This window comes from Vulpes lagopus, chromosome 3 (genome assembly GCF_018345385.1).
Source record: "Vulpes lagopus strain Blue_001 chromosome 3, ASM1834538v1, whole genome shotgun sequence".
Lineage (NCBI taxonomy): Eukaryota > Metazoa > Chordata > Mammalia > Carnivora > Canidae > Vulpes > Vulpes lagopus.
The window spans coordinates 84478977-84739723 of NC_054826.1; the positions used below are offsets into that span (position 1 = coordinate 84478977).

Below are 260747 nucleotides of genomic sequence, written 5' to 3' on the forward strand. Positions count from 1 at the left end.
GGCTTGATCTCATGACCTATGAGATCATCACCTGAGCCAAACTTATTTGTTGGATGCTTAACCAACGGAACCACCTAGGCACCCTGAGAATGGCTTATTGCTATCAGCCCTCAGAAGTCGCGATAAGACAAGTTTGAATCACTTTGGAAATGAGCCAAACTTTGTCACAAAAACTTTTCTATACTCATCTCTCATTAGCTTTGTTCATGAGAGGAGAAACAAGCTCAGCACTAGAGTGAGAATATTATAGCCTGGCCTCAGATAACCATCTAGTCGTTTTGACCTCTAAGGACACATTGCATTGTTTAATTTCTCTCAAATAGCTGAGTTGCAACCCAGTGTCCCCAAAGTGGCAGGATATATCTTTCTGTTCAGGTCATATAACACACAATAAAAGTAGTGGCATCTCTTTCCCAACTCATTGGACATTCAAGTGTATACATTTTGTTTTGGCAAATATAGTTGCTTTTTAAACTGTGAAGTTTAAATTGAACATACCTGGGGGAATGTGAACATAAAATGTGTAATGTGATACTCAGTGTGATACTCAAAAATACCAGTTTGTGCTGAACCTAAAACCTCTTTTACTTGCCTTTGACCTCGGTTTTGACTTGTTATTTCAAACGGCTATCTACTCTGATCGACCTAACTACTAATGCTTTTCAGTTGTTTTTCTTAAAGATTTTAAGCCAGTAAAATTTTGAGGTGCTTTGGCATTATAGTGTATGGAGTGTTATCCTGAGAAGGGGAGCATATTTAAAAATAATAGGGTTGTCTAAGAAATAGGACAGATTGGGAAGAAATGGGTATATGCTGCCCCCAATTTGTGACAAGTAGGGAATAGCTGAGGGTAATCAGTGAAGTAAAGGTAACGTGAATAATCCGAGAAATCCACAATAGTTTCAATCTCCCAGTGTTAGGAAATTGAGTTTCTTTTCTCCCTACTCACTTTTCTAAATATTGACCATGTAGCTCTTTAATTTTTGGCACTTTAATTATAGTGTATCTTGGTGTGGATCTCTTTGGATTCTTTTTTTGGAACTCTCCTATGGGCTTTCCAGATCTGGTGTCTGTTCCTTCCCCAGGTCAGGGAAGTTTCAGCCATTATTTCTTCAAATAAGTCTTCTGCCTCCCCTCTCTCTCTCTTCTCTATAATATGAACATTGGTCTGTTTGATGTCGTCCTATATGCCACCGAACTTATCTTTTTTTTTCCTGCTCTCATTGTATGAGTTCCACTGTCCTATCTTCGAATTCACTGATCCTTTCTTGTTCTTCATCTAGTATCTGCTGTTGAACCCCTTTATTGTATTTTTCAGTTCAGTTATTGCATTCTTCAGCACTGTGATTTCTATTTGGTACTTCCTTATATTTTCCTTCTCTTTGTTAAAATTCTCACTTTATTCATGCCTTGTTCTCCCGACCTTGGTGAGCAGCTTTATGACCATGATTTTATACTCTTTGTCAGGTAAACCACTCATTTCCTTAAGGTATTTTTCTGAGATTTTATCTTATTCTTTCATTTGGAACATATTCCTCTGCCTCTTCATTTTTCTTGACTTTCTATGTTGGTTTCTATGCATTAAATAAAACAGCCACCACTCTGTCTTGAAGGAATGGCTTCCTGTAGATGAACCTTATTATTCAACCCTGCCTTAGCTCTTAGTTGTCTCTTGAACCTTTGTGATTATCCAAGTGACTTACTGGTTCTTAGTGGCCTCCAATAGTTTAGGGTGTGCCAAGACCAGTCAGTGTACCTAAGAGACTATCTCAGTCAGCACCTAGATTCAAGCTCATTGGAAGCTATACCTTGGGCAGTAACTTTAACCTACACAAATATACTCCTTTAATGGGGATACCGGAAGATGATCTGGAAGATTTCTGTTTGCTCCTTCTGCACTGAGCTCTGATGTGTTAGTGAGTTAAGAAGTGTGTGTTTTTTAATGTCTCATTCAACCCATGAACACCCATTGGCACCCAGGGCCAGCCTGTTAAAGAATATGTCCTTTGGGAAGCAGCCACAAAAACCAGGATGCCAGATATGTACCTAAGCTCCTTTCTTGGAAATGGCACCCTGGGGAAGGGCAGAGGGACAGCATGAAGATTGTGCCTGCTGCTCTCCCTGGTCTCTAGAGAGGATTGCAGCTGACCCCTAGATGTGTTTAATTAGAAACCCCCCATGCCTCCCCAACTACCTCCCTCCAACAGCTATGAAGATAAGCTAATAGACCCTTCTCAGGGAGAGACTGGAGTTTATACCTGCTGCCTCTGTGCTATACCCTGAGTGGGTAGCTGGTTAAGAACTAGTTCTCTATTTGTTACAGTCCTGTGAGAGCCATGAACAGAAGCCCCCAGAGCCTGGTGATCAGGGGGTGTCCCCTTGGTGGCACTGTAAAAACTGGGGCCCCAGACATGTGCACAACTTCCTTTCTGAGACATACTTGGAGCGAGGCAGAGGGAGAGTACCAAGATGGTACTTACCAGCCTCCACAGTCTTTGAGAAGTATTTCAGTGGCCTCTAGATGTGTGTTGTATTAAACACCTGCCCTTCAGGCTGAAATTGTTTAAGATAAACAACAGGCCTCTTTCACAGAAAGACTGGTTGGATTTCAGTCAGTTGCCTCTATACCATGCCCCAGCAGTTTAGCCATGATGAGTCCACAAGATCTGTTTCTCAGTTTGCTGTAACCTTGTGTTCTTGTGGATATAAGCCCCATTGTCGTTCAAAGCTAGGTATTTTGGGGTCTCTTCTCTCAGATGCACATCTTAAAAGTTAGGCACCAGGTGTGGCATTCAAATCCTTTGCTTCTCAAGGAGAAGCTCAAGGTTGTGAATTCTCTATTTGTGGGTTGTCACATTAAGAGTGTGGTTTACGGTGACATTGTGTCTCAGCCTCTCCTACCCTTTTTGACATGTTATTTCCCCCCCACCAAGATGTACGAGTTGCTCAGCTAGTTTTTGGATTTCTTCCACAGGGCATTTTCCTTCAGTGTAACTGTGGGAGGAGGGGAGTTCAGGATCCTCCTACCTAACCACCCTGAACAGGAATGCCCTGTAGTCCTTTCTTTGATCCGAAACATTAAGTCATCCAAAACCCTGAGAAGCAGATCATCAGTATGAGCTCTGAAAGGCTAGAATTTCCCTACTCTTCTCTTACCTTACCCCATCACCTAGCCTTGGGCTTGTGTATAACTGGCATTCAATGAGTGTAGTTGAAAAAGGTGATTTGAGATTTTCGGGTAAGAGGGGACATTTAGGTTGGCAGGGTTCCACTGCTGGATGCTACTCTTGAGTTTTTTTGGGGGCAGACATCTAGAAACAGCTGTGCTCTACTCTCAAGAACCCTTAAAATACCTCAGATGCAAGACAGAATAAAAGAATAATTCTGGGTTCTTGAGCTGCTATTTGTTGAGGTTCACAACCACTTTGCAATCCCTGCCAGAGAAGCTGAGGAGTGTAGAGGATGCTCGTTCCTTCTTTGGGCCTTTGTTCATTGATATTCCTGCCTTAGGCACTTGTAAATGTATTGTCTGGAACATGTCTGCTCCCATCTTTAGCTGTCAAATTTCTATTCATCCATTTGGTTTGAACAAAAATTTCACTTTTTCAAGAGGTTTACCCAGATCTTCTTGATCTGAATTGAATTCTTCCTGTTATATTCTCTCAGAGGACCCTCTACCTTAACAGCACTTAACTATATTTTATAACTGTACACATTGTATGCTACTGATAGCATGTTCCTCTTTCCAGGCTGTCACCTCCAGGAGTGCAGGAAACAACTTGTACCCTCAGCACCTAGTACAGTGTCAGTACACAGTGGGGGTTTATTATGGATCTGCTGTTGGGGGTGGGAAGGGCAGATGTTTTTTCTTTAAGAAGTGTGGTTTAGGGGATCCCTGGGTGGCGCAGCGGTTTAGCACCTGCCTTTGGCCCAGGGCACGATCCTATAGACCCGGGATCGAATCCCACGTTGGGCTCCCGGTGCATGGAGCCTGCTTCTCCCTCTGCCTATGTCTCTGCCTTCTCTCTCTCTCTCTTTCTCTGTGTGACTATGATAAGTAAATAAAAATTTTGGAAAAAAAAAAGTGTGGTTTATCACTTGACGGGATGAGCACTGGGTGTTATTCTGTATGTTGGTAAATTGAACACCAATAAAAAATAAACTTATTATTAAAAAAATAATAGTAATTTCACCATTTTGGTTTTTGGGAGTATGTTGAAAAAAATCAAATAACATATTTTGTTCAAAAGACAAAAAAAAAAGTGTGGTTTGACTTTGGCACTTCTGTCTAAACTCTAAGGTATTAAATAACAGATTGAAATAAAGGGTATTAAAATAAAGGATTGAAGTAAAATTTTTCATAAAAAATTACACCTCATAAAAGGGCACCTGGGTGGTTCAGTCAGTTAATTGTCTGCCTTCAGATCAGGTCATGATCCTGGGGTCCTGGGATCAAGCCCTGCATTGGGCTCCCTGCTCAGCGAGGAGACTGTTTATCCCTCTGCCCCTCCCTGACTTGTGCTCTCTCTCTCTTTTAAATAAATACATAAAATCTTTAAAAAATATATAATTAAAAAATGAAAGTTATCTTTTCTTAGTGACATCAATGTATAGGGGAGCTAAAGAGAGAACCTGTATAGGTTACAAAGCAAAAAAGCCACCAATCTGAGCTCTGGTCATAATATTTAAATTGTATAAAGAATAGGTCTTTAAATCTATTTTTATGAAATTTATTCCCAATATGAAGTGGCAGTGTATACAAAGATAACAGAGCTTGTGATATTTTACAGAAATGTTTACTACGACATGCACATTATGAAGTGTTTCAAACATATACATATTAAGTTTCATGCTGAATAAATAATCCCCCCAAATTAATTTTTATTTTTACATAAAAATATAATATTGCACTCTTAACAAGACCAGTTATTTTGCATATTTTTTTCTTTAAATAAGTGATGGAATTCAGCCTTAAAAAAACAAAGAGGACTGAGTGGCAACCCTATTCTAACAGGGGACTAATTCAAAGTTCTTAGTAGAAAAAAAAGCCAGACAGTAGCTGCATTTTTTTTTTTTTTTAAACAAAGCAAATCACTTCAACGTGAATAGGAATAATCTCATCTCTGCACCTATCTGGACCTCAGAGTTTGGACCTGGTCTGTGCAAACCATGATCTAAAAGGCAGCCTGTGAGGTGTTCTTATGGATGCATGCCCCTGCAGGCTACAAGCACATGTGGCCACTCTTCTCTTGTACATATCTCGACAGCAGAGACATCGGAATTGAATTTTATACAGTTTTTAAGCAGAATGTTTTAGAAAGTCTGGAAGTTACAAAAGGAGTTCTGTAAACACCATATGAATTGAATTTCCATAACAAACACGCAAGTTATTCTTAGGCAGGAATACATATTTTTATCCCATGGTAACACATTACTGAGCTTATTTTACAGTGTTTTCAAAGCCAATGAAGCAGCACCCCAAGTAAAAATAGAGCTGTAATATCATGGTAGAGATAGACTATGCCGAGATTTTTAGGAATTTTGTCTTTTTGGTGTGCAAGTTTTCTGTGGCATATACTTAGATTTTCTGTTGTTCCTAGAATTCTCAGGCAGCATAGATTAGTAGAAACACAGCAGACACTGTTTCCTATAAGAATTATTCTGCATCCTGTTGGAAACAAAGTAAGATGTAATTCTCTTGTGGGAGAAAACTCTCTCTGCACATTAGATTAAATGCCTTATCTAGAATGTATTCTTAATATCTGCACCATCTTTCTGCATAGTGGAGGCTTTCTATTGCAAACTGCTAAGTGAATTATTCAGTGCCCTGTAAATGGCAGATAGTAAAATAATTGTCATTGTGTTTAAATCTTAGTGATTCAACTAAGTAAGGATATTCAATATCTAGTGTTATAGATTTTAAGCAGGATTTTTACGAAGAAACAGAATGTGTCTGAAATCAAATGTGTGTTTGTGGCTATCAAAAAATTCTGGTTCCTCTTTGAGCTAAGAAGGCAACTGGAAAAAAAATGCCTAATGTTGAGATTCATTAGTAATTTAGTATTCATATATTCCATAAAATGTTTGGTGCAGAGGCACCTACTGAATAACCTACTTCTCAAAGAAAGCACTTTGCAAGTTCTAACTTTTTATTCTTTACTTTTTCTTTTTTATGTGTGTGGGGAAGGTAGATTATCTTGGCATAAAACTTTTTAAATATAATTTTTAGAGTATATAAACAATTAGCTACCCAATTTAAATTCTACTGGGTCTTTTTGGAATAATAGAAAAAGGAGACACCTTAATCCTTTCCTTAGAATACCCTTGTGGGTAAAAACTTCGAGAATACGATTTTAATTTATCATGTAAAACTTATACCTTGTTGGTTAGAACATACTCACACAACCCTCTAGCTTATCACTAAATTAGAACAAAATTGTTCTCTCAGGACCTTGTGAGGCTACAGAATGTTGTGCAGATGAAGAGAGTTGATCGTTATTTGGATGATATTTTGGTCATCCATTTCTTCAAGTTCAACCTTCTAAAACTGGGTGAGGTCAACAAATCTAGTTTGGAGCTAAAGTGCTTTGGAGAAGTGATGTTCTCTCTCATTCATCCAGCTGCATAGCTGCTAAGGAAGGAATAGAACATTGGCTGTTTCAAGCGCTGCTGATCCTTCCGGCACCAGGCAATCACGGTCCCATCACTATTTGCTGTGTACAGATGGTGGCCATCACAGGAAAATGTTAGGCTGTCAAAAGAAATTCCATGCGTACATTATCTCTTAAAATTGCATTAGCATATTGGTGATCATACAGAAATTAATATTAAGGAAGCTAAGATCTCTTTATCGGAGTAGAGAGACTAACAAAATGACTGCTTACAACCCACTGGTTTCCAATGTAATTCTTTTTTTTTTTTTAAGATTTTATTTATTTATTCATGAGAGACACAGAGAGAGAGGCAGAGACATAGGCAGAGGGAGAAGCAGGCTCAGTGTGGGACTTGATCCCAGGATGGAAGGATCACGCTCTGAGCCAAAGGCAGACACTCAACCACTGAGCCACCCAGGCATCCTTCCAGTATTAATTCTAATATAGTTTAGTTGCTCTGCTGGCAACTTTGTGAAGCTCATTCTAACTGGGTAATGCAGAATAAAATCAAGATCAAAGAGATCCGCATATTCTGTTCCTTCTTTGCATATTTTCTCTTACTGCCTTGTGTATACTCTATTACTTAACAAATACTTGGGTATAGGAAAGTTAGATAATATAACAGTGCTACATTTTCTCTATATAGAAATAAATGATGATTAGAGGGAGATATTTTATTTCCCTGAAATAGGAGAAGGTAAAAATGTAACAATAATTAAGTTCATTAAAATTTATTTCAGTGCATTGAAAACAATTTAATAAAATATAATTTGAATCACTTACTTCCAATTGATTTTTAAAGTCAAATTTGTTTGTTTAAAGCACCCTCCTGTAGCTATCAATCACCATTATTGTATTTTTAAAAAGGAAGAAAAGAAAATATAGTTTCTACAATTTAAAAGCTTCTTTGGGCCCTTTCTCAGGATGCCTTTCTATTAGACTTGGAGCTAATTGACTCCGATATTAAGCTCTACAAAGACATGGACTGTGTTTCCTCTTGCAAAAGGTCCTGGTCAACATGGTATTTGATAAATGGTCAGCTGTTTAGGACTCTCATCACATTGTTCACAGTCTGTGTACTTTAATATCTCTCTAACAAAAATAGAGTCACAGAGTATATTATAAAGAATCCAGGGGTATTTACCTTACAATTGGCTTATTTGATTTAGGAAATGTGATTTCCCGCACAGGCTTTAGGTCCCATGTACTCCATAACCTAGAGAGGGAAAAAGTCATCATCTAATTACACAAACTGAAATTTCCTTCACTAAAAAAACCGCTATATATGGTTATTCGTTAAAAATCATCTGGAAGGAAACATAATAAACACTTAACAGTGTTACTTCTGGGAAGTTTGCAGTGGGTAGATTTGGGAGTAAGAAAACTTGGTAAATTTTCATATTGTTCATCTTTTATAAAATTAATAGACAATATATAATTTCTTTTTTTTAAAGATTTTATTTATTTATTCATGAGAGACAGAGAGAGAGACAGAGAGAGAGAGAGAGAGGCACAGACACAGGCAGAGTGAGAAGCAGGCTCCATGCAGGGAGCCTGATGTGGGACTCGATCCCAGGACTCCAGGATCATGCCCTCAGCCAAAGGCAGACAGACGCCCAACCACTGAGCCACCCAGGCATCCCGACAATACACAATTTCAAAACTACATTAAAGCCAAGTTTATTATTTAAAAATAAAACAGGAATCAGTGAAGAACCTATATCTGCAGGTAATTTTAAATCTCTAAATATTAAATATTAACATGCCTATATTTTAAAAGCTAATTTGTGCAACTGCTGTGTCCTTATGAACAGAGCAAACAAAAAGAATCAAAACTCCTCTTACCTGACAATTCCATTCTCTAATCCCCCAGCAATCACATTGATAGATACTCCCTCAGGCTGGTTAGAGAAGGCAACGGAACAAATGATCTCCCTGCAGTGGACATGTCCAACGAGGTCCCCGTTCACTGTCCAGAGTCTGAGGTCGCTGCCTCCACCAGCTAAAGCACCAAAATCACCCCCTAGGTCAGCAGAGTGTGGGTATATCAGAGCTCACCACCCTGGGTCCCAGAGGGGCATCCCTGTGCACCAAACTCATTTGTTTTAGTTGTAAAATTTATAGGCAGCTCATGACTGAAGCTGTATAAGTAAAATTATTACATTATAAGTCACAAAGAGCTCTGCATATTTATCTAGAGACAATGACCACAATAGAAAAATAAAAAGATTAATTTAGAAATAAAAAGCAACTAGGTAAATTAATTATGTATCTTTGTGTAATCATATTTTAGCAAATGGGACTATCAAGATTGAGTTGAAAGTATCTAGAAAGTTAAACAATCTCCAAAAACAGAAGAAAATATTCTGTGAAACCATCTGTAAGAAGTGACTTCCATGACTTTTGAAGAAAAAAAAGTTACAATAAAACTTAGCTGAGTTAAAAGCAACTTCTTAAAGAAAAAAAAAAAAAGAAATCGAATTCCTCAGAATGTCTAAGATTGAATCTTGTAAGTCAGCGACTTATTAGACTAACTTTTTCTTTTCAAAGACCTTGGATAACTAAACTTTCTGGAGTTTTCCAGGAGCGAGTGAAGCTTGCCATCTTCTATAGTTGGGGCCTCATGATGATGTGTCTAGCCTTCTTTGAAGAAATATTCTCAAGCTGATAAAGACCAGTTAAGAGGCATGGTAAAGGTTAGGTGCCATCATGTTACTCCACCTAATTTTATCTCTCCATTAGAACTAACAAAAAATGCAGAATTTAACTCTCTCCTTTATTAAGGCAATGAAAAGACTGTACAGATTTCATATTTTATAGCAAAGAAACAAATTGTGCAAATACTTATGTCAAGATATGCTGAAGACCTTCAAATATCACAAACCCAAATAAATGCCTTCTGTGTTGCAGCATTATCCACAATAGCCTAGAAGTGCAAACAACCAAATGTCCGTCAACAGACAAAAGGTAGATGTATACAATGGGATACTACTCAGCCATGGAAAGTGATGAAGTTCTGCTACATGCTACAACATGGTAGCCTTAACATGATGCTAAGTGAAATAAATAGACATAAAAAAGACATAAAAGGATACATAGTGTATGCTTCCACTTAGATAAAATATCTAGAATAGGCAAATTCACAGAGATTGAAAGTAGAATAGTGGCAACCAGAAGCTGTGAGGCAAGGAGGAATATTTCTGTTTGGGGTGATGAGGAAGTTTTTGAAATAGTGGTGATGGTTATACCACATTGTAGGTGTGGTGATGCCACTGAATCATATACTTTAAAACGGTTTAAATAACAACTATCACTTTGAACATATTTATCACATATGTAGAGAAAAGAAGGTTAACAAATGCCCAGTGTTTTACTTAAGACTTCTTACTGATTAGGGTAGATTACCTAAAGAAAACATCAAGATGTAGGAGTTCAATAAACTACAGAATTACAATCGTAGATAATAAACTCATCTTTTCCATGAGTAGATATTTTACTCTTTTGAATTTAATATTTGATAAAAGACTTAAAAATATATAAAGCAACCACATGTGTACTAGTAAAGTCAGAAGGCCTATCAAAGATACTGATGTAGGGATTGATCATTACCTATAATCAATAGCTACTGCAGGCTTAGTCTTTCAAAACCAAAAATCTAAATGTGGGCCTGGACTCTCTGAAATATGGTATAGAACTAAATAGGCAAAGAATCATCCAACCAGATTACAGCAGCATCTTGGGCTACCACAAAATAAAGTAACTACTCATCTGCCTAAGATTATAAATATCAAAACTGAGGCCTTCACTCAAGACCAGATTGCTTTCTTTTTTTTTTTTTTTTTTCAGATTGCTTTCATGTATAATTTAGCACATCAACTAAAAGGAAGTTGGGAATTCTCGAAAAAAAAAATCTTTATTCTTCCCTATACATCTTCACTGAAATTAAAATAAATTGGGGAGGGATCCCTGGGTGGCGCAGCGGTTTGGCGCATGCCTTTGGCCCAGGGCGCGATCCTGGAGACCCAGGATCGAATCCCACATCGGGGTCCTGGTGCATGGAGCCTGCTTCTCCCTCTGCCTGTGTCTCTCTGCCCCTCTCTCTCTCTCTGTGACTATCATAAATAAATAAAAATTAAAAAAAAAATAAATTGGGGAGTCACTGCCCACCCCAAATTTCATATTATATTTACTTTATAATGCCATTGGCAACACATGACCAGTCTATAAACCTAGTTTAAAGGCATATATTTTGATCTAGTGGCAGAATGATTTTAAAAAATACAGAAACCAAACTCAACACCCAAAGAACAAATAATCCAGTCAGGAAATGGGCAGAAGACATAAACAAATATTTCTCCAAATAAGACATACAGATGGCCAACAGACACATGAAAAATTGCTCAAATCACTTGGGATCAGGGAAACACAAATCAAAACCACAATGAGATACCACCTCACACCAGTAAGAATGGCTAAAATTAACAAGTCAGGAAAAAACAAATGTTGGCAAGGATGTGGAGAAAGGGGAACCCTCTTACACTGCTGGTGGGAATGCAAACTGGTGCAGCCACTCTGGAAAACAGTATGGAAGTTCCTCAAAAAGTTGAAAATAGAGCTACCCTACATTCCAGCAATTGCACTACTAGGTATTTACCCCAAATATACAGATGTAGTGACCAGAAGGGGCACCTGCACCTCAATGTTCATAGCAGCAATGTGCACAATAGCCAAACTATGGAAAGAGCCTAGATGTCCATTGACAGATGCATGGATAAAGAAGATGTGGTATTATATATACACATACACAATGGAATACTACTCAGCCATCAAAAAAATCTTGCCATTTGCAATGATGTGGATAGAACTGCTAAGTGAATTAAGTCAATCAGAAAAAGACAATTATATGATCTCACTCATACGTGAAATTTAAGAAACAAAACAGGATCATAGGGGAAGAGAGACAAAAATAAAATAAGATGAAGTCAGAGAGGGAGACAAACCATAAGAGACTCTTAATCATAGGAAACAAAGTGAGGATCATTGGAGGGAGGGGGTGACTGGGTGATAGGCATTAAGGAGGGCACATGATGTGATGAGCACTGGGAATTACATAAGACTGATGAATCAGGGACTTCTACCTCTGAAACTAATACTATGCTATATGTTAATTAATTGAATTTAAATTTAAAAATAGAAAATATTAAAATACTTACATAGTTTAATAAATTTCACATCTTATCATTATAAAAACCACATCCCATAAAGACTGGAGAATGATCAAGAGGAAAGAGCTTGCTAGTGTAATTTCAGCCCTGACACAGAAATTTTATATACACATATGTAATGTGTATGTATGTGCACACACACATATATAACATACATACATATATATGTATTTAAATTTTGATTTATTTATCTTTAAATATTTTATTTATTCATATGACAGAGAGAGAAAGCATGAGTGAGCACTAGCAAGGGGGGTGGCAGGTAGAGGGAAAGGGAGAAGCAGGCTCCCTGTTGAGCAGGAAGCCAGACATGGGGCTCTGAGGACTCTGGGATCACGACCTGAGCTGTAGACAGATGCTTAACTGACTGAGCCACCCAGGGGCTCCTAAATTTTTATTTTAAAGTTTGTACTCACTAATGGGTCAAGATGTTGTGTAGGCTAAATCTGATAACTTTCTTTCCTTCTTGGACCATAAGACTAGGAGGATGAACTCTTGTTTAGGTCACTAAACATAACTTTGGCCTCTCTTTAAAAAAAAAAATCATTATTTTTATCATATTCTCCATACACCAAATTCTTTTTCTGACTTCTCTTAGATGTGTACTAAGAGGGCTTAAAAAAATGGAGAAGGCCTTTTTGTTCAGATTGGAAAAAAGAAGTTCTAGCCATTACTCTATTAAACTATGCACTACCTAGGGACACCTGAATACCCTACTTGCAAGTTAGTAATTGCAGCAAAAGTAATTTTGTTTTTTATTCCCATATGACTAGCTGATATAATATCACAGATATAAATCACTACTGGCAGCAGGAAAGTAATTAACTTTACAAAATTCAGCTCCCTAAGGATTAGTCCTAACTTCCAAATGTTGCTAAAACAAGAAAGTTAGAGAACTCTATATAAATAATCATTATATTATTCCCCCAGATTCCCTCTTGATATGACATACTAAAAGCTGCTAATGTATAAACCAAGGGAGAACAATTAGCAAAGTCATCAATCATTGGCCCACACTCGCATTATCAAAGTCAACTGTTTAAAATCTTTCCCCTTAGTTAGATGATTAAGAAATAGAAATGTTTCCAATGGCATTATTTTATAACTGGATGCTAAGATTGGCAAATGCTTCACATCTGATACCTTTAAAGCATGACTGAAGACATTACTTTTCTGGAATACAAGAATTAATGAATGTTTAGTAAAATCAACATTAAACTCTAAGAGATGACTGTAGTATAATAAAAAAATAGTTATTTGGTCTTTGTCCCAGGTTCCTGGCAGAGAGCTCCTAAACCCTTGTAATTTACCATCTTTTGTATGCTAATGAACTGACTCCTTGAGTGGTTAGGTCCTAGATAGCTTCAGGATGGGGGCCTGTCACCAGAAAAATCAGCCCAGTGGTTAGGAGGTTAGAATTTACAGTACCTCCCCACCTCTGGGGAGGTGAGGGAGGCTGAAGATTGAGCTCAAAGGCCAATGATTTAGTCAACCTACATAAGAAAACCTCAGAAAAATCCCTAAGCAACAGGGTTAGGAGGGTTCCTAAGTTGGTTGGGCACATTCCTGTGCCAGAAAGGCAGTGCACTTTGACTCCACCCAGACAGGCCCTCTGGATCTCCCCCTATATACTTCTTCAGCTGCCAGCCCATTCCTTTCTTTTAGGGAGAGAGCAGGAATGAGGTGAGGAGAGAAGGAATCTTAAGCAGGCTCCCCCAGCATGAGCCCCAGGTGAGGCTTGATCTCAACAACCCTGAGATCATCACCCCAAATCAAGAGTCAGACTTCAAATTTGCTAACTTCAAGTAGTGTCAACCACATCACATTCTTGACCTAGGTGGTGTTACAGTGATTGGAAAATTGTTGGATATCAGAAAAAAAAACTAATATAAAACATGCAAGCAAAGGATAGATGACCACCCAATATAGATACGTTGAAGATACTCTATACTGAGTGGGCAGAAAGAGAATTTTTTAAAGGATTCTTTTGATATTAAGATCCTTAAAAATGGAAATGCAAACAGAAAATTTATGAATTTTCCAACTGTTCTTTCCTGCTGTATGCGTCAAGTTTTTCAAGACTACTTGAAAAAACAAAAACTAAAAACAAAACCTCTGATGAGGAGATAGAACTCTGTCATGTAAATTTTAAGGCAAATTATATCTCCATTTAGGATTCCATAGTATTATTGTTCTCTCTCAGGAACTGGAAGATATATATATTCAAAGTGGATCATTGGCTGATGCTTTGCACTTAGTCAGGAGGAAGGCAGAAAGTTAATAGTTAAAAAGCAGAAGCCAAAAAAAAGACAGACAAACAAAAGCCAGGAAAATTCAGATAATTATGTAACAATTAAGTTACATGTGCTCAAATGCAATCTTACATATATCAGAAAAAGAGTGAAATGATGACAATATTAATTTTTGCATAAGTTGGTCCCTCAATTGATGAACTTGCTCTTGGACCTTTTTGTATTTTAATACACAAATACACTGCTACCAAGATATTAAGATGTTGTTAGGGACCTGAGAGATATAACCCAACAGTTTAACTTATGATGGAACCAGCTTATAATGGCTCTGTGCTTTGGTTTTGGGGCTTGCTCACCTGAATCACACACAGTGGCAATGTCACCTGTAGTTTCACTGGCAGACACTGCTGTGACAGGGCTTTTGTGTCCCGCCAGGCTTTGTACATAGCATAGCCTGAAAGACCAAAGACAAATCATTAAATGTAATTATATTATCTTATATAATTCCTTTCCTTAGGGTATGGATCAATTATCCAATTATCCATAAGGCATTCCCCAGTATATTCCTATTTGATCTTTTGATTTCAATTCAATTACAAAGTAAAGTTTATATTTCATGCTTAAAATAATCATAATGCAAAGACATTATTTTAGTGCATCTGTTTCACACAGGAAGAACTGAAACATAGAGACATCTATGTTTGAGTTGGAGACCTTCTTCTGTACCTGTTTAAGTCCCATATGATGCAGGTTCCATCTCTGCTCACACTTATCATTATGCTGTAGGGTTTGCAAACAAATAAGCTGGTTATCTCTTCTGTGTGCCCATACAGATGTATCTGAGACTCCATTTCTATCTCTGAGGGCTGAAATTTTAAAAAGTCAGTGAAGTATAAGATAAAAAAGCATGACAGAAGTTTTCCTAGTACTATGTCTCAAAAATAAAAACAACTCAAGTGACTCAAACATTCTTCTCAAGCATAATATGTTTCAATCCACTGTAGTTCAACTCTTTCCTGAAGAGTAAAACTAATTAACCATTAAAATTTTTTAATTCTCCACAATTTCAAGAATTAAAATGTTTTTCATTTTTTTGTCTTCTTATCCAGTCACACATATATTTTTATAGTTATGATTACTGCCACCCAAATAACTTATAGTTTGTATTTAAATATTCTCCCCCCAAAAAATTCTCTCATAAGCATTTTCTATTTTTGACATTGTCTTCAAAATGATTTTAATGGTGTTATGATATTCTATACAGTTGGCATGCCATAATTTACTTGAGCATTTTTATTGATAGACATTTAGCATTTTATTGATAGACTAAACTTTTATAGTTCTTCTGAATTATTTCTTTACAATAAATTTCCAAAATCCTATTAGTGAGTTAGCGAATACTAATAATTTTATAGTTAGTGTACACTATACTTAGTGTACTCTCCAAAGGTATTATACCAATTCATGATGCCACCAACAGTAACACTCGAACACCACCATTACTTGTCCATAGTTACAGATTGGTTTTCTAAATGAAAGATTGCAAACTGATGTTCCAAGGTCCATGTTGGCTCACAGATGCCAGGTGTCTGTCTATACTAGGTTTGACTCTTGTTTTCATTAGACTAAGCTGTTTATTGTCTTAAAGTATTTCAATATTGCCACTTCAAAGGATAAAGGAAAGTAGAAAGAATAAGTATAATAAAAAGCTGTATGCTGGCCACTCAGTTAAACTAATCCTAATATTTTATATAATCAGTTCTTTAACCAAAGAAAAAATTAAACATTACACAGTTTGTGTATTGTCCTATTTCTTTTGTCCGAAGTTACTACCTCCTGAATTATTTGTTTCCCTTGTATGTAGAACATATGTTTTACTATATGTTGCCATAACCCAAAACAACATATTATATGGTTTTTCATGTTGACAAATCACTTTACATGTGTGCTATTATTCTTTACGTATCTTTTGTATCTTGCTTTTTTGTTTACCACTGTTTTGGAAACATATCTGTGTTGATATAGTAGCTGCCACTCATCTGTTTTAAGTGCTATATAGTCCAGGGTTTTATTCACATAAAAAGACATACTTTATGCTAAAAGTATCAAATGACCAGGCAAAATACCAGGCTCACATTCTTAGAACAACTGGCTTCTCAGCTCTATAGCAGTCTCGGACATGAGACCCTCAACCAAATACAATCACAGAGACATGTGCTTTCACAAGGGCCAGAGTCCCAGGCCTGAGTCCCTGCTGTCTCTCCTCTGACTGTGACCCTCCCCACAGGGCCAGGAATCTGCAGGGCCCAAGGGTTGTGCCCCAAACCCTTTCAGACCTTGCTGTAGGGTACCTGAAACCAAGGAATTCTCTGACGGAAAAGGCCTGAACTCCTTCTTTCTAAGTTTCTGAAAATTTCCCAGCTTTTAAATGTCAATGAAGGTTGCTTTAAATCGCATTTGTATTACAACCAACTTTAACTTTTTCACATATTCATTTTCTTACATGTAAATTTGTGTGTAAATTTGTGTGTTTTCTGTATTTGTTATTATATTAAAAAAATTGGGACGGCTGGATGGCTCAGTGGTTGAGCATCTGCCTTTGGCTCAGGGCATGATCCTGGGGTCCAGGGATGAGTCCCAAATTGGGCTCCCTGCAGGGAGCCTGCTCCTCCCTCTGCCTGTATCTCTGCCTCTCTCTGTGTGTCTCTCATGAATAAATAAAATATTTAAAAACAAATTATTTGGTGGTGCCTAGGTGGCTCAGATGGTTAAGCCTCTGACTACCTGCTCAGTGGGGAGTCCGCTTCTCTGCCTCTCTCTCTCTGCCCTTCCTCCTGCTCATGTGCTCTCTGTTAAAATTAATTAATTGTTAATTAATTAATTAAAAAGAAAATAAAAACTTATTTGGAGGAATTCCTCTACTTGTGGAATAGAATGCAAATATCTTCCTTGTTTCTGCTGGATGACCTGGACCACCATATCAGTCTACAGACACCTTACCTAAGTCAAGTCTTGAGATCTGGACAACTTAGAGAATTCCAACCCAGGCTGTAATTCCATGCAAGAGGTGGCCCCACTTGGCTCATCCTCACCCTTAGGGTATAGTTCTTCAGTGACCAGCCTTTGGAGGAGGGTGTCCTTGGGACTCCCCAGCTTGCTCAGTCCTTGGGTATTGTTATCTATTCCTTTCACAAGAGCTGTCTCCAGAACTGACAAACGCCCTCAAGCAAGAGCTCCTCCCTGACTACTTATGTCTCTGGCTTGGGAATTTCATATGAGTTTGTCAACAATTTGATGCTTTAATTACACACACACACACACACACACACACACACACACACACACGTATGTGTATGGTTTTTTTTAACTGCATGATCATGAATAATATTTATAAGGTAAATACAGGACTCCTATCCTATAGTGATTCTTAATATTTTTTTTAGATTTTACTCTTAATTTTTTTATTTTTTAAAGATTTTATCTAATTGAGAGAGAGCGAGCGAGAGAGAGCGAGCGAGAGAGAGGAGCAGGGGGAGCAGCAGGCAGAGGGAAAAGCAGAGTCCCCACTAACAGGGAGCCCGACATGGGGCTGGATCCCAGGACTCTGGGATCATGACCTGAGCCAACAGCAGATGTTTGACCAGCTGAGCCACCCAGGCTCCCCTAGATTTTACACTTTAAAATTATTGCAAGAGTTGGTGTTACTACATGATTCCCTGACAGATCAGAAAACAATTTCCATGGGCAGAATAGGAACCATGGCATACTTTGTTTAAAAATGCTCTTGAGGGGCACCCTAGGTGGCTCAGTTGGTTAAGCATCTGACTCCTGGTTTCAGCTTAGGTCATGATTTCATGGGCCATGAGACTGAGCACTGTGTCCAGCTCCAAACAGGGCAGGGAGTCTGCTTGAAGATTCCCTATGCCCCTCCCCCTCCTCTAAAATAAATAAATAAATCTTTAAAAAAAATTGCTCTTGAGTGACATAATACTACCTCAGATAAACCTCATATATATCCTCCTGCCACCACTGATTCAGAACAGAAATGTAGCTGTTTACTTATATGAAGATGAGGTGGCCATACTATTTGTTCAGTGAAAAAAATGACTCAAAAGTAAATATTTTAAAATCAGCTATCATTTTTATTTTTTATTTTTTAAAATATTTTATTTATTTATTCATGAGAGAGACAGAGAGACAGAGACATAGACAAGGGAGAAGCGGGACTCGATCCTAGGACCCTGGGTTATGACCTGAGCCAAAGGTAGATGCTCAGCCACTGAGCCACCCAGGTGCCCCCAGTTATCACTTTTAGAAGACATTCTTCTCTAATATATAAATGGCTTATAATAATTCCTTATAACAAATCAACTTATTCATCTTTACCTAACATTGTAGAAGATGATCTTGGGAAATTCAACAGAAACTTAACAATATTCAGAATTAGATATGCTTCACTAGCTAAGGAACATATTTCATAAGATCCTCTTGGAAGTATTTTCTAACAACAATTATTTTGGTCATAACCTATATGGCACTTGGGGAGCCTGTCTTTTGTCTCTGTTAAAGCTATGAGGCAAATGAGAACATAAATACTTTTAGAACCCTGGCGTTCAGTGGGTTGGGAGAACAGAAACTAGAACATGAGGTGCCTTCTGCTAGCCCTATAGGCAGGGTCATGGTGCAGCTTTGGGATGCCAAAATGGCAACGTGGTCCCTGAGCAAAAACCACAACAGCATCCACAAAAACCCACATCACCTTTGCTCAGAGCAAACAATGATAAAACCATAGAGCTAAGATGAGTTTTTCAACATGATTTAAATAGTAACTGTTAATCTCATGACTTGATTACCTAATACTATTATACTTAGGAGAAAAAAGAAAACCCTTATAAATAAAACTGAAAAACTTACTTTCAGGCAAATATATAACTGTGGGAAGGTAAGCAATGGAAGGCTTCACAAGCTTACAGTGACTTCCAAAGCAAAAGGAGCATATGTCTTGCCATACTCACACTGTAAGAGCTATACCTCTGATCTGCTACGTTTGAAGCTATGCTGTGCACAATTACTCCTATACTGACAACTTCGTCTTTTTTTCTTTAGCCCATACTACATACTGTGTTAGTGTACAATTAAAATGTTAAATTAAAATGAAAAACTGAAGTAAGGAAAACTAAGGACAAGGCTATTCAAAGTGCTGCAGAAAGCAAAAGAAAATAAAAAACAAAAGCAGCAGGGGATCCCAGGGTGGCTCAGTGGTTTAGCGCTTGCCTTTGGCCCAGGGCCCGATCCTGGAGTCTTGGGATCGAGTCCCATGTCGGACTCCTGGCATGGCCTGCTTCTCCCTCTACCTGTGTCTCTACCTCTCTCTCTCTCTCTATGTCTATCATGAACAAATAAAATCTTTAAAAAAAAAAAAAGCAGCAGCCAGTTTTTAAGTAGGAGTCTATGGTATGGTGCAAAATGATCTGAGTACACAAGCAGACAACTGCTCTAGCAGCAGGGATTAGAATATATTTGGAGAAAAAAGAAACAGAAGGGTGAGCTTAGAAGACAAATGTGATGTCAGCAGTAATAGTAGAGGTGTTATAAAATTAACATCAGTTTTAGGTCTTTAGGAGTAAAAAGAAGACACTTCTCTGCTGATACCTTGGCATTCTTTTTGTGCGGGTATATAAGAACTTACCTTGTCTATCTCTCTTGCCCTGCTTTGACCACACGCCCCAGCATCTCATATCTAAACTACACATAAAAGTATTCACCAGTCCCCAAGTTACCATGCCTTTGTTTCCGTGGGGTTAGTTTCATGTCCCTGAAATACTCTGTTCTTTTCTCCAGTTAGTAAAATGATCCTTTAAGATCCAGCTCAAGTGGAACTTTTCAGGCTTTCTGATGCCTGGCCGCTCCTCTGTGCTCTTCCAGCCTGTGTGCGAACCGATCTCAGAGCACACGAGCACATGCTTCCTTGTCCTGCAATAACCTGGACTTGCCTGTCTCCTGAGAAGGGCCCTGCACCAGAGCCCACCTGGGCCACTGCAGAGGACTCCTAGCTGGCACCCTTGCCTCCAGTCTCCTACCTCCAGGTGTTGGTCCTGCCAGGTGCTACAGTGGGCTGCCTAAAATGCTGATGGGATGGTATTACAACTGCTGAAAGCATTTTAATGGCTCCTTAGGCTAATGGATCCTTATGCCCCAGTGATCATGGGAAAGAACCTTAATAAGAGCTTAAAAGGGAATAAACTTGGACAGAAAAGTAAAAGGAACCTAGCATCACCCCTTGCTAGGAAGACTGGTTTCACCCAGTAGAAGATATTTAATAATATAATGGAATGTGATGGGCACTGGGTGTTATACACAACTGCTGAATTATTGAACACTGCATCTGAAACTAATATGTTGGCTAATTGAATTTAAATAAAGTAAAATTAAATAAAAAATATTATAATGGAGAAAGCTATAATGGGGGGTAGAAGCAAAATAAAGTTCTAAAATAAAATGATAATTATCTTGGTTCTAGAATAAAAGGATAATTATCACCCCAAATTTGCCATTTATCGTCAACAACACCACAGAGAGTTAATTCAAGAAAGGAACAACAGTAAATTAAAACAAGTATTGTATAATATGTCTTTTCTTCACTAGACTGTTTGATTTAATTTTTAAATTGGAAATTCAGCAAATGGCTAAAATAAATTGAGTGGGCCACTTGGATTTTGCTACAGTCCAGAGACTGCAGGAAGGTTAAATATGAGGTGTTCTAAGCTTCCAAGTTTTACAGAAGCACTCTGGCCGACATGAAGAATACAGGCAAACAGACATCATGATGTCATGAAAAATTCTAAATACCAAACAGATCATGACTCAAAATACCATCTGTGTTTGATACCAAAAAATAAGATTGTAATAATTATTTTCAAAAGTTTTCATGATCCTAATAAACCTAAAACTAAAGAGTCAGGTATGTGACCTTTTACATTTTAAGAGCTCATGTGAAGAAAGGATTAAAGAACAAAAGACTGAAGCACAAACACTTTCAGTTAATCTTGTACCAATGAATTATATTTCATAAGTAATTTATTCTTCTCACAAACATGAAAATCCCAAACTACCCATAAAATGAGTGCAGGACCTACCGTGCTGCTCGTAAACCTGTTTGCGTAAGCTGTGATGACCCCACACTTGCTCCCCAGTGAACAGCTGGCAACTGTCAGGTACCCAGGCACAGCTAGTTACCTTCAAAATGATCATACGAAAAAGCATGAGAAATGCTTCAAGTTCTCTGACAATTACTTAAATAATACATAACCACAAAATTTCATAAACATTTTACTTGAACTGATTAAAAAGGTGCAAGAGATAATAATATCCTGTAACTTTAAGCCAAGTGTCTTGGTGGTTTCCAAGTTAAAATGTATTATAATACCCCACTATGATTTTTACATTTTTCTGTACACACACACACACACACACACACACGGCCATTTGTTCCTCTGAAATTTAAAAAAAATGATCCAGGATTGAGTAGATCCAAGGTTGTGTGTGTGTGTGTGTGGTTTCATGTATTTACCTGATTTTTACTTTTTTCTGCTTTTGGTGGGAATTGGGGAACATACACAGAAAGGTACTGCTTCTCACAGTTCTAGACTGTTAAATAGTTGGAGAAGGAAAGATATGTGGAGAAAAAGATCTCACATTATTCCTTGGAGACTGTAAACCCTTCAGTCCTGAAGGTGTACTGTGAAGGTACTATTCAAGGCCACTCAACTCTCTGGCTCTGGGCACCAGCTGACCACCAGCACTGCTCCCTAGCGTCTCTGCTCCCATGTGTCCCTTCTCCAGTCCTGTCCCATGGCCCACAGTCCTCTCATGCTGCACTAAGACAGAGGTCATCAGCCACTGACCTCATCCTCTTCCCTTGTGTGTCACATGTCATGGTCCTTCTGATTTAAAGGAGGAAGCTGGGGCAGCCCAGGTGGCTCAGCAGTTTAGCGCCGCCTTCAGCCCAGGGCCTGATCCTGGAAACTGGGGATAGAGTCCCACCTCAGGCTCCCTGCATGGAGCCTGCTTCTCCCTCTGCCTGCTTCTCCCTCTGCCTGTGTCTCTGCCTCTCTTTCTCTCTGTGTCTCTCATGAATAAATAAATAAATAAAATCTTAAAAGAAAAAAAAAGGAGGAAGCCCCTCTACTTTTAAGACTAGCTCTATTCCATCCACACCCAGGGTTCTGAGGAGCCCTGGTCCTTGCTCTCAGAATGTCAAGCTGTCTTTTGCTGGCTTCTTCCCCCAGACCTGCAAATGTGCTCAGGTGTCTGCTACCTTCAGAATGACTCTCTGAAGTCAGAGAGGCAGGGGGCAGGGGGTCTATTTGTAGGGTCTAATATTTCATTTTATTTATTTTTTATTTTATTCTTTCTTAGAGTTTTTCCAGAGAATGAAGAGAAAAATGTACTTTTTTATGTACAAAATAAAACTTAGTGTCACCATGTGGGTCTACCAAACCCTTTCTTAAACCTAAGTTCTATTACAGCATTTTAATAATTTCATCTTCCCTCTGTCTTGAAACATTTTGCTGTTTCATTAATATAGGAATTATTTCATTACTACTCAACAATTATTCCCAACTCTTCTTAAAAAAAAAAAAACAAGGAAAGGAAGAATAATGGATCTCTGGGAAGGAGAACATAATCTGTGAAGTAAACTGTCATCTTTTGGTTTTCTTATTGTACTGTCTAAAGAATGGTGTCATCTTTCAAGAAAGTATAAAGGAAGACTGGAGACACTGTTTCTGTACTCTGCTTTTAGCTTTCATTGAACACAGCTGGCAATTCAAAATTTTTCATATTCTACTGATAATAGAAAAAAGAAGAAAACTGAGAAATAAACTAGGTTTCACGATTATGAGATCAGTCAGAAGGTGAAGGCAAAGAAATGGTAGGACCCTAATGATGAGACAATGATTGTGGAAGTGAAATCTGAGTGTGGGTCCTCATATGATAACATCTTGGATGAATTTTCTCAAACCAAAGAACTACTGAGTGGATAATATATTTCTAAGGATGAAAATGAAAGGCAGTCATTTGACTGGAATTCTTTATTACAGGGTATTCTGCTTAAAGAATCTGGACAATCCTGTTTTGCTAAAAGGACTTAAGACAGTGTTCTTTTGTCTTTAAAGATGCTTGTGTACCAAACTTTACACGATGGAAGTAATTTTGCCATGCTTAAATTCTTATTAATATTTCTAATAAGGTTATTTTCCACTGTCTTATGCTTACTTTTGTTAGTTTACTGGTAACCAGATAACAAAAGTTAATGACCTTTTTTTCAGGTATATTGAAGTTTAAGCAAACTGTTCTCCTTTCATTGCTAGAAATCCCCACAAGTAGCAGCTTATTCCATTTCTAAGGTGCTCAGGGAATGGGGAGATGTTAGGACACATGAATAGGCAGGAGATGTTATGTAGGTAATGGGAGTCATGGCAAAAGAATTTCCCACCGAAAGAAAGACACAGAAAAAGGGTTTAACATACAGTTTAGTATGGGAAAAAGTTGTGGCAGTATTATACACACACACACACACACACACACACACACAGTCTATATACAGTTTACACACAACTAGAAACATTTTTACAATAGCTTTAGGAGAGAATAGTGGGGAGTACTATTACACCAGTTTCAAAGAAGTGGAAAGAACCTCAGTTTGGAAGGGTTAAGGTGCATGCCAAAGGCTAGAGAGTAAATAACAAAGCCAGGACACTAACACAGATCAGAGGGCTTTAGTTGGGCCGGATGCTCTTTCTACACATTATCACGTGATGCCTGAATACCCAGTCCATTTAGCAAAACCAAGTACAGAAGATAGCACTCTGGTTACAGAAAATGACAGAGTGACAAAAGGCAAGTAAACACTGAGAAGAAAGCAGTGTTGATTTTGTTCCAACACTGTGCCCATTGCTGATGCTGACTAGGTCTCAATAAGATACTGGGGGGGAAGACAAATTTTGGGAACACAGGATAGCAATGGTCAGGGAATCTAAGCACTGTAAACACTGCCTAAATCCAGTGTCATCAGCTTCCTGGGAAGATTAAGTGCAGAATATTAAAGACCAACGCTACCAGTCTGGCTCCTTTCTAAAGCATTACACGTAATTATTATGATAAAGTACTTCGTAAAAAATGTTACCTGATATTGTTGTGAACTTTGTATAAAGTTTATTGGAGGCTCACTCTGTTTACTCTTCAGCCTTAAAATATTGTCAGCGTATCCCCAGCTCAGGATGGCTGACCACTGAATGTCAGTACTGTTCATGCTTCTCACACCTCAAGAAGGAGAAAGAAAAGTATCAGATTGCCATAGCTCCACTGTTATTTGGCAGCCCCCTAAAATGGCGGGTTAAAAGCTGAAGTTTACATAGCAGAACACAGTATCTTTTCAGTGCAAATCACCTTTGTATTCATTAGCTGGACCAATTTAAGGTAGTTTTATTCCTTTAATACTAATGAAATTCTAAGAGTAGAACTAATTCTTTTTCACTCATGGTGTTTTGATTAGGATTTATTTGAGTTAGTACTAAAATGTCTGTTAAAATTTATAGAAGACGATAGTCAAGCTTACTCCATTCATGTTCTGTGACCCTTTTGCCTTTAAAAATAAATATAAACTAGACACTGTTTAAATAACTTTGTAGGGCAGCCCCAGTGGCTCAGCGGTTTAGCGTTGCCTTCAGCACAGGGCGTGATCCTGGAGACCCGGGATCAAGTCCCACATCGGGCTCCCTGCATGGAGCCTGCTTCTCCCTCTGCCTGTGTCTCTGAACCTTTCTCTCTCTCTATGTCTCTCATGCATAAATAAATAAATAAATAAATAAATAAATAAATAAATAAATAAAATCTTAAAAAAAAAATAACTTTGTAGCTACTGCCTGGACAACCATCAATACTAGAAAGAACACTGCTACCCTAGAAGCAATACCTATCCTGCAAAGAGATCTTTTAATCCTGTCAACTGCAAGGGCTTCGCATAGTAGACTTTGATTTAATGAGGTTCTGCTCTTTTTCTCTTTTTTACAACATAGTTTTATGTCCTTTAGGGATAAAGATTTGGTCTTCTTTTTTTTTAAAGATTTTACTTTTGCATGAGAGACATAGAGAGAGGCAGAGACACAGGCAGAGGGAGAGGGAGAAGCAGGCTCCATGCAGGGAGCCCAACATGGGATTTGATCTTAGGTCTCCAGGATCACACCCTGGGCTGAAGGTGGCGCTAAACCACTGAGCCACCGGGTTTGCTCAGATTTGGTCATTTTGTCATCCTTTTTCAGTACTGTTCATAATCTATGCCTTGTTGGTATGCTTAATATAGCTAATGTAGCATAAATTGCTAAAATTGGTACCACTCTTGAAATCTGCATTGCTTAAGTCCCTTAAGGAGAGAGAATGTGCTCTATTTATTCCAGCACCTAGAAAAATAAGCCCACATATAGAGGGCTAAAACATATATATATATTCGTTGAAAGAATCAATAGCACAGTGAAGATGTAATTCACAGATTTTCGTTTTCTTTTGTTGAGTACAATACCAAATGTTGACATCAGTTTTGCAACAAAGGAGTTGGAATATACTCATTTAATAAAAGCTCCTCTAAATATAAGCTGCTAGGGAAAGCAATCACATTTCATGAATCTCAGGGCTGATCAAATTCTACCATAATGCTTGGCATGTAGTGGGCACTCAATGAATGAAGTACATCTAGTAACTGTCCCCAGTTTCTTGTTCTAGCACTTATAAGATGCACCATCTCCCCCTCCCTTTTTTTAAGAAAAATAAACTTCTCCTTTATTATTTTTTCTAAGGATTTTATTTATTTATTCATGACAGACACAGAGAGAGGCAGAGACATAGGCAGAGAGAGAAGCAGGCTCCATGCAGGGAGCCCAACATGGAACTCGATCCCAGGACTCCAGGATCATGCCCTGGGCCAAAGGCAGGTGCTCAACTGCTGAGCCACCCAGGCGTCCCTCCTTTACGTATTAGGGCAGTGAATCTTAAACAGGAGTTCTCAAGAAAATGGCGTATCCAGCATGCCTAGGCTTGGACTTGAGCATCAGAGATTCTGACATTGTGGCTCAAATGAGATCCAGGCAAGAATATTTTGAAATTCTGAAAGCATTGTAGGCAATTTGGAGGCAGAATTTTCAAGTAATTGGCCTACACTGGGTTTAAGATCATCAAAACCTTATCAGTTACATTGTTTTATGCATGTATAGCACAGCAAAACCAGTTACTCAATAAAATAGCGCTCAACACCTTGCAGCTGTAGCATGTGACTAAACTCCCAATTGCTAGCTGAGCTATCACTCCCAAAGCCAATACAGTGCATTCTTGTGTGCTGGGTGCAGCAATGAGAGTATCTTATCCTACTAATTCACTAAACTTAGATAAAATGGTAAGCAGCCTCTTTTACTACTGAGAAGTATAAAGGCAATCATTGATTCTATGATATAAACAAGAGTAAGTCTAAAAAGAACTGTGGTCCAGCCAGCACACTTCATTTCTTTGAGTGTCCTTGTTTAGCATGGGTAACATGCATCCTTATAGTGCAGGGATATCCACGGTGGAAGGCTACACGGGCCCCAAGGAGGACAGGGCATCAAAAATAATGTTAAACACAGTGTGACTGTCAGGAGGCATCTAGCCACCACATGCTGGCTTTTAGGTAAATCTGCACACACTTGATAGAACAGTTGAGCATCCTCTCACAGATTTTAGTGCCCAAAGCCCACACCTAGGAAGTAGGGAGAGTTTTTTTTATGTTGAGCGAAATAGTTAATTACATTAACCATAAAGTAATTACAGCACTTTTCCATGTGTTGCTGTTAGTGAGTTAGTGCACAAAGGGTGAGAAAAGCATCGCTTTCCAGGCACACCTGTTTTTAAAACCTATCTTCAAGGCTATCAGGACTTCCTTGTCTTGTTTGTTTTAATCTCATGACTATACCTTCTGAAGTACTAGTTTTGCTGGTCAAATTAAACTGCCTATTCTGGGATTCAAGAGCCTCAAAAGGTACATCGCTGTAAGATTGATATTGTTTTCCTCTTGTGAGCATAACCATTTATTCTGGCCTTTGACTCCTCTCATTTCAAATGGCAATGCATTTAATCCTTTTTTTTTTTTCTTCATACAGTATGATTAATTCTTACTTTGCACTAAATAGCCACAAATTTGAACGATTTTTCACCATGGACTCAAAACTTACAAATAAAACAAAACAGCAGCACAGAGAAGCTGGAAACATCAAATCTCATGAAAAATATACCTAGAGAGATTCTCATTATGTTTTCTTTTACCTTGTTCTTTGCTGTATGTCATCAGAAGACAGAAATTTTGGGACAAACCACAGATGGCCCTGGTGGGTAGAGCCTGGAGAGAACCAAATCTTTCTCCATGGGGCTGGCTGAAGCAGACCACAGGTACTGGAGCACTTGGAGAACCCACATACTCCCCCCACTTTAAGCCTTTTATCCATGACAAAGGACTCTAAAAGGAAAATAAAAAGTATGATTAAAAAAAAAAAAGTATTAAATACAGAATAACTAATTTAAATTCTAAACAAAGAGTAAGCAACCTGATTATAAACTCTTTGTAGGCAAGGATTATATTTTTTTACTTCCCCCATACTTAGCATATAGAAATATATGCTCCTTCTTGCTAGACACAGTGATGAGAATACAGACAAAGCCTAGTCCTCATGGAGTTGTGTTCTAGCTGGGATGAGGGGCAGACAAGAAATAGAGGCATTCACATCAGGTGCTGAAAGCTCTTTGAAGAGGGAAGGGAGAGTGTTGGAGCTGCTAACTTAGATTTGTGATTTGTGATCAGGGAACTGAGGAAGGGACATCTGAGCAGAGAACTGAAAGAAATGAGAGAGCAAAGTGGGGCTTTTTTGGGGACAGGCCATCCTAGGTGGAGGGAACAGTCAACACAAAGATTGTGAGTGGAATGAGGCAGGTCAGCACCAGGCTCCTACTCTGAGAGGACACACAGCTCAGATCTTTACATGTACCAGCTGCAAAGTTAGCTAGCACTAAGTATAGTGTAAATTAAATGGCATCTATTACTTTTCAGGGATGTGCTATTAAATTATTTTGACATGATAAAAGAATAGAATAACCCTCAACTCTGAAACACAACATTGGTGATCTGGTTTTGGCAAATACTACCATACTGATGCTTTAAATTTGAATTTTATTGGTTGTATCACTTTGATTTAACAGGCAAATTTGACATGTGAGCTATGAGCATAAAAATTTACATATGTTCTGTGTTCTATATTTAGTATATTTAAGTAACATTATTTTAAGAAATGATTGTCAAAACAAGGTCTGTGAAAACCATTTTCTCTTAAAATGGGTCATGGTTTCCTGCAGTTGGGGATGTGTTGCTTCTCTCTCCACTAAGATTCTTCCCAACCCTCTAGCACCTTTTCGTTTTCTGCCATTCCCCTCTGCAACCCTTACATTTTATAGTAATTCACAGTCTCCCATCGCATGCTGCTTTAATGATGAAGAATTCAGTTGAGGGTTAGAATCCATTTTACTCTTAAGGTTTGCCTGCTTTAGTTTTGTATTTCAAAGTAAAAATTATGGCAATACTTTTTACCATTACAATCTAGGGAGGCCAAAGACATAAGTAAGGTCCTCTCTTAATTGTAAGCCAAAATATCCACAGTTAGTACTTTTGGTGGAAGATAGCCATGGCCCTGCTGTGCATGTGTGTACAGCCATACACATACAAACTATTCTTCAGTCCTGGACAGTTCCTCTCCTCTGGCTGGCAGGTTCTTCTTAGGTCAATGCCCAGGGGGGCTTTCCCTGGTAGGAGTCCTCTGGGAGTTGGCCATCATACCTGAGTTCCCCAAAGCACTCCCTTGTATCACTAACACAGCATTTACTACACACAGAATATTGCTGTGAATGATGTGCATCTGTGTTCACTGGCTGCAGCACACCTTCTGGCTATAACTATTCTATTAGTTGTGGTGTCCCTAGGGCCTTAGAAGGGGCCTGTGGAATTGAATCAACTTTTTGTTGAATTCTATTGAAATTCAAATGCCAAATGATAATTGTCTTTCTCTGATTGACTTATTTTTTTTAATTTTTATTTATTTATGATAGTCACACACAGAGAGAGAGAGAGGCAGAGACACAGGCAGAGGGAGAAGCAGGCTCCATGCACCGGGAGCCCGACGTGGGATTCGATCCCGGGTCTCCAGGATCGCGCCCTGGGCCAAAGGCAGGTGCCAAACTGCTGCGCCACCCAGGAATCCCTGATTGACTTATTTTACGCAGCATAATACCCTCTACTTCCAACACATTGATGTAAATGGTAGGTATTCATCCTTTCTGATGGCTGAGTAATATTCCATTGTATATATACCATATCTTCTTTATCCATTCATCTGTCGAAGGATATCTTGACTCCTTCCACAGTTTATCATTTGGTTTCACTCATAGGTGGAATATAAGAAATAGTAAAAGGGGCCATAAGGGAAGAAGGGGAAACTGTGAAAAATGAGTGAGGAAGACAAACCATGAGAGACTCCTGACTCTGGGAAACAAGCTGAGGATCACTGGAGGGAAGGAAGGCCAAGGGATAGGGTTAGTGGGTGACAGGCATTGGGGGGCACGTGATGGGATGAGCACTGGGTGTTATATGTTGGCAAATTAATTTAAATTAAAAGAAAAAAGAAATTCAAATGCCATACCGGATAGGTAATTTCTTTGACCTGTTCTCGGGTTTCCCTGAAAGCAAACTGCACCAACAAGCCCACAGCAGCAGGAAGCTCTCCTTCAAGGTTGAGCTTGGACCCAGGTCTGCTGGCATGGGCTGACTGGAACAACTGACGAGGGGTCTGGCCGTAGGTTTTTATCATGGTTTCTAGTGCGCGCCGCTGAACTGGATCTTCAACTGCAGAGACATCCATTCCAAAATATGTCTGAAGAGTGAAAGAGTACAAGAGAACAAGAGGTATGTAAAATACAAGACCACCAAAGGGGAAACAACAACTTGTTTTATTCTCTAGGTGGTAGTTTACTATCCTCTTTTTCAAATGGAAATGATTTTAGAATGTTTTTGATTAGTTCCTGGTTTACTGAGGGAAGAATAGAAGTATTCTTGGTCTCACTGAGAGAAGAATATAAGTAAAGTAATCGAAGTTTCTGAAAGGGGAAATGAAAATAATGTGTCTTGGTTGATTGGTGCTAATTATGTATGTTTATAAAACTTTTTAAAAGATTTTATTCATTTATTCATGAGAGACACACAAAGAGAGAAAGAGAGAGAGAGAGAGGCAGAAACACAGGCAGAGAGAGAAGCAGGCTCCACGCAGGGAGCCTGATGTGGGACTTGATCCCTGGACTCCAGGATCACACTCTGCCTCCAGGGCCGAAGGCAGATGCTCAACCACTGAGCCACCCAGGGATGCCCTATAAAACCGACTTTTAATTTAAGACCAAAAGATATCATAGAAGACTTCATTTATATGCACAGCAAAGGAAATCATCAGTAAAATGAAAAGTCAACCTACTGAATAGGAGAAAATATTTCCAAATCATACTTCTAATAAAAGATTTATAGCCAAAAAATACAAAGAACTCCTACAACTCAACAGCAAAAAAACAAAACAAAAACCTGATTAAAAGATGGGCTGAAAATCTGAATAGATATTTTTCAAAGAAGACACACAGATGGCCAAGAGACACATGAAAAGATGCTCAGTATCACTCATCATCAGGGAAATGCAAATCAAAACCACAATGGGATATCACCTGATAACCTGTCAGAATGACTATCAAAAAAAGACAGGAAATAACAAGTGTTGGGGGCAGCCCCGGTGGCTCAATGGTTTAGTGCCGCCTTCAGCCCAGGGCCTGATCCTGGAGGCCTGGGATCGAGTTCCAGGAGTTATTAAAGTTCCCTGCAGGGAGTCTGCTTCTACCTCTGCCTGTGTCTCTGCCTCTCTCTCTCTCTCTCTCTCTCTCTCTCTGTGTGTCTCTCATGAATAAATAAATAAAATGTTAAAAAAAAAAAAAAACAAGTGTTGGTGAGGATGTGGAGAGAGAGGAATGTTTGCTCAGTTGGTGGGAATGTAAAATGGTGCACCCACTGTGGAAAATAGTATGGAGATTCCTCAAAAGTTAAAATGTTAAAAAGTTAAAATTTCTATGATCTAGAAATTCCACTTCTGGGTATTTATCTGAAGAAAACAAAAACACTAGTTGGAAAAGGTACTCCTGATGTGTACTGCAACATTATTATATATATTACAATAGCCAAGATTTGGAAACTACTTAAGTGTCCACTTGTGGAAAATGGATAAAGAAAATGTGACACACACACACACACACACACACACACACACAGAGGAATTTATTCAGCCATAAAAGAGAATGAAATCTTGTGATAACATGGATAGACTTTGAGGGCATTATGCTATATGCAATAAGTCAGAGAAAGACAAATACCATATGATTTCAATTATACTGGAATCTAAACAAACAAATGAACAAACAAAAAACAATAAACCAAGCTCAAGGATACAGAGAACAGATTGGTGGTTGTCAGAAGTGAAGGGTAGGAGGTGGGTGGAGTGGGTTGAGAGTGTCAGAAGGTACAAACTTTCAGTTATGAAATACATCCTGGGATGTACTGTATAGCATGGTGACTATAGCTAATAAGACCACATTGCATATTTGAAAGCTGCTATAAGAATAAATCTTAAAAGTTCTCCTCAAAAGAAAAATAATTCTGTAACTATATATGGTGATGGATATTAACTGATGTATTGTAGTGGTCATCCCAGAACATCTACAAATATCAAATCATTATGTTGTATATCAGAGACTAATATAATATTTTATGTCAATTATACCTCAATTTAAAAAAACAAATGAGGCTTTTCTTTGGTCTTGTCTTTCAACGAAGACTGATGAAAAAATAAGCAAGATTTTCACTTAAGCTGATCCAAAATAACAAGCAGATTAGCAAATGTATATATTTTTTCTGTAGCTGCCTGTCAAATAATGGTCAGAAAACTAAAATGAAGGGGTTAGTCAAAACGATTTCAGGTGGTCAACAAAACTGAACAAGACAATGTAATTTTCAGGTTACGGCAACAAAGAGGCAGAAGAAAAGTAGAGGATCCTGCCCCACCCTGATTTTCTCAGTTTGTAGAAATGAGGACTAGAAGTTCAAAGCCATTTGTATCTGCCTGAAATTATGTGCTATCCAAATACTTTTTTGTTCTTTGACATTAATATGCTTAAAGAAAGATTCTGATTCCTCTTCTTTCAAGACACAATGGCTGGTTTCACAGGATGATTTTCTGTTGCTAACTCATGTAGGGGCCAAGGGCAGCCTGCCCAAAGATGGGGCACTTTGGCATATTGGTTAGTTTATTTTAAAGATTTACCACTTATTTGAGAGAGAGAGAGAGAGAGAGTGCAAGAGGATGCAAGTGCATGCAGAGGAAGTGGGGGAGGGGCAGAGAGAGGGAAAAGGAGAATCCTAAGCATGGGGCTCAATCTCACAACCCTGAGATCATGACGTGAGCCAAATTCAAGACTCAGATGCTTAACCAACTGAGCCACCCAGGCACCCCAAGCATATCAATTTCATTTTAAATAAAAGTTACTTAGGAGATAGCCTGTGTAAGGAGACCCAGACCCTCCCCTGTCCCCCTGCAAGCAAGAAATAAATTTCCCATGTGAAAGGTACCCTCCCCATAGCAGGGACTAAAGAGACATCTTTATCACCGGAGATGGGAAATTTAGAGTGGAAAAGGCTGTATAAACAATGCTTGTTACTTTTTACTAATTTAATACCCCAGCCCAAATTCTGTCTAGAAATCCTTACAAATTAAAGCTCTCAAAGTTAAGTTTTCTTTGTCCCATCAATTCTTCACAGATTTATTGTCTTTTTGTCTAAAAAGTATAGAAACTGCCTGCCTTGGTCATTTCATTAGGTCTTAATTTCATTATTGAGCCTCTGTGTGAACATAATTAAACTTTGGTGTTTTTTTCCTATTAATTTGCCTTATGAAAAAAAAATTTAAAAAAATTAAAAAAAAAATAATCTGCCTTATGTAAACCTAACTCTTAGTCTAGCTAGAATATCTTGAAGGGCAGAGAAAGAATTTTTCGTTCCCTTCACTCACATACATCATCTTGGAGAGGTCTATGAATATCAACTACTGAGGCATGTTTTCTCACCAATATATAGAAATTAGTAAGGAGCCTAGATTTTTGAGGTCTCTATCTATCCCTTTTTCCTGGGCAAAGGAGTCAGGAATTTGAACAGTAGTATCATTGAAACCCAAGCAAAGTCCTTCATGCTAGCATCCTTCTTATGACACGAAGCTGAAGAGAGAGCAGGTGGGCGGGGCGGGGGGGGGGGTGGCTGGGGGGCAGGGCAATAATCAGCCTGGAAGAGGAGTAAAGACTCAGGACTTGCCATGGTCCTTTTCTTTCTCCTTCAGGTTTGGAATAATAATAAAAAAAAAGACTTCATGTATAATACTAAATGATGAAGAAAGTCATTTGTTTAAAGTGATATATAGAAAAGGCAAAAATGAAGTTAAGATATGATGTTGGTAGGTAGTTCAAGAGAGTATCATTTAGGTTCTAACAAAAACTGTGGGTGACTGAAAAAGTGTGGTGAAAATTGTAAGCTCTGTAATGTAAAGAGCATTATTACACTTTTCTTCCCCCTGTTGTCATCCCCTGCAGTCAGATGGAGAGTGATGCGCATTTCCTTCTTTACTTCTACAACTAACAGTCAGGAGCTGGATACAGATTTGTCATGTTCTGTGTATACACATTTGTACAATGAGCCTTTTAGCATTTCATCAGGCGTAGCCAATTTTATTACATATCTAGACATAATCTTTCTATAAATGCCAAAATAAAATTTCAAAGATTCTTTGGAAGTTAAATAATCAGCACTACTCTTCTTGTGTCCACCACCCCCGCTGCCACCACAAGAGATCAAATACTTATTATAAATGCTTATCTAAGCATGGTCTTTTTTTTTTTTTTAAAGATTTTATTTATTTATTCATGAGAGACACAGAGAGGAAGAAGCAGGCTCCATACAGGGAGCCTGACGTGGGACTTGATCCCGGGTCTCCAGGATCATGCCCTGGGCTGAAGACAGTGCTAAACCACTGAGCCACCAGGGCTGCCCTAAGCATGGTCATTCTTAAAGGCTGCTTGATATGATGTACTCAAAAATTCAAATGAAGACTGGAAAAATCCTCTAGCCAGGGCTTTAAAAAATTTATTTGAAAGTAGTGTTTCTCAGGCAGTCCGGGTGGCTCAGCCGTTTAGCGCCACCTTCAGTCCAGGGCATGACCCTGGAGACCCAGGATCCAGTCCCACGTTGGGCTCCCTGCATGGAGCCTGCTTCTCCCTCTGCCTGTGTCTCTGCCTCTCTCGTGAGCACTCTCTGTCTCTCATGAATAAATAAATAAAATATAAAAAAAAAAAGAAAATAGTGTTTCTATATTCTATGGTATCAATTTTTTTTTTAAATTTTTTATTTATTTATGATAGTCACAGAGAGAGAGAGAGAGGCAGAGACACAGGCGGAGGGAGAAGCAGGCTCCATGCACCGGGAGCCTGATGTGGGATTCGATCCCGGGTCTCCAGGATCGCGCCCTGGGCCAAAGGCAGGCGCCAAACCGCTGCGCCACCCAGGGATCCCTATGGTATCAATTTCTAAGTGAATCTTATATATTAGTGAACAATGAATTAATATCAAAAGGCATTTCTACATTCTTTAACAAGATTAACATTTATTTATACTTAGTTCCTCAGCAGACATTATCCTGTATGAATTGCCTTCCTTATTTATGAGGTTGGTATTATTGTTCGCATTTTACAAATTTGTATATTTAGGTACAGGGAGGTTAAGCTATTTGCTCAAGGTCACAAGGCAAGTGGCAGCATTACAGGATGAGGGTTTGAACTCAATTCTGAATTCAGAGACTGTACACTTAATCACTCTACTTTCTCTGGCTCTGTGAATTGAATGTTATCATATTCCTAGAACAATGGCATAAACTCTACTCTTTTTAAACCTCAAAGTCCCAAAGAAATAGTGACAAAAATTCCAGTAAAATGACAATTATGTGGGATATTTCAGCATGCAGATACTGTTAATGTGAATTTTACATAAGAATAATTGAAAAGATATGTTAGGATTATAGGCACAGAGTATAATGAGGTTATTTTTATTAATTTTTTTTAAAGATTTTATTTATTTATTCATGAGAGACAGTGATAGAGACAGAGACACAGGCAGAGGGAGAAGCAGGCTCCATGCAGGGATCCTGATGTGGGACTCCATCCCAGGTCTCCAGGCATGACCCTAGGCTGAAGGCAGCGCTAAACTGCTGAGCCACCCGGGCTGCCCTATAATGAGGTTAATGTCAAAATTCCTAATTGCTTTTAAAGTTATATTTTAGATCAAATATAAATGAAGGTAAAAAATTACACCTGAAGCTTTGCCTTTACTTTATACTACTCTTATGTAGAAAATTATTCACCCACTAAGCTGTATTATCCCCTTTTCCAAAACACTGTGCCACAGCATTTCTCTTATCAGAGTCATCAGTAAAACTTACTCTCTTCTAGACCTTTAAGTCTCTGAAGGAATTAATTTTTCTGTTATTGTAAAGATACTTAAAATAATTAGTGAGCAAAATGGACTAAAGAGAACTTTATTTTGAAATTGCTAGTTAGGAATGGGTCTCTGGCATAAATCAGCCCAGGTACAGAGCACATAACCATAGGTTCAGGTGTGCATTTTCCCTGCATTTGTTACAAACACTCCTTAAACCTATGCAGAGAGGTATAGCTGGAGGGGAAGTCCGAGTCAGTCTCACCCTACTTCCTGATTATAACATTAGGAAAGCAGAGAGGCTAAATGCCTTACACAGTGGATTAATGGCTACTCTGCTATACTCACTGTCTCTGAGTGGCCACTAGGCAATACCAGGCAATAGCTTTGTCCATATCATTTGCCTTTTTGCCCCATTCCTTGAGGAATTTCGTTCTAGAGGCCTAATCTGGACCCCCACTACCAAATCCATCCAGGCACCACCACCCAAACATTCCTTCTCACCCTTCTGTCCCAACTTAAATCTTACTCACCTTCATACACCCAGAGTTTAGCAAATTAAATGTTTCCTTAATGGATAAGATTTTTTAAAATAGAATGCAGCCTATCTAACATCATCAAAAAGTATATGTGAAAGTGTAACAATTCTACTTCTAGGAATTGATATTGTGCTGAAGTTACCATGGCAGGCCCTAACTGCCCTCCCTGGACAGGTCTGCTTACAAGGTTGGCCCTTGGCTGGTACATGGAAACACGGATTTCAGGAGAGTTCCTAATGGGATAAGAGTGGCTTACCATGCCGAAACTGTTTGCACAAACAATGTGGCTTATACTGAACACCTGATCTCCTTCTGGGAGCCTGGGATTTCAGTACATGTGAGAGAGAGTTTTTGTGACCAGCCCTTAATAAAAATCCTGGGCTCCTACTCTCTAATGGGCTGCCCTGCTAAACAACATTATGCATGTTGCTGACGGAAATAAGCATGTTCTTTGTTATTTATTGGGAGAAGATTCTTGGAAACTTGAGCCCGGTATCCTCCAGCTTTGCCTTATACATTTTCCTTTTGCTGATTTTGAATTGTATCCATCACTGTAATAAACTGTCTGTAAGTACAACTATTTGCTGAGTCTTTAAGTCCTCATCCAGCCTGGGGATGGTCCTGAGGAACCCCTGATGGATAGCATCTCAGTCATTTTTCAAGAGGTGAAATACAAAACCTGAAAAGTCTTGGGTAACAGTTTAGGCTGTTGCCAATTCTCTCTGATAATGGGTATTTTAAAGAAACAGCCCAACAGCTGACCTTTTATTCAGGTTTTGCCTTATATAAATGCATATTTTTAAAAGAGTAACTTACAGCAGGATGAAAAACGTTGATGGCTTGAACAGAAGCTTTCCCTTTTTGCTTATACCCGAATACCAAGTCAATCCACTGACAGATGTTCTGGGATACGTAGTCAGACTCTAGAGCCTGTCGATGAATGAGGATAAAAAGACGAGGATCGTTACGTGCCCAAGGAGGGAGGTTGACGTGATTAACCCGTTCACCATTCTGACGCACACCAAAATCAAAACCTAAAAGAGAAGATTAATATTAATGCTTACCTCCCCAAAGCATGCCTCATTTGGCCCCCTGAGCAGGTGTTAAGAGTTCCCAGAAACAGCTAAACAGCTATTAAAAGCAGGAAAAGCAGAGGCAAAGAGAATAGTGATATAATTGTTCATCTACTTACTTACCGAATGATAGAACTACATGGGTTAATGCTATCCTAATTAAATTTGACATCTTTCAACTTTATCCTTCTATAAAGTGTTATACCATATTGAAAAAAAAAAAACAGCAGAAAATCACTGTCTGCTAATTTCAATATTCCACTTATCAAAATTTCAAATGTAAGTGCTTACATATCTATTCTATTCAATTATAAACTTGATTAAAATAAAACTAAGGCTTTGTATAAGCATTTCTGAATTATTGGTGTTAAAATCATAATCAAATTAAGACTATATTTAGTAAATATTAGCATTCTGTAGTTTAAAAAAATCCAAATAATACAAAATATACACATTCCTAAATGAACTGTTAACTTTATGGTAAGTATAGAGATCTGTCCTGACACCATTTCCACTAAGCATTCCTATGGACAACAAAATTATCGCACCACATTGAATTAGAGAGTTCTTCTGTGATCTAAATGAGCTGTTCTCTAATTGTTTCATTAGTCTGCTAGTGTAAACAAAAATCTCAGAAGTGTTTGTTTAAAAAAAAAAAAACCGTCCTAAAAGAAATGTTACAGAGATGTTTTTGTGCTACTTTTTACAGACACCATAATAGAATAGAAACTAAAAAGGATCTCTTAAAAGCTGATTACACTCTACATAAAATTGAGTCACTGTCTACTTCCTTCTAGATCTTGTGAAAACAGAAGGATATTCGTTAATTTTGGAAGTATTTTGAAATGATATGATGTGAAATATAAAACAAGGGCTTATATAAATTAACATGGAGTAGGGTGTGGGTCATCTCAAAAAGCTCAGCTCCTCCCACAGACAGCTGCAGAGGGATTTAGGACAGACTGGCCAAGAATCTACAGAACTCTATGTGAGCAGCTTTGGGAGAAGTGGCAGGGATTTACTGATTTAACAATAGTGAATGAGACATCTAAGGACTGAGCTAGGGAGGGGCTGAGCAGCAGGGAGTCTGTATAAACTCACATCATTCTCAACTGTTATGTGCTCTAGGGACACATCACAGGTTGGCACACACAAAGCAGATGACTGGAGGTACAACGAAAGGCTTACGGGAATGCTGATAGGAAATGACATGATGTACATGATAGCAAACCATATTTCCCAAAAATATAACAACACTTGCTTTATTGCATGCTTTTCCATAATCTTGCTGCTCCCCCATCAAGTGGTAAAATCTATATTCTTTCCTTTTGAATGTGGGCATGCACTTGTGACTGCCTCACAAACAGAATGCAGTAGGAGTCTCCCTCTGGACCTCCAGGGCTTGGTTAGAAGAGGCTGTGCAGCTTCTCCTCCTCTCTTGGGACACTTGCCTTTGGAATCCTGAGTTGCCAAGGAGAATGTCCAAGGCCACCATGCTGTGAGGAAGCCCAAACTAGTCCAGGTGGAAAGACCACATGGAAAATCACAGACACCATATATACAAAAAGAGAGATGCCTGCCAGCACCCAGCTGCTCTGATCCCCTGGCTGGTCTAGCTCCAGCTAATCTGAATGCAGACCCTAAGCCAAAACCACTAAAAGCACCAGGCTGAGCTGCCCCTGAATTTCTGACCTGCAAAACCTATAATGATAACTTTATTGTTGTTTTGAGGCACTAAGTGTTGGAGGTATTTGTTATGTACCATGAGATAATGGAAACATACATATAAGGAACCACAGACACAGAAAACAAGCATAGATTTAAATGAGCCCAAGCCCGAAAGCTACAAGGCAGGTACCAAATTGTGGATGCTGACAATTCACTGAGGCATTTCTCATTTGGGCAACAATATGAAATGTGTTCCAGGTTCTTAGGAGTATGGATTTATTAATGATTTTCTAAACAGCTCCAGAGAGGCCAGTTAGTATAGAATAAAATTCTAAAGTAATTTTCCCAACACTAACTTCTTTAAAGATACAGTTATCAATTTCATATATTCCTAAAGGTCACATAAAAATATGAAATTATGTAGAACAATGAAATTATGTAGAACAAACACCTCTTAAAGGATTATCTGGTCTATTTAAAAGTAGGTAAGGTTGGTCAAGATTGTTGGTGTTTGGCATCACAGAAAACTCGATTTTTATCCTCTACCATCTCTTTTTGGTATTAGAAGATTCTGGCTAGGATATGTTATTTCTATGTTGGTCACTCATAAAAATCATTAAGATTTTGGTTAAGTTATGTTGCACTTTCAGTAAATTCGTAACTTTTAAAATAATGAACATATGATAACCTTTGCAATTAGAAAAAATAAGCAATTTCTGTAACAAAACTAAAATACATGTTTACAAATACCTTTAACAGTTAAAAGTTACCAATTGTGCACACATATTTAGTCCTATGAAATAGTTAAAATCTTCATACTCACTTGGAAATAAAATGATATACTTGATAAATAAAAGGTATTTCTCTTATTGGGGAACTCAGATTATTGGACTTAGGAAAGCTCTTATTTTTAGAAAATTATAAAAATAAGTAGAGAAATATAAATTAGAAATGATTTACTGCTATACCTTCACGGTTGACTAAGAACTCTGGAAGATAAAAAAACTCTGGGATAAGTTCTTTGACATCAGTCATAGATTCAAAGGATGAGAGGCGCCAAGTTGTATTTGTGGAATGAAAAGTTCTGTCTGGAATGTCAAAACTTTGATCTACAAGGAAATACAAACAATGCAATTAAGACATAAAGACCTTATTCAATTTGAAGCTTATTATAATTAATTTACTTCTGCTACTTTGAAAAGATTAAAATGATGTTCATTTAGTTTTTCAATTTAAAAGACCTTATTCATGTTCTTGAAAATAAATATTTCTACACACAATTTGAGACCATATTATAGTATTTTTAATGTGTATTTTGTTTTCCTAGTACATATAACTGGATGAATTTATATCATTTATTTAATTGATTACTATCTGTCTACCCAAGCAGAATTAAAGCCCCATAACAGCAGGGAGCTGGTGTATCACCCACAATAAGCACATATGAGGGACTTGATGATGACTTATTTAATTTTTTTTTTTAATTTTTATTTATGATAGTCACAGAGAGAGAGAGAGAGAGAGAGAGGCAGAGACACAGGCAGAGGGAGAAGCAGGCTCCATGCACCAGGAGCCCGACATGGGATTCGATCCCCGGTCTCCAGGATCGCGCCCTGGGCCAAAGGCAGGCGCCAAACCGCTGTGCCACCCAGGGATCCCATGATGACTTATTTATTGAATGAGTGTATAATAAAGAAGGAAAATTAAAGTTCAAATACGTAAAACAGGTTTTTCACCATCATAAAGCAAAATTACTATTACTTCACCTTTAATCATTAAGATAACTTTTTTCTTTTTGGTGGGGAGGGGAGTATTGCTTTTTAGATGTTGTAATTGAGCTAAAGAATGAAGTACAATTTCCTATAAGTGAAAATAAAACTAAACACAGTCACTCCTCTGCTAAGTTCTTCTGCTGTAGATGAGTAATTAAGAACTGAGTTTTGACCTGTCTCTTTCCTGTCAACAGTTACCAGCCGCTAGCCATAGGGTAAGCCAAGAACATTAAATGTCATCCAAAGGCCAGCCCCTGAGAACATCAGCTATGTAGACGCTTCTTAGGAACCATGCTGTATGATCTAAAACTCCTTTGAAGTTGTTGAAGTTTCAAACTTATCTTTTCATTTAGAGACTGTCACAGACTGATCTCAGCATCAAGCAAGGCATAGTTTTGAAAAGGTGTGCTAAATTTCTTCCCCAGGTCTGGGCTTCCCCGCCCAGTAACATTTTCTATTACTTTCATTACTTTCTCTTCTATTTTGTTGAGTCAGTTAGCTCAGGAGAAAAAGTAACCAATCTAAATGGAACCCAGAAAAACTAAAGGCAATTATAGATAAGGCTATGGTGGAGTCATAGTCTCTAGAATAGAGACTATGAAGCTGTGGCATAAAAGCAGCACAGTAAGGATTCTATTCAGATTTTCAAATTCTTCATTATTTCTTAGCTTAAAAAAAGTAATACTACAAATTCCTATGATCTAGAATGTGCATATACTAAATGAGTGATTCTTAAGCTAGCATTTCTGCCCCTAAGGTAACATTTAGCTATGTCCAGAGGTATTCTTAGGTTCTCACAACTGAACTGGTGAATGCCACTGGCGTGAAGTGGGCAGAGGCCAGGGATGTTGTAAAATAGCCTATACAACACAGGACAGTCCTCACAACACAGAATTATGCACCTCAAAATGACTGCCGGGCCAAGGTGAGAAGCCTTGGACTAAGCCAGAAGTCTAGAAATAAATCCAAAAGTCATTTATAAATAAATAATTTATATATATATATATTTATATATATATTATATTATAATAAATAATTTATAAATAAATCCATAAGTCATTTCCAGCTAATCAGATGAAATTGATGGAGATTGCAGCAGCCTCTGTTTTTTAAAATCATTCTTAAATACACAATGAAGAAAACTTAGAATAGCAATATATATTAAAAATTAAGAAGTTTTACTTGATTGGGAGTTTTATATTAATAGATTCTTGGGCTACATGAGAAAAAGCAGAAGGTAGTAAGAGTTCTGTTACACATTGCAGTGGTCCCAAACCATATCTGAAACATTCCTTTTTATTCTGAGTGCCACTTTTTAATAAGGGCATTGGCAAACCATAACATGTCCAGAAGGATGATCAAAATTGTGACAGGTTTGGAAATTAGAACAAACAAGGATAGCTTACACATTAGTTTTTAAAACTCTTTAGTAAGTACGGAACAGTCTTATTTATCTTTTGTATTCCTTGCAGAAGCTGAATAGAGGAGGCTCTCAACCTGATGTCCAATTAACTACGGATAATTAGCCTGGGGATAAAGAAGACTGAAAGGGAAAAAGGAGACAGGGCAATAATTTTCAAATATTTGAACAGCTGTCATGTGGAACATTTGTTCTGTGTACTTACACAGGGACAAATATAAGAAATATATAGAATATAAGAAGAATATAAGAAATATATACAAATATATATATATAAAATATATACAAATATAAGAAAGCCCCTTCTATATAGACCACATAGACCACATAGAGACAATACAAAATTCATTCTGGCAAGAGGTGGCATGTGAGTAAAAATATATAAAGAAGTTCAAGAAGGGTTGAGTAAATGAATGGATAATGATCCCACGAAGGATTCTGGGTGCCATGAGGAACAACTACAGAGCTCATACCACAGTCCTCATTAGAAACTGTTAGGACAGTATGTCCCTATTTGCACACAAGTCAGTAAATTCACCTCTAAGTAATCTTCCCGCCTGCAGTAGGTACTTAAACACTGAGATAGAAGATGATGATGATGATGATGATGATGATTCTTTTTTTGAGAGAGAGAAAGAGGGAGAGAGAGAGAGATGCTTTTTTGAAGAGAATTTTTTTTGAAAGAATAAATAGAATTCTTTTTCCGGTGGTTTGATTAGTCTCAATATGTCCTCAGAAAGAATGTCAAAAAAATTTTTTTTCCTAATGACCCAATAGGATATTTTAGGTAGTTACAAAATAATTCTTACCTTGATAGGCTAAAAACATTTTTGTGAAAGGAGGCATTCTGACCAGGAAGTGAAGCACAGTGCCACTGTTAGAATAGTGGGAGCCGTAGTGGTAGGGCTGCACGGGAGGCATGGGGTCATCTTCCCTAGCTCCTTTGCGGTACTCTTCCTCCAAGTACTGAAGGAAACAAGGAATAAGACAGTATTCATGAGAGAGTGCTCCAGACAAAGGTGGAAAAGCCTCACTAGTTTTCTTTCCATTTTCTCTACTGTCTGCCCCTTTTCAAAATTTTTATTTTATTTTACTTTTTATTTTGAGAGAGTAGGAGCGGGAGACTGGGTGGGGTAGGGGCAGAGAGAAGGAGAGAATCCCAAGCAGGCTCCACACTCAGCATAGAGTCTGACACAGGGCTCTATTTCATAACCCTGAGATCATGACCCGAGCTGAAATCAAGAGTCAGACACTCAACCAACTGAACCACCCAGGTGTTCCTCTACTGCCCCTTTGACACCATTCTCCATGGCTTGCCCTCCCACTTGTGTTTGGACCTCAGCCACCTCGAGCGTCTCCTCCTTGGTGTCCTGCTGAGGTTTGGCCACCTGAGAAGCATGGCACAGTCTGCACCTTTAGCAGTCTGGCTCCCAACATGACTTATAATGTTTAAGTTAATCAATTGCTCAATAAATGAGAGCTACTACTGTCACTAGAGACGTCTGCATTTTAAAAATGAGTCTCAAGATACAATGCTATGTTCTTTAGAGAAACTCTCTAGCAGTGGAAAAGCAACAGCAATGGAAAAACTGTACCATATTACTGAAATTCTTAGGTATTAACATTACACATTATGGCTGTTTTGCAATGTAGTTATACTGAGATAAAAATGAATACAGTGATTTTTTTCATGACTCCTATCTTCCTATCATGAAGTAGGAAGCTCAACTGAATATTTAACATCTGTCACTCATCTCCCATAGCTTCTGTCTGGCTCTGATAACAAAGTCGGGTGATAGTGAATTTCTAGAATCACTTCTTGATTCCATAGCACTACCCCATTTTCAACTGCAGAAGAATCAAGGAGTGACAGTTATAAGATGGCTGGAGAGATCTTTCTGGAACTATGACACAAAACAATGTGAATGCGAGAAAACTGCTTCTCTTACCTTCATACTGCTGTGAAGAATGCAGCATGTGGCTAATGAGTTTTTTTTTTTTTAAATTTCCAACACAATTCCATTAATGTTAATTTCACAGAAATAGGTAATTTATACTTTTATCTGATATATTTCTGCTAATAAACTAATGCATAATTTGCTGAATATGAATAAAAGGAATTTATGGTGCATTATAAATAGACTGATATTGTTATATAAATAACACCAGGGGATACAAATAGCAGGTCTCTGAAAATCTCAGTGAGTTTTTTTTTAAAGGAATATAGTTATTTACATGTGGATTACAGTGGATTATTAGCTTCCAATTTATGCTACAATAAGTGTATTTCTTTGGGCAAAGTTTTCAGAGAATTGAGACAGACAATAATATTTAAAATCATATAATGATTTCCAGTTGTCTGTCACTCAAAGCACAAGAAAGTAAAAAACAGAAAAATCAATATTATAAAATTAGGCAAAACACAAGTCTATAGAATATAACTTGAGTTTTCATTGATCAAAATATGAGGAAAAACCAAACCTACCTTGTATGTGTCCACATAACGATCTTCCTTTTCTTTATACTGCACAGCTATAGGCTTAGAGAGATTTCTACAGACAAAGAGAGGATGGAAAAATATGAAGTATTTTGATACTGTCAAGACTAAGCTGCCTACACACCACCTGCATCGTGTAAGTAAATTGGTGATCAGCAAGCACTCAGCCCTTAGTTTAGTGCTTACACATCCTGCTTTGGAACTAACAGCCATCATTCAGTATTATGATTTAATCAATTGACCTAAGGTAGAGTTTTCCTAAACAGATCCAAACCAATCTTAGGAATTCCTGACTTATGAGTAACAGATAAGAAGGGCTGTCACCGCCTCTCCTCTCCCAGCTTCCTCTACTTCCTCCAGAATCACCACGGATCCAGAATCACCCCAGGCAGATTCCGGCCAAGCCCTGAAGTTCCTGCCCCATCTTCCAGACCTACACTGGCTAGGCAGTGAAAACTGAAGGGCAGTTTGGATGGGAAATATGCTCATGAGGGGATGTTATATAATTATTAGACTAGTTACTGAAAATTAAAGAAATAACACTTAAAAAAATTTTTTTTTAATTTAAGTAGGCTCCACACCCAGTGTGGGGCTTGAACTCATGCCTATGAGAGTAAGAGTCACATGCTCTATTGACTGAGCCAGTCAGGTGCCCCAAAATGACATGTTTAAAATGACCAAGTGGAGATTTGGAGTGAGAGTAATGAAATAAATGTTTTGTTGTCTAATTCATAGATCAGGAGTGACATCATTGTTCATAAAGTAGAGAATGTTTGCACATATGTGGATGTGTCTGTGCTGGTGTTCACGCTGCACCAGGGAGGCTAGAGAACTCTAGAATGAATCCTCACTTTTACAAGCTAAGAATCAAGTAGTGTTCCCATGTGACACTTGAAAGAGCAAGAGGAAAAGATCAAACAAGGCAGAGCAGCCTGCCTGGCTGAGGAACCACCTGGTCTGTCATCAGGGTGTGGCTATCTGGAGTTTCAACATCTGGCTCAGTAACTAGATCAACATCTAAGATTTGCACATATTTCAGTAGGTCAAACCAGATCTGCTGAGCCAGATATTAATATACCAATTTTGGAGCACCCTGAGTGGCTCAGAAGTTGAGCATCTGCCTTATTAGGCTCAGGTCGTGATCCCAGGGTCCTAGGATTGAGTTCTGCATGGGGCTCCCCGCAGGGAGTCTGCTTCTCCCTCTGCCTGTGTCTCTGCCTCTCTCTCTGTGTCTCTCATGAATAAATAAATAAAATCTTAAAAAAATACTTATCTCCTAGGGATATTGAAATTAGTGATAGAAAACACTAATTTTGTTTTTGAGAGCTTTCTAATCCTGAAAAAATTGTCAAAAAGTATAACGTTTTATAGAATAGATACAAATTCACCTCTCAAAATCATGTTTAAGATGGGCATGCAGTTTTTCCTAAACAGTGTTAAGTAGGTTTTTTTTTGAACACAAGTAATACTTATTGTTGTGGCTGAAAAATCAGAAACTACTGATGAGCAGACCGAGTAACTCCCAAATCAGCTATTCCTACTACTAATACCTACTACTATTCGTAGGTAAAATATTTTGGTATATACCTTTCCAGAGGTTTTCCTGGTTATCTGTATATGTATACTCATGTTTAAAATAAAAACATATTCCCCACTTAGACTATATATTTCTAAAATACCATTTTTAATGGCTGCAATGTAAAAGTTCACTCAAACCTCATCATGTTGGGCATTGAGGTTATTTCTAAATTTTAGCTACTTAAAGAAAATGATAGCAGTTTAAGGACTATCTGTATGGCCAGATCTTTGCATGCAATGCCAGAGTTCTTGCCCTCATGAAACTTTAGTGGGAACCTTTCTGGTAAAGTACATATTCTTAAATATTACTAAAATAGAGTCCCAGAAGTTAATTTGCTAAAGCAGAGTATGCACATTTGGAGAGTTCTTTTGCTATATATTGTCAAACTACCTTCCAGAAAGATTGGATCTATTTATACCAGTAGTGTAAAAATGTCTAAATGTCTATCAGCAGTGTATAATAATGTCTGGAAGATAAATAACATGCCACTTGCTGTTTTTTTAAATTGACAAATACATTAAACTGTATCTGATTTCTCAAAAATCATCTTAAACTAGGCCTACTTTTCTGAGGTTAACACATTCTAAAAAATACACATTCTATACCAAGTAGAATATTTGCAGTCAATTTTTCTTTAAATTACATAAGGAAAATTAAAAAACTAAATAACCAAAAGCAAAACAAAACAAAACAAACAAAACTAAATAACCAGAATATTTCCTCAATTTGGTTACTCTAAAATGCAACTCATTCAAGAAAGGCAGGATAAGTGCACAATTCTTTTGCTTTAATTGCCAAATTTCAAAAGTAAGGAATGGTGTCCTAGTTATATTCAATGGCAACCAGTAAATTTTGGGGGAAGGCCTTTAAAGTATCATCATTATTTTTTTTTTTAATTTAAATGTGTTTTAATCAATTGTAGTCATTATTCTTCCTGATGCTCAGATTGTCCTGTCTTTGACAGTGAGAGCCACTTCAAGTTGGCTCCTGAGTCCTTTATTTATTTATTTTGATTATGGTAAAAAACACACGATACAAAATTTACAATCCTAACAGTCCTAAAATATACATACAGTTCAATAGTCTTTACCATATTTACATTCTTGTCTAACAGATGTCTAGAACGTTTTCAACTGGCAAACCCCCCACTGCACAACTCCCCATTTCTCCCTCCCCTGTCCCCCAGCAATCACCATTCCATGCTCTGCCTGAGTCTGACGATCCTAGATAACTCATGAATGTCATTATATTTGTCTTTTTTTGTGGCTGGCTTATTTCACTTAGCACAATATCCCCAAGTTTCATCCATGTAATAGCATAACACAGGACTTCCCTCCTTTTTAAGGCTGAATAACATTCTATTGTATGTATGTACTACATTTTCCCCATCCATCCATCCATCCATCCACAGACAAATACTTGGGCTGCCTCCCCAACTCAGTTGTTGTGAATCATGTTGCAATGAACATAAGTATGTAAATATGGTCCTTAAATCCTTCTGACAAGACTATTAATTTCCTTGCTTTCTGACACAACAAATATCCCAGGTTCATCTTATATGTTTTCTTCTGAAAAATTTAGAATGAGAGAATAGGAAATCACCATTTTGTGACCCCTAGGGAAATAAATAACTGACTTAAGAGATAATCATCAGTGACAGAAACAAGTTTTGTGGAAACCCGATACCATGGATCAATCTGAGCATCATTAGCATGGAATAGCATATGTCTCCTGATATGGACAATATGAAGTTCACAATACCATCTACAAAGCGTTCTTCCCCCAAAAAGTTGAACCTCAATCTAAAAAAGCCTTTATAACTAGTTTCCAGTCTCTAGGAAATAAAGAAGCTAAAGGAAGAAGCTAAATACTAACATGGGAATGGGGGATATCCTACAAAATAAATGACTTTTTTTTTTTTTTAACAAGTCGATGTTAGGAAAAAAGAAAGAGGAAAATGCATACCAAAAAACAAATGCTTATTCTAGAAGTATGACTGTAGAGACATAGCAACCAAAGGTGATAGTGGGCCTGATATAAGCCAATGAACCATAAAAAGACATCTTTCATATAATTGGGGAACAGTGTTAGATGACATCATGAATTTATTGTTAATTTTCTTAGATATGATAATGGCACTGTAATATGACAAGTAAAACAATGTTCTATACTTTCTCAGGAGATGTGTACACAGGAATAATGTAACAAAATATTTGTGATTTGTCTTAAAAATAAAAAAAAAGATGATGCAAGTTTGGCAAAAACCATATTTGTCAAATTCAGATGATGGACAGATGAGGTTCATTGTATATTCCTTCTGTACTGGTGCACGGTTGAAAATTCTCATGATAGGTCTCTAATAAAACAAAGACAGCATATGGACAAAGCTAAAAGGTGATAATATTTTAGTTACCTGTAGACTGATGGATCACTGAGGTCAAGGGTCTCACTAACGTAGTCAGCAAGTATGAACGGGAACACTGGATACTGCATGAGATCATTGAAGGATCGGCCGGCATGTTTGTTTAAGTGAGTCAAATATTCAAAGTTAGTAATTTGTCCAGTATACCATAAATTTGTCAAAGCATTGATGTTGCCATATTCCAGGAGATTGGGGAGGTTATTTGTTAGTATACTATGGTACACGTCATCACGAACCTGCAAAGGAAGGATAAAAAAACTACCAGGCTACTGACACTTTTCTCCAAAGTATCCATATTTTAGGCATGTTACTAATCTCAAGGCCACTAAGAAAATACTTGTTGCCCAATTAACATCAACTGATGGAGAACTGAGATTCAACTCTGGGTCTTCCTCGAAAGCCTGGGCCTGGGCTTTTAACCATTATGTTTTGCTGTTGGAGAAATCAGTTAATAAGAACATGAGAAAAAGTCTGTATATAAAAGTCACTTATATATAGATCCTGAAAAAAAAATGGTAGATTTTATCTACATAGATATTGTAGAAAGAGCATAGTTTTCTTAATTAGACAGACATGGCCTGATTGTGCTAGTTACATTTGTAATATGGGAATAATAATATTTATTTAATGAGAGTTAAATAAAATATCCTATGTAAAATATGATATTTGATTTTCACTACTGATTGAAAACCAATAAACTTTGGTGTTTTGCTTTTCCTTTATTTCTTTTCTTTGAGATTCACAGAACTTGTCACAAAAAAAGGTAATCTGATTTTTTCTAAAGCTATTCAATGTTGATTGGTAATAAATTGGAAAAAAACAGTCAAGCCAGGCCTTTACTAAAAAATAAATTTGGAATATCTACCTTACATGTGTATGTACTTCAGGCTTAGGAATGAGAGTCACATATGTGGATAACCAGAGATAGGACTAAAAGTAAATGAGAAGAATGGGGAAAGGGAGTTATGGCTATGAAACAGGCAAGGTCACAGTCAGTTTAAGGACCTCCACCTAGAACATGTTTCACAACAATGTAAATATACTAAACACATTAAAATGGCTAAAATGAGGGCACCTTGGTGGCTCAGTTGTTTAAACATCTGCCTTTGGCTCCCTCCAGTCATGTTCCTGGGTCCTGGGATGGAGCCCTGCATGGGGCTCCCTGCTCAGAGGGAAGTCTCCTTCTCTCCCGCCTACCTTCATGCTCACTCTCTTTCTCAACTAAGTAAACAAAATCTTTTAAAAAATGGTCATTTTATTTTACATATTTTCTTATCACAATTAAAAAAGAATAGGTTCAAGGAAAAACAAACAAAAAGCCCTAAACCTGTAGCTTAAATCTGAAGGCTGCCACCTTCTAAAGCTAAGGATGATAGATAGAAGGGAGTTTATGATAGACTGCATACCAAACTCTGCAAGAAAAAGGAAGCATTCATTCATTTGACAAATATTGATCAAGCACCTATATTCAAGCTGTTGAAGCTATAGTACCTAGTAAAACAAAATGTCTACATTGTATTGCAGAGACAATATTGGATGTTATTAAGTCCTATATAGAAAAACAGAGCAAAGGAAAGGAGACTTGGGGATAGGGGTGACAGAGGTGTTGCTATTTTATTAGAAGTAGTCAGGAAGGTCTCTCTGAAAAGGAGACATTTGATCAAGGAATTTGAAAAGGTGGTGAGTGAGTCATGTGAATTTCAAAAAGGAAAAACACTCCAGGCAGCATTCCAAGGAGCAGTAAATGCAAAGGTCCTGAGGCATCAGTGTACCTAATCAAGGAAAAGAAAATCACCATGGATGGAGTGAAGAGAGCAGGGGATAGAATGACAGAAAAGAAGGTGAGTGAGATAACAAGATACCAGATCACTCAGTGCTTCATTCAGCTATTATGAGGACAAGTGACACAGGAAGTGATCAGACAGTTTTGAGCAGAGGAATGGCATGATCCAACATACCTTAGCTATTGTGTTGAGAACAGTCTTGAAAGAAGGGAGAGTATGGGGGGGGGGGCAGTTAGGAGGCTTTTGTAATGATTTAGGCCAAGAGATGATACTGGCTTAGACCAGGATGGTAGAAGTTAATGTAAGCAGTCAGATTGTGGATGTATTTTGAGGGAAGAGTCAGCAGGCCTGAGAGAATAGGTGTGGGGCATGAAAGAATAAAAGGAGTGTAGGATAATCCCCAAATTTTTAGCTTGGGCAATCAGAAAGATCAGAGTTGCCAAGTTTTGAAATGGGGGAAAGTGGCAAACAGATTCTGAGGGAGAAGATTAGAAGTTTGGTTTTGTGCATACTTAAATATGAGATGCCAATTCAACTTCCAAGTGGAGATGCCAAGCAGGGAGTTGAGTATCTGAGTGTGGCATTCCTGGGAGAGGTTTGAGTAGTGATATAAACTTGCAAGTTGTTACAATACAGGTAGTATTTAAATTTACAAGAGTGGATGAGAAGACAAGAGGTCTGTGGAATGAGCCCAGAGGAACTCCAAGAAGCATCTGCAAGTAAAACTGAGAAGGAACTCCCTTAAGGCAGGAGGAGAGCTAACAAAAAGCGATGGGCCAGAAATCTAATGGAGAGGGTTATTTTTTTTCCTAAAAGATATTTATTTATTTATTTATTTATTTATTTATTTATTTATTTATTTAATAGAGTGTGGCTGAGGGAGAGGGGGAGAGAATGGGGGAGAAGGAAGGAAAGAGAGAAGAGGAGGGAGAGGAGGAGGGAGAGGCACAAGCAGACTCCCCACTGAGCGTGGAACCTGACATGGGGCTCTATCTCATGACCCTGAGATCATGAACTGAGCCAAAACCAAGAGCTGGACGCTCAACTATTCAACCAACTGCACCACCCAGGTGTCCTGGGAAGGTTATTTTTTTTAAAAAAAAAAAAAAGAGAAAGCAATAACTGGTGTCAGATGTTGCTGATAGGTCAAGTAAAATGAGGACCAAGAAATGTGACCATAGAGTTTAGACATGGAGGTCCCAATAACCCTGGCCAGAGGAGCTATAGGTGAAGAATTGAGAAGAAAACCTGACTAGACCATTTCAAAAGAGAACTGGAGATAGTGAGCACAGATAACTTTTTCCAAAAGGTTTTCTATAAAGGACAGCAGACAAACTGTAGCTGGTTATGCATTCACTTGCTTTTTATAGATATGGTCACTTTTAAGAATCTGAATTAATACAGTTTTGAAGGACAAAAACCATTCTCAGCCAAGGGTTCGCTTTAGGACTAAGAAATAAGGCAGTTTTTATTTGATGTCAGAAACAGTGAACCAAAGTTTAAATAAGTTAAACTTTCATAAAATCAGTATGAGTATAGTTACACTGGTCCCATGATAATTTCAAAAATATGTATCTATTAATAAGGCCAAGCTTACCTTGGTGTTATCAAATGCTAACAGAAGTGTTCTGCCATTTGTTAGAAAGATTTCTACAGCATTGTCTCTCAATTGCCACCAACGTTTGTGAACTTCTTTAATTTCTTCATATGTCCAGGAGAAAGATGCTGGTTCCAATTCTCCCTGAAGGCTCTAAGACAAAAGAAATAAATGAAGTGTTTGCTTTATAGGAAATAAAAATAATCATTTTAATTTTAGATTTTTAAGATATCAAAATGAAATAAAAGGTCTTCCTTTTGTGACAATCTGACAGATAAGAGTCCCTGACCTGTCCCACCCTCCACTACAAAACACTTCAAAATGCTGGATAAAATTTAAGGAATTAAAAAAAATACAGACTTTATTTTTATTTTTTAGTAGACTTTATTTTTGAGAGCAGTTTTAGGTTTGCAGATAACTGAGCAGATAGTGTAGAGAGTTTCCATGTATTCCCTGTGTGCACTCACAATTTCCCTATGTTTAACATCTCCCAATTGTGTGATAGGTGTGGTGCCTTTATAAGAATTGTTGAGCCAATACTGAATATATTATTCTTAACCAAAGGCCATAGTTTACATTAGGGTTCACTCTTCGTGTTACGTAGTTCTGTGGGTTTTGACTAAGGTTTCTTGAAATGTGTCCACCATTAAAGCCATCTCCTCATCCTCTCTCCAACCACCGATCTTTTTACTGTCTCCATAGTTTCTTCTTCCAAGAATAGCATATGGTTAGAACCATACAATACGTAGCCTTTCTAGACATATTTTAAAGCTGAGCTTGCAAGAAATTAAGGGAAAATGAAATCCCCAGGAGCCAAGAATAACAAGAAATGTGAAAAGCAGTGAGGTGGAGGTGACACTTTGGCAGCCTGGTTGTGTGTCTGTCCATATGCTTGCAGGTGCACACCTGGTTTCAGAAACTGTGATTTAGGTTAACAATCACTTGAAGAATGAAGATGAGGCATGGGTTTTCTGGATCAGAGTATGGAAGTGAAATTACTTCAGAAATCTAAAACCCATTAAGGGACATTTTCCCAATCACAGACAAACACACATGCCCATCAACAGAGGAATGAGCAGGAGCTTGTCTTTTTTGGCCTGGGGTCTGGGTGAAGAATAAAAAACAAGCCTCTCCCTGAGAACATGGATTTTGGTTAAAATCAACCTATCTGCATGGCCTGGGAGAGCCCCAGCATTGACACATACTGCCTATGCCTCTGAATCTTCTAGGAAAGGCAAAATAGCCTCCTACAAATTCAGTCCCACAGATTGTAAGCTTACAGATCATCATGCCCCAGATGGCTATGTTCCTCTCCTGTGTGGTCAGCAAAAGGAAGGAAGAGATAAAGCGACCACCAGAAGGCTGGATCTCCCTGAGAGCATAACATTAATCCTGGCCTCCTTCAGCAAATCCGCATATTCTAGAATGAAGGGTTAGGGACCAAGGTCCTTTACTTCTTACCATCACTGGGCGCTTGCCAAGGTACAAAGTCAAGAAAACTTTTAAAAACATATCTAACTCTTTTGTAAGCTGCAATTAAATACATCAATTACATTACTCAATGCTTTTAATAGAAAAACCATGATAAAAGCTTCTACCTAGGTTTAAAATTAGATCTTATCAAATTAACCTGCATCCTACTTTGGTTTGTTGTCAGTTTTCCCTTTTGGAAACAGCATTTATTTACCCTTTTGTGTTGGGACAGGAGCTCAGAGCAAAATTTAGAACTCAATTGCAATGACTATCTCATCCCAGGCTCTTCATCCTTCTAAAATCTTTTTTGAAATTTTTAAACTTTGACTTGCCCCATTCTATGTGTGTTATAGTATTGTACTAGGCTCCAAATGACTTTTAGAAGTAGGAGTAGGAAATACATTACAAATAAAATTAAACATTTTAATGAAAATGTAGTAGTCTCATACATAAAACCGAATTCCTTCTTACTGAACTTCAACTTTCATTCATTCATTCAGCTCAGCAGATGTTAATGGAGCATCTATGAGCAAGGTGCTCTGCTAAGTGCTCTGCACGAAATACATCTGTATAAGAAGGAAAGTGTATACACACTTAAAATGCAAGACAGCAAATGGCACATAAAAAGTAGGGACAAATGCTAAAGAGCAGAGGAAAGGAGTCTTCACTCTATTAAAAGAAGAGGGACAATAAATGGTGCTGGGAAAATTGGACATCCATGTGCAGAAGAATGAAACTAGACCACTCTCTTTCACCATACACAAAAATAAACTCAAAATGGATGAAAAATCTAAATGTGAGACAAGATTCCATCAAAATCCTAGAGGAGAACAGAGGCAATACCCTTTTTGAACTCGGCCACAGTAACTTCTTGCAAGATACATCCACAAAGGCAAAAGAAACAAAAGCAAAAATGAAAATGAACTATTGGGACTTCATCAAGATAAGAAGCTTTTGCACAGCAAAGGATACAGTCAACAAAACTAAAAGACAACCTACAGAATGGGAGAAGATATTTGCAAATGACGTATCAGATAAAGGGCTAGTTTCCAAGATTTATAAAGAACTTATTAAACTCAACACCAAAGAAACAAACAATCCAATCATGAAATGGGCAAAAGACATGAACAGAAATCTCATAGAGGAAGACATAGACATGGCCAACATGCACATGAGAAAATGCTCTGCATCACTTGCCATCAGGGAAATACAAATCAAAACCACAATGAGGTAGCACCTCACACCAGTGAGAATGGGGAAAATTAACAAGGCAGGAAACCACAAATGTTGGAGAGGATGCGGAGAAAAGGGAACCCTCTTACACTGTTGGTGGGAATGTGAACTGGTGCAGCCACTCTGGAAAACTGTGTGGAGGTTCCTCAAAGAGTTAAAAATAGACCTGCCCCACGACCCAGCCATTGCACTGTTGGGGATTTACCCCAAAGATACAGATGTAATGAAATGCCAGGACACCTGCACCCCGATGTTTATAGCAGCAATGTCCACAATAGCCTAACTGTGGAAGAAGCCTCGGTGTCCATCGAAAGATGAATGGATAAAGAAGATGTGGTTTATGTATATAGTGGAATATTGCTCAGCCATTAGAAATGAGAAATACCCACCATTTGCTTCAATGTGGATGGAACTGGAGGGTATTATGCTGAGTGAAATAAGTCAATCAGAGAAGGACAAACATTATATGATCTCATTCATATAGGGAATATAAATAATAGTGAAAGGGAATAGAAGGGAAGGGAGAAGAAATGGGTAGGAAATATCAGAAAGGGAGACAGAACATAAAGACTCCTAACTCTGGGAAACGAACTAGGGGTGGTGGAAGGGGAAGAGGGCGGGGGGTGGGGGTCAATGGGTGATGGGCACTGAGAGGGGCACTTGACGGGATGAGCACTGGGTGTTATTCTGTATGTTGGCAAATTGAACACCAATAAAAAATAAATTTATTATTTAAAAAAAAAAAAAAAAAAAGAGGGACAGCCTGGGTGGCCCAGTGGTTTAGCACCGCCTTCAGCCCAGGGCGTGATCCTGGGGACCAGGGATTGAGTCCTACGTGGGGTTCCCTGCATGGGGTTCCCTGCATGGGGTCTGCTTCTCCCTCTGCATGGGGTCTGCTTCTCCCTCTGCCTCCCTTCCCCGCCCCCATGTCCCTCATGAATAAATAAATAAAATCTTTAAAATAAAAAAAAATTTTAAAGACAGTATTTTAAGGAGAGTTTTAAAGGGAGGAAATGGCATCCTTTTGGATTCAGAAAAACGTTGGCTCCTATACCAATGATTAAATAATTCCTTGGTTGCTAAAAAGTGACATCTTGAAAAATAATGTAGCCATACTTTTACTAGCTGGGATCAATGCTGTGGCAGTTGCTAGGTAAATCACATGAAAGAATGCCTACTCAAATTTTGGGGCTATATTAAATATTTTCATGACTTTTTTCATATTACAACAAAATTTTATGTTTTAGCTCATTAATATTTTGAACTCTATGTATTCACTATTAAAGCACATATAAATTTATTTATTATATCGTTCGCAATTCCTGGTTTTAGAACTTTTCTGAAACAAAGGCCTTATTTTTATTACAGGGATCTCAAAACAATATTTTAATGGCATACAAGCTAATTCTGATATGCAAAAAGTCTTATTATACAAAGAGTAATTTTTGTTATTTTCTGATTAATATTAGTACTTCCAATAGAATAAAAATCACGGTACTAAGGTATGTGAATATCATGATTACTTAAGTTATTCAATTATACAACATCTTCCTTTCTTTGTGAAAGTAAGCGTACTTGATAGTGAACTGGGAGTGGTAAGGAGTATTCATTTGTTGCTACAAGAATAGTGATAAAAAGAATAAATTAAATAAAATAACGGGAGCACTTTTTTCATTTTTATTATTTTTATATTTTTAAAGTTTTAATTTTAATTCCAGTTAGCACACAGTGTTATATAGTTTCAGGTGTACAATACAGTGATTCAACACTTCCCCCGGTGCTTATCACAAGACAAGTGCCCTCCTTAATCCCCATTACCTGTTTCCCCTACCGTCCCACCCACTTCCCCTCTGGTGATCATCAGTTTGTTCTCTGTAGCTAAGAGTCTGTTTCTTGCTTTGTCTCTCTCTCTCTGTCTCTCTTACTTTTTTCCCCTTTGCTTGTTCACTTTAACAAGAGCACTTTGGAATTTGACTCATAATACTAATTGCCATGAGATCAGACTATAAGCCAGAGGAGATGGTATGGCTTCTTTTTAAAAAGTATCTTTAAAAGAAAAAGCTTGGAATTAAGACCAGTCCTTGTGTAGAGTGACAATATATAAACTCTCATATTGCTACCTGCTCTCTGGTTATACTAGAGTTAGACATTTTGGAAATCTGTCTAGATTTATGTAAATGCAAACTTAAGCCTCTACTCACCGAGCTTTCGACTGTATCAGAAGCATTATCTTCCACAAAATACATTCCACATTTACCTATAGAAAGTAATTAGTTGGGAGTTTAAAAATAAATCTGCATATTACCATACGTGATTACAGATTTGACCTGTGGAGTCGGTTGGCCTAAATTTAAATCCCAGCACCCAGCAACAGTCCCTGTCACTCAATATATATTTTTTAACAATATCCATGGGATCTTGGGAAAGTTGCTTCTTTGTGTCTTAATTTCCTTATTAAAAAAAAGGGTGGAAGACAGGACTTAATTTCACAGAGTTACTGTGGGAATTAAGTTAGAATATATGTAAAATGCTTATTACTAGTGCCTGGCATTCAGTGCTAAAAAAAAAAAACTTGGCTATTATTACTTCCAGTACTCTTCTTATATTACTAGCATATTAATTTGTTTTATTTTCTAACATGTTCATTGAAGTTAACTTGTAAACAAATTTTCTAGCAAAAGAGGAATCCTTAATTATATGTATTTAAACACTCAATAGGGCAGAATAGACCTTAAAAGATAGCCCCCAATTTTTCCTGCCTTTATATGTTGACTGTGTTAACACATGTCCCTGCGCCATGGTAACCAAATGGTAGGAATTTCTCTGGGGCTCTGCATTGTATCCTGGTCACCCTGGAGCACTGAGCACTGATGGCTTAGAGAAGGGCATCATCTCCATCCTCCTGACCATGGGGCACAGTCCTGGCAGCTTGAAGCTCTGCATCTTGAGTCTTGGAGGCTGTAGTCCTTGCTTACAGCAGGGACTTTCAAGTTTGAAGGTACATCAGAAATCCTGGAGGGCTAAAGAATGCAGATTGCTGGGCCCCACCCACAGAGTTTCAGACTCAAGAAGTCTGGGCTGGGGCCTGAGAATGTGCATTTCTAAGAAGCTCCCATGTGATGCTGATGCTCCTGATTTGGGGACCATGCTTTAAGAATTACTGGCCTAATAGCATATAAGCTGATTCTTTAAGGAAACAGAGACCAAGGGGTGCAACCAACTGCTTTATACCTTGAGGACAAAATTTCTCACTAAACGTAATTACATATGTTATCCATGGATGGACAACCTTGGCCTTTCTCTCAGAAGCACAATAGAGAATATAAATTATGAACTATCTCAAGGTGGACATATTTCTTAATATTCTAATAGTTCTTCACTTTAAAAACAAAAATTGCTGTACAGTAAAAAGAATGATTAAATATAAAAATATATACTTATGAGGAAAGTGAACTTTATAAAAATTAAGATGCTATTCATGTGCTTTTTAGAAAATAAGATTGTCATTTCTTCACATTTGTGAGTCATAAGCACTATATACAATGTTAAGGCAAATCACCTATGTGATGTTAAGGAAAGTTGATCTGATTTAATGGTATTATGTCAAATACTGCTTTAAATTATCTAAGAATACAATAAGGCAGGCTATGTGTAAAACTCTTCAAAATGTGACTTACCTAATAACAATTCACCAGCTGTCTCTCGAGATGGTGCAACACTGATACATCTTCGATTCACTCTGTCAAAACATTGAAAATCACTATGATTAAATGTTTTCACCAATTTTAGAGAGTATGGTATAAGACATTATTTATCTAGTAAAAGAGTTTAGCACAGCAGAGTAGTTTCAAAAACATGTCTTGTCTAAACCCACATGATAATATTATCTCATTTTTTAATGTTCTAGTAGAGGAGAAAATGAAATTTTTAGAGAAGGCTCATAATTCCTATGCCATGTCTAGAGAATATAGAGATTCATTGTTTTTAAAAGAAATTTCAGTATTTTATATTTTCTAGTAATCAAGCAAACGCTGGGTCATACCTCTGGTATTTTCAAACACATAAAAGAATCCTTGTATTCTAGGAAAAACAGAATTTAGACTCAGAAAAGATCTTTTGAGAAAAGATCTTCTACTCTTTTATCAAGTCACTCACCTTTGAGTCTCAGTTTTTCATCTGTTAAATGGGCATGATAATAACTGCTGCAATAATGATAATACTATCAATAGCTAACATGTACTGACTCATTTGATACTCAACAATACGCTGATACTTTGGGTACTGTTATCTTCCTCACTGACACGGAGAGGCTAAGTAACTTGCCCAAGATCAGATAGCTGGTAAGATGAGGAGCTAAAATTTGAACGTTTAATCACTGCACTAGATTGCTTGTCTCGGACGCCACTAGCAGTGCTGTCTGTATCACAGACACATTAGGACAGGTCAACCACAAAGATTTATGTATGCAGATAAGGGCCAGAATACGATGACTGAAGTCCACTGAATCCTATCAAAAATGTCTTTTCCTTTTGGGTTTTGGCCATTCAACCTGTCCTCTCTTGAGCCACGTGTAGGACCTTTCCTAAACCACAGCATTATCTGGAATGAATATAAACACTACAAAACTCCTTAACTACTTCAACAAAAGTGAGGACATTTTAAAGATTCACACTTACCTTATAGACTCACTTGCAGCTTTGTCTTTTACAGTTGAAGAGAAAGAAGAATGAGTTTTATCTTCAAATAGGAAAGAGAGTGGTGGTTTGACCACATCTGTTGAAGAAAAAAATACATATTGTCTTTACGTAATGACCACAGTTACATACCACATTTGTATATTGCATTAAGAAGCCATTATTACCTTCTGATTTTTGTCTATCCCGAAGGAGATATTTATTTGGAATAGTTAAGTAGCATCTCTGTAGACGTCTCCTCTCTCGATTTGGCCCTTCTGTGGGATCCAGTTGCCATGAAGTCGGATAGTAGAGAGGGTCATACCAGGCTGCTCTGCAAGTGACAATAAAAGAATGTTCTAAGTGGCAATCTACAGTACTTATAGCTTTAAATAAAATCATTATAGAACTTGAATAAAGAAATCAAAATTGATCTATTAAATTAAAAAACCCCAACTGCTTATCTAATTAGACTAGGGAATACATACATAGAGTACAATAGAATAAGATAAAAAAAATAAGTATTCTACCCCTAAAACCCCAGTCTTCTGGTTCCCTGCCTGGAGGCATGCTTTGCTACCACTTTCTTGTACCTATTAAATTTTTAAAAGGATATATCATGACTACTCTGAATGCTTTAGCAACATGTATGCTTTAGCAATACATTGATTGGACTTAATATGGCCTGATAAAATACATTTTCCAAAGTAAGTTTCTATATTTCCCATCTTGCCTACTAACGTAATGAATAAACTTAGTTCATTTTTGTAGCACAAGTTACACTTCTTAAAAAAATAAGCTCATATTTTAAATGAAAGCACAGTAGAACTACTTTGAATATATTTTTAGAAATAGGTAAGAGAAAAAAAATCACCCTCAATCCTACTCCCCTAAACATACCTAATCAGGGCAGCCCAGGGGGGCTTAGTGGTTTAGTGCCACCTTCAGCCCAGAGCCTGATCCTGGAGACCCAGGATCGAGTCCCACGTCAGGCTCCCTGCATGGAGCCTGCTTCTCCCTCTGCCTGTGACTCTGCCTCTCTCTCTCTCTCTCTCTCTCTCTCTCTCTCTGTCTCTCATGAATAAATAAATAAGATCTTTAAAAAACAAACAAAAAACATATCTAATCACTGGTAGAGATTATTTTCTTTCATTTTTTAAAACTGTAGTTATAATTATTATGTATATACATTTCTAAATCCCTTCTTCTTTTACTAGACATATTTTAATCTTTATTGTCATCATTGAAAATAGCTAACTAATGCACTGAGTGCATTATCATGTATTTAACTCTATTACCATTATTATATATTTTCTTCCAGTTCATTCACTAGCAATAAATAATGCAGAGATGATAACTTTTACAGTTATTGCCTTTCTATATTTTGAATATTTTCCTTAGAAGAGAATTGCTGAAATAGGATAACCGGGGGTAGAAATAAAATATTTAAAGGATTCCTGACATATGCTGTCAAGTGTATAAAGCCATTGAGTCTCTACTATGGACTAGATTACATTTCTTTCTTTTTTTAAAAAAAAGATTTTATTTATTTATTCATGAGAGACACAGAGAAAGAGAGAGGCAGAGACATAGGCAGAGGGAGAAGCAGGCTCCATGCAGGGAGCCCAACCTGGGACTCGATCCCAGGTCTCCAGGATCATAACCTGGGCCAAAGGCAGCGCTAAACCACTGAGCCACCAGGCTGCTGTAGATTACATTTCTTTCTGCTGTGGGTATTAGTACCTAAAAAAAATTTATAACATAAAAGGTAAAACATGGTATTTAAAGGTTTAAAAAAAATCAAATTAGCCTCTAGTCACACTGGATATTTTCCTGTTTATTAATTCTATTTGTCTTATATGGAAGAGTGTATTCACATCTCTTGCTCAAACTTTTTGGGATCTTAACATTTTACTTTTAAATTGGCATTAGTTTTTAAAAACATAAAAATGTTAACTTTGATGCGTTTGCTGAAAATAAACTTTCGCGTTTTGTTGCTTTTGTTAGAGTTGTTAAATACACTGGAAAAAAATTAAAGCTCAAATCCATTTATTTGTTCTTGGTGGTTTCTTTTATGGTGTTTGAGCTTAGAAAGTTAACCATCTATCACAGAGTTGATAAACACTATTTTCTTCCACTGTATAAACTTTGAGTTTAATTCTTTTGTTCATCTGGAATCTCCTTTAGTGTATGTTTAGTGCATTTTAGCACCTTAAGTCATGCTTATATGTTACCTTAACCAAATTTAAAGAATAACACCTTAATTTTCCTCTTTTCATTATCTGTGATATATCTTTTAGATATTATTACTAAAATCTTATCTAGAAAAATATCTGTTTCCCAACTATACTGTTTCAGTGATTTCTCTATTCTTCTACAAAGATTCTATTTTAAAATTAAAGCAATGTATAGATTTTATTATCTAGAAGAGCTAATGCCTCTCTTTCTCATTCCTCCTTCCCCCTGACCTTGCCCTCAAAAATTTAAAAAAAAGATTCTTGTAGGATTATTCAAGATGAAATATATCACAAGTGATTAAACAAAAAATATTTAAACTAATGAAACAGTGTTATGAATCTTTATTCTGAAATGAAAAAAGTGTTTCACATTAATAAAATATGCTGGACAACTTGAAATGTCCTCCCACTTTGCTTACCTATCATGTGTCAGCTGTTGAATAAGTTCCTGCCAGTGTCTGCTGGCACTCAGATCTACTTTGTACATTCCTCTGATATATTGAATCACCTTTTTTCTCTCAATTCCTTGGGAGAGAGACACGGCCTGGGTGATGTCTGCAGCGATTTTAGATATGTCCTTTGATTTTGAATCCAGACGCTGAAAGAGACTAAATAAACAAACGAGACTGCCCGTAAGTTAAGCCTATCTGTTAGATAGACAGAAAAGCATGATACTTTAACACTAAAGGTATGTGTGAAGTCCAATGGATTAAAAAGGCATGACTTTTAGAACATAGCAAATCCTACCTTTGTTGATTATTATTAACCGTTCTCTGCCAGGTGGCTTTATTTGTACCTTCTTCAGTTTCATATTTCTTTTGTTCCTAAAAGATTGGGATAATAATATGCAGTATAAAACATATTATTTATCATTTGACATTGCCACAGAAGCCAACAAACTCATTTTAAAACCAAGTTAATAAAAAAAAAATACTGTTCCCAAGAGACTAGAACATTAAATAAAACACATTAACCACTTAAATAATGTTATAATTCTCCTTTGTTTCTACACAGTTTGGGGAACAGAAATTAGGGTAGAATAGTTAACAGGGTTGCCAAACCTAAGGGGTTTACACAGTTGCTTGCTTCCTTAATTTGCTTCAAGGCTGATTCTTAAACGTGCTTATTCACTATAACAATCTTTCCTTCACTGAAAGTTACTGATTTACGATAAGGATGACAACAAAGGATAAAGTGCTCCTTATAATAAGCCTATTTATTTCCTCATAGTAAAAAAAAAGTGGTATAAAAAATCATCATATCAAATTTATCATCAGTGATATTCTATAATAAACAGAATCCTTCGATCATTCTTTAATTACATTCAATGGGATCTCCTAAGAAAATTCTGTCTTATGATTTCACTGACTCACCTCTTTGATCATTTTAATAAGGTCTGCTTTTGTTGTTGCAGTGGGAGGGATGCACTTCTGCCCGCACAGTTTTAAAGCATTCATAAGCAGTTCTGCTGTGTCTAGTTCTTCTTCAGTCAATTCATCTTGGTGATTATGTATTAACTCTGACAAATATAAAACCAACTTGGCTCCATGCTTTAAGAAAAAGAAACAATTTTTTAAGTTATAAAGAATTGTTATTTCTTATGTTTAAATTATTTAATAGTAATTAAGTTAAATTATATTGTTAGGTTTATTTGTTGGGATCTGGTTGGAATAAAGCAGCTAAAAGACATCTTGGGGATGATTGAAAAAAATTGGAAATATGCTGACATTAGGGTATAAGCTAATTATGTTAGGTATAATGATGTTGTTATGGTTACATAAGATAATGTCTTTTGAAAAAGATTTCTGTAATTTACTTTATTTTTTATTTTTTAGTTTTTTGTAATTTACTTTAATAAAAAAAGAAATGATGTCAATATGGTTAAAATATTAACAACTGTTAAATTTAGGTGATGGTTTTTATATGGTACTCATTATATAATTTTCTATTTTTCTTACTATATTTGAGAATTTTCATTATAAAAGTAAAAAAAGAAAAGGAAAGTAAGAAAAGGAGGAAAAGGAAAGCAAGCAAGCTTTTGGGGAAAAATTTTTGGAGAGGATTTGCTGTAGGAACTGAGGAAATAAACTTGGGATAAAGGAAAATAATTCTTAGTTCTTCTCCTAGGAAAAATGAACTGGAAGGTAAACTTTCCTTTAAACCTTCAGGTAAGAGAATTATGCTGATTTATTTTTTTTTCCTTTGATTTTTGCTTGGTAGAATAGAAGTTGGTGAAACTTCCACAATACAACCCTTTCTTTGGATCAGCTTGTAAGCAGTCATTACTCCCCATGGACAACTAAAGGTGATAAAGTCTAAAACCAGCAAGACTTCAGCACCAGTTCTGTGCACATTCCCAGAGAAGGGCTGGTTTGGGTCAGTCTTTTCTTTTTTTTTTTAAGATTTTACTATTTATTTGAGCAAGAGTGTGTGAGAGAGAGAACATACACAAGTGAGGAGAAGCAGACTCCCCAATGAACACAGAGCCCAATGCTCTATCCCAGGACCCCTGGGATCATGACCTGAGCTGAAGGCAGAGGCTTAACCAACTGAGCCACCCAGGTTCCCCCAGGCCAGTCTTTTTTTTTTTTTAATTTTTTTAATTTATTTATGATAGAGAGAGAGAGAGAGAGGCAGAGACACAGGCAGAGGGAGAAGCAGGCTCCATGCACCGGGAGCCTGATGTGGGATTCGATCCCGGGTCTCCAGGATCGCGCCCTGGGCCAAAGGCAGGCGCCAAACCGCTGCGCCACCCGGGGATCCCTCCCCAGGCCAGTCTTTTATGAACTGCCCTGTAACCAAAACCAGAATGTTATTTAAGGCGATGTCAACTGTCTTTCATAGAATAGACCTAAACCAAACTTTGATTCATGATTTTTTAAGTGGCCTTTCCATGCTATAGATCTTATGCCTAATTGTTATATATACACTATGTATTATTGAAACATTAATTATGCCAAAAAATGAAAGATGTGGAGTTTTACTTTTTAAAAACTTGCATTGATACAAATACCACTGCATGGTGCCTGGATGCCTGGATGACTCAGTGGTTGAGCATCTGCCTTTGGCTCAGGGCATGATCCCAGAGTCCCAGGATTGAATTTCACATTGGGCATGGAGCTTGCTTCTCCTCCCTGTGCCTCTCTGCTTCTCTCAGTGTCTCTCATGAATAAATAAAATCTTTTAAAAAAATACCACTGCATTTGGCTTTATGACATTTTAAACTGTGAACAGTATTAAATGTCAACAAATGAATTTGGAAACTCTTACATTTTGGGTGATATTTAAATTAACACAGTGAATCACATCATATCATTTCCCAAAAGCATAAGATGAACATATGCAATGATGAAAATAGCAAAGCTCATTTTAATGCAACATTTTAAATTACTCAGGAGACAGCTGCTACCTGACCAAAAGAGAAAAGTGCACAAATACTCTGCGAGTAAAAGGCCTAAAAAGTTGGCAAATAAAGAAAAATAGTAAATGTCTAGACTATTTTCATGTGTGTTTTAAAGGTAATGCTTTTGATATAATCTAAAAATAGTTCAGTTTAGTATTCAGTGACCTTCTAAAATCACCTTGAAGAGCTATCAAAAATGTTTTCATTTATCCTGAATATCTAAAACACACATGGTTTTCTTAGTGCCTGAAGTTGTTTTTAGAATCTCATCTCAACATCTGACCAATAATTTATTGATCATAGTTCCTGGGACCTGAAAAGGTGTTATAAGGGATGAACACAAAAAAGGGAAAAGTCTTGTTTTTAGCCCTCAAAAAATTGATTTAAGGAACTGAATTTATTAAACACAAATTCTTAGAAGATAATAAAATGCTAATGTGTGTGAAAATAACATTTTCAGGTATTTGTCTAAGAAGGAAGAGCTCTGAATGGACTCTGAAGGTGAGGAAGGTTTTGAAGGCGGGGAAAGGGAGCTGGATGTATGGGTACATTGAACGAACAGGTATATAGATGGACACAAAAAGGAAGGAGGCACTTCGTGCAGAGTGGACAGCACAAATGGAGCAGCAGGTCATTAGAATACACAGGATGTAAAGAGGTTGCAAGAGACAAAGATGAGCTGATCTTGTAAAGAAGAGCTACAGACCGAGGGATTAATCAGAATCAAGTTATAACAATAGGAGAGAGGCACTGGGTTTTAAAAATCAAGCAGATTACAAACAGAATGTAGCTTGTTGCCAGTTACAAAAATGCACAAAAAGGTCTCTATGTACTGTTATGGAATGACCTCTAGAATGTACTGTTAGTTGAAGAAAGTGAAGTGCAGAATAAAGTGAAGAGTACAGTTCTCTTTGTGTTGAGGAGAGGGTGGGGATAATACATATACTCTGTGTGGTGTGTGCACGCACATGCACAGATTTGCTTCTATCTCCAAAAGAAATAGCAATAATAAAAAAGATGGTGACCTATAGAGAAAGAGATGGAATGAAGGGAGGGAAAGAGTTAAAAGCTAGAACCTCTCTGTGCCATGTTTCACAATTTTGATTTTGGAACCACGTAGACATTTTATATAATTAAAAACAAAGTAAAACAAATAACCCAGTGGAATCCCTAAAAATAGAAAATGAATGGCAAAAAAAAAAAAAAAAAAGAACATGACTAGTTAGTTGATATTGGTGGCATGACTAAATACAGAAACTTATTTGAATAGCTTTTACAATAGCTTTTTTTTACAATAGTTTATTTTCATGCCACACTCATTGTGATATCCTAAGAACAAAGAGCCACGAAAAAGTCTTAATTCGCATTCACTGAGCTTGTTATGTGAAAATGTTGGTCATCTTATTTTGAAAAGATATAGATATCTATCTATAGATAGGGGGGGGGGACAAATAAGTGAGTATACTATGGTATCAGGAACCAAGATTATCAATATTAATAAAAGGAAATACAGGTATAAAATCCAAGAAAATATGAAAATATAAGTAGGAACTCATGATTCATTTTTCTTTCTAAAAAGATTCATATTTTCCTAGCTTTGTCCACTAGAAATGCTGAGAAGAAATGACAACTGAATAGAAATGAGTACACCTAGTCCCTAGATTTATAATTTCTAAATACCATTATCTCATGAAAAAGAAACGGGCTTCTTGGGGATCGGGGGGAGTCTGGTTCTAGATCTAGGGAGGAAGGTGCAAGATAAGCCAGGGACATTCTTCTATTCCAGAAAGCAAAGAAGTTAGTTATATTAACTTGCTAAAAATTGAAAAGCTATATTAAAAGAACGCAACAATTTGAATCTACAGAGGTGTTAATTTGAATATCACATGGAATAATAACTGCAAAGGTTTGAAACTACTTTTGTAAAAAATACCTGAATTCATAATGACACCTCAAAAATAAAAACAAATGCAAGAATTGGAGGTTGCTAGGGCACCAACTCATTATCCTAAAAAAGTAATAAACAGGGAAAAGAAGCAAGCATTTATCTTGCCTTTCCTATACAGACTATATTTTAGGGTACTCAAATAGTTAATAAGGGAATATTCTTCCTTACACAAGAATCAGAGCTAAAAGATGCTGGTGGAATGAAAAGCTTTGAGAAATAACTATTTTGCAATTCCTATTGAAAAAAGTGCATCCTGGCAACTATCATCAGCAGCTGCTAAAACTGTTAGGTTAAAGATTGAGGGTGAACTTTATAATGCATGGATCAGGATGATATAGTCTCAAAACGCCGGACAATGGGCAGCCCAGGTGGCCCAGCCGTTTAGCGCCGCCTTCGGCTCAGGGCGTGATCCTAGAGTCCCAGGATCAAGTCCCACGTCAGGCTCCCTGAATGGAGCCTGAGTCTCCCTCTGCCTCTGTCTCTGCCTCTCTCTCTCTCTCTCTCTCTGTGTCTCTCACAAATAAATTAAAAAAAAATCTTAAAAAAAAAAAGCAGGACAACTAGACATTCTCTGTCTCCTGCTATGCTGTAATGGAAAACGCAAAGCACTTTTAATAAAGAAGTCTTTAAAAAAACAAACACAAAACCAAATATGAAACTAGGAACTAAAATCTAGTCAAGTCTTGAAAACTTGAGCCACAAGCATTTGATCAGCTAAACCCAGAATGTGGGAAATCCTGCAGAACAAATAACCCAGTTTCATCAATAAATAGATGATATTTTAAACATGGCTGGGGAGGGTACCTGTCAGGGATTAAAAAGACTAAGCATACATCAAACAAATGCAATGTGTGGGCCTTGTTTGGATCCAGAATCAAGCAGTTATAAAAATTATAGAACAATTGGGAAAGTTTATACACTATAAGATGACAATAAGGAACACACTCATTACTGAGCATGACAAATTTTGTAGGAGTCCTTATTCAGAGATGTAGACAGGTAAAGGATCTAAAGATAAAATGAATTGATACCTGACATTTATTTCAAAATACTACAAAGAAAAATTAATGCTGGGTAATGGTCACATGGGTCCTTGTTTGATATTTTAGGTATTTTTGAAAGTCTCCATAATCAACTTAAAAAACAGGTGCACAATAATGTGGTTTTAAGGTAGAGAGGAGGTTTTTGTAGTCATCTGAGCAGAGGGGTGAAAGTCTGGACTAGGGTAGGGCATGTAGAAAACAGTTAAAGACAAAATAAATGACTGGCCTTGGTGATGACACAGATCCAAGGGAGAGGAAAATGTCAACCATGGATCCCATGTTTCAAGCTGGACTCCATACAAACACATTTCTGTCAGTGGAAATGGAATGATGGAGAAGGGAAGTTGGTGTGGGAAAGAGAGGACTGTCAACACCAGGGTTGGTCTTTGGTGGATGGCAACTCTGCTGAATATAAAGGAATGAAAGAACATCCCTTCAAATACTTCACAGGAGGAGACTGTAGGCTCGACTGTGCTTCTGCCTTGAAGAGGGAAGACAATGCCCTGAGGGCATCTGAGAGAATCTTAATAGTAGAGCATCATTTCAAAACTATAATATTTTAGTTCTTAATATGATATATCTGAGTTTCTCAGGTATTAAAAGGGATACCTGTCTGTATATATCACCTGTTACTGTATTTATAGGGCTATAATTTACATACAGTAAAGCTTACAGATATTAAGTGTTTTTGAGTTTTGACAATTGCATACATCCATTTAGCCATTACCCAAAATAAGATATAGTATATTTTTAAAAATATTTCATTTGTTTATGAGAGAGAGAGAATGAGCAGGGGGAGGGGCAGCAGGAGAGGGAAAAGCAGACTCCCTGCTGAACAGAGAGCCCAATGTGGGGCTTATCCAGGGCCCTGAGATCATGACCTGAGTGGAAGGAGACACTCAACCAAGTGAACCACCCAGGCATCCCAAGACATAGTATATTTTTATCACTTCAGGAAGTTTCCTAATGCTTCTTTCTAATCAATTCACCTTCTTGCTTCCTCCTTCCTCACGGACACAACTACCGTCCTGAATTCTATCACCGTATCTTAATTTTGCCGGTTCTTAGACTTCAAATGAATAAAATCACAAAATATTGCTCTTTTGTGTTTGGTTGTTCTTTTTGCTAACATAATGTTTTTGAGAGTTTCATCCATTATGGTAGGAGTATCAGTAGTCTGTTTCCTTTTACTGCTATATAATAGTCTATTATATAAATATATCACAATTTGGTTATATACTCTCTTGTTGATTGACATTTGGGTTATTTCCACTTTTTGGCTATTAACAAAAAGGCTGACATGGATATTCTTGTATAAGCCTTTTTATGGATATATGTTTTAATTTCTTTTAGGTAAATACCTAAAAATGGAATTTTAGGGTCACAGGTTAAGTGTATGTTTAATTTTATAAGAAAATGCTAAACGACTATTTAAACTGGTTGTACCATTTAAACTCTCCACCTATCACTCTTTAATAGAATTTATAGACTCTGAAATTCTTTGAAGTATTTAGATTTTGATCATTCCATTTTTAAAAATTTTAACTTCCTGTATGTTTTTTTTTTAAGATTTTATTTATTTATTCATAAGAGACAGAGAGAGAGAGGCAGAGACACAGGCAGAGGGAGAAGCGGGCTCCATGCAGACAGCCTGACGTGGGACTCGATCCTGGGACTCCAGGATCACGCCCTGGGCTGAAGGCAGGTGCAAAACCATGAGCCACCCCTACAGATCCCCAACTTCCCATAAGTTTTTAAAAATATATATATCATATTTCAAAATATGTTATTTGAACTACTCAATTTAGATGTTTTATGGATAATATAATGCTTTTTAAAAAGAAAACACTTGAAGATTTAGTAAAAAACTACAAAGGATCTTGTAGGAGCTTAGATACAGAATTATTAATTTTAGCTGGAAGAAGAAATGGGAAATAAAGAGGTCAATTTGAGTCTGGTATGGAGCATTTGAAGAAAGACCTCAGGAGATATATTCTTGATAAGAAAACTATGTTTAGGATGTTTGGCATGAAAATACAGTTTTATAACTTTAGTTTTTGTCTTGTTAAATTTTATACTTCACCACTACTTTTTACTTATGAAGTGCTAAGATACTTACTTGCAGGGATGGGCTAAGACAGTCTCGTAGTATCTCCTGATGATTTGGTTCATGAACTATTTCAAAAATTTGCTTTCTCTCTTGAGAAGAGTGTGCTGGTGACAAAATGTGCACTAGGAGTCTGCCAAGCTGCATTCGGAAGGTTTCCTTACAAGACCATAAGATTTTAGTCCACTGCTGTTTGGAGCCACTGGTTTTACTTGAACCCTTCAATCAGAACAGGGATGAATTAGGATTAGACTTTCCAAGCAATAATACACTAACCACTCTACACAGCTCTCTTCTTTAGAGAAGATCATGGAGCATGTTTTATTACAGATTGTTTTTTTAGTAGTAGAAATTAGAATGACATATGCATCCCTATGAACAGGTGGTTAAAAAAGATAGACATATACCAACGTTTACAGCAGCATTGTTCAAAGAGCCAAGAGATGGAAACAATCCAAATGTCCACTGATGGTTGAATGGATAAACAAAATGTATATACACAGAATGGAACATTATTCACCCTTTAAAAGGAATGAAGTTCTGATGCATGCTTTAACATGGATGAACTTGAAAATATCATGCTAAATGAAAAAAGCCACATAAAAAAGGACAAATATTGTATGAAATATTATATTTTATAACTTATATGAGGTATCTGGAAAGTTAAATTTATAGAGACATAAAGTAGAATAATGGTTATCAGAGGCTGGGGGCCGGGGGGATGAGGACTTATTATTTAATGGGTACAGAGCAGTTTGGGATAATAAAAAAGTTCAGGAGATGGATAGTGGTAATGGTTGCATAACAACATGAATACACGAGGCAGCCCAGGTGGCTCAGTGGTTTAGTGCCACCTTCAGCCCAGGGCCTGATCTTGGAGACCTGGGATGGAGTCCCACGTCAGGCTCCCTGCATGGAGCCTGCTTCTCCCTCTGCCTGTGTCTCTGCCTCTCTCTCTCTCTGTGTCTATCATAAATAAATAAATCTTTAAAAATAAATAAATAAATAAATAAAAACTTAAAAAAAACCCAATGTGAATCTACTTAACAACAATGAATTATACCTTTAAGATGGTTAAAATATGAAATTTTATATTATGTGTATTTTACCACACACAAAAAAGAGAGCGATGGGTCAAGAAGCTAAGGTCACTTAAATTAGGGCTTAGAAATTTTAAACTAAAAAAAAAAGACCATCAAAAAACAATAGTAGATTGATTTTATAATTTATAAGAAAAGGAATCATAATAAAGAAGTAATATTAAAATATTGAATATAATTGTCATGAAATAAGAACTGACCATTCATATTCCTTAATAAGTAACCAAATAAGCTGCTTCAGCTGTAGTCCAACCAAAGCTAACTCAATCTTGATGAAATCTCCTGTATCTGGTTTAAAACTGGAATCAGTACATTTTAGAATTTATTCTGAGTTTTGGGAATGGCTCTCCAAATTACTGCCAGTCCTAAGGGCCCTGTGTAAATCGTTCAGCTCTAAAGTAAAACCTGCAGACACCAAAATCTAGTTTACATTTAGAGATTGCAGAATCATGACTCATGAGTTCTACTAGAATTAGACTGACTTTTGGCATCTATGAAATGTACTGGCTGATTTGATTTGTTCCCTACGGTCAACTGTATGTGACCCATAGAAACCCAAGCATATCAGTGATTAATGGAGCCTGATATCTGTTAGTATTCTCTATATAATTGTGAAGGTGTTAGATATGTTAAAGCTAAAATCTAACCTTCATAATAACTCATAATAACTCAAGAATAAGTAGACACATAAAACCTCATCCTTTTGTGTGAATGAACATATCCCATGAAATTAATTTACTTACAATAGATGCTTTGAATCCTTCTATCAGATATGTGAGTATCTCCTTCTGAAATGGATGGAAAATGGAAGGCTGTTCATGATGAACATTTTCTTCAGAAATTTCAGTTTGGGAAACTGAGATCTTGCTCTGAGTTGCATTTTCTGGAGTACTCAAGATGTCAATAATATCTGGATTAAATTCTGAATTAAAAGAAGAATAAATACGTAATCAGAACACTGATGCGTAGCCATTACAAATGGTAATGAAGTTGGTAAAAATATTCTATATAATTACTAACTCAGTTGTCACAATATAAATGTGTAGCAAGTGTATTAGATGTAGAAGATAACAATATACTGGAGAAAGTGAATTCACCTAAAACAATGTAGAAATTTAAACATATATGCCATGTAATTGTAAACTAAATATTTATTTTATTAATGAAGATGCGTTAAACTGTAAAATTATTAAAGCCATGAGGTTCTTGTACAAATCAAACATAAAGACCACACGGTATTTACATTAGGTGGATATGCAGAGCTGTTTTAGTGCATGAGCTATCCCATTAAATCTACATGTGATAAATGGTTCAATTTCAGTTTAGTCTGGGATCTGGTTGCCCCAAATACAAATGAGAAAAGTTAAAGATAAGAGCCTTGGTTGTATTGTGTATTTCTAGTGATTAACAATTATTGTTTTCTTTTGCCTATTTTCTTGAGGTTACTGGACATTATTTTGGAACTCCATTTTGACTCATCTATAGTGCTTTTAAGTGTATTTCTTTGCATAGCTTTTTAGTGGTTGCTCTAGGTACTAAGTTTTATATATTAATATATAAATTGGTAGCCCCCATAAAAATGCAAATGCAATGTGATATCACTATACATCTATCAGAATAGCTAAAATTAGAAATAGTGACAATGCCAAATAGTGATTAAGGATGTGAGCTCCATATGAGTGATTATTCAGGCAGCACATATACTAAAAAAAAAAACTGCATGTGGATCTACGATTATCTCAAAGAAACATTAAAATAATATATAGGGGGTGCTGTACTGTTTTAAACTCAATGGTCACTCCAGGCCAGCATATACCTTAGAAGTGAATTTTTATTCAAGTTCCAAATAAGAAATTCTTTAAATACTGTGATGTTGAGAATGAAAAATTAATGCTGTATAAAATTTTGAAACCTAATCAGTTTCCTCTTAAATCATTTTCCTTTTAATCTCATATCTGAGCAAGCCCATATTTATCCTCTAGTCTTACCTTGATAAATAATCCTGTTAACTGCTAAAATGGTGAGCCTCTGCAGCCTCTGTGCAAGCTCTGTTTCTGTTGCCTGGACGGGGTTCTCCTGGCTCATTCTCCGTTGCATCATCACATGCAGCTCATCACTTGCCACTGAGCGCATTTTCATCAAAAGAGAGTCAGTTTGAGCAAGAGGAAATTTTCGAGGACCTTCAAGTATATAAATTAAAAACATCAAATGCTGTGGTTAACAGATCAAGGAAATTATTTTTCTTGAAACTTTTTGAGTATTAGACCATGAAGCGAATCTTAATTTATACTAAGGTAATTTACACAAAGGAAAATGCATGATTCAGAGAAAGTGATGTTTCTCCTTCTTTGATGAAGTATAAAATCAAAGTCCAAATAAGAATGTTGAAACTAGTGACATAGCTTAGTGAGATGGCCATCATTTGGCAAAATTTGAGTCTTCTGAAAAGCTCAGAATAATTAGAAGGGTATATGTAAGTAGTTCAAAATGTTCTGACAAAATATGTTCAAATACTGTTTCACTTCCTTGTATTCCAAAATAATCAACAGGTTTTTAAAGCACATCATGTTTCAGTAAGAACGTTACTATTTCTGGATAATTACCATTGTTAAATTTTATAAAGTAGTTTTGAAACGTACATATAAGTGAGATAGTGGAAATCAGTCCAATGAAAGTAAGGAGACTGGAAAAGTGAATATAATTCCAGTGATTTGCTATTGAAATGATTCGGTGCATTTCCTACAGAAGCATTTCCTGAGAAATGTTTCCTCAGATTGAACAGTTAGGAGTAGCATTCCTGCACCATAACTGCACCTGCTTTGAAAGGTACCACACAAGTAGTGCATCCAGGAGGATACAGGGAGAATGAGTCTTGATTTAACTGGCTGAAGGAGCAGGGTATCAGAAGTTGACCATAGGAACCAAAATGACGTTTTGGTAAGTGAGGAATAATGGAACCCTTCACTGGAATTGAACCTTTGTTTTAAATTATGAAAACATACCAAACATCAATTTCCAAATATAGTCTCTATACATATTACTTACATGACTAAATTATGATAGGTTTTAATGACTCATCCTGTAAGATATTTAAATATTTTAATAGCATTTTAATTTATGCAGTATTTTAGGTAATCAGTATTTCTTAGCTGTTAATACATTTTGGTAGGTGGAGTTGCCTTTGAGACCAAAACAAAGCAAATAAGAAATACTCATTTTGGATAGGGTATATTCAAGAATAATATTGTCAGATTATGTTCTTATTTAATTTAAGCAGATTCTTCCTAATGTTTACATTTCTGGCAGCTTTCATTCTCTATAAGCAGCAGATAATCCTAATTCAGAGGCAGAGCAATATACTGAACAAGGAAATGTTTAGTCTTCTTCACTATTATCTACTTGAAAAAATGAAGAGGTGGTATTTCAGCACTCGTGCTGTGAAGCTATACCAGCTGGGGTGGCCTCAAGTATACTTCTTTCTAAGCCTCTGTTCCCTCCCTATGTTAAGTGTAGATTAGAAAGGAAAATAGAGCTCACCTCAGAGGTAGATATTTATCACTGTCTGACATGATATTAAATGTACTTGTTTACAGGTTTATTGACCATTTTCTCCAGTAAGAGATAAGCTCCATGAAAGCAGGTAAAACAGTACCTGGTATGTGGCTGATGCCCAATAGATATTTGATATTTGAATGAATGGATAAAGAGCGTTGTTCGGTTGATTAATAAATAAAATAATGGATGGGGTGCCTAGGTGGCTCAGTTGGTTGAGTGTCTGACTCTTGGTTTTGGCTCATCAGGCTCCACGCATAGTGGGGAGTCTGCTTGAGATTCAATATCCCTTTGCCCCACACCTGCTTGCACTCTAAACAAACAAACAAATATTTTAAAAAATTAATTAAATAATGGACATAAAACACAATGCTTATTTCATACAAAGCATCAAAAGTTGTTAATAATTGGTATTGTTATTGATGGTTGAAGTATAAAGGAAATTTATTTGTATATGAATCATTAGTAATACAACATATATATTTATGTTTATGTTAGTTTGTATGTATATGTAGCACTTAATGCTTACTTCTATCTTCATCACTAAGGTGATGTTTAAAGTTTTTCATAGTGATAAGTGGACAAGTGAAAAAAACATAAGAGAATGTACATTGCTATCCTATTTATAACAGCAAAAACAAGTTTAAAAAAGCCTTTGTTTATTGACAAAGATTAGGAAACAAGATCATGGCGAATCAATATAATAGATTATCATGTGTTCACTAAACATACAGAATACTTTTATTATATGGAAAGGTATCTATAAATATATTGATTAGAAATAGAAATCAGTTTACAAACAGAAGGTAGAGCATGATATCATTTAGGTAGAGTGACATCTCTCTCTCTTGTCTAAACCAAAAAAGATACAGAGGCTGAGGAATCCAAGTTTTGTTAACTGGGTAGCTGGAACCATTGAGGATATTGAGCAGGATAATGGCATACATGAGTCAGGCTGTCAGATCAGTCTGGCAATAAAATAGTATCTAACTCCTCCAAGAGTGTGAGAACTTAAAATCTAGATATGACAACAATGCTGCTGAAGTAACTCTGGGCCTAAGCCATGGGTGTCCTGGCATCCACAGTCTGAGCAGATCTGTTAATGACCAAAGCATGTGGTGCATGGTTGGAACAGAAGCTGCAGCTGCCAGGTGACCCACAAGCCCTGCTGGGGGTGTAGGAGGTGGCAGTGCGGTTGGATGTGTCCCTTGTCAACAGTTTTCAATAAATGCTAAATGAGGAAGAAAACATTTCCCCAAAATATTTATCACTAATGAGAACAGCTTGCTTTAAATTTTGGAAGTAACGGCTCATTATATCTAAATGATGGAAATGATGGAAATATAAATTCTTCTTAGTAACTTTAGCATCATGAGCAAAGAGACTTAAATGGGCTTTTATAACCCATACTGCTCAGAAGTAGAGGAGCTCCAGGGACTTGTATCTTTTGTACTTGGATATACACAGCCAATACACTTTGAGAATGAGGAAATGAAACACACTCTTTCCCAAATACATGTGTAAAAACACGCAGAAGGGATTACAAAGCAACACAGAAGGGGGTATTTTGTAAATGGATTCAAAGAGACAGCATTTAAGTAACGGTTGTATGGAAAACAGGAAGAACTGGTGGGAGAGACCTCTAAGAGATGGGTCCTAAAGACGTGGCAGAGTTGGAATGAGCAGATGTGGTGCTGGACACAGAGGGAGGAGCATCAGCCCTCTTCTTCCAACAGTCTCTAATGCCAGGCCTCTGTGCTTCTGTAAAATGTGGGAGCTGGTCCAGCAGACTTTTAACGTCTTTTCTCAAGCTCAAACTTTGTAGGACTCCATAAGCCTCATGTGGCTTACAGTAATTGCATTTACTTGGATATAGTGAAAAATGGAAGCCAAGGGTGAGAGGCTAGAGCAGTCAGGGAAAAAAAGGAGAATGGTTTAAAGAAAGGACTAAAAGTCTGTCATCCACTTTAAAAGGCCTCAAACAAATAAACAATTAGCAAGCTTGGAGCTATGCAGGGCTCTGAGGCTCAAGGTAATAAAAAGTGCCAGTATCTAAAGAGAGAAATGACTGACTGTGAGGGAAATCACAGACCAAACAGAAGACAGCAAGGGCTCTACTGTGTCAGCCCAGGCATGAATTGATCAAAAAAGAAACCAGGGATCTAGGTATAAAAGCACAGGAGAAAAGGACATGAGAATGAGAGATGTTAGCAAGAAAGAAATAGCTCCTGTGATCTGTGACACTGGTAAAGGCATATTTTCCTATATCAAAAGAGGGTGAATTCCACCTAAGCAGTCACTGACTATACAAGGAATCCTGCAATGGAAAAGTGGTTTGAAAGTCGTCTCTTGGCATGCAGTTAGCTGAGCATTATTGCCAGATTCGGTAAAAGGCAGAATTCTACCCAAGACCAGAGTTACCAATGGGAGGTCCATTCAAGAGGAGAGGCTTCATTCAGATATTATATTAAGGGAGGATATGCAAGGGCAATAAAGTTATGTGGATGTCTCAGAAATTTTATTTACATAGCTTATATTTAGTATAAGCTAAATTCACAGCAAGCCCTGAGGTGGCATGCATTCTAAACACATGAGAGCCATATCTTCTGCTTTGACTGCTGATAGCTTCCTTTCTGAACCCCCACTTCCTTTCTTTCTCTCCTCTAATCCACTCTACACACAAGCCAGAAGTGGTCTTTACAAAATGAAAATCTGCTTATGTCATGACTTCCCTCTAGGATAAAATCTCAACTTCCTCACATGGCCTATGTCATTATCTATGCACTGGCCCACACCGTCCTGGACAGCCTCATCTGGCATCACGCTCCTCATTCTCTCCAGAGTATTCCACTCTAGCTAAATGATTTTCTTTCAGTTCTCGGAAGCTTCACTTTTTCCTGCTGTGAAACCTTCACATAAGCCGTTCATTCTGCCTGTAGTACTCTCTCTTGACTCTACCTTGCTGGCTCCTTTCTTTCTCTTTATATCTACACTGAAATCTCACTTCCTCAGAGATGTCTCTAGCTCCTGATGTAAACCAGGTTGCCCTGTATATCTCTACTTTGATCCTTTACATTTGTCTACTAATTTGTAATCTCTGTGAGGGCAGAATCTGTATCTGTTTTTTCATCACTGTATCTTTAATATCTACACTGCGCTTGGCACATGGTAGTTGCTCAAGAGATAACTGAATGAGAAGAGCACTGAAAGACATTAGTAGAATGGTTTTCACTGGGAGGAAACCTCAAATTTTATAGTTTACCTATTTTTTTCCCAAATATTCATTTATTTATTTTAGAGAGAAAGAATGAGAGCAGGGGAAGGGGAGGGCAGAGGAGAGGACAGAATCTCAAACAGATTACCCACTGAACATAGAACCCAACAAGGGGTTGATCTCACCACCTTGAGATCATGACCTGAGTCAAAATCAAGAGTCCACCACTTATCTGGCTGAGTCACTCAGGTGCCCCTCCAGTTTAACTTTGAAACTAAAAAATATTTTAAAAGTGTAAATGGCATCAGAATATAGGAAAGTCAAGCCACCTTCAATTTATAATTATTAAAATATTATTTCAATACTCACCAGCAACGCTCTTCCGCTTTTGAAATACTGCATGATGGGGAGCAGAAGGTAACTGGAATGTATCTGCAAGGTTTTCAGAGTCATGATTTGCAGTGGTCCTTATAAATTCCATAGCAGCTTGGAGAACTCTAAACTGTAGTGCAACAGCCATATCTAAAGACAGAAGACACTAGAATGTTTTCAAGCCATGTGGATGTTAATTTTTTAAATTGAGTTTTTTATTTTCTTGTGACATGAACTATCAATAATGTTTTATTAGATATAAATTTAAAAATTTTGATCAATGTGGGTTCTTGATAGTACTAAACACTAAACACTAAACAGTTTTTTTAAACTGCCTTTAAAAGAAATTTTAAAGCAAATTTCTAAATGGTCATTATAAAAAATTCAATGGAAAAATACCAGCTCACAAATTTATTTCATTTTATGTCACTGTTTTAAAGAACAGGCTTTTTAATATATAGGGCAAAATTTAACCAGAAATTGTCCTATTTTTCTGCTTCATACTTATTTAATATTTGCCATTAAAGAAAACTAAAGGGTATTTTTATTCAAAAGAAGCCTTTTAATTCAACTTGGTAAGAAAAATCACAGGCTTCTTTTAATGATGTGTTGCCAGCTACCAATTATATTGAGGCATCACTTGTTTAAATTTTGCCATTTAAAAAGACTTCTTTTTATTTATTTATTTATTTATTTATTTTTTTTTTAAAAAGACTTCTTTTTAAAGCTGATAGTTTTGGGATCCCTGGGTGGCGCAGCGGTTTGGCGCCTGCCTTTGGCCCAGGGCGCGATCCTGGAGACCCGGGATCGAATCCCACGTCAGGCTCCCGGTGCATGGAGCCTGCTTCTCCCTCTGCCTGTGTCTCTGCCTCTCTCTCTCTCTCTGTGACTATCATAAATAAATAAAAATTAAAAAAAAAAATAAAAATAAAGCTGATAGTTTTTATTGCAAAATTAAGGATGAATCTTCAGTAAAACAGTTTCCACAAGAAAGATTAGGTTCAAATAAAAATTTTGGCTACTATATAATTTCCTCCCAAATCCATAAAAACTAAATCTTACTTTGTGTCCTCTTGTTTTTGCTATTTTGAAGATATCCAAGCAGTACAATGAGGTCTTCGATAACTCTAAAATATTGAGAGCCTGAAGAACTGCAAGCATGAATTGTAACTGCTACAAAAATTTGCTGTATATCACAAGCAAGCAATTTGTATTCATTCAAAGGAACGCTAAAGAAAAGGAACAAACAATTTAAGGCAAAGAAAATTAGTTTAAATTCCCATTTTTACAGCATTCACTCATTCATTCAGTATTTACTCATGTTTACTCTATGGCAGGTTATTTGAACTGCATGCTAGAAACAGAAATAAGAAAACATGTTTCAACTCCTTCAGAAAGTTAACTGTTCTGCAGAGGACCAAAGAGATAACTATAAACAGTGAGTGGTGGTAAGGGTAACAACAGAGATTAACACAAGATCCCATGAGAACACATAGATCTCTAGACCACACTGAAGGTGAAGATTTAGGGGATATGAACATAAATGTTCTAGAAGGCCCCTCAGAGAAGGTGAATTTGAATATATTTATTACTTAACCTCTTTGAATTTCACAGCAATTTATAGTTACTTTAAGGATTAAAAGAGATAATAGATTTGAACACATATTAATCACTTATAAATATCTATTAAATATGAGTTAGTTACTTCTATCCCTCAATTGGGCCAATTAATAGAGTAGCATGTAAGGACATTCAGTAGGTCCAATTTATTAAAAAAGAAAAAAAAAAAAAAAGGCAACAAACCAGCAACAAACTACTTTTAGAAGAAGCCTGCAGGCAACTCTTCCCAGTGTGATATATTGTATTATAATCAAGACTAAATGTTTTGAGGAAATAAAATATTTTCTTTGTCTTTCTTTGTATTTCTCATATGCCCAATTTAATAGATACCCAGTAACAATTGAACTGAACTCAGCACAAGGAGTCTCTCTTGCTCAGAGAACCACCCTGGCCTAGGAGAATTACTAATCATACACTTGCCTTCTCTTGAAAATACAGATAATGTTTAATGTTTTAATGTGCAGTAAGATGGTACTTCTGAAGATTTATATTTTAACACTATGCTAATAAAAATGTTGTGCTATACATCATAAATGCAGGCATAAAAGGCACAAAATCCAAGTAAAAATATAATCTCACACATTTTTTAAAGCTGTTAATCAATTTGTATGCAGCCATTTATTTGCTGATATACTTCTAGAAACAGGAAATTCATTTACGGTAGTAGAGAGCAGGAGAGCATCTTAAGTTCAAAACACAGCTGTCTGAAGTGAGACAGGTTCCAGTTTCAAGCCCTGTGCTATTTACTAGTTGGGTGATCTTCAACAAGTCACTGTCTCTTTCCAATCCTCAATTTCCTATTCCTCATGGGGATAATAATTTTTATAAGACCACAGTGGAAGCTTGGTAAACATTTATTTGAGGACAGCTGAATTTATTCAACTTGTCTTGGGTTCTAAATACTTTAAAGTAGGTCATATAAATATCTTTTTTTAAAGTAAGCTGGTTGAAAATGATGGAAAATATTCCTCCTCCAAATTCAATTTAATTTAATTACTCTAATCAGTTTAGTATGAAGAATATCCTTTGAAAGTGTTTTGAAAAATAGGATGCTCTAATGTAACCTATTATTAAAGTTTTCCCTTTCTAAAGTATTTATCAGATGATGTGGTTTTAAATAATGCTTTAAAACTTACTTTTTTTCTAATCCATTCAGAGCGGCTACTGTATTACACAACACATAGAGGAGACCATTATCCAACAACATATCTGCTACCTTAGAACAAGAATTTAATATTTGGAGAAGAAGTAATAGAGAACTATGCAAGAGCATATTGTCATATAGAGAGGTCTCTATGAGTCCCAGAAGAGGAATGACAGACCACTTCTGAAAAAGTCCCATGTTTTTCACATCTTCCAGATCAAATCTATAATAAATAATAAACAGTTAAGAGCATGTTAGAAGCAATTAACCACCAAATAATCAAAAATGATTGCAACATGAGTTGTTTTAATAACTTGATTTTGAAGCTATAAAAAATGAATTTGGGGAGCAAGGAATCTCAACCTTTAAGATCATAGGCCCCACCCCCAACAAAATAAACGTATTGTTAGAAGTCTGTCCCAAGGTAAATATACACACATTCAAATGAAACATGTATACAATTTCATGTTTTTAATTGATTCGCTTTAATTTGTCCACAGGCCCTTTAAGGTGTCCAAAGGACTCCTGCTTCAGAGGTTTATATAACCAATGCACAGGAAGATATTATGAACTGATTATTAATAAAATAAAATTATTAACAATAAGTTAATTATAATTATAGTATGATCATTAACATAAAACAATGTACATAATTTGTATAATTATATGCATTACTATTATATTAACATATAATAATAATAATATTTGACAGGGAACTAGTAAAAAGAGGTCCTAATGAAAGGAATGAATCTTGAGTTCTTGTTCCAATACTATGCCTCTGCGATGGAAATAAATTATTTAAGTGTTTTGTACCTTATTTTCTTATGTGTCAAACATGTGGAGACACCTGCCCTACTTTCTTCTCAAGGCTGTTGTGAGCAAGGAGATACTGCAGAATTGCTTCGAGAGGACTAAAAGCTGAATGCAAATGAAAATGCTATTGTCACTACTATGATTAGTAAGTAAATTCCTCAGTTTTTCCCCATTGAGAATGATATTCACTGTGGGCTTTTCATATGACTTTTAAGATATTGAGGAATGTTCCCTCTATCCCTACATTTCGAAGAGTTTTAATCAGGAATGGATGCTGTATTTTGTGAAATGCTATCTCTGCATCTATTGAGAGGATCATATGATTCTTGTTTTTTCTCTTATTGATGTGATCTATCACGTTGATTGTTTTACGAGTGTTGAACCACCCTTGGATCCCGGGGATAAAACCCACTTGGTCATGGTGAATAATCCTCTTAATGTACTGTTGGATCCTATTAGCTAGTATCTTGTTGAGAATTTTTGCATCTGAGTTCATCAGGGATATTGGTCTATAATTCTCCTTTTTGGTGGGGTCTTTGTCTGGTTTTGGAATCAAGGTAATGCTGGCCTCATAAATGAGTCTGAGGATGCATCTGTCCCTTTCTATCCTTCGAAACAGCTTTAGTAGACTAGGTATTATTTCTTCTTTAAACGTTTGATAGAATTCTCCTGGGAAGCCATCTGGCTCTGGGCTTTTGTGTCTTGGGAGGTTTTTCATGACTGCTTCAATTCCCTCGCTGGTTATTGGCCTGTTCAGGTTTTCTATTGCTTCCTGTACCAGTTGTGGTAATTTGTGATTTTCCAGAAATGCATCCATTTCTTCTAGATTGCCTAATTTGTTGGCATATAGCTGCTCATAATATGTTTTTAAAATCGTTTGTATTTCCTTGGTATTTCTTGTGATCTCTCCTCTTTCATCCGTGATTTTATTAATTTGAGTCTTTTTTCTTTTAAATAAGGCTGGCTATGGGTCTATCTATCTTATTAACCCCTGAGAGCCTTTCCCCTAAGATCAGGAACACGACAGGGACATCCACTCTCATCATTGTTATCCAACATAGTACTAGAAGTCCTAGCCTCAGCAATCAGACAAAAAGAAATAAAAGGCATTCAAATTGGCAAAGAAGTCAAACTCTCCCTCTTTGCAGATGACATGATACTGTACATAGAAAACCCAAAAGACTCCACCCCAAAATTGTTAGAACTCATTCATACAGCAATTCAGCAACGTGGCAGGATACAAATCAATGCACAGAAATCAGTGACATTTCTATATACTAACAATGAGACTGAAGAAAGAGAAATTAAGGAATGAATCCCATTTACAACTGCACCCAAAACTATAAGATACATAGGAATAAACCTAACCAAGAGGTAAAGGATCTATACCCTAAAAACTACAGAACACTTCTGAAAGAAATTAAGGAAGACACAAAGAGATGGAAAAACACTCCATGCTCATGGTTTGGAAGAATAAATATAGTGAAAATGTCTATGCTACCCAGGGCAATGTACACGTTAAACGCAATCCCTATCAAAATACTATGGACTTGCTTCACAGAGTTGGAACAAATAATCTTAAGATTTGTATGGAATCAGAAAAGACCCCGAATAGCCAGAGAAATACTGAAAAAGAAAACCAATGCTGGAGGCATCACCATGCCGGATTTCAAGCTATATTACAAAGCTGTGATTATCAAGACAGTAGGGTACCTACTAACAGTAGGGTATTGACATAGATCAATGGAACAGAATAGAGAACCCATTGGAAAAAGAAAAGTCTCTTCAATAAATGGTGTTGGGAAAACTGGACAGCCATGTGCAGAAGAATGAAACTGGACCATTCTCTTACACCAGACACAAAGATAAACTCAAAATTGATGAAAAATCTAAATGTGAGACAGGAATTCATCAAAATGCTAGAGGAGAACACAGGCAATCACTTTTTTGAATTTGGCTACAGTAACTTCCTGCAGGATACATCTATGAAGGCAAGGGAAACAAAAGCAAAAATGAACTACTGGGACTTAATCAGAATAAAAAGCTTCTGCACAGCAAAAGAAACAGTCAACAAGACTAAAAGACAACCTACAGAATGGGAGAAGATATTTGCAAATGACATATCAGATAAAGGGCTAGTATCCAAGATCTATAAGGAACTAATTAAATTCAACACCCAAGAAACAAAAAAACCAATCATGACATGGGCAGAAGATATGAACAGAAATTTCACCAAAGAAGACATACACATGGCCAATAAGTATATGAGAAAATGCTTCGCATCACTTGCCATCAGGCTATACAAATCAAAACCACAATAAGAGAGTAGACACCTGGGATTCCAAGATGGCATCATCTGTACCAGTGAAGGAGAAGAAGCTCATGGAGGTGAAACTAGGAGAGCTGCCAGGCTGGTACTGATGCAGGATTTCACCCCTAAGCGCATTGCTGGAGCATTTCAAAGAGGCTACTACTGGTATTACAACAAGTATATCAATGTGAAGAAAGGGGGTGTCGCTGGGATTTCTATGGTACTGGTTGCTTATGTGCTTTTCAACTACTGTCGTTCTTACAAGGAACTCAAACATGAACGGCTACGCAAGTACCACTGAAGAGGGCCCAGTGTGGAAGCATGTTTGGCATTCCTGACCATGACTTTTGCCTGGCACCCTTGAATCCTTCCATTGCCTAATTCACAATTAATATCCAATAAAAGTTGACTTGTAAAAACAAAACAAAACAAAAAAACAACAAAAAAACCCAAAACCACAAAGAGTTACCACCTCATACCAGTGAGAATAGCGAAAATTAACAAAACAGGGACACCTGGATGGCTCAGTGGTTGAGTCGGCCTTGGGCCCAGGGTGTGCCCCAGAATCCTGGGATCAAGTCCCACGTCAGGCTCCCTGCAGGGAGCCTGCTTCTCCCTCTGCCTGTGTCTCTGCCTTCTCTCTGTGTCTTTCATGAATAAAAAAATAAAATCTTAAAAAAAAAAGGGGATCCCTGGGTGGCTCAGTGGTTTAGTGCCTGCCTTCGGCCCAGGGCGCGATCCTGGAGATCTGGGATCGAGTCCCATTTGGGCTCCCTGCATGGAGCCTGCTTCTCCCTCTGCTTCTCCCTCTGCCTGTGTCTCTGCCTCTCTCTCCCTATCTCATAAAAAATAAATAAAATCTTTAAAAAAAAGAAAAGAAAAGAAAATCAACAAGACAGGAAACAACAAATGTTGGAGAAGATGTGGAGAAGAGGGAACACTCTTGTATGGCTGGTGGGAATGAGAACTGGTGCAGCCACTCTGGAAAACAGTGTGGAGGTTCCTCAAAAAAGTTAAAAATAGAGCTACCCTAAAACCTAGCAATTGCACTACTGGGTATTTACTCCAAAGATACAGATGTAGTGAAATGCTAGGACACCTGCACCCCAGTGTTCATAGCAGCAATGTTGACAATAGCCAAACTGTGGAAGGAGCCTCGATGTCCTTCGACAGATGAATGGATTAAAAAGATATGGTATATATACAAGGAATATTACCCAGCCATCAGAAAGGACAAATACCCACCATTTGCTTCGATGTGGATAGAACTGGAGGGTATTATGCTGATGAAGTAAGTCAACTGGGGAAAGACAATCATCATATGGTTTCACTCATACGGGGAATATAAGAAATAGTGAAAGGGATTATAAGGGAAAGGAGGGGAACTGAGTGGGAAAAATTAGAGGGAGACAAACCGTGAGAGACTCCTAATTCTGGGAAATGAACAAAGAGTTGCGGAAAGGGAGGTGGGCCGGGGATTGGGGTAACTGGGTGATGCGCACTGAGGAGGGCACTTGACAGGATGAGCACTGGATATTATACTATATGTTGGCAAATCAAACTTCAATAAAAACAAATGAAAAAAAAGTAAATTCCTCAAGGTCTGAATCGGTCTACTCAATAAGTAGAAGACACTTAATGATGACAATGATAAGACACACATTTCTCACTACTCTAACACAGACAGTGGTATCAGTTTCACTTTTCAGGCAAACCAGGAATTCCAGGTGAGGGATGTAGTGTTTTTTGTTTTTTTTTTTTTGAGGGATGTACTTTCCTCTCAGAAAACGTGGAGGCTAAGGGGACTAGGAAGCTTCTCTACGGACCACTCACATGATCTGCTGCTGTGCAAATAAGAGCCTTCTTTCCAGTTACGCTTCTCATGTTAACACCATATGCCAAATCTAACTGATCACCTTCTTTCTTTTGATGAAGCATTTGTTTCTAGTTTCTTACTAATGTTGAAATACACAGGATGAAACTGATTTATGGAAAATGACATTTAGAAGGTTTTTTTTTTAATGACCAAATAATTTTATTAAGAGTCAGCTTAATAAATTTTATTTTTAAGACAAAAGATCCCAATTATGGTAGAGGAAAGAACCCACTTACTCTTCATCAAGGCCAATACGACGACCAAAGAACATTTCAATGAAGCATTCTAACAATTCCTGTGTTCCCCGGTGAAGATACAACTGGTTGGCTAGCAAGGAGAAGCCACGGTTCTTTAGGAATTTATCTTTTTGTTCCTTAGATGCTCTATTAAAATATGCATCTAACAGCTAAGAAAAGAAATTAAGACAATTTACATAGTGCATTAACATTTTATATGATGTACACAAATCAGACAAATACTTGTTAACTTACCATTTAATTTCATATCTTTAGAACATAGAAAGCTCAAAATTATGCGATCTCCACGGAAAAACAAAAATAATCTTTGTTTCTGACTACTTTAGAATGCTAAAGATGACTTTATCTTGGAGATCTGAATACTTTTGTTATGGGGAGACTAACTTTTTAGCTGAGCATGGACACCTAGTATATTGGTAGCCTTAGTTGAGTAGAAGTACAATATTTGTGGTTTATTCTGAAGTGAAAAAAAATTAGTCAACATTGTACTATCCTCTCTGTAAATATGTATGTGTGTGTGTGTATCTCCTCTAGGAGAAGTCTACCTCAATTTCTAGACCTCTTGACAAATTATTTATCCTGAGCACAGGCCTAAATTTCTACCCTTCTCTGGCATCTTAAGTGCAACACGTGTAAAATCTAATTAATTATTTTCCTTCCAAACGTACATCTTTCATGGTTCCAATCTTACAGCCACAGTAGTACCATCTTCCTAGATTTCACAGCTAATCTTACTTTTGGCTTTTCCAGCCCTGATTGCCCATGTGTAATTATGAAGGTCTCTCCCCTTCATTCCAGTGAATGTCTCTCAAATTTGTGCATCCTTTGACTTCCCACCTACTTCCCCAGATCAGAACTCATCATTTCTCCCACGGACTACTGTGCTATCCTGCTAAACAGAATACTTCCACCTCTCTCTCCCCTGCAATCACTTCCTCACAGTGCTGATAGACGGTTCTTCCCCAAACACACATCTATTTACTGCCCTACTTAAAAAGCTTTCTAAGTTTATAGCTTAATACCAAATATACCTTTTGCACGAAGCCTTCCCTGGTTCCCCCATCAGAATTAATTGTTTTTCCTATACTACCATTCTTCTTTATTAATATTGTCACTGAAGCACCTACCATAAGAAGTCTTTATATTTTACTTAGTTGGGTATATGCCTTTCTCTCTCACTAGATAACCGCCTGGAATGTAGAAATTATTCTAAAGAAAATGAGAATCTTCAAAAGACCATTTCAATATTGGTTTTTTTCTAATGGAAACCATTCATATTAAACATTTATTCATTCAACACTATGCTTAGTACCTAGTGTACAGTAGACACGAGATGCCCACCCTCATGGAGCTGATATGTCAGCATGGGAGACCAAAAGAAAAGCTCACAGATAGAATAAAAAGATAATTACAAGACATAACTGGGATGCTAGAATCAAAGAGGAGTCGGACACTAGAGGGAAGCTATTCTGAAAGGTGATCAGGTCCCTGAAAAGGTGACATCTGAGCAAAACCCTGAAGTTAAATGCTTAAGATTTGATACTACACTGCAGGAAAGATTTCCAATGAACTCTGTGTTCCTTGGTATGAATCGATATATGGAGGAGAGCTTAAAATTGTATAACATATATAAAAGTATGACTAAGAAGCAATAAAATACAGTTGGCCCTTGACCAATATGAGTGTTAGAGGTGCCAATCCCCTCCCACAGTTGAAAATCTGCATATAACTTCTGACTCCCCTAGGACTTAACTCCTAACAATCTACTGTTGATGGGAAGTCTTACTAATCACGTAAAAACAATCGATTAACACAAATTCTGTATGTTCTATGTATTCCGTGTTGTATTCTTACAATAAAGTAAGCTTGAGAAAAGAAAGCGTTAAGACAATCATGAGGAGAAAATATATTTATAGTACTCTAGTGTATTTAAAAAAAAAGTGTATAAGTGAACCCATGCAGTTCAAACCTGTGTTATTCAAGGGCCCACTGTATGTATCAGTTCATTGTTCCTTAGAATAAAATAAAGCTTTAGGTCTACTTTAACATACATATTCAAATTTTAAACTATGCACATGTTTACTTTTCTGAATTAAAACAACACATCTACAGTCTGTCCTTACTTTAATAACTCCTTGTTGTATAGCAGGTGATGGGTGATTAACAAGGACTAGCAGTGTGTCTGCCTGAATGAGCTTGTCCATCACATCTTGAAGCATAACATCAGGCAAGATGAGAAGAATTCCACTTAAGAGCTCATATAATCCACAGCATATAGGAACCAAACAGTCTTCTGTTACACTGAAACAGAGACCCCAAAAGTCTTACTAACACAATATCAGGAAGACAAGTACATGATTACCTTAAGAACTGTGAGGAGTAGTAATAATTTTAACATGTGAAACAAAAGTTCATAAAATTATGGGGCACCGGGGTGGCAGAGTGGGTTAGGCATCTGCCTTCTGCTTGGGTTGTGGTCCCATGGTCCTGGGATCAAGCCCCACATCAGGTTCCCTACTCAGCAGGGTGTCTGCTTCTACCATCTGCCCTTCTCCTCTGCTCATGGTCTCTCTCTCTCTCTGTCTCTAATAAATAAATAAAATCTTTTAAAAAAGCTCATAAAATTATAAAATGTTTAACTGTGACTAAGAGATTTGCCATCACTTTTTTCACTTTATTTATCACCAATATAGTTTAGGTACATAGTCTATTAAACACCATTCTATTCCACAGCTATGATGTGCAAGAGGGTGGTGGTCACTAGCCACTTACACTATTTAAACTATTTAAAAGGACTAAAAAATTCAGTTCTTCAGTTGCACTAGCCACTTTCAAGTGGTTAGCAGGTATACATAGCCAGTGTCTACTGTACTTCAGGGCACAGGTAAAACTTTCCCATCACCACAGAAACTCTCACTGGATATTGCTTGTTACTTATAAATATTATAGTTTCCCTGATAAGTTTTTCCCTAAAAACTGTAAGAATTAAATAAACCACAAGGCATTTTTTTTCTTTAGGAGCTACTTATGGTTTAGCCTTTGGTAAAATATGGAATTCAATATTATATAGCATTCAAATAAAAAGAAAGGTAACTTTCTGTTTGTTATACATGTTGTATATGTGAAGTGACATAATGAAGACATTTCTAGAAGGTAGATATTCTTCTAAGAACAGTCAGAAAAAGGGTAGGGGCTGCAAAACACCTGAGTACCTGTGAGTACTTGCAGTTCGGCTGGAGTATGGCTCATAACCAAGAGAAAAGGCAAAGTTTTCCCAGTCATCGGTGTTCCTATCAACGAGACTTGGCCAACGTCCAACTGCTGCAGATCCATTCTGGGAAGGAAAAGCTAGCCCTAGGCTTGCAATAGTGCTGTGACTTCGCTGGAATGAGGCCAGTCCCTTCAGGTAATCAGGTCGGCGTGGGCAGGACTCGTCCCCAGGACTGTCATCATCTGATCTGAGTTCTGCTGCCAATTCTTTATGATCGCCTTTGACCCCCAGAAATCCCAATGTTCCTTTTGGGACACCATTGACAGAGGTGCGGGCTGAAAGGGCAGCTTCCATTTCACATACAGCTTTTGCAGAATCAAAGCTACTGACAAGTGCATCTTCTTTGCCTTTTTTCAGGGTCTCGGAACTCGCCAGAGAATTCAGTTTCTCTGCTTGGGAAGCAGCGTAATTATCTGCGATATTTTGTAACTTGTCAATACTACAACCCAAACTTCCAGTCAGTTTTTGTGGTTGCACTTGAGGTGAAGCAGTAGGAAATGCTGGTAGGCTTCTAGAACGCAGCATGTTGATGGTCATCCGTTGTGGGATAATATTGGAGGAGTTGTTTCCTGGTAAGGGTAGACAGAAAAATACTCTTTAAATCTATGAAGTGGGAACACTTGTTTTCTGCTGCACTATCAGTCACAACCACAGCAATAACCCACTTATCCAGCAGTGTTAAAAGAATCCACATAAAAAAAAAAAAATCCACATTGGTTAATGTTCCTAGTAACTTGTGCTTAAAATTCTTCAGTGCTCAAAAGATTTTTTCTTTTAACTTTTTATTAAAATCTTCCAAAAATGTATGTCTTTTCCTGTCTCGTTAACAAAATAGTGTTGATTGAATGATTCAAAGTCATAGGATTAATGGCTCCATTGTATCGAAATTAAGTGAAAATTTACTTTAGGCTAACAGTCATTAGGATGCAATTTGATGTAGTAGAAAAGTGTGGGCTTTACAGTGAGATATAACTAGATTCAAGTTCTGTTAGTTAGGTGGTCTTAGGTAAATCATTTAATTATTTGAGTGTTAGTTTCTATAAATGTAAAAGGAAGGTTCAAATATCAAGTTTGCAAGGCTGCTTTAAGGATTAAGTGAGATGCTCTATTTGTGATGCTCCCAGTATAGTGTCTGGCATATAAGAGGTACTCAGTAAATGGTAGTAATACTCATACTTGTTATGATGCCTAGACTAAATGCCCCTGGACTATTCTGTCTCTCATTCTTTTTTGTAGTCACTTCTTGATGTTGTCAGTGAGAAGCAATGGTTTTTTGACTTCTAGCTGCCCAGTTTGCTACTTTTAATACTCTATGTAAGGCAAGACCAAAAAATCACTGTCATTCTAGTTGCAGGATAAAGTGAATGCTGCTCAAGGTGTGGCTTGTGAGCCAGTAGCATGGAGATCCACAAGCACAACCTGTGTGATTGTTAGAAATGCACATTCTCAGGCTCCCCCGGATCTACTGAATCAGAATATATGAGGGAGGGGCCCAAAGTTCTGTTTTACAAGCTCTCCAGGCGATTTCTTTTGTGTGCTAGAACTTGCGTAAAAATATAAATAGAAACTGGATGAACTGTTTCAGAACATAGGCTTTTTGGTAGTAGTAGCTCTGTAGCTCAGAAGTCTTCCCTAGTTATTTCTGCATTTTGGCTGGGCAAGGTCGCCAAAAGATTCTGTTCAAAAGACCTGGAAAAAAGGGGGGAATGACTGTATTTGAAAATGTTTTAGAGTAATGTACAATGATTTTAAGAATAAATAATTCCTATAAAATTCTAAATAAAATTAGTTAAAACACATCCCTCTTCTCTAGAAGAGAAGAGCTGTCGGGAATGGAAAAGATGCACAGCCAGTTAGCAACTAGGAGATGTGTACCTATTTTTTCTCTATAAAAGTAGAGATGAGGTAGTCTGTTCAGTATGTTAGGAAGATACAAAAGTACTATAAGCTTAAAGACTTGATACACTTGCTATGGAAATAGAAGAGGGAATTTATTTTGAACACACTAAAGAATGACAGGGCAGCATTAAAAGACCAGCTACAGTTGGAGACTCCTGTAAAGTCAGAAATTCTCTCTGGCAGCTTTCAGTGGTCTGAGGATGGTTAAATTGAGACAGGGCTGGGTTTTTTTAGGTCAGGAATGCCCAAAGGCCAGGGGGGGACAAGGAAGCTGCAGGCAGTGTCAGGAAAATGACTGGTTAATGGGATCTAGGTGAGATAGGGAAAACAGGCAGAAGGGAATGTAGGATGGTGATAAAGAAACCAGAAGACAAGAGGTTGTTATCAGAGAGTGAGATACTGAAGTTTCACAGCTGGGAAGTATTCTTGATGATGATGATGGAGTCCATGCATAGTAGTAGTAGATAAAATAGAAGGAAAGATCCCCAGAGTTCAGGAATTCGAGCTGGAGTACTGGATGAACATTGTCTAGAACAATGTTTAGAGAGAAAGGAGAGAGTAAGCCAGACAAAGCTTTTGAATAAAATGGTAAAATAAATCAGAAACTTCATGAAAGACAAATGACTATGATAAAAGGAGACAGTTCCAGAGCGATACAGCACAGGCCTCTTCTGTTTCCTAACTCCCTGGAGTATCTCTTGTTATACTGAGTGTGAGCTACTGATCCAGAAAGTAATAAAGTGGATTCCTTAAATATAGTCTATAATTTTTGTTTTACCATCCACTTACTTGATCTATCACATATATCATACTGCTAAAACATGTACAATTTATTTATCTGCTAATATTCAGAACTATATGAGGAAGGTTTACACTGTCATCATTATGTTTACCTTCAGGTGGTGAAGCAGTAAAACCAGATGGGCTTATTACCATAAATCCAGGGCTAGGAACAGACTTTCCTCCACTGCTGGAATGTCTCAGGTACATGATTGACTGTACTTTCTCCTGAAAGATCTTGCCATCTAAAATTTTTTAAAAATTGGGATAGTAAAATTTTTAAAAGGATAAAATGAAAATATAATTTTAAAAGCAAATAATTAAATATAAATTTTTACAAAAAGATGTTCAAAGTGAAAAAATATAGCATGTTTTATACTAATGCACATTTGCTATGTGAGTACATGCTATTATTTCTTACATATAAATTTTTTATACTGTTACTTGCCAAGTTAACTTTTATTTTCTTTGAATTATAACCATATTTACAGTTATTTCTACATTTTAACAGCTAACTGTTCACTCCTTGAGGAAAGGACTATGTCCTATATATTTTTATATATCCCCTTAAATGTCCAATATGACTCTAAAATGGATACCTACAGCTTAATCTTCCTTTCTGAGCTTCATACTTGTAAATTCAATGGCTTGATTTATTTTATTTATTTATGTATTTATGTATTTATGTATTTATTTATTTATTTTCTCAATGGCTTGATTTCTTAAGTGCATAACAAATGCTACAAATCTAAATCTGAATCCTCTTTCAGCCCTAAATTCAGTCCTGTTTTGTTTTCTGGTTCATTTGGCAGAAGCACCTATTTCCCAAGTAGAAGCCAGGAGCCACCCTTGGCCACTACCTTTCCATCATCCATGTAAAGTCAGTCTCCAGGTTCTGCTGACTTGATTCTGCATCTTGAGCTCCTCTTATCCCTAGCACAGTGCCATAATGGGGGCGCTTATCATGGCTCACTTGGACGTGTGTCACAGACTTGTAAACGGTATCTACAATGGGCATCGGTCACCCTCAAATCCAAGCTTTCAGAATTCTATCAAATGTCAACCCCTGCTAAGAACCTTCTAGTGGCTCTCTGCTGCCTCCTTCCCACTCTGGATAAAGCCTAACTTCCCCTTTGTAAGAATCTCCTTCTTTCAGATTCCTTCCAGCCTTTCCTCATGACACTTCTGTAGCACCTATTTCTCACAGCTCCCAAGCAAGCTGTTTGCTTTGTTTGGAAGCCCCTTCCCTTCAACTCCTACTCAACGTTTAAGCCTCAGAACAGGCAGGCATCACCTCCTCCAGGAAACACCTCTTCTCTGTGCTCTATGCTACCAGGAAAAAAAAAAAAAATACCATCACTGTCCTTTCCACACCATGTCATTACCTGTTTATGTCTCTTTCCCCTCAAATAGGTTGTAAACTTAGTATGGGAATGGACCACATTTTATTCATCTTTGCAACTACCCTGTTTCCAGAGTCCTGACAGAACTTTATTTACTAAATGTGCTGAATCTAACACAAAGTCATGTTGTCTGTTTGCATTTGGATTTTTACTGCTGTTGAATCATTTTATTCATTTATTACATTCCTAAATGGATGTTTTACAACAAGTTTTCCTCTCCAAACTTACTATCTAGTTTTCTCAGAAGTATATTCATGCTTGCTTTCTTGCCACATTACATTTTCCTGGTTCTTTTTGAATTCTGATTTTTCCATCTTTCTCTTATACTAATTACTCTTTCTTATAGCTCTATCCTTAGCTTCCTTTTTTCTTTACTCTCTCTCTATACTTTTCTTCAGTGGTCTCATCTAGTCTCAGAGCTTCAACTCACTTCTACATGGGAGATTCTCCTTCTTGAATTTTATTGCAGTAATTTACTTACATATTTCTTTGCTCAAAACAAACACAACAAAACTAAATCCTTTAGTGATCTCTAAATAGAATGTAAGTTCAAATTCTCTGGCCTCACCTTCAAGGATCCATTTAATATGACATCAGGGGAAAAAATAAATAAGTGGTGGTCCCAAACTATGTTTATGGTTTTGTTTATGGTATCACTGATCCTTTAAAGATCCCACATACTTGAGTAAAATTCATTATTCTTTATTTTCTCTATTTTTTTCTCTCTTTAAGTCATTCTCTTCACCTGGAGTGCTAATTTTCCAATATACATCTCAAATTTATCTAAATTATTCAATGCCCATGTCATATATAGGATCTATTAAATCTTCCCTCTCCATAGTGGCCTGATGAAACCCTCACTCTTCTAAAATCAAGTAGTCCTTCTTTTGTATCTACTATTAGGTACTTGCCAGATATTGCTTTTTACTATAGATATTTGGGTATTTGACTCCTCTCTCCTGTCAGCAATAAAGCTCTCTGAAGGCAGAGACTGTGTCTGGTTCATTCTATATTCCTTTGCCCTGTTCCAACCCCACTGTGTCATTAGGATAGTTCTTAGCATACAGAAGCCAATGAATATCAGACAAATATAGATCGGGTGGGAAGAAAAATAATTAAAACTGAGATAGCCAAAATCTAACAAAATATGATTATACCTACCTATGTGCAAAGAAAAGTAGAAATTTGTGGGGTTGTGACAAACGTAAGTATTAGTAGGAGGGTGAACTGCTAAAAGGAAATTGAAGATAATTGTCAATAATTCCAAATCTGGAGGAGATCCAAGGACTTCTGCTATAATTTTCACAAATGAGTTACAAACCTCTCGGGGCATGGATGTAAGCTGCCCCTCTTTGTGTTCCTGAAAAAATAAAAAAAAAAACTCTTTAGATTTAAAGAGAACTGTCAACTAACATTTTCCATTTAAGCAACAGATTCCTTTTAAGACAGAATTATGTTGGTTTACTACTCTAGTCTGACCATATTTACCACTAAACTGAGTTGCAACTTCCCCATTCGATATATCCTGCCATTAAAAAATTCATTAAAACCAACAGCAACTTACTCTCAGTCCATTTATCTTAATTAACAGGGCAAAGTTATATTACGGCACTCATGAGCATGGCTCTGAAGCCAAACCACCTGGCTTTGCATTCTGGCCTCTCCACTCATTATCTGTGTGATTTTGGGGCATATTTAATACCTCAATGCCTCAGTTCAGTAATATTGGAATGGTCATGTTACTTCCTATGGCCGTCATAAAAATTAAATGACAGAAACTCTTGGAAGAGCACCTCACATATAGTAAGTCCCATATAAATGTTAGCTAATAGTTGTACTACCATGATGACTATCCCTACTTCTGTCCTACTATGATGGGATCACAAGGAGAAATTCCTGATAGACCAAACTGATTACATTACTACAATGTGTGCCAGTTTACAAACCTCTTTCTCATAACCGCTCTGAGAGGTTTTATCCTTCATTTCTAGAATGTGAAGCTCAAAGTGATTATATGACTAACTTAAACCACACAAAAGATATGTAAATAGTTCAGACCTCTGATTCTTCTCTACTGTGTCATAGATTACCTGGTATAAGAAGACCTGGTAGAGTGCCAAGCAACTACTAAAAATAAAGACAGGTATAAATAAATAATTTATATTCTCCAACTCCATCCCCCCTAGTAGGTAGCAGTCAGCCTCTAGATCAAGACCGAGGGGGTATACTTCCTCATTTCCCTCTCCCTGTACATGCGATACATCCAAAAAATGATACATCTCTGCACCCACTTTTCTTCATTTACTCTTTTGTAATTGCTGAATTAGAAAACTTAAAATCTAGATGTTAACTCTGAAACCTCAGATTTAAGAAGAGATCACTGACTCTACAGAAGAACCAAAACCCCTCCGCCAAGATTTTCATTAGTGCCAAGTGGTCAAGCCAAGCCAAGTCAGGCACATAGGTCTTCTGATTTTCAAGTCAGTGCTACTTCTGCCATAGCCATCTGCCCTTTTTCTGGTGCCTTCCACTTCCACAGGTCACCACCACCGCAGTCATTCATTCCTATGTCCATCCCAGGCCATGTTTCCTCAATCTTGTCTTTTCCACTGACCCCTTACAAATAGTCACTAGTATCCTATTTCATTAAAAAAAACCAAAAAACAAAAAATCCCTTTGGACACCTGGGTGGCTCAGTCAGTTAAATGTCCGACTCTTGGGCAGCCCAGGTGGCTCAGAGGTTTAGTGCAGCCTTCAGCCCAGGGCGTGATCCTGGAGACCTGGGATCAAGTCCCACATCAGGCTCCCTGCATGGAGCCTGCTTCTCCCTCTGCCTGTGTCTAGTTCTCTCTCTCTCTCTCTCTCTCTCTCTCTCTCTCTCTGTGTCTCTCATGAATAAATAAATAAAATCTTTAAAAAAATAAAAAAAATAAATGTCCGACTCTTGATTTTGGCTCAGGTCATGATCTCAGGGTTGTGAGATCAAGCTCTGAGTTGGGCTCTGTGCTGGGCATGCAAGCTGCTTAAGAGCCTCTCTCCCTCTCCTTCTACCCCTCCCCCACTCTATTAAAAAAAATCCCTTAACTTGAACTTTTGGAACCTTTTATTAACTGTTTCTTTTACCCTTCACTCCTAGACTTCCTAATCATTATTCTCACTGCTTCCAATGAGTCCACCACACGTGCTGTCTAAAGTCCTTAAAACCTAGTTTTTGCCTTCATTCTACTGAAATCTTGTGAGTCATTAAGAATTTCTATCAGTGACCCTTTCTTTACCTGTCCACATTTTCTTTGAACTTTCCACATTATTTGGTTCCCTCTCTGCCCACCCTTGGTTTCCTGGTTCTTCTCTTAGCTCTTTGACTACTCTTTCTACATCTTTCAATGGCTCCTTTTTCCTGTTTCACACCTGAAAATGGATATTTCCAGAGGTACAAGCCACAGCCCTCTATGATCCTTCCACTACATTGTTTATCCTGTAGTGCTTATCCATCCCCGTGGCTTCACTGTGACATCAAAGCAGACAGTTCCCCATCTGTCCCTCCCATCCCTCTCCCCAGTTCTAATCTTGCATATCTAGGTGCCTAGTGGTCACAGCTGCTGAACGTCCCACTGTAATCTCAGATGCACAATGGATAAGCTATAAAACTTGCATGTTCAATTCCTTCTTTGATGATGCTATCATTCTTCTAGTCTCCCAGCTGGAAATACTCTATTATATATTTCATTTCTCCTGCAGCTCCTATTTAGACAGGATCAAGCCCTTTTAATTCTCCTTATAATCTTCTTTATATTTGTTCCCTTTCTTTTACACTCTATTTTCATCACTTGAGTTCAGGTTCTTTATACTGTACTCATGAACTAATGAAACTGCCCCATGTCCAATATACTACCAATTTATCAATCTTTCTTAAATAATCTGAGATACCATAAAAGCAACAATTAGGTTCATTTCTTTATATAATTCCTACAATATCTACCATAAAACTATTCTTAATAACTGTTTATTTGGTAATGGGCTCTTTCAATGAAGAAGGGTGAAGAGATATACTTTTTAGGAAAAGGAACTGGTACCTCGATTTTTCTAGCATGTTTATAAATAAATGAAAATGAGAATATATATAGAAATCTCCAGGTTTACAAGTGTTACTTTTCTGACATGGAAAGACTTAAAAGAGAACTTCACACTGTCTTGTGAACTTTTTGAAAATTGGTCAACAAGTTTCAAAATGGATATACAAAGAAACTGATTTAGAGAAAAAATGCTATATAAATGTTCCATAAACCATTCCACAAGCTAAGGGCCTCAGAGCTCACTGTATTGTATTCCTGAAGACAACAGTCTAATTTAATTTACCATAGGGCCCAAAAAAGGCAATACAATGTTTTTTGTTTTTTTAAAGAATTCATTCATCCAACAAATATTTATTAGATACCTGTATGTGCCAGTGTGATCAAGAAAAAACATTATCCCTGCCCTCAGCAGATTTACAGAGGGAAACAAATCATAATTTTATAAATGATGTGACACTAGGAAATGGAGATATGTGGAGCCAGTGGAGGAAGGGGAAGGGTTACTTTAAAATGCAGAGAGATAGGAGGGCTTCTCTCAGGAAGTAAATTTAAAGTGGACGTATGAAGGATAAGCAGGAGGTAGCCAGATGGAAAGAACAAGATTAATAACTTCTCAGAAAAAATATTATGTGTCCTGAGGAGTGAAAAGAACTCACTGTTTTGGAAGAGAAAATAAGCCAGGGGGCCGCAGTGGCATGAAACGAGGCTGGCATGGTCACCCAGGGCATATAGGCTTTCTTTAGGTATAGTCATAGATTCTGGATTTTATTCCAAGTACAATGGGAAGGCCTTGGTGTTATCCGAACAAAGGCATTAAAAACACAAATATTACTGCTCCCAGGGAACATCTGAACTTCTCTGACTTGATAAAGTTCTACTAGATGCCTCACTGACAAAACAAACGACCTTGAAAAATATTCTCATATGCCAACCAAGGTTGTAAAAGAATATCAGTGAAGGCAGAGCAAAAAAATTAACTAGAAGCCAGGCCATAGCACAGACACTACTGTTGAGGTGTCATTTTTTAATATAACATTTTAAAAATATTTATTTGTTTATTTATTCATGAGAGACACAGAGAGGGGGGGGGGCGCGCACAGACACAGGCAGAGGGAGAAGCAGGCTCCATTTCATGCAGGGAACCTGACGTGGGACTTGATCCCGGGTCTCCAGGACCACACCCTGGGCTGAAAGTGGCCTTAAACCGCTGAGTCACCAGGGCTGCCCTTAACATAACATTTTGGATATATTTTCTATACGCTAATTCTAGTGCATATAATAGATCTTTGGCAAATATATGCTTATTAAGACAAAATATATTTGCTTGTTATTTAAGGAATGTGGAATGAGTTTCAGTTAGCAAAGCTTGCAACAAGTTAAAATTTGCTATTGTTGATATTTAAGAGATTACAAAATTATTATTACAACCCAGCATAAAGAGGCATTGTAGGTATACAATAGTTGTTGTTCTTTTGTAATTGAGCTAGGAATGACAGTATGAAGGTCAAGCTGTAGGAGGTGGGAGTTGAGAAGAAAGAATCTGGGAGATTAGGGAAGATGGAGAAGACAAAAACTCCACTGAAAGTCCCACAAAAATCTGAGTTCACGGCACTGAGTTGTTAAACAAATAACTGTGGAAAATATCTCCCAAAGTAAAGTTACATGAAAAGTACCTGCAAAACCTGACATGTGAGTAGAAAGTGATGGACCACTCGGGCTTTCAGTAATTGCTTAATATTAAAGACCTGCTGGTGGTGATCTGCTCTGATGAGGACTTCGAGAGCCGCCAGCAGTGTTTCCCAAGCTCCTTGCTGAGAAAATAAAACACACGCAAATCAGCACATGGTTCCTAAAAGACATGTTACCTGCTTTTTAGAAGACATAAAGCAATCTAACATTGTGGGTATATTCATGGCCAAAGATTAAATTCATCTGAAAAAGTAAATCTTAAAATTTACTCCACACTAATGTTTTTTGTCAATAACTCATTTCTAGATACTTATGTTGAATGCAATATTGTATTAGGTGCTTTGGTACATTAATGTACCAAATGTTTTATAATGTATAGTATTTTCAATAGATGAATTATCTTGAGGAATTTATTTGATACAAACACCTGTTACCAACATAATTGCTTACAAATTGTTTTCAGAGCCTTATTAAAAATGTATAAACTTCTATTAAAAATGCATAAACTTCTATAATTATGTATAAAGCATTTAATTAAATTATTTTAGAAAAGATTGGACTAAACTGAAAAAAACTCACTGACAATGAGAAAATTCTGCATTTTGGGATTGATTTACTTTTAAGTCCAAATAACAGAATTCTGTGCATAATTACTGTGTATCTTCAGACTTCCTTTTAAGGTGTCTTAAAAATGATTTTCCCATGTGGAATCAATCTTAAATTACCCTTAATAATGAAGAAGGGGGAATCTTCTATAGATAACTAATACTGAAAAATAATCTTTGCCTCATTTTATTATTCCAAATGACCTATCAGCAAAGCTATTCACAAAAGACAAAATTAACTGGCTTGGGCTACAGGTCTTCCTATTTCTCCTTGGAAGGTAATGAACAATGAAAAGGCCAGGGAACTGACAGACTTAATCATACTATTACACCCAAGGTCTTTCTCTTCATAAGATAGGGGTCAAGATGCCCTAGAAGAAAAAGGCATATGAGAAATGGAGCACAAGGCAGCCCAAGTATGAAAACTTGATTCAGGTATGAAAAAGAGTACCAAATAGAATAGTGGCAAAGTAAGGAAATGACTGAAAACAGAAGACAAACTCAGTTAAAAATTATTAGGAGAGAAAATCTTATTTTGAACTCACAGAAGTATTTGTGTGTAACACTACTGAATTCAACAAAAAATGTTTTGTTTTTAATCAACAACCCCAAAGTAGTATCCTCTTTTGAAATACTAAAACGACTGTTGACCAGTTAGGTTCAATCTTCCAATCTACAACTGAGCTGTTTACTGTACACTTATATTTATACTGCCTTTGTTTGTTTACATCTGCTATAACTGTACATTTTTTTTTCTTCACACATTATTCATATTTTTGTGTACACACATATATGGTTATTTTTTATTCTAAAAGAGAGAGTTTATTCAGAATGAGAAAAGAAATAACGACAAACTAAAAAGTTTTAAAAATTGATAAGCACCATAAAGTCCAGAAGCAATAGTTCAGTTAGCTGCCTAACACAATACTATAATATCTTCCCCCATGTGTGGCTGCATATTCTTTAATTGCTTTTTTTTCTTTTGAAGCATAATTGACATACAATATTATATTTATTTCAGGTATACCACACTTAGTGAGATTCAATATTTATACACATTATGGAGTGTAGAAATCACAAGAAATGCAGTTATCATCTGTCACTATACAAAGTTGTTTATACCAAAAAAAAAAAAAAACCAAAGTTGTTTATACCATATTATCAACTATATTCCCTACGTTGTATCTTATATCCCTATGGCTTATTTATTTTACAACTGGAAGATTATACTTTTTTTTAAAAAAAAGATTTTATTTATTTATTCATGAGAGACAGAGAGAGACAGAGAGAGGCAGAGACATAGGCAGAGGGAGAAGCAGGCTCCTCGCAGGGAGCCTAATGTGGGACTTGATCCCTGGACTCCGGGATCACGCCCTCAGCCGAAGACAGACACTCAACCGCTTAGTCAACCAGGTGTCCCAAGATTAAACTTTCTTTTTAATTTTTTTTTAGAATTTTAAAAAATATTTATTTATTCATGATAGACAGAGAGAGTGAGAGAGAGAGAGAGAGAGAGAGAGGCAGAGACACAGGCAGAGGGAGAAGCAGGCTCCATGTCTGGAGCCCGATGCAGGACTCGATCCTAGGTCTCCAGGATCACGCCCTGGGCCAAAGGCAGGCGCTAAACTGCCGAGCCACCCAGGGATCCCCCAAGATTATACTTTCATATAACAATACATTTTATACAAATAGAAGATTAGAAAAATAATTCTGTCATTCCTCTAGCATGCTTGATCAAAATTTATCTTTATTAATAATAGATTACAAAGGTTTCTTTCAGCATATCTCAACTCATTTTAATAATGAGTAAATTTTCAGGGAGTATTGCCAAATTTAGGAATAACTGATTTTTTAAAAAATCTGAAAGGTATATACTTTGGTCTTTATGTTTGATGGTAATGTTGCTATCTAACTCTAGATGATCTAGAACTAAGAAGTTTATATGAGCCCATACAATGAAGATTGCTTAAAACTAGGGCATGGGGGCCTGGGTGGCTCAGCTGAGTGTCCAACTCTTATCTTGGCTCAGGTCTTGATCTCAGAGTTCAAGCCATGCGACGTGCTCCATCCTAAGCATGGAGCCCACTTAAAAAAAATAAACAACCTCTTGCCCCCCAGAAAAACTAGAGCAGAAAGGAAATAGCCTGTATCCATTCCCTGGCTGAGACCAGTGCATCCACCCAGTTGGGTTGAGATGCTGTGCCTAAGATCAACTATGTTCCTCAACTTATGCCTATAATGAAGCCAAGATTTCATAGCCTTGTCCTAATTCAGCTCTATGACTCCTGGGCAACTTGACTGCCCTACTCAGAAGTGTGTACATTTTTCCCTCTCCTTGACTTGACTGTCTAGTAAGTCTCTAGACTAAGACTCTAGTCTAAGAGTCTCTAGAGTCTTAGCAGAATCCCTTTTGAGAGTTTATGGTAAATGCAAATTCTCACTTGATTTGAATGAGCCCCATGTTCTCTAGCCTGCTCTAGCTATTTCTAGTACTACTTTAGCTATATCCAGTTATCCTAAGTTCTGATCCTAATCTTCCAGCTCAGCATTACCATGGCTGTTCAAAAACCTGCACAGAAAATAATCTCCACATTGCCATTTATAATTAACATTACACTAAAGTAGTAAGTTTGTTCTCTTCTCCAGAAGAATGATGAGATGAATATTTAAAAGCACATATCTGTCTGTGCAGCAAAGGAAACAACCAACCTATGGAATGGTTGAACCTATGGAATGGGAGAAAACATATGCAAACACATATCAGATGAGGGATTAATATCTAGAATATATTGAGGACTTCTACAAATCAATAACAAAAAAAATCAATCCATTTTAAAAATGGGCAAAGAACTTGAACAGACATTTCTCCAAAGAAAATATACAAATGGCCAACAAGTACATGAAAAGATGCTCATCATCACAAAATATTGGGGAAATGCAAATCAAAATCACAATAGAATATCACTTTATACCCAATAGATGGCCACTATCAGAAAACCAGAAAATAACAATTGTTGGCAAGGATGTGGAGAAATTCGAATCCTTATACCTTATACAATGTGGGATTATAAAATGGTGGAGTTCTTATGGAAAATAGTGTAGAGGTTCCTTAAAAAATTGAAAATAGAATTACTATGATTCAACAATCCCACTTCTGGGTATATATCCAAAAGAATTGAAAATAGGACCTCAAGGAAGCATTTACATACTCATGTCCATTACAGTGCTATTCACAACATCCATATCTAGAAGCAACGTAAATATCTATTGATAGAAGAAAGGATAAAGGAAATGTGGTATATACACACAATGGGTATTATTTACTGTTACAAAAGAAAGAAATCTTGTCATTTACCTCAACACAAATAAACATTGAGGACATATACTAAGTGAAATAAGCCAATCACAAAGACAAATACTGAATGATGACACTTCTATGACATATCTAAAGTAATCAAACTCACAGAAACGGAAAGTAGTATGTGGTTGCCAGGGACTGCGGAGTGAGGGGGCAGGAGAAATAGGGGGAATATGTTCAATGGGTATAGTTTCAGGAAAGCAAGATGAAAATGTTCTAGATATCTGCTGTACAACAGAGTGTATATAGTTAGTACTATACTGTGCACTTAAAAATTGTTAAGAGGGTAATTTATGGCATATGTCTTTTACCATTAAAAATAAAAAGCACATGGGGGCATCTAGGTGGCTCAGTTGGTTCAGCAACCAACTCTTGATTTTGGCTCAGGTCATGATCTCAGGGTCATGAGAGTAAGCCCCATGTCTGGCTTTGGACTCAGCAAGAAGTCTGCTTAGATTCTCTCCATCCCCCCTCCCTCTGCCCCTACTACCACTCACACATGCATGCACACTTTCTCTTTCTCCGATAAACTCCGATCTTAAAAAATAAATAAAAATGCATGCCTTGGCTTTATTCCATATCTTCCAGTCAAGCAACAGCTCCTCTAGCAGTTTAACATCTTGGATTATAGCATTAGACTCTACATCCAACTTAAACTCTCCATTCTCATTGACATGAATAATATCTTCATCACAGCAACCTTCAAGAAGTGTCTATGGAAAATTAGCATTAATACAGGATGCGTTAATAATTGATTAATCCAAAAATTCAACAGAAACATTAAGCTTTCAATCTTAGCAGTCATTACATTAAATTCAAAGGAAAATTAGTGATAATTCAACATTTCACAAAGTATCCTTAATTTGTTTTGCAAAACAATTCAAATTAGAAAAATACAAACTTCCAAATATTTGTAAATGACTATTCAGTAATATAGGTGAAATAAACATTTTATTTTTTATTTTTATTTATTTTTATATTCTTATTTTTTAAGTTCAATGAATATGTTAGACTTTAAACACTTTTTCCAAAGAGTACTAAAGATTCATGCCATAAATGTATGGATCTTAATAGTTTAAGGAGTTGGGGAATGAAGGGACGGGTGGAGACATAGTCTTTTGCCTTACTACTAGTACCCTCAGAGACAAATAGTTTCACAACATTACCAAATGCTCTTAGTTAGAAATTTTAAATATATGATGATAGCTGGATCAAAATAAAAACTAATACAGCTTTGGAAAGCTAACTCTCTTGCAGCATTGCCCACTGGAAGGGGCATAGTAGTAGGTGTCAAGAGAACTGAGTTATCTTCCATAAGGGGGAGCTGAGGCAAAAAAACAGTGTCTCTGTGGGTCTTAATCTCATCAATCTATGGAATGAGGGGCCAGCTCTAAGACACAGCTCCAGTTTATCCAGATCCAAATTTTTTTTCTTACTCTTCTAAAATGCTTTAAACAAGAAAAAATGTAATTATGTAAATGATGAAGAAAACCAGAAGTGTTTAATACACAACAGTGTATCAAATATACACTGTTGAGTTTCCTTCGTTTTCTTCAGGAATAACTGAAACATAAAAGTTTATTGTTGGAAGACTAATGAAGAAAGAAGTATCATTGCATATGAAACTGTAAGAATAAATATTATGAGGACATACCTTCAAAACATGAAAGCCAACAATGCATTTTTGTTTAATCAACACCTGATGAATCATAGAAAGTCCATTACAATTTTCTAATTCATGTATTCTCTGTTGGTTGTATTTAGTTAATGAGAGTATAACTCTCAGTGCTAATGCTTGGGTTTCTTCACAGCTACTGAGTTCCACAACCTAAAAAAATATTTTTTTTAATTTATTAAAAAAGTTAACATGTATGATTATTGACTATTATATAACATCAATCTATCAGTTTTATTTGCAAACTATTTTTTTTTGCTCACACTTTGCTTGTCATTATTTAAGCATTATAAACAAAAATGAAAGACATAAATCCCATGATCCTTAGTCTCTTAAATATACTATAAATGAACTGAAATAACATTTAAAACTGTATAAGTCAGAAGCATTCCATTAGTGATCTGAAATGCCAGCAAAATGCCTCAGGTTTTTTATTGGCCCATCAACAAATCAGCTCTACATTACATGCTGTGGAAGATAGCAAAGAAGTAAAAGGCATGATACTTGCCCCCAATGGGGCCTACTATCTAGTCAAAAGATAAGCTTTATGTATGAAAACCATAGATTTGCCCTGTATTTCAATTAAACCAATGCTTTCTGACCACTGCTATATATGAGAAACATACACCTTATTATCATGATTACAGACAAAAAAAGAATGAGATATGAGTGTCATAAGGGCACAGAAACTATTTCTGACTCTACTTTGCTTAGGTTAGGGAAGCCTCAATGGAGAGAAGATGGTCTGGAAAGACAGCAAAACACTAGAAAGTAGGAATGGCAGGTAGCCGGGAGCAAGAGACCGTAGAAGGTTAAGGGTTTATTTTTATTTTTATTTTTTTTAAAGATTTTATTTATTTATTCATGAGAGACACACACAGAGAGGCAGAGACATAGGCAGAGGGAGAAACAGGCTCCCCATGGGGAGCCCAAAATGGGACTCATCCCAGGACCCCAGGGTCACGACCTGAGCCAAAGGCAAACACTCAATCACTGAGCCACCCAGGTGTCATAGGGTAAGGGTCTAAAGCTAGAAATTCCTGGTACAGCTAGGAGGCTGCAGGTTGCCTATTTGACTGTATGGTAGAGATTCGGATCAAAATGCAGGCTATGTATGCAAGGTTTTTAAGGAGACCAAATTTTATTTTTGTAGGGGAGGAGGAAAAATAGTGAAGAAAGTTTATAAGTTTTAAGCATGACAACATACTTTAGAAGTCTTATTGGCAAGATCCTAAATGTTGGCAAAACAAAATATTAATCATTGTCTCTAGGATCTAGTCACTGTAATAGTAATCATAACAAAATTACATTCAGTAACAAAATGTATATTTTGAAATTATACAAAGCTATAACAGTTGATTACAAAATGTTGATAAGGAGTTAGACAAAGAGCTTTTAATTTTAAAATACTATGGGAAAATTAACTAGATATTGGATGCAAAAAAAAAATTGAAAAAGGAAGAAGAAAAGAGAAAAACAGCTTAGAGTATGGCAAATCAATGCTGACAAAATATTTATAAGAACAGTAATGGTAGTATCAGACACTGATGCACCCCTTGCTGCAAAATCAATCAAAAGTGGTCGTCCAATTGAAGAAAGCAAGCCAGTTAGGAAGACTGAAAATTTGAGAATGCTGCAGAAATTACACTTAGGAATAAAATTCTGAGGATGAAAGAAGACCAAGGCTGCCTTAATTAAACAAGGATATGGGCCTTGAGGAAGGAGGGATGATTAGTACATTTGTATTCCCTATTTAGGATTTCAGCAATCCCTGTAAATAGTATATACTTATTGATTGTCTATGTCAGGCAAGTTATTTATTGTCCCTGCTCTAAAACGACTAAGTAGAACAGATAATTGAACAGTTATTTCTAATACAGTACTCATAACAGTCAAACAATATTTCTCCTTCTCTTTTAGAAAAACTTCAAATAGGGGTGCCTGGGTGGCTCAGTCAAAGTGTCTGCCTCTGGCTTGGGTCATGGTCCCAGGGTCCTGGGATAGAGCCCCAGGTCCTGCTCCCTGCTCAGCGGGGAGTCTTCTTCTCCCTCTGCTCTTCCTCCCATTCATCCTCTCTCAAATAAATATAAAATAAACATTAAGGAAAAATCCTTCAAACAGGGGTGCCTGTGTGGCTCAGTCGGTTGAGCATTTGGCTTTAGCTCAGGTCATGATCTCAGGGTTCTCGGATTGGCCCCAGGTGGAGCTCCTCACTGAGCAGAAAATCAGCTTGTCCCTCTGCCCTCCTCCTGCTCATTCTCTCTCTCTCTCTCAAATAAAATAAAGAAAATATTTTTTAAAAATGACTTCAAACAAACTCAAATTATTTGTTGTACTTATTTGTGGACTCTTGTTTTTTTCCATGTATCTGTAAGCTTGGGAAAAACAAGTTTCACAACCATTATTTTAAAGACTACATTACTAAGGCTCCTGAGTGATGCAGTCGGTTTAAGTGTCTAACTCTTGGTTTTGGCTCAGGTCATGGTCTCAGAGTTATGAGATGGAGCCCTGTGTCAGACTCTGTGCTCAGCAAGGAGTCTAAGATTCTCTCTCCTTCTCCCTCTGCTCCTCCCCCCCACTCTTTCTCTTTCAAATGAATATTTTAAAAAAAAGAAGAATATATTCCTTGTCTATGGCCATACCACCTTGAACATGCTCAATCTTGTTCAAAGAACACCTTTCTTCTTTTCATTACTATAACATGTAATTTTTCTTATTGACAATTTAAATCTTGTACATTGAATGACTGATTTAAATGTAATACCTACCCAATGTGGCACTTGAACTCATAACCCCAAGATCAAGAGTTGCACACTCTACTCACTGAGTCAGCCAGGCACCCCATGAAATCTTGTGCATTTAATATTTAATTGTTCTAATTACATTTCTGGATAATAGAAAACTTCTAAAATCTCCACAATTAAAAGAATTTTCACCGTTTGTGGCAGAGAACTTAATGACAACCCAAACAACATGTGATTTTTTTTTCTTAAAGTTTATGATAATTGAGGTATAAATGGTTTTGTAATTTAAAAAAAAACACTGAAATTTATCAGTATTAAAGAAGTAGTTTCTCTTCAGGTAAAACTATAGTCAGTGATTCTTACCCTAGCAAAGAGAAAAACAAATATACCAGTTCCACCAATCTCGTGCAGAATGCCTTGAATAGTTTTACATTCAGTAGGCCGTAGATTCTTTAGATGATGAGGTTCTAACAAGATGCTCTGAACTTCTTTGGAGCTGAAGGGTCTTTGAGAGAGTTGGGTTTTCATCTGACCTTTAAGTCTAATAACTGGCTCATAGATGGTATACTGAGCAGGACAGTTGGTCGTATATACAACTGAAAGACTTTCCTGAAACACAAATATTTTCCTTTAGTCACTAAATAAAATTTAAAAAGTAAGTTATCAACCAGCAAGTATATATTTCAAACTGAAAAGGTGCCGAACAATTTTTTTTTGACAGACACTACACTAAACAAAGATGAACATGAGAGGCAAGGTGGCAAAGATCCATTTCAATTAGCAGTGACCAATAGTATAAACTTTGTCAAGGCTGAGAAAGATTCCGGCTTTAATCATTTTAGAATAAACATGAAATTATACTTACTTTTGCTACTAAGAACAGCTGAGTCTCATACCACATTCATTACATACCAGGCTTTGTTGCTTGCACTTACAAATATTAACCAATCATTACAACCTTATGAGATAGGAACTCTGGGTCAATGCATTCAAAATTTTTGCTTTAAATTTGTTCACAGGCTGGCTACTCATTTAAGAGTGACTGTGTGCCAGATCTTTCTACTAGAATAAAATCCCAGGCTATCATCATTCCTAACTAAAACAAAGGAATTTTCAATATTTCTCCCCACAGAGAGTAGTTTCCATCAGGTTCTAACTTTAGGTGAGTTGCTCAGGCTTAGGAAAATCATGTACTGTGTCAGTGTCTTCTCATAGAAACTGTGGGGGCTCTGATCATTTTCAACCATGATGATATTAAAAGTTTTACCTAGACATCATGTAGTATATTTGCATACCAACTAGCATGACTACACAGTCTATTGTATATGATTATGCTGGGCAAAACAAAAACTTAAACCTGCAATAGTTTTCATCAGAAAGCTGACAAAATGGTCATCTATGTAAGACAATCCCACCTGACACCAGTGCCTTGCCAGACTTTAGCTCATGACCTCATAATCCCCAAGTTACTAAATCAGGCTTTAAATATTTGCTTTCTAGAGTTTTCACATCAAACCCTTAGAATTTTCATTTGTGATAATTTATGTTAAATTTTGCGACTTATATAACCTATATTCTTTTCAAGCAAAATAAAAGTATTAGGGAAATTTTATGTATGTGTAAAAACAAATGATTAACCAAAACCTAGAGTTAAAATTATTATTTGAACAAACACTAGTTGTGTGAACTCCCTGGTCTCCCTAAAGCATGGATTCTCAGTGTGTGGTCCTGAACCAGCAGCATCAACATCATCTAGTATTTGTTAAAAATGCAAATTCCAGGGCCACACTTCAGACCCTACTGAATCCAAAACACTGGCCCAGCAATTTGTTTTAATAAGTCCTCTGGGTGATTCTGATGCACGCTCAGGTTTGAGAAACATTTCCCTAAAGCATGTTTTCTCAATGGTGAGACATTTAGGGTGGGATAATTCTTTGCTGCATAATACTGCCCTTGTAGTATGGAACACTTAGCACCTCTGGCCACCACTCAATCATAGTAGATGGCCCAAATGCCTTCAATCCTCATTTTTAAATACTTTCTAGGGAGAAAAAGATCATATATGCAAAGTGTCAGATCATTAGCTAAATTCCATAGGTATCTATTCTCTATCCACTTTATAGATATATATTTAACACCATTTAAGATTGTGTTTTACAAAATATCTATGCTAGAATTTCTCCTTTCCCTTAATCAAATGTTACAGCTTTAAAGTATAATTTAAAAAATATGAAATACACATCTCATTAACAACAACAACAACAAAATACATTCCAAACCAATAGTTTCCTTCAAGTAAAAACTCTCTCTGACATATAACTGTACCTCTTATAAGAAGCAAGAGAAGGAGGAACACAGTTTCATGGCCAGATCTACCAGTTTTTAGTAGATCTTCTAAGATTATGAAGGCTCAGCTTTCTAGTTGCTATAATGAAAAATATCCACCACAAGTTCCTAAATTATATTCTAGAACAAAATATTACAATATTGTATAAAAAACAGTCTGAGAGTCTCATATAAGCAGAGTTAGCAATATTTTGAAAGCCAATTCCTGACTGTTACTGATATTAAACAAATATTCTAAAATCTGAATATATGTAATTAAGACCAATATTATAAGTAAAAGTTAGTATTAACTTATAAATATGGAAATGAAATGTAATGAGCAATATTGTGTAGGCTAACATATGTTATATTTTCACTATATCATAAACATTTTTCTTATATGATCAGGAGATGTAAACTAAACCAATACTTAGTATAGAAATATAGTTCTAAGGAAAAGGGGATGAAAATTTGAAACCTGAAAAAAATTTGAGTATTTAAATTTTTTTAAAGAAAAAACTGAGTTTTAAGGAACAAAGATGTTGAGAAAGAAGAAGAGAAACTTTAGAAATTTAATTGATAGCTAATTACATATTTAATGAACATCTATTATCAGTTACTATAAAGTTAAAAACCATAAAATGAAAACTTACAATTAAGAGGCCAATGTCCACTTCTTTCTTGGTCATAAAAAGTTCTCTTATTTGTTCACATTGCAAAATTTCTTTATTAATATATTTGGAGTAGTCATTCACAGGCTTGCCATATCTACATGGCATTATAGATGTGTGGTTGGGTCCACAAGCATATAGATAAAAGGCCTCTTGTGAATCAATCTTAGCTCCTGAATAGCAGAAAAATAAGCTTACTTATTTAGATCACTCCAGTCAGAATGTTTTAAGACTTTACATTTATTTATTTGAGAGTACGAACTGGGGAAGAGGCAGCTGGGGGAGAAGCAGACTCCGTGCTAAGCAGTAAGCCCGATGCTGTGATGTTGATCCATCCCAGGATCATAACCTGAGCTGAAGGCTGATGCTTAACTAACTGAGCCATCCAGACACCCAAGCAGAATTTTTCATAAAAAGCAAGAAATCAAGAATTAATTTATTTTGCCAGATTCTTTTATCTCAATAAAATTGATAAAGCCTCAAATTCCAATCTGGTTTCATTAGCAAATAACCTATGCCAACTATGGATGGAAAATGAATATACAAAGTTAACTATGAAGCTTGTGATAAAATAAAATCAAAATTTCTATTTGTTCCTTAAATAGAAAACAGCTATTTTGGTTTTGTTCTGCCTTTTTTTTTTTTTAAGTAAATGGAAACTATAATCAGTAAATTTCTTTTTAAAATAAATGTGGATTGATGTCTCTATTCCCTCCATCCATTTATATATTCAATAAGCACTGCCTGGATGTTATTATGTGTCAGGTTTAGTGATATATATATATATTTTAAACATATTTTCCCTAAAATTTATTATTTTTATAGAATACCCTAAAATTTTAAGAGAGACAACCATTCTAAGTTTACTTGTCATAATACTGCATTTCCCAGGATTATAAAATAAAATTGACTTAATATAAGCTTTCTTTTTGGAGGAGAGGGGTTGGAGTATGACGTACATCCCTACATTAAATGTATATATCAATTGTAAGAAACATCTCCAATATAAAAATGTTAAAATATTTTAAAAGTGCATCCTGGCATCTAAGTAGTATAGTACTTACTTAAGTGAAGGAAGAGGGATTAATATCTAAATTATCCTGGATAATTTACTAGTTTAATAACTTGTTATCTGAAAGAAAAATTTAGAAGTTCTTCAAAGGAGAAAAATATACCATTGAAGAGGAGTAAATTTCCCAGGTCCCATTTTCCAGCCAACTGTAAAAACTCTTCTTGGGATGATAAACAATGGCCAATCATGCAAAATGTTTTATTGCTATCAGATGATAGACTTGTTCTTCTTGGAAGCACAAAATCCAAAGAAACATCAGGCTTCCTGCATTAAAAACAAAGTTAAATCAATTATTTCAGTGACTTAAGAGTATTTCAAAAGTATGAATGTTTAATAATGGGAAATTCTTGAACAGTCTTGGTTTGGTATCACAGAGCTGGTGATGGGAATTATTCTATTAGTTCAGAAAGTGATAAAGATAGTATCAAATTTAAATCAAAGGAATAATATATTTGTCCTTGGTCACTTGCTCATTGCTCTATTAACAAAAGAAATCATTACTTTGTACCAAATGGCAAAAAAAAAAAAAAAAAAAAAAAAAAAAAATCCTTCAAATGTTTTCTCAAAGAGAGACACACATGACAAGAGGACTTCATTATCTAGTTGGAAGTATAGTATGCTAAGTTCTATCCCTATTTGGTGAATATTTTAAGCTACAAAGTAAGATAATTAAGGTAACTTATAAAGGTAAAGTTTATAAATAAGATAGACAGAATATGCTGACATGGTTAGCTCTTAATGAGAAATTCTAATTTTTTTTTTTTTTTTATGATAGTCAAAGAGAGAGAGAGAGAGAGAGGCAGAGACACAGGCAGAGGGAGAAGCAGGCTCCATGCACCGGGAGCCCGATGTGGGATTCAATCCCGGGTCTCCAGGATCGCGCCCTGGGCCAAAGGCAGGCGCCAAACCGCTGCGCCACCCAGGGATCCCTTAATGAGAAATTCTACATTGGTATATCTATTTATTTAAAATCTCTTCCCTAAGGCTTTCTGTTTCATATTTAACATATACATTTCTTTTAAAGAAATATTTTCTGATAAAGATATGAGACAACTTTTTAAAATTGAGTTATAACTGATATACAACATTAGAGTAAGATCATTTCTATTACCAGCATCTTTCTTGAACCAAATATATGGCCATGACTGAAGCACTACTGCCACCTATTGGCAGTATGACTTAATATAGTTTTTAAGGGTAAAGAATGCTTTACAAGATGAATTTGATAAATATTAAATAGCTACTATGTGCCATGTATTTCTACCAGATTTGTGTGCTCATCATTAAATAACAACATAAACTATTAATAATTTGTTTTTAAGTGTCATTATGTATTATTAAAAACATTCTCTTGAAATGTGTTATAGAAATTATTCTATTAGTTCAGAAAGTGATAAAGATAGTACCAAATTTTAATCAAAGGAATAATGTATTTGTCCTTGGTCACTTGCTCATTGTTCTATTAACAAATTAAATCATTACTTTGTACCAAATGGTAAAAATAAATTCCTTCAAAGTAATGTAGAAATATGTGAATTCAGTGGCTATGCTCACTAACTGTCTACAATGAACAATCTAAACTCTCACTCTGAACAAGTCTAATAGTTTATGACTCCTATAGCTGTCAGGTGGTCTGATTCAGAAAAAAAAAGCTGTGGGGCAATAAATCTTCCGGTTCTAAAACATGGGTTGTATCTGGGTTCAAGTTTCCGGTGTATTCCATTCTTGTGACATGACTTTACCCCACTTTGGGTCTCAACTTTCTCCTATGTAAAATAGAGAAAACAATATGCCTACTTCCTAGTGTTATCAGGAGGACCAAATGAGGTAATCTGTGTAAGGTGTTGAATACAGTGCCGGGCACATGTTGAGAGCTCAAGAAATGCGAAAAGAGTCCAAGAGAAAGATGTTCACTATTCCAGCCCTATCCCCAACTCCAACAGATCTCACGCAAGGTTCTGAAAAAAATTTACTAATTGGCTGTCTCAGAAAATATTTTATTTGGAATATAGAAGCTTCAATGGCATATTTCCATGTATTTTAAAAATGAATACACAAAAACTGAAGTCTTGATTTTTTTCCCAAAGCCTGTTCTTTCCTGTGGCAGATACTAGGGACTGACTACTCCAGGTCATTCACAGACCCCATCTCCTCTGCCTTCCTCTAGCATGAAGGCTGGACAGCTGGAAGCCATTAACTTGATAGCCTCCCTTTCAGCAATGACCTAGCACACAGCCTTCCCTTCGTTTTCACAAGCCTTTCCTCCCCTCTGTTCAGAGCATGCTCCATCTCCCCTTGAGGTCTCATAAATAATCCTTGTCCAAAGAGGCCTTTCCTGATCCACCTCTTAAATCGAAAACCAGTTATTTTCTGTCTAGGGATCTGTTTTATCTCCACAATATTTGTCATAATTTGTATATATTCATTTAACTGTTTGTTTGTTGCTGCTTCCCCATTAGACTGTGAGTTCCAAAAAGGCATGGAACTTGAGTCTTGAGTCTTGTTTACCATTTCCCTCAGGCCCACTACAGCACATGGTGGGTACACAGTAATTCCTCAATATAGATTTAATGGATGAACAAATGAATGACTAAAAATAGGTTCATCTACACTAAGGCATATATTGTTTCTGTGGTCTAATCTACTTCAAGGGATATTTGAGAGAATTAGGAGGTAATGTTTATAATGCACCTAGCAAAAGATCTTTAACATAGCAGGTATGCAATATTTTATAGTCCATTCCTTACATTCTAGATGCCTCATCTTGAAATTAAAAACTTGCCTATCAGGTAGCTTTACCATATCCATTCGTTTTTCTTTCTCATTATTCAACTTAGGATCTTTCTTCGAGCCAGCTTGATCCCATTCCATGCTATACCAGTTTCCAATTCTGTATCCGCTTTCATGTTATTTCATTCATAAAATACTTCCCAACTCTTACAAATCCAAGATAGGTCTCTTGGGGTTAAATTTTACATTAAGATATTCCAGAAAATATTTCTTATTAACTTGACCCACAATTCTCCTGGTCGGTAAACATTACACAGTGTTATACCTGAATCTATCACCTGGTACACTTCTAGGACCCTATCTCAATCTATCACCTGACACACTGGCTTATATTTTTCTCTAGTCATTCTAACTTCTTTTGAAATCTGACTTAATTTAGGTATTAGCCTTAAAAAAATTAGGTATTAGCCCGTTTAGTCAATTAATTGAAATAATTTCTTGTGGATTCATCTTATAAATGTATAGACATGAAGGACCAAATTATAGGTTCTGTTCCTTGATGTAACATATATTCTACATAAATGTCTAAATGTCCAGATTTCTGCATGTTCCCCCAAACCCAAATGTTAAGTTTCAATAGTTACTAGTATGGGAAATTAATTTTGTGTTAAAGTGATAAATAGGAAAAAATATCCAACTCTGACACAGATTCTTGCATTAATATACAGGACATTTTATCTATAGTTTTCTGTAACATATCTCAGAAGCTATGACAGACTAAACTTAAAAATGTAACTGAAGTTAGTGTTTACTAAAAATGTTTCAAACCTCTGCCCAGAAATCCATATGGAGATTTTCCCATGGTTATTCTTTTTCCCTTGGGACTGCTGTAAGTAGGTAAGGACTAAATGCTGCCATTTGCTTGGGACGAAAATATTCTCCTGTGATTCAACCTGTGCCAGTAAAACAGCTTTCATATCATCATTTGAATCCATGCACATACTATAAAAAAAGAGAAAAAGTATAGGCTGAAAACATGAAATTTCTGATCTCAGCATTTAATAAATGTATAACAACAATAATTCTAGATATTTAAATGAGATTAAAAAGCAGTTCTACTTTTAAACTAACCTGAAAAGTCAGTAGGTCTTTGTTTTATACCATAAAATATGCTTAGTTATTTTCTTATAGTATTTACCTCAATTCATGAGATGATGCTCATTTGCTGGTGCTAATAATTTAGGCATTAATTTTCAAAATTCAATTTGCAAAAAAACCCTTTATTGTTACTATTTCTACAGTCACTGCTCTTTTAGACATTAAAATGTAATAGTTGGTTCATACAAAAATTAATACATGTTGTACATAAATGTCTAAATGCCAGGATGTACTAGAGGTCTATCCCACTTGGAAGGACTACTGAGAGAATTAAGATAGGATGTATATAAAGTACCAAGTACATTTACAACAAAAAGCATGTATCACCTAAATAACATATTTTGGTTTAAAGTTTTATAAAAATAGTATCATACTATTCATACTCAATATAAGTAAAAGATTTGTATCTACACTAGTTAACAAAGGAGGTAGGAAAAAAAAGACAAGATTGTAAGAACTGAAGTTGATCAGATAATGCCTATTAAATACATAATCTGCAGGGAAAACAGCTGTCTGATAATAACATCTTAAGGTAATTGCAATCTAACAGAATACTTCCATAGATAATACCTCAGCAAGTATTTGGTCTAAAATCTGAGAATTAACATAATCTACTTTAGAGTTCAGTTACAGATTTTTGGAATGAATAATATATTGTTACAAAGGTGGTATTAATAACTATTAGAATGTTTTATTTATTTATTTATTTATTTATTTATTTATTTATTTATTTATGATAGACATAGAGAAAGAGAGAGAGGCAGAGACACAGGCAGAGGGACAAGCAGGCTCCATGCTGGGAGCCCGACGCGGGACTCGATCCATGGTCTCCAGGACCGCGCCCTGGGCCAAAGTCAGGAGCCGAACTGATGAGCCACCCAGGGATCCCCTGTATCTTCTTTTTAAATACTATTTTTATTATTTGCTGTAGTGATCTTTATTAGCAGATTTCACATTAATGTCTCACATAGATTATTTAAATACATGATCTATTCATGGGCAGTTGAGGATAATCAATACCGAAAGATAAAAGTGCCATTGTGGGGATCAGCCCACACTTGGATCATCAGCGCTTTGGATCCCAATGAAATCATGTGAATACATCCTTCTTCTATGAGCCTTTCACCAGGATTTGTGTACTCTGCACATTCTGGTCTGTTGTTTTCTATGGTAAAAAGATGTTAGAATAATCAGTAAAGCAGTTGATAAAAACCGAGTAGAAAAGTGAATTTAAAAGAACACAAAGTGTGGTTGTTCATTTGTAGTAAATTATTTACCTGGATGTCAGAACCTGACCTGTTTCAAACAATATTCCCAAAGTTCTGATGTTAACTCCAAAAAAGCTCCAGGAGTGAAAACAGTAATTGAAGGCATTAGAAGTTTTATTAAAGTTTCAAAATACATGACAACTGAGGGCTAATTGGGGGAATGAACAGACTGCTGTGATGTCACTGCAGTGACCTATTACAATCTGTGCCACAATTCTTTTATTGATTGGATTGGGTCACTCTGACATTATGGACCCCAGCCCAGGGAGCACACATTGTCACATGCACTACTCCAATCATCCTATAATTATTACAATAGCATGATTTTTAAAAATTTATTTTAGAAAAATTGTGGTGTTTAAATATATTCCTGTGTAGGCTCCCTGATGAGTCATCTTTGAATATAATTGCTAAGTGAGTCTAAAACTCTAAAATGTTTCTCTAAGGTGTGCTAAGGAAATGCTGTATGCTTTGGACTGTCTGGTTATTCATCCTGACTTGGTTTCTTATCCAGCTAATTCTAGCACCATCTAAGTATGTATAGTGAGCTGAATCCTCAAGCCACCCACACTTCCTGCTACTATGCTGCGTGACTTTACGTAAAGCTATGTTAATGAAGGTGCACCAAAATGCACATCTGAGGGCTCAGACTTTCTGAGAAGACGAACACTATCAGTTATTAGGCAGCATATATATTTGTTGCCATTTTTCAACAGTTATAAACCCTATCAATTTTTCAGAATACACCTCCTAAACAATTGTAGTCTTTAAAAGGAAGAGTTAAATTCATTATTTGGAGAACTGTTGCAAAAGATAATGAGATGTATAGAGAATTCATGGCTGATATGACACTAATGTTTCTATGTCAAAACTGACTTTGCACAAATAAAAGACTAGAACAAAAAGCATGTGTACGCAGGTGCTGTTAGGTAGGAATACGTCAAATATTTCTTAATTTAATGCGCATAACAATCTTATGAGGTAAATTTTATTGTCTCCATTTAGAGGGTGATAGAATTGAGGTGCTGAGAGGTTCAAGAACTTGCTTAATGTCACAAAGTTGGTTTAGTGGCAAAGGATGCATTATCACTATAATATTTTCTTCATTGTTCCCTTCATAATTTTGGGATATATACTATTTTTTAAATGTTCTTTTTAAATATTTATGTAGGGTCCTCTTTCTAAAATACATGTTTTCTAACATATTTTTATAATAAAAATTTTAAAAACTTCCCAATACTGACTTTTCTCAGGTCACTATGTATACTTATTTCATTTTATTAGAGCCTGTTTACATTGTGATCACCCCCACTTAAATACAAGAAAGCAGTCTGTACTGTTTATAGTGTAGTGGTGGCATTTGAGCTCTGGAATTAAATATAGGTGAATTTAAATCCCTTTCCATCACTTACCAGCTATATAAGTTGGTCATGCTGTATAATTTCATCTACAAATATGGACAGTATGAGCACTTACCTTACTGAGTAGTTGTGAGGGTTAAAAACATATGTAGAAAGAGTAGAGCAAAGTGATGCCCATAGAGAGAGCACTCAATGCACATGAGACAGCATCATCAACAGGATCACATATGTGTTGCTTTGGGGCTATCAATTCTTAGATGGCAAAATTCAATTCATAAAAGAAAATGCTATAACTACCTCATTTCAAAAAAAGTTTGGCTTTCTAGGCTAACCCACAAAAGTACCTAAGTATGCTATGCTGAGAACATGGAAATGCATCTGGAGGAGTGGATCCAGAGCTCTACCTGTGGATATGAGGTGACATTTCCTACTCTTTGGTCTTGAGAGTGTCATTAAGGTCTTTCCTTTCTATCTGTGTGAGTCAGTGGTGGAGAACCTGCTCTGAAGGCATAGTGCTCTGTAGCAGGGTGCCAGTGAGGCATGTAAGCTCTGTGCAATTAAGAGCTCCTGAAGCCGGGACCTCCCAATAACCATAAACCCCTAACCGTCTGTCTCCTCTAGTCATTTCATTCACCCCATGGCCTCTATTAATTAGCCCTGTATTACTTCTCACCACGATAACCTGCTTTTTAGCAAACAGGTTCTTCCTGCCCTCATCATATGAGGAATGAGGCACAGCTTAATGGAAGCATAAAAGTGATCATAGAAGGCACTGGAATGGGAAGGATTCTAACTCTGAAGAAAGGCTGACACATCCAGCCATGCTGTGACAGGAACTAGGAGGGGGCACTGAGGTAGGATGAGGTACAAGGAGGAGAGGTGAGCTACAAGAGAGAAAGGAGATGAAGTGGGGCTCACGGGGGCTGGGGTGTAGGAAACAGGAAGATGGAAAAGTGGCCTTAGGGTTGCATCTTCTCCTTCTCTAACATCAGGAATCACCCTAATCCAGTAACAGGAACAGGAAAAAGTCAGGAAATGGGGCTGATGACCCCCAGGAAGTTGTATATGTGGTGGTCCTGCCACCATAGAACCCTCACCCCTCACCCCAAAGCAAAAAATACAGAAGAAAATGAAGTTTTCAAAGCTATCTGACAACCCAGGCTTTGGTAAGTCAGGGCCTGCCATCACTAAGGCACTTAGGGAGAAGAACATGCTCAGAGCACATGATAATGTCACTGTATTCTGACAGCTCAACCCAAAATGCTGTCTGAAAAAAGCATAAGAGGTAACAGATAATAGGAACATCATACCTGTTCTGTCCAAACTACTGTCCTGTAAAACTAAGGATTTATTTCTTTTCTTGATCTTCTTTCCTTTCTCCATGATGCTCTCAGCTTCCTGGATGCAGTCCATGTTAAACCACAGGGAGACACTGAAGCCTTCTGACAGGTGAGGCCAGCAGTTCTGCCCCAACAAAGGCAAGTGGATTGGAGCAATGTGCCAGGAGGAAAGCAGCTGCTGCGGGAGACTCCCATTGTCCGCCTCCTTCCTGCTCCGAGAACTCCGCGCTCTTCTTAATAATCCCAGGGCCTTACTGTTTAGAATTCCAGGACACTTCTGTGATGAGACGCCATTGCTTAAATTTGGAGTATGCAGTAAGGGAAAGGTTAGGTACTGTGAAGGGCTCATTATAATGTCGCTTTCAATAATTTTCAGAATACCCACAAGAAGAACTTCCTAGAGAAAATGAAAAACAAATAAAATGTGACGATCATGTATGTAATATGTACAAAGTACATAATAATTTTGGAATTCAGGTTTTAAATGAAGGTACAAGCTCACCCACAAACATATCAGCATTCCTAGTTATATACTTTCATATCCAACATAGCATTAAAATGCTCATAAGATATGGAGATTTTATTCTTAAAATATATACTCTCTTGTGGTTAATTTTAGATTTAGGTGGGGTTTTTTTTGGTACAAGCCTAAAAGTTATGAATTGGTTTTAAGTATTAGAAATTAAATACAGTAATTATACCTGGTATCATTTCTACTAAAGAAAGAGGTTTATTTTCAAGTAAGCTATAGTTACTTCTCTCAATTATTTTTAAGTGAGGGATAGAACCAGAGACCTTGGGATCCCTGGGTGGCGCAGCGGTTTAGCGCCTGCCTTTGGCCCAGGGCGCGATCCTGGAGACCCGGGATCGAATCCCACATCGGGCTCCCGGTGCATGGAGCCTGCTTTTCCCTCTGCCTGTGTCTCTGCCTCTCTCTCTCTCTCTCTGTGACTATCATACATAAATAAATAAAAATTAAAAAAAAAAAAAAAAAAGAACCAGAGACCTTAAAAATTCTCCAGATTTCAAATGATATTTATAGCATAACTGGCTTCATAACATTGAGTGGCTTAACTACTTTCCAACTTATTCTACATGACTCTTCCCTAATCAAATAAATTTTCTTTCATCTGTTTTTGGTAAACCAAAATAAGAGTTTTTAGGTTTTATTCATTAATTAAAAATTTGGGGTTAAACTGAAATGCAGAACTGTAGAAAAGATAAGAGAGGAAATGAGCATTTAATTAAAGAGAAAAGTAATACCTAAGAGACAAGTAAAGTAGAAAAGAGAAACCTAGTCCAATGCCCTACACAGTGTATGCCCTACGCATAAAATAACAGCTAATGTTGATGATGATAATGAGAACTGCACTCAAGAAAAGTAAAAGAAACATTCAATATATATAGTCAGTTATTAAGTGTCTACTTTAGTGATTTTTAACCTCGTGTTCCACAGAGCTGGAATAAGGTGGTGATATGGGCAGGGCTCAGGAACATTCGGCCTTGCTTCAAAGAAAGTAGCTCTAAGCTTTTCTGTTTTATTTGCTTATGCTTCTAGTCAAGATTTGGTTATAAAAATGAGTTTCTCAGCAAAGAGTCGAAAAGTCACTAAGCTACACCAATGGAAAGAAGTGATAGAAAATACTTGAAGGGTAGATAGTAATTTTCTTAAAAAAGGATAATCCTTCAAATGGTGTAAACTACTCATAATTAAGTTCTTTAGAAATTAAAATTGTTTAGCATTTCTTAAGCACAACAACTAGGGGTGGGATGAGGCAATGGGACTATAAACCCAATGATATCTGGTTAGCCAAAACAGAAGTGAAACAGTTAAGTACGTGCAAATAATAAAATGATTGAGAACTTTACACATAACAACATGGAATTGACTGCATAATAACTTCCATATTACAAGAGAGATCTTAGTGACTTCCAAATCATTTTTTGAAAATATTCTATTAGGTATCAGTGAAAACATTTTAAATTATAGTATATTTACTGTACAAGGAGATTTCTCCAGAAATATTCTCAAAAGAAGGGTTAGCTCTTCTGAACATGTTCTTGAGCTCATCAAAGATACCAAAAGATCCACCAATACCCTCTGGCATGCTAAATTAAAGAAAGATAGGGGGAAAAAAATTAGAGCCAATACATAATTAAAGGTTCCAAACACACAATTTCACTGAAAGAGATCAAATACTATTATCACATCTTCAATGGATTATAAGCAATTTAATAATCCAAAAATGTGCTGAAAAAATAGCAATATGATTAAGTGCAAACAAACCCATTGACAAAAAAAAAAAAAACCCTACTTTTCTTAAAGAGTTAATTCACAGGAGAGGTATTATTTAAAGAAGCATAAATTAATACAGTATTTGTTAAATAAGTTGACACTTATTTAGGTACCATAAAATATTCTACAACCTTTTTATCTTGAAATTGTTTAAGTTATAACTTTTAATTTCTAAATTAGATGACATAAATAAAAGTGTAAATATTAAAGATATGAAAATACTATATCATGAACAATTATTTTGAACACTTTCCTCATTCCATCATGGAGTTTAGAATAAAATATAATGGGTAGTACACAAATTCATAGAACTTTTTAGAATAAAGTAACTAATAGTTGTAGCACACGTTATAGTGCTCAAAGTATATTTACATGCATTATCTCAGCTAATCCTCACCAAAAAAAAAGTCCTACAAATGAAATATTATCTCCATTTTAGACATGACAGAAATAATCCTGATGTGCAAGCTAGGAAGAGAAGCAATGTCTCAGCACCATGTTTTGTAGAAGCAGCGAGCTGATGCAGTAGTGTAATAGGTGTATCTGGAAAGAAACTTGCAACCAGACTATAGAACAGCATGGACTTTACCCTGTAAGTAACATGAATCCATGAAAGGTTTTAGAGTAAGAACTATGAAAACTAGTAAATAAAGGAAAATAATTAAGTATTCTCCTGCCTTTCCTTTACAAATTATATCTTAGAGTAACCAAAGAGTTGATGAGAACCAGTTTTCTTTAAGTATTCCAGCTTATCCAAGAAGATGAAATGATAGTGTGTTACTGTTTTCTAAGTCCCTAGGCTATGACTATTCACGGCTCCTAGGGTCCCCCAAAAAGAGATAGTCAGACATTACGTGCCTCTGATAGAGGCACAGACTCCTGCCCATAAAATATTCTGGTCAAAAAATGGAACTCAAATCTGATTAGGTTTCTAGATCTTACCACCAGTTAAAGGAAATAAAAGACAGAGAGGATCATGTTAAACAACCTCCCAGGGACATAATCACCAAAATTTCAGGAGATGCCTCATGCGAGATGACCTGGCTTCTTCAACAACAAAAACTGCAAGAGGGTGTTGTTGTGGGGCGGGAGGGGAGTAGACATCTACAGATTAAAAGACTTGAGACATATCTGCTAACTGTAATATATGAACCGAACTAGGATTCTGATAAAAAAAAAAAAACATTATAAAATAAAGTGTTAGATAATCACGGGGGGTGGGTGGGGGAAGAAAGTAATATGATCAAAGTGTGTGTATGTGCTTAGACTTATTTTTTTTTCAGTTCAAACCTAGAAGGTTCCAGTTCAAAATCAGGGAATGAAGATATATATATATATATTTACATATATTTGCCTTTGTCTACTACTGAAAACCCACTGAACTAAAAGTACAGAATTACAAAAAGAAAGAAACTCATAAAAGTAAAAAAAAAAAAAAAAAGTGGGGGAGTCAGTGGGCACTGGGGGCACATCAGGTTTAAAAATATTTCTTGAAGCTGGAAGGGTAGATAGATTAAAGAGAAAGCTGTAGCTTAGAATCTCTTTGAATTACAAAGTGGCTCAGAGAAGTAGAGAGCCCATCTGTCTGTCTACATTCTGGAGAGGAAGTAAGGATGGGGCTACAGATGCACGAGTTAATAATACAAGGTCTGTCTGGAAACACCTATATCTCTCCTTGATTCTGAATTAAGAGCACAGAGAGCTCAGCTTTTACTTTTATGTCCCAACCTGATAACTCTTTAAAGAAACCCACTGAATTCCCAGGCAAAAGCTGAGATGGAGAGTGAGACACCAGGAACAGGGGTACCAGGTACACAGGTACAGTCTGCAGACAGGCCAAGTTGCTTAACCAAGGGGAAAAATATGGGCTAAAATAAAATCTGAATTCTACTGACCAAACCATGCATCCTGGCATTGGGCTATGTTGCCCAGATGAAGGGATGACTTTCTCTTGAACAGAAACACTATACACTAAGACAAGCCCTATGTGTGGAGGATATATTTTTCTAATGTACGCAAGATGCCATATAAGGTAACAGTAGCCCTAATGGCCCTCCCACATAAATCTCTCTTTATTATAGTATTTGGGGAGCCTCTATCATCCACTGGTACATCCACACAGAGCTCTTCAACAGATTGCCCATTCAGGGAAGATGCCAAATAGAAAAGCAAATTTACAGCATTGGCTCCAACAGATTTCTCTCTCTCTCTCTCTCTCTCTTTTATTTTTTTAAAGATTTTATTTATTTATTCATGAGAGATACACAGAGAGAGACAGGGACACAGGCAGAGAAAGAAGCAGGTTCTCCACAGGGAGCCTGATGCAGGACTCAATCTCAGGACCCCAGGATCACGACCTGAGCCAAAGGCAGATGCTCAACCACTAAGCCACACAGGTGTCCCTCCAACAGCTTTCTTAAACAGAAATGGGCAAAATAGGTTCACAAAATATTTGAGAATCAGCAACATAAATAAGAAAAAACAAGATATAAAAGACAAGCAAATTGATAAATTGACCTGAGAGAGAAAATAAATAACTTAGAGTAGGGAAGATATCTTTCTAAATAATGTTAGTTACTAGATAGATAAATTTAAGAAGATATTATATCTTTATATGAATACGGAATAACCAAAAAAAACCCAAGAAGCTCTTATATATTAAAAGATAACTGCCAAAATTAAAAATTGAACAAAAGGTTAGAATAGAATGGGAGAAATCTCCCAAAACATGACACAAAAAGACAGAAGTAGGTAATGGGACAGAAAAGCTAAGACATATGCAAGATCAATCCGAGAAGGCCTAAGATTACAATTAGGATGTAAAAAAGAAGACAGCAGCAAATGCGGAGAGGAGAAACTTACTTTTTATCTGTGACAGGAAGTTAGACCTTCCTAGATACCAAAAGTATTGAGACAAGAGCAAAACAGATACACTGGACTTCATCAAAATAAAAAATTTGTGCTTCAGTTATACATCATCAAGAAAGTGAAAAGATAAGCCAAAGATTGGAAGAAAATATTTCAAATCATACACATCTGATAAGAGGCTTTTATCTAGAATATATGTGGAACCTCTTAAATTCAATGATTAAAACCACAGTTAACTTTACAAGGCAGAAACCCAGCAAGACACCACCTTAACCAAGTGATCAAAGTCAACATCACAGTAATAAAATACAGACATTACAAACCACAAAACAATGCACTATGAAAGGAACGTCACTTATGAGGTCTGCTTTCCAAAAATGAATCACTTGAATTTAATCATGAGGAAACATCTGACAAATCTGAATTAATGTTTCATGTTATGTTAGACTTCTCCAACTAAAATCTAGTAGATTTCTATTACCCATAGCCATATCATATATTCATTATGAATATTATATATTCATTATGAGTTCTTCAAATGTCTGTGAAAGGACAGAGTAGAGAGTGGCACTCAATGTCTGATAAAGTAGCAACACAGTGTTTGGACCAGAGAACAGTCCCTGCAAGGCCACTTCTATTTACATGACACTGAACAACTCACTTGATCCCTTGGAATCGTGACTTTCTCCTCTATAAAATCAAGATACTCTATTATCTGGGTGGTTCTGAAGAACAAAAGAGATGATGCATATAAAGCTACTTTTGAAACCACAGGATACTATGCCAGTTGAAGTCATTATTATTAACTCTTCATTTCATATAACAACAAAATAATTTCAAAGCTATTGTGTAAAACTAACAGTTTCAACGCACCTTGAAAATCAGAATCAGCCTGTGTTAAAATACTCAAGAACCCTCCTAAAAGATTTTTCACAGTTCCCTGAAGATTAAAAAACAAAACATAAGAAATTAAATTTCTTACCTCATGAAAGCATGAAGCAACTGTACTGTCATAATAACTGATTTGAGACTCTTCTATATATACATATATACATTTTTTCAAATAATGGGGAAGAATGCTATGTACACAATTATGCACTTTTCATTTTCTTTCTATTTTAGGTGGCTTATACATTTACTTTTTTCATACTGTTTTTGTTTTCTGGTTTTTAAATAACAGTAACTATATATTAAATGTAATTTCTCATAAATAAATGAGGATTAGTTAATGACATTCATTTTTTTAATGCGGCTTTAGAGAACTACAGAATTTTTAGAATCCACTTGTAGGTAAAAGCATACTTAAGGTCTTATAAAAGATAAGCAATCATCTCAAATAATTTTTAGACAAGTTGGGTTCTAAATATGGAGATGAGTGATTGGGGCATGTGTGTGATAAATATTGAACACATTTAACTAAGTGCATCTTTTACCTGTTGCATGAGTAGAAAAATATTCTTTTCCTTCTGTCTGATGATTTTCAAAAAACTCTCAAATACGTGGGCAAGCACATCAAGTCTGGCTTTACCAGTAGAAAGTAAGCTTAATTCTAGCATACAAATCTCAGGATATATTATTTCCCCGTCAGTAAGGTTTTCAAGCCAGTCCTTTGGACTGCTTGATGCACTGAAACTTTCTGCTTCAGGCTTTATGTCTACACCTGAAAGAAGAAAACAAAAGATGATATTTATTCCCTAACCACTGAATAAATATTTCAAATCTCACTTAATATTTAGGGAGATCTTGTGGCAAAGCACTCTTTATAAAAAGAAGATTCTCACACAGCCTTTTCCTACAAGGTAACTTTTGATTACAGTAAGTAATCAAGTCTTAGATATCAAGTCTTGTGGATATTTTGAAGATAAATGAGTAGCTTAAAAGTAATTTTGAACTTCAATAGAATTACAAACATCAATAGTAACTTTTATAGACATGTGATACAGATTTAACACATTCCTCCGACATAAGTGGGAAAAAATACTATCCCAAACTTTCTGACTCACAAAATACCTAAATCATAGGGTAGTTCATTTGCCTGCTCAGTTCTTTTTAAAATAATAGGTTTGGCTATTGGTTGGATGAACTCTATCTTTTGTCTTCTTCATAAGCGAGAAACAGTTGCTGAATATTACATTTTGGAAAATTTGACTGATGTGCTCTTAAAAGTGACCACTGTGCTCTTTGAAAAAATGTTCACGTAGTTAAGAAATTTATAAATGTCTACATAGACCAGAGTTCTTTAAATTAAGATCTAGTTAGCAAACCTATAAAAGGAACAAGTCGTTATAAAATATCAGTACACCGATAAAATCAACACCATTGAACTAATATTTTTTCAAAAGCACTTGTTCAGAAGGTGGGGGTGGGGAGAGATGGAAGAACGTAGTCAAAAGGCACAAACCTCTAGTTACAAGATAAATAAGCACCAGGGATGTAATAGACATAGTTAATACTGCTGCGTGATGCATAAATAAGTTGTCAGCAGCATAGAACCTAAAAGTTCTCATCACAAGGAGAAATTTTTTTCTTCTTTTCTTTTTACTTTACCTATATAAGATGATGGATGTTAACTAATACTATCATGATGATCACTTCACAAAATATGTAAATCAAACCATCACGCTGTATAACTTAACCTTATATAGTGATATATGTCACTTATTTTTTAATAAAACTAGAAACAAACAAGAATAGTTCAATAAATCAAGTAAGCTATATACGTAGCTTATATATACCCACACACATATGCAGATTCTTCAATTTGTAGCTGTGCTTTTGTTCTTTTCACTCTATTATACACAAACGAATACTTTTTTTTTTTTTAAGGATTTTGTTTATTTATTAGAGACACAGAGAAAGAGGGGGAGAGAGAGAGAGAGAGAGGCAGAGACACAGGCAGAGGCAGAAGCAAGCTCCATGCAGGGAGCCCAACACTGAACTCAATCCCGGGTCTCCAGGATCACGCCCTGGGCTGAAGGCGGCACCAAACCGCTAAGCCACGGGGGCTGCCCAACAAATACTTTCTATGGGCCCATTAAGCCCTTTTCAGGACATCTGTGATTATTTCTTCATTCAATGGGAAAGAGAAACTAGACTGAGGAAGACAAGCTCCTGGAAACAGTGAAGACTAGCAGTACTGGGACAGTATAAAGCCAACATTAAAAAGATGAAGCCCTCCCAGAGAGCTCTTGGCTTCAATCAACTTGTTCTGCTTGCTCTACCCAAGTTTTAAGCCCAGAGAGAAAGGATCATGTGCAATGTAGTTCCATCCTAGGGAAAAGTCAGGTTGTGGTGAGCTATGAAGAAATCTGTGCTGCAGCATCCCTGGATGTAACAAATCCTTGAATGTCACAAAAAGATGCCTGTATTCCTTATATTATTTAATCTTTATAACAAACTGCCTAAAATGTTCTTCCTGTCAGTCTCTGCCAAGATAGATTTTTAAAATTTAGGCCTCAATATAAACCGAACATCTTCAGTGAGGCTTTCTCTGACCAACCAATCACTATCACATCACCTTGTTTTTTTCTCTTTATGTTGTTCACTTCTGACACCTATTGTTTATTTTTTCTACTAGAATATCGATGAAAGCAGGGACTCCCTCTTCCCTTGCATTCTCAGGAATTCAGTCAATGTTGACAATAACAAAATATATCTGTTTTAAGTTGCATATACAAATGCCAGGATCTATTCTTAAGATCAAATAAAAATGAAGCAATGCACTTTTTAAATTGCAAGGCAATACAAAATTCCAAAGTGGTATTATTGTAACTATTTTGCTAGTTAATAATCTGACTTGCAAATCTAATCACAAGTACTTCAGTGATATTTTACCATCATCTCGGGTTTCACTATCCTCAGGATTGCTCTCACCGTCTGCTTCATAACCTTCTTCTTCTAGCAAAAGTTTGAGACTGTAACACTGAGAATCCTCAGCTTCTTCTGAAAAATCACCAGGTTGAGGTGACAATTCTTCTTCAGAGTGATGACTCTATAGGATCAGTGCAATTAGAAGGCAAAAGCTTTAATATCTGCTCATGTTTAATACTAGAATGTTTATTACTCAGTGTTTATTAGTCATTTTAAGGGAGGCTTCAGTGTTTTCTTTGAGAAAACAAATCTCAGGAATCAACATGAAGCACTATAAATTATGAAATTCATGCAGCAAAATTTTCCAGAATCTCTCAACTTTATTAACATCTCAGAAACGGGGGTCTCTAACAGATGAAGCTATAGGTCATTTCAGTTTTACTGAAAAAGAAGTCTATAAAATTTCCGTCTAGTTATATAATAGGAAACGACTAGAAACTACAATCAGGTAGAATTATACTTCTTATAATTTAATGCTAGGAAATAAATATTGTTTTTACACATTTGTTCATGGAAGAAGACTTCTCCATAGGATTTTTATAAATAAAAATTTTCAGTAGCTAGATAACCAGAGTAGACATAAAAATTATTCAAGGGGATTAATTTCAAGATTTCAGAAAAATATTGTCTACAAGCATTTCAAAAATCAAGAGTTTTAGCATTAACTTCTGGTGCAATATCTTGCAGCATGAAATCTTTTCTTATAAAAATGCTACCAATACCTTCATTTTAGAAAACATTTTCACTTAATCTCAGAGTACTGTATTACTGCAACAACATTAATTAAAAGTAGAATAAAGTAGGTATTTTAACATTTTCCAGAAAAACAATGGATTCAGGAATATGAAGGCATCAGCTGATATTTCAGTAAGTTTTTTAAAGCTATGACAAAAAGCAACATAAATATTGTGGCAGGAGATTATAAAATGTCATATATACGGCTAGACAGGGAAATTAAAAAAGAAGTTACATAAAGGACAGATGACAATTAGTTAAAGGTAAAAGAAACATGAAAGAAGAGGGTAGTGAACTAAATATGCATCACTGTTACAGGAAAAAAAATAGTCCTTTTAGAAAAAAATAATTTAAAAACTATGATTGCTAATTTCTGTGCAAATACTAGTCATTTTTCTGTTGAGTGATTTAAAATTAAAGTGGATAGAAGGTTCTAGAAATACTAACTGTACCAATATAGGATCAGAAAAGATAGCTGAGTCATTACCATCCCTGAATTATCATTTAATAAACTATCAGTTATATGTAGGACTTATCAAATCAAATAATACATTTCTATCTTACTGAGAGTAATTCACAGTAAACTGTCAGCTTAGATGAAAAAAAAAAAAGCATGTCTCATTGCTCTCCTGTTTTTTATGAAATAGGGCACTGAGTAAACACTGTCCATCTTACATGATAGAGATATAACCTACAGAACTCACCTGACCAAATCCTGTATTGCATTCTAACCACATTCATTAGTGCCCTCGTCCCATCCCACACACATCTGCCTCTACTGGTCAGACCCAAACAACATAACGGGATCTTGTCCGTACCTTCTCAGTCATAGCATCATGGTGTTCAAAATCTGCTGAATGATCCCCCAGTGCAACTCGAAGCAGGGCATCAAATAAAGGCTTTGCTAATTCTGTTTCAATCACCTTTGACTGGGAAAGATGGTCCCTCATTTCAAACAATATATTTTCCACAGTAAAGTTCTAAGGTGAAATAAAGGATATTAAGAAAATTAATAACATACTTTAAAAAAATTAAAGTGACAAAATTAATACTTAATAAGTGGAAAGCTAGTCCATTTATTTGTAGTAGATACGGAAGTAAAATGACTATAAATATCTAGCTCTTATACAAATACCTACCATTACAATTAATAATAACATTTTTATTTATCAAATGCTTCACTAATCTTATTTCATTCTGAATTTTAATGTACCATAAATTAACTGTATCACACACAAAAAAGATTAATTGAAACTTCAGAGTTTTGATTAACCATCTCTACATTTTACAAATGACTTATTCTTAGAGCTTCTGTAAGACTCTAAGAAGTACTTACATTCTAATCCCTTTCCCCCTCTCCCTTTACTCCCTCCCTTCTGTCTTTGAAGGAAACTCTTGCTGTTTGCCTATGTCCTGTATTAGGTGATGATGCCATAAAGATGGATATGAAACTGACTTCTCCCTTAAGGAATTCCCTCAGATACACATAGATATGATGATGACCACAGTGGAGCTATAAAAGTTCTCCAAGAAACAAAAGGAGAGAAGGTGCCTGAGAGACCTGTACGTGTCCCAGAGGAGGGTTTGTATGAGATGAATGATGAAGAACAAGTAGTAGACAGCAGGCATGGGGGCAGACGGGGAGAGTATACGAGGTGGAAAACCATATGGAAGTAATAACAAAGAGTGGCATCTTGAGAAGCTGCCAGCCAGCTCAGTGGTTGATGGCAGCATGGTAAAAGGATGGCAGGAGGATGAAGATAGGTAAGGAAGTGAGAACAAGACACTGAAGGGCTCTGAATGCTGTCCAAAAGAGTTTGGATTTTTAACTGTGAGCATGTGAAAACATCAAGATTTTTTAGATAGGAGGAAGTAGGGAGATGGAACGGCAGTTGGGAGAGTCTGTTGGCTGACAGAACAGTTAGGGATGAGGTATTAACAGGGGATCTGCCATATTTGAAGTTTCCTTAGAAGCAGGGCCTGAAACTGCGGATTTCCTTTTCAGTTGGGAAATGCCCTCAGGATAAATCTGTAAGATAATTAGGAAAGCAGAATATATTGGGGGTGGGGGGTGGGGTGGAGAGAGAATCCATATAATAAATGCTTGGCTCCAGCCTAATTCCATGGGAAACTCTGGAGCCTGAATGGCACCACAAAGACTGTCCCCACTCCACAGAGCTACTTCCATGCATCACTGGCTACGAGCATCCTTCCCACACAACTACAGAAGATGAGTGTAGATGTGAGTCCTTGTAGCAGGTGGCAGACGGGTGCATCAGCTTGGTAAAGGGGACCTGAGCAGGACACCAAACAGTATCACACTGAGACTGTAGTCTAAACTTTGAAACAAAAAATAAAATAAAATAAAATAAACTTTGAAACACAAAGTCCATTATTACTCATCTGACATTTGATGTGTATCGAATGTCTTTCAGGGTTGGTAACCTTGACATGTGTGCATTTTGCATTTCAAACTAAACTATACACTTCTTGAGGGCATGAACTGGGTCACATACTCCTCTGTCCTTCACAGTACCTGGTACTGTGCTAAGCATACAGGAGCTTCTCAAAACTTAGAATCTTTGGAAAAACAAAACAATAGTACTATGTTAGAACTTTGAAATAAGTAAACATATATATGGCACAACAGCTGAACAAAGGACAAGTTATTACCTGATTAGGTAACTCTAATTCCATCTTTTGCTGACTAGCTCTGGTGCTGTGAAGACAAATGGCCAGAAGGGCTTCCAAAAGTCGTATGCTCTGAAGTGAGGTCTCATTCTCTCGACTCGTAAATACCTTTGTTTCCTCAGGAGCAGCTTCAGTAGCTGAAATATGTCTCACATTTATGGACGAAATATGCTGTGACTCTAATTTACCTAAACTGTCAGGACTCTTGTTTAAACTACACAGTTCTGATGGTGTGGGGTCTCTCTTTATAGTCAAAGATAATAAATCGTCCTTCATGGTGATCTCAGGTTGAGAAGTTCTCTTTATATCTTGGTTTTCATGTACATTTAGGTCTCCTTCCCTTTTTCCTTGCTCCTCTTCATGACTTCTGAACACTTTTTGGATGATCATAAATATTAATTTGTGGCATGCTTGGAAACCACCAAGCCTATAAAACTGTTTCTGGAAAACTGGACTCAACATGTAGATCCAACGACACATGGACCATATGTCTGCTGCGTGGTGCATATGTTTGGGAGAAGGCAAGACAAGGCTCTGGGGAGATAAACATGGTGGCATATGATGCAAAGGTTCACTCGCTGTACTGTCATAGCCAGAAGTATCTTCTGAATCATTGGCTGACTCTCTATCAGATTCTGCTTCTTTACTTACACATAAGAATGCCACACAGAGGAACAGGTTTATCATGTTGATATGAACATCCTGGTTAACAGACTTCCGTTTCTTTGGATAGGCTTCTTTGAGGCTGGCATAAAATTTGCTAAGACTCTGAGGAGAATCTGGGTAAGCTTGCTGGTTACGAAAAGAAGTACCTACATTTAAAGATGACAATTCCTTCTGTTCGACATCTATCCCATCAATACCTGGAACTGAAGAATCTTTTTGTTGTTCCCCTAGGCTGATTATCAGAGTCTCAAATGCTTTTAAGGAATGACTTCGAATACCATCTAAGTAATTTAATTCAATTATTTGATTTACTCCATTACAACTTAAAAACAAATCTCTTATTACCCTGTGAAAGAAAAAAAATACGCAAGATTTACACACAGACACATTTATAAATAAGTACATATACTATTTAAATATGTCATTGCTGCATGTGGTATTTACTAAACACTAATCTAATTCATCAATTATCTGGCTGGCATTCTTCATTAGATCAGGATCTCAAATTACTTTCTAATTACTTTCATGCCCTTCTTCAAATACTGCACATATAACTCTAGCATCATTTAGAAAGAATAGATTACATGCATCCCAATTTAAATGAAACCAGTTCAGGGAAGAATACTTTTCCCCAAAGGGGAGATTCTGTATAAATCCTAAATGCCACAACCACTTCTACACTTGAGATGCACAAACTCTGAAAACAGGCAGACATCTGTGTGTCCATTCATTTGTCTGCCTTGTGGTTTACTCAGGACTTTTTGTTTGCTTTACATCTGCACCTCACAGAGAGAAGGAACCAAACTACAGATCTGAAGATTTTCAGCTCTGTCTCTGTCACAGATCTGGATCACTGGAATCCTAGTAATAAGTCAGCTCAGCAAAGATCCAGGTTGTTCACAAATATGACCAAAGAGTTACAAAACTTTCAAATCAAGTCAGTTCTATTTAAACAATGTCAGAAATTAAGAAGATAATGATGATATATAGGTTATATTTTATGTTTTTAAAATGGTATATGCATTAATTTGAAAGGCCAGACAATCAGAAGCAAGCTTTATTGATAAAATTATTTTTTAAGGACCAGTCTTGACAATCACAAAATGTGAAAAACTCATTGGTAGAATTCTAAGTAATTTTAATTTTTTTTGCTTATCTGTATTTTCTATTTTTTCTATATACATTATGTACATAATAAATGTAAATGTGGTATTTAAGAAATAATGATCCCCTTCAATCTACTGCCTTCACAAATAATTATCATTTTGGTTCTGTGTGTATTTCACAAAATTATAAATAAGTAGGTGATATTTTTAATTTTGTATATTTTATTGATAAAATGTTATAAGCAGTTTTTCATGTCATGGTATGCTCTTTGTAAACATTATTTATAATGGCTAATAATATTCTGTCTAAATATAAATTACTTAGTTTAACCTTGCCTATACTGTTGGATATCTGTGTTGTGTCCATTTTTTCCTCAGAAGTATATCTAAAACTTCACTTTATTTCCACTGAGAAATTAAAAATCAATGGCTCGATGCTCTCCTCTATAACCACTCCAATAAAATGAAATAAATAAATACAGAAATAGATCAATCAATCAATAAAAGTAAAACAAATTCTGACATGGGACAGTAACTTTTTTTGTTGTTAAACTAAAATTAAATCTTAGGGCAGAATCATGGGTAAAGACATTCAAAAGCACACAATAAGAAAAAGTATCTGCACACGTGCACACATACAAACCTTGATTTAAGCAGTGTAGGCAGAGTTTTTAAATAAATCTGAAGCACTTCCTGAGGCAAACACTGGTTATGATAGCTACATACATGAGTCTGAGCTGAAGTGATGCTAAGGTGTTGACAATGATGTGCTAATTCAACTCCTCGTTGGAGCACAGGATTAAACACATAATTATACAGTTTCCACTGAACAACTACATTGCCTTTCTGGATTAAATTGCAGATGTGATTTGCAATCTGTATACTATGTAACCTATCTTCTTCAAAAACAAAATTCTGATAAGCCTCTAAGGCATCCCACTTCCACAGCAAGTCTTCAGATCCACTGCTGGGCAGGATCCCGTGAAATCTGTAAGAAAGGCTGGATAGATTTGGGGATGGTTCAGCATCACATGAGTTTTCCTGCAGTGTCTCTTCTAATTTGGCTAGTTGATCAGGGTCAATGGTACAAATATTGCAAGCTGCTTGTTTGATCTTTTGTGGTTTCTCAGCTCCTCCTAACTGATCCAAAATAAGTTTGTTAAGGATACTCAATATCTGCTGCTGGAAATGTTTCAGTACTGGCAATTTAAAAGCATGGAGCAAAGGAATGATTACAGATTTGGGGTCCATGCAGCAGCATATTCCGACATTATGAACACCTGACAGAATCTGGACGCAGGTGCTGCTCAGGGAAGCCTGCCGGAGTAAGCGTAAGCACTGGTGAGCACACACTGCAATACAGCAGCACCGCTCAGGATAATAAACATCTCCGTCTGCAGTCTCTTCAAATGGGTTTTTGGAAACCTGATTTTTAAACGCGGAAACCAGAAGACCCGAGAGATCTCTGTGGTGGTGCATAAAGTGAGAATATTCACATCGTCTGTGCCTTTTTCTTGTACACATTGAATGATGAAGTTGCTCTGATTTCACTTTTTTGACAGTGCTCATTATTTTCAGCACACTACTTATTAGGGCTTTCAAATGTTCTGAGGCCTCAGTAGGAACTCCATCTCTTACAACCAGCCATTCCATTTGAAGAACGGCTGTTTCAAACAAATTGAATCCATGGTGCTGAATGAATTCCTGAACCAGATCCATGGCTTGACTAAAGGAGAAAGGATTCGAAGCTGCACTTTGAAGACAGCAGATCAGGATCTGCAGAACCCCTTCCAGCAGCTCAGGCAAAAGAAGGGCTCTATGACGATACTTTGAAAACACAAAACCTTCTCGAACCTCCTGTAGTGTTCTCTTTTGTCTTGGTGCAAAAGGGTCAGGCTGCTTTTCTAGGCAAGTTCTAATTTTTAAAGCTGCTCTAAGCAATTCTGTTAAATTTTTCCTAAGATTTTCTGGCATCATCTCTTCAGTACTGATATCTACTGACATCAGATGCAACACTGTTCGAAAAAGCATCCGTTGAATCAAAGCCACCGGTTCTTCAGTCCAACCTGTGGAAACCATCTGACTTTCCAAATTGTCGCTTAGATTACAGCAGTCCCCAAAGCCTGCTAGAAACTCAGTCAGTGTGGGCACGACAGTGGCTGCTAGAGCAGAATTATGATTCAGGGTAATGTCAAACTTACAAACTTTCTCTAATAAAGACAACAAAACGTGACATAAGTCAAAAGGAGAGTTATTCATGTGACTGATAATGGACAAGGCAGCTGGCTCACTCAGGATGTCAGTGTTTGATTCCAGTCTTGGAATAACCTCCTTGGGATTTTCCAAAGCCATGGTGTCAGGAGGAGTCTCTTCTTTGGTTGGTAAGCGGTCAAGTTTAGCTGTAAGGTGGTCTTCTTTAGGAGATTGTGTTACAAAATGTTGCAGCAGACGGGGTCTTCTGTGCTTACTCATTGCTACACTCTTGTCATCTGAATTGGCTTCTGAGTCTGAGGTGGAGAGCCGTGTCTTTCTTGCATCTCTTATAGAATAGCGGTGGGTAGTTTTACGTTGTCGTCTGCTTTTTTGAAAAATGTTTACTTTTGCAGAAACCTGACCAGATGGGGCACTTCCTTCTAAATATAATTTTTCCTGAGTAGATCTTTGTGAACTTGAGTTCTTTTCTTTGGTCAGGATGATATCAGCTGAGAATGGTAGATTAAAATCTAATAAAATAGAGAAAGGAAATTTAGAATAATACCTTAATATGTTTTCAAAATCTATTTGTATAGGTGATTACTCTCTTACTTATCTTCCACTTTAGGAGCTTCTCCTCAGTTTATTTTTACTGGGGCTGATTTCTTTTAGCTATTTGTTATGTCTCTGGATCACTTCCCTCTACACTTTTTTTTTTTTTTAAGATTTTATTTATTTGAGAAAGAGAGAGAGAGAGAGAGAACACAAGCAGGAAGGAGGAGCAGAGGAGATGGAGTAGCAGACTCCTTGCTGAGGAGGGAGCCCAACACAGGGCTCGATCCCAGGACCCCAACATCATGACCTGAGCTGAAGACAGACACTTAACTGACTAAGCCACCCAGATGCCTCTATCACACACTTTTTCTTCTCATGCTAAGTACCAGGTAGCATTAGTTCAAAGGATACAAACTGATTTTGAAAACAACAAAGGAGAACAAAACAAGGGAAGTAAATCTGATTTAATACCATTACACTGCACTCTGACACCAACATGAGACCATAGATTATCTAGGATTTAGTATTACTATTTGCACCATTTTACTAATAATCTCCTCCAATACTTCCACTGATTAAGAAATAGGAGTGTAGGGGATCCCTGGGTGGCTCAGCGGTTTAGCGCCTGCCTTCGGCCCAGGGCGTGATCCTGGAGTCCCGGGCTCAAGTACCGCATCGGGTTCCCTGCATGGAGCCTGCTTCTCCCTCTGCCTGTGTCTCTGCCTCTCTCTCTCTCTCTCTCTCTCTCTCTCTCTCTCTGTGTCTCTCATGAATTAATAAATAAAATCTTAAAAAAAAAAAGAAACAGGAGTGTATTATATTCTCAAAAATAGCATTTAGTTTATATCCCTGACATGACTTAAGAACTTTAAGATTTTCCAAAATTATTTTAAAATCATATAATAGATACCAACTGTTCTCTAAGATTAAGGTTAAAACATTTCCTCATTCAAAATATTTACTGAATGTACCACACATTGAACTAGATGCAGACATCTCTGTTTCATCCTCTATTTCAACCTAGGGCCTGGCATGTGGCCTGCATGCAATATCTACTTCTTGGGGAAATTAATAAATCCTCCTTACTAATTCAAAAGTTAATAAAATTGGTCTTTCCCCTTGCAATAGTATATAGTAAGATCTACATGAAAAATATAGTTGTAATTTAGAATGAATAAATAACAATCTATAAATAAAAGATCTGTGCCTTAATTAAGAGAGGAAGGGGAAAAATTAAAAGGAGTCTGACAAATTCTACCTATACAAAAGCATCAGGCAATGAAGATAACTTTCCCAAAAGAACACCAGTCAGATATCTTAACTGATAAACAATTTGTGAATTCTACAAATTCAGAAGAAACCGAGAGCAGAGTTAAACATTACAAGGCCTTAGATAATCCCCTAAAAAAGAGAGCTTTGTATCAGAAATGTATTAAAATGTCACATATGGCATTAAAATACAATATAGGAGGATTTATGTTTAACCTGAGAGATCATTAAACATCTCACAATTCACATATCCCAGAAATGGTTAAGGGGAAAATTGTTAAACTGTTAATTCTTCCACTGAAATGGTTAAACTAAGTTTCATATACTTATTATGATGTGTGTGTGTGTGTGTGTAATTAAAAAAATTGTTTTCAAATCAAAAACTAAAGGTATATATTGACCTTCAGTGTAATAATTCTACCCAGTCTTGAAACAAAATATTACTTCAAATTAATCCCTTCAAAGAACATTAAAAAAACCAAATTGCAAAAGTCACTGGTAGAGTACTAGTAATAGAAAGCAGTCTTTAAAATAAGCAAAGGAGCTTTCATTTCTTTCTTCATACTTTCCACTATCCATTTCTCTGATGGGGTCACACACCTAGATTTACTCCTTCTACTAAGTGTTCTGGTTCTTCGTATATTTTCTGATAATCATTACATCTGAGTAATCCCCTATGAAGCACCATGGTTTTGTATTATTAGCAGAAATAAAAATGCACTTGCCTAAACAATTTCTCATGTCAAGTATCATGCTAATATACACAGTTCTGTATCAACTATTAAGACAGAAGGAACTTTTCCATGGAACTTCTTTTCCTGGTGGAATTTTGATAACACAAGTAATGTGATAAAAGAAACATACCTGTTGCCTTTTCTTCTTGAACAGGTATCTTCCATACCAGTGGAAGAAGTGACAGAAGTAGAGTAAGGAGTTCTTCTCTACATGTCAATGCCTGTATTAGAAACAAAGCAATCCTTCATGTTCTGAGGTTCGGAGACACATAATTCCTAGTACCTTGTCTGAAATTGAACCAAAAATATCCTTTTTCTTGAAAGGTTGCATTTGAGAAACTAAGAACCAAATTAACCTATCTTAAGTCCAATTAAAGCTGTGGTACTTTTCAATTTATAAACCTTTCCAATGACATAAGAATGTAAGACTATTTGATGGTATTTAGCACAGTCTCGCAGATTTTTTCCCAAAATAGCTGTTATCACCACCATACACATGGCAAGAATTTCTCACCTATGAAAAAAACAAATTCGCTAGGTGAAAATGAAAAGTTAAGCCCTATTAATTAGCAAACTGATAACATGAAGCTACTAGAAAACCAAAGTCTTCATGCAGTTAAACGTAAAACTCAGAGAACACAATTTTAAAAAGAGAAATTGATGTTATAATAAATAATATATATAAAGAGAGAAAGACTTATTAGTGAAAGTAATCTAATAAATATGTATTGACTGCACGCTATGTCCACAGTGCTTACTGTATTACCCTTTCTGGAGGATCTGGTCCTGGAGAAGGTCCCCTCATTTGGTCCATAAAATACATACACACAAACAGTTAAAGAACAATAGAAGGCATGTAGTATAAGTAAGTACTCAAATGTGATACAGATATTCAGTTTAGGAATTCAAAAAAAGGAGCGATCATTACCAGTTAGAAGTGTGGAAGTGGGACTGCAGCTAGAGAGCTAGATTGGGGCACTGGGGACATGAGTGGTCAAGGAATTCATGACAAATCAAGTTCCAGTTCCTCACTTCAGTTAGTGGGGAGGAAGGCAGAATAATATAATCCAATTTGCTTGTTAGAAAGACCACATTGTATAAAGGACAGAATTGGGTGGGGAGGGAAAGGGACTGACCAGTGTTAGAGGCAGGAAAACAATAATCCAGATGAGAGATAATGATAAACGGAAGTGCTCTACAGTAAAATTGAAAAGGAGACATACTTGAGAAATTGTAAGGAAGAACTGAAATGCCTTGCAGTTGATTATCTATAGAGTGGAAGGGGAGGAAAAAAGAAAGATCCAGAAGAACTTAAAGAATTCTGGTTTAGGCAACAAGGTGACTGATACATGTCTTCACAAGATAGGAAATTTAAGACTGATACTAGATAGGGACAGAGATGATGATCCACTGTTTGGACATGTTAAGTTTGAGTTGTCTATGGGATATTAAAATGGGGAGAGCTTTTTAGTCAACAGTTGGATATATAGATCTGGACCTTAAGAAAGAGATGTGAAGTACATAAAAAGACTTGGGAGTCACTGGGGCAGAAGTCAAGGACACAGGAGATTTCCTAAGGATGGAATGCAGAATGACATGAGGACGGATAGGAATGGAGCTCTGGAGAGCAACACTTCAAGAATGAAGAATGGTAGTGCTGGAGAGAAGCCTGCCAAGGAAGCCGAGAAGTACTTCCCCAGAGATGAAGAACCAGAGAAATCAAGGGAAAAGAGCAGTTCAGTAAAGAAAAAAGTCAACTAGGTCAAGAGCTGTTGTTCTTTAGCTGGTAAGATGATGGCAGAAAAACACTCGTCAAGTAGAGGGCCACTGGCTACAGTGTTAATGTAGTGATAAGGGTACAGAGTTGAAAGTGGGCAGTGGGCTTCAGAGTTGAAAGGGAATGAGAAAGCAGGGATACGGCATTCAGACTATTCCTTCTAGTGCTCTGGTTATGAAAAGGCTGAAAATACTTCAAAAGTAAAAATCTGAACTTCTTTTCAGGCTTTGAAGACCCTTCATGATGTGATTCCTATTGATTTATCCAGTTTCAGCTCCCACCACCAACCCTGACCCATCCCCATGTCAGGTTTTGTAAAACCACAGGCCTGTACCCCCCAATACATCTTCCTTACAGGCATTGCTCTTGCAATTCTCTACCACCACCCTCCCATCTCCCCAATGCCTACTGATTCTTCAGGCAAGTTCCTCTGTGGAGTGACTTCTCTAATCCCCCCTCGGGCAAGTTAGATATCATGTTCCAGATTGATTTCTGGTACGGCAAATAACTTGCTGAATTGTTAATGTCTGAATGCCAGACACTGGATGGAGTGGTGAACAAGGAAGACAATTCACCTTCTCATAAAGCTGATACTCTAGCAGGGGAGCTGGAAAAGAATGGGTATGAATAAGAAAATTTCAGACAGAATGCTATGCTATGAAGAAAATTAAACAGGACAGGGATTATAAACTGACATTTAGATAGGCTGTTCAGGATGGGCCACTTAGGCAGATACTTAAAGAGAAGAAGGAATCCGTGCAAAGATTTGCAGAAAAGAAGCTCCTAGGGAAGTATATAGAGGGTCAGGAATGGGCTTGGTTATTTCACAGAACAGCAAGCAGACCAGTGTGGCTGGAGTAGCAAGGGGGAGAGTGCCAGGAGATGAGACTGGAGGGCATAGGTGGTAAGGTGGACAGTGTCAGATCTCGTGTGGCCTGTGGGCCACGTAAAGGAGTTTGGATTTATCTCTAAATATGATGGGAAACTTTTACAAACACACTTCCCAGTCCTCTCTCAGAGAATGGACTCCCAAGCCCAGGCCCTAGTCCTTCGCGGTCACCTCTCTTTCCTGACACCCAATACCCAGTAAAGAGTTGGATGTTAAATGTTATCTGCACGAATGACTTTAAATTCTGGATGCAAAATCAAAATTATTTCCAAGGAGCCTATTTCCATGTGCTTTACTTCAAAATTAGGAAGACTAAAGAGGTCTGGATAACATTTTCATGTACAGCTCACAGTCAGTATGCACCTTGACATTTTTAAAGATGCCAGCCAAATGTATATGGTCTTTTAAAAAATGTAAACCAATTTTACATTTTTTACTCTACTCCTGTAGAGTCCTTCTGGTCTGAGTCTTTACCTTTGGTTGATGAACTAATATCATTCTAACAGAGCTTGCAGAAACCTTAAAAGTGTGTGAAGTGCCACAGCCCTTGCTCCACAACAGTACACTGGCAAATCATCACTGCTATGCGAATTAGCATTCCTGCCTCCCAGCCTCTGCATGACGCATGGTCTGCAACTTCTCTCACTCATTCCCACTTAGCTATAGGATTCTTTTGAGGCCCACCCCAGCAAAATCTCTTTAGTGAAGCTTTTTCTCCCACATCAACCCAACTTGACTGTCTTCCCCACCCCTACTCAGGACTTCATGCCTTTGCCCCCATTTCACCAAATGGATTATTTTTTGGAAACCATGGGCCTTTCAAAAAGAATGAGATTGAAGTGTAGGATTTTGGTTTTTGCCACCTCTGCTGGAATTGCAGTCCCAAGGAGAACATCACTCGCCGCCCCATGGCCCAATATAACAGTGAGTGAATGACTCTTGACTTTATTCAATCACAATGATTTCTAAACAATTCATCCCTGGGGAAGCCCTTGATAATCCTCTGGATCTATTACTTTCTTTAGGTACTACATGTTTCCAGATTATTCTTTCAAGTTTAAAAGAAATCACACATGTAATTCTATCCCTTTGCAGGTCATAAAATCTTTTTCTCTTATTTGCAGGCATCCTGGCAAACTAGAGCTTGCACTCCTCCATATCAAACAAAGTTCTGGTTTTCCTCTCCCAAGTTCCTAATCAGTTGCTGTGTCCAGAGGAATGGGATGTTACCTCATGTCAACAAGGAGAAAGTTCTCAATATGCCATATTTGGCAGTATATGCCATAAACAGATGGATTTCCTGGCTATTCCTAGACTGTCCAATCGATAGAAATCACACCACACCTCATTTAATACTTACATTTTTATGTCTCCCCTTCTGCAGGGAAAAGGACTACATACAACATGACTTTTTAAATTCCCCACAGCAATAATACACAGCAAAATCACTCATTCAGGTGGTAATTTGTTAGCTCAATTGAAGAAACATATTTTAGGTACCTACCAAGTGTCAGGCACTGTTTTTCCACAATTCAAGTGTTTAGACAGGAATATTCATTGCCTACCCTAGTCATCCAGAAGTAATAGTGTTAGAATGGGAGATAAAGGGCAAATGAATCAGTGGAAAAGGCTGAGACACAAGGCAGACAGTGTCCAGGGGGCTGTAAAGGCAGGTTGGTACCAGATGAGTGGGGTTTGAGGACCTCAGGATGACAGGCTAAGTTTAGTGCTTAGCACTTCCATCAGAATGTGACAGAAGACTACTGAAGTTAAACTAATTGGTATTAACGTTATTACTTTAAATCAGCATTTTGACATGCTAATTAAATTTAATGTCCCAGATGTAAACAGAAATACAAGTCCTTTACTTCTTAAGTCTTTTATTTCTGAATTTTATAATTACTTCTAATGTACATGTGTATATACACATATATATAAGAACATTTCTTCATTAATACCATAAACAGAATTTTTCTTGTATTTTCTAGCTATATAGCTGTGGCTAAATGAAACAATGACCTTTTGGGTTTTCCTGTCTATATTGCTTTAAAAATGGTATTTTCATTTCTTCATCCTTCCCACATTTTAGCTGTCACTACTTTCATGATCCACTTTACTACTGCATGTTTTTAAAACTAATGATATCACACAGAAATAGTCGTAAAGAGCTATTCTTATTGTAGAGCTTCTTCCTAAAAAATATTACTAGTTTTTCTATTCTTTGTATATAACACCCTCTATTCCTAATCTATTCTTCAAAGTTTTGTTAAGAATGGATTAATTTTGTCAAACATTTTTGATGTCTCAGTATAGCTAAATGTACTGCCTTTTCCCACTGATGTCAAACACTATACGCATAGTTTTCTTAGATGATAACAGGGATTGCAATCTTTTTTTGCAAACAGCCAGAGAGTAACATCTTAGGCTTTTTTTTTTTTTTTAAGATTTTATTTATTTATTCATGAGAGACACAGAGAAAGAGGCAGAGACATAGGCATAGGGAGAAGCAGGCTCCATGCAAGGAGCTCGATGTGGAACTCACGTCCAGGACTCTGGGATAACGTTCTGAGCCAAAGGCAGATGCTCAACAACTGAGCCCCCCCAGGTGTCCCCAGGTTAGGCTTTTTTAGTCACACGTGGTCTCTGCTGTATATTCTTCTTTTAACAACTCCTCAAAAATGCAAAAACTAGGGCAGCCTGGATGGCTCAGCAGCCTTTGGCCCAGGGCGTGATCCTGGAGACCGGGGGTAGAGTCCCACGTCGGGCTCCCTGCATGGAGCCTGCTTCTCCCTCTGCCTGTGTCTCTGCCTCTCTCTGTCTCTCATGAATAAATAAATAAAATCTTAAAAAAAAAAAAGAAAGCAAAAATTAGAGGCTCCTTGGTGGCTCAGTTGGTTAAGCACCTGCCTTCCATTTAGGTCATAATCTCAGGGTCCTAGAATCGAGCCCCATATCAGGCTTCCTGCTCAGTGGGGAGCCTGCTTCTCTCTCTCTCTCTCTCTCTCTCTCTCTCTCTCTCTCTGCTTGCTTCTCTCCCTGCTTGTGCTCTGTCAAATAAATAGATAAAATATTTTTAAAAAATAAAAATTCAAAAACTATTCTCAGCTTGTGGGCTGTCCAAGAACAGATTACTGGCAGCAGAATTTTGGTCTGCAGGCCACAGTTTGCCCAACCAGTCCCTGTTGCCTTTCCTCCTCCCCTCTCAGCAAAGCAGGGTTATAAAATGGCTGTATTACTCTTTCTTAGGACTCCAGAAAGACTTTAGGTGGTATCTAGTAAATCCTATAACCTAGATAAAAGTATTATTAAGAATCTTGTAGGCATTATTTCACACAAGCTTTACATTCCTAAAGTAGAGAGGTCTGTCTCAAAAACAATTATAGATGTGCTTTTGGGGGATGTGAGGGACCCCATTAAAATTCAGAGGAAACCCATAACATTTTTAAAGAAAGTTGTATTATTAAAAAATACCAACAGCTTGGACTAAAAGGAACAGAGACAATTCAAAATGAATAGAGACCACTGGGTCCCCACTTTTCTACAGGTGTGAAGCAGGGTGAGAAAGCTGCATATTATAAGCTGTCTCTTAAGGAAAAGAGAAGATGTGTTGGAGGGTGGAGCCAAGAGCCCTGGAGAACCATGGATTAGGGAAGCACTACCACAGAAGAAAAACATTCCCTGCTCCAAGAATAGAGGGGGACCAACAATATGTGCCTGCCAGGAGTTCAGTGGATCAGTGACTGCTACATGCCTCCAGTCACTCTCCTTTTTGAATATGTGCATCTAGTGTGGTTAACTTGTCCCTACCCAGGGTGAGTGTGGCTTTTATGTTCATAAGTCTCTCCATCAAGAAGAGTTGTAACTAGAGCACTACACCTGGAAACCTCATCTGCATCCAGAACTGCTGCATAACATGAAATCAGGAAGTTCAAGCCTGAAGCCAGAATGCAATGATAATCTGAGAGTCATGTGGGAGAGGGGATGTGGGAAGAATGCTAAAGGTTGCGGCCAGGGAAGAGACTACGGTAGACAAAATATGGCCACCAATTATCTTCTCCTGAAATGATGGAGTCTATGTTACCATCCCTTTATTCTATGCTGGTCTTGTGAATTGCTTTGACCAACAGAATGTGGCATAAATGATGTTAAGTGACAGACACCTTGCAGCCTCTCTGCTCCCCTCTTGGAATGCTTCTAGAACCATGTAAAGAAGCTGAGCCTCATCTACAAAAATAGGAGAAGCCATGTGGATGAGAACTGAGGCAGCCTGGCTGACAGCCCCATCCAACAGACCGCACATTCAGAGATAAGCCCAGCTGACACCACAAGAAGAGGAGGTGGCGATCCCAGCTAAGCCTACCTGAGCTGCCAACTCAGAGAAACATGAGCAAAGAAACTGTTATCGTTTTATGCTACTAAGTTTTTGGAATGTGGTCTGTTATATGGCAATAAACTGATATACTCATTGCTCCTATTAACCTGGGTATGAAGAAAGATAACTCACCAGATTACCTACTCCCTGAGGATAGCTCCACCGTCTAGTGGCCAAAATGATACTGTCCCTCCTCGAAGTAGGAAAACCAGCATCTCCCTACTCCCTCATTCCTGCCAAACAACAGATCTTGCCAAACAAATAGATCTTGCCACATGCGTAAACAGAATCTGTAGAACTAGAGTAGCAAACTGAAGTTCACTTATTATAATACCTTTACTCAACTTAATACGGTATTCAAGGCTTGCCATCATACGGCCTCTGCCTTCCAGTCCTCTGACTAGCCAAAACCACACATGCAGCCTTTGCTCCAACCCCACTAAACTATTACTTTCAGGTTACTGAAAGTTCTTTCTTCTCTAGCCTCCAAGGTCCGCATTTTGCAGTTCCCCTGGACTAATGCTTCCTCCCTTTTAACATTGCTAATTCCTACTTAGAGATGCCAATTTCTCTAAGAAGCATTTCCTTATGGCCCTCTCCTCTGTGCTCCCCCCCAAATACTTTCACACCATTTTGTCATCATTGCCTTTCTTCAATCTGTCTGTCTCTTCAAAAGCTAAGAGCTCCTGGTAAGGACAGTCTCTGTTCTTTCATCTCTGCATCTAGCAGAAGTGCTGGCATTTAGTAGGAACTTAATGGCCCACTGAATAAAGCAGTGAATAAACTCTGTAGCACACTTCTAAAGGTCTGCTATTTTTCTACTATACTTATTTTATATATTATAATGATAGGCCATTTATGTAGTACTATATATTAAAGTGATAATACTACAAAAACGAAAGAAGAAAAAAGTACTCTCTTACACAGAAAATAGCTCAGAAAAGAAACCTATTATAATTTTTAAATAATGTTTTGTTCATAAATGTATAACCTCCTCCAATAAAACTGCATATTTTACTCAGCAAAATAAGTAACAACTTTATAGAACATTCATAAAGTGTGAACAGGTATGGAAATTTATATATTGAAGTTTAAACAGTAGTATTTATCACACGTTAGTAACAAATTACTGTGATTTTCTATTTATTATATCAGAATTAAGCTATATATATCTATAACCAGGGTATAGGAAAAAATCTGAAACTATTATTATCAAATGTTATATGAAAATAAATACTTTTTATATATTAAGTCATCCAACTTAATGTATTTAAATTGTTCCTGATGAGGATACACAGATATGAAGCAGTTAGATCATGAACTGAAGTCACCTATCTCATTGATACTGGTGCCAAGATTAAAATCTAAGATAACTCTTACTTTTGGGCTGGACAAATTTTCTTTCAAAAAACCTATAAAGTTCTGCATATAAACTTCAACCATGACATCTTTAACCATTGAAAAGAACATATACTTGCTATTCAAGGAGAGTATTTTTTTCTAAAGAATAGACAGATTAATTTGTCTATATAATAAATCATGACCAAATGGGTTTTATCCCAGGAGTACAAATGATGGTTTCAACATTTAGAAACCATCATGTAATTCACCCATATTAATAGAATAAAAAAAATATGATAGTCTCAATAGATTCAGCAAAGGTATTTTACAAAATCCAATATGTATTCAGGATAAACATTTTAACAGGTTGGGAACAGATGAGAACTCCCTCATTCTGATAAAAGAAATCTAGGAAAAACCCAGAGGTATTAACAACATGGTTACTGTGTGGGGAGGAGGAGGAGGAAGGAACCGTAGCTCCTGCCTCATGCCATACACAAACATTATTTCAATGTGTGTCACAGACCTAAATAAAAATACTAATTAAAAAGCTTCTAGGAAAAATTCAACACAGGACATCTTTGCCACATTGGGATGCAAGATAAGGATTTCCTAGAAAGAATACAAAACACAGTATTCACACAAAAAGTCTGCTGTTCTAAAGGCATTGTTAAGAATTGAAAAGGCAAGCCACAAAGAACATACTTGTAATCCAACAAAGAATTGTATCCAGAATACATTTAAAATAAACTGTAACTGGACATTAAGCAAATAACCTGACTTTTAAAATGGGCACAAAACTTAAATAGACATTCACAATGGAAGATGTACAAATGACCAATGAACACCTAAAATAGTGCTCAGCATCATTAGTTTTTAGAGAAATGTAAATTAAAATCAGTGAGATACTACTTCATATTCACTTAGGATGGCTAATAATAAAAAGATTGACAATGTCAAATATCAGAGAAGATGTAAAACACCTAGAATTCTCCTACATTGTTGGTAAGAATGAAAAATGGCACAACCACCTTGAAAAAACAGTTTGGTACTTTCTTATAAACACCCACCCTTTGATACAACAATTGCATGCCTAGATATTTAAACAGGAAAAATGAAAATATATTCACACAAAGACTTTTTAAAGAATGTTCACAGCAGCTTTATTCATAATAGCCAAATGGAAACAAAAGCCAAATGGTTTAACAACAGGTGAACAGTCAAACAAATTGTGATATATCCATACAACAAAATACTGAACAGAAACAAAACATGGTGAGCTACATATTGATTCACACATAATGGTGAATCACATAATTCACACATAATGGATAGAGCTTTGGGACACAAGAGTACATACCGCATGGTTTCATTTATATGAAATCCTAGAACAAGCAACACTACACTTAGATGTTAGAAATTAGAATTGTGGTTGTGTTGCAGTCGGGAAAGGGGAAGGCTGTCTGAAAAGGGGCGTGAAAACCTTTTTCTAGAGTAGAAATGTTCTAAACTTTGATTGAGGCTGTGGTTACACAGGTGTTTGTAACTGTCAAAACTCATCCAACCATACATTTTACATTTGTGTATTCACTACATGTAAATATATAGCAATAAAAAGTCTGTTTCATTATTTCTACCAAATATCTATTTATAAAGTCCGTGCACAAAAGTGGAAGGGTAGGGGCTTAATTTCCCTCTTGCTCAGAGTACCCAAGAAGTGCTCCTATTCATGAGAAGCACAGATATAGAAGCTGAAGTTCCTCTTGAAATGCACAGCTTTGAATCTACCGTTTTGATTCCACCCTAAATGATTGAACCTACACAATTAAATTCCCCTTAAAGAAAGATGAATGGATAAAGAAGATGTGGTTTATGTATACAATGGAATATTACTCAGCAATTAGAAACGACAAATACCCACCATTTGCTTCAACGTGGATGAAACTGGAGGGTATTATGCTGAGTGAAGTAAGTCAATCGGAGAAGGACAAACATTATATGGTCTCATTCATTTGGGGAATATAAATAATAGTGAAAGGGAATATAAAGGAAGGGAAAAGAAATGTTGGGAAATATCAGGAAGGGAGACAGAACATAAAGACTCCTAACTCGGGGAAACGAACTAGGGGTGGTGGAAGGGGAGGAGGGCGGGTATTGGAGGGGAATGGGTGACGGGCACTGAGGTGGACACTTAACGGGATGAGCACTGGGTGTTTTTCTGTATGGTGGTAAATTGAACACCAATAAAAATTAATTTAAAAAAAAGACCCAAATTATCATCCATTTCCTGGTTTATTTTTTTTTAATTTTTATTTATCTATGATAGTCACACAGAGAGAGAGAGAGAGAGGCAGAGACATAGGCAGAGGGAGAAGCAGGCTCCATGCACCGGGAGCCCGACGTGGGATTCGATCCCGGGTCTCCAGGATCGCGCCCTGGGCCAAAGGCAGGCGCTAAACCGCTGCGCCACCCAGGGATCCCCATTTCCTGGTTTAGATAATTAAATGTCAATAAGCCCTATTTTTTAAATGGTTATTTATTTGCTCTCTACTTCTACTATTCATACTATCATTGCTACAGATATTCCAAAAGTGAATGACTGAGGAAGAGGGAATACAGGATATTACAAGATTTTACCCTAGTAAAAAATATTGTTGCAATTATGACTTGAATGATTTTAGTCATTTAATAATATATTTAAGGTATTTCATGACTTACAAGAAAGTATATAATCTATAGAAACAGAAAGTAGATTAGTGTCTGCTTAGGGCTGAGGGAGATAGGAGGGCTGGGGAATGACAGCTACAGGTCCCTGTTTAAGGTGATGAAAATGTTCTAAAATTGAATATGGTGACAGTTGCACATATCTGTAATTGTGCTAAAACCACTGAGCTGTACATGTGAAATAGGTAAATTCTATGATATATGGGTTATATCTTAACGTCTACCGCTTTAATTAAAAAAAACCTACTGAGATTTTGATTAGGACTGCACTGGAATCTATACATCAATTTGGAGGAAACAAGTATCCTTACAATACTGATTTTTCCAACACACAAAAAACTATGTATTTATTTGGATTGTCTTTAGTTCCTCTCAACAATGTTTTATTGGATTATGTACAGAAATTTGTACATATTTTATTAGATTTATTCCTGAGTATTTGATATTTCTGATGCTACTTATAGGATATCCTAAAAAAAAAAAAAAAGCACTGAAACGTTCTAATATAGGTGAAGAAAATGAACAGAGCATGATATGCTTACTAAGTCATCAAAATTTTGAAATAAAAATCACTATACATGATCTAACAAATCATTTTTTCTAAATTTAACATTCATTTATGGAAAAGTCATACAAAACATAAAAACCAAATTACATATAGTCACGCATTTAATAAAGAACATTCATGAAAAGGAGTAACAATACATACTATTTTGGAAAATATTCTGGACAATTTCATGACAGATGGACACCACGATGAACAAATACTCCCTGATATTTATTTGTGAGGTTCCTCAGTGTAGAGTAAAAACAGAGACATTGTTTAATTTTAGTTTCTGTTTTTAATCCAATATATGTATTCATTAGCAAAATGCCTTGATAGCAAAGAAATTTCAACATAGTTAAGTTTCTATCTAAAGCCAGTAACATTGCTAAGTGTTGAACAATGTCATATTGGTGCTACAGAGACCTTATCATCTTTTCAAGTTAACTGAAATATTATCTAACTACATTAATTAGTCCCCTGAAAGCAGACAATATAATTTTTCTTTCATAAAATACATATTTGTTTTTTTACTAAAATTAAGTAAAGACATAAATCATGTTTGGGCTACAAGTTAACCCTGTCTGAGTTAGTTAATGTTCTGCTTCTCAGTATTCTTTTGTTTTTTAATATTTTATTTATTTATTCATGAGAGACACAGAGAGAGAAGGCAGACACAGGCAGAGCGAGAAGCAGGCTCCATGCAGGGAGCTTGACGTGGGACTGGATCCCGGGCCCCCAGGATCACGCCCACCCAGGGCTGAGCCACCCAGGCTGCCCTGCATCTCAGTTTTCATCCAAAAAAGAAGGTTGGATGGCATCTCTATTTCCCAACTAACTTTAGAATTCTGTTAATTCTGTAATAAGGAAACAGCAAAATACTTTCTGTTCAGACCATATTTTAAGCACACACAATGAGGTATAAAAAACTGGATGTATACAAGCTAAAGGACCCAATAATTATTGGTTTAAGGATTCTCTACTTTCACCCCAGAATTAGTAAGCTCTCTAAATATAATTACACTAAACCTTTCAAAAGCATACCCGACACTTCTTGAAAGTGCAAATGTTTTTCTGAATCATAATCTTATGTCTCTATTAATAATCATAGTTATCTCATACTGATATTAGGATAAAAAACATAATATATATGAAATCATTTTAGAAGAAAGGCCATTTAAAATCCTAAGACATTCCAGACATTTTGAAAAGTATTCAAATAAACAGAATGTTCATAAATGGGGTTACTTTCCCTTATTGGAGTGACGTGAGAGATAGGACTTTATCTCAAAGAGACTCTCAGAAACTACACAACCCAGAAATTATGCATCTGTAATCAACTATAATATACTGATAAAAAATTATTTGATATGAAAATGTTACCTGATCAATGATAGAATTTAGCTTGGTAAGTAATAGAAATCCTCGACCATGGACAAGGTATTGTCCAAGGGTAGCCATGTGTGTCTCCTCCTCTTCTTCCTCCCTGGCCTCCACCCTCTGGACCACTGCATTGCAAAGCCGGTTGACATCCGTCAGAAATTCACGTGCCAATGAGTTACTGTCGATGCTCATGACCGAGCTATAAAATAAATATTGCAAAAAAAGATTAGAGAAATGAAAGTTTATGTTTAAAACTAAGTGTTTTGAAGGCTGTTTGTTTTTAATCAAAGACTGACTTTAAATTATTGATCACTGGTATTTAACGCTATATTATTTTCAGACATAGTTCTGATCTAGTAGGTGCTCCTTAAATATTCTTACATGGCAGAAATTAGTCCTGAGTGTGGTACTCCCTGAGCATAACCAAGAATAGGGAGTGAAAGTACCTAGATATAAGATACACTAGTGAGTGGTGGCAGTTAAGGTAGATCTTGACCTTCTTAAATAGCCTCATCATAGAATAAAAATAAACCCATTACTTATAAAATATTCTTGCTCTACATGATTTATAAATATGAATGATCTTTTAAAAATATACACTCTTTCTGGAACTGACAATCAGTGAGTGGTACACCCTCCCCCACAACAACCAGAGTTCAGTTAATGGAGAGAAAAGGGATTTACCGTTAGGTAAATAAAAATTGAAGAATTCCAGCAGCTGAAGTTACATCACTTCATTTCTTACTGTACATTTAAATCAAAGGGCAATGTGACATTTTAGGATCAAGGAAAGTAACGAGATAAAGCAGACAGAAGAGAGGAAAAACATCAATATAAAGAAAAAAGTATAACTATTTAGAAAGGAAAAAATCATGAACAATAAAATTCCCAAAGAATTTCATCTTAGGGGGATCCCTGGGTGGCGCAGCGGTTTAGCGCCTGCCTTTGGCCCAGGGCGCGATCCTGGAGACCCGGGATCGAGTCCCACATCGGGCTCCAGGTGCATGGAGCCTGCTTCTCCCTCTGCCTGTGTCTCTGCTTCTCTCTCTCTCTCTCTGTGACTATCATAAATAAATAAATAAAAATTAAAAAAAAAAAAGAATTTCATCTTAGGGCTAAAAGTAATTTTGAAACACCCAGCATTAAAATTTTTAACTTGGAGAGATTAAATTAAGATATACATTGTGGAGTCAGTCTTTCTTCATCCACTTTGGCAAGGGGGATGCTACCTCCTCCCCCCTGCTGAGAAGGCAGTGGACCATAGGACTGTGCCTATTGCCAGGGAGCAAGGTCAGCCTCTGAGCCCTAATCAACTGAAGCACACCTGATTTAGGAGCAGCCAACAAACATCTGGCTGCCAGATGTGACTTGTATGATGCAGCTTGCAAAGAGGCATCTGGCCAATCAGGCTCTTTGTGCTTCATGGGAATTTGAATTAAGGGACATAGTTGATGAGCCAAAAAGTCACTAAAGAGATGGCCTTCGTAGTCATTATGAGGTAGTTAAGGCTCAGAAGCCAACTGGGTGAAAATGAACCACTAGGATGCAAAGGGAAGCAGATAAACATGAAAGGGAGAGACGAAAGAAATTCCTAATACTACTTTTGTTCCTATTCATTCTTCGACCTGATGGTTTAGTCCTGGATTCCCATCAGAATTCTAGGTATTATTATTACTATAACAATCCCCTCTGTAGCATAACAAAGATCATTACTTTTAATACCGTTGGATCACTAGGAAAAAACATAAAAAATAAAAGTTACATTACTCATTATCCTAAAATGTAGCAATATCCTCTCTTATATAAATATTGGCCCTTTGTGAAGTTTTCATAAGGTAAAATTGTTCAATAAATCAAAAAATTTTAAATTACAATAAAACTAAGTATATATTATCATATTTACATAATATATAAACTTATTTATATTCAAGCTATTGTTATCCAATTTTATTTACTTATTTCACCTAATTTGTCACTGATTTTAAGGTACATAATTATTTAGTGTACCATTAAAACAAATAACTGCCAGTTAAAGTATAACACAATACCTTCTTATCACTTAGAATGTTTCATACACTATCATCTTGTAGGCCATTAAGACCCACCCACCATGCACCATTTTTTTTTTTTTTTTTTTTTTACCATGCACCATTTTTTAAGAGTGCTACACTACTACTGTTCCTGAGATTTCTTCCAAAGATACTGCCATCATTCTGTAAGTTTCGATGCTGGAACTTTCCTGATCTTACCAGACAGATCAGCAGGAAGTTTCCCAAACTGGAAATAGTTTAAACTTGGAAACATTTAAAACTCATCAGGTATAGTCCCTACGATGCATATAACTCAACTGAAATGCTGATATGAACAGCCATGACCAAGTCCCCTCATGAGGAACAACTCCCTTACCGAGGTCAGCCTGCTGCCAGTGCTAACTAGACAACATTCATTACAAGGCACACTGCAACTTTAGCAATATTAAAGACGTGAGAAACTTAAAAATTGTGCTTATAATTAGTGCCTATTTTCCAGAAATTAAAATAATGAAAATTAACATCAATATTTAGGCATGACAATTACTGAGGAAATCATTTCAAAAAAGCACCAGATGCCAGGTTGACATAAAATATTATAAAATATGCAGAAATATATGTTATTCCTGATTTTTAAATGTACATAAGACACAGACACAGTTACACAAATAAATAGGGTATTATATATATAAATGATCTATTACCTGTTTTGATTCATATAGCTATTTTGGAAATCTTTTCACATGAGCTCTCTCTTACTCTTTTTGCTACCTTCCTGGTGTCCTGCTGCATGTATATATAACATGTTTTTCATTATATAGATGTACTATTAACTATGCAGCCAATCTCTCATTGAATATTTAGGCTATTTCTAGTTTTTGTTATCATAAACAGAACTGCAAAGAACATCCTTACACTACTTGCACATTTATCCTCTATGTCCTTGTGGTAGAAACTGCTGTCACTTCATATAATAAGTTTTACACATTTCTTGTTAGGTCTCCCCCAGGGTGTTTTGTAGCTTTTGCTGTTATTTTGAATGGGATTTTGTTTCCATTATATAATCAAATTAGGATAGAAAGCTGGTATGTAGGAGGCAAATAAGTAGTAGATATATTTTGATATAGTAAGCATATATCCAAGCTCCTTACTGAAATCTCATTCTTTTTGAAATTTCCAGATATAAAACCCTATCATCTACAAATAACGAAAATTTTATTATCCACACACTTCCAATATTCACACACTTTCCACTCTTCTAACTATTAGCACTAACAGAACAACATTGGTAGGGGTGAGGGGGGATACTTTTGCCTTGCACATTAAGAAAATATTCATTTTTTTCCTGCTCATCTAATAGTAATGTTGAATTTCACTGAATGCCTTTCAGCTACTTTGAATGTCAACTGAAAAGATGATTGTATAGTATTTTTTAAAGATTTTTTAAAATATTTCAAATATTCAGAAAAGTACAAAGAATGTTTAACATGAAGTTATAGCCAATACTCAGATTTAGCAAGTCTTAACATTATGCTGTGTTCAGATCTGAGAGAGAGAGTGAGAGAGTGTGTGTGTGTGTATGTGTGTGTGCAAAGAAATCAAACCTTACAGTACAGGAAAGCCACACCCCACCCCACTTCTTTTTCTCTTTAGTTGGTGTTTATCATTTCTATACATGTTTTTATAATTTTTTGTTTATAGTCATAAAAATATTCAGTGTTGTTTTAACTATTTTAAAAATGTATATAAATAGTATGCTATATGTATCCTTTTATAACTTTATTTTTCCTCTCAACATAATGTTTGTTTCTTTAAACCATTATGTAATATGCCATTGTATAAATATGCCACATTTACATGTCCATCTCTACTAATTGAAAGTTTAGTTGTTTGTACTTTGGGGTTTAATTATGTCACATAATTATATAGTTTCAAAGGATTAGACTGAAACAAGTATTTTGACTGCTTAAATCTATTACATTAAATACTTACCAATCTCTCAACACTTTTGTAACATTGAGTCTTTATAATTTGAGCTCATGAATCAGATGAAATAAATATTCTTAGAATAAAGCTTCACCTATTTAAAAATAGAAAAATATATTAATGGCAACAGTGAAACAAATAATTTTAATAAAGTTCTGACACAAAAACTTATGGCCAATCTTCATATTTCATATAAGAGAAGCCAACTAAGTTTTTGAACCTGAAGGACACACTAAGAAATTTCTAGAACTCCAAGAATGGAATCTTGAGACAGGAAGTGTTGGAACATACTTGATCTGAACAAGGCAGCTTGATCACAGCACCCTATTCCTCCTCTCCTCCCAACTCCTTACAACCTCCAGGTAAATCACCAGTTAACTATAAAGGAAGGAGAATCAGACCAGTTAACAGTCTCCTTAACACTGAATCCTGGAGCAGTGGAATACCACCTACACACTTGGGTAGCCAAGTCATTACTCTCCTGTAAAAGTGAAAGGTATTTGAGGATATAGGAAAACTCAGAAAAATACTAAAACCAAACAATGAATAAACTACCACCAAATTTCATATCCTTGTTGAAGTTTTAAAAATGAATTAACCTTTTGTGTACAATACAATGAAGGCTATTTCTGAATACTAAAGTATAAATTCCTACTTCTGGGCTAGCAACAAATGCTTCTGTTGAGTTACCTGTTTTCCCCTTCTCTATAGTTGTGACTAAGCAGAGGCATAGAAAATATTTCCTTATTACAAATACAAGGCAGCCATGAATGTTTATTTCAAAACAAGTTTTTAAATCAGCATTATCTTTGATTCCTTCAAAATGCCCAAGTCTAGAGAACTTTCTTGAATTCCCTTCAGCTTGGTAAATAGTACTTGTACCACATTATTCTGGGCACTTCAGGATAAAGGAGGCAGGAAATGGGATTAGCTGCTGTTAAGACCACACAAGGCTTTTCGTGATGCAAGAGAAACATCTCTCCCCAGACTAGCAGCTCCATCGGGCACACAACTATCCAAGCCCAGGCTGGATTTCAGTCCTCTTACTGCACTCCAAGCACCATCAGCCAGTGCTTCTACTGCCCAACCAAATGAAAAAAGAATGAAGTCTCAATATACTCTCCACACCTGCTCCTGCTGCATCCTCAGCTAATAAAAATCAACCATATATTTTCAAGTCTAGAAGGACAGAAGGGGAAACTATCAACCAAATTATGAGCATAAAGACGGTATTTGACTAATTGCTGTGACTCCTACTACCCTCTAATTTGGACTACCAGAGGTACAGCTGTCCACCTTGAAATGCTACAGTGATTCATTCCAGCATGATCATTACAAGTGGAAGCTGACAGACAACTGGATCCATCTGTTTTTCTCTGTTATCAGGGGACATTTCTAGGGTATGCAGCGGGACTTATCTAATGCTCTTAAACCAGGATGGCTTCTTTATCTATATTTTGCATAGCCCAGCTTGGATGTCCATGGAGTTTCACTCTATCCAAGACTGTAATTCTATCAGCCAGCACAGTCAGTTCTGACCTCCTTTATACTGCCACCACCCTTGATAAACACAGCTGCATTCCAACTTTTATCAACCTGTATTATGCTGGGTATCCATGAAGTTTGCAAATATAGTTTAAAAAAACAGACTGAAGATGTCCTTGGGGCATTATATGTATTTGTCTCTGTTTCTAAACTACATAAACACCCTATAGTTACTTATGACTGTCTTCTCTAACCCTATGTCATGAATTCCTTAAGGACAGGGACCCTGTCTTATTACTTTTTCTATTTTATAGCTAAAATGCTAAATTTAAAAATCATCATTACTATCATATTCAACTTCCAGTGCAACTATTATAATGTCATAATAAATAAAACTTACTCGCAACAATATTACAAGAATTTTTGTGTTCTTAAAATAAATGAAAAGCATAATAATAAATGATCATACAAATAAAATAATCATATAAGCAATCTCAGGAAAATAATAAGTTTTTCTAATACAGTGACCAGTAAAGTATAACATAGGAATGGCCAAAACAAAAAGCAAAAAGCTGAGAGTGTGTTAGCTACACCTCTTAGTTTTATTTCATCAGAAATTTCATTAATATGGCATTTAATTCAACAAACATTTATTGAATATTTATTATCTAGCTACTATCTATTATCTATTATCTAGCTACCGGCTACTATTATTGGCACTGGGAATAGAGCAAAAACAAAATCCCTACCCTTATGGATTCCAGTGAGGTAGAGACAGATGAAAAACAAACATATTGTAATGTCAAGCAGTGCTACATGCTATAAAAAATAAAACAGAATAAGGATACAGAGTGACAGGAATGCTACTTCAGATAGGGTGACAAGGATTCTAAAGAGGTGGTATCTGAGCAGAAACCTGAATGAAGTATGAAAATGGGTCACATGAGCATCTGGGAAAAGTGTTCCAGGGCTTTGAGATTAGTTTATATTTGATGCATTGGATATTGAGTGCAAAAGAAGTTAAAGAGTATTACAGAGTGAGAAAAGACACTCATTCACACTGGCCAGGGACTGAAGTAAGATGTGGAAAGATTAAATAGAAGTGTCCCCCACCGGAACTGTTTCTCCCTAAGAATGGCCTCCCACCCCAGAGAATCCATAAGGTTTTTTAAGCCTGTGTGAAGAGCAGTGCTGTTTAGTGACAGACAAGACTGACAGAGGGAGCAGGATGAGAGGGAAATCAAGTTATGTTAGCTATGGTAACTTTGACAGGTAGTGTGGAAACCAAGCAAAGGACATGCAGTAGATACCTGGATGTGCCAAACTGGAGTTCAGGTGGGAAGGCTGGAACTGGTGAATCAATTTGAGAGTTATCAGTATCTAGATGTATTTTAACAGGACTAAGTGGATGAAATTACCCAGAGCAGTACTGTCCAACAGAACTTTCTACAATGACAGGACTGTGGCTAGTGGCTACTGTACTGATCAGTGGAGACCTATAGAATGCATGCAAATGAAGCTGAGAAGAGATTCTAGGACTGAGCCCTGGGGTTAGCCATCCTGAGTAAGAGGGAGGGGGAAGATCCAGTACAGGAGACCGAGAAGGAGCAGCAAGTAGGCAGGAGAAAAATCAGAAAATTGGTGCCTCCCAAAAGCCTGGTAAAAAAAAATCTTGAAACAGTTAAGACTGACCAACTGTATCAAATATGGCAGAAAGGTTGAGTAAGATAAAGACTGGGAACCCACCACTGGATTTAGCAACAGGGAAGTTACTGACAACACTGTCAAAGAGTGGTCTCAGTGGAGTGGCAAAGGGGATGAGGAAGCGGAGGCAAGGAGCTTAAGACAACTCTTTTGAGAAGTTGTTCTGCCATAAAGGGTGGCAAGGAGTTGGGGGTAGCTGAAGAGAACATGGGATGGGGGAGGTGTTGTGGTTTGTTTTCTTTTTCTTTTTATAAGTGATGTTATAGCATATTTGTAAGCTACTATTATAGCATGTTTATATAACATCTTTCTCCAATGGAGAAAGGAAAATAGATGAAAAACTAGAACGAGAGGTAACTGCAGGAACAGTGAGCAGGCAGTAGGAAGAGGATGCAATGCACGAATACTAGGAACACTCACAGTTCATGTAATGGAACAGAAAGGATGACAGAACACATAAGCACACACACAGGAAGGTCAGTATATCTGGCTGTGGATGGACCAAGATTTGGACCAAGATTTGGGTGCATCTCTTTTCTTGGTGAAATAAACTGCAAGGTTGCCAGGGGGAGAGTAAGGAGTAGGAGGCGGTGTTAACTGATGAGTGGAACAGGGTCAAAAACAGCTACCTGGAAGAGACTTCCCAGGAGGCTGCCATTAGTAATTGAGTTTCAGCTGTTCAATCCCTGAACCTGTACTACAGTCCAATTCCCAACATGTTCGTAAGCATGGAATGACAGGATGGATGAAGTCAAATAGATGTCTAGATATATTAGAGACACAGCATTCTCCCCATCTGTGCATGCAGCGTCCCCGCCAAAGGTGGAAACTGGGTTATCTGGAATGAATTATTTTTACAAAACTCTTGTAACTCTTACTGCTCATCTTTCCCTTCTGTAAATATTTGAGAATCTTTTAAATCGATCTCTAGAATCTTTTGTGGAAGTAACATCAAGCTCACTAAAGTCTATGGAATCTATGTTGTTCTTTTATAATTTTTTGGAACTTTAGTTCTTCATGTCTTCCGGTAGCGTTCAAATTCCCCAGAGTTGCTCAAAGATTACCAGCTCATCAACGACATTAACACATTTTCACAGAATCTGAACCTGAGGTGTGAACACATTTAGAGCAGCCAGAGGTTCTGGTACAATTTCCTCTCTAATTGTGCGTGGGCTTAAATTTTCTATTATTATTCTTACATGTAGCTTTATTAATTTGTGTGGAGATCATTCTTCATGTCAGAGAATTTGGAAACAAAACAGAAGCTGGGAAGTTTCATTTACTCTGTATCCAATTATAGGGTCAGCTTTTTTTTTTTTAATTTTTCCTTTTGAGTATAGTTGACACACAATGGTACATTAGTTTCAGATGTAAAACATAGTGATTCAACTTCTCTGTACTAAGCCATATTCACCACATGTGTGGCTACCATCTGGGGTCCAGTTTGTTTAAAACAAAAATCTATTATTTGCTTGCTGTTTTCATCTCTCTATATAAAATGTAAATGGTCAGCCTTAACCGTTTTCAAAACCTCGGCTCATTATTCTCTTTGGGTTGTATTCCTCTTTTATATGATATTATGAGATATTTGTATGTACATCCATATATTTTTGTTCCATGTCCTTCTTTCCTTCTTCTGCACATATTATTTTAAAATATGAGTTCAACTGGCCACATTGCCTCGCTCTTTTCTTCACATACTATTTCCAACTGTTCAATAAAACTCTACTATGGCCATCTTATCTGCACTTTCCCTTCTGGAGACTATATGCATGGCATCCTATCTACCCTTACTTTAAGATTTAGGAACTCTGTCTTTCTAATTCTCTATATTCCAGGTTTCCTCCACATTCCCCTTCCTGTTTCTTATTTATTCATTTAACTACCATTTACTAAAACACTCACTCTGTTTTAGGCACTAAGAATACAAAATGTGAAAATAATTTTAGTCTCTGCCTCAAGAAGGTTCCATTATGGTGGCAAAAGCAAACCAATACACAGGTGTTGTGTACTGATAAGGGACACTGAATCCAATCTGAGTGGTCAGGGAAGCTTCATGAAGGATGTGATATTTCAGTAAAAGCTGAAAATATAAAGGAAGAGAGAAAAGGGGAGAAGAAAAGCATACAGACACAAAGAGAAGCTCAAGTGAAGCCCCTGACAGAATTATGATACATTTGGTATCAAAATGCAAAATGAGAACAGGAAAATGATGGAGAGAGTAGTGACCAAGGATAAATAAAAGGACCCCCTGGTGGCCTGAGAGCTCAGCAGAGGTTGAAAGCCATGAATTTCGGATAGTATAACTCTTCTCAGATGTTTGAGATTCTCCAGCAGGGCTCAGCTGCTTGGATCTAGTAGATAAGGCAGATTGTATCACTGATGTAAAAATGGGAGTTTTGGTGGGAGGAAGAAGTTTAAGTGAAAGAGAATTAAGGTACAAGTGAGAGAACAATCCATATGGTCAAAACTAGGATACAAATTGGCTAGGAAAGAGAAATAGGCTAGGCAGATGTTGATATACAAGTTGAAATGCAGGCAGGCAATCAATCTCTCTGAGACTGAAGAATAAAAAATGAGGGAATATTAAAAAGAAAAAAACATGAGGAAATGAAGGATATTAGAATTTTTAGATTTCTGAAACAAGCAGTTTCAGATGATGACAGCACCCAGTGTGTAACCCTGCAAGCAGGTGTCTAAAATGCAAGTTAAGATCACTGCAGCTGAGTAACCACGAGACTAGTTTTTTGGACAACAGATTATTGTTAGCTCTTAAAATGAAGACTCCTTGATGACAGGGATTTTGTCTGTTGCATTTACTGCAAAATCTATAGCATCTAGAAGAGGATGTGGCACAACTATTTTTTGAATTTGTTAAATGAATGATATGGTTTTCTCTCAGGATTCCCATTATGTTCACTTGTCTAATTAAGCCCTCATAGTCAAATTTAGTCTCAGAGTTATCAGCTCCCCTCCTTATTTCCTTAACCTTTGTAAAATGAAATGGTCAATAAAATTAGTCAATAGCAGCACTGCTTTTACTGAGTAAGACTCCGCACAGACATTTGGATAGTTGACTATGTATCTTAGCTCTATTCTGATTCTGTGATTAATTGCCACAACCTATTATCCAAAGGAGCACACAATTAAGCTATCACCCTTAGTCTTGTGGATTTTGACATAGTTATTTCCTTGACACACAGTATAAAACTACTACACTCTCTCCCTATGCCAAGTCATCCCTTCATATATTTTCCAGTTTTAGGCATTTTTAAATACCTTGTCATTTCTGTGTCTTAATCAGTGCTACCAATAACATTACATTGACCACTGAAAATAAAATCTCAAGCTCAACAACACAACAAAGAGGGCTCCCTACGGGGTTGCCTGGGTGGCTCAGTAGGTTAAGCTTCTGCCTTTGGCTCAGGTCATGATCCCAGGGTCCTACGATAAAGCTTCAGGCATCAGGCTCCCTGCTCAGTAGGAAGCCTGCTTCTCCCTCTCCATCTTCCCCTCCCCCTGCTTATGCTCTCTCACTCTCTCTCTTAAATAAATAAAATCTTAAAATAAAAAAGGGAGGGACTCCCTATGTCACCAGGCTTCCTCCCCAAGAACTATCAAGTCACTCACTCATTCATTCATAAATTCAACCAAAATTTATTACTTATTCAATAAATATTTCAATAAATATTTACTAATATATTTATTCATTCTCTTTTTCTAAGTTCTGAATCTGTTGTGAATAGTCAAACAGGCAGCATTGTGACAGTGGTGAAAATAAAGGCAGAAGAGGGCGAATGTAGCAATTACTAGCCGCCACACAAACCTATGTGATGTCTGGCTTCCTTTTCCATGAAACATCTATCCCACAGAGTTACTATGTGGATCTTCAAAGATTATATAACATTAGTAAACATTCTTGGTAAATAAATATAGTTCCTTTTAAGTGCTCAGCGCTAGGTGACAGCAGAGAGTGCCATCTGGAGGAAGAAAGAGATCATTACAACCTTTCCCCAGAGCAGTATGAAAATGTCAATGTTTGGTTTTATGACTACATAGTTTCCAAGGAAGCTCTGAAAATAAAAGTAGGGAGTACCTGTATATTTTGTCTTTTCCCTGTCTTGTGACTTCTAAAGAAAAGGAGAAGAGGAAAGACAATGAGAAAGTTAATAGTAATGAACGATTTACTCTTACAGCCTAATTAGAAATCATACATTTTCTTCATAAAATGATAGTTATCTGAAGGGCTCATTTCCTAACTTTCACCAAGTGCCCAAAATCCTGATAAATTCATTTAAAAAATAATATTAGGTACTTGCATCTAAGTTTCTTAATTAAAATAATATTAGAGAAATTACCACTGGAAAAATATGTTTTAGAAATGTATTATGTACCAAAAAGGAGGAGACCACTATCAACTACAGGATTATTGTGAGGATCAAACACAATACTACACAGAATAACAAATATTCAATGAATTCTTTTGAATCAGAACCTGTGGTGATTTAAAGCAGCCTTCTTGAAAATAAGGGTTGGTCATTATGGACTACTTATTATGCTAAATCCCATCTTCTCCAGAGTTCAGTATATATGGAATATAGACTGATTAATGAACTTTCCCAAAGGTCTCATATATTCTTTGCAACACATCACTAAAAATTAAAAACCCTTAGAGAAAAACAATGATAACACTATGCCACTTCATGAGTAACATAAATAAAGGTATCAATATGTTAGAATCATACATTCTCACAATGGCAGAAACTTTAGACATCATACTCTCCAACCCTACATTCTACAGGTGACAAAAACTGAGGCCCACAGGTCCATGGTCCCATGGTTAGGTCCCACAACAGCTGTCTTAGGAGTTACATGATATTTTTAGAGCTAATTAACTAGAACTAAAATAGCCAAGTTTAGAAGACACAGCCTTTCTTCTGTTAGGTCAATTAAAAATTAGACAATGGACAAAGAAGCTTCCTTAACACTAAATACTATCTCTAAATGTTACCCAGAACCTTTACTGAAGTCTACTAGATTGCAATGTGTTCACCTGGAAACAAGCTTCAAAAACCTCTACAGGGACGCCTGGGTGGCTCAGCAGTTAAGAGTCTGCCTTTGGCTGAGGGTGTGACCCTTGGGTCCTGGGATTGAGTCCCACATTGAGCCTGCTTCTCCCTCTGCCTATGTCTCTGCCTCTCTCTGTGTCTCTCATGAATAAATATATAAAATTTAAAGAAAAAAAAAAACCTCTCTACAAACTTTTGCTTGTTGCACTAAGTGCAACTTAGTAATCCTGCCTCTCAGTCCTATGCTGTTTCATTCCTCCAGGCAAATATCCCTCCACCCCAAACTTCTCAGGGTATTCTATAGCTTCATGTTATCTTTCTCTATGTGTTTCCACATTTCTCATTTATATCAAGAAGTAAGCAAAGACAAAAAAGAAAACAAAAAACTCTGCTCCTCCTAGAAAGAAGTATTTACATTTTAACAAGAAGTAAAACCTTCAGTTCTAACTGGAATCACAACAAAAGAGGGATAGAAGTTGGCTCTGATGTAGATGTTCCATATTAAAAATGTAGGGCTATAATAATCCTTAACCAGTAAACATGGGGGATGGGGAACAATTGAACTGTTCTTACTTTTATTCGGTATTATGCCTTTAGGCTAAGTTAAAGTACAAAAATGTGCTGAATGAAATATTTTCAATTTATGTAGAATTGTATGGGCTATAAAGAAAATAATACAATAAAGAGGGCAGTGGTTTGGGGGCAAAGGGTGGAAATCTAAGAAAGCAGTGGCCCCAGAAAAGTGAACATACTGTTTTTTTCATATTTCGAGGATTGACAAACAATACCACCTGCTTCCCTTCCCTTCCCTAAGCTCACATCTTGGTTACCACTCTCCGTCTTGCCTGCCTGGACACCTGTGACTGGCCTACAGAGAAGTCATCATGGCTCCTCATTTGACAAAGCTGGCCCAGCCACGTGTAGCAAGGCAGAATTGGGTCTCCTTTATTAAAATAAAACAAAACTGTTTTGCCTAACCCAGTGCCACAAAAGTAAGAGCTCAAAAAATCAACACCAATCCACTTAATACTAACTTTGATAGAAAAACACTCTAATATTCAAATTCCTTCAGGAAATCTTCCTGCAGCTAAACCTCTGGGAAATAAATAGCCACATTTACAAAAGCCTTTTTCTGTTCCTTAGCAAGCATTTAAGGTGCTAAGGAAAACACTATAGAAATACATAAAAACTTCACCAAAAGAATTTTAGATTAAAAACAAAAAACTTAAGCAATAAAATCTTGGATGTTTATTCTTCCTATAAAGACTATAAAAGCATCTGCCTTTGGCTCAGGTCATGATCCCAGAAGCCCCACTTGTGGATGGCTCCCTGCTCAGCGGGGAGTCGGCTTCTCCTCTCCTCCCTACTCTCTATCACTCTGTCTCTCTCTCTCTTAATAAAATCTTTTTTTAAAAAAGAGATTATAATCAGAATATACAGTTTAGAAGTTCTTTAAAATCAATTCTATAAATAATGGTTTTCTATACCTCCTAAAGAGACACTAAAAACACAGCTTGGTGTCTTATCCTCCATGTGAAATGAAAAAAATAAAAATAATTTATATAGCAACACCATAATGATCAGTAGTTTTTAATAAATATTCTGTATAAGGTAAAAGATTCCACAAAATAAGTTTCAGAAATACTGAACAGATATGTACAAGTTTTAAAGACACCACATAAGTGTATATAGCAAGAGTTTCCTCTCATTCCTTCATAATTCTTATAGACACAGTGAAAATTAGCTTCCCTTCTAAAAATCATTTAGTTGAGGCAGTCAAGTACAAATGTGTTTACTGCTATAAAACATTTTTTTTTGCTATAAAACATTTTACATCAAGAAAAATTAAGTGAGATCAAATTCAGATCTAGCTGCTTAATCTAGTGCTCTCTAACCATCCATGAAGATGGATAGATAGTAGGAGACAAGGGCATAGGGAATGAGAGCGATAGAGAACAAAAACAGAAAAGTAATATATTAAGCAAATGCATTTCAGATTCAACCTACACTTTTTTTTTCTACTCCATTGAGTATCATCACAATTTAGTTTCTACCACCAAGGTATAAACTTAGACACATGTAAAGACAAAGGGCTAAAGGTATAAATTAATTACATACTGGAAACCAGCCATCATCACTTTCCATAGTGTATAAGGTTTTGGCTATGAGATTAGTTTCTTAAAATGTATTAAAATGTTCAATAGGTTAGTGGCATAGTAGAAAGAATACTACACTAAAAGTCGAGACTTTTGGTTTTTTGTTTTGCCTCAGACACTTCTTAGGATCTCAGGCAAAATGCTTAACCTTTCTGTATCCCATTCTCTTCTTAAACACATTAAAACAAAAACAAAACTAGATCTCTAAATATCTTTTAGGCTGTGAACTTTCATGATAGTGCAGCATTCAGGAAATAGTAATATAGTAACAGTAAACATCAAAGTTCAACTAAGATTAAAATTACACATTCTAGGGGCACCTGGGTCGCTCAGTCAGTTAGGCACCCAACTCTTGGTTTCGGCTCAAGTCATGATATCAGGGTACTGAGATCAAGCCCTGCCAGGCTCCACTCAGTGCAGGGTCTGCTTGAGATTTTCTCCCTCTCCCTCTGCCCCCTCCTCTACTCTCTCTCTCTAAAATAAATAAGTAAAACCTTGTAAAAAATTATACATTATAAATGTTTCCTTAAATTATGCATAATCAAGTTTTGTCAAAACTACCTTACCGGGATTCTGTATTTTTAGAAGTCAAGTGTAGAGAAAATAAGTATGTTTCAGCTGTATGGAATACATGATTCCAGAAATATTCTCCAAAATACTGAAATAAGGCTAACAGAAAAAAATCACAAGAACAGTAACCAGCATTACCATCTTTGGAAACATTACCAAAGAGGAAATCCAGAAAACAGTAAAGGGTTTTAATCTTTAATCAACTCTGAGCTATAATGCATTAAAGATCTAATAAAGTCTAGACAAGCAAATATTAAAAAGTAGCATAAGAGCAAGTTGATAGGTATAAGCAGCTGTTCTACAAGTTACACCAGTAAAACCTCCTTTTGCCATTGGCCAGGATACACTGAACTATGCACTCCAATGAATCAATACCCAGAAGCAGTAACAATGAATGCATTTTATGAACTGATAAATGTTTTGTTGCCCTTTCAAATAAGCCATATTAATATAATAAAAGAGGAAATCATTCTTATCATTGTTTTAATTTCGTACTCATCCAAACTCAGTATAATAATTACTCTGTTGGAATAATATATATGCAATTACGATTATTATTGTTCCATCCAAGGAGCTCAGACAAGTGAACTACAGAGGTAATAAGAATTCTATTGTAGCAAATCACATTTTTATGAGAGCAATCTTAAAGACTGATGAGAAAGGAAAAAAATTAATATCCTATTATTGTTCTTTAAAAGTTCATAATACTCAAATGTAAGAAAATACAATTTCATTTTCAAAATTCATTTTTAAACCTCATTATTTTGTGAATATGTGACACATTTGAGCTGTATGTATGCATATGTGCATTTGTGTATATAAAATATGGACGAGATTTTAAAACAACAATCTACATTCCTATGCCAAAGCTCTGCTGACATAATAAATGATGCTGAACCAATAAAAAAAATAAAAAATTTTTAACGTTCATAATACTCAAATGAACATATAGAATCGATTTCACTTATGCTAAATAAATTGCTAAAAACATATTTGGCCAAAAAACAAATGCTACAACAAAAAATTTAAATACTTAATAATGAAAATATATTTCCAATAAGCAAAGACACATTTAACTTTGAAACAGTTAAGCACAAGAACAAATTCCTAAAAAAAACTAGCAAATCCATCCCAACAACACTCGTGGGGGTGGGACATGGTTAAACATGCCAAAAAACAGGCTTAAAAGTAGAGAAAAAATAACATTTTTCACAAAACTATTGACAAATAATACTAAAATTTATATGGAACCATTAAAGACCCTGAATAGCCAAAGCAATTTTTTTTTAGTATTTAAAAATTGTTTTAATTCTATAGTTAACATACAGTCTTATGTTAGTTTCAGGTGTACAATATAATGATTCAGTACTTTCATACATCACCCAGTACTCATTATGACAAGTGCCCTCCTCAATCCCCATCACCTATTTTACTCAACCCCTGCCCACCTTCCCTCTGGTGACCATCAGTTTGTTCTCTATAGTTAAGAATCTGTTTCTTGGTTTGTCTCTTTTCTCTTTTTTTCCCTCTGCTCATTTGTTTTGTTTCTTAAATTCTATATATGAGTGAAATCATATGGTATTTGCCTTTTTCTGACTGACTTAATTCACTTGGCATAGTGCTTTCTAGCTCCATCCATGTTGTTGCAAATAGCAAGATTTCATTCTTTTTTTTTTTTATGGTTAAGTAATACTTCATTTTACACACACACACGCACACACACACAGGGATACATGAATTACTGTTGGGCAAAGCAATCTTGAAAAAGAAGAACAAAGCTAGAGCTGTCACAATCTCAGATTTCAATATATACTAAAAAGCTGAGGTAATCAAAACAATATGGTACTGGCACAAAAACAGAAACATATCAACAGAACAGAAGAGAGAGCCCAGAAATAAACCCATGCTTATATGACCATTTACTCTATGACAAAAGAGGCAAGAATATACACTGGGAAACAGGCTGTACTGGACCACTTTCTTATACTATACACAGAAATAAACTCAAATGGATTAAAGACCGAAACATGAGACTTGAAACCATAAAAATCTTAGAAGAGAGCTCAGAGTAATGTCTCTAACAACAGCCACTGAAACATTTTCCTAGCTATATCTCTTAAGGCAAGAAAAAGCAAAAGCAAAATTAAACTATTGTGATTATGTCAAAATATAAAGCTTCTCCCCAGCAAAGGAAACCATTAACAAAATGAAAAGGCAACCTGCCAAATGGCAGAAGATATCTGCAAATGATATATCTGGTAAGAGGTTAATATCCAAAATATATAAAGAATTTATATAAGCCAATACCAAAAAACAAATATGATTAATAAATGGCCAGAGGACTTGAATATACATTTTTCCAAAGAAGATATACAGACATCAGACACATGAAAAGATACTCAACATTGTTAATCATAGAAAAATGCAAATCAAAACCACAATAAGATATCACCTTATACCTGGTAGAATGGCTAGAATAAAAAAGGTAAGAAATTACAAGTGTTGGTGAGGATGTAGAAAGAAAGGAACAAGAAAGGAACCCTGGTGCATTGTTGGTGGGAATGCAAATTAGTGCAGCAACTAGGGAAAACAATATGGAGGTTTCTCAAAAATTTAAAAATAAAAAAAATAAAAAATAAAAAATAAAAATTTAAAAATAAAATTACCATAAGACCCCTTTACCCAAAGAAAGTAAAAACACTAATCAAAAAGATATAAGCACTTCTGTTATTGCAGCATTATGTACAATAGCTAAGATGTGGAAACAACCCTAGAATCCATCAATGGATGAATGCATAAAGAAGATGTGGGGTGTATATACAATGGAATATTACTCAGCCATCAAAAAGAATGAAATCTTGTCACTTGCAACAACAAGGATGGAGCTAGAGAGTATAATGCTAAGTAAAATATGTCAAGTAAAAGAAAGAGAAATATGTTATGATTTCACTCATATGTGGGATTTAAGAAACAAAATAAATGAACAAAGAAAGAAAGAGAAACAAACAAAAACCCCAGACTCTAAAATACAGAGAACAAACTGGTGGTTGCCAGAGGGGAGGTAGGTAGAGGAATGGATGAAATAGATAAAGGGGCTTAAAAATACCCTGGATGAGCACTGAGTAGCATATTCAATTGTTAATCATAACATCATACACCTGAAACTAATATAACACTATGTTAATTCTGTTTCAGAAATAAATAAATAAGAAATAATATGTCAAAGAAACAAAAACCTCAAAAGAGTAAAGAAAATTAATATTTCTCAATATTTACCAAATGTATACTAGGCTTCAAGCATTGTCCAAAAACATGACATACAATATATATTTAAATTATATATCAAATATAATTACATATAACTTAATATTTACAAGTACCATATAAGAGAAATATTACTGTTATGATTTTAGACAGTTGAAATATCCAGAGATAGTCAAGAATGATTGCTAGTGGGCAGCCCGGGGGGCACAGCAGTTTAGTGCTGCCTTCAGCCCAGGGTGTGATCCTGGAGACCTGGGATTGAGTCCCACATCGGGCTCCCTGCATGGAGCCTGCTTCTCCCTCTGCCTGTCTCTCTCTCTCTCTCTCTCTCTCTCTCTCTGTGTGTGTGTCTCATGAATAAATAAATGAAATCTTTAAAAATAAAAAAATAAAGATTTTACCCATTTAGGAGAGGAGCGAGAGAGAGCACACAAGCCAGCTCAGGGCCTAAAGGGGGTGGGGGCTGGGGAGGGGCAATCCCAGGACTCTGAGATCACGACCTGAGTAGAAACCAAGAGTCAGATACTCAAATGACTGAGCTGCCCAGGTACCAGGGAGAAGAGATTTCTTAAAAGAGACTTTGCAAAAGAGACACCTTAAAAGAAAGTTCAACTTTTCCAAGCCTTTCATTTACACTAATAATAAAAATGATTTTATAACATTTTACAATTTTCAAGTAAAATCTTAAAGAGTGTTTTGTTCATCTACCACAATAAATCCATACGTTAGGACCTCTATTTTACTTATTTAAAAAGATTGTCTTCTACAACCTGTCAGAGTCAAAGAACAAAAAGAGAAGATGGCGCAGCGGTTTGGCGCCTTCCTTTGGCCCAGGGCGCGATCCTGGAGACCCGGGATCAAATCCCACGTCGGGCTCCCGGTGCATGGAGCCTGCTTCTCCTCCCTCTGCCTGTGTCTCTGCCTCTCTCTCTCTCTCTCTGTGACTATCATAAATAAAATAAAATAAAATTCTTAAAAAAAATAAATAATAAAAAGATTGTCTTCTACAACCTGTCAGAGTCAAAGAACAAAAAGAGAAGATGTCTCAGCAAAAATAAAGTAGCTAGAATAAAAATCTAGCGGGTTGTAGGAAATACAATTCTAGAATGAGTCTCACTGAGGCTCTGTGCCTCAATCTGTACATTAAGCATCCCTAGATCTTTGATTCCCCATGTGAAGAATGAGAAAATGGAATTTATCTCTTGTTACTTTTCAAGCTTTAAAATGTGCTGGCAGTGTTCCTGAGATGTGTTAATGTTGCATATAGAGAAACTTTGGTCAAAGCTACTTGATAAAAACTAACACAAGTTATTTAAAAAGCATCAATGTTATGGGATCAGGAATCCTGAACTAATAAACCTTATATACACATTCCTCCTTCCCTCAAAAAATGTAGAGAAAAAAATAGAATCCTAGAGTTATTCCATAACCTAAATGTCACTTTTCAGTATTTCACCAGATTAGGAATTCTCTCTCTTCAATAAACATTTTCTACCTATTTCAGCTTCTGATAAGTTGTAGTTATTACAAAGTTTGTCTTACTTAATTTAAAATGTATCTTCCTCTTACCTTCACTCTTTCCATTACAACAAAATTACTAACTAGACATTACCAGAAGGCATTGGTTAGAAATCCAGCTCCCTCCTAGTTTTTAACCCTTTGTCTCCATTGGCTTCTTCACTGCCTTCCTTAAATGAATGAATGAATGAATGAAATATATATATATATACGTATGTATATACACATACACACATATACACACACAAACACACACACATATACAGGATATATATATTTATACACAGGATATATAGATCCTGTTAATGCCTTCCTCTTTCAAGATTACTCAAAGGTAGTCTTCACTTAAAGTAGTCTTCCTGTCTCCACCTTACCTCTCTGTGTACTGCAGACTGACTTTTGCCCACACTTCTCTACCAAAACTAGTCAGGCCAAGATCAACAACCCTCTAATTGCCAATGGACACATTCCAGTCCTTATCTTATTTGACCTCTCAGAGGAACATAAGGCATATGAGAGATTAATTTCTTGAATCTCTCTCTTCTTTCTGGATTTGTGAATACCAAATCTCTTGTGGCTTTCCTTCTAACCATTCCTTCTCAGTCTCCCTAGTTGTATTCTTCTTTGCCAGCTTCTTCATGTTGGTGAGTCTCTGGATTCTGTCCTCCTCCTCCTCATTCTCTTTGTGTGTGTGTGTGTGTGTGTGTGTGTGTGTGTGTGTGTGTGTTTTGGATCTCATCCACTTTTAAGGTTTCTAGTATCACTTATATGTTAATGGATTCCAAATCTTCATATAGAAATGAATCCAAAACTTCTTTCAAATCTCCAGACTCTTACAGAACAAAATGTACATAGAACATTTCAGGGCAATGCTACAGGGCTAGAGAGAATAATCCTGGGTAAGTTCCATTCATATTCCTCTAGTTTAGGGCTCAATTCATTCATTTTCAACATCCACAGCCCATTTCCAAGGTGACAGCTCCTCTAGTTACCTGTCACTGATATGACTAAACATCTTGATTTGCCTACGACAGTCCTAATTTATGCCTGCTGTCCCAGAGTAACTATTAAAGACATTCTTTCCATTTTCATAATAATACCTGTTTGGTCAATAAATTACATGATCACCCTACCTGCCCACCCACCCTTTCTGATTTTCCACACACGACTAGATGAGTCTTCCTTCCTCCCTGGATTCTTTACTCTCTAGCTTTAGGAAACCTAGTTCCATTGCTAAGAAACAGCCCTATCTCCTCTACCTTTACACAAGAGGTTCATTTCATCTCTTCCTCTTAATAAATCACTATATACACCCAGATCCCAGGCCAGGAAGACAGATCAGCATTATTCTGGTTATCACCTGGTTCCTAAGGTGGCTTATGCATCATTATTATCCCATTTTTATCCAATTTTAAGGCTATATTATAGTTATATTTGTAGTTGTCAACTACTGACTTTGAGTCTTTCATCTCCATTTACTGAGAACTTTGTCATATAATTCTTATCTTCCACTCCATACAAGATCTATTATTTGGGAGCTTCATTATCTATAAGAACAAATAATCCCAACATACTAGGATTCAGAGCTCTTTGATTTCCTTTTCTTCAATGACCTCTACTTTGTAGAGGGTAAGCATAGTTTAGTAGGTGGTTGTGAAAAATATGTATAATAAACTATGGAAAAAGCATTTAGTATAGTGACTAGTATACAGCATTTGATAAACAGTAGTTTTTATTAATATTACAATTGCAATTAGCACTATTAATTTTGGCTACCAACCATCATTGGTCATACTTTGGCCCTTATCGTCAGCTATGACTGTTTCAACTCCAGAATCTTAAAGTTAGGACCTCACATCTTGTGCCTATTTTTCCATCTTTAGTACTTCTTTACTTCTATTAATCCTACAGCTTACTCACTGAGATTCTTCACCCTCTTTGTTCTGTACTTTTATCAGCTCCATCTTGGCTTAGCTGTCTTCATTAATCAAGCAGGATACCTCTGGTTCAGCCCTTCAATTAGCAACCTCATTATCACCCTCAGTTCCTTGACTTTATACCATCCCCCAACACAAGTTATACATCATATGCTCACTTCCAATCACCATCTAGATTCAGTCTAATTATATGCTTTCTGTACTGCTTAACCATTCTGATTGGCTGCTTTCCTCATTTGTGATTTCAAGGGTGTTTATCATTATTCAGCAATTAGGTCAGTGTTCCCTAGTCAAGCCCCTTTCCCAATCACAACAGTAACTTTTCCCATGAAACATACCCCAACCCACGCCCTTCCTTCTCAATTTCAGCAGATAACCTGGCTCCACGGAGACAAGAGATGTTATCCTGGACATGTACCTATATTATATCAGTATTCACTGTCTATTTCCTTTTCTTTTTTTAAACAGGAAGGTGCATCACTGCTCTTCTCCAAAATAACCCTTTCACCTGTGATCTTGTTCCCAACCCTTCCAGTTCCTCTGAGGTTATGTCTGATCATCTTTCTCTTGTGACTTCAATTTCCTTTCTTCTTCAATGGACCCTTTCCATCAGTCCACTAAAGTTCCTTGACTCTTTCATCCTTAAGGAAAAACAAACCTTCCCTAATCACATTTCCCTGCTCAAGCTTCTACCCACTGTCCTCTCTTCCTTACCAAAAGAATTTGAAAGGATATGTTTACTGAATGAATGAAGACTTTTCATTTGGTTTAGACTTCTCTTCTGAGTTCCAGGCTGACCTACATATTTTGGAAAGTTTAATTACATGTGACTCAGTTCTGACAAACTATTTTCACCAAACTGATATGAATAGATGAATTTCACATCTCCAAATCTGTTCCTCCACCTATATTTTCAAATTTATGATCAATTACCAGCATTACCATTCACTCAGTCAGACAATCTAGAATCCTTAAAGCCCACTTTGAGTCTTCCCTTTCTTTAACTCTGTATCTAAGTAAATCCTTTCTAAAATCTCCCACATCTGTCCCCTTCATGACTTCCCAGGCCTCCTACTGTTGAGTCCTCTTCCTCTGACACTACTTCACAGGGATGTTCTGAGGGTTAAATAAAATAATGGGAATGCACTCTGTAAGATGCAAGGTGCTTAAAAAGATTATTTAATATTATCATATCTTTGGCAAAGTGTGCAAGGGGCTAATATGACGTGTTCTTAAAAAAGCAATTCTGGGTCTTAATAATCAGTGCCTTGTTTTCTAATCACAAATTATAAAGCATCTGCTTGGCAATCTGGCCTATAATTTTTCTAGGAATCACTTAGTATCAAGACGTTCAATGTATAGTTTCTAAGCTTTCCCCCTCCCCACTCTGTTTTTAAATTTAAAATATGTGATTCAGGTTTCTGGCAAAAATCTTCTATCCTCTTTACTTTATAAAGATGAGTGGCTCTAGTTATATAAACATTTCTAAGTATGTGCAATACCCTCTCTTATCATTCATCTATTTCTTCCACTCATTTAAAGTGGCTAGCAGTTCTCTTATTTCCTCATGCATTTTGAGTTTCAATTTCAAGGAATCACATTTGAATGGAACAATGACTAGCCTTCTGGAAAATTGTTTAATTCCTTTCTTCACTAATTAAGATGGTCACATTTTAAGCATTACTTTTTCTTTTTTTTTTTAAATAAAGATTTTACTTATTTATTCATGAGAGACACAGAGAGAGAGAGGCAGAGACATAGGCAGAGGGAGAAGCAGGCTCCATGCAGGGAGCCCGATGTGGGGACTCAATCCCGGAACTCCGGGATCACACCCTGAGCTGAAGGCAGACGCTCAACCACTGAGCCACCCAGGCATCCCTACTTTTTCATATTACTAAATAAGATTTTTATTTTCCCCCAACCATTAGATCTGAGAAGCATTCAGAGTTTCCAAATGTATCAGGTCTCTCTCAATTACTGTAAATCAAGGCCAGGAGTATTAAGAGAGACAAGAACAAATACTGGTGAGAAGCAATAGCAAAAGAAAGTAGGATCTAAGAGAATACAGTGTTCCCAATGACTCCAAGATCAGTTTAAAACTAGTTATTAATCTGACAGTTTTAAGATATACTTTCAGAATATATTTAGGTTGAAAATCCATTAAAAAAATGTTAGTTTATAACCTGAGTTCTTAATGTAAGGGACAGACCTTATATTCTAGGGGCCTGATACATATTTTTGATACAAGTTTTACAGGCCAAATTCTGTTGTTCCGCATACTGCATAATTTGATGAAAAGATCTCCATTTAACATGTGATGGCCCATTTATTTCAAGCCATTTTTTAACGAAACTAAAGAATTAGGATAATCCCTCTATATTACTGAATCATTAATAAAGTATTAAAAATACAGGTCATTTCCATTGTAATTTCACAAATGCCAAGTGAAGTCACATTTGATAACGAGATTTCTGAAGCTTAAAAAAAATTCTTGAACTTAAGCCAGCCATCCAAACATAACTTGGGAAAAGATAAATCATTGGAGGTGTTCAATACAGGAACAAACTGCAAAGATACTCCGAAATTCTGGGTGATACGGCTTTCTCTACAACTGAAACTAAAAAACAGATGCTCTGAGTGCAAGCAAATAAAAACAAAACTGCACTTGGTGAAATCAATGACTAAGCTGGTCCAAAAGAACTAAAAAGAAAATGAGTATGAAAAAAAAGTTGGCAGCTCATGAGTGAAAATATTAAGCCCCTGATAAAGTCAAAATAATGTAATGTCTTCAATACAAAATCACTGGAATCTACTACTAATAATCTCTACTTGAATGTCTCATTTTACTGTCCTCTCAGCACCCCCCAACCCTCTCCCCATCAAATTGCTCATCTCATAAACCTCATCTCAGTATATGTCTACTTCATCTTCATATTTGCTCAGACAAAAATTCTAGTGTAAATCTCCTGTTGAGTATACCCCCAATTCATCCAGGAATCAACCACTCCACCAGTTTTACTCTGGTCTCAATTATAATCATCTCTAGCCCCAGCTATGGCAAGAGTCCCTGAGTTGATAACCCTGCCCCTGCCCCTGCTCCTGCCCAATCCCTCCCTCTGCCCCAGTCAATTCTACACTCTAGCCACCAGAATGATCCTTTTTAAAAGTCTGGTTATATTTCTTCTCTCTTCAAAGGGATGACTCCCCTTCTCACTCAGAGTATTAAACCAAGTCTGTACAAAGGCTTACAAGGCCTCACCCAAGCTGACTTCCCATTCCCACTTACCTCACTTCATTTCTACTACTCTTACTTTGCTCACTCCACCACAGCCTAATCAGCCTTTGAGCTGTCCTCAAACACACCCAGTACACTCCTGCCTTAAAGCTTTTGTAAGTGCCTTTCCCTCTGCTTGAACACTCTTCCTCTAGAGAGGGATATGGATCACCTTCTCACTTCCTCCTAGTCTTGGGCTCAAATGCCATGTTCTCTGAGAAGTCTTTCCTGGCTCTAACCTCTAGTTAATTCTAAGCTCCAGTTAAAATTGCAACCCTCTCCCCCTATCCTCCCTCCTTCCTGCTTTTTCCTCTATAGTCCTTGACACTAAATGACATAGCACATATTTTATTATCTGAGATCCCCCACAAGAATGCAAGCTCTGTGAAGGAGGGGATATTTATCTGTTCAGAAAACTGTTTGGCACACAGTACATGCTCAATAAATATCTACTAAATTTATACATCATTTTATAATTTACAAACTGCTTTCATGTCAGTTAAGTTACATAATAACTCATTTTCTCCTATCCCTCCTCTTCTCCAAATTCTCCAACCTTTAAGCAGTAACAACATGGAGGACAGCAAAGAGATACTCGAAAAAAAGTTGCTGACTACTCGTAAAGCTCTTAAAAAACAAATACCCCATATTAATAACTATATCTATAAAATGAAAGCTCAGAGTCAACATCTTTATTAGCATAAGGTTTCTGGGTGTGGAAGTTTAAAGTAGCAGCAGAGCGGCCAAGAATCATCAGGAAGAAAGGCCCAATTCAGTTCGTCCTATCAATCTGTTAAACAAACCCTAGGAAAAATGCGAGCTGCATTCAGTGTTCAAGGAAACACTGGTCCGTACTCAACAACAACGTAGTCAAGGCAAGACGCAACTCCCTTAAAATTTTCTATCTGCTTCAAACAAACCTCAAGTACCAAGCGCCGTCACTGGGTGTGCACGGTCTGCTGAGCGTGTAGGGAACGTTTTGTTTAGCCCGATAAGAACTGAGGCTAGGGAGCAGTTCGGAAAGCCTCCTCCCCGCCGACCTCCACTCTGCGGTGTCGGGGGGCCTCCCAGAGGCTAAGGGGCATCACAGCCAAGGCTCTGACGACGCCCTGGGACCGACGGCCGGTATCTCAGAGGCCCCTCTGGCCCCGCAAAGGATGTCACCGACATGAGACGAGCAGCAGACGAAGGCACACGGGGGAGATGACAGATGGGCGAGCACCGCGGGACCGGAGCGCGGGAGCGACTGCAAGGGTGGTGGCGCGGGGGCTGCCGGCTCCCGGCGTCGGCTCGCCAGTCTGGGCCCGGCCGGGGTGGAGCGAGTGCCACTGCACAGGACAATAAATACGGCCGCGCCAGCAGCACCGCGCCGCCGGCCCCGTCGGCCTCCGGCCCCCGCGCCCCCCGCGCGAGGAAATAAAGTTGGTGGCGGGTGGCCGCCGCCGGGGTCCAGAGCCGCAGGGAGGAGCTCCGCCTGCCTCGCGGCCGCTGTCCAAAGCTGCCCGGGCGCCGTGGGGAGACCTCTCGGAGACCGGGAGCCGGACGAGACGCCCGAGGGCCGGCTCGGGGCCGAGCCCCCGCGCGCTTAGCCCGGGGCCGCGACACCCAGCTCGGGCCGGCGGCCGCCACCCCCAATCCTCCGTCTCCAGGCCACGGATGGTGTCCGGGACCCCAAGCCCTCGGCTGGCGTCCTCGGCGCCCGGCGGCCGCCTTTTTTACCTGCTGTGTGGCTGCCGCCGCGCGCTTCTACTCACCGGGAGAATCCCGAGTCGTTGTCGCCGCTGCAGCTGCCACCCCCGTCGCCGCCGCGAACTCCCCACCCCCGCCCCCTCAGGTAACCCAGGAAACCGGGAACACCACCGCCTCCCTTCCCCGGTCCTGACCCAGTCCCGCTCGCCTGCGCGTGCGCGCTGGCCCCGCCTCGCGCGTCCCGAGCCCCGCCCCTCGCTGGCAGGGCAGCGTCGGCGTCGCAGGCGTGACGCGTGGAGCCGCCGAGCCAATGGGGAAGAGAGGGGGGGCGGGCCGGCCTCAAGGCCCGGGCCCTGACGTTTCTCCAGCGCGAGGGAGGGTCGGGGCGGACCTGCCTCCGGTCTTCGCCCGGTCTGTGCCCTGCGAGGCTGGTTATGTCAGACCCAGGGCAGAGCGACCAGCGTTTGGAAAGCATCAAGCGCTTGCGCGGCGTCCGCTTCCTGCATCCAACATAGACAGGCGGGCGCCCTGCCCTCCTTGTGTGGGCCCAGAGGACGGGGGCACAAGAACCATGGGAAGGGGTTGGGAGAGGGAGGACCGGTTACCACGAGGAAGCCTAGCCAGCCTTCCTCTGCTGGAAGAAGAGGCTGGGAGAAGCAGTTTTGCAAAGGTATTGGTACGCTTCTTTCGGAAACGAAGCCGCTGTAGAAATCATTCAGCGCAAATGCGTATGTTTCAGCCTAGCTCTCTTCAAACACACTTGTATCCAGTGCGCACTGTCAACATCCCATACCTTCAAGTAGCTGCGCCGCCAGCAGGCAGGCGCCGTGGCTTTAATGCAGAGATGTTTTGGCGGCGTCGCTGAGCGCCTGGCCCAGCACGTGGTGATCCAGAGCTGACGCCTGCAGTTTGGTCTTTTAGAGGACAACCCCTGCTCCCCACCCAGTCTCTGATAGTCCTCGCGAGGCATGTCAGAGGTGCTGGGGAAGACCTTGAACGGGGCTCAGGTCCTACCTAAACGATACAAGCTATAAGCAGATGGGCTACAAATTGACGGGAATTGCTTTAGAATCAACAACTCCTGTTTTTTTGTTTTTTGTTTTTTGTTTTGGGGGGGGGGGTTGCACAGGAACCAAGAAATAGAAATAATTCAGGATGGTATGTCTTTTTTTTTTAAATATATTTTTTAATTTTTCATTTATTTACGATAGTCACACAGAGAGAGAGAGAGGCAGAGACACAGGCGGAGGGAGAAGCAGGCTCCATGCACCGGGAGCCCGACGTGGGATTCGATTCCGGGTCTCCAGGATCGCGCCCTGGGCCAAAGGCAGGCGCCAAACCGCTGCGCCACCCAGGGATCCCCAGGATGGTATGTCTTAAAGCTGTATACCAAATGCAATTCTCATCTGACCCAATGACAAGCAAATAGTTGACCAGTGGTGTGGTTTAAAGCAGCTCTTGGGGAAAATTCTGCACTTTAAAATATCTCCCCACTGGCGCCTGACGTTCAACCTTTAGCAGTTCATATCTTTGAGCAGAGGTTGCCGGCATCCTCTGGCAATCTTTTAGAATGCAAACACTCCAAGGATGTACAAACAACTGAAGTCACTAACAAATTAGTGAGGAGATGTCTTAGGGAAATCACTACTCATTTAACAAATATAATGAGCACCTATTATGTGCTAGGTATCCTTTGTGCTAGCTAGGTGCTGGAGATACTTTGGTGAATTTCCCTGAACTAAAAAGAGGAAGAGAAAGCCAGAGGACCTATTTCACAGTTTTACCTAACAGTGAACCTACTCTTACTTTCACATCAACTTTTACCCACTAATCTTAAAAAAAAAAAAAAAAAATCTTTTTTTAAAATAGACAATTCATAGAAATGATAAGTAACAATCCAGTTTCTTTTTTCTCTTGAATGCAAGATAATTGATGATCATGATTTTGTTAAACCAAACAGAATGAAACAGACTTTGTATTACAAAAGTACACAATTAGTCCTCAAAGTATTACTTATTTGTAGAAGGCACAAAGTAATGTCATTTGTGACTATTCTTTTCTCTATATATCTGTACAGCCGTTACCAAAGTATTTGTTCAAAAGTATCTTAGAACATAGATATTAAGTATACATAATTAGATAAAACTTAGTTCAAAAGATTTCAAAAGAGCACAAGAGATGTGTAACTATGTATATTCAATAGAAGAAAGAAAAAAGAAAAGGTAAAAGGTATATAGAAGGAAGGATTACTTATATATGTACCACACTTTGGAAAACTTTGTTAAGTGTGAAGCTCTCCAGATAATTTGACTCTAAAATTAGATTCTAAAATCAAGGTTTTGATAGATGCAGTTAATGTACAGTTGGCCCTTGAACAACACAGGGGTTAGGGATACTGACCCCTGTGCAAAGAACTTTTGACTTCCCCCAAACTCAACTATTAACAGCCTACTTTTGACTGAAAGCCTTACCATGACATAATCAACATGTATTTTGTATCTTATATGTGTTACATACTGTATTCTTAAAGTAAGCTAGAGAAAAGAAAATGTTAGCGAGGAAATTATAAGGAAAATACATTTATACTACTATACTGTACTTGTCGAAAAAAATCCATGTATAAGTGAGTGGACCTATGCAGTTCAAACCCATGTTGTTCAAGGGTCAAATGTAAATGTGCATAACTTCACTTTAATTATTCACCAAAATGCCTGAAAATAATTTCGTGGCCATGTGGCTGTATAAATCAGACCATGTCACACCTCTGCTCAAAACCCTGCAATGGTTCTCCCATTTCACCCAGGTAAACACCCAATTCCTTATAGGGGCCTCCAGAGCTCTACATCACCCAGATACCCACACCTCATCTCTTCCTACTCTCCCAACCCTTCAGACCTACTGTTTACCAAACATTCCAGATGCATTCCTGCCTTAAGGCCTCTGCGCTGGCTGCCCCCTCAATCAGAAATGCCTTTTTCTCCAAAAGGCTATATGTATAACTCTCTTACCTCCTATATCTTTGCTCAGATATCCCCTTCTCCATGAAGTCTATCTCAACATTGTCCTTAAACCTTGGCAAGAGGATAACTCTGCCCTGGGCCCCACACTTGAGTGTCCCTCATATCACAAATGCCATATGTTATGGATGGAATGACTTCTGCCTCCCCTCCCCAAATGCATATGTTAAATTCAAAAGCCACAATGTGACTCTGTTTGGAGACGGAGCCTTTAAAGAGATAGTTAAGGTCATAAAGGGTGGGACCCTCATCTAATAGGACTGGTGTCCTTATAAGAAGGGAAAGAGACATCAGAGCTTTCCACACACGTACAGAGGAAAGGCCACCTGAGGACACAGTCAGAAGTCAGTTATCTGCAAACCAGGAAGAGAGGTCTCACCAGACGTCAACCTACTGGTGCTTTGATCCTGGACTTCCAGCCTCCAGACTGTGAGAAATTACATTTCTGTTGTTTTAAGTCACCCAGTCTGTAGTATTATGTTAAGACAATCCAAAAAAAGAAGAAGAAGAAGAAGAAGAAGAAGAAGAAGAAGAAGAAGAAGAAGAAGAAGGAGAAGGAGAAGGAGAAGGAGAAGAGAAGGAGAAGGAGAAGGAGAAGAAGAAGAAGAAGAAGAAGAAGAAGAAGAAGAAGAAGAAGAAGAAGAAGAAGAAGAAGAAGACAATCCTAGAAGATGAATATAACACCCAAAATATTTTTAACAAGAATATAATACATAACTCCCTCATCTATTATGTTCATTTTTATTATCTCCTGGATATAGACTTCGTGAAGGCAGCAACCTTTGTTCTGTTTATGATGTACCCCAAGTGCCAGAAGTGTATCTGGCACAGAATAAGCATTCAGCAAATATTTATGGAATGAACATTTTAATTGAGGCAAGTTTGTTTAAATTCAAATAAATATCCAAATAGTTAATCATAATTTAAGATGAAGTTTGAAACGTTAAAACCCACTGCACAGCACTGGAGCAGAAATGGATTTTTGAAGAAGTAGTAGAGAGGATGCAGGGCTTTCATTTTTGTAACAGTAACACAGTCAAAATTATAGAGATTTCCACATTTGACCACAGACGGAGCAATTGCTACATTAAAAAATTATAGAGCTGCCTGGGTGGCTCAGTCATTGAGTGTTGAACTCTTGGTTTTGGCTTAGGTCATGATCTCAGAGTCAGGGATAGAGCCCATGTGGGGCTCCACGCTCAGGAGAGAGTCTGCTTCTCTCCCCCCCCACCCCCGCTCTCTCTCTCTCTCTCTCAAATAAATAAATTCATTTTAAAAGTTGTAGATATATAAATTTAGTTTTGGAGTGCTTTATATTATTAAGATGTATATGAATCTTTTTAAAATGTGCTTTTTACTAGGCACCTTAAAACCTATTGAAGAAGTCAGTTCTTAATGTCTCCATGAAGTTGTTTGACAAAATTTCCTCCTTCTTTTTGCAAAATTTAGAAAGATTTTTATTTTTTTATTTTTTTTAAATTTCTTTATTATTTATGATAGTCATACAGAGAGAGAGAGAGAGGCAGAGACATAGGCAGAGGGAGAAGCAGGCTCCATGCACCGGGAGCCCGACGTGGGATTCGATCCCGGGTCTCCAGCATCGCGCCCTGGGCCAAAGGAAGGCGCCAAACCGCTGCGCCACCCAGGGATCCCTAGAAAGATTTTTAAATGTAACTTTCTTAACTAAATCACTGGTAACATTTTAAATTTCCCAAAGTACGTATATTTTACTTTAAAAACTCTTATGTCAAAAAAAATAAAAATAAAAATAAAATAAAATAAAATAAAAACTCTTATGTCTTTAAATTACAAGGTTTGTAAAAGTGCTCTTTACAGCCAGTTAAAAGTGTTAAGACAACCCAAATCTCTCTTCTTTGTTGTGGAAATTTCATGCTGAGTGTATTTTAGTGTCCCACTTTCATGTGTAGGAAACACTGTACTTGTGGGCGGCAGTGTCATTAATTCTCATAAAAGTTCTTTTTTCTTTTTAAATTCTGAATTATCTTTCCGCTTAGGATGGAAAACATTTGCTGTAGTATAAATTCAAACGTTAAGGCAAATAAACAATTTAGAAAACGAAAGGCTTATGTGATCTCATCTCAGAAATAGTCACTAGTAAGTGATGTACATGTCCACAGACACACACACACAGCTATAAAGTTGTTACCATCATTGAAAAAGGAGGAATTTGTGTCCATTATTGAGCATATTTCTTACCCAAGTGATTTATCTGCCATTTCTTATTTAAACAGTTGATCTTTGTCTGTCTTAACTCCCAACATATTCCTGTGTTCAACAAGTTTATGATGAACTTTGAGCTGTAACCTGCATGAGCTGTTTATTTTGGAAGAGCAAACTAAGTCTGTCCTGTGCAACAGATAGGCTAACAAGAGGAAAAAAATTAAGAAACATTATAAGAAATGCACATTTGCTATCTATGGCTGTTTATAAGACCAAGAGCCAGGGGATCACAGCAGACTAAAAATTTACAAGAACCCTCTAAAATTCGTGGTATCTCATTTAGAAGATGAGAAAAACAAAGAGATAGTTCAAGTTATCCACAGGTTCACAGAGGAGAATATCACTTGACCAGTTCAAAGCAAGGGTTAGAAAGGGCTGGTCAGATTCAAAGTAAGGAACAGGTGAAGATGTGTGTGTGTGTGTGTGTGTGTGTGTGTGTGTGTGTGTGTGTTTCCCTCCCTACTCAAAAACACCTGCTATGTAAAAAGATTCTTAATATGTAGTCTTTCTCTATAATTTCATATACACCACGATTTTGGACCACTTCAAAAAAATGACTCTAACTCTACTTAATACCAGACACAGAATCTACCAGTAATAGTGTTAGGTTGATCCATTATTTCAGGCCTTGATTCAACTACAGGGTATTTTCCATGTACTTGCAATGCTCGATGCTTCGGGATACAATAGTAAAGATAAGACCAAGGATGACTGGGAACCCCAGACAGGAAGACAAGCAATGACAGTGAAGGGTGATGAGGGTTAGGACAGCACCATGCATAGGGATTCCTAGGGCACTGTGGAGGAACATCCAACCCCACATCTGGGATCAGAAAAGCCTTCATGGAAAAGCTAACTCTAGCCTTGAGACTTAAAAGACTCAGCAGCAGGGATGCCTGGGTGGCTCAGTGGTTGAATGTCTGCCTTTGGCCCAGGACGTGATCCTGGAGACCTGGGATCAAGTCCCACATCGGGCTCCCTGCATGGAGCCTGCTTCTCCTTCTGCCTGTGTCTCTGCCTCTCTCTCTCTGTGTGTCTCTCATGAATAAATAAATACAATCTTTAAAAAAATAAAATAAAAGACTCAGCAGGCTTCAGGCAACCAATTTTTCCTACATACACCTTTAGTTCTCCCAGTCTAGGTAGACCAGATTTTAAAAATGAGATGAGTGTTGTGAGTTTTTCACAAAGTTAAGTTTATTCAATTCAGAAGACTCTCCTCTTCTGAAACTATGACCTTCTTATGTCTTCAGAATTTCAATAACCTTCCTTTAAGATATGGCAGTAATAGCCATGCATAAGTTCCCTGACCTTTCTTGACAAATAGATTGACCCCTGAAAGAGTTCATTGCTTTGTTCTTTTTGTTGTTGTTGTTGTTGTTGTTGTTGTTGTTGTTGTTGTTATTGTAGCTGTCTATAATATCCATGTGTCCAGAAGCCATCAGCAGCTAGGCCAGTACAGGCCTGGCGGGGTGTTCTAGGGCCTTGCTCCTCCTCGGACTGGCAGCTTCAGCATCATCTGGGAACTTGGGAGAAATCCAGAATCTCAGTCCACAACCGTAGACTTACTGAGTCATACTAGGCATTTCAACAAGCTCCTCAGATTATTTATATGCACATTAAAGTTTAAAAAGCACCACTCTAGGAGAGGGAATAGCATGTGTAAAAACTGATGAGGGAGATCATCATGGCTGGAAGATCCTTTCCAAAGTTGAAAGCATAAAGGCCACATTTCAGGGAGGATGAAGGTGATATTGGCAGAGCAGATGGGAGGGTGGGTGATGATTGATATTTTCCCTCTGCACCAACTGTACCTGGATAGATAACTGCTCCACATTTTTTTAATTTTTAAAAAGATTTTGTTTATTTATTTGAGAGAGAGAGAGAGAAAGAGCATGAGTTGGAGGTGGTGTAGAGGGAGAGGGAGAGGAAGAAGCAGACTCCCCACTGAGCAAGGAGCCTGACACAGGACTTGATCCCAGGACCACAGGATCAGGACCTGAATAAAAGACAGATGCTTCACCGACTGAGCCACCCAGGCACCCCAACTGCTCCATATTTCATCCTGGTTATTTTATTTTTAATTTTTTTAGGAGAGGATACAAAGAGAGAGGGAGAGAGAGAATCTTAAGCAGGCTCCATGCCCAGCACAGAGCCCAAAGCGGGGCTGGATCTTAACAACCCCAAGATCAAGACCCTAGCCAAAATCAAGAGTCAGATGCCTGACTGACTGACCTGCCCAGGCACTAGCATCCTGGTCATTTTAAACTAAGCCATGTTCTATATTGCTTACATTGCTCCATCATTTGTTGCAGAACCTCAAAACATGGGTTAAACTCTTGTGGGGCAAATAAAATACCTTGGGCCTATTCTGTGGCAGTTAGTGGGATGCATCATGACTATAACAACTGGTCATGCCAACCCTCCGTAGTGACTGGTGAAGAGTCTGTTTTAATGAGGACCAGACACCAAAGGTTAAAGGTAAGTTAAGATATAAATTAAAGTATGCATCTTCTCTCTTTTATCTGCCAAAAGAGAAGATATATCCCAAGTAAGTGTGACAGGCAAGCCAGAACACAATCTCAGATAGTCATCTTAATTTCCTATTGCCAAGTAACTACTCTTATTCTTGTTATTTGTTAATCTTATCAAACACACTTTGAGTTTATTATGTTGTGTGGACTCTATTTTACCTTTTTGTGTTCATTTTGAGCAGATGGAAGCTGCTCAATAAATTTTTGAGTAAATGAGGAAGCTTATGATACAGAGGAATACAAGTAGCTGGAAGAATATATTATGACCAACAGTCATGGTCAATAGTTATTAGAGGTTATGTGTCTTTTATACTTCAGGAAATTTTAATTAAGTCCTGATTTTCATGCCTGGAATATAGGAATATTTTATGCCTGTGTGCATTCCAATGTGGCATCCTATTTGTTAGTAAAGCACTGTTTTATGCAAAGAGAAGTCAAACTTATAAAAATTATATAATCAATTCCCCAATTCCCCGTGTAAACTAAACTGAGAGATATAGAACTGTCATATATTTGGAACCAGAACTGAATACTAATGCAGTGTGGACTCACCTTGAGCCTAAGCTATGTTTACCCATGGATTTCAAATAGTGGGAGGTGAAGGGGTCCAGTGGGACCCTCCAGGAGTAGATCTGCATGAGTGAGGAAAGAGTATTCTGGGGAAGTTGGTACCAAAGCTCCTCTAGTAATAAAACTTGGGTTGCAGAGGGAAGGGATGATTGTATGACAGCATTATGTCTGGTATCCAAATTTGTTCCCCATCAGCATCCCAGACAGTTCCAAGTCCTGAGATTCAGAGATATTTTAAAGGCCTCTGAGATTAAAAATGGAAAAGCCTGTTTCTATAGAATCCCTGGGCCCAGGCAGCACTACATTAGTATCCATGCAACCAAGTAGTCATATCAGAGAAACAAAGAATGGCCCCAGGTGGTGAGGCCTGCAGGATGTCAGCCTCAGCACGGGGAGGTCATGTCATCAGATGTTTGCCTGGAATCTCAGGTTGCAGCGAAAACCCTTCTCCCTGACCCCCTTGAGCTGACATCAGAGCCATGCAGGAAATGTAGGGCTTCACAGGAACATAGAATTCATTTTGGAAACCCTTGACTTGTGGCCAACTTTTGTGTTTTTAAGGCAGCTATTCCATGAGCAAAATTCTGAGAAAGCTGTATCACTTAGCAGTACAGATGCAGCCCAGGTGTGCCATCTTATTGAAAATAAAATGTACAGTCTGTTTGGAAGTAGAACATCTGACACAGAAGAGTAACCCAAGACACACAATAATATTGGGGAGAATGCAGACATTATATTGGAAAATCAGTCACTGAAATAGAAAATGAAGACTGGGTGTTTCTAGATTCTAGCAACCTAACTGAGAAAATAGTTTATCAGACACAACATATTAAAGCATCGTTGTGAACTGCAAAGGACCCTAAATAAGAAAATATTTATAAATATCTGGGCCCAGGGCCCCTGGGGTAGCTCAGTGGTTAAGTGTCTGCCTTTGGTTCAGGGTGTGATCCCAGGGTCCTGGAATCGAGTCCCACATCGGGCTCCCTGCATGGAGCCTGCTTCTCTCTCTGCCTTTGTCTCTGCCTCTCTCTCTCTCTCATGAACAAATAAATAAAATCTTTAAAAATAAAATATCTCAGCCCATTTACTAACATAATCTTCTGGATGTTTATCCATAATTTAAAAAATATATCATCCTGTCACTTCCTGCGTGTTAGTGTGGCAGAAGAGTTCAGTCAGCAAAAGCCCAAGACAACATCCCAGGAGTAGGTAAGCCCAGCCTTCAGTTGCGTGGGGACTCCCGGCCAGGACATGGTTTCATCAAAATGCATTGCCTCCCTGGGCAAGGGGAAAGTGACTCTGGCAAGCAACTCTGCCCCTATGGGTGGACTTTGTGGCCAGTGCACAAGCTGCCACTTGACTCAGATTCTCCCGAATTCTGTGATTTCTGAAAGATCCTCCTCTTTCCATCTTGCCCTCCCTCCCTTCCCCCAACATCAGACACACTCTCCCAAAGAATCAGACATCAGCAACTGGAAATAAAAAGAATGATTATAGCCCTGCTTTTGCTATTGCTGTTCACACAAGTTTCTTCTCCAGACATTAAAAGCATCAGCCAAGAATGTGAGGTCACCAAATCAGAATGATAGATGACCAGGAAATGTCGCATAAAGCACCATCTTAGGGTCACTCAACTCTCAGGATGACCTCCCCTGACTTGTTTCCTGCCCAGCCTGTAGTACCATTTCTGGAACTCTGCTGCCGATTGATAATTAGGTCTACTGCAGAGCAAGAGTTTCCTGATGGGATCAGGGACAGACAACATCATATGTGCTGGCAGGTGTATCTCTGCCTGTGGTTGGAAACCTGGTTTCAAACCCTGTGCTTGCTATACACTACGTCCAACCTAAGCAATCTAGTGGCCTGCGTTCTTCACCCATTGAAGCAGCTACCAGGTGAGTGGCTATCCAACCCACCATGTCTGATTCTCAACAAAAAGAAATGGAATTAGAACACTCACCACTGGAGATGATGCACTGGTGAGTATGTGGGGGTTTCCTGAAATCCGATAAAGTCTGATACAGAAGAGATGTCTTCAAAAATAGGCTGAAACTGTGGCCCCTGGGGACTTTTAGCCAAGGAGGTGGAAAACAGTTGAATGCCAACAATATTCACCTCAAGTGACACTGAATGGCACCCTACATGACTCCCAACCAGATGCTTGAGAATCAGAGTGAAAGACACCATTTAAAGGGAAAGAGAACGGGGAGAGAAATTTGCCTCCAAATAGATAACCCCTTTGTTTTAACTCCATGCATTGCCCTCATCTTTTCCTGTCTAATTAAAAATGCCACCCTTCTTTCACACAAAATTCTATTTTCTAGGCTGTTTCTGAACTCTCTAGAATAGAGAAATACTGATCCACAAACTAAAAGCCCTGAAAATGGATCTTAGTTGTCAAAGGTGTTTCAGAAGAACTGTTGTCTCATTTTTTCCCCTTTGATGGAACTGCTACTACATGTGCAGCACCTCCGTCGGTATGCAAGCCTTCTATCTTGTATACACAAGTGACTGATTCTATCACCTGATTCCCATAATTGTTCCAAACAAGTATTATTTTTACTGACCACTTCTCTTCAATTTCAGGGAGTCAAGAGGGAGGAACGGAGGAGGGAGACTATACCCCGTCCATTGGGAATTTATCAGTCTCTGTGAAAAAAACCCTCTAATCTTGCCTTCTACTCCCTGCCTTTCCGGAGAAGTCCTTCTGAACACATGGAAGAGAAGAATGTAGTTTGTGACCGAAAGTAACTTTGTTAGTCAGTTCTTTGAAGACAAGGAAGCTATGTGGATTTAGAACACAGTGAAAGTGTCGTAATTTGGCACCAACACCGTTACCAGTGGCTATAAACACATCTTTGGCACACCAGTAGGTTACGCCAGAAATACCTATGTGAAATAGGTTAGAATATTCTACCTACAGGTTTTCACAGAAACTCATATCAATACTGCCCAGATGGAATGCACACATAATGTATAGAACTTACCATCTATTTTTACCAAGAGTATTTAAAAAAATTTTTTTTATGAACTTGACTCAGGGCTTCCTTTCTATGTGCCTATTTCTTGTTTATAAAAAACACTCTCCTCAACTGTCATGTTTTAAAATCCTGCCAGTCAATTTCCTAAGGGATACTCATCCATGTCCCTGGAATTCTACTTTCTACTCAAGGATTTCTTTTTTTAGTCTGAATAGGAATGATCAAGTATTGCTGTACTCCATCCTTTAAAAAATTCTATTTAGGGCAGCCCTGGTGGCTTAGCGGTTTAGCGCCGCCTGTGGGGCTCCCTGAATGGAGCCTGCTTCTCCTTCTGCCTGTGTCTCTGCCTCTCCCTATATGTCTCTCGTGAATAAATAAATAAAATCTTTTTTAAAAATTCCATTTAGCTTCCTTTGAGAGATGAATACGAATCCTATTGACCTGCTAAAAATGCCCCAGTGTTACATGGGGGCCAGTTACTGTGATAATTCGGATGATCTTTGTTTTGAGGTTCCAGCATGCTTTCATTTGGATTGCTCTTTTTCTTAAGAATGTACAGGAAAGGGGTGCCTGGGTGGCTGAGTTGGTTAAGTGTCTGAATTTGGCTCAGGTCATGACCCTGGAATCCTGGGATTGAGCCCCACATCTGGCTTCCTACTCAACCTGGAGTCAGCTTCTCACTCTGCCCCTCCCCTCCCTTGTGCTCTCTCTTTCAAATAAATAAATAAATAATATTTTTTTAAATGTACAGGAATATTTGTTATTTTACTAATGGTAGAATCAGAGCCTAGAGAACTAGTAACTCACCGGAGGGCTGGAAGTCAGGGTTCTTGACTCTACACTCCCAAGCAGGTCATAACCAAGTAGTAACTACAAGACTTACTAATTGGATTTCTTGAAAGGATTTTCTTAGAAGCATCTTGCCAGAGTCTAATTTTAGATTTCAAGTGTTGTTAGCACTTTCATGTTTCAAGGAGTTTACAACTTCTCTATGTGGGAATATACTTTACTGCAGGGCAGAGTCAAATATTCTTGGCAGGGTCTTTGCTGTGCTTTAATTTTCTAACACTACTCCATGGGAATTTATATATGGTTACATTTCTATATTGAAGGTGAACACTTACTGTGCACAATTACCTTTGAGGAAAAAAGATCTGAGTTACAATTATCATATGAGGGCAGCCCGGGTGGCTCAGCTGTTTAGCGCCGCCTTTAGCCCAGGGTGTGATCCTGGAGACCCAGGATTAAGTCCTATGTCGGGCTCCCTGCATGGATCCTGCTTCTCCCTCTGCCTGTGTCTCTGCCTCTCTCTCTCTCTCTCTCTCTCTCTCTCTCCCTCCCTCTCTGTCTCTCATGAATAGATAAATAAAATCTTTCAAAAAAATTATCATGTGTTCCAGCAATTCCACTTCTAGGTATATACCCCAAGAACTGAAAGCTGGGACTTGAGTAGATATTTGTAACACTGATGTTAATAGCAGCAGTATTCACAGTAACTAATAGATGGAGGCAACCCAAGTATCTGTAGATGAATGAATGGATAAACAAAATGTAGTATGTCCATACAATGGCATATTATTCAGTTTTAAAAAGGAAGTTCTGACAAATGCTACAACATGGATGAACCTGGAGGATGTCATGCTAAATGAAACAAGCCAGTCATATAGGGAACTATATTGTATGATCCCACTTATAGGAGGCTCCTAGGTTAGTCAAATTCGTAGAAATAGAAAGCAGAGTTCTGCTTGCCAGGAGCTAGGGGGAGAGTTAATGTTTAATGAGGACAGTTTTAGTTGGGGGTGACAAGAAAGTTCCAAGACGAATGGTGGTGATGTTTGCACAACAATGTGAATGTACTTAATGCCACAGAACTTAAAATGTACACTTAAAATGGTAAAAATTTGTGTTAGATATAGTTTATCATACACCCTCACACACACCAGGAGACAGAACAATTAACATTGATCTGGAAGGAGAGGGATAGAAAAGTCTTCTCAGAGGACATGGCTTTATCTTGAAAGATGAGAACTGTGGCAGGTAGGACAGAAAAAAAAGGTATGCTAGGCTGAGGGAATGAATAATGTCAGGAAATAATAAGGCAATTACGAAAAAAAAATAAGGCAATTACGAGGTCATATGCAAGGAACAGCAAGTAATCCAGGTACTTGGGTCCTTGCAGGTAAATTAAAGCAGATGAAGCCACAATGGCAGGGTGCAGGGGCAGATCTCAAACGCTCCTGCATGCCCCACAAGATGTTTGGGCTTTGTTCTACAGGCAATGGGACACCACTGGAACCCTTCCACTTGCAGACTGACCAAGCTTGTGTTTTAGAGAGAGAATGCTTGGCAGTTGTGCGAGGAATGGATTGGAGGTGAAGATTAGAAGCAGGGTCTCCGGTGGTAAGCCTATTGCAATGGCCCAAGGGAGAGATCATAAGGGCCCAGCTGAGAAGGTGTGGGGAGGAGCGGTTCAAGGGGATATGGGAAACACCGAGAGGTGGGGAGAAGGGAGGCTCATGGAGTGGATGACAGCTCCCAGACTTCAGGCTCTGCTCCACCCATGCTGCCTGCCAGACTGACCCACCCACAGGTTCTCCAGGGTCCCTGGCTCAGAACAATTGCTCAAGACCCACACAACCCTGATCCCAACTGGAGTTTGTTCTTAGCTCCCAAACTCTAAAATCCAGACTTCCACACTATCCTCAGGCCCCTCCCAACTGGGTGGGCATTCTGGCTCCTCTTAGCATTCCTTCGAATCCCATCCAGTCTTCCCCTTCCCCCCAACCCCAGCTGTGGGATTTTTACTTATCCCTTCATAATTCCAAACCAATCTCTGGCCTCCAAGATGCAGGTGGGGGTGCAGGGAGGGACTTGAAATCTCCTTAGCACAGATTAGGAATATAACAGAGGCTGAAGATTGGGCAGGACTAGCAGCAAAGGGTGAGAGAGAGAATGAGTACACTTGGGATATGCTGGGTTTGAGGCACCTGAGAGTCCATCTGCACCCATTTCTTAAACTAGCCCTTGTAACTATGCTGTGCCCCCAAATGATCTCAGTTTCTTGGCCTCCAAGAATCAGAGCTGCAGTCTCTAGTGAGGGTCTTTGGCTCAGCCCACTCCAGAGGAGTATCTTAATTTTCCTTCTCTTTCTGCACAGGATCTGGCCACTCTGAACAAGCAGCCTATAGGAACCAGCCCCCAAGAGCACCAGCACTGCCAGGAATCCATCTACTAGTCACCTTCCTCAGTGGCTCAAAAGTTCTCAGCCTGTCCCCAGCTGGCCCACCAAAGCAGCACAGACTCTTAGCTGACACCAGGGAGTCTCAGAAACACGTTAACCTACCTGCACAGTGATTACCTTCTTCAGGTGAGCAAGGAACTCTTCCCCTTTTGGTAGTCTCACTGCAAGCGAATTAGCGACCATCTACTCCGTTACCTACAGTTAAACCGGCCTCTTCCATGCTGCAAAGCAAGCTTCGTTGATTGTTTGCAGTTAACTTCTGGCTTCCTTTCAGCTGACTTAGGGGAGGATCATCCTCTTGGCATTATAAGAACATGCACAATTGAATCAAACAGAGAGACGGCAGAGTTTGCCTGATGTCACCAGAGGAAGATACAGGAGCAGACGGTGAAGGCAGTAGCTCTATGTACCACAAGAACCTCAGAACACAGCCTCCCCATGGAAGAATGGATGTGCTGCCGAAAGAGGCAATGCACCAAACGCTGGCACTACAGCTTCTCTCATCCAAGCCAAATTGTCATTGGAAATGGCTTCTTGGATGCCCAATGCTGCTTTTGCGTTCGGTGATGGAGCTAGGCAATATCTGTGTTGCCAGGAAGGTGAGTGGTCCTCTCTCTCTCTCTGGCTCTTTGGCAGGTGGCCACACTTGGATCACATGGGGAATCTGGCAAATCAAGTCCAATTCCTTTGCAGTGGAGCTGCAGCAAGGATTTCCAGTTAGTGATTTCGCGGTGGCTCCTATTAGTCATAACGCCCTGATTCTCCTGCAGAGGGGGAGGGCCTAAGCTTGTCCCAGTGAGGATCATCATCATGACTCTTGGTTTGAGAATTCTGCAGTCTTTGGAGGACAGAGAATGAAGCCAAACATAAGAATGAGAATCCCAAGCCTAGCCTCTGCCACAATCCACCTGGGTGCAAACTTGCACCCAATGGGTAGTGCAGATTTTTGCCCTTCCTTTGGGCTGACATCTCTCTCCTTTTTAAAGCTGTTATTATTTCTTGTTTAAAGTTTTGATTAAAAATAAACAAAACGTAAAATGAAATGACAGTCTGATTAAAAACTGCTGTTGTCTTTTAAATCCCATGCCAATTATGGATTTCTGAATTAATACTTTTATTACCAAACCCATGGGCATGCATATATAAAAACGATCAGTTGCTCCCTTTTATTGAGCATTTAAGCCAGGGCCTGGGCTAGTACTTTACAACATTTTTAATCGTTACAACAATTTTGCCACGTAGGTATTTTGTTCCCATTTTATGTGTAAGGAACCTGAGACTTGCCCATTGTCACACTGCTTTTAAATGTGGTACCAGCACTTGAATCCAGCTCTGTTTCACTTCCAATTCCATCCTTTTTTTTTTTAAGATTTTATTCATTTATTCATGAGAGACATACAGAGAGAGGCAGAGACACAGGCAGAAGAAGAAGCAGGGTCCTCAAATTTGATCCCAGGACCACGGGATCATGTCCTGAGCCAAAGGCAGATGCTAAACCATTGAGCCAACCAGGTGTCCCCAATTCCATGCTCTTAACTACAGACTACACTGCTCTGTGTGTGTGTGATACATATATGTATACATAGACATCATAGTAGATGTGCAGTAAATATTTGTTGAGTCACTAGCATGTATTCAAAATTCTTAGGATTATTGCTGTACCTGGAATTTGATGCTAATCATATTATTTTCTGGACACAGAGATGGTAGCTAAAGAAATTCTTATTATAACATCATAGTGGAGTCTAGAACAATGGCTACTAAAGTGGATGCTTAGATATTACCACATTATTTATGATTCTCAATTTCCACACCTGGCTGAGCACTGAAACACCTGGCACAGTCTTTATAATTAGTTCCTAAACAAATAACTGTATGTGAGGTCCCATGTATGTGTTAGGACCTTGATAATGAATAGTGATTACAACTTAAGAGAGTGATGCCTGTTACTGTTGGGCCATGTGACTCCTCTAGCCACACTCAGTGAAATGAGTATAGATGACTGTATTTGGCCTCCTGTATCAGGTCTAGTATAGCTTACTGACACACACCCAACACAGATGTAAGAGTCAAAGGGACTGAAAGAAAGTTCCCTTTCCAACTTGAAAACTGTCTGAATGCTATAGAAAGTCTCTAGGGAAATTCTTTACTGTGAAAAGTTTGTTAGCTTGTTTCATATTGTGACACACAAAAAAGCCCCAAAGTATTTTAATACCTTAAAGACATCCCTTGGGGTACCTGGGTGACTCTGATGGTTGAATGTCTGCCTTCAGCTCAGGTCATCATCTCAGGGTCCTGGGATAGAGCCCAGTGTCAGGCTCCCGGCTCAGTGGGAAGTCTGCTTCTCTCTTTCCCTTTGTGTGTTCGTCCATGCTCTCTCTCTCTCAAATAAATAGATAAAATCTTAAAAAAAAATAAAGACATCCCTCTCCAACTGTGACTTGCAATTATTATGATGCTCCCTGTCTCATTTGATCCTATCACAACTGGATGAACTAAATTAATGTTTTCCTCCTGAAAGCTTTCTGGATGGAAAATATATCTTGGCCCGTTATGAACTTAGAGACACTTGTTAATGAATAGAATGCAAATGATTAATTTGGAAGACAGAGTACCTTTAGGGTTGCTACCATTTAGTGAAACATTCTTCTGAGGCACAGAGTAACATCAATGGCTTGAAAGAGTTGATGCAAAGTCCAAAATGCTTGATTTGCATTATCAAGAGCAGTGATCTTCTCTTAGAGGTTCTGATTTTGCCAGATAAACGAGACAGTTAAGTCAAAAACAGCAAGTTAGATTTACTCTAAGATGCTTCTACCTTGAAAAGTCTGTGCAGTTCTATTATTCTACTACTATACTGCATGAAGTGGAACTCGGGTACCAGGAAAGAGTTAATTTCCTAAAGATGTGGTATTAATTTCATTTATTTCAAATTTCTATTCTGCCTGTTTTGTTTTTTTTTTTGAGAGAGATCTTATTTGTATTTATTTCAGAGAGACATAGAGAGAGAACAAACAAGGGGAGGGGTAGAGAGAGAGAGAGAGAGAGAGAAGGAGAAAATCCTCAAAACTCCCCGATGATTGATGATCATCATCGCGAAGCTTAACTAGGGGTTTGATGTGGGCCTCAATTCCTGGACTCTAAGATCATGATTTGAGCCGAAGTCCGATGCTTAACTGACTGAGCCACCCAGGTGCCCCTATTCTGCCATGGGATAGACCTGAAACATAAAACAATAAAATATAGGATATTTTAAGATTGAAAATATAACAGAGGCTCTGTAAATGGGAAATATAACCAGTTAACTGAGATAAGCCGATTATTATAACTGGGCTAAGAATTTGGCCCAGATTCCTGGTAACCAATACAAAAAGGGAAATAGGTTGGATAGAATAGATCAGACCAAAAAAAAATATATGTTTTTATCTTTTATCTGATAATGATAAATGGTACTAAATTGGCATTAAATTACCTGGCATTAGATTCAAGGATGAATAAGCCATTTATCCCTAAAGAGTTCATGTATTCTTTTAAAAATACCAGCAGTAAAACATAAAACTCATTAAATACCTATCCTATTTATAGGTTGTCTGTTGTTATTATTAGAGATGAGAGAGAATGGTATATTTAGACCATGTCACAAGTTATCCAGAGGAATGTAGAGAAAGCCTCAAATTGTTATCCTTCACAAGCCTTCAATATATGTTCATGCTGTTTGAAAGGATTGAGAGATCATTTGGATGGAAAAGCATAAGGATTACTGCCTTCCTGGGGTGGCATGTAGTGCACTACTTTACAGAGAGGACTGAATGACTCAGGATTTCTGAGGAATCCTGTTACTTGATTTCAAAATTATCATCCCTCATTCCCACCATCCCATCTGCCAGAATCCTTTCTTGCTATAAAAATAGGAGGCTCAGGGGCACCTGGGTGGCTCAGTTGTTTGAGCATTCGACTCTTGGTTTTGGCTCAGGTCACGATCTCAGGGTGGTGGGATCAAACTTGGCAGTTTCCTAAACCATATGATCCAGCTATTCTATTTCTGAGTATATACCCCAAAGAATTGAAAGAAGGGTCCCAAAGGTATTTATACACTCATTTCCATAGTAGCATTATTCACAACAGTCAAAAGGTGGAAATAGCCCAAATGTCCACATATGGATACATGGATAAATAAAATGTGGTGTATCTATACAATGAAATATTATTCAGCTTTAAAAAGGAAAAAAACGGGGGCAGCCCAGGTGGCTCAGCAGATTAGCGCTGCCTTCAGCACAAGGTGTGATCCTGGAGACTCAGGATTGAGCTCCATGTTGGGCTCCTCTGCCTGTATCTCTGCCTCTGTCTCTCTGTCTGTCTCTATGTGTCTCTCATGAATAAATAAATAAAATCTTTTAAAAAAAAAAAAAAGGAAAAAGATCAGACCAAGGGGCACTTGGGTGGCTCGGTCAGTTAAGCATCTGCCTTCAGCTCAGAGCATGATCTTTGTGTCCTGGGATTGAGCCCCATATCCTGCTCAGTGGGGAGCCTGCTTCTCCCCCTCCCTTTGCCTGCTACTCCCCCTGCTTGTGTTCTCTCTCTCTATCAAGTAAATATATCTTAAAATAAATAAATAAATAAATAAATAAATAAATAAATAAATCAATCTGATGAATCCTGAAGACATTACGCTAAGTGAAATAAGCCAGGCTCAAAGGGACAAACACTATATGATTCCACTTATATGAGGTATCAGACTAGACAAATTCCTACAGAAAAAAGCAGAATGGGGTTTCTAGGAGGTAGGGTTGGGGAGAATGGGGGGAGTTATTGTTTAATGGGTACAGAGTTCCTGCTTGGGAAGATGAGCAAGTTCTAGAAATGGATGGTCGTGATGGTTGTACATTATGAACAGACTTAGTGCCACTAAAATATACACTTAAAATGATTAAACTAAAAAAGAAAGAGAGGGGCAGCCCCAGTGGCTCAGCGGTTTAGTGCCGCCTTCAGTCCAGGGCATGATACTGGAGACCCAAGATCGAGTCCCACGTCGGGCTCCCTGCATGGTGCCTGCTTCTCCCTATGCCTGTGCCTCTCTCTCTCTCTCTCTCTCTCTCTCTCTCTCTCTGTCTCTTATGATTAAATAAATGAAATCTTAAAAGAAAGAGAAAGAAAGAAAGAAAGAAAGAAAGAAAGAAAGAAAGAGAAAGAAAGATGAAAGAAAGAAAGAAAGAAGAAAGAAAGAAAGAAAGAAAGAAAGAAAGAAAGAAAGAAAAGAAAGGAAGCCTCAGTATCCGAGGATGAAAGGTGACCATTGACAAGACCCAAGTTGTGTTCCAGCTAGTAGTGTACTGGAATTTCCAGTTCAGCCCTGGGGAAGAAAAGTTCTTCCAGGCTTCTGTGATACACATGTTTTGGGGAAGAACTGTACAGAGAGCTCTTTCTTTGCATCTTGACCCACACATCCATGCTCCTCTGTCTCGTGCTGGGACCCGTCCTGCTGCTTCAGTATCGTCGCATCCCTACCAAATGCTTGCACTGAAAAATGCAGCTTCCTCAATCTTCACACTTGCTGTGCTCCCCCTTGACCCCAAATTCTCCATTAAAGCTGCCGGGGGGAGCTACCTAACCACTCAGCTTGCTTTCTTGCTCCCTTTATTTCTTCTTTCCCTCAAAATAGAAACACTTAAATCCTGCGTTTGCCATGATGAATTAAGTGGAGTCCATTGTTGAAGACACAATAGAAACAAATATTGATAATGCAGTGTTGTGTTTTATAACATGAGTGATAAATGTACAAAGGAGATTGTGATTTTCTGTTAAAATGGGATCCAGAGAAAGTCAAAGGAGCTTTATTTTAGTTATATATATTTTTTCTTTTCTTTTCTTTTTTTTTTTTTTTTTGAGAGAGAAAGTGGGAGAAGGTGGGAGAGCAAGGGGCAGAGGGAGAGGGAGAGAGAGAATCTTAGGCAGGCTCCACTCTCAACACAGAGCCCAACATGGGGCTTGATCTCATGATCCTGAGATCAGGACCTGAGCCGAAACCAAGAGTCAGACGCTCAACTGACTGAGCCATCCAGGCGCCCTGCAAAGGGGCTTAAAAAAATTATTGTGAAATATTATAGATGTAGCTAACAAGAATAGCTAACATTTATTGAGTACTATCCCAGTTGCTTCATGATTTAATACGTTTAAGCCTCAGGGTAATCCTAAGTGGTAGGATCTGTGATTACCCCTATTTTTCCAGATGAGGAAATTTAGTCTCGGAGAGATTAAGAAGCCACCTAGTAACATAAAGGGAGGGTGCTTGAGACAGAATTTGAGCCTGGACAGCCTGTTTCCAGAGCCTCCTTCATGATTGTTACATTATACTTTCTCTCCTATATTAGCCAGAAAATAAGGTAATGAATTTTCTCTTCTTTTTTTTTTTAATTTTATTTATTTATGATAGGCACACAGTGTGAGAGAGAGAGAGGCAGAGACACAGGCAGAGGGAGAAGCAGGCTCCATGCACCGGGAGCCCGACGTGGGATTCGATCCCTGGTCTCCAGGATCGTGCCCTGGGCCAAAGGCAGGCGCTAAACCGCTGTGCCACCCAGGGATCCCCTGAACTTTCTCTTCTTGCCAGAAAGTTTAATTAAACCTTAATATTTCTTCATAGTTTTTGCAGACTTCTAAAAGAAAAGAGTATGGCTGTGCTAAATGCAATGGGGTATCTGGGATTGGACTCTGGGACAACACAAAAAAGACATTAGTGGAAAAACTGATGAAATCTGAGTAAACTGTAATGTCTGGTTCTACCAACATTCTGTCTTAGCTCTGATAAATGTATCATGATTAGGTAAAATACTAATGTTAGGAGAAACTGGGTGAAGCATATATGGGAACTCTCTGGACTATCTTTGTAGTTTTTCTGTAAATCCAAAATTATTCCAAAGTAAAACGTTTACCAAAATAATAGCAACATTATGGATATGAAACCTTGTTGATACTCTTCTTTCTGTGGCCCCTCCACAAAGGTAATCATTATCTGGAATGTGGTGCCTATCATTCTAAAGGCCTAACACAACTACTAGTATAACTAATGTGCCAGCAAAAGAGACACATTTTTTAATGTAACTTTTTAACCTTATTTTATTTTATTCAAGTATAATTAACATACAGTGTTATATTAGTTTCAGGTGTACAACATAATGATTCAACAATTCTATGCATTTCTCAGTGCTCATCACAATAAATGCACTCTTGATCCCCTTCACCTTTTTCCCCCATCTCCCCACCCACCTCCCACAAACCACCAGTTTGTTTTCTGTAGTTAAGGATCTGGTTTTTTGTTTGTCTCTTTTTTTTATTTGTACATTTGTTTTTGTTTCTTAAATTCCACATATGAATGAATGAAATCATGTGGCATTTGTATTTTTTGATTGATTTACCTCACTTAGCATTATACCCTCTGGGTCAACCATATTGTTGCAAATGCAAGATTTCATTCTTTTTAATGGCTGAGTAATATTCCATTGTCATAGGTGAATAGATAGATAGATATACATATACATATACATATACATTAGATCTCACAGCTTTACCCATTCATCTATCAATGGACACTTAGGTTGCTTCTGTATCTTGGCTATTGTAAATGATGCTATGATAAACACAAGGCTGCACATATCTTTCCAAATTAATGTTTTCATTTTCTTTGGGTAAATTCCCAATAGTGGAATAACTGGATCATAGAGTAGCTCTATTTTTAACTTCTGAGGAACCTTCACATTGCTTTCCACAGTGGCTGCACCAGTTTGCATTCCCACCAACAGTGCACGAGAGTTCCTTTTTCTCCACATCCTTGCAAACACCTGTTGTTTTTTGCCCTTTTGATTTTAGTCAATCTGACAGGTGTAAAGTGGTATTCCCCCTGTGGTTTTAATTTGCATTTCCCTGGTCATTAACAGTGCTGAGCATCTTTTCATGTGTCAGTTGGCCATCCGTATGTCTTCTTCTGAAAAATACCTATTCAGATTGTCCATTTTTTAATTGGATTATTTGGGGACTTTTGGTGTTAAGCCGTATAAGTTCTTTTTATTTTTTTTTAAAGATTTTATTTATTTATTCATGAGACACAGAGGGAGAGAGAGGCAGAGGCACAGGCAGAGGGAGAAGCAGGCTCCATACAGGGAGCCTGATGTGGGACTCGATCCCAGGACTCCAGGATCACGCCCTGGGCCAAAGGTAGGCACTAAACCGCTGAGCCACCCAGGGATCCCCGTATAAGTTCTTTTTTAAAAAAAGATTTTATTTATTTATTCATGAGATACAAAGACAGAGTCAGAGACATAGGCAGAGGGAGAAGCAGGCTCCCTGCAGGGAGCCCAATGCGGGACTTGATCCCAGGACTCCGGGATCATAACCAGAGCCAAAGGGAGAAGCTCAACCACTGAGCCACCCAGGTGCCCCAGTTGTATAAGTTCTTTATATATTTTGATATGTATAACAGATATATCATTTACAAGTATCTTCTCCCATTCAGTAGGCTGCCTTCTTGTTTTGTTAATGGTTTCCTTCACTATGCAGAAGCTTTTTATTTTGGTATAGTCCCAATAGTTTATCTTTGCTTTTGTTTCCCTTGCCAGAGGAGACCTAGCTAGAAAAATGTTTCTATGGCCAATGTCAAGAGAGGTTGCTACGTGGGGTCTCTTCTAGGATTTTTATGGTTTCAGGTCTCACATTTAGGTCCCTAATCCATTTTGAGTTTATTTCTGTGTATGGTGTAGGAAAGTGGTCCAGTTTCATTCTTTTGCATGTAGCTAGCTATCTTGTTGAAAAGTATTTGTTGAAAAGATTGTCTTTTCCCAACTGCATAGTCTCACTTCATTTGTCATAGATTAATTGACCATAAGAGCATAGGTTTATTTCCATAGTCTCTATAAAAAACACCTTAAAAACAAAAAAGACTTTTTAAGGCTCAAGGTCCTAGGGACTTCAGTGAGAGGTGATGGTGAAGTTCTTCCCAGAGACCCTGCCACTGTCTCTCCCCTCCCCAGCAGCACTGCCATGAATCCCTGTCCTTGATCAACCCTTCTTCACCCTGACCAGACACCAGGCCCACAGGCTTGGTCCCACTATTGACCTCAGCAAGGAGGCCACCTGTAGGTCCTTGCCTCTCCCTCCCTGTAGCCCCTTTCACTCAACTTTTCTCTGAAAAACTATGCACTGAATTTCTCTGAGCTTGAGGTTAAATGAAGAGTTGCCAGTTTCTGTAATGGTCTAGGTCAGCAGATAAGAGTCTTGAGGCTCTGCCACTTTTCTGTAGGAGACATAATACTGATACCACATGGCACATAGTAAGAAGCTCTCTATTTGCTCAGCACTCAAGCCATGCACCTAGACCACCGCCCCCACCCCCAACAGTCTCTGCACTGAGACAGGGGCTGGTCCTGATCTCTGAGGGCTCCTGTCTTTTCTCCTGATGCTGAGGTATTTCCCTTACGTCTAAAGGTCATTAGAATGGTGACGACTCCGGTACCTCATTCATCTGTTGATTTAGAGATGCCCCCACTCTTTCATGTCTATTTATAAAATGGTAACTGTGAAGATTCAGAGATTCAGAGAGGCTCTCAGAGAGGAAACAGAGAAAACCCACGATGGGAGGGGGTGGGGTGGGTGCCTGGGTGGCTGAGCGGTTGAGCATCTGCCTTAGGCTCAGGTTGTGTTCCCACACCTGGGATAGAGTCCTGCATCGGGCTCCCTACATGGAGGCTGCTTCTCCCTCTGCCTATGTATCTGCCTCTTTCTCCGTGTCTCTCGTGAATAAATAAATAAAATCTTTTTTTTTTTTTTTTTAATTTATGATAGTCACAGAGAGAGAGAGAGAGAGGCAGAGACACAGGCAGAGGGAGAAGCAGGCTCCATGCACCGGGAGCCTGATGTGGGATTCGATCCCGGGTCTCCAGGATCGCGCCCTGGGCCAAAGGCAGGCGCCAAACCGCTGCGCCACCCAGGGATCCCCATAAATAAATAAAATCTTAAAAAAAAAAAAAAGAAAGAAAGAAAAACCCACCAGGAAGTATAGGAAGGAGGGCCCACGCCTGTCAAGATTCTAGAAGACTGACTTGGGACTTTTTTTTTTTTTTTTTAAGATTTCATTTATTTACTCATGAGAGACACAGAGAGACAGGCAGAGACATAGGGGAGCCTGGTGTGGGACTCAATCCCTGGACCCAGGATCACAACCTGAGCAAAAGGTAGATGTTCAACCACTGAACCACCCAGGGGCCCCTGACTTGGGAAATGTTAAAAGAGAGAAAGTGCCAGCCAAAGTCTCTGGGAAAATAAATTGGCTTATCAACTGTTCTTTGATCTGCAGTTGCTGTTCTTTTGTTGGGAAAAACAGTCCCTCCAGTTTGGGAATTCCTGAAAGGTAACCAGGGGAATGCAGAGTCCACTTCCTGGGGAAAGAGTGTCCTAAAGTCTTCCATGGGCTCTGTATCCAATATGAGACTCAGCGGTAGAAAGACTGCAAATGTGAATTGTTTGTTTGCTTTTTAAAAATAAAATTAACACAAAAGACCTAATATCCATAGGAGAGATGGGAAGCAGAGGACTTCGGCTTTTAGCAGCTGACAGTGCTAACTTGTAAAGCAAGGACACCTGTGTTTGTACTTAAGTAAATATTTGAGGCAATATGTTCTTGTTTCCTCTGCTAATTTACCTAATTTCTTTTGAAATGTCTATGAAGTGTACTGGATTGTGAAATGTGCTACAGACATTGAAAATAATACCATTTAAAGAAGGATCATCTTAGATCTTATAGTGAAATATGATTTTGTGATACACAAAGCTAATTCATGCGATTCTACTCTCTTGGGGGAAAAAAAAACAACACTCACAGTTTTATTCACAATCATGATTATAACTGCTTGCTTCCCAGTAGAAAAAAATGTTTCTTACCTCATGCAGTGATGTGTGGTCGAGATTGCTATGAACTGCAAGCCAGAGACCTGAGACCTGCCTCAGTCCTGCCAAATTAGCTGCTTGACAGTGGGACTCATCCTTCTCATTTGTGAATGAGAAGTAAAACTCTCATATGTGATCACTAAAAGGTTGAAATCAATATCGTTCATAAACGTGTAAAGTGGACATATGCAAATATGAAGTTCACCTGACAAGTTTGTATCTATGTATACCAAGTATACAATGTAATAATGAAAGTGCCGTGGTTAATAGTGTTAAATGAGAAATGTTGTCATCAGAAATCTTTAGTGAAGGAAATTCTCACCAGAGATTATTAATAGTAAAACTGATCGAATATTTATGGGACATTCATTTTCTTTTTGGGGGGGGGCATTCATTTTCTGAATTAGAATTATCTGTATACTCTAGTCTAAATGGTATGGTTTTCAGAAAAGGAGTTTAAATAACTTTCCCTGGTATTTGTCTCAATATTTGAAGAGCCTAGTGGTGAGCAACTTTTTGCTTTCATTTAATCCACTACTACCTTTGCTCTCAGTCCCATATGGTGGGGCAAAAAGGGGATGGAGTTAGCTCTGAAGCTGTCCCAGTTTAGCTACCTATGAGCTTTGTGGGTCAACTGGAGTAGGGTGAATTACTCTTGACCCCTGGTCCTATGTCAATTAAGTGAGGATGATAATGCTTACAGCTAGTGTCCATGGAAAGTGCTTTATTTATTTATTTATTTTTATTTATTTATGATAGTCACACAGAGAGAGAGAGAGAGAGAGGCAGACATAGGCAGAGGGAGAAGCAGGCTCCATGCACCAGGAGCCCGACGTGGGATTCGATTCCGGGTCTCCAGGATTGCGCCCTGGGCCAAAGGCAGGTGCTAAACCGCTGCCCACCCAGGATCCCCTGGAAAGTGCTTTATAAGGTAACAAATATGGTGATGATTATTTTTCTAAGGTATCATGTTTATAACAGACAAGGTATTAACATTCTAAGATTTTAAATGATTAATATTAATAATTTATTACAATTCAGTGCAGTCACTTGGAAGAATTGCACAAAATCATGTTGAGTGAAAGAAGTCAAACACAATGCAATAGGTTCAATATGATTTTACAAAGGGGGCTTCTAGGACTCTGGGAATATTCTATTTCTTGATTTATCTGTTGTTTACATGAGTGTGTTCAGTTTGTGATCACTCATCACATTGCCAATCTAGGATGTGTGCCTTTTTCCATACATATGCTCTACTTTAATAAAGAATTAGGGGTACCTGGGTGGCTCGGTTGGTTAAATGTCTGCCTTTGGCTCATGTCCTGATCCCAGTGTCCTGGGATCAAGTTCTGCATCAAGCTCCCTGCTCTGTGGGGAGGCTGCTTCTCCCTCTCCTTCTGCCCTTGTGCTTGCTCACCCTCTGTCAAGTAAATAAATAAAATCTTTAAAACAAAGAATTAAAAATTTTAGGGGCATCTCGGTGGCTCAGTCAGCTCAGGTCATGATCTCAGAGTCCTGGAATTGAGCCCCACATTTGGCTCCCTGCTCAGCGGGGAGCCTGCTTCTCTCCTTCTGCCCCCCAGCCCCCTTACTTGTGCTTTCTCTCTCTCTCTCTCACTTTCAAATAAATAAATATTTTTAAAAAAGAATTACAAATTAAGACAATGAATAAAATCTAGCCACTAAATGCAAAGTGCAGGCAATTTAGTAAGTGAAAGGGCTTCATTCATCACATGGTTATTCAAAATAGCCATAGACATTATGTGAATTTATTTTGGTTTAAATACCCTGATAATTCAAAGGAGGGTGCTTGTTGTAATGAGCAGCAGGTGTTGTATGTAAGTGATGAATCACTAAATTCTCCACCTAAAACTAATATTGCACTGTATGTTAACTAGAATTTATTTTTTTAAAGATTTATTTATTTATTTATTTATTTATGCGAGAGAGAGAGAGAGAGAGAGAGAAAGAGAGAGGCAGAGACACAGGCAGAGGGAGAAGCAGGCTCCATGCCAGGAGTCCGACGTGGAACTCAATTCCGGGACTCCAGGATCCCGTCCTGGGCCAAAGGCAGGCGCTAAACCGCTCAGCCACCCAGGCTGCCCTAGAATTTAAATAAATATTTGGAGAAAGAAAAAAAAGGAATTAAAATTTTTGATTTAGTAAAATTACAGACCTGGGTAAAAAACAACAGTAACCAACAACAAAAATGTCCAATTTTCCATCTTCCAGAGCTAGTGAAGAGGTTCAGAAAAACAGCTTCAAAATATGCCACTTTGGTATGTAAATGATTTTGAGCTGAAAGCAATCAAGACCCAGTGGATTAAAGAAAAACTTTTACCTCTCCCTTTACTACCCAAAAGAATTTAGAAAGATGGTCTGGTCTACAAAGAGAGCTATTATCAGAGATAACTTTATATCTGAGAAACCTAGCTACATAGCCAGGGTAACTATCCGATTACCAAACATCTGTCTTTATTGTCCTATGAGCTACCCGCCCCATTTTTGAGGCCCCAGGCCACTATCCCATTCCTCAACTCCTGATGCTATATAAGCCTCAATTGCCTGGCTTGCCCAGGATTTTCGTTGTCTTTGTGGGGCTCTTGTACACATATAATTAAATTTGTTTAAAAAAATTGTTTTTCTCCAGTTATCTGCCTTCTATAATTTTTTTTTGTTAGACCAGCCACAGAACCTAAAAGAGAAGAAGGAAAAATTTTTCCTCCCTGACAGTGACCACTTTTAATATTTGGAGGTAGATCCTTCCAGAATTTTTTCTCCATATACAAACATATTGTGAAAACAGAATCATATCGCATCCTTTGGTGACCCAATTTTCTCATTGGGCAATGTTATAGTCTTTCTGTGTCAATAAATTACCAGTTATTAACTGCATAGTATTGGAGTCTATTTTATTAATGCCCTATTTTGCTGTCACAAATACTTGTTCAGACATCTTTGTTCAGTAATTGGTTTGGTTTTTAAGGATTCCTAAGACTGGAATTGGGGAACTCTAGGAGGACACATATCTTTAAGACACAGGCTTTCTTTTAGAAAGACTGTGCCAGTTTATATTCCTATCTGCAGAGGGTGAAGGCTCCCCCTTTCCCCTATTACCTCACTAAAACTGGCTGCTATCATTATTTTTAATTTTTGCCAATCTGGACTAGGTATAACCAAGCACAAGGGTTTATAGTAGGTGTTGAAGCTCTGACTTTGGTGTAGAATAGACTTGGGTCCATCTTCTAGCTCCAACCTCAGTTTCCCTAAGCTATAAAATGGGGTAAATGATAATATTTCCTAAAGAGGACTATTCAGTGGTTTGACACTAGTCCCAACCACATCTGACTGTTCTCCCTTCTTCCTAACGTCCATTATGGTCCCATCTCGACCCAGCAGCCTGTATGTCCTCCTATGAACATAAACCACATCCCATCACTGCATCTTCCTCTACCAGCATACATTGAATCAAATCTAAACTCTTTAGTTCATCTGCCCTGAATCCACCTATTCTGCATTTGCCTGCCTCCCCAGAAAATGGTGTCAGGCCTTGCTTTCTCTCACCCACATTTGTGAGGCCACGCCAGTCTGTTTCAGTGCCTTGCATGGAGCCAGTCCCCAGGGTCTGTTTGCTCCTGCTGCTTCCTGTCTTTGCCGACTTCAGCTTGAAAACCACATCCTTAGAGAGCCCTTCCCTGTCCTCCCTGCTATTTTCTCTCATAGCATCCTGTTTCTTCCCTCCACGGTTCTTATTACTACTATATGTAATTATACATTTCTTTTCTTACATTGGTATTTTTCTGTCTCCCCACCACCTGCTAAGCTCAAAGCAAACAGAGACAAGACCTTTTTCTTTCATTGCTGTATCCTCAGTGCTTGCCTCATTAGTAGATGCTCAATAAACACTAACTGAATGAGTAAATAGCCTTTTTACCTTTCCTTTGGTTTGGCGGCTCAGAGACCCATAGCACAGTGATATGGTGAGATAGCTGTCACACCTTTGTGACCTGTCCACCTGGGGGTTCGCTTTCTGTTCTGAGCCTCTGCCAGGCCATGGTTCTCTTCCACTGTTTTCCTTTATGAGCAGGAGCTAACAGAAGTCACTGCTCTGTGTTCAAAGAAACATTTCTAGCAAAGGCGAGACACAGTTTTAAAATGTTACCATTAGGGCAGCCCGGGTGGCTTAGCAGTTTAGCCGCGCCTTTGGCCCAGCGCAGGATCCTGGAGACCCGGGATTGAGTCCCACATCGGGCTCCCTGCATGGGGCCTGCTTCTCCCTCTGCCTGTGTCTCTGCCTCTCTCTCTCTGTCTCTCATGAATAGATAAATAAAATCTTTTTTAAAAATAAAATAAAATGTTACCATTAAAAAATAAATAAAATAAAATGTCACCATTAAATTTGAAAAAAAAATCCTCCACCCAAGAGTTCGTTTTCTGAATCACCTTCTGCTGCTCTGAAATGAGTATCTGTGATTTCCCATTGTTCTTTCAGGGCTTGAAGTGCCTCTCCCACCTTAGGGAATCACATAGTATACTAATCTAGTTTCTCCAAATGGCACTCCGTCATGAGTGGGGCTGGAGGGAGGTTCAATAAACAGTCATTCAGTCAGTATTTATTTATTAAGTATCAGCTACTATATGACACACTTAAGGACACAAAGATGTATAAGGTACAGCATTTTCTAACTTCAAGGAGCTCACAGTCTAGGGATGGAAGCGCATAATGGAATATGTAGCAAATACAGTGATTTGTTTCTAGGACAAAGACAGTATCAAAGGGAAAGGATGCCTAACCTAGTTTGAGAGAAAGGCAGAGCCAGGTGGGCTTCCTGGAGGATATGTAATTTGATTTAAGCCAGATAAAGGGGAGGAAAGCATTATAAGCACAGGAACTGCCTGAGCCTAGATATGGGACTAAAAAAGCAACATTTTGTGGGCAGAGAAACAGTCAGCAGTTTAGAAAATAAAGTACATGTCAGAAAATGCTGAAAAATAAGTCAGATGGGCAGGGGCTGATCATGGAGGGCATTGGAAGAAGCATGGTTGAAAGCTTGGATTTTTAAGGGATTGCTGGGACTTTTAATGGGGGTGGGCAGTGAGGTTGGGAGGTGGTAGATTTGAGAAGGACACACATGGAGGTGGGGAGAGCAGATAAAATATGAGGATCTGACCTGGGACAGGGGTTAACAGTGAGAGAGAGTTGGGGACAGTTTTGAGAACCTTTAAGAGGCAGAACTGGTAGGACTTGGTTACTGATTAAATGTAGGGCAGGTTGGCTGGAAGGCTGATGAGGAAAGAGGAGAGTACATAGCTTGGCAGAAGCAGTTATGGTGGAATTTCATCAACCAAGAGAATACCTGGGAAGCAGGTTTGGTGAGCTGGACGGGGTGAGGTGACACATAAGGTTTGGGATACGCTGAATCTGAGGGGCTTGGAGGAGTGCAGGAGAAATGGGCCCAGAGATCAGGGCTGCAACTCTTAGGTTTGGGAGTCATCACCCCCACCCCTAAGAGTATGTGAAAAGGGAAGAACACCAGACCCACAGTGGATTCTAGAGGAAACCCCACATTTGTTCTCAACTAGAGTGACAGAAAATTAGATGTAGCTCCTCTACTTGTCTACTTATCTATTCTTTCAAGCTTATTAACTTCATACCCATTGCCTTCAGACCTCCTCTAGGCTTGGGTGGCCAATCTCTAATAGCTAATAAGAGCTATGATTTATTGAGCATCTGCTATGTGCTTTGTATACTCTAACTACTTTCCTTGTATTGATTTCTTCACTTTTTACAAAAGGAGCTTGAGGTAGTTCTCATTTTTTGAGATGGCAAGGTTGATGCACAGATAAGTGACTTGCCCAAGATCAGACTGTTGATCGTGGCAAAGCCACCTTAAGTGGAGACAAATCCTCCTGTTTGAGGAAGTCTGCAACAGCTGCTCATCCTTTGCAAACCATATGTAAAGCACTTTCTCTACTTTCCCTGACTTTCTCTTAGAGACAAAAGGCTGCCACAATATTGCTTGTTAATATTTCTAAGACCTAAAGAATCACTAAAGGAAGAAATAACATTTTAATGAGGTCTAGATTCCAGTTAGCTTTATAAAGAAAATTTGGGTTTTCTGTTAAATACTAGTGTTTGAAACTGAGTAAATGTTGTTGAGTATGGCAGGGTGCCATCTTTTTGATGTGTACACAACTCCCATAAATATATCTTTCTTTAGAATGAGCATATTAGGGAGGAGAGTGCAAATCATATGAATAACAATAGAGCCCTCACATGTGTTATAAATACTTCATGGTTGAACGGGGTCCCTGTGGGACAAGGAAAGCTACGAGGGTCTTCACCACTCTCCCTTTGCAATTCTGAGGATTGAATAGTATATTATAAAACACCTCTCCTGGAGTGCCTGGGTGGCTCAGTCAGTTAAGTGTTGACTCTCGATTTCAGCTCAGAGTGAGCCTATTCTTGGTCTCATGCCAGGCTCCACACTGGGCATGGAACCTGCCTAAGATTCTCTCTCTCCCTCGGCCCCTTGCCCCTCCTCCTCTTCCCATGCTCTCTCTCAAAAAAGGAAAAAAACAACAAAAAACACTTTTCCTATAAAAGAATATTATATAGCTTTATTATGTAGCTTCCTTATGTAACTTTGGAGAATACATCCAAGACTTCCTTTATCAGTTAGTCATCTTAGAGAAAGTTTTTTCCTGTAAATTTTGTGGAATGTTATATTTCCTGAAGACACATCCAAAGCTGGATAATGATGACTTGAGTAGGACATTCAAAGAAAAAAAAAACACAGTCCTAGGAACATGGACATCTTATTGACATAGAAATATTCTAGAACTATTTTATATGCTTGCTGATATTGAGTGTAATCAAGAATCCTGTTCTAAATTAGAAGTTGAGGGGGGGTCCCTGGGTGGCTCAATGGTTTAGCACCTGCCTTTGGCCCAGGGCATGATCCTGGAGTCCCGGGATCGAGTTCCACATCAGGCTCCCTGCATGGAGCCTGCTTCTCCCTCCTCCTGTGTCTCTGCCTCTCTCTCTCTCTCTCTCTCTCTCTCTCTGTCTCTCATGAATAAATAAATAAAATCTTAAAAAAAAGAGACTTGAATGTAAGACTGGAAACCATAAAACTCATAGAAAAAACATAGGCAGTCAATTCCTTGCCTTCAATTTTGGAGATGATTTTTTTGGATATGACTTCAAAAGCAAAGGCAATGAAAATAAAAGTGAATAAATGAGACCATGTCAAACTTCTGCATGGCAAAGGAAACTATCAAAAAAAACAAAAACAAAAACAAAAAATAGAGCCATAGCATGCCATAGAATGGGAGAAAATATTTACAAAATATATCTTATAAGAGATTAATATCTCATATATATATAAAGGACTCATACAATTCAATTTAAAAATCTGATTAAAAATGCATAGAGGAGAGAAACTTAATAAACATTTTTCCACAGAAGACATAAAGATGGCCAATAGGTTTAGGTGCTTGACATCACTACCCAACAGGAAAATGCAAATCAAAATCACAATGAGAGGGCAGAGGGCGGGGGGGGGGGGGGGGGGGGGGGGGGGTGGGGGGTGGGGGGTGAATGGGTGACAGACACTGAGGGGGGCACTTGACGGGATGAACACTGGGTGTTATTCAGTATGTTGGCAAATTGAACATCAATAAAAAATAAATTTATTATTAAAAAAATCACAATGAGATATCACACCTGATAAAACGTCTACTATCTAGAAAACAAGAAATAACAAAGGTTGGCAAGGATGTGGAGAAAGGGAACCCCTGTGCACTCTTGGTGGAAATATAAATTGGTGTAGCCACTATGGCAAACAATATGGAGGCCCCTCAAAAAATTAAAAATAGATTTACCATGTGATCTAGGAATCCCACTTCTAGATATTTATCTGAATAAAATGAAACCACCAAATCAAAACAATATATGCACTCTTATGTTTATTGCAGCCTTATTTATAATAGCTAAGACATGTAAGCAACCTAAGTGTCCATCAATTGATGAATAGATAAAGAAAATGAGGGCATTATGCTAAGTGAAACAAGTCAGATGGAAAAGACAAATACCATATGACTATACTTATATGTGCAATCTAAAAAAATAAAACCAACAAAACAAAAAACCAATTCATAGATACAGAGAACAGATGGGGATGGGTGACTCCCGGAGGTTGGGGTAGGAATCATATGAAATGGGTGAAGGTGGTCTGAAGATACAAACTTCCACTTATGAAATAAATAAGCCACGGGGATAAAATGTACAACATAGTGACGATAGTTAATAATATAGTCTACATTTAAAAGTTGCTAAGAGAGTAGAACTTAGAAGTTCTCACCACAAGGTGTAAAATAATTTATAATTGTTTGGTAATAGATGTTAATTACAGTTATTGTAGTGATCATTTTGCAGTACATTCAAATATTGCATCATTATGTTGTACACCTGAAACTAATATTATATTACATATCAAATGTATATTCTCAATTAAGAAAACTAAATGCAGGGGTGCCTGAGTGGCTTAGTTGATTAAGTGTCCGACTCCTTTTGGTTCAGGTTATGGTCAAGCTCCATGTCAGACTCTGTATTGAGTGGGGAGCCTGCTTGGGATTCTTTCTCTTCCTCTGCTTCTGGCCCTCCCCTGCTTGCTCTCTCTCTCTCTGTCTCTCTCTCTCTAAAGAGAAAAGTAAAGAAATGAAAAATACAGAATTTCTAACTTTCGACAGAAATGGAAAGCTATAGAAATTCAGATATTATTTTCTTTTTTTTTTTTTTTTTTTTTTTTTTTTCAGATATTATTTTCAAATAGGTCTCACGATGAGGCAAGGAAAGAGAAATCATTTCACCCACTAATAGAAAGCTAAAATACCAAAAATCCATCTAAAAATGTAGAACATACTGAAAAAATAGAAAAATAGTTATTCAAAGGGATACATGCACCCTGATGTTTACAGCAGCATTATTTACAATAGTCAAGTTATGGAAATGGCCCAAGAGTCCATCAAATGATGACTGGATAGACAAGATGTGGTATATATATATATAACAGAATATTACTCAGCCATATCAAAGAATGAAATCTTGCCATTTGCAACTACATGCATAGAACCAGAGAGTATTACAACACTAAGTGATATGAATTGGTCAAACACAAATACTATATGATCTCATTCATGTGTGGAATTTAAGAAACCAAATGATCAAAAGGAATAAAAGGGGGGGGATAAACCATGAGAGAGAGTCTTAGGTATAGAGAACAATCTGATGGTCAGCAGAGGGGAGGGGAGTGGGGGATGGGTGAAATAGGTGATGGGGATCAAGGATTAAGGGTGAGCACCAGTTGTTAAACAGAAGTGTTGCATCACTATATTGTACACCTGAAACTAATATTACACTGTGTGTTAACTGGAATTTAAATAAAAACTTAAAAAATGTTGTAGGACAGGGGATCTCTGGGTGGCTCAGTGGTTTAACGCCTGCCTTTGGCCCAGGGCATGATCCTGGAGTCCCAGGTTGAGTCCCGCATCGGGCTCCTGGCATGGAGCCTGCTTCTCCCTCTGCCTGTATCTCTGCCCCTCTCTTTCTCTCTATCATGAATAAGTAAATAAAATATTTAAAAAAAATAAATGTTAAAAAAATGTTGTAGGACAAATGCATGCTTTCACAGAACTAGCATATTCAAGGATATATATATATATATATATATGATTGATATATATATATATCATTTATTGATGACTGAGTTTTTCAGCCTCCTTTAAATGTTAACACAGGAGGCTAATGCTTTACTATGCTGCTGCAGTCCCAGCCCTGAAAATTAAAACCATCTTGAAAGAACTATTGTATACCATGGGATTTGAAACACAAATGGAGAAAAAAAACCAACACGAAATTTTTTCTACCAATACTCTAATTTATGACTTTATGGTCATTATTGTCCTTTCTCTCTCACAGGACACACATAAAACACTCATACAAGCATACAAACACACACACACACACACACACATTCTCCCTTTATAGTCCTTCATTAAAATGTAAACATGTCCACTAGGTAAATTTGGTAATAAAATAGGTAAAATCTGCTAATAAAAGTTGACTTCGTGGAATACCTGCCTACCTTGTGCATTATGTCATGTCCTCCTTGGGATGCTCCTGTGGGGAGCTGTTTGTGGTTCCGCTGTCCCGAGGCTCAGAGAAGTTAAGAAGGAAGTGGAGCCCCTGGAGACTGGCTTCAAGCATATCTCTGCCAGATTTCATTTGACTTTACCTCCTGGACCCTCAGGCTCCCTTTGAGTAAAATTCAAATGCTGATGGTCTATTCTTCCTAGGTCTCCCTAAGTATTAAATAAGATAGTATACCTGAAGCACTCCCCTCGGTGCCTTGCACATAGCAAGCATTCAAGGAATGTATCATGACTGCTGTTGTTTTTCTTATGATGTGATTGGCCAAAGGTCAACAGCTGCTGGGAGGCATGACTTGTTGAGACTGAACTCAGAGTTCCTTCCTCCAGACCCTTCCTACCTGGACCCCAGGTAGGTGGAAGCATAAGGGGAAAGGGTATCTATTTCATTCTCTGTGATGGATTTTGAACTACCACAGATACTATTCTCAAAATATGTCATGACCTTGGCCTTTCCCATTGGCTGAGCTTGCCCAGAAAAATGGTGGCCAGGCCAACTGCCTGGGTGATCTAGAAGTCTAGCCCTTGGGAAGCCCTAGCCTCTCCACCTGCTGTCAAAATTTCAGCTCTGCCTTTCAGCCAAGTTTGGCAAACAATGTTATTAACACCTCTCCCTTTACATGGCTCCTTCACAGTTACAGACTACACAGTTTACACATTTGCCCTGTTACTCTTCTGCTACCCTCTCTCCCCCATCAAAACGTGCACATTATTTTCCAGTCTGGGCTCGGCACTTAACACTTAGTCATAAATTTTTGTTTCTTTTTCAACCTCTCCATTGCTTAAATTCTGTTCCATTCTTAAGAGCACAAGGAACCAAGCTAAATTTACCATCAGTTTCCTTGGTACCCTGAACAAAGGACCCTCTTCCTTCTGAGAGGCCACTGGTTTTCTCTCTATTTCCAAATAAGGTTACATGCTGGGGTACTAGAGGTTAGCACTTCAAAGGGTGAACTTTTTTTCAGGGGAGACACAATTCAACCCATAACACCAGTCTTGGGGATTCCTTCCATCTCAGATGATTTTGCATCATCTCTTGGCTAAAATCTCCATATGCCAATGTCCCTAGTTCTAGGGCCACCCCAATCTACTCCTAGGACTCTAGATCAGTTCTCAAAGTGTGGTCCCCAACCAGAAGAATATGTTGAAAATGCAGATTTTCAGGCCTCACCCCTGACCTACTGAATCAGAAATTCTGAGGGCAGGATCCAGCAATCTGGTGTGTTTTTTTTGTTGTTGTTTTTGTTTTTTAAGATTTATTTATTTATTTTAGAGTGGGGAAGGGAGATGAGGAGGCACAGAGAGAGAGAGAGAAAGAGAATCTTAAGCAGACTCCACACTGACCCCAGAGCCCATCATGGGGCTCGGTTCCATGACCCTGAGGTCACAACCTAAGTGGACACTTAACCAGCTGAGTCACCCAGGCACCCATCCAGCAATCTGTTTTAACAGACCCTCCATGAAAATCTGATGCAGGCTGGTTTTTGGAACCACAGCTCCAGAATCATATATTCAAGGAGAACTGCACTCAGCATTCAGCAGCGTCCACTGTGGTAGATGCAGGTGATGCCCCATCCAGATCCCTTTTTCCCACAGGTGCCTGACCTGCTGTGTGTCAGCTGCTGTGAATATTGGCTGATGACAACTCACAGTCTCCCTTCTCCTGGGAATGGTCTCTAGCAAACAGGAGTCATGGTTCCCATCATGCTGTCTAGCCCTGAGATATGAAAGCTCTGCCCCCTTGCATCACAGGGGATTGATTGTATGGTGCAGTTTAGGCTTCCAAACCTCCTGGAGGGGGTAAGCTGGAGGCTGGGCCTCAGCTGAGATCCATCACTGATTGGGTTTCCCCTTGTCCTATCTTGCTTCCCTCACTGCCCTTCTCCTAAGAATACTTCCCTAATGAATCACTTCCTCAAGAAGCTCCTGCTTCTTTGGAACCCTATCTGGGTTAGAGGGGACAGTATAGGAGAGCTTGGGAGTTGGTTGGCTATGGTTTCAGGAATCTAAAGAAGAGGACACTGAAAAGGAATTTTATTCCTCTGGGCAGAGGCCAGTGGTGCTACTGAAGACAGCAGGGTTGCCTTTATGTAGAGTAAAAGCTCTCTTTGTTATGATTATTAGTTTTGTTAAACCACAATCCTAAATATCTGAATCTGAACCATTTATCCAACTTCCATCCTAGTGATTTTGGAAGTCCCTGAGGTCTGGGGCAAGTTCTTTTTCCAGAATATAATGCTGCACCTCCCTTCTTTGCTCTTCATACTTGAAAATAAAGGCAGGGGCTCTTTGGTGATTGAGATTTACCCACTCTCACCCCCAGGCTCAGTTGGTGTCCTTCTTGGGCTTTGGGGTATCCTTTGCTTCCCTACAGCAACACTTACCATGCTAAATGTCTATGTCATTATCCATTTATTACCTAATAAGCCAGAGAAGACTCAAGGACTCTGAGCATAATTCAGGCAAACATGACCTGCTCCCTTGTCCCATATAAGGAAGATACTTACAAAATGTTTGCTGGATGGTAAAAATGAGACAGTAAATGAATGATTCATGTTGCCAAATTGCAGAAGTTTCATGTGAATGCAAATTGTCATTGGTACAATGTCCCTCTGCCTTTTTAGTTTGTTTGCTCTACTGCCTCTGTGGATGGCAAAGACTATGTCTTCTAGCCTCCTTTTATCCCTGCAACATTCAATAGAACTAGTGTTTGATTGAATACTTAATTAATCAGTCAACATTTATTCAAGCACAAACTATTTTAGGGATACTTTCAAGATGGGGACTTAAAAATTAATAAAACACAGCAGTCTTCAGGAAGCTTGTGGTGGTTTGATTAATTGTTCTTAAAGAGTGTTTTGTTGAATGCAAAACTAAGTTCAGTTTAGTATTTGTTTCTGTGTCAGACTTTTCACAGAAATACATTCACAAATCATCAAAAAGTTTCTTCTCCAGACCACATGACCCAAATTTTGTCAGCAAAATGGTTGGCATACCAATGACACTCTGGCTGTCAGTGCAATCAGTGTATGCTACCACCTGGCTAGAGAAGCAAGGTTTTAGGTTCAAGTCCTACTGTGTATACCTGTCAGGGACTCAGGGTCCCTATGGCAGGATATGCTTGAATCTGAATCCAAGTCCTAGAGGTGGGCAGGCTCACTTTAAACAGCATCCACCTTTAACGTTCTGGCACTAGGTTCTCTGCTCCATGCTTTAAAACGAAATCAAAGCTTGCTTTGATCTTGACTTTGGATTTCATCTAATAATAGTCTGATAGGTATGTCTATGGCACCCTTTTATTTTATTCTTTTTAAGGACTTTATTATTATTATTTTTAAAGATTTTACTTATTTATTCATGAAAAACACACACAGAGAGAGGCAGAGACACAGGCAGAGGCAGAGGAAGAAGCAGGCTCCACACAGGGAGCCCGATGCAGGACTTGATCCAGGGTCTCCAGGATCACACCCCGGGCCGAAGGCAGACACTCAACGTCTGAGCCACCCAGACGTCCCCTATGGCACCCTTTTAAATGTTAACTTCCCCCGTCCTAATGACAGGAACACAAAGTCTTGGAATTTCTTGGCATCTGTGAGGTGAGTCATATACTTTATAAATACAGAAATTGACAGAGGAATGACTTGCATAAGGCAGGATGGCAACTCCAAGAATACAGTGGATCCAGTGCCATGAGGTTGCCCAGAATTACTGGGCCTGCTCCCAGTCTTCTTGTCCCTCCACCATACCAGACGTAAACATCAACAGAGAAGAGCAATGATGGTCCATTAAGAGGGGAAGAGACAGAAGCCAAGGGTTCATAGCAATTGAAAGAGTAAAGACAGACCCGGGCTACATTTCTGTCCTCCTCATTTGGGGTGAGGAACTACAGGTAGTATCTTTCTTCCTTCTTACCTTCTCATGTCCCACTTGGCATATGGAAGTCTGCCAGCAGATGTATGCTGGGTCTGGGCAAAATAATGTTGTAATAAAAACAGAAAAGGTGAACCATGACATTGGCTCTAATTGCCCTAAAGTGTCTTTTTCTCTAAGCTAGGAGATATGCAATCTTGCATTTTCCTGTTAGGAATGGAGACATAGAAATCCTCCCACTTTCTTAGGAATATGGGTATCAGCAAAAACATCCATCATATACTGAACACCAATTTGAGCCAGATGCCGCTGGGTATTTTGTGTGGTCTCATTTAATCCTCATGATAGCAAATATTTATTGAGCAAAACTCCCATGTACTTACTCATTGTGACATTGACATTGTGTTGGAGAAAAGATCAATTGTGTAATAATATGGTATTATAAAGGCAAAGAGGTGAGCCTAGATTGCTTTGGGAACACATAGAAAGAGATCCCAAACTAATGTTGGGGTGCCATGTACTTGTTGTTGGAGGAATTGATATCTAAGCACTATTTGATAGAAATTATTATCTCCAGAATAATCTTTCAGCCTAATAGAGTTTGGGGAAGGTAGATTACTGGGCTCCACAGATGCCTACATGGTAATCCCCAGAAGCTGTAAATATGTGACCTTGTGCAGCAGAAGAACTTTTGCTGATGTGATTAATCGAAAAATCTTGAGATGGGGAGATTATCTTGAGTTATCTGCATGGGCCCAATGTAATCCCCTATAGAGCGAAGCAAGGTCAGAGTCACTAGTGGCAGATATAGAAGCAAGATGTTGGAGTGGTGGCAGGAAGGGGCCACGGTATGTGGGCAACCTCTAGAAGCTGGAAAATGCAAGAAAATGGATTCTCCTCAGAGCTCCTGAAGGAATCCCTCTGCCAACACTTGGTTTTAATCTGCAGGACTCATTTTGGACTTGTTTTAGAGCTGTAATAGAACAAATATGTGTCATTTTACGCTACTGGGTTTGTGTCAATCTATTATAGCAGCAAATAGGAAACTTACCCAATGTCACAAACTAGACAGGATGAAGCCAGGATTAAGACCAAGAGTGGAATCAATTATATCTCAATAAAACTGGGGAAAACCCACCCCAAATCCAACAGTGAATATTCCAAAGCCTGGACAGTTTTTCCCCAAAGGTTATGTTACTTTTTGGGACTTCTTGTGTATTTGCTCAACATGTTTTAAAAAGCTAGTCTACCAGTCTCTTCTGTGCTCTCTTGCCTAAGGCACAGTGCCCACTTACAGAGATGGCAGGAGTATCAGATGATACTAGCACGCTAGAATGCTAGATCATCCATGAGCCAATGAATTGTTTCTTGGGTAGTATGATGTAAAGAGAACTGGATTAATGGAAGCTCCAGTCCTAGTAGTGGTAGGCTTAGCTCCAAGGCTTGAACAAACCTTTGACATTTCTTTCTGGGCCTCATTTTACTCATATGCAAAACAGGGGCTTGTATAGGATTTTTTTTTAAAAAATTTAAATCCAATTAATTAACATATAGTGTATTACTATTTTCAGAGGTAGAGTTTAGTGATTCATCAGTTGCATATAGCACCCAGTGCTATATGTTGGCAAATCGAACTCCAATAAAAAAAATAAATAAATAAAAATTAAAAAAAAAACCACCCAGTGCTCATTACATCAAGTGCCCTCCTTCACGCCATCCCCCAGTTAACCCATCTCCCCCCCAACCTCTCCTCCAGAAATCCTCAGTTTGTTTCCTATGGTTAAGAGTCTCTTTCAGTTTGTCTCCCTCTCTGATTTTGTCTTAGTTTATTTTTCCTTCCCTCCTCCTATGATCCTCTGTTTTGTTTCTTAAATTCCACAGATGAGTATAATATGAGAGAAATTGTCTTCCTCTGACTGACTTATTTTGCTTAGCATAATACCCTCTAGTTCCATTCACATCATTGCAAATGGTAAGATTTTTTTGATGGCTGAGTAATATTCCATTATATATATAATTCATATATATATATGTATACACACACACATCTGCTTTATCCATTCATCAGTCAATAGACATCTGGGCTTTTTGTATATTTTGGCTATTATGGACATTGCTGCTATAATCACTGGGGTGAAGGTGCTCCTTTGCATCACTATGTTTGTATCCTTTGGGTAAATACCTAATAGTGTAATTGCTAGGTCATATGGTAGCTTTATTTTTAACTTCCTGAGGAACCTCCATACTGTTTTCCAGAGTGGCTGCCCTAGTTTGCATTCCCACAAACAGTGTAAGAGGGCTCCCCTTTCTCCACATCCTCACCAACACCTGTTATTTCCTGAGTTGTTAATCTTAGCCACTCTGACTGGTGTGATGCGATATTTCATCAAAATCCTGGAGGAGCACAAAATCCTGGAAAATATATGAGTAACCTCTTTGACCTCAGTTGCAGCAACTTCTTGCTAGACAAGTCTTTGAAGGCAAGGGAAATAAAAGCATTAATGAACAATTGAGACTTTATCAAGATAAAGAGCTTTTGCACAGGAAAGGAAAAAGTCCATAAAACCAAAAGATAACCTACAGAATGAGAGAAGATATTTGCAAATGCATCATCAGATAAAGGGCTAGTATCCAAAATCTATAAAGAACTTCTCAAATACAACACCCAAAGAACAAATAATCCAGTCAAGACCGGAGCAGAAGACACGAACAGGTCTTTCTTCAAAGAAGATATTCAAATGGCCAACAGACCCATGAAAAAATATTCAGCATCACTCAGTATCAGGGAAATGCAAATCAAAACCACAATGAGATAACACAACACAAGATGATTTTTGATGCTCCTTTAATTTTAACATGCTACAATTTCTCAAGACTACCAGTATGTCATTTCCCTTTCCTCTAGCACACACACTCTGAAGCCATTAAGCCCCTGATGGGAGTTCAGTTGTTGTAACTTGGATGTCAGTTCATTTATTATTTAACCAAGGAAAAGGAAAGAAACCTCTCCTCTTCCAAAGGGGCTGGTGTGAGCAGAAATCATCTTAAATTCCCTGAGTTTGAGAAACTCTGCAGCTCAAGTTGAAACACTACTTAGCAGCTAGAAAAGCTGAAGAGGATCATTTTAGTTTGTAAGTTCTGTCAATGTGCACAATGAAGTGTTATTTGAATAGTTCTAGATGAACAATAGCTGTAGCTAATTTTGGAAATGGCCATACTCCATACTATCTGGTGCTGGAGCATGAAAGGAGAGCTCGAAATAAGATCTGGATCTTTGGCAAATGATCTTAGGGGCCCCAGACACTGGAATCAAGGCTGTCTCAGATTGTGCATTCAAACTAAACACCAATTTGTTAACCTATAGTGATCCTGAGGCTTTAGCTAGGCCAGAGTGATACCCTATAGGTTCCAAGAAGCCTAATGATAATCCTTGCCATGTCACAGCTTTGAATCTTTGAAGCATAGAAACCACAGCACAAATTCCCCTCTACCTTTCTGAGCTGGTCCTAGGTACAAGTCTATGCATGCTGTTCCTTAACATTTCTCTGCTCTCTGCACTGAGGAGACCTGGGAACACCCAGGAAAACATACTGATTACTAACCTGACCAAGCAACAAATACTAAATAATCTTGTGGCCTTAACATACTTTCTTTTTTTGACCTCTCTTTACAGCACTTGACACATTCCTTGTTCTCTTTTAGAACATGTTTCCACCTTATTCTGTGATGCTTCACTCTATCCACTCCTCTTCTTAGTTCCTCCCACTTGGTCTCCACCTCTGGCTTCTCTTCTTCCTTCTGCCTGCCCACTCTGTCTTCCATTTCCATTCTTGGTTCTCAACTCTTCCCTCTGCACATCCTCTCCCCTGATGACCTCCTCCCGTTCCAGTGTTTGATTAGCATCCTAATGTGTACAGCCCTGAGGTTGCAGAGAACTCAGGTTCTACCTACTGGATTCACACCAGGGGGGTTCTCACCTCTGCCTCCCAGAACAGTTGCTCAAATGTGGACAAGTGACTTAAGCCTCAGCCTCCTTATCTACAACATGGGGAGAATAATAAAATGTACCTCGTGGTGTCATACTACACATTGAAAAAGTTAATTTTGTTAAGTGATTGAGACATAGTAATCACTTGATCTGTAATTTTTATTTGAATAATTGAGCTTTTTAATTTGCATACTCTATTAGTACACCTCTCCTCCCTCAAACAACACTTGACACAATCCCTCTCATGATTCCTATTTCTGGTAGTGTTATCACCTGCCTTCCCATGGTCTAGACTCAAGAGTTTGAAATCAACTTTGAACCTCTTTCTCTTTTGTCTCTGTAACTAACAAATTGCCAAGTCCCACCTCTCAGTTCAAATCTGCCTCTTCCTCTCTGTTCCTATTCCTGATAGCCTGATTTATACTGATCCTGTCATGCTTCCCTAACCAATCTTTCCAACTCTCTGTTTTTCTTACTGCCAACCCATCCTATACCTTGTGGAAATGTTCATCTTGGCACATGGCCGTAATTACACACTTCACTGGTCCTAAACAAACTTCCACTGACTCACACTTCTTGTTGAATAAAAGTCAGTTCTTCAAAGTAACATTCAGGTTCCTACATGGTAGGGTTGAGGCTTGGCTCAGACTATATGAGGGGGTGGGGAGAGGGCGGCCTTCTGGATAGCACAATGAGGTGTCAGCTCGGGGTGGGAGAAAACATGAGTCACTTGCTTGTTCTCAGTAAGCGGCAGCAGAAAATATATAAAGACAATGGAAAACTCTGTGCAAAATAGCAAAAAATACCAAAAGTCATATGGGTGTAAGTAACATTGAATCACAATTTATTAAGCATTTTCTAAGGTGCCAGACCCTATGGCTGGGTGTGGGGAATAAGCTGTGAAGGTAAGTATCACGGTCTTTGCTCTCAAGAATTTAAGGTCAGAGGGACAGAAGGGTAAGTTTACAGCCATTACCATGCAGTATGAAAACCACTGAACCCTTTGGTGAGAACATGGAAAAATGTCACCCATGCATGTGGGGTTTGGCGGGGCAAGGGAACCTCTCCTAAGAGGAAATGACATCTTACATGTCATGAGACAGAAGCATGAAGACTCATTTAGCCAGGTAAGGGTGAGGGGCCAAGGGGTTGGTGTTTCAGGGTGAGGAAATGCCCTTGACACACCAAGACACAGAGACACCTGATGCATTGGCGCTACAGGACTGAGGCTTAGCTCGGGGAAGAGGTGAGGGGTATTGAGAGATAAGGCTAAAGGTATAATCAGGGGATGGATTATGAAGAACTCTCTTCACCAAGGTAAAAGTGTTGGATTTTATCCTGGGATAAGGGGGAACCACTAACAAGAGAAAGGCCTCATTGCATTTTCTTTATTCTCAGAAGCTGAGAAAAAAGCCAGGATTTTAGTTGGGAAGAAGATAAGTACATAAATAATTAGAACTCAAACAATTTCTCAGGCAATTTCTAACAATTTAATTTCAGTAATTCTGTTTGAACAACTCAAATCGTTTCAATTTCAAGACACTTAATTGTATTTGCTTCTTTACCTCTGACCCCTGGCAGTTTACAAATAACAAGGGACATCATCAACTGATTTATGTGCTGTTGTCTAGATTAATGTTTATTAAGGTCATAATTATAGGTTGCCGGAATCAGAAAGGACCTCAGATGGAGTCGGCTTGAAAATAAAAGCATTGGTGCACTGAATGGTAGGTTCTTGCTTTTTCCTGGTTTGCTGTCTTAATTTAGCTGTCTGGCTTCTGTGGCTCCCCCTGAGGTAGAAGCATGATGCCTGGGAGGGCCGTGAGGGGGCGTTGTTTAAGGTCTGGCCCAGCCCAATACCCCGCTGCTCAGGGAGATGAGGTCATGGTGAGCTCCCCACAATGGGTCCAAAGCACATTCAGGAGGGAAGAGGTGGGATTGAGATGCAGAGGTCAGGCATCCCAGGAGAAGGGAACCCAGGTCCCACCATGTTAATACCACCCCTTTTAGCCCAAATTTGTTAATACCACCCCTTTTAGCCCAATTTTGAAAAGCAGAGATACAATAACTCTTTCAGGTCCAGACTCAAAGGCTGGCTTAAATTAATTTGGTCCTATGTAGTATGTGTCATTAGGAAAAAAAAATCCTTCTTGATGGCTTAGTCATTACTGGGGCTATGGTAGCATAATGCGACAGCTCTGGAAAAAAAATATTAGTCACAACTAAAGATGATTTAGGTTTGATTACTTCCCACAGTGAAGGTTGAAGAAGTGGCTCCCTCAAACCCCAAGTATTTTTTTTTTGTAAGGTTACTGGAAATTTCAACGTCAACATTATCCTACAGTAACTGGTGTCACCTGTTATCTGTGTAACAGTGAGATTTTAGAGATATTATAGCTATTATTATCCACACTTTAGATATGGGAGCCAGAAGTTCCCTAACAGAGAGTTTAAGTAACTTGCTTGATGTCACACAGCAAGTGATGGTGCCAGATAAACCCAGGCAAATCTCTAACAAGAGCCTGCAGTATCAAATATTGTTTGCCCACGAAATACCACTGTTAGACAGATGGAATTGAAAAAAGAAAGTTTATTCACTTATTAGATTGACAAAGACTGAGAAGCTGGATGATATCCAAGGTGTGGAGGGCTTGGGCAAAAGTGTGCTGGTGATGGACATTCATTCCTCCTCTCCCTAGCAAAAGGCAGCCCCCCCCATGTCTGCAGCAGAATGGAATCTGAGTATGTAAAGCCAGTGCTCTTCACACTGCAACACGAAGTTTGTTTGGCAGGTCACAACCCATGTGCATTTTTCTTTCCAAACAAATGAATTGAGTGCAAATAGAGAATGTTACACCTTTCAGCTGGAGTTCTGGTCTGTGTGAGAAAAATAAATGTCTTTATTATTTAAGCCAGTTTGTATTGGGATTGTTGTGCCTTTGCAGCTGCAAACTTCCTGGATGATTCACTAAAAGTGTGAACTTTTAAAAGTGTGCAATATTTCTGGAGGGCAATCTGACTACGTGTGTCAAAATCTAACTAGACATACTCAGCAATACCACTTCTAGGAATATATCTCAAAGAAGGAAATAAATGGCTGTATGGGCAATGTAAAATTATTCATGGAATCAATATTTTTAACAGCAAAAAAAGAGAAATGACCCAAATAATCATCAAGAAAGATGATATAAACTATGTTGTCTTCCTGGTTCTATGCAACAGAATGCCATGCAACCCGCAATATGATGAGATTTAGAAAGTAAATTGTTTATATCCTGTCTGAGCATAAAAGATGTGAACTGGAAATTAGTCAAGCCATTGAGTTAAAATGAAAAGTTAAGATGCGTACGTTTTTGTCACCGTTAATTAGAATTGATAGAGGCAAAGATCACTAGATGCTAAAGCCATAGGTAAAAGATTATAGAAGGAGGATGTCACATGGTCTCAAAAGATCTCCCCTGAGGTTTTTTATTGATTACAAGGGAGGAAAGGCATCTTTATATGGAAGCAACCTGGCATATGCCACTTACCCCAGTGATCAGACTTTGTAATCCCAACAAGACAAATGGATGTGATGCCTTCTGAAGTACCAACCCCAGTTAGGTTGTATTCTTGTCAGAAAGATTTAAGCAGAATCTAGTCAAGGGAAACAGACAAATTCAGATTGTAGGCTATTCTACAAGACAACCCAGCTTGGATTCCTAAAATATGTCTATGTTGTAAAAGGAAAAAAAAGGCAAGAGAAAGTATTCTGGAACAGCACTGTCCAATAGAAATACAATGAGAGCCATAGATATGATTTAAAAATTTTACATGGCCACATTAAAAAGAGACATGTAAAATTAATTTGAATCATTTTAATTAATCATTATTAGTTAATTAATCCAGAATTCTAAGTTTATATTTTTACTCCAATGTAGTCAATGTATTATCACTTCAATATGCAATCAATATACAGGATGGCTAATGAGATAACTTGAATTATTTTGTGTGTGTGCTGAGTCTTTAGTACAATTGGTTCGGCCCAGCCACGTTCCAAGCGCTTAGTAGCCACATGGCCAGGGGTTTCTGTGTTGGATGGCACTGTTCTAGATTACAGAAGATTCAAGAGTCATAAGAACCAAATGAAATGTGGGTGCCTGTTTTGGAAGGAAAAAAATAGCTTCAAGAGAGATTGTGGAGATAACTGGGGAAATTTGTAGATTGCATGAATTTTTCATATTATTGTATATACATTGAAGTCCTTGGTAGTAATTGTACTCAGTTATGTAGGAGAATGATGTTATTTTTAGGAGGTATATCCTAAATTGCTTGGGTGTGGAGTCTAATGTCTGTAACTTTCTTTAAAAAAAGAAAAAGATTTATTTATTTTAGAGAGAGATAGCATGAGCAGGGACGAGAGGGAGAAGCAGGCTGCCTGCAGGGAGCCCGATGTGGGGCTCGATCCCAGGACCCCAGGATCATGACCTGAGCCAAAAGCAGACGCTTAACTGGTTGAACTACCCAAGTGCCCCCATAACTTACCTTCAAATGGCTCGACAAATTACAGATATATAGACATGAATAGACAGAGATCAAGGTAAATATATATATATACACACACACACACAGAGAGAGAGAGAGAGAGAGTGAGCAAACATTAATAATTGGCAAATCCAGGGAAAGGATATTTAGTTGTTTATTGTACTTTTTTTCAACTTGTTGAAGGTTTGAAAGGTCTGAGAGAAAAAATAGATTCTAATCATGATAATGACATACTACATGACTTCCTAGTTAACACTGTATTTCCACATATATTGTGAATGAGATCTTTTAAGAAGTCCACGCAGGTAGATCTGCATGGGATGTTTTATCTTTATTTTGTAGGCAACAAAACATTTCTTCACATGCCAGGCATGGTACCTACATTTCTCTTCTGATTTCTGCAAGCGCTCCCAGAGACAGGCTGAGTCTCTCCCGTTCACCAGAGCTGACACCTGAGGCTCTGGGAGGGAAGGAGACTGGCAAGGTCGCCAGAGAGCAAGCCCAGAGCTGGGTTTGTAAGCACCTGTCTTCCATCCTGTGGCCTGACTTCATTTCTTTCTGTGCTTCCTGTTTGTGAGCCATTTGGGATGGATGCAGAAATGGAAGCCCAGAGACGTTAACTAATTTGTACAAAGTCACATAGCTACCGAGGGCACGGGCAGGATTCAAGCCAGACTTGTCTCCCTTCCAGGTTCTTTTCTTCACAGCACTGGGCCACCTGTGGAGCGGCCCTCCCATCAACGAATCCTCTGAAGTAGGTTCAGGATCTAATGTGGTGACTCACGTGAGGAGTCTTGGCTCGAGGGCCCTCAGCACAGCAAAGGAATCGCGCTATTGAAGTGGAGCCAAGAAAAGGCCCACAAGCTCAGAGCAGGCCTTGCCAGGGAGAGGCTTTGTAAAAATAAAAGCAGGGCCACAGCAACTAAATCATCTGATGCTCTGATTAAGAAGCATGAGTTGCCGCACCATGTGATCGAGAGGCTGTGAGCTCCAGCCCTGGAGACAATATTGGGCATAGATTCTGCCTTCGGGTGGGAGGATGGTGCTCAGGCAGGATGGGGATAGGGGTGGGAGCAGGTCAGGCCTCCAGTCTCACAGCTGTGCTGCATTTTTAAAAGATTTTTTACTTATTTCAGAGAGAGAGAGAGAGAGAGAGAATCTCAAGAAGACACCCCCCCCCCCACCGACCCCGAGTGGGGAGCCCCATGCAGGGCTGGGTCTCACGATGCTAAGATCATGACCTGAGCCAAAATCAAGAGTCAGACTCTTACCCTGCTGAGCCACCTAGGCACCCCTAGGTTGCAATTTTTTTAAAAAGGCAGATACAGTTCAGTTTTCATGTAACTTTAAATGAAATTTGAAACTTTCAATGGAAATTAAAATTTTTGTTTAATTTTAATTAGTCGATTAAAAAAACCCATGTGCTTTACTGAAAGTCTGAGGCTGGAGAACCATGAAGCCATGTGTCAAAGTACTCAAATAAGCAGAAAATAGCAATCATAAATGGAATCTAAGGCAACTGTGAGTTTTGCATCAGAACAGGCTCAGGGCAGCGAGGACATCTGAGGAGGGCTTGATAGATTTCTTTCCTTGGAGGACCACCCCCTTCTCTCCCTTTGAGGAGGGGACTCCAAGCAATGACCCACCAAGTGGATGTAAAGTGAAGGAGGTCATCTCCTGAATGTTGATCTCAAACCACAAAGCATGGATTGAAGTGCCATGGCTGTCCTGGATGTAGCAGGATCCTGGGCTTCTGGGGGCAGCCAGTGGCTCAGCTCTGCAGGCACCTGTGCACACAAAACAACTCGGCGCCCACCACAAGACCCTCACTAACTATGGCAAGGCCCGTGCTTTGCAGTCACACTGTCCTCTTTTCAAATAGCTCCTCAGCTGAAGATTCTATAGCCACTGTCAATCTAGACTGTGAATCTAGGAATGTTCAGAGTCAGGGCTGAGCACCTGGGAGCAGGACATAGATTTAGTCAGAGACCCGATGGGGAACAGCCATCAGTTTAGGGTGATACTGGTGGTGGCGGTACAGCTACCAGTAGACACCAGACCCCTAGAAGGGTGGTCCTGGGGGTACAAGCCCAGGCAAGCAGCTGACAACAGTTGTTCAGACTGCTGCATGGGCCTGACTGGTGAGGTCACAGATTTTGCAGAACTCTGTCTTCATTCTGAACTGGTCGGGCCTGCCTGTGACCTTCACCCAGACTCTTCTGGAAGGGACTCAACAGAGGAGTGGCAGAGCCAGGGGTGAGGAATTCATGCAGAAGCTGTCCCGTGTGAACCCCTACCAGGCTGCTGGTGTTTGAGTCCTTACCCAGCCGGGCACTGGGAGAAACAGGATTTATGTAGTTAAGAGTTGACAAAGTGGGGTCCCTTACAGGTGGGTTCTGCAACCCAGAAGGGCTCACTCTCCCCCAGGACCCCACATGCCTATTGAGTCCCCAAGGTACTCAACCAGACACCAGGGCCAGAAGAACCCAGTGTGCCCATCTCTGAGCAGAGTACCCTGAGCTAGAGGCACTTGAGCAGGAGAAAGCCAGAGGGGCCTCAGTCAGTGGAGCTGGAGCCATAATGGTGGCCAGCACATCTTGTGACTTCCGGTTTGCAAGGCTGCTCCTGGTGAAAGGAAGGGCTGGAGCTCCCACTGCTCAGAGAGGCTCAGTGGAGTGCTCTGTTCTATTTCAGGGACATAATGGTCCCATTATCCTTAAACGAAGAAAATGCACTCCGGGCATAATAATCCTGCTTCCCTCGCACTCTGGCCCATTCTTCCTTCCTGCCTTTCACCATACCCTCCCTTATGCTTTGCTCTATTTTTATTGATGTGAAATTCATAGAACAAACCATGAGCCATTTTAAAGCATATGACTCAGTGGCATTTAACGCATCACAATGTTGTGCAACCATCACCTCTGTCTAGTTTCAAAACTTTTTCATCACCTAGAACATCCCTGAAGGCATGAGACACAGTTGCTCCAGCTTCCTCTCTCCAACCACACCAGGGCAGCAACCACTGATCTGTTCTCTGCCTCTACAGATGTGTCTCCTCTGGACATTTCCTATCAAAGAAATAAGGCAATATGAGACTCCTTGTGTCTGATATCTTTCCCTACATGTTATGTTTTGGAGGTTCATTCAAGTTGTAGCATATCAGAGTACCTCATTTTTTTTCTTTTTTATGATTCAAGAGTATTCCACTGTGTGGATGTTCCACAACTCATCCCATCACCATTGATGGGCATTTGGATTGTTTCCATCTTGTGGCTATTATGAATAATGCTGCTATAAATGCTCAACACACTTGTTTTTGTGTAGATATTGGTTTTCAATGCTCTAGGGTCATAGGGTAATGCCACGTTTAACATTTTAATCAACTGCAGAACTGTTTTCCTTTTTTAAAAATGTATTATTTAAATTCAATTTGCCAACATATAGCATAACACCCAGTGTTCATCCCATCAAGTGCCTTCCTTAGTGCCCATCCCTAATTTTTCCCCACTCAGTTTCCCTCCTTTCCCTTATAGTCCCTTTTACTATTTCTTATGTTCCGCATATGAGTGAAACCATAGGATGATTGTCTTTCTCCGATTGACTTATTTCACTCAGCATAATACCCTCCAGTACCATCCACGTCCAAGCAAATTCATCCTTTCTGATGGCTGAGTAATATTCCATTGTATTTGTATACCACATCTTCTTTATCCATGCATCTGTCAAAAGACATCGTGGCTCCTTCCACAATCTGGCTATTGAGGACATTTCTGCTATGAACATTGGGGTGCAGGTGTCCCTGTGGCTCAGTGGGTATCCAGCCAAGCTGACCTACTGATGGAGCGGTTCAAATGGGGAATAGAGCAGCTGACCAGGGGAGCTAGCACAGGAGCAAAACAACTTCAGTGCAGTCTGGTGCATCACTCTGCACTGCCCCCAGCATGGAAGGAGGGTCTCTCACCCTCTCATCTAATGAAACAAAACAAAATCAACAAAACAATCTGCTCATCCTAAAGCACGAAGTCTGCCAAGGGCATTTAAAGAGCCAAGCTTGTTTCCTAACAATAATTTACAAAGTGGCCACAATAAAAGGTGAGCCTAAAACAAACATGCCCAACTGGCCCACAAAGTACCTTGAAAGGCAGAGCCAGCTGGTCTCTCCCTGGCTTCAGGGGGGAAGAGACTGCACTGAAGTTGTTTTGCTCCTGTGCTAGCTCCCCTGGTCAGCTGCTCTATTCCCCATTTGAACCATTCCATCAGTAGGTCAGCTTGGCTGGACGCCCACTGAGCCCAGAACACTCACTTCTCTGGCAGGTAGGAAGACACGTGGAAGTGGGGAAAGATCAGACATAGTTCAAGAAGCATGCTGTATTGTAGCCAAATCTGAACCAACATGAAAAGGGATGGCATTTTCACGCTGGAAAGGACTGAGATCTCAACTCAAAGTCAGGCACAAGGTCAAAGTTGAGGAAACAAAGGTCCCCCAGGTTCAGTGACTTAAACCTGGCTAGTCAGCAGCAGGGGAAGCTAAGGCAAAAAATCAGGTCCCGCTACACCTGAGTTCCCAGACTTGTCCTACAAGGCTCACCTGACAAGCTGGTAAAATGTAGATGCCCTGGCCCTGCCCAAGCCAACTGGGCCTGACTCTCTGGGGAGAGGGTCTGTACTTTTAATGGCTGTGATCAGAGGGCACCTGGGTGGCTCAGTGGTTGAATGTCTGCCTTCGGCTCAGGGTGTGATCCCAGAGTCTCAGGATCAAGTCCTTCATTGGGCTCCCTGCAGGAAGCCTGCTTCTCCCTCTGCCTGTGTCTCTGCCTCTCTCATGAATAAATAAATAAAATCTTTAAAAACAAATGGGTCTGGTCAGGAAGTCTGGGGAACATGCCAGTAATGGTGAAGAAAGCTGATTTAGTCGCACCAAAGGTGCCTCCTTCTTGATCTCATTGCTGATATTCCCTTTCATTTGAGTAAATATTTGAAGTCATCATGTTTGTATGATATGTGGTTTCTGTTATTCTGCCATAGGCTCTGATGGTCTGATGATTTACATAGTCCCAGCCTATGTGACACACACCTGCGCATGCATGCACTTGCACACACGCACAGAATGGATGGTGAGTGATTCATCTCTTTTAACCCAGATTATAGCAGCTAACCCCATTGTTCCATACCTTGCTTTTAAAAAGGAAAAAAAAAATCTAAGTGCCATATCTTATCTGATAAAAATCAAGAAAAAAAGCCTGTCTAGCAGGCATTTTTAAAATCCTGATTTCAGGGATGCCTGGGTGACTCAGTGGTTGATCATCTGCCTTTGGCTCAGGTTGTGATCCCAAGGGTCCTGGGATCGAGTTCCATGTTGGGCTTCCTGCAGGGAGCCTGCTTCTCCTTCTGCCTATGTCTCTGCCTCTCTCTCTGTGTCTCTCATGAATAAGTAAAATCTTTTTTTAAAAATCCTGATTTCATGGATAAAGATACTAAGATTCTGTGAGTCTCAGTTACTTGCTCAAAGTCATGAACCCAGTTACTGGCTATTATGGATTGAACTGTGTCTGTCCCAAAAGATTATGTTGGTGTCCTAACCCCCAGTACCACACAGTGTGACCTTATTTGGAGATAGGCTCTTTTCAGAAGCAAGGGAGTTAAAATGAAACCTTTAGGGTAGACCCTAATCGGATATGACCGGTGTCCTTATAAAAAAGGAAAATTTGTACCCAGATATGCACACAGGGAGAACACCCGGTAGATACTGGGAAGAAATTGGGATGATGCTTCTATAAGTCAAGGAATGCCAAAGATCGCCGGCAAATTACGAGACACTAAGGGAAAAGCATAGAACAGATTCTCTCTCCCAGTCCTCAAAAGGAACCAACCCTGCCAACAACTGATGTCAGCCTTCTGACCTTCAGAGCTGTGAGATAATACATCTGTGGTTTGAAGCCACGCAGTCTGTGGTACTTTGTATGGCAGCCCTAGCAAACTAACACACTGGCCAACTTGAGAGGAAAACCTAAGTCTGTCCACATCTAATTCAAATGCCCACATGTCACAGCACTGCAACCACCTCAAAGAGCCCAGAGCATAATGGGGGCAAAGACAGGGCAGCAAATGATCACCTGATAGTTCTGTGCAACTCTGCAAAGATTATGAGAGTACATGGTAGGCAGTGTCCGGAGTGGGGTGGTTAGAGGTGGCTTCAAGGAGGTTGTGCCCGGTTGTGGCCTATGTGCTCTAGGTGGTTCCGAGGTTATGGTCTAGAATGTGGTACCGCAAGCAAGCATGTGTTATGGGCTTATAGAGCTTCACACACACACACACACACACACACACACACACACACACACACCCAGAGGACCAATACCATGGACAGTGGAAAAAGAAACCCCTAGAAGGCAAACAGACTGAGTCCTGGCCCCATTCCATCTCTTGGACAAATTACATAGTTTCCAGATCCTTAGTTATTCCTATAAAATTGGGAAATGGGGGATCCCTGGGTGGCGCAGCGGTTTGGCGCCGGCCTTTGGCCCAGGGCGCGATCCTGGAGACCCTGGATCGAATCCCACATCAGGTTCCCGGTGCATGGAGCCTGCTTCTCCCTCTGCCTGTGTCTCTGCCCCCCACCCTCTCTGTGACTATCATAAATAAATAAAAATTTTTAAAAAATTGGGAAATGGGATGTCTGGGTGGCTCAGTGGTTGAGCGTCTGCCTTAGGCCCAGGATGTGACCCTGGAGTTCAGGGACTGAGTCCTGCACCAGGCTCCCTATATGGAGCCTGCTTCTCCCTCTGCCTGTGTCTCTGCATCTCTCTCTGTGTCTCTCATGAATGAATGAATAAAATCTTTAAAAAAATAAAAATTAAAAAAGATAAAATTGGGACTATTGACTAATACAGGGTAATGGACCAGAGGCCTACTTATGGTCCATTTTTGAGGTTTATGTCTGGGAAAGGGTGGTTTGCCTATGGGGTAGTAGTTTCCAATCTTGGTGCAGCCTGGTGTGTCGTTGACATATACAGATTCCAGGGTGCCTCTGCCAGAGCCTGTGATGTGGTGGTCTGAGGTGCTACCCCAGAGTACGTGGGAAAACATGCTCTCCAAGTGATTCTGATGGGCTGGCAGGGAGAAGGTTCTGGAGAATTGCTGAATATTTGTGCAAGCAGGCTGTGTGTGTTGTGGACTAGGTAGCTCGCATGTGCTGGCGCAACCAGATATATAATTTGTCAGGTAAAATGAAAACGCAGAGCCTCCTTGCTCAAAAATTGAGGATTGCAAGATGGCAAAAGCAGTGGAGTATCCAACTAAGCACCGGTCCTTCTGAGCACTGTTCCTGCACAACAGTGCAGGTTGCTTGCCTGTGAGGCTGACCATGTGTGCTGGCCTGGTGGGGAAGCAAGGGAGCGCCCTGCTGCATGCAGTAGAGCAGAGCTGCTGGGCACCTCAGAAGCGATGCCTGTGTTGGGAGAAACAGCTTCAAGAATGCCCACTAGAGCCACTCTAATGCTGAGTCTTCGATTTTATCAGCTGAGAACATTTTGGGACTTTGTAGATGACATAGCATGGTCCAGGCAAGTCAGCTTAAAAGACAAAGCAAAGGTCCCTCGAGGCTCATGTCCAATAATTCAATTACAGGGACTTCCTCATATCACATTCTGCAGCCTATCTCAGCCAAAGACTATCACCATCCTGCCCTAATTTATAGACAGGAGCGCAGGTACAGTGGCAACCATACAAACAGTCCCCACAGGCACGGTGCTGCTCCCTGCACCCATTACTTTTCTCATCTTTCCCACACAGTCTTGGCGCCAGAGATCACAGGCCCCTTATCTCTTCTGAAGGGTCTATTTCCTTTCTGTCACATACAGCAACGCCGACAGGTGAGAAGAGTGGCAACTCGGTAATTGGATTCCTGCTCTGATGTTGTAACACTCCTGCCCAAGCACAGGTCTCGGAGAAAATACATGCTTCCATTAAACTCAAAAATCTAAGCAATTTGTTATCCCTTCTCCTTTTTTTTTTTTTTTATCCCTTTTCCTTCTGGAAAAGATCTAAATGTTGAGGTAGCCTGCAGATATAGAGCAGAGGTCACACATCAGTCTATTAGCTATCTGTGTATACATATGTATGCATATGTGTGTATGTAAATATATGCATATATGTATATACATCTGTGTATATTGCATCTGTCAAACACTGACAAGGGTTCTGATGACTATGAACTTTCCAGTCAATATTTTTGGGGAAAACAATATATTAGGGAAGCTGTAAACTCTGTTCTGAGAAACGTATTACTCGTACGGGGGAAACTGTGCTTGTGATGGAGTACTTCAATCACCTATGTGAAGATCTCAAGCTCCTTTCCTCACCTCCGCTTCCTTGCAGATTTGCCAAGTCACAAAATTCCTAAAGCACACTTCTCTTTCTTGCAAAGAAACAGGAACTGGGAGGTTAGCTTGAAGGCCATCAACTGGGCGTGCCAGGAGCATGACCTGTAGGACATTTTCTCTGACACATTTAAATTGGCAGTTGACAGCCTCTATGAGTGAAAACACACCTAAAAGGATTTTCGAAGCCCAGGGCTGGCAGAGCTATAGCTCAGTTTTACATAGACTCCAGTGGGATTTGACTCCAAAATAAGGACTGGGGAGCCTTCACGGTCCATTTGCTGCATGAGGCTGATGGTGCCTGGTTGAGAGAAATCAGATATTGAGACAGACAGCTCAAGAGTGTGAAAGATACCTGCTGGGTCTTTCCTCGTGTTAAACAGAGGATAGTCTTACATAGAGCAGTGCCAAGGCCTCACACAGATATAGAGCCAGTAATATCTCAGGCCATTTCTTATTTTCTTTTAATGACAGTCAAAGCTGTCTATGTGTATTGAAAAAGTATGAGGAAACTGTATGCACATTTCTTTTGCCTCATGCCAAATGGCCGTCATTGGCTTTGGTCCTTGCATAGTCTAAGGATGCTACTTTCTACCAAGCAAGAGGGACTAGTTCTTGCTATTTTAGGAGAAAGAACTTCTAGCTCTTTTAGGAGAGAATAACTCATTTTCGGGGCAAGTCTTGAAAACCAAACCTATAAAATCATGATATGTATAATTGCATGTTTAAAATGATGTTAGAATAAGAGAAAACTCAAGACAAAATATTAAGATAAATTAAACTGCTGTTATTTCCTGGAAGTCAGACTAGCTGTTTTAATTTCCCTCTGTGACTCTAACTCAGAGAAGGCAGGGTTGTTTCCATGTTGATGAAATTCTGACTGTTGCTTGCAAGATGGAGCCCTGTCCTCTATGAGGTGGCATTCAACACAGATATCCTTCTGAGGGATGGAAGAAAAATTAATGGCATGAAGAAAAAGTTTGGGGACTGGAGAGAGGTGGTGGTTGCATGGTATTATGAGCATACTTTGTGCCACTGAGGTGGACACCTTACAATGGTTACAATGATCGTTTTTATCCTATGTGTATTTTATCATAATAAACAAATGAATTAATAATTGGTACCCACCAGACACTGATTCAGAAATAGAAATGAAGAGAATAAAATTGCACAAAATCCCATCCCATACATAGCTCACAGATACACAAATGTTATGAGTGCAATCACATCTATTCAAGAAGATACCCTGTGTATGTTGGAGTGAGCCTATAATGCTAGAGTTAAGTCTGGCATCACATTAGAAGAAAAAAAATAAATAACAGTGATTACAGGTGCCTGGGTGGCTCAGTCAGTTGGGTATCCAACCAGATTTTGGTTCAGGTCATGATCAAGATCTTGAGATCATGCCCCACATTGGGCCACACTGGGCATGAAGCTTAAGATTCTCTCTCTGTCTCCTTCTGCCCCGCACCCTGCTCTCTCTCTCTTAAAAAATTAAAAATAAAAATAATAAATAACAGTGACTAGACATCCAAAGGAAATGCTCTAAACCAGAAAAGGGATTTGCAGAGATTGGCAAACTGTGGCCCGCTTGCCAAATCCAGCCCCACGCCTATTTTTATGTGGCCTGTGAACTAAGAATGGTTTTTATATTTTCAAATGGTTGAGAAAAAAAATCGAGAAGACAAACATCTCATGACCCATGGAAATGAAATGAAATTGAGATTTCAGTGCCCCTAAGTAAACGTTTCCTGGAAAGCACCCTTTCATTTAGGTGTTTTCCCTGGTGCTAGAACGATAATGGCAGAATCAAGGAAGGGCAACAAAGAACACAGGGCCCACAAAGCAGAAAAGTTTTCTTCTGTGGCTCTTTAAAAAGGAGTTTGCCAACCTTTGCTCTGGAGGATGGACAGTCCTTCCAATGAGGGTAGACCATCCTGGAGCCTCAAGGTCTGTGCTGGGGGCCAGCCCACACAAAGAGAGACTCATCAAAGAGAAAGAGTCCAGTCTAGTGCCTCAGAGGGGTCTGCTCTGCTGAGCAGAGACATATCGATGCCAGGAAGGACAGGAGACTTCATAGGGCCTTGGCTGCTGTGGGTAACAATGCTCCCACCTCCCATGAGCTCTAACACATCTTCACCCACAGTGGTATCTGCTTCCTGATTTTTCTCCTTTCAAAGCTTCTGCGTGTGCTCATGATAAGTAAATATTCTAGGTGTACCAGTGTTAGAAGGGGAGGGATGGAAGCACTGCTGAGGAGTGGTGGGTGCCTGATATTTAATTGTTGGCTCTTCCAACTGTCCCTAAAACTCTCCAATAATGCAGGCATTATGAACCCCATCTAGTACATAATGTTAGCTCCTTTTATTCTTTTTCTGAGTGATTGCCATGGCCCTTGGTACTCTTCTATGAGCTTTATGTGAATTAAATCATTTAATCCTCAGGACAGCTCTATCAGTAGGTACAATGATGATTCTCATTTTATAATTGAGATAACTGGGGCCAAGATGTATGAAGTGAGTTGCTCAAAAAGATAACACAGGGTCAGGATTTGAATCCAGTTGCCTTGGCCTGGAGGCAGGGCCTTCGCTGCTCAGCTAGAGCATCTCCCACCACAGACAGCACCTAGAGGTTCTGGATAGTGCCCAAGGAAACCCAGATGGCAACAGCAGAGCGGCATTTAGAAGCAAGCTTACCCTAGTTCACACTCCACACTCTTCACCCTGATGCTTACCTGGTCCTGCCCATAGGCTCTGGTTTCCAGACACGCGCAACCAGAAAACATTTATTAATCAAGAAACTACTACATTCGCCAATTCTAAATTTTCTCTTCTGATACCTGGCAATGAGGACAGCTGTCTTTGTCCACTCATCTAAGAAGGGTTTGATTAGCAGTAAAGTGAAAAGCAGTCCTTTGTGTTGAAGCTGACCTCCTGGATCCAAGCTGGAATACTGCCTTTTCTGCTAGTTCTTTGCAGAACTGAGAGGAATATCAACTCAGTTACCCTTATGTAAGACAATGACTAAGACAATGAATTTTCTCTGATAAATTTAGTGTATCCAGAGAGAGAGAAAGAGAGAGAGAGAGAGAGAGAGAGAGAGAGAGTGTGTGTGTGTGTGTTTCTTTGGCTCTAAACTGGCCAAGAAGGCTGGAGAATCTCTGAGGAAAATTTTCCCTGTGTAATAATCTATTTGTAGTAATCGGTGACTCAGGTAGCAATGATAGGCACTTATTCTAAAAAAAAAAAAAAAAAGAGGGGCTCGCAGTAAACAGCCTAATAAGGGAGTCAGCATGGAACACAGTTTTGAAAGTGCTTTAGGAACACACGTTCAGCACTCGGTTCATGTGACTCCTGTCTACCTAAAATGGATTGTGGTTTGTCAGCAGCTACTTGGAAGAACAAGATGCCTTGAAATGATGTGGAAGACCAGATATGATATGCCAGAGGGCAAAAGGAACCTCTGTTTCTTATTTCTTTATGCATCAGGGGGTCTGGCTCAGCAGGTTTATGGAAAAGGCTGGACCCCAAGTAGCAGGAGAGCAATGGACCCCTTTCTCTCTTCACCCCTTCACCAACTGCACTTCCTTTCCTCTGCCGGGCTCCCAGCAGGAGCAGCCGTGTAGACTGGAGATGCTCCAGTGACCTTGCTTTGGAGCATGAGGGAAAGGATGGATCAGAGCATTTTCAGGTGCATGATGCTACTACATCGATGCAAACAGGAATGCAGTGTGAAGCTGGCAAGAATGTTCCTCCTAATTGTACCCAGGGAGACCCTGCAGTTTGCATTTCTAAAGAGAAAAGAGCTCTTTGAAGCCAATAAGGTGGTAGTTAGGTGCCCTTCTGTACCAAGAGCTGGTATTCATTTTCACTGGCTGCACTGCAAAAAGATGTGACAGCTACTTTCTGTTTTAAGCTTTAATCAAATTCCCTCAACCCTTGATTCAATTTTGCAAGCACTGGACAGCTGCTTTGAGCCAGGCCCTGTGCCAGCCCCTGGGAGAACAAGATCAATTAGGCACAGTCTCGACCGCAAGGAGTTCACAGTCTAGCGCTTTCTGCAGATCCCAAGAATTGTGCTTGTTGACCTGAGCTTTGGAGGGCAGAAATGCAGCAGCCTGGAGTTCACAGCCAGTGTCCCACTCCTCCCAGGGGCTGCTTCTCTCTGTTCCCCACCACACAGAGCAGTTCTGTAATCTCACCCACAAAAAGCTGCCCCACCCTTTGTCCCAGTGAAACTTTCAGTCCTCCTATACTCATTGCCATGCTGCAACCTGGTGCCTCTGATAAGTACAAATTTCAAAACAGTGGTCATAATTTCTGCCAAAGCTATCCTGCCAACATCAGGCAGAAACATTGGCCTGGGCTGAGGGTTGAGTGTCGGTGCCATAAAATATCAATTGAACCCATAAAATAAAATGATGGGAGTTCAGCAACCACCTAGAACAGGATGACGCACTCCTATTCACACACACATTTGCGCGCGCACACACACACACCTTCTTCCTGGTGCTTTGACCCCATCACTTAAGTGATCCCATCATGAATTTCTAGAAAAAAGAATCTATCTTGAGCACAGTGCATTGGAAGATAAACATGAGCAGTTCAATAGGTTCTCAGAGAGATCAACAGGGCAGTGTTGGGTTTCCTCCAGTGCTTTCCCAGGAACACACCCAGGTGGAGTCTGTCCTGGAGTGATCTCCAACCCCTGATCCTGGAAACTGACCAAGAAGGGTTAAGTTTGCTGTGTTTAAGAGAGTGAAAGCCTCAGGCATCATTTGGCAAAAGTAACCAGTACCATGCCATCGGCTATGTTCCAAATATTCTGAGAGATGTTCTGGTGCCCAACTAGCTTGGCAATCCTCTTAGGGCAGCAAAGATAAGAATGGTAATAATTTCCAAGAACACATTGTGATCCAAGTCAGGTGATGAGGGCTTTACATGCTTTGGCTCCTGGAATCCTCAGAACCATCCCCCGAAATGATTGCTGTTATCATTCCTATTTCCCAGAGGGGAAAACTCAGATTTCCCAAGTGAAGCAATTTGCCCAAAGGTCACATATGTAGCAGGTTATGGAGCTGGAATGTGAGCTGGAGCTGAGTGACCACATGAAGGTGGTCACAGGCTGGGAAGGGGCTCCCCACCTCATGCTTGTCCACCTCCTTCTGTTACCACCATGATCACCTCTGCCACTCCCCAGGGCATGTGCTGCATAGACCGAGGCAGAGGCACAGACACTCCAGCCCACCCCGGTCCCAGAATGCAGGGAGGAGCAGAGGAGGGATTCATTTTTTGTGCTTGGAAACAAAGTCTCCCTCCCTGTGCTTTTTGGACCTCCTCAGTACATTCAGACACTTTGGTTCATGGCCTCCTAAGCCTCCATCCTGATGAAGCCTCTCTGTTTCACTCTACATTGTTCCCTCTCTATCCCCTTGCCAACTTGCATCCTCACCGCCATTGGGTTTACACACTAACAAGTGTATGTATGTGTCCCTAGATGTGTGTGTATACCTGAATGTGCACACATTCCCATACTTGTCTTTGGATAGAGGTGCATACGTGACTGTGCACACAGGTAAACATGTACACATACATACACAGACACATGTAAGCATCACTTTGTGCGTGTAATCTTATGTTCTACAAATGGTACTGTGTCATCAATTTTTTTAAAGATTTTATTTATTGATTCATGAGAGACACACAGAGAGGCAGAGATACAGGCAGAGGGAGAAGCAGGCTCCATGCAGGGAGTCTGATGTGGGACTCGATCCCAGGACTCTGGGCTTGTGACCTGAGCCAAAGGCAGATGCTCAACCACTGAGCCATCCAGGTGCCCAGTGCCATCAATTCGATTCCATCTTCTTTCAACAGGCTCTGTCTTTAAGTTTTCATCACATGACTGTAGATCTAGTTTATTCTTCTGATGGCTCCAAGTATTCTATCCCCTGTGCCTCTCTCTGCATCCCTGATGTGTGTGTATAAGTTAGTTCACATGTGAGTGCGTGCACGTGGAAAATAGTTGTTCATCGTCTGTTAGTATTCCCTAAAATCTGTGTTCCATGAAAATAGGGACTTTATTTCACATCCTCAGCAGATAGAACAGTGCCAAGGCCATAAGCGGTTCCTAGTAAGTATTTGTTGACTAAGTGAATGAAGACACATCTATCACAATTAATTTTTCTATGGTGAAGAACACCTAGGTGGTCTCTTAGTCTCTTCTACCATGAACACAACATGGAGAAGAGTCGCTGGGTTAGGAGGTATATTCATATTGAACCCTCCCTCTGCCCACCCCAGTCCTACCTTCCCTCTCTCCCCCTGTTTCCCTCCCCATCCCCCCTCTCACTTCTTCCTTCCTCCCCTCTCACTCCCTCTCCCTCTCTCCCTCTCCCTCTGTCTCTGTCTCTCATTCCTTCCTTTCTTTTGTACAAGCATACCACTAAAAATTCTTTATCTGAGTCCCCCAGAGGCAGATGATACAAAGGATATTTGTGTCCTTTGAGGCCTCACTTCAATTCACTATAAATGAAATCTTTCTAAAAGGCACCACAATTGAGGAGCTATTCCTGAGCCAATACATAGGACCTCAGGTCACATGTTTTTAACGTTTATTTAGGTTTGACAAGTATCTATGGAGCCCCTGCAAACCTCTGTGACAGGCAGGGAAGGGGTGAGGAGGGGGTATGAGGAGCAGACTCTGTTCCCAAAGTGGGGGAGCAGGGATGCAACACAGGGGGACTACACAGCAGGCGTGGGCAGCTAGGTGCAGACTGGGTTCCTCTGTCGTGGAATATGTATGGCCTTCTGGTCTGTTCTAGAAACCACTGGGTGCAAATTTGAGAGGAGCAGGATATTTATAGTCTCTTAGTATCTCCTCACAATTTAAAACTAACATCATGTGCCTCTTGACGTGATGCATTGAGAAGAAAACATTTATGTAGCAGTTCTGCCCAGAGCGCATCATCTGAACCTAGTCACAAGGAATAAATCAGACAGACCCAAACAAGGCCTAAAAACTCTGTGTGATTTGACATGAGAAACAAAGCTGAAGAGCTATCCCAGATTAAAGGCAACAAATGTGACATGGGAGCTGAAAGCAATGTGTGATTCTGGGTCAGCTCCTGGAACAGGGAAAAGCAATTTCTCTAAAGGACGCTTCTGGGCTAATTGGCAAAATTTGAATATGGGCTTATATTAGATCATATGTTGTATTAATGCTAAATTTCCTGAATATGACAAATACATAGTGGCTAGTTCCTAGAGGCAAGGAGAGGAATACTGCAGTTCACCTCTCAGATGGGTTCATAAAACCATCAGTAATGACAGCTTGTATACAGAGGAAAGAAAGATAAAACAAAGGTGGTGAAATAGTAATAATCAGAGGACCTGAAGGATGTACAGAGTTCATTGAACTTCTCTTGCAGCTTTTCTTTCTTTTTTTTTTTTTAGATTTTATTTATTTATTCATGATAGAGAGAGAGAGAGAGAGAGAGAGAGAGAGAGAGAGAGGCAGAGACACAGGCAGAGGGAGAAGCAGCCTCCATGCCGGGAGCCAGATATGGGACTCGATCCCAGGTCTCCAGGATCGGGCCCTGGGCCAAAGGCAGGTGCTAAACCACTGAGCCACCCAGGGATCCCATCTTGCAGCTTTTCTATGAGGATGATACTTCCTCAAAATAAAAAGTTGATGGGGTGCCTTGGTGGCTCAGTGGTTGAACATTTGCCTTTGGTTCAGGTTGTGATCCCAGGGTCCTGGGATCAAGTCCCCATTGGGCTCCCATCAGGGAGCCTGCTTCTCCCTCTGCCTGTGTCTCTGCCTCTCTGTGTGTCTTTCATGAGTAAATAAAATCTTTTTTAAAAAGTTTATGAATCTGGCTTAGTGTTACAGTTGGGGATTTAAACACGGGGGCAGGTGTAGTATAAGAAACATAATCATGAGCAGGGACATTATATCTTTCAGCTATGGTTGTCTCCACCAACCTATGGTAGATATTATTATTTGCCCCCCATTTTACAGGTGGGGAAATGCACCCAAGATTCACAGTTAGTATGTTGAAGAATTGGGATTTAAGCCTCAGAACTTTGGTTCCAAGAGCCAGTCTGTACTGCTGCTGTGTGAGGATTAGAGCTGAGACCCCAATATGTCAGACTGGCTTCAAGTCCTACATTCATCACGTTACTGACAAGGTGGCCATGGACAAGCTACTAGCCTCAGTTGCCTAAAGTGTTTTTTTAAAAATGAGGTTTACATAAGGCGCCTGGCTGGATCAATTGATAAAGTATGTGACTCTTGATCTTGGAGTCTTGAGAACTCAAGCCCCATGTTAGGTGTAGAGTTTACTTTAAAAAAAAAAAAAAAGAGGGTTATAAAAGCACTTACCTTATAGGGTTTTTCTGGGGTTAAATGAGGTAAAGCATGGTAAGGGCTCAAAAAAGTGCTTGGTTCATAATAAACATATTATCATGTAGAACTTTCTAGAACCTGGGGTCTATAAGGTGGTTGCTCCTAAATTATATGGGTGACTAAGAGTAATTATAAATGAGTGACCAGAGAGGTGAAAGCAGGTTTGAGACAGGGAAATTGGTCTGTGCAACATCTGTATAGAGCTGGATGGATCTTCCATAGGATGACTAGAAACCATTGCAGAACACGATGGAGTCCTTCTGATCACCTTCACTTCCAAGGCCCTTCCTGGATTGTGCATTAAGTATCTACAGCCAGAATGGCTATCACCTACAGGGAATCCCAAAGGGAGACAATATTTTGTCTCTCCTATAAACAACACACACATACACACATTATCACGATCATCATCGTACCACCCAGGGGTCTTTTGGTTGGAATCTCCCATAAACATGTGCACAATAGCGCTGCACTCCGCCTGGCCACACCAACCACTACTCTATAGGGCACTTCTGTTGGAGATGATACAGTTCCCACGAGTCCCTGTGACAACCACCCCAGAGTAGAGAGCAGGAACTCTACTGTGTAAGAGCGGACAGGTTCCGTGGACTATGCATGACTACAGTTGTTCCTTTAGGGGTAGAAAAAGCTGGAGTTGGAAGTTATTTGTGGAGAGTGTTATATATACAGAGACAAGCAAGGAGACAGAGAAGAATAGATGATGAATTACCAACCTGGAAATGAATTAGCAACCCAGATGTCAAGGTTTGGCAAAAGTGATACCCTGCAGGTAGTGGTAGTTGGGAAATTTGGACAAAGGTATCCACAGAAAGAGGAAACCTGAAAATAGCTCTTGTAGTGCATCAACCCAAACTAGCCCCAACCTAACTAGAAATGAGTCAGAAGAAAGTGAACCCAGGAATCTGGGCCTTTTCGAGGCAACCCACTTAGCAAAGTGTTTCCTGTTCCTCTCAGGGCCAGGTGAGGCTGGTTGAGTGTCCTGCCCCATGTGCTGGGGACAGGGTGAGGGCCTAGCAGATGGGCTGGGGGGAAGAAAGGGCTCAGATATCCCATGGAGGAGACCCAACATTGAAAGGGAGGCTTCAGATGATGAAAACCTTGGACTACTTTAGTGTGGTTTTAAATTATTTTTATTTGATTATCAGTGAGACCCGAAATGTTCTCTGGGACTTGATATAGCATTCTTCATTTCTTTTCATTTCATTTCGTTTCATTTCATTTCATTATTTCATTTCATTTCAAATTTCTTCATGAGAGACACAGAGAGAGAGGCAGAGACACAGGCAGAGGGAGAAACAGACTCCCTGCAGGGAGCCTGATGCAGAACTCAACTCCAGGACCCCAGGATCATGACCTGAGCCAAAGGCAGATGCTCAACACTGAGCCACCCAGGTGCCCCACACTTATTAGTTTAAATCTGACACTATATCCTTTGTTCTGTCCCTTGCCTCCACATTGTCCATGAACTATGACCTCAGCCTAGCCCGTGTTCTTAAAATTTTTAAGGTGGACAATCATGCTTAGGTAAACATCCCCACCACAGACAGTAACCATGGGCCCAGCTTCCTCCCAAAAGTACATGCATATATTTTATGTCAAATGTACAATCACAACCCTTGTGTGTTACTGGACTTGCCTTATGTTGAAAGAGAATACTTTGCTGAGGAGCCTGAGTACCCTGGAAGGAAGTTGCTCAATCTAAGTGGAAACCAAACCCTAACTTTGGTTTCCTCGGGAAATTTTGCAGTAACTGCTTCTCTATAATTAGTTAGCATGGCTTGATCAAGGCCCCAGCCTAAGAACCAGCCATAGCATTATAGGCAGGAGCCAAGCACAGACCAGTCTTTTGTGCCATCCTGGAGCCCGGAGGCCTTTGAATCTTGCAAGTTTGCCTTTGAAGAAACCACCCAGGCTGGGGATTTGCAACTGCTTTTCTAAGTCTGCTTCAGATCCAAGAGAAGGAGAGGGGGAGGGAAGAAGGAGAAGGAAAGATGAGGGTTTGATGCAAAGCAGATTCACTTCCACCTATTGTCCATAACGGGCCCACATCTGAAAGGAGATTCCGTTGTCAATAAAGGGGGGAAAGGAGTTAACAATCATAGATCTGTTTTTGCTTTTTTACTGGTGAGGAAACAAATCCAAAGAAGTTAAGTGGCTCGAGGTTGTGAGTTTACTGTAAGTGGCTAAGGCTTCTGGCTTCCTGCCCAGGGCCTGTTCTCACTACCAGCCCCCAGTCCCTCCACAAATAACACTGAGGCCAGTAGAGTGACAGATGCTGTCAATAAGCCATTTGATGGCTGATTAACAATCCATCAGTCACTCAGTCATCTATTGCTGTCAGCTAGGCCAGCAGATTGTGCCAGCCCCTTGAGGCACAGAAAGTGTTTAAATTATGTCACCTTTCTCACAAAGAGCTGGATCTGTACTTTGAGATGTGATACATATTCAAACCATGTAAATATCAGTGTAAAACCAGGATGGTAGAGTGTGGGGATAGATACCATGGCAGTCAGAGGAGGGAGAGTGCTCTTTGAGGAACCTCCCTGGTGGGCTTCACAGAGGAGGGGAGCCCAACCCCGAAGTTTGGAGGATGCATTTCAGACACAAAGGCATGAGGGTAGCCTGGGACCTTGTGAGAACAAGGTCAGCAGCAGAAACAGAGGGTTCCCTGAGGACCTGAGAGGGTATCCTGGCATCAGAGGTATGTTCACACTAGGAGAGATGGCTACGACAATCGCCTGGACCCACTGGCTACCCCCTCTCCCTCCACCACCTGTCTGACGGGAAAGTCACAATGTGTAACTTGTCCAACACCCATCACTGGGTCCTTAGATCAGACCTTCATCATGCCTCCCCCACCAGCCTTCTCTGTCCTTTTCTAGCCCTTCTAATAGCCACCAGAATTCTCTTGCCAAATAGCCAGTTACTAAGTCCTTTTAGACTCTAGCAACCCGTTGCCCATAGGATAAGTCCACTCTCCTTTGCAGGGCAGATCAGGCCCTTCAAAGTCCCACCACACCTGCTGTGTATTCCCTCCCCCTCTTGCGTCCTTAGATTCTAGGTTCACATCCTCATAGCCCCTTCCTGTAACAATGTGCATTACCCTTCATGAGGGTAGTGAGAGCTGAATCCTCCGTGCCTTCCTGGCACAGTTCCTTCCTCACAGAAAGTCTTTGGGACTATTTGTCTTCTAATTTTTCTTTGAGACTCATCTCAAATGCATCACCTTCTTCAGAAGCCTCCCCTTCTTGCAGTTCAGGTTCCCGGCCCTGAGCTCTGATATCATACTGTTGTTACTGTTTCCATATTTAAATATTGATCTCTTTGATAAGCCAGAGCCGGGCACCCTGGGCCTGATTCTCATTCTGTTATGTCCAGAGCCTGGTGTAGCTCTAATAAGTGTTGCTTAATAAAGATCTGCTGAATGAATGAATGAATGAATGAATGAGTGGAAAAGTATGATAGGAAGAAAAAAATGAAAGCAGATTTTCAGGGTACAGAGGCAAAAGGAGTAGAAGACACTTTGCGTAGATGCACAGTTGCCACAGAGATGCCAACTCTGCCCTGAAAATGGCCGGGGTTTGCCTCTGCAGGGGTCTTCCCTGCTCCTCTAAGAGTGAGATTAGGGGGTGCAGGGAGGGCATCCCCAGTCTGAGCTAATTGCAGTGCTCACAACAGCAGACGTTTCACACACTTAAAAGAAAGAAAAAAAAACCTATTTTGATGGTACAAGCCAAAAAAATAACTTAGAAAGTCAGGACAGAAAAATAAAGTTAACCATAATTCTGTGATCTCAATATAATCAATGACTATTATTTTTCAATTTCTTGTCCAGTCTTTTTCCTTATGTATTGCAATGGTTAATTTTATGTGTCAGCCTGGGCAAAGGGATGAACAGGCAGCTGGTTAAACATTATTCTTGGGATGTTTCTGAAAGAGATTAGCATTTAAATCAGTAGACTGATTAAAGATGGCTCACCAATGCATGTGGACATCGTTCAATCCATGAGGGCCTGAATGGAACACAAAGACAAAGGAAGGAAAACTTGTCTTGCTCCTCTTGAGCTAGGGCATTTGTCTTCTCTTGCCCTTGGCCTTCTGTGTTCCTGGTTCTTGGGCGTCCAGACTTGGACCAGTACTTACACCATTGGCTCCCCCGGATCTCAGTTTCTTCCTGGGCCTCCCGCTTGCAGACAGCCGACTGTGAGACTTCTCAGCCTCCATAAATGCCAAGCCAATCCCTCACAATAAACCTCTTTCTCAAACCTTGACGTGTTGTACACCTTAAATGTACACAATGTTATAGGTCAATTATATCTTAGTAAAATTTGGTGGGGGGAATCTCTTTCTCTGTACTTATAAACCTATTGGTTCTGTTTCTTGAGAGAACCCTAATTTACATCTAGAGTTGCAATTTTGGTTTTTTAAAATACAGCATGAAAGCAAGAGTTCAAAAGTCTTGAGATCATGTCTTTCATTTCCCTTCCAGTGTTCTGCATACAATGGGCACTCAATAAGTAATTTTAGGCAGACGGGCATGTATCCTGATTAAAAGCTTTCCTCAAAGGCAACGTCACCACTGCAGTGACCCCTCCAGAAGGAAGCCTGTAATCACGTCGCTCCAGCGTCTCTGGCTTTCTCCTTCCCACCTGGAAGACATTTTCCTCCCTTTATATCAAATTTTTCAGAACTCAGTCATTTAGTCAACAGACATTTAGTGGGTGCCTATTATGGAGAGGGCCCAGGGCTAGTCCCCATGCTTACTGCCCCGTGGCTTTGCTGACCTGCAGCCTGTGCTTTCACCCTCGTGACAACCCTGCAGCCCCAGAGCCCCCTTGAGACCTTTTATTGGTGGCTCATCACTCAGCACTTATCTAGTCCACACTAAACGTCCATGTGTACTCAGGTTCCTTCTTTTGTGTGTGCTGCACCCAGAAGCAAAATAATTGTCCAGCTGTCCTGAGAACAGCCAACAGTTGGGATTGTGTCAGCGAGTCTTTGTTCAGTTCCTATAAAGGACAGTCTATTAGGTAATAATCCGTTCCAAATGGAAAACACGCCTTTCATAAGACCTGAAATTAATTATTACCACATCCCCCTTCAGGCCCACAAACACTTCTTTCACTACAAAAGAACAAACTAGAAAGAGTCTCAAAAACATCTTTTCTAGCTTTAAAAATCATGGGATCTGGCCTCAGAGTCAAGCAAAGGATGACAGTGCATGAGGAGCGCTCTCTGCAGAGAGGCAAGCTACAGGCGGCTGGTGTGGGCAGAACCGGCACCATCCTTGGGGGCAGCCACGTTTCCCAAACTGCTCTTTTTTCTGTGCAGGGAACGTCAGCAAAGGCGGGTTTGTGCAGGCGATGCTGTCACAGGGCAGCGCTTGAGGGAGGCATCATCTAGATACAGGTGAAACACCACCTGAACTTAGTTTATCTCAAATCCTGAGGGGAACCGCATGAGCCTGTGCAGGTCAGAGGTCTTTCCCCTCCTCATAAACTCACAAGCCCAGGGTGAGGCAGTAAACAAAGGTTTCTGCCACGCCAGTGCTCCTGCAGGACACGCAGCTGATCAGGGTGTCTTCTGGAACTTTCTGTAAGGTGTGCATGCATTTGCGTGTGCACACACACATACACACACATACACATTGTCATAGGCTGACCTCTGTCCCCCTGATATTCATATACTGAAGTCCTAACTCCCAGTACTTCAGAATATGACTGTGTTTGGGCGCAGGACCTTTAAAGAGGCATTTAAGGTTAAGTGAGGTCATTAGAGTGGGTGTTAATCCACTGTAAGTGGTGTCCTTATAATAAAATGAGATTAGGAGACACAGAGGGATGACTGAGTGAAGATGTGAGGAGAAGACAGCCGCCTTCAAGCCATGGAGAGAGGCCTCACGGGAAGCCAAACTGGCTGAAGCGTCACAGATGTGCCACTCCCAGCATTATGTGCTCAAAATGTGCCACTCGATTATTTTGAACTGAAGGCAATCAAGACCCAGAACATTCAGAGAAAATTCTTTCTCTTTTAATTTCCTAGAAGAATTTTATAGGCCCAGAACGAGGCAATGGCCAAAGATAACTTTCTTATCTGGAAGACTAACCTGCATGGTAGGAAGCACCTGCTCTTCCTGTGGCCCTGTGCTGTGAATCACCATCCTCCCCATCGAAGCCTCAGGCTTCTATCCTGCCCCTTAGCTTAGGATGGCACACCAGCCTCAGTTGCCTGACCACCTTAGGGTCTCATGTTTTGGGGGCTCCTGAATGTATAAAATTAAATTTGATTTCCCTTTGTTAATCAATTTAATTATTGGATCAGTGAAGAACCTATAGGAGTAGAAGGAAAATATTTCCTCCCCTACATGGTCAACACCTTGATCTCAGATGGCTGGCTCCTAGATCTGTGAGAAAATCAACTTATATTATTTAAGCTGCTCAGTCTGTGGTACTTTATGGCAGCCCAAGCAGGCTAATACACTCACTCACACACATTCACATACTCTCACACTCGCACAGAAACAGTTTACACACTTATCCTCACACACACACATACACACAGATCCATACACTTTTACACCATCTATACAGACTCACACATTCAAACACACTCACACATACATCCTCATATACTCATACACACACAAATCACACACTCTAATATACTCATCCACACAGACATGCTCACACTCATCTCAAACACACTCATATAAGCTCTTGTTTACTCACACAAATCAGGCACAGACTCACACTCGAACACTCACACATTCATCTATATAGATGAATATACTAACACACTCAGACTCACATATGCAAACACTCTCACTCACTCACACTCCTACACACTCATCCACACAGACACACACTCATCTCCCATCCCCATCCACACCATCTGTGGAATACTTGCTCCACTCACACACCCACACACACATATTACCCTCACATACACTTCCTTGAGCCTAGAGACTCAGGTTGTTGTGGCTCAGGCCTGTCCTGAGGCCTGTTCCCTTCTTTTGCTCTGTGTCAAGCTCATTCCTCTTGCTAGAACCTTGGATCATCCTGGAGCCCTTTCCCTGGAGTCTGACTTCTTGCCTTCTGGCACTCCCTGGTTGCCTGGCACTTTGTCCTCCTGTCTCCAACTGTGGCCTGGACAGGAGCTGGGAGGCCTAGATTCTATTGACCATGGACAAGGAACAAACACTCTGAGCCTCAAGATTCTTATCCCTAAAAATCAGTAATGTAAGTTAGTACAGTGGTTCTCAAAGTATAGTTCCCAGACTGACAGCATCAGGATCACCTGGGCTTATTAGAAATGTACATTCTCTGGGGCACCTGGGTGGCTCAGTGGTTGAGAATCTGCTTTTGGCTCAGGTCGTGATCCTGAGGTCCTGGAATTGAGTCCCAGATCAGGGTCCTTGAGGGAGCTTGCTTCTCCTGCCTATGTCTCTGTCTCTCTCTGTGCCTCATGAATAAATAAATAAAATTTAAAAAAAAAAGAAATGTACATTCTCAGGCTCTACCCAGACATACTGAATCAGAATCTCTGAGGGGTATAGCCCAGGAATTTGCATTTTAACGTGTCCTTTGGGTAGCTCTGATCTAGGCTGAAGTCTGAGAATCCCTGAACTGGAAGATCTCTAAAATTTCTGCTAGGGAATAAACCTCCCAGACTTGCTGTATGCTCTGTGTGATAATTATGATGGGAATTATTTATGAAATCCCTTCCAGACATTATCTTTACAATCCCCTAAAGTAAGTAACATTAAAAGTGTTTTCCAGATGACTGAAATGAGGCTCAGAGAGGCTAAGTAACTCATGAAGGGACACACAGCTGGAGATGAGAGCAGAAGGAATATTGAAGTTGGGCCACCTCACTGTGCCATCTCTGCTATCCCACCACAGTGACAAGTGCCTGACCTGCTATCAGCACTCAAGGAATGTCATTTTCAGGTGGCCCTGTGACCCTTGGGTACCTGCTCTTCCCACCTTAACCAGCATGGCTCTTGTCCATTCCTGCCAACGTGAAGTACCTTCCCGCTCCTCCCCACCTCCTCCTCCAGTCCTCCTTATTCTGATTTCCACAGTAGTGAACACAACTCTTGGAGCCAGCTTGGCCACTGTAGAAAAGAGGCTGTCTGCCGTTCCAGACTGTTATGGCCTGGAAAAATGCATCCTCTCTCCTCACAGCCACACCTTCAAAGAAACTCTCCTGCAGGTGGATGTTGAGACTCACAAAATTCTAATACCTGTGGGTGAAACCATACTTTCATAATATTTCCACAGATGAAGCCTGAGGCATGTAGGCACTGAGTGGAAAGGGAACCCTCTCCCAGTATAGGTGTATGTGGGGAGGCTGATCAGCCCAGGGCATGCTTTGGGTCTTTCAGGTTTTTGAGAGGTGGCCCCACCTGGTCCTCTTGCACCAATATCCTGCTATCCTGCTAATCTTAGCAGTGCTGCTGGACCATCCCCCACCAGGGAGACAGGGCTTTTGTCTTTCCATTGCTACGGTACTAGTTCACATACATAGGGAAGTGCCTCCTTGAGATTTGTTGATTGAATGAATGGATTTTGCCTATCTCCTGGCTTCTGCCTCATGGGGGAGCTTCACAGCACATGCACTCGCATGCAGGCATGCTCCAGGGCTGGAGGGCCAGGAGGCAGGACCAGGCAGGCCTGATAGAGGGAGGGGGCAATGGGCCAAGAGCAAAGCACGAGGGGCGAGGGGCTGAGGGTCAGTGAGAATGGGTCTTGGCACAGCTGAGGTCTGTGAAAAAAGAGAGCCAGGCTGAGGCTAAAGGGAAAATCTCATAAGTTAGAAATTGGGCCTGCGACCTGAGAATGACATTTTCGAATTATGGATAAGGTCTGCTGACAAAAATTAATATTTGTGTCGAGGGCAGAAAGGTCAAGGTGTGGGTGGAGACGGGCCCCAAGCCTACGCACTTCTCCATGTGTCTACGATAGCCCCACTGCAGGGTTGCCTTGTGGCCACAGCTAATTTGGTAACATGCAGAGGTGCGCTGAGGGGGCTTTCGTGGGCTGGACTTTCACCCTGAGTGACACTAGCTTTAGTTCCTCTTTCTGTCTGCAGATTAGTCCTGTGCTGCTGTTCATTTCAGGAAGGCGTTGCTCTGCATCAGGTGATGCACAGTGTGCCTTGCACAAGGTTTCATTGCAGCATGACCAGGCAGGAGCCTCCTCGCCTTCCGTGACCCGGTTAAGACTCAGTCATCCTACCCAAGCTCCTCCTCTTCACCTGGGCTTGGCCGCACCATTTCAATGGGTCATCTGGAAATTCCCAGTAATTCCATGACTCAGGGCCCAGCCATCACCGGGATGGGCTTGGCTTACCTTCTCTGTCTATGCCGCCCGCTGTATTCTTCTGGAACCTGCTGGGTTTTGAATAGGTGTGTCACTGCTGCCCTCTAGAAGCAGGCGGGGGTCGCGGAGAGCAGCTCCCACACAGAGGACTAATTGTGGACTGAACCCTGGTTCAGGCAGGCAGCAGCAAACGGGAATCAGTCTGCTCTTTTGCAAAGATAACCTTGTGTGTGCAGTTAACAAGTCAACATTCATTGAGGGTGCCCCATGGGCCCAGGCCTCGGCCAGCTGCCTTCCTGTGGGAACGTCCATCAGTTGTAAACAACACTGGCTGCTGGACAAAGTGCCCAACGGGAACGCAATCGTGGAGAAGCAGAATTGTCCTAGTGATAGATTTACTCGGTGCTGGCAGAGGCATGACCAGCATGAGCCAGCTTCGTGAACAGCCTTCCTAATCGTGTTGTCTCCTCCCGGCTTAGGGATGGGTTCCATGTCATTGGAGGCTCCCCACTACAGCACTGGGTAAAACTGTGCAGAATAAAGTTACAGGCAGGAGGTTCCTCTGGCTCAACACAGCCAGGAGTGTGGATGCCTTCTAATGTTCTTGGAAAGCAAACAGTACATTTTATTGGGAACTTAGTAACTGTGAAGGAGGCCAAAAGGTAGATACTTCCACTTACAAAATAAGTAAGTCCTGGGCTTGTCTCGTGCAGCACGCTGACTATATGGTCCGCAATACTGTTTGCCTGTTTGGAAGTTGCTAAAAGAGTAGATTTTTATTTTTATTTTCATCTTATTTAAATTCAGTTTGCCAACATACAGTATAACACCCAGTGCTCATGTCAGCAGAGAGTAGATTTTTAAAAGTTCTCATCACAAGGGGAAAAAGGTGTAAAACTCTATGTGGCGATGGATGTTATCCAGATGTATTGTGGGGATCGTTTAGCAATATATACAAATATCAAATTATTATGCTGCACACCTGAAACTAATACAGTGTTACCTGTCAATTATATCTCAGAAAAAAAATGTTTTTAAATAGCCATGAAGTTTTGTTAATAATATATAAGCACAGAGTGGATCTTTGAGTAGTAAATGAATAATATGAAAATGATATAGCAGAGAGACTCAATCACTAACTGACCCCACGCTTAACTTCCTGATTCTTTTACATATTCAAAGTGTTTGTTCATAATGAGCTGATGATACACTGCCCCAGGTAGAGGAGGTTTTTATCTTTGCTTCAACTCCAGATGTGCGAGTAAATACTATAAAAATTAAATGGGTGACCAACAAATTCTAGCTTTTCAACATAGAGGAACTATTCCCCAATTGCATCACCAGGGTATGTCCATGGCAGGAAGAGCTAAGGAAATAAAAATACTAAAGGATTCATTAAGCTGGTGGCTGGGATGATCACAAGTGAAAACATTGTTAGAACATGGAGTCTTGGGGTGCCTGGGTGGCTTAGTTAAGCTTCTGCCTTTGGCTTAGATCATGATCTCAGGGTCCTGGGATTGAGCCCTGCGTTGGGCTCCCTGTTCAGTGGGGAGTCTGCTTCTCCCTCTCCCTCTGTCCCTTCCCACACTCACGCTCGCTGTCACTCTCTCAAATAAATAAATAAGATCTTAAAAAAAAAAAAAAAGAGGGATCCCTGGGTGGCGCAGCGGTTTGGCGCCTGCCTTTGGCCCAGGGCGCGATCCTGGAGACCCGGGATCGAATCCCACGTCGGGCTCCCGGTGCATGGAGCCTGCTTCTCTGTCTCTGCCTCTCTCTCTCTCTCTCTCTCTCTCTCTCTCTCTCTCTGTGACTGTAATAAAATAAATAAAAAATTTAAAAAAAAAAAAAAAGATTAAAACAAAAAAAGAATATGGAGTCTCCCCGGGATGGCCAGAGATCTGACCTTTCCCCTAGGACTGTGGGGCCCACCAAGGAGAGATTCCCACAGCATCCATTTTCTCCCCAACTCCTCTGGCATGCCAAGTTCCCCCAAGACAGTTTGCTCGATTTAAGACTTTGTTGTTTCATTTCCCACTTTCCCTTTCAAGCCAGGATTATAGGAAACTCATATGCAAATAGCTACAAAGCCTTTCCGTGAAGCCTTCCAGAACACAGAACTCCTTAACATACAAAGCCCTACTTCCCTTAAGATATAGGCAGCTGTCTCAATTGTTTTATAGAAAGAGGGAAAGTATAAAATATTTATATTCCTTAAATAGAATCATTTGTCCTAAAATCACATGTCAATTTACCCCTGTGCAGAAAGTCTCATCTATAGACAAGCACCCCCTTCTGCTTATACTTGGGGACCCGATCCCTGTCTTCTGGGGAAAAGTCCTCAAAGAGACGTGACTGCCAGTTGAGCCACAAGCCGGACCTAAGCGATCAGAGGCTTCTCAGCCAGTCCTGTCCTTGGAGTGTGGGTCTCACTTGCCTCTCCTGCTTGCAGAGGCTGCTCCAAGGACACAGCCGTGAGATAATGATGTGGTGCTGTGAGCAGCTGCACTGTCTACTTGACTGAACCCAGTTAAGGCCTCTCTATATATAAACTTTTAAGATTTGGCAGGCAGGTGTAGGGATCCATTTGTCTTGCTGCCACCCAAGATGAGCCTTGTATGTAAATTCACCTGGGTGGTGCGATTGGTTAAGCATCTGCCTTCAGCTCAGGTCATGATCCTGGAGTCCTGGGATCAAGCTCCAAGTCCCAAGTCAAGCTCCCTGCTCAGTGGGGAGTCTACTTCTCCCTTTCTCTCTCTCCCTCCTCTCTCTCTCAAATAAACATAATCTTTAAAAAACAAAACAAAACAAAAAAGAAACCCTGCCACCTACCAACCCGGAGTAACCTGTATCTTTCTTCAGCCTCTTCCTGGTCCTCCTGTATATGGGCCAATTTCAGATTATACCCAGGAGGCTCCCATGAGTGTTGAGAACCAACACTACCAAATAACCCCCTCGGTGAACAGGCAGGAGCCACGCTGTCCTCTCACCAGGCTCTGTCACCAAAGCCAAGTTCTCAACTCCTGAGGGTCACCCTGGGCCATCTTCGTCTATGTAGCCAGATGTGATCGAGTCCCTGCAGACTCCCATGGCACTGGGTGACCACAGCCTCAACCTGCAGCCCACCGTCTCCCATTTAGTGATGCTCTGTAAATAGTGGCCAGTAGGGCTCATGGCGCTCCTGCCACCCCTGTGCATCTGCAAACCAGCTTTTGTAGGGCGGCTCTCTTGTCTGACACTCAGGAGGGCCAGTGAGGACAGGCACCTAGCATCTGCGAGGGTGTGTTCTGTGTGTGCAGCAAAGCACACCTCTCTGGCCCACACTCACTGGGCAGTAGGCCAGTGTGTGGGGCCACATCTAGGCAGTGGGAGAGAGTTTGGGCTGGAGACACATTTATTTTGGGAGGAATCTGTCAGCTTCCATTGCATTAGCTCTGTGTGTCCATCTGTCCAGCCGTCTGATACTTACAGTGTACCTGTTATGTCCCCATTATGTGCCGCCCCCCCTGATTCCCGGCATCAGGAAAGCAAAAATGAGTGAAACTGAGTTCTTGCCTTCAAAACACTTGCAGGCCAGTATCGGAAGTGAACACAGAAGTAGGTCATCTCAGTGCAGTGTGAGAAGTGCCCCGGGGAGGGTGGGTTCTTGGGTGCAGTGGGGGTGGGGAAGGCTGCTGGCTAGGGGTGATGACAGGAGGGACAAGGAGAGTCAGAGTGAAGCACTTCCCACTTCCTGGTCTCCAAGGACCACTCCCAGGGCAGCACTAGGGAACATCCCCTCTTCTCCTGAGCCTTTTGCAGGAGCACCTCCCCCAAAGGGCAAGGAGCAGGTGGCCCTCCCCAGAGCCACTGGCTGACACAACCACAGCTTCCTCTTTGTAACTTCCACATGGTACCCTCGTCCGAGGACAGGAACTGCTGCAAGGCCCACACTAGCTGTGGGCCGGGCAGTGGCCTGTGCACACCAGGGGGACAGCCCACAGCCTCATCCTGGGGGCAGCGGCTACATCTACACTCGCAGTCAGCCTTTCGAGGGAGCTCGGGGCTCCCCACAGACACGTTTGTTTCCTCGGCTGCGTGCACCTGCCTCCCCGCACCCGTGCCCGTGCGTCAGAAGGCTGGAGCTACTTCGCAGCCACCATGGTTGTGGCAAACCAAAGAGGTTTCTATTTTCAAGGTTTTGCAATTGGCAACATGGGGGAAATCTCTCCCCACCTCTGTCAGCTAGGAATTGTTTTAGTTGTAAAGGTAATATAAGCTTACAACAAAGCATTCTGAAGGCAGGATAGTCTTCAAGAGAAAGTTAAAATCCTTCCCACTATCCCCACTAACTCCACCACCACCCACCATCCCCTACCTAGAACCACTGTTAAGAATTTCTTGTGTCTCCTTTCCAGGCCTCCTCTGAGTGTGAAGACACATGTTTGGTTGTACAAGAAGAGGTAGTAGGATGCACAGCCTTCCGTGACTTCCTTAGTCACTTATCTACATTTTTTACATATTTCTGTGTTACTATAGATAACGTGATCTCCCTTTTGTTTTTATCAATCCTCCATCTCTTTTTAAAGGCAACTGATTATACCAGTGAAATGCCCTAAACCAAGAGTGGCTGAGGCTGTCAGCCTCCTTTATAGTGAGAAGAGGCAACAGATTGAAGTGGAAATAGCATTAGGCAGATCAAACTCGGGGATTCTGGCTGGCTACCTGTGTGATTTTCCGAGGTGTTCTTAACATCTCTGAGCTCAGATAACACATCAGTAAAAATACAATTATATACACAATTTAGGATAAGGCCCAGAGTGTAATAATTGCTCAAGAGGGATCCCTGGGTGGCTCAGCGGTTTAGCACCGCCTTCAGCCCAGGGCCTGATCCTGGAGACCTGGGATTGAGTCCCATGTCGGGCTCCCTGCATGGAGCCTGCTTCTCCCTCTGCCTATGTCTCTGCCTCTCTCTTTCTCTGTGTCTCTCATGAATAAATAAATAAAAATCTTTTTAAAAATTGCTCAAGAATTGTAGTTCTCCTTAAATAAATGGAGAGATGCTCCGTGTTGATGGATTGCAAGCTTCAATGTTATTAAGGTGGTGATTCTCAAGGCCCCTGTGTGGCTCAGTCTATTGGGCATCAGACTCTTGGTTTCAACTCAGGCCATGATCTCAGGGTTGTGTGATCCAGCCTCACATGGGCTCTGTGCTTAGTGGGGAATCTGCTTGAGAGTCTCTCCCTTTGCCTCCCACCCTACTCTCTCTCTCTCCCACTCTCTCAAATAAATAAAATCTTTTTTTAAAAAAGAAATCACAATGATAAATACACATTTTAAAAGTTTACCTCAACTAAGAGAATGAAGCTTTCGACGTTCATGTCTGATTGACAAAGATGAAAAGAAAAAGAACTATTCAAGAGCAAAAATGCAGGGAGGTACTCTCAAACACTCCTGCTGGTAGAAGTATAAGTTGGCACAAACTTCTGGAAGGCAGATGGGCAGTATGTATCAAAAGTCTTAACATTTCAAATAATAGTGAGTCTTATTCTAGAGAAATGAATAACGACACTTTGATATAAGTACAATGGTGTTTGTTAAGTGTTATTTACCAGGGCAAAAAAAAAAAAAAAGGAAAAAAGAAAGGAAACATTCTAAACGTTTGTCAGTAAGAGAGTTTGTGAGAGTTGATTATCCATTCATAGAATATAATATTATGCAGCTGTTTAAATGGAAAACAAAAACACCAGATTAAATTAAGCAGAATCCCATTTTTTGTAATAGATATTTTATATTTGTAATATATATATTATATACATATATATAAAACACAATTCTGTATGAGTGTATGAGTTTATATTTCTGGGATAAGATATCAACGTATTTTTAAAAATATTTTATTTATTTATTCATGAGAGACACAGGAAGAGGGAGACAGAGACACAGGCAGAGGGAGAAGCAGGCTCCATGCAGGGATCCCAATGTGGGACTCAATTCCGGGACCCCAGGATCACACTCTGAGCTGAAGGTAGACACTTAACCACTGAGCCACCCAGGTGTCCCAAGATATCAACATATTAATGGGATGATCCCTAAATAGTGAGCTTTCTACTGATTTTTTTCTTGTACTTAACTTTGACCTTCTAGTTTTCCAAATATAAATGTACAAAACACAAAGAAATAAAAGTAAAATGCCATAAAAAATTTTAAAACATAAAAAATATAAAAATTACAGTAAAAACAAATCTAATTTCTACTTAAAATGTTCTGTAAAAAGGGAGGTGGGAAGGATGTACTGAGTGTGGGCCGTAGAGATCCAGAGGTGGGTTCTGCTCTGAAAGTTACTGACTGACATTTGAGAAGTTATGTCACTTTGGGCCTCAGCTTCCTGATTCATGTAATGGGCACAATAAATATATTTCACAAGTTTTTCATGAGGAAGGAATCCTCTTTTGCATGTACATTCATCACATGAAAGTTTCTTCCTGGAGGACTCTTACTGAGTTCTCTTCTCTAAGGTTCTTAATATTTGAAACAAGCATTTCACACCACCTGGTATTAATATCTCCTAAGCAACTGGATACACACTTGCTGGGCAAGGACCAGGTCTTATCTACATCAGGCGGGCATTTTCTGGAGTTCTATATCATCCTCCACTTAGATGCACTAGGAACCTAGTCCTTGGAGGAATGCATATACTCTTCTGTGTACACACAAGTACACTTAGGAGTACGACTGTGTGTTACTCCCCACAATGACCACATGGCTGTGGCCTGGGCACCATGGACATCTGTAAATGTTTACTGAGGAGATAGGACTCTGGGAGGAACCGAGCTGGGCTCTGCAGCGGAAATCTGCATTAAAAAGCTTAAAAACGCTGAGAAATTGTGACATTTAGACTTCCTTTAGTAGCAGATGAGGCAACTAACCAATATTAGGAAAGTTCTAGAGCAGGATGATGGGAAAGCCTGAGCAGAGTCTTTTGGGGAAGTGATCTGGGCCTCCAGGCCTGGGAGCCTCAACTTCCATCCCACCCCCAGCCCCGCTGGCATTGGGCGGCTTTTCCTGCCCTCTAGTGGTCAGCTCTGGAATCGCCTTTGAGAAGAACTGCCGGGAGTGAAACCTGGGGTGTTACTGAGGCTGTCATCTAGCTCCTCTATTCCCAGCTGCGCTTCCAGCAGACAAGAAGCCAACCAGTGAGCCTGTTCTTTAAGCCTTGTGGCTCTTCCATCTCTTAACTCTGTTGTTGTTTATTTATTTAATTTTAAAGATTTTATTTATTTATTCATGAGAGACACAGAGAGAGTCAGAGACATGGGAGAGGGAGAAGCAGGCTCCCTATGGGGAGCCCGATGTGGGACTGGATCCCAGGACTCTGGGATCATGAACTGAGCCAAAGGCAGACGCTCAACCACTGAGCCACCAGGGTGTCCATCTTCAAAACATTTTTACCACAGGTTTGCTTGGTCCCGAAGGGATGTTAACTTACAGTTTATTGTCTGTGTTGGCATGTCAGAAATAAAACTGTTCTATCACACTTATGAGTGTGTCCAGTGGAACCCAAATACAGGTAATTTCAGCCTTTTCAAAGAAATCCTAATAAACCTTTCTTCTGGTCATTTTCATTCCTCATAAAATGTTACTGTAATGTGATGTTTTTGTCTTTGGAAGTCTTTTCTTGAGCAGCCCAGAGTGAATCACCCAAACTTGAGGGGAAGGAAATGACTGTGGAGTGAGGTGCCCGATGGCGAAGGTCAGGGGGAGAGGCCTGTTAGGCGGTGTAGACCGCAGAGCAGGGTGTAGACAGTGGCATGCAGTGCGGAGGAGCCTGAGAGCAGAGGAACAGGGATGAGGGGACATGCAGGACCATTCTCGCTATC

The 260747-nt window shown here is 38.8% G+C and overlaps 1 protein-coding gene and 1 pseudogene across 1 annotated transcript; one reads left to right on the top strand and one right to left on the bottom strand.

The window, feature by feature from the left end:
- Positions 1–4714: 4714 nt before the first annotated feature.
- On the bottom strand, positions 4715–178838 carry LYST (lysosomal trafficking regulator). Its single transcript, XM_041747828.1, is given in 54 exon segments — positions 4715–6751; positions 7798–7869; positions 8499–8655; positions 14487–14584; positions 14857–14996; positions 21267–21320; positions 21322–21366; positions 24317–24453; positions 27478–27667; positions 29895–30125; positions 37165–37382; positions 40058–40198; positions 43091–43247; positions 44767–44833; positions 48771–49015; positions 52161–52313; positions 57068–57123; positions 58544–58605; positions 59543–59639; positions 59728–59873; positions 62196–62384; positions 62524–62600; positions 63150–63326; positions 70290–70496; positions 72121–72299; positions 73366–73557; positions 78513–78665; positions 79578–79744; positions 81272–81502; positions 86516–86685; positions 88660–88837; positions 89749–90376; positions 92600–92731; positions 95051–95249; positions 99636–99773; positions 104178–104327; positions 105269–105442; positions 108397–108642; positions 111012–111202; positions 112205–112365; positions 115660–115833; positions 117010–117154; positions 119929–120355; positions 121958–122067; positions 125996–126062; positions 126556–126782; positions 128957–129113; positions 130546–130707; positions 132401–133430; positions 134834–136913; positions 139072–139162; positions 151972–152170; positions 155994–156081; positions 178719–178838. Coding segments are annotated over 52 exon segments (11406 nt in total). The 5' UTR covers positions 152164–152170; positions 155994–156081; positions 178719–178838; the 3' UTR covers positions 4715–6612.
- LOC121486692 lies at positions 84439–84792 on the top strand (annotated as a pseudogene).
- Positions 178839–260747: the final 81909 nt, after the last annotated feature.